We start from the raw sequence: 288,358 nt of genomic DNA, 5'->3' as shown, positions 1-288,358 counted from the left end.
GAAAACAGGAAAAAAATTTTTGGTATACGGGTCTAGGTAAAGAGTTCTTAGACTTGACACCAAAAGCATGATCCATGAAAGGAAAACTTGATAAGTTGAACTTCATCAACATTTTTAAACTTAAGCTCTAGAAAAGACCCTGTTAAGAGAATGAAAAGACAAGCTACAGGCTGCGAGAAAATATTTGCAAACCACATATCTGACAAGGGACAAGTATATAATGAATTTTCAAATCTCAAAAGTAAAAAAATCAACAGTCCAATCTCAGAAAATGGGCAAAAGGCATACAGACATTTCACTAAAGAAGATACACAGACTGCAGATGAGCACATGAAAAGATGTTCAATATCAATAGCCACTAGGGAAATGAAATTAAAACCATGATGAGTTATCACTACATATCTATCAGAATAGCTAAAATTAAAAAAAAAACAAACAGTGACAACATCAAATGCAGGTGAGGATGTAGAGAAGGTCATTCATACATTGCTGGTGTGAATGTAAAATGGTACAGCCACTCTGGAAAACAGTGTGGCAGTTTTGCAAAAAAAACTGAATTTTCAAATTATCCAGCTAGGCACTCCTATCCCAGAGAAATGAAGATATGCTCACACAAGAAAACATACACATGAATGTTTATTAAAGCTTTCTTTGCAAAAACTGGAAACAACCCAGATGTTCTTCAGTGGGGGAATGGTTAAACTGTGGTATATCCATACTACAGACTACTACTCAGAAATAAAAAGAAATAAACTATTGATAAATACAAAATACTAAATGAATCACGAGAGAATTGTGCTGAGTGGAAAAAAATTATCAAAGGTTGCATACTGGATGGTTCCATTTATCGGCCAGGAGTTAAGGAAAGAGTTGCCTTAGAAGGGAATTGGGTGTGGCTAAAAAAGAGCAACATGGGGGATTCCTTGTGAGGGTGGGAATGTTCTGCATCTTGACTGGGTCAGTGCCCATATCCTGGTTATGATATCGACCTATAGTTTGGGGTAAAGGGTATATGAGATCTCTCTATACTATTTCTTACAACTGCATGGGAATCTACAATTATCTCAAAATAAAAAGCTTCATCACACACATTCTCACACACACACACACACACACACACACACACAAAATATGCCTAGTTTGCCAAGAAGCCATACCTCTATTCTTGATAACTCAGGAGCTCATTAAACTTGTGCCTCTAAGCAGGGACTCAGGACTTCACGCCCAGGCTGTGTTGTCCAAACTCACCATCTCTCTGAAAAACATTGCTTTGATATAATGTCACTGGAAATAGAGTGAGCCTTGATTTTCTGTAGAGCTCATTAAGTAGTATTTGTCAGCTGATCTGCCTATTTGGGTGGTTGTTTTGACTTGATGTCCTGCTGTACTATGAGCTCCTGAACCAAATCTATATCTCAGCAGTTTGTTCCTGCATCAGTTGCCATCCTAGCCCCAAACAGTGGCTGTCAACCATGGCTGAACGTTAGAATTGTCTGTGGAGTGAGTAATTCAGTCAGCTGGGGCTGAGACGCAAGCATTATTTAGAAGCTCACCAGGAGATCCACATGCTGCCAGAGTTGAGAGCCATTGGTCCAAAACAAATAGACAAAAACCCACCACCATATTAAAAAGAAAATGGCCAATGATCATAGAAGTAAAAAATAACAGCCAATATTGGCAAAGATGAGGAGAAACCTCCGTTCTCATTCATTGCTAAAGAGAGAATAAAATAATTTCCAGACCTTTCCGAAGGGCAATTTGACATCTCTATGGAAATATTCCAGCGAATATAGCGGAGACACCGGCATCCTGGAGGGAGCCAGAGAGAGAGCTCGGAGATGTTCCTCAGTCTCCGGGGAGGAGCTCAGCCAGCCCCCACAGGTGTGCTCCGTTAGCAGCCTGACCCTCAGGCAGCAGCTTGTGAAGCATGAAGAGGCCTCTTTGAGGGAAAGGCAAACATAGGCTTTTCCAGCGGCTCCATCTGTGCTGAGCTGCGGGGAGTTGCGGGGGAGGAGATAGTCACAGCAACTCCTTTTTAAAAACTGTTTCTTGGTCCCTTTAATCTTGCCTCAGGTGGTTTCTTGGCTGCTCCTCCCTTGATTAGCAACCCTTTGAATCTGCCCTTCGGAACTCAGGGAAGCTCATGGAGGCTTGAGTCTTGCCTACAAGAAACGGGACAAAAAAAGGCTTCCCTGCCCAGGAGCCCCACAGGGTCCTGCTCGGTTTCAAAACTACTGGAAAAAGAGTTGTACATGAGCAAGATTTTCTAAGATTAGATTAAATTGAGTTGGGTAAATGGATTTTGTTGGGAGAGGTCTGGGGCAAGACTGGATTTGGTCTCTCCCTCCGAAGTTTTCCTGAAACGCTGCTTTTAACAGATAGTATGAGTTTCTTTGCCTTTAAGTGTATTTGCTTTTGAAATCTCTTTTAACTTTGGTTAAGGAATAAGTATTGTCTCACAGTGACCTATGATCTTATTTGACCAAGTGTTTAAAAACTTTTTGACAAACTTCCCAAATATCAAACGTTAAATTTCTTTTGACTTCCAGCTAAGTTTGGGATGCTTTAGAGGGCCCCTGAGGTATCTCAAAGAAAAATATTTAACTAGGATTATTTCGTATGTTAAATTAAATGTAATCACATACATACTGTTTCTTAGTTTGCTACAGTCTTGTCTCTGAGATGCCAAGTCCCATTGGCTTTCTGAGCTGGGGGACCTGTCTCACAGGTGGCAGTCTTAAAAGTTGGGTATTCAATGTTGGGTCCAAGCCCTTCACTCCTCAGGGAGAAGCTGGGAGTTGTAAGCTCCCACCCAAGTGTAGGTCACTGTGTCAGGGGTGAGGTTTATAGTAAGAGTGTATCTCAGCCTTTCCTACCCTTTTTGATGTGGGTATTTTCTCATTCACAGTGTGTAGGAGTTGCTCAGCTACTGTCTGGATTTCTTTTAGAAGGAATTGCTCCACGTGTAGCTGTAGATTTCATGTCCATGGGAGGAGGTGAATTCAGGAGCCTCCTATGATGCCATCTTGCATTGGAACTGTCCCCTTTTCATTTCTTAAAATCAACAGTGTGGCTTTCTGCCCTTAAAGATAGGTGGTACTTGACCAGCTCTGCTGGCATTAGGGCTCCCAGGATCTTTCTTTATTAATTCATACAAATGCGTGTGAATCTATAATTATCTCAATAAAAATTTCAATTAAAAAATGCATGACTAGTCACACAGTTCATGAGAGTTGATCATCCTAACAGAATCATATATACCAATTGTATGATGAAATTTATGCTACAGCTCTTACATAGTTCACTTCACTTATTTTTGCAGTATATTTATATTTAGGTGACTCATTTCTGTGACACTTTATTTCTTCAGCTGTTAATTTTTGGTGTTTCTTCCCCCACTATGACTAACTTTTCTGTTGTTTATTGCTAATGGTACTTTTATCTCTGTTTTTTATTGTTTCATCATAAAAGAACTTTAAAATCTGCAGTAAAATAGCTTTCCAAACAAAGAAAAAAACTGAATATAGCATACTAGAAATAAACGTGAAAATTCCTGCCCAGGGTACTTGGTCATTCATTTTTAACAGCGCCAAGCACTATTCTAGGTACTGAAAATACAATAGTAAATTGAAGTCCCTGCCTTCATGAAGGTCACAATCACCCAGGTTAGAAAGAAAAACAAATAAGTATGTAATATAATATCATACTAAATACCATAAAGAAAAACGCATCAGGGTAATTGTTGATAGAGAATGATAGGGGCTCTAATGTAGATAGAGTGGTGGCCCTACACAGCTCGTCTGAAGAGATACCACTTGAGCAGAGATCTGAATTACATAGTAGAGAATATATGGTATGTAGCTCATAGTCATCAAGAGAAAAATCAATACTGGCTCTTCTCAGACAGATGCTTCTTAATTCTTGATTCCCAGAGGAATTAATAGAGAAATGGGTCCTCAACCGAACTTCTTTATCTTTCAATCCAAAGGCTAAGACATTTGGTTACATGAAAAAGGGTCAAATACTTAACGCCCCATTCTTTTTTCTTAGACAAGATACATTTATTGTCTCAGAAACATATAGCCAACTAAACAATCAATGTGGACAATAATTCTTTAGTAGTTTGATGCATGAAAATTGTTATTGGTCTGCTACCACTAGTTCTATCATGATTCTTTTTTTTGTTTTTAACATCTTTATTGGATTAACACCCCATTCTTTCATTCTCCTTTCCTTTGATATTTTTTAAAAGCTTGTCTAACTCTAAAAGGAAAAAAAAAAAAAAGCACCATTTTAATGAACATTGCAATTAAGAGATGCATCCCCAGGAAACTAACACCCTTTGAGCTCCTGTGATGTTGGCCTTTTCCTGATTTGAGGTCAATCAAGTTATGGTGTCTGTGTCTCCCAGGGAAATTCCTGCATGTAAAATCGTTTGACTCACTCTGGCTTCCCTAAATCCTCCTAAGGAGCTCAATCTGAAGATCAGAGCAGGCTACTCCTTTTCAATTAACTCTCTTTCAGACTCAGTCATTGTCCTTGTCTTCATTTATGTCAAATGATGCTCCCTGTGGAGACAGGCAGCCGGTTATTCTGAGCTAACTCAGATAACCCTTATTAAAATAACTGCCTCCCTTGAGCAAATCCATCCATCAGCTTCACCTTGATAGGCCCCTGTCAGACTAGGGCCTGGTGTCACCTCTGGGTCCCAAATGGTAGGCCTTCTCCCCACCCACCCCACAACACTGCACCATCAGCATTGGGACACTGTTTGCAAGGTGCAAACTGCATATGGAGATTTTGAGCCATTCACTTCTTTGAAAGTTTAATTCAATTCAGGAAATGTTAGCCAAACAAATATTATAGGTTTTGGGGAAACAGGTGTGGAATCCTAGGATGGCTTTGCCTAAAAGTTTTCCTTGGAGACAACAGGGCATGTTCTGGGGTTGTTCCTGGTATTTAGGTCAATAAATGCCAGATCAATGTTTTTGTGAGACAATACCTTAGTGAGTGACATGGAGGGGGATACGAGCTTTGAGATCTGATCAGCTCTAGGGTCAGTGTGAACACCTCTGTTGGAAGGCAGGAGTTAACACTTTCTGTTCAATACAGAAAACTGCCTGAAATGAAAGAAGAGGAGTCATGGGAAAAGGAGGTCCTGGCAGTTCCAAAAACCTTCCTCAGCCTCCCTATCACCCCCCTGCCTTGTCAGGTTACTCTCTAAGCTCCTCCTAGAATATGTATAAGCCACTATCTTTTGACTTTAGAAGTGATCTATCTTGGCCTCTAAATTCAAACTCATATTAGGATCGAAAGTGAATGGGGCCAACATTTGCAGCAACATGGATGCAACTAGAGATGATCACACTAAGTGAAGTAAGTCACAAAGAGAAAGACAAATACCGTATGATATCACTTATATGTGGGATCTAAAATATGGCACAAATGAACCTATCTACAAAACAGAAACAGACTCATAGACAGAGATCAGACTTGTGATTGCCAAGGGGCAACGGGGTGGGGACGGAGATGGATGGACTTGGAGTTTGGGGTTGGTAAATGTGAACTATTACATTTAGAATGGATAAACAACAAGGTCCTAATATATAGCACAGGGAACTATATTCAATATCCTGTGATAAGCCATGGAAAATAATATAAAATAAATAGAAAGGGCTTCCCTGGTGGAGCAGTGGCTGGGAATCCGCCTGCCAATGCAGGGGACACTGGTTCAAGCACTGGTTTGGGAAGACCCCACATGCCATGGAGCAACTAAGCCCATGCGCCACAACTATTGAGCCTGCGCTCTGGAGCCTGCAAGCCATAACTACTGAGCCCATGCGCCTAGAGCCAGAGCTCTGCAAAAAGAGAAGCCACCACAGTGAGAAGCCCGTGCACTGCAATGAAGAGTAGGCCCTGCTCGCTGCAACTAGAGAAAGCCTGTGCACAGCAACAAAGACCCAACACAGCCAAAATTAAATAAATAAATAAATAAATAAATAAATAAAAATTTATATAAATAAATAATTTTTGCAAAAAATTGAAATAAAGTGAATGGGGCCAAACAAACAGTCCCCTGATATGATTTGCATGAGGATTATTCCTGAGAGCAGTATTGGTCTTTACAAAATGGCAAGATGGTGGGCCTGTCACGGGCAGTGAGGAGCTAGTGAAGCATGAAATATGATTGTTTCCTATTTTCCCTTTGTTACTCAGAGAAATGAATGGAGACTATTTACTTCTCATATAGCATACCTCATTAGCATAATGCGTCCTAAGGTAGACTGGTGGACCCCATGGTACAGAGTCATGCACCTTTGGAAGAGGATGACCAATCTTTGAAAAGTCATTGGAGGCCGGGATTGCATACTGCCTCCTCCCTTAACTGGATAATGAATTAAAATCAAGGACCATGAGTAAGAGACAAATAATAGGGAATGTCAAAAGAGGAAAAAGAGCTGTGAGTATTGCTACCAGAACTATAATCACCAGCCAGAATGTAGGGGGAATTGAAGACTTAGGAAGAGCTGCAGATTCCCTGACACAAGAAGTGAAACATCTACAGGTCTAGATATAATAAGCAGGCCATGCTGACTGGCACAACCTTGCTCCCCTGGGGAAGGTAACACTGGGGAATCCTACTTTGGGAACCTGGAAAGACTATGAAATTTGGTTACCAAGTCAATAGAAATTCCAACATTTGCTCATTTACTAAATAAGGTTCCTTCTGATCAATTGTGACAAAAGACTTTATAGATAGAGAATCCAGGCTGTGGTAGGGGTAGTGTCTGTTCTCATGATTTTGTCTAATCTATCATCTATACCCTAGCCTGAGTAATTGTTCTGTAGCCTAAAAGTATTTTTGTCATTCATGTTCTGGTAATCATTCAACATTTTCCCATTACAATAAATATCAAGTTCAAAATCTTTAACGTAGCTTATGAAGCCTAAACAATTTCTTAGCTTCTCTCATCAATGTCAATATATAGTCATCCTGTACATAAATGGCACATTTTTCCATGAACAAGCCAGGCTTTCTCACCTCAGATTATTCTCTCTGCCTGGTTCCCCCACTGCATCACTAAGCTAACTCCACTCCATCCTTCAGGTTGCAATTTAGACTTTACTTTTTCTAGAACGTTTTCCTTAAACTGCATTACAGAAGGATTAAGTAAATTAACAATTTCCCTAAATCCCTCAAATTGCATTATGAACCTCTCCTATGTGCTCCCACGGAATCTCATATTCATTCCATAATGGTGCTTATCACACTGTATTATTAGAGTTAATTTATCTATAATCCCTCCCCAGTCTGTAAATTTCTTGAGGGAAGATACTACATCTTGTTTATCTTTACATTCCCAGCAGAATAAGATATCTTAAATGAATAAGTAAATGAATGAAAATAGCTTTGTCATTAAGAGGCAGGAGACCTGCATTCAAGTCAACATCTCACTATTTAACCTTGTTTTCAAACAAACCATAAACTCCCTGTAGGAAAGAATATAGAAGTAGAAATGTCATCCTCTGTCTGCACAAAACCAGCTGGCTGGACTGGGCAATGCCTTTATAGTCCTGTCAACACTACAGTCAATAGCTCCATAGGCAAAAGATTGCAAGATACATTGGGTTGCTCTAAAAGACATACCAGACAAGCATTCCAGGGCACGCTGAAGAAGAGGAAAGATGAACAGTCTCCATAAATGAACAGATTCAAAAAATCTCTGTTCTAATTGTTATGGGAAGGAGGGAATTAACTGAAAGGACCAGTATAGTAACATGAATACTTGGCCAGATTATGCCCCAGCTCAGTTCTCTAAGACTCAAGTGTTATTTTAAAAACTAGCCTTAATTAGGTAGGACTATGATCTTTGCTGATTAGAATTTATTTATTAATTTTTAGCATAGCTTCCAGTTCTCATTCTGGCTGTTAATTGGGCCCCTTTTCTTGAGTGAAAAATGCTCACCTGGGCAGAATTTGAGCATTTCCCAGCACTTCCCTCCATTTCACCTCTGTCAGGTTTAGGCAAGGGCAGGATCCTCTCTGTTCTAGCAGAGCTTTGCCCCTGTTTTAGCTGACATGCAAATATCGAGTGTGATCCATCATGTTTTATTTAATAGAGTCGCTGAGAGAAAGGAAAAAGGAAATTGTTGTGAATTAAATGTCCTTGTCTCTTCAGGCAAGAAGATAAAAGTTCTGATTGATTGCCGAGATGGCTGGAAATGGAGGTATTAACGCAAAACAATGATTTTGTTATGTTCCTATTCTCTGGAGTGTTGCAAATGGCAGAGAAAATTTTATTTCAGAAACAGATTAAGAAAGATTTTCTCCCTTGCCAGAACAAGCAATTTTGGTGAAATCAAGAAGCAGAAGGTGAAGAAGGGAGAGGGCCTGGAGATCTACATACCAGTCCTGGCCCTGCTATGTTGCTTTGGTGGCCTTGGACAAGCCATTTACTGTCCTGACCTCAACTTCCTTAATATTTGAAGGTCTGGTTAGATATGAGACCTGAAGTCTCTTCACTGCCTGTAATACCATACAATTCTTTCTCCTTCTAAATTAACCCAAGCCATAGGCCTTAAGTAGACACCATCCTCTGGAGGATGCTAGCCTATTCCACCCTCTAGAATCTTGCATGAAATTATCAGCAGAGATTCCACCAAGTTCTGCCACTTCTCTTCAACAGTATATGAAGAAATTATTCTACTAAGAATTTTATAGTAATGAAAGAAAGTATAAGGTGTTAAGTGTTAAGTGGTGTGTTAACCCCACACAATGGATTGAACTTGACAATTTACCAAAGTTAACTTCAGCACAGTTAATTACATGTAATATGCACTACGGTTATGGTGTTAGCATCTACTTCCTCCTCACTCAAAAAATGGGGAAAATTCTTAGTTAGTATAGATAATGAAAATAGCTCTATCATGATCTGGTTCCGATCCTCCTGATTTTTCCCCTTCCTGAACCTGTAGCTCTCTCTGAGTCCATGAATCCCTGAGTTCATATTGTTCCATTTCCCATGCTTGTAGACAGAGATGTTGGCTCTTTGATATGCCCAGGCTTCTAAAGTCCTTACAGAGACTGGCCAGTGCTTGGCTACAACTGGGCAAGGTTCTGAGTTTCAGCTGGATGTCTTTATCTACTACATTTCTTTCTCTTCCTCAAAAACTACTATTCAGACTTGGACATTGTTGAAAACTAAAGAATGTTTGATATTCTCCAGAGTGGATTTCATTTGCAGAACACCTAAGATGGTTACCTCAGAAATGGGTTCTGTTATCTCATCCTGTGGCTCCTGTTCTGGTGTGTGTGTGTGTGTGTGTGTGTGTGTGTGTGTTGAGAGAGAGCGAGAGATGCAAGCACAGAGAAAGCTATTAAGAAACAACTACCAGATTCTACAGCTCAAAACAGAGTTTGTATTGTCTCAGGCCAGGCCCAATATTACCCACTGGATTAGAACTCAAATTCAATATGAGACCAGATTTTAAAATGGAATTTAGGTAAGGTCTTCAAACAAAAACCAGACCACTTTCAGAACTCACTCCAACAAAGACATGCATTCTTGAAGTGATCGTGAAATATTCTTTTACTTTATATGCATTTCGGCTTCTTTTTTTGTTAAATATCTGATTCTTAAAGTGCTAGCAGTTTGCATCCTGCAAAACTTGAAAGATAATTCTGTTTGAATCACAAGACATGTTGACTTGACTACTGCTTTTATTCAAAACAGTTACATCATAATTTATATGCTTAATATCCATATCTTAACACCAGGTCCCCTGAGTACAATGGTTTTCTCTACTGATTTGATGGTTTTATTTTATTCAAAAGTTGCTTTCAGATGCAGTTAATCAAGTATAGAAAGATGAAATCTGGTGTTATGGGTAAAATTGATGAAGTCAAATCTTTTCCCTTGGTGAAATGACTCTCAGATAATAAATAATTATCATGAACTAACTGCTGAACAATCATCGACAGGAAGACACTGGAACTCACCAAAAAAGATACCCCACATCCAAAGACAAAGGAGAAGCCACAATGAGATGGTAGGAGGGGCACAATCACAATAAAATCAAATCCCATAACAGCTGGGTGGGTCACTCTCAAACTGGAGAACACTTATACCGCAGAAGTCCACCCACTGGAGTGAAGGTTCTGAGCCCCACATCAGGCTTCCCAATCTGGGGGGTCTGGAAACAGGAGAAGGAATATCTAGAGAATCAGACTTTGAAGCCTAGTGGGATTTGATTGCAGGACTCCGACAGGACTGGGGGAAAGAGAGACTCCACTCTTGGAGGGCACACACAAAGTAGTGTGCACGTTGGGACCCAGGGGAAGGAGCAGTGATCCCATCGGAGACTGAACCAGACCTACCTTCTAGCATTGGAGGGTCTCCTGCAGAGGTCGGGGGGGAGGCTGTGGCTCACTGTGGGGACAAGGACACTGGCAGCAGAAGTTCTGGGAAGTACTCATTGGTGTGAGCCCTCCCAGAGTCCACCATTAGCCCCACCAAAGAGCCTGGAAGACTCCAGTGCTGGGTCACCTCAGGCGAAACAACCAACAGGGAGGGAACTCAGCCCCACCCATCAGCAGGCAAGCGGATTAAAGTTTTACTGAGCTCTGCCCACCAGAGCAACACCCAGCTCTACCCACCACCAGTCCCTCCCATCAGGAAGCTTGCACAAGCCTCTTAGATAGCCTCACCCACCAGAGGACAGACAGCAGAAGCAAGAAGAACTACAATCCTGCAGCCTGTGGAATGAAAACCATATTCACAGAAAGACAGACAAAATGAAAAGGCTGAGGACTATGTACCAGCTGAAGAAACAAGATAAAACCCCAGAAAAACAACTAAATGAAGTGGAGATAGGCAACTTTCCAGAAAAAGAATTCAGAATAATGATAGTGAAGATGATCCAGAACCTTGGAAAAAGAATGGAGGCAAAGACCGAGAAGATGCAAGAAATGTTTAACAAAGACCTAGAAGAATTAAAGAACAAAAACGGAGATGAATAATAAATCACTGAAATGAAGAAAACATTAGAAGGAATCAATAGCAGAATAACTGAGGCAGAAGAACGGACAAGTAACCTGGAAGACAGAATGGTGGAATTCACTGCCATGGAACAGAATAAAGAAAAAAGAATGAAAAGAAATGAAGATAGCCTAAGAGAGCTCTGGGACAACATTAAATGCAACAACATTTGCATTATAGGGGTCCCACAAAGAGAAGAGAGAGACAAAGGATACAAGAAAGTATTTGCCAGAAGGAGAAGAGAGAGAGAAAGGATACAAGAAAATATTTGAAGAGATTATAGTTGAAAACTTCCTTAACATGGGAAAGGAAATAGCCACCCAAGTCCAGGAAGTGCAGAGAGTCCTAGGCAGGATAAATCCAAGGAGAAACACACCAAGACACATAGTAATCAAATTGACAAAAATTAAAGACAAAGAAAAATTATTGAAAACAACAAGGGAAAAACGACAAATAACATACAAGGGAATTCCCATAAGGTTAACAGTTCATTTCTCAGCAGAAACTCTACAAGTCAGAAGGGAGTGGCACAATATATTTAAAGTGATGAAAGGGAGGAAATTACAACCAAGATTACTCTACCCAGCAAGGATCTCATTCAGATTCGACAGAGAAATCAAAAGCTTTACAGACAATGAAAAGCTAAGAGAATTCAGCACCACCAAACCAGCTCTACAACAAATGCTAAAGGAATTTCTCTAAGTGGGAAACACAAGAGAAGAAAAGGACCTACAATAACAAATCCATAACAATTAAGAAAATGGTAATAGGAACATACATATCGATAATTACCTTAAACATGAATGGATTAACTGCTCCAACCAAAAGACACAGGTTTGCTGAATGGACACAAAAACAAGACCCATATATATGCTGTCCACAAGAGACCCACTTCAGACCTAGGGACACATACAGACTGAATGTGAGGGGATGGAAAAAGATATTCCATGCAAATGGAAATCAAAAGAAAGCTGGAGTAGCAATACTCATATCAGATAAAATAGACTTTAAAATAAAGAATGTTACAAGGGACAAGGAAGGACACTACATAATGATCAAGGGATCGATCTAAGAAGGTACAAAAATTGTAAATATATATGCACCCAACATAGGAGCACCTCAATACATAAGGCAAGTGCTAACAGCTATAAAAGAGGAAATCGACAGTGACACAATAATAGGGGGTACCTTAACACCTCACTTACACCAGTGAACAGATCATCCAGACAGAAAATTAATAAGGAAACACAAGCTTTAAAAAACACAACAGATCAGATAGATTTAATTGATATTTATAGGACATTCCATCCAAAAACAGCAGATTACACTTTCTTCTCAAGTGTACATGGAACATTCTCCAGGATAGATCACATCTTGGGTCACAAATCAAGCCTCAGTAAATTTAAGAAAATTGAAATCATATCAAGCATCTTTTCCAACCACAATGCTATGAGATTAGAGTCAATTACAGGGAAAAAAACACAAACACATGGAGGCTAAATAATACGTCACTAAATAACCAAGAGATCACTGAAGAAATCAAGGAGGAAATCAAAAAATACCTAGAGACAAATTACAAAGAAAACACGACGATCCAAAACCTATGGGATGCAGCAAAAGCAGTTCTAAGAGGGAAGTTTATAGAAATACAATCCTACCTCAAGAAACAAGAAAAATCTCAAGTAAACAATCTAACTTTACACTTAAAGGAACTAGAGAAAGAAGAACAAACAAAACCTAGAGTTAGTAGAAGGAAAGAAATCATAAAGAAGAGAGCAGAAATAAATGAAATAGAGACCAAGAAAACAATAGCAAAGATCAATAAAACTAAAAGCTGGTTCTTTGAGAAGATCAACAAAATTGATAAGCCATCAGCCAGACTCATCAAGAAAAAGAGGGAGAGGACTCAAATCAATAAAATCAGAAATGAAAAAGGAGAAGTTACAAAGGAAACCACAGAAATACAAAGCATCCTAAGAGACTACTACAAGCAAATCTATGCCAATAAAATGGACAACCTGGAAGAAATGGACAAATTCTTAGAAAGGTATAACCTTCCAAGACTGAACCAGGAAGAAACAGAAAATATGAACAGACCAATCAGAAGTAATGAAATTGAAACTGTGATTAAAAATTTTCCAACAAACAGAAGTCCAGGACCAGATGGCTTCACAGGTGAATTCTATCAAACATTTAGAGAAGAGCTAACACCTATCCTTCTCAAACTCTTCCAAAAAATTGCAGAGGTAGGAACACTCCCAAACTCATTCTATGAGGCCACCATCACCCTGATACCAAAACCAGACAAAGACACGACAAAAAAAGAAAATTACAGACTAATATCACTGATGAATATAGATGCAAAAATCCTCAACAAAATACTAGCAAACAGAATCCAACAACACATTAAAAGGATCATACACCACGATCAAGTGGGATTTATCCCAGGGATGCAAGGATTCTTCAATATACGCAAATCAATCAATGTGATATACCATATTAACAAATTGAAGAATAAAAACCATATGACCATCTCAATAGATGCAGAAAAAGCTTTTGACAAAATTCAACACCCATTTATGATAAAAACTCTCCAGAAAGTGGGCATAGAGGGAACCTACCTCAACATAATAAAGGCCATATATGACAAACCCACAGCCAACATCGTCCTCAATGGTGAAAAACTGAAAGCATTTCCTCTAAGATCAGGAACGAGACAAGGATGTCCACTCTCGCCACTGTAATTCAACATAGTTTTGGAAGTCCTAGCCATGGCAATCAGAGAAGAAAAAGAAATAAAAGAAATACAAATTGGAAAAGAAGAAGTAAAGCTGTCACTGTTTGCAGATGACATGATACTATACATAGAGAATCCTAAAGATTCCACCAGAAAACTACTAGAGCTAATCAATGAATTTGGTAAAGTTGCAGGATACAAAATTAATGCACAGAAATCTCTTGCATTCCTATACACTAACAACGAAAGATCAGAAAGAGAAATTAAGGAAACAATCCCATTCACCATTGCAACAAAAAGAATAAAATATCTAGGAATAAACCTACCTAAGGAGGTAAAAGACCTGTATGCAGAAAACTATAAGACACTGATGAAAGAAATCAAAGATGACACAAACAGATGGAGAGATATACCATGTTCTTGGATTGGAAGAATCAATATTGTGAACATGACTATACTACCCAAAGCAATCTACAGATTCAATGCAATCCATATCAAATTATTGTGGCATTTTTCACAGAACTAGAACAAAAAATCTTAAAATCTGTATGGAGACACAAAAGACCCTGCATAGCCAAAGCAGTCTTGAGAGGAAAAAAAAAGAGCAGGAGGAGTCAGATGCCCTGATTTCAGACTATACTATAAAGCTACAGTAATCAACACAATATGGTACTGGCACAAAAACAGAAATATAGATCAATGGAACAAGATAGAAAGCCCAGAGATAAACCCACATACCTATGGTCAACTTATCTATGACAAAGGAGGCAAGGATATACAATGGAGAAAAGACAGTCTCTTCAATAAGTGGTTCTGGGAAAACTGGACAGGTACATGTAAATAATGAAATTAGAACACTCCTTAACACCATACACAAAAATAAACTCAAAATGGATTAAGGACCTAACTGTAAGACCGGACACTATAAAACTCTTAGAGGAAAACATAGGAAGAACACTCTTTGACATAAATCACAGAAAGATCTTTTTTGATCCACCTCTAGTGAAACTTAAAAGCTTTTGCACAGCAAAGGAAACTACAAAGAAGACAAAAAGACAACCCTCAGAATGGGAGAAAATATTTGCAAACAAATCAACGAAGGATTAATCTCCAAAATATATAAACAGCTCATGCAGCTCAGTATTAAAAAAACAAACAACCCAATCAAAAAATGGGCAGAAGACCTAAATAGACATTTCTCCAAAGAAAACATACAGATGGCCAAGAAGCACATGAAAAACTGCTCAACATCACTAATTATTAGAGAAATGCAAATCAAAACTACAATGAGGTATCACCTCACACTAGTTAGAATGGGCATCATCAGAAAATTTACCAACAACAAATGCTGGAGAGGGTGTGGAGAAAAGGAAACCCTCTTGCACTGTTGGTGGGAATGTAAATTGATACAGCCACTATGGAGAACAGTATGGAGGTTCCTTAAAAAACTAAAAATAGAACTACCATGTGACCCAGCAATCCCACTACTGGGCATATACCCTGAGAAAACAATAATTCAAAAAAGGCACATGCACCCCAACGTTCATTGCAGCACTATTTACAGTAGCCAGGACATGGAAGCAACCTTAATGCCCATTGACAGGCAAATGGATAAAGATGTGGTACATATATACAATGGAATATTAATCAGCCATAAAAAGGAACTAAATTGGGTCATTTGTAGAGACATAGATGGATCTAGAGACTGTCATACAGAGTGAAGTAAGTCAGAAAAAGAAAAACAAATATTGTACATTAATGCATATATTTGGAATCTAGAAAAATGGTACAGATGAAAAATAAATAAATAAAAATTTTTTAAAATAATAAATAAATAAATAATGATCATTCTCCCAGGCCACCAGGGCAAAGTCATACACACGGTGCAAGCAATTCCTTAGCAGAGTAAATTAACAAATTTAACTCAAATGAACTTAACTTGTTAGAGTACAGAGTTAATGAGCCTGAAACATGTGAGATTAATTTAAGAGAGTGAGCTTGGGCAGGCTCCGAAGCAACACACAGCATCCCAAACACTAGGAAATCTAGGCCATTTATCACAGAAGGAGCAGGAGCAAAGAGCCAGCAGTCGGTATCCACGTCTCACCCTTGGAGGAAAGGCATGGACAGGTGGAGCTTCAAAAGCTATCACAGCTGGACGCTGTATGGAAACACATGAAGCATTTTCAGATGTATTGAGTTTGAAGACACACACAGATTTATATTTGTAAATTTATATTTATACATTATATTCTTTAGACTTTATATTTAGCCTTTAATACCCTTATTTTTGTATAATTCAGTCTGAAAGTACATTGTTTTATCCTATTTTTTAAATGTTTAAAAGGGAAAATAAAGATAAAAATATAATTATGAAAAAAAATGTTATCTTACTTAAATCTCTTAGACTAAACTTTTTAAATCTTTGGCCTTTCTCTCAAGTCAAATTAACTGAAAGAGACTAACTTTCATGATTCCTAAAGCCAAATACTATTGCTTAGACTTGGGTAAATAACATAACCTTTCTGTGACTTTCTATGCTTCAGTTTCTTCTGATGAAAAATGGGAATAAAAATGGTACCTACCTCACAGAGCCAGTGTGCTATATGCCTGGTACTTACTGCATTTATGTTTATTATTTCAAAAGATGTATTATTCTCAAAATGGAATGAAGTTAGATTTCCTCCTTTCCCCATACCAAAAAATAATAATAATTGGATTAAAGATTTAAAAGTCAACAATGAGGAAAAAATCCCTAGCAAAGGATACAAAGTTTCAGTTATACAAGATGAATAAGTCCTAGAGATGTACCGCATGGCAGAGCGCCTAGAGTAAATAATACTGTACTATATACTTAAAAATTTGCTAATAGAATAGATCTTATGTTGTAATCTTATCACAAAAAAAGTAATAAAAAATAAAGAGGGCAAGAGAAAACTCTTGGAGGGATTGGATATGTTTAAGACAGAGATTATGGTGATAGTTTCACATGTAAATACTTATCTCCAAACTCATTACATTTTATACAATAAATATGTGCAGCTTTTTGTATGTCAATTATAACTCAATAAAGTGGTTCTGAAAAGAAAGGAAAAAATATACAAAAATATATTTTACAATTTTGAGGTGAAGAAGTTTGTGGAAGCCAGACAACAAAGCTAAGAATCATAGCAGAAATAACAGATTCAAATTTATAAAGATTTAAATCTTCTACATGGAAAAATACTTTCCATAAACAAACTAAAAAAGAAAAACAAAAATTATTTTTAAAAATACTTGAAACCTATGTGACAAAGAGGTAATGTACTTAATACATTAAAAAAAAAAACTTACAGAAACTAACAAAGAAAAGATGACTTCCCAATGGGAAAAAAAAAAGAGTACATGAACAAGCTACTCACAAAAGAAGTAATGTGTGTTTCTTCTTTAAGTGCTCACCTCACTAACAACCAAAGTCATGAAAATTAAAACAACATAGAGATTGATAATACCCAGGATCATGTCAGTGGTGAAATGGGAATCTGGTAAAGATCTAGGGGTTGGGAAACTGAATTTAAGAATCAGGAAATGAGATGGAAAATGTGGAGAACAGGATCAATGGGAGGAAAGAAAAGGAATCAGGGTGCAATTTAACTGGAGGCAGCCTAGGCCATTGGATCTTGGCAGTGAAATAGACTTGGGTCTGAAGCTTTTCTCTGTTGATCGCACGTTACATGGTGTTGGCGATTTACTGGCACTCATGACTCATCTATAACTTAAAGTACAGTTATGATGGAGTAAAACAATACGTCGGGCCCGGTCAACTCTGTACCACCTGCATCCAGCCTCCAGGTTTAATAAAACCGTGTTTGTTGATTAATGCAACTCTCCCCCCTGCCCTTAGTTGTGCAGAGACCAACCAGTCCTGGAAGGGCAGAGCAGGCCTCCTTCATCCTTATGCCCCATCGATAAAACTGTCAGCAAAGCTGAAAACAGCAGATTCCTCCGAGGTTAAAACCAAAATGGCCAGGGGGAGATTTTCAGATCTCAGCATGAACTGCCTGTTCCAGCAAACAGGAAACACCTCCTTCTTGACCAGTGAGTGAAGCTCACACAATCAGTTTTGCCAATCACTTTTTTCCTAGGGAGTGCAAGATGGATTATACTTACATTGGTCTTTGGTAATTGTATGCAATTTTCTTTTTGGTGGGAGCCTAGTGTTTGATTTTTAAATTCAGTCACTTTTTATGTACATTTATTAAGTGTAAAGGAATGGTCCCTCCTGTTGCTATAGCATTCAGAAACCCTCCTATTATTCCAGAGATGGAAAGTAAGTAAACAATAAATACGTTCATAAAGACATAAATAAAATGTTTCATGGGAATAAGAGGTTAAAAAATAGCATGAAAGAAAGAAAGAGGGAGAGAAAGAGAAAAGAAGAGGGGAGAGAGAGAGAAATAGATAGCATCTGGCCCTTACACCTGAGACAGGGGGTTTACCCATCAAAGACTGCCACCTAGTGGCATTGGATTTGCACCGGTCCCTTCAGCCTCCCTGGAAGGCAGCCAGAGCAATCAGAGGCAGCTGACCTGCAAGCCTTCAAAGCTAAATAAAAAGCAGATGAATAAATGTTGGTTCATCAGTAGATTCTAAATCTTGACAACACAGAGCCTTATTTAATTTGATCCCTGTGCATCAGAGACTTTAACTGGCCATTAGTCAGGCATGCTGCCACTCTCCTCAGTTGCAGAAGGCTAGCGCTGTTTATGGGGCATCAACCAGCCATATTTCATGTAAGTGGGTGAAAGGAAACAAAATCTCTGGTGATAAAATAAAGAATAAATATAAACACGATTGCTTTATCCTGCATAAACCTTCACAGACCTCTTTTTAAGCCATTTAGATGTCTCTTTTTTAAAAATATTTATACATTTGAAATTTTTGAATAAACAAAATGACCATGGACATTTTTTTAAATGACCAAAAGTCGCTTAAATTAGACTAGACTTTTAAGAGGCTCATTCTATCCAGTAAGAAAATAATATTGATGGAAAAAACATGTTCATACTTAATGTTTTCTCTCTGTTCTATCAAACATAGCAGTAAAATCACACGTATAAAGAATTTAACCTTAACTTTGTGCCTCCTCACTCCTTTGCTGACTTAAACAAGGATTACTGTACTATATGGCAAAAATCTACTTAAATGCCAAAAGCAACTCTATTTCTAAGCCTTTGTGTTGCCTTTTTATGTGGTAGAGCAAAAGGAAATAAGACTTGTCTTTTATTTTTCACTCCTGCCCAGGAAAAAAAATCTCAGAAGCTCTCATATTCTCTTTAATCACATTTTCTACCTCTAGGCTCCAAATTCAATTCTCATTTACAGATTTCTAAGGTTTGCATAATTTTAAAGCACAGCACTATATATTTCAGTCCTATGAGTTGAATACTCAGAATTCAGCTGTTTCAGTACACAGATTTAATGACCATTCCTATTCTTGCAAAGAGAACAGGTAAACAGATCCAAAAGGATACTTTCTCTGCCAGGCTAATCTTAAGTAAAAAGTTAATTGAATACAATTAGAACATATGACCTACTAAAATAAAAACTGAAAGTTAACAGTACAATTTTCATTTGAGTACCCAATCTAAAAAGCTTGACAAAGAAAAAAAATAGCTCCAGTGTGCATGCATTTATCATTCATTTAGATGAGTCACTTACATTTAAAAGAAAAAAATTCATTGAGCAGACAAAGAAATAGCCTGAGGAGCAGAAGAGGAACCAAGAGAGTAAAATTTCACAGTACCCAAGGGTGTAAGAGTTTCAAAAAAGAAGTAAATGCAACTGAAAGGTCCAGCAAAATAGTCTTGAAAAAATGTCCATTAGATATGGCAATTAAGGAGTCTTTGGACCTTAGGGAGAGAGTCTCAACAGAGTGGTGGCGGCAGAGGCCAGGATGCAGTGAATGGAAGAGGAAGCTGGAATAGAAGTAGTGATAGCAATATTACTCTTTCAAAAAACATGAATAATATAGGAAGCAAAAAACATGAAGGGAAATCCAGGGTCCAATGGAGAAATATTTTTAGGGTAAGAGAACCATGAACATATCTGTTCACTGCAAGAATAGCCCAGTGGAAAGGCGGCAATGAGGATACGAGAAACAGAGGGAATGACAAAGGAAGTTCATCTTGGAATCAGGGGAAGGGGTGTCAAGGGCAAAGGGAGGTGGGGAGTGACCTGCAACGAGAGGAGGAATCTCTCATTTTTTCTGGACTGGAGAAAAAGATGGAGGGATAGCTGTGGATATAGATATGCGTTTAGGTGCAGGGGACAGCAGCACATTTGATAGCTTCAGTGACATACAAGGTGAGGCAGCTGTCGGAACCAAGGAGATGCGTGAGTTGGCCAGAGAGCCTAAGGAAAGTAGTGATGATTTGGAACAGGAAAAGCTACTGAAGGATAGTCCTCTGCATGTTAGAGGAAGAAAGGCAAATTGTCCCATGGGTCCCAAACTGGGTATTTGCTCGGCAGATGTAGAAAAAGGAATACGAGCGTTTTATTTTCTGTATCCAAAATGATTCCCAGTAATTGTTCACACAACAAGGTGATGATCACTAATACTTTATGGTTGATCTTTCACTTCAAGTCCAAGTACACACACCACCTGCTTAGCCCCTGATGCTAAACTTTATTTTATCTCCAATATTGTTCTGTTCTCAAAAAAAAAAAAAAATCCATGGTAATTTTTTCTTCTTTTTTTCCCAAGAAAGTTTCAAACTTTCTTCTTTCTTCACTGTATGCTGCATCCAACTTTAAAGAATACTAAGTGTAGGACTTCCCTGGTGGCGCAGTGGTTAAGAATCCGCCTGCCAATGCAGGGGACATGGGTTCGAGCCCTGGTCCAGGAAGATCCCACATGCCACGGAGCAAATAAGCCCGTGTGCCACAACTACTGAGCCTGCGCTCTAGAGACCGTGAGCCACAACTACTGAGCCCACGAGCCACAACTACTGAAGCCCGCGCACCTAGAGCCCGTACTCCACAACAAGAGAAGCCACCGCAATGAGGAGCCTGCGCACTGCAACGAAGACCCAACATAGCCAAAAAAAATAAAATAAATAAATTATAAAAACAAAAAAAAACATTGTTTAAAAAAAAAAAGAGGGCTTCCCTGGTGGCACAGTGGTTGAGAATCTGCCTGCCAATGCAGGGGACACGGGTTCGAGCCCTGGTCTGGGAAGATCCCACATGCCGTGGAGCAACTGGGCCTGTGAACCACAACTACTGAGCCTGTGTGTCTGGAGCCTGTGCTCCGCAACAAGAGAGGCCGCGATAGTGAGAGGCCCGCGCACTGCAATGAAGAGTGGCCCCCGCTTGCCGCAACTAGAGAAAGCTCTCGCACAGAAACGAAGACCCAACAGAGCCAAAAATAAATAAATAAATAAATAAATAAATAAATAAATAAATAAATAAATAAATAAATAAATCTATTTTTTAAAAAAAGAGAGTTTCTTAAAAAAAAACAACAAAAAAACCCAAAAACCACAACTCCAAAATTTCAAACCATAAAAGAGAGAATAGGCAAATGTGACTGCATCAAAATTAACAACTATTGTACTGCAAAACATAACACTAAGAGAAAAAAAATACAAACCACATATGGAAAGAAAACTTCAAAATCACATATGTGACAAAGGATGAACTTTTCAACAAATGGTACAGGAACAATTGGCTATCCCTATGCAAAAAACAAATTGAACTTGGAGCTATATTTCATAGCATATAAAAAAATTAACTTGAAATGGATCATAGATCTAAAAGTAAATCCTAAAAACTATAAAACTTCTAGAAAAAGGTATGGGAAAAAAATCACTAATACCTTGGTTTTAGCAAAGATTTCTTAGATACAACACCAAAATCATTATACATAAAAGAACGAATTGATAAATTGGACTTCATATCTAAAATCTCTGCTCTTCATTTGCATTTCCCTGATAGTTAGCAATGTTGAGCATCTTTGTATGTGCCTGTTGGCCCTCTGTATGCCTTCTTTGGAAAATGTCTATTCAGGTCTTCTGCCCATATTTTAATTGGGTTGTGGGGTTTTTGGTATTGAGCTATATGAGCTGTTTATATATTTTGGATTTTAACCCCCTATCTGTCATTGCACATATTTTCTCCCATTCAGTAGGCTGTCTTTTCATTTTGTCGACGGTTTCCTTTGCTGTGCAAAGCTTTTAACTTTAATTAGGTCCCATTAGTTTATTTTTGCTTTTGTTTCCCTTTGCCTGAGAAGACAGATCCAAAAAAGATTGCTATGATTTATGTCAAAGAGGGTTCTGCCTATATTTTCTTCTAAAAGTTTTTTGGTTTCTGCTCTTACATTTAGGTCTTTAATCCATTTTGAGTTTACTTTTGTATACGGTGTGAGAAAATGTTCTAATTTCACCTCACACCTCATTCCTGAGCATATATCCAAAGAAAATAAAAATACTAATTTGAAAAGATACATGCAGGGACTTCCCTGGTGGCACAGTAGTTAAGAATCTGCCTGCCAATGCAGAGGACACAGGTTCGATTCCTGGTCCAGGAAGATCCCACATGCCGCGAAGCAACTAAGCCCGTGCGCCACAACTACTGAGCCTGTGCTCTAGAGCCTGCAAGCCACAACTACTGAGCCTGTGTGCCACAACTACTGAAGCCCTCATGCCTAGAGCCCATGCTCTGCAACAAAGAGAAGCCATGGCAATGAGAAGCCTGTGCACCACAACAAAGAGTAGCCGCCACTTGCCACACTAGAGAAAGCCTGCACGCGGCAATGAAGATCCAACGCAGCCAAAAATAAATAAATAAAATAAATAAATTTATTTAGAAAAGAAAAGATACATGCACCCCAATGTTCACAGAGGCATTATTTACAATAGTCAAGATATGGAAGCAACCTAAGTATCCACCAGCAGATGAATGGATAAAGAATATGTGGTATATATAAAATGGAATATTACTCAGCCATAAAAAGGAATGAAATTTTGCCATTTGCAACAACATGGATGGACCTGGAAGGTATTATGCTTAGTGAATAAATCAGACAAAGAAAGACAAATACCATATATTATCACATATATATCTTAAAAATAACATGAATGAATAAAACAAAACAAAACAGACTTACAGATAGAGAACCAACTAGTGGTTATCAGTGGGGAGAGGGAAGGGGGAGGAGTAAAACAGAGGTGGGGGATTAAGAGGTACAAACTACCATGTATAAATAAATAAGCTACAAAGATATATTGTATAGCACAGGGAATATAGCCAATATTTTGTAATAACTTTAAATGGAGCATAATCTATAAAAATATTGAATCACTATGTTGTATACCTGATTTACAATATTGTAAATCAACTATACTTTAATTTAAAAAATAAAAATAAAATAAATCCAACCTCCAAAAATAACATAAAATAAAATGAAGTAAAATTTCTACTCCTCAGAAGACACTGTAAAGGGATTTAAAAAACAAGTCATTAGCTGGAAGGAAATTTTTGCAAATTATATTCCTGATAAGAACTTACATCTAGAAAATACAAAGAACTCTCAAAACCAAGCAAGAAAACAAACAGTCCAATTTTTTAAATGGGGAAAAGCTTTGAACACACACTTCACCAAAGAAAATATATAAATGACAAGCACATGAAAAGGTGCTCAACGTCATTACTCATTAAGGAAATGCATATTAAAACCACAATGAGATACCACTACACACCTATTAGAATAGCTAAAACTAAAAAGACTGACCATACCAAGCTTTGGAGAGAATGAGGAGGAACTGCAACCCCCATGCCCTGTTGGTGGGAATGTAAAATGGTAACTCTACTATGGAAAACAGTTTGGCAGTTTCTAAAAAAGCTAAATATACACGTACCATATTACCAAGTCATTCCATCCCTAGGTATTTATTCAAGAGAAATAGAAGCATATGTGCACACACACCAACTTGTACAAGAATGTTTATAGCAGCTTTATTTGTGATAACCAAAACCTAGAAGCAACCCAAATGTCCATCAGCAGGTGAATAAGTAAATAAATCATGGTATATCCATACAAGGGAATACTACTCAGCAATAAAAAAAGAATAAACCTTTGCTACATGCAACAACGTTGATGAATTTCAAAATAAATATGCTGAGTGAAAGAAGCGAACCAACATAAAGTACATATTGTATGATTCCACTTATAGAAAATTCTAGAAAATGCAAACTAATTTATAGTGACAGAAAGGGAATCAATGGTTGGAAAGGCTGGAAACAGTATGGAGGATCAGAAGAGACAGATTACAAAGAAGTAAAAAGACATTTTTAGGGATGGTGGATATGCTCATTTTCTTGCTTGTGGTGACGGTTTCACAGGTATATACATATGTCAAATTTTCAAATAGTATACTTTAAATATGTACAGTTATGTATATCGAGCTCAATAAATCTACTGTAAAAATTCCACTGCCACCTACCTTTTCTCCATAAAAAAAAAAAGTACAAGCAAATAATACAATGAACACCTGTATATGAATCACCCGGCTAAAAATAATTTATTAAAAATATATGCGAAGCCCCCTAAATACACCTTCTACACTGGTTAGAGGACCTCATCACCTTCTTATTGAGGAGGACCTACAGCATCTCAAAATCCCACATTTTCCTTTTATGCATAAATATGTATGATAGGGCTTCCCTGGTGGCACAGTGGTTGAGAATCTGCCTGCCAATGCAGGGGACACGGGTTCGAGCCCTGGTCTGGGAAGATCCCACATGCCGCAGAGCAGCTGGGCCCGTGAGCCACAACTGCTGAGCTTGCGCATCTGGAGCCTGTGCTCCGCAACAAGAGAGGCCGCGATACTGAGAGGCCTACGCACCGCGATGAAGAGTGGCCCCCACTTACCGTAACTGGAGAAAGCCCTCGCACAGAAACGAAGACCCAACACAGCCATAGATAAATAAATGGATAAATAAAAATTTAAAAAAAAAAAAAATCTGTTTAAAAAAAAAAATATGTATGATAAATTATATGTAGTTCTCATTGCAGAATAAGGGTTAATCATTCCCCACAAATTTTTTTTGCCACTTTTATGTGACAACAAGTTCAAGAGACCTCTGTGGGTAGTGGGAAATAGAGTCCCTTTAACCACACAGGCCTCCGCGTTTGGATTGGCTACTGCTCTGCACCACCTCAGCACTGCTCTGCTCCGCCAGCAGCTGAGTGGGGCAGAGGTGACCGAGCAAACTCAGCACAGGCGCGGCCTCTTACTACTTCCCAGCTGACTGACAGCGGGGCGACAGACTGTCCACTTCTACTTTATTACTCGAGGCTCTTCCTCTGTTCATGCATTATATACTCCCTGTTGGAAATGGCAATGTCTCTCCTAGAAAAGGAAAAAAGTTCAGCCTGTCAGCAGCACAGAGGGAAGTAAATGCATTTACAAGTTCCAATGTTATCTTAGCAACTGCTTTTCTACACATTTTGCAACAATACAAGAAGAAAAGCCTTTTCCACAATGATATGACCCCAAAACATCAAAGAATTCATGTCAGGCTGAAATGGGAAGAATATAGCCTGTCCCAAGATTAATCTCTGGAAATAAAATAAACAAGCAGATTTCTCAGCAATTATGCCTCTTACAGAAAAGCTCAGAATGTGAAACTCTCCGGGGCCTCAGAGCCCACCATGTTCAAGACTCTTGCTTTGCAAACAAGAAACCGAGGCATGATTGCTTTATTGTGTTATATTTCAAAAACCTCTAAATCTCTAAAAGGCCGCCAGAGTATGCCCATATTTCTTGTCTTTTAGTACTTTGCTAATGGCTTTTCAAAACTTTCTAACTTCAGAACAATAAACTTCAAGATAGGGACAGTGGGATGGTTCTCAGTCAGAGGGGCTAAAGTGAGCAATCTGTAGAAGCTAATTACATTTTATCCTACTAAAGGACGAACATGCAACTGCTCCTGATCTAAGTTTTCTCAGTTTTCCTGGGCAAGAAAAAGAGATCAGCCACCCATCCTTCTGCCATTTCACCACCAGCACCACACACGGGCCCCATAACCTAGTGACAGGTTATTGATGGCTCGTCGTACAGCCTGCAACTGCCTTGCTTCTGCAGACCAGAGAAGCTGGCAATCATGTAGATTATGAGAGTCTAATGGGATCAGTTGTAAGTGGGATAAATAATCCCTATATCAACACTGCCATAAGAGTGATCTTTTGACAGTAAATATGTAATCATGACTCTCCTTAAAAATTCTTAATGGTTCCCCAGCACCTTGGGATAAAGCACAATTTTCTCCATTTCTCTACACAAAGCCCTTCATAGCCCTTTCCCTATCTTTCTAGCCTTACTTTCAACCACTACCATCACCATCATCACTCTCCATCCTACCCCCGCACCCTGAACTCCAGTCAAATGTTGAAATTCTCCGGTCAGGCCTTGCTCATGCTTTCATGGCTTAGCTCATGTGGGTTCCTCTTCCTTGAATGTGCTTCTCCTCTTCCACCATCTCAGGTCGGCCTTGATGAGGCCCGCGGTCCAACAGCCTGAGTGAGCTTGGGAGCAGATCTTTCCCCAGCCAAACACTCAGGATGACTGCGGCCCTGGCTGACATGTTGATTGCAGCCTCGTGGAAAACTCTGAGCAAGAACCATGTAGATACATCATGCTCGGGCTCCTGACCCACAGAAACTATGATAGATTTTGTTTGAAGCCACAAATTTAGGGGGTAGATAATTAACACAACTCTAACGCTCAGCTCCCAGTGCCTCCCAACGTAGGAAGAAATAACTCCTCTCTCCTTTCTAACTGTGCCTTCTCTTCTGCCTCTGGCACAGAATTGTCATATATGTGCTTGTCTCTCCCATTCTAGTGGAAGCTCTTTGAGATTGAGAACATGTCTTTCCATCTTTTTGTCTTTTTTTTTTTTTAATGAATTTTATGGCATATGAATCACATCTCAATTTTTATTTTTTATTTTATTTATTTATTTATTATTTATGGCTGTGTTGGGTCTTCGTTTCTGTGCAAGGGCTTTCTCTCGTTGCGGCAAGTGGGGGCCACTCTTCATCACAGTGCGCGGGCCTCTCACTATCGCGGCCTCTCCTGTTGTGGAGCACAGGCTCCAGACGCGCAGGCTCAGCAATTGTGGCTCACGGGCCCAGCCGCTCCGCGGCATATGGGATCCTCCCAGATCAGGGCCCGAACCCGCGCCCCTGCATTGGCAGGCAGATTCTCAACCACTGCGCCACCAGGGAAGCCCTTTCCATCTTTTTAATCCCGAGATCCTAGCACATGGAAGGACTCAACAAATGTTTGTGAATTGATGAATTGAGTGAATCCAATTACAACCTAGTTTCAGAATTGAGATTTAAAGCAAAACTTACAAGTCAAGTTTTCTTTCAAGTATAGGGGAATACACTAGGAATTATCAGGGTAGTCTGAAAACCTATTAAAGGTCTCTTTTTTATTCAAAGACCACCCTTGCAGACCACATCATTATCCAGTGTGAGGGATGTTTGAGATGACTATTGCTGGGTGAGGCAGAGACTCAGTTAAAATGGAAATCACTCAGGCTAAAGATCCTCAGAGATAAAAATTGTTCACATGAAACAAGAAAGAAGCACCTGCTAATCTACTTGGTCTCTTCATAACTGCTTGAAGGAGGTCCCTTCTAGGAGGAAGAAGTTGGAAGGATAGCAGGTTTGATGAGCCCTTCCCCAAGAACAAGGGCATAGGGCTAGGAGTCTAACAGGGATTCTAGTTAGCTTTTCAGAAGCAAATTACAAAATATTTATCAGTGATTGTGTTTATTGTATGAGCCATCTCCTATTTGAGTTTCACATTTTGAATAATATTAAAATGCATACAATCAAAAGCCCCTGGATTTGTCTTCTAGGAAACAGATTGTGTAGAGATTATGGACCACTCTATTGCTTGTGGATCTCCTTTAGCTGTAGAAAGGCTGAAAAGATTAGAAAAGCTGGAAAAGCAGGCTAATTTTCTGAGGCCAGCTGCAAGGGAGGGAAGTAAAAACAATCAACTGCATTCAGCTAGCTTCCTTATCTCCTAGTTGTTACCACACAAGTCCTACAGAATTAACAGCATTTTTCCTTGGTACGGTTTCAGAATCCAACCTCGGGGGGATTAAATAATTTGTCTTAGGTTACACAGCTAGTAAACAACAGGATGGTGACTTAAGCCAATACATACTCAAAGCCTTCAATCCCATATTCCTTCCCCTTAGATTGTGCAGAAGGTGTGAGCCTGGACTTTAGTTCACTTTTCCTTTATTTTAACAAACATTTATGAGCATCGTCCATGTGCCAGGCTCTTTGTCCCGGGAGGCACAGTGAGATGCGGCTCTGGGCTGCTACAGTGGGAGATTTCGCACCCAGAGTGAATTTCCTGCCAGTAGCAGCCCTTATATTTGAGGAATCTTTTTTTCAGCTGATAGTTTTTCTGATATTACCTAAAAATTTTTTCAGCCATATCCCTGTTACAGGAGAACAAATATTCTAGCACAAACAAGATTGATTTTGTCAAGTGTAGGAAGGGCAAGCTAATGGAATACTTGAGTTAATGACGCTTCCAACAATAAGGTCTATTCAGTAACTTGCTTCATGGAACAAACTTCGCCCAGAACAATATGCTCATTTGTCTCACACTTCCCAACATGGAGCACAATACTTCGTAGGTTGGGGTTTTAAAATCTGAATAATATTAGTGTGAATGTTTGAAAATTCAATTAAATATCTATGGGCAGGACTTCCCTGGTGGCGCAGTGGTTAAGAATCAGCCTGCCAATGCAGGGGACATGGGTTCGATCCCTGGTCTAGGAAGATCCCACATGTTGCGGAACCACTAAGCCCATGCGCCACAACTACTGAGCCTGCGCTCTAGAGCCCATGTGTCACAAATACTGAGCCTGCATGCCGCAACTACTGAGCCTGAGTGCTGCAACTACTGAAGCCTGCATGCCTAGAGCCCATGCTCTGCAACAAGAGAAGCCACTGCAATGAGAAGCCCAAGCACCACAACAAGGAGTGGCCCCCGCTCACTGCAACTAGAGGAAGCCTGCATGCAGCAACGAAGACCCAACGCAGCCAAAAAAAAAAAAAAAAAAAAAAAAATCTACGGGATCCCAAATAAATACATGTCGAGTAGCCAAATGTCAATCCTTCTCTATCCCCATTACATGAATGCAACACTAAGCATTCAGTAAACGGTGGCTGCAGTTGGCGCCTTTCACATATTATCCCAACTAATCACTTCACCAGCCCTGTGAAATAGATGTTAATATATCTAAAATGTAATTATCTAACATATATCAGCAGTTATTATGTGCCAGGCACTGTGCTAAGCATTTAACATGTTTTCTCATTTATTCATTCATTCAATAGCTATTTATCGAGAGTGTACTATAACCCAGAAACGGGGTTAACCCCTAAGGATACAACAACAAGTAAACCAAAGAGACAGGGCACTATCCTCATGGAGCTTGCTTTCCAGGTGGCTGGAGACAGCAATAAATAAAAAAACAAATAATAATGAGATGATTACAGATGATGATAGTACTAGGAAGGAAAATAATTACATGAAGGGATAAAAATGCCCAGAGAGGGGAAGTCTACTTTAGAGAGCATGATCAGGGAAGACTCTCTGGGGTGGTGATGTCCAAGCTAAAGCCAGAAGAACACGAAGGAGATGGCAATGTAAAGACTTGAAGGAAGAGGTCCCAGGCAGGGAGAATAAGTGCAAAGGCCCTGAGGTGGGAAATAGCCTGCTTGTTAGATGAGCAGAAAAGATGCCACAGGTAGGGTGGTCCAAGGTGAGTCTAGAAAGGTAGATGGGAGTCAGATGATGCAGGGCTTTGTGGTCCATGGTGAGGAATTTTGATCCTGTTTTAAAGCCACATGAAAGCACTGAATGTTTTAAGCAGAGGTATGGCATGATCTGATTTGTACTTTTTAAAGATGATACTGGTTGCTGTGTGGGGAATGAACCTCAGATAAATAAGCAAGAGTGGAAGTGGGGAAACTAGTGAGGAGGTCATTACTGCCATCCAGATCAGAGATGGTGGAGGCATGGCCCAGGGAGGTGGCAGGGGGTATGGAGAAAAGTGGGTAGATCTGAGATATGCTGTAGCCATGGAACTAAAAGAGCTCACGGAAGAATTTAACATGAGAAGCAACCTTACAGGGTTGGCAAACTTACTGCCCATTCATTACACCTTTATACAATTTCTTTTAAAAAGCCTGAAACTTAAGATGTCAAATTATTATCAGTTGTATCTCAATAAAATGAGGGGAGCAGGGGAATTACAGGCAAAAGTTAGAAAGTGGAAGCGCTGAGAATCACACCAGGTGTGCTTGACTCGAAGCCCTTAGCCACTGTGTTCCACTGCTTCACATGCTTCCCTGCTCCTTATTCAGAATTTCTCCAGGTAAATCAGGTTTTTCTCATCTTCTACACCTAGTCCTTGATCTTTCTATTTTCAGCCAGGACTGTCATGTGCAGCTATGTACGCTGTGCACTGCACAACTGGGGGAGGGAGGAAACATAGACTAATGTGGAGGTTTTAAAGACAGGTTTACAAATTCATCACACTCCTCCCCTAAAAGTACTTAATTCCCCTGCTCTTGAGTGTGTATGGGACTTAGTGATGCACTTTTGATAACAGAACACACAGAAATGATAGGATGTCACTTCCGAGAGTGGGTTATAAAAAGACTGCAGCGTCTATCTGAAGGGTTCTCTCTCTCCTCTCCTCTCCTCTCCTCTGTTCTCCTCCCTCCTCTCTTCTCTCCTCTCTCTCTAACATTACTGACTCTGAGGAAGCCAGCTGCCACACCAAATGGCACAGAACCAAGGCCTTCTAGCAACCATGTGAGTGAGCTTGGAAGCAGACTTTCTGAAGCCTGCCAACAGGCACCATAAATGAGCTTAGAAGCAGATCCTCCCCGTCAAGGCTTAGGATGACTCCAGCCCCAACCAACAGCTTGAAAGCAACCACATGAGAGACTCAGATGTCTGACCCACAGAAACTGTGATATAACACATATTTGTTGCTTTAAGCTGCTGAGTTTGGGGTGATTTGTTACACAGTGATGGATAGCTAATACAACTGCATTGTGAATGGTTCCTGGGGTTATGCAGCATGGCAGCACTGTTCCCACCCTTCATTGCTTCTCTATTACCAGTTTTGGACTTTATTTTTCCTCCAGCCATGGGCGCCCCCTCCCCACTAGCTGGGTCACCCCCCCACCCCCTCCCACTGGCTGCAGAAACCCTGTTTTGGACTTTTTATTCTAGTTAAAAAATAATTTAATCACTTTCCCAGATAGAATCCTCAGCCTCTGCCTACAGAATTCACATCCTTCATCCACAGGTGAGAAAGTGTTCCACCTCCATCCACCTCACACTCAAGGGATTGGTCCTGGTTAGACCAGCACCTTTGCCTAGATTAAATAATACTTTAGTATTTCTGTATACTCCCAGGATAAGATCCTGATTGTCAAACAATGTTCAGAGGAATAACAGTATCAGAATCCCTGGGGAGATTTACACACATAGAGACACCTGGGCCCCAACACTAGAGAGGCTAATTCAGTAGGTTCTGAGTTGGGTTCAGGAAGTTGTATTTTTAAAGAACTCCCAGGTAATTTTGAGGCATGGCCAGGTTTTGTAAAGCCTGTCTTAGTGTTTGTCCCTGACTTGCTGTGGAAACAAGGCCCATAATTGGGACTAGAAACTAGGTTTCCTGTGTCTTCTTCAGGAAATCTCTCTCACACATGCAACATAAAGTTTACATTTTTCCTCTATGTGTTTTCTTGGAGGCCATAACTGAATGATATTTGCTGAATGTCTGCAAAGATGCAACAACAAGTATATATTGAATTTACATATAAGACATTTTGTAATTGTAAGAAACTGGGTTTCAACATGATGGAAGTTAGTACTGTGAACATATAAATTTATTTTCTGTGATCTCACTTCTGCAGTAACAAATTTAATTGGCATCTTCTCTGACTCTGTGGAGAATGTGAAGAGCATCTCAATAAATTAATAAATGACAGTTTTGGATTTATCAGCGATCAAGCCTGCAAAATTAATAGCTAAAGAAAATATAGCAAAGCAAAAATAGAGCCATTTATTCTGTTAGAGTTAAATTCAGGGAAACAAGGCAGTCAGCAAAATACCAGAGTCAAAGATGCTACTGGAGAGGGTTTCTAGTAAGAATAAAGGAAACTACAGTTTTCTAATTAACAGTGAAACAAATACTAAAAATGACCTTAAAGGAAAGCTTAAAAGGTATTTTAATGAGTTTTTGATGAGTCCTTTCTCATAACTGAAGAGAAATGTCTTCTTATGATCATCATATTGGAATCATATTTCAGGGAAATAAAATCCCTTGCTGGAAGTTAAGCAAAAGGCCCAGTAGGAATACTAATCAAGCTTATATCTTATTCTAATAACTCTAAGAAGAGGCAGATTCCCGAAGTCTAATTTTTATGGCATTGTCTCCTTTTAACCTTCTTTCTGAGAAATTGTCACTGATTTTAAATACACACACACCACACAGACACGCACAACCCACTTCATCGCTCCACGTTTACCTAATTGTCTACCTCACTGTCCCTCCCTCCCTCTCCAATGGTTCTTCAGATTTTTTCCTAATCCCAGTTACATTAAAATATATACCATCTCTCATATTTTGTAAAGCTTTCACTTTCACTAGATTTCTAGTTAGCATAGTATTTGCTACCAATTTTCTATGAAAATATCTTTGTAGATGGACAAAAACAGCCTACATTCTCACTTGCAACCCTATGCCCACAACAAACTGGCCCAACTCCCATAGTCACTTCTGAGCTTGAGACTAGAATCATCTGGTCACCTCTGCAGTGGCGCCTCCTTTGTGTGGCAGGGAAGGATCCTTTACCTTATTTCTCTTCCATCTGCTTTATATGTTCCAGAAAGTATTCAAATCCTCCGTTCCACTCTTTCCTCCCTTTCAGTACTGACATGGAATTCTTCCTATCATCTAACTTATCCTGTCATTTTAGGGAGAAAGGTAAAAACAACTTGTGGGCTCAGAATTGATGTGTTTATTAAATAAAGGGACCTTTGACCCATTTCTCTAAAACTGTAATATTGGTTTTGGGTTCCTCCAGGACCAGTTAGTGGTCGGTTTGGAAAATCTTAATGGAGCCCTGGTGGGGGGAGGCAAAGATACTGTAGGTCTCAGTTTGGTGAGGGCAAAACTAGCTTTTGACCATCTGTAATAAGTGTTCTGTCTTCTGGGAAAACTTTAACAGCAAAAATCCAAGTAGGAGTTTTTATTTTAGAGCTAGATAAATCAGTTATGTAAATTATTTCAGAACAAAATAAGTGATTTGTCATCAAGAAACTGGAAGTATTTCTAGACATTTCATCCATAGCATAACCCATGAACCCTAGGCAAAACCCTGTCTAGCTCAACAGCTTTGCCAAGAGGAGAGTAAAAGAGTATAGGAAAATCTCTCATGTAGAACTCCCTGAAGAATTCCACCATCAGTCTGGGGACTCATTCTAGACTCTAGATTGATGCAGAGATTAAGTGTGAAGACAGAGACCATGCCAGGGCCATGCAACTCAGAGTGTGGTCCTTGGACCAGTAGCATCCTAGAAGCTTGTTAGAAATGAAGAATCACATACCCCACCCTAGAATTAGTGAATCATAGTCTGTCTTTTTAACAAGATCCTCAGGTAATTTATATACCCCCTTAAAGTTTGAGAGGTTTTGCCCTGGAGGAATCTTCTCTAAGTGGGCTCTGTAGAAAAGTGGGACAGCTGGATCATTAACTTCTCCAGCTTTTCCTCCTCCTAGTTCCCTCTCCTCCTCACTTCCCTGGGCCTTATGGGTTACCCTTCAAGGTAGGAGCCTAGGGAGATTCCAAAGATCAAATTAAGTGTTGCAACACCCAAATACCAGCAACAACCACACAAACTTGGCAGGGGGAGGTGTCCTGAATTCTATTAAGATAACACTAGAGAAAAGGCACAGACTTCTAAGAGTCTCATATTCATCAACACTTTCTGAGTTGCAATAGCAGAAAATCAAACTCAAATAAGAGTAAGCAAAAAAGGGAATTTATCAGTTCATGTAAGTGAAAAGTCCAGTGTAGAGCAATTCCAGGCACAGCTGAGTCTATGTATTTGAACAATGTTATAGAAAGCTGCCCACGCCTTTTCAGCAACTGTTTTCCTGTATGTTGGCTTCTTTCTCTGGAAGGCCTATGCCTTAGCACAGTTCCCAGTTCCAGGTCTACCTCTTCTCAGTTCCAAGTCCACAAAAAAAAAAGAGAAGGCTTCTCTCCCAGCAGTTTCCTAAAATTCTAGAACCGAGTTTTATTGCCTCTGTTCCAATTTGAGTCACGTGCTCATTCCTAAACCAATCACAGTGGCCAGGTGGATGTGACCCTCTGAGTCACAAGCCCACTCTTGGAGCCAAGGATGAGGTCAACCTCATCTGAACTATATGAACTGAGAGTGTGGGAGATGTGGTACCCCCAAGGAAATTGGGGAGCATATGGAAGAGGAAGGAGAGATGGATGCTGAGTTTAAAAAAAGCAACAGCTATTCACTAAGGCACTTTCCAGGTGAAATCCATAGCTGCTCTCTCCCCACAGAGAGATGCCCTCTCCAAAACAACCACCTGGACTTTCATTAAAGCAACTGCAGTAGAGCTGCAGGGCAAGTAATTGGACTCTCAGTGTATTTACCTGTCATTTTGGAGGTGTCCATTTTTCCATTATAATATCTACAATATAATAAGTTCAAGTTATATTTAAAGCTACGTTGATTGGCAGCACTGCTTACTTACTTTTTCCACGTGACAAGGTTTGACCCAACAACCTGCCTTAAGAAAGGTGAAAATCATTAGCCAGTGAAATTATAGAAGAAAAGTCATTGAGAAGGTGACAGAGCTCTGGGCAAGGCTGTGACATATGCCAATTTTGTCCTAATTAGTGTCCAGTACCACCTCCTATGAACTAACATGGAAGGTTTTAGCCCTGGTCAAAGTTCTCAACAATCTCTAATGCCTCTGGGAAGTGTGAATTTGCCTCAAGGAAACACTGATTTCTCTTCGTGCCTGAAAAATCTGGAGACAGAGCTGTGGGCCCCCTTTGGAGATGTTCAATTTTGTTCTCCGCTACTCAACTCTCAAGTGAACTATTCTGTACAACTCTACTTTAATTATGTATTAATTTGAATATTATTACATGCAGAACACAACTGCTGCTCATTAAAAATTAATCTGGAACCTAGGGGTTTTATTTAGTATTCATTATAAGGAAACGTTCACATTTTTAAAAAAGGCCTCCAGACAAATGTGTTGCTCTACATAACCAAGCAGTGATTTGCCAGAAATAGGACTACCTTAATAAGAATTCTGCCCACCTTTTCCCTTCCTTCCTCTCTTTGGCAGCTTCATCATAACCATCAATAATGAACGGGCAGAAGGAGGAGCTGACAAGGACTAAGTACAGCACTTGAGGGCCCTGCTGTTCTAGGTCGTTGCTGGAGTTGTACAGCAAAATCCTCCTCTCATTTTGCTATTAAACGGAATTATGTTACGTCTTCACCTTCAACAGCCCTGCTCTGGAGATTCTGCAGCAGGAACGCCTTGGTTTAGATGTTGACAAGAAGCCCCCGTGTTTTACTTCACGTCCATTATGGTACTTTTCCATGCAGATAGGTGCAGAGCAAAAAAAATACTGCCTAAATTGTGTGTGGGAAGAATCACGTGGGACTGAAAAGATAAATAAATAAATGAACACAAACTGTTTTCTTCTAAATCTGAAAATAACAGTTAACATTTACGGAGACCTTACTATGTGCCAGGTACAGAGCACGTATCTTATTTAACCCCAAGGCGAGTACTGCAGGTACTTCTCACAGTGAATTTTGCAATGTTCTCATAATACCTTAGAAGGATTTCATATACATGTTCACAATTAATGATCAACACTCTAAGAAAGAAGAAATAAAACCTTAACGCTGAATTCACAATGCCAAATAATTTGCAGAAAAAACTCATTCTTGCAGTACAAGTGTAGTCTCTTCTGACAGTATCAAATCAACATTTCAAAAATAAGTTAAGTAATACTTATGCTACTGGCTTGTGCAGTATTTTCTTAATACAGAAATTGATGCTTCACTTTAGGATATTTCATGAAAATGTTGGCTTCCAACTAGAACTGACTGTTTTGTGCTGCTCCTCAGTGAGCTACACCTTAACAGGTTTCCACCCTACGTTTTCTTTGATTTTCTCATTGGCTCTAGTTAATAAACAAATAGAAGAAGTAAAAATGAGCCTGGCCAATGTATTAGTTAGGCTACGGATGCAAGTACAGACACCAATGTCAGCCAACATAAGTAAAAAATAAAATAGATGGTGGAGAGGAAGGGGTATGAAATGGGGGTATTACAAGAAACCAAAGGCAAGAAGCATCCAGGCTTGAGGAAGTGATGGAAACAGGAATGAGAAGTGGGTCAGGAGCCCCTTCTTTGTCTTCCACCAGTGACAATTTCTATTCTCTTTTCAGACTAGCTTTCTCTGCTTCACACCCACATGACAAAACAGTCACCCACAGCTCCCAAGTCTAAATGTTACTTGCTGGCCAAGTAGGAAACTATGCTTTCTCCCTCTTTCTCAGGCCCAATTTCAAATTCTTGAGATAAATAATCTGAAAGGTCCACTTGGAGCCAGATGTCCACCTCTGGACTACTCAACTGTGACTGGAAGACAGAGTCAAATAGGATAAAATGGCTATAAAACCGATCAATGCAGGTTGGAAGGCAGATACCAAGGAAGAGGAGTGACTGTGAAATGGGCAGGTACCCTAAAGGATGTTTTGCTAGTCTGGGTTCTGCAGAGAAAACAAATCAATAGGCTATTGGTTCTAGATACCAGAGAGAAAGTGAGAGAGAGGTTTATGATAGGAATTGGCTCACACAATTATGGAGGCTGACAAGTCCCAAGTTCTGCAGTCAGCAAGCTGGAGACCCAAAAGAACCAATGGTGTAGTTCCAGTCCAAGTTTGAAGGCCTGAGAACCAGGAGAGCTGATGATATAAATTCCACTTAAGGGCAGGAGAAGACCAGTGTCCCAGCTGAATAATCAGGAAGTAAATTTCCTTCTTATTCAGCTCTTTTGTTCTATGCAGGTCTTCGATTGGATGAGGTCCACCAACATTAGGGAAGCCAATCTGCTTTACTCAGTCTACCAGTTCAGATGTTAGTCTCTCCAGAAACATCCTCATAAACACACTCAGAACAGTGTTTGGCCAAATGTCTGGGCACCCCATGGCCCAGTCAAGTTGACACATAAAAATAATCACCACAGGTGTCTCCACCACAAATAACACAGTGTCTTCTAGAATCTGACCATACAGACATAATTAGAATATTCATCTAATGATACTTTAATTTCTTAGGACAATATAGATAAATTATATTGACAATAAAATTTTGTCAATAAAAATTAACTGTGCTCTACTTGGAAGGAAAGTAGAATGCCAAACAGGTGCCTTGACCCCAAAAAGTATTTCTACAATCCAACTGATAACAGATTCCTCTCAAAAAGGACATTGACACAAGTAACCCCATCTCATTTTTCTTACCAAAAGTGATGAAGTAATGACAAAGGAATTCTTCTGATTCAGATACTTTCAGATTTCTTTTAAGATTTTAAACTTTTTATGTCATGATATTCTTCTTTCTTAAAGATAAGTGCATTCCCTGATTCCAAATCCAAACTGGCAGAAATTAACTTAAGACTTACCACAGGTGGGAATTCCCTGGTGGTCCAGTGGTTAGGACTCTGTGCTTCCACTGCAGGGGACATAGGTTTTATCCCTGGTGGGGGAACTAAGATCCCAAGTGCTGCACAGTGCGGCCAAAAATAAAGAAAAAGAAAAGAAAGACTTACCACAGTTGTGAATGTGATGACTTTTTGCAGTATTAAGCTTAAGCAGAAGTTAATAAAAAACACAATGTTTTAATTCACTAATGTAAAGATAACTTCTTGCCTGTGGTTTGTATATTAAGCAAGTTTGAAAGGTTAAACACTCATGTTCTAAATTACAGAATAAAGGTTACTCCCATCCATCTCCTTGTTGCAGAAATAAAAAGTGTATTAAGAAGAAGAAATATAAACAATTTTGGAATACTTATGCTTTTAAATAATTTATAATCATTTATTCACTGAATACTTGAATACCTACTGTGTGGCAGAGCTAGCTCTAAATGTAAGAGATTTACTTCAAATGCAAAATATATGTTTTTTATTCTTGAGTTATTTGGCTCTATTAAATATTACTGCTGTTACTGTCTTGTCTTTCAAACAAACCAATATTATGGTTACCAAGGGGGAAAGGGGGGAGGGATAAATTGGGAGATTAGGATTGATATATACACAAATGTGTATCACATTTTCTTTATCCATTCATCTGTCAGTGTACACTTTGGTTGTTCACATGTCTTGGCTATTGTAAATAATGCTGCAATGAACATGGGAGTGCAGATATCTCTTTGAGATAGTGATTTCATTGATATATACACACTACCATATATAAAATAGATAACTAATAAGAGCCTACTGTATAGCACAGGGAACTCTACTCAATATTCTATAATGACCTACATGGGAACAGAATCTAAAAAAGAGTGGATGTATGTATATGTATAACTGATTCACTTTGCTGTACAGCAGAAACTAACACAACATTGTAAATCAAATATACTCCAATAAAAATTAATTTTAAAAAATAAAGGAAGAAAAAACCCAATAATATTATTTTAAGTATATACCAATCTTTTAAATATTGAGCACTTACATACTCAGAATTCTGAGAAAATCACGTTATATTTTTCCATTTTTCACATTCAGAAAAAAAAAGGAAAGAGAGAGAGAGAGGAGAATATGATAAAGCAAATGGGGTAAAATCGAAACAACTGGCACAATCGAAGTAGAGAATCTAGAGGAATTCTTTATAATATCCTTGCAACTTTTCCAGGTATATTTAAAATTATATCAAAATGAAAAGTTACCAAAAATGAAAAAAATTAAAAATAGGACCACCATATATATGATCCAGCAATGCCACTTCTGCACTCCAATGTTCATTGCAGCATTATTTACAGTAGCCAAGACGTGAACAAAGTGTCCACTGACAGATGAATGGATAAAGAAAATGTGATACACACACACACACACACACACACACTGGAATATTATGCAGCCGTTACAAAGAAGGAAATTCTGCTATTTGCAACAACATGGATGGACCTTGAGGTCATTATACTAAGTGAAATAAGTCAGACAGATAAAGAAAAACACTATACGATCTCAGCTACATGTTGAATCTAAAAAAAAAATGAATCATAGCAACAGAGAAGAGATTGGTGGTTACCATGGTTGCCAAAGGCCAGGGGTTGGAGAGGGGGTAGATATGAATGAAGGTAGTCAAAAGGTACAAACCTCCAGTTATAAAAGAGTCCTGGAGATGTAATGTACAGCATGGTGACTACTGTTAACAACACTGCACATTTGAAAGCTGTTAAGAGAGTAAACCTTAAAAGTTCTCATCACAGGAAGAAATGTGAGGTGATGGACGTTAACTAACCCTTCCTCATTTATAATATACACATATATCAAACCATCATGTTGTATATCTTAAACTAATACAATGTTATATGTCAGTTATATCTCAATAATACTGGGAGAAAAAGTTGATAAGTTGGTAAGTTGAGAAACTGGCCACAAAGTCAGTTTCTGTAAATATAAGGTAGGCTGTCAGCAGGATGATGCTCAATGGTTTAGTGCAATCATGGCAGTCACTTGTAGGTAAAATCGAACTTTTACTTTTCCCCCCAGTGAGAAATGTATGGTAGGAATTTGTCTACTTGTCTGCAGCCACGGGCCTCTGAGAAGCTCCAATTCATTTACAACTTCAGAAAGTTATAAATGAGCTCTCAAGCAGTGGCTAGCCAGTTCTGTTTGACGTAATCTTTTCTTTGGGAGTGTCACATCATCAGATGGCTCTCCCAGGAGGGCAGCAATAAATCTATCACTGAGGAAGACATGAAGTAGGATCAGAAACACATTCAAACTAAAAATTATTCAAATAAAACTAGGTTGATGAACAACAAAAAAGGAAGGGTAACAATTTTTTCACTTTATCATACAGAGGGTGAGAGGATTAATTAGCTTGTTTTTATACAGCACTTTAAAGATAAATTGTGCTGTTAACTTGTCAAAACTCATTCTTATTGTGCTTATTTGCTGTGTCCGTGTCCTACATACATATTTAATGGTTACCCTGGGAAAGTAACTCTTGTTTAATCTATCACCCTTTTCTTATTAGTAGATGGCATAAAACAGCCAAATTTTTCCCCTGAATATATTATTTTTAAAAATGCCTCCAAGATAGTTTCCTATGAACCAGGAAATAATCCACAAATGAATCATTAATTTTTGATGTCTCTAAGCAATGGGAACCACATAATATGGTAGGACCTATATGTTGGCACTCTTTCAAGGTAAAACAGGGGTTAATTTTCCTTTGCACCATTGTGATCATACTCAAACTGGTCATTGCCAAGGTAAGCTTTTTAATAAAGAAGAAACAATGCAGGTTTGATTCATTCAGCTATTTCTAAGCATTACTGACCAAAAAACATGCCTTATTTCTGGAAACATGGATTTCACAAATTAAGGGAAAACACCCTTTTTTTTAACATCTTTATTAGAGTATAATTGCTTTACAATGGTGTGTTAGTTTCTGCTTTGTAACAAAGTGAATCAGTTACACATATACATATGTCCCCATGTCTCTTCCCTCTTACATCTCCCTCCCTCCTACCCTCCCTATCCCACCCTTCTAGGTGGTCACAAAGCACCGAGCTGATCTAAGGGAAAACACTTCTGATGTCACCCAAAGTGGTAATTTTCCACTAGCATGTTTCCTGTCCTACTAATCCATCTATTTGGTGAGAAGGAAGAGGAAGGAGTACCAGTACCTCTTTTCACTGGATTTTTAACTCTTAAGTGAGATCACGCAGACCCATGCTCTAACCAGAGTGCTCAGCTGTGCTGCATGGAGGACCCTGGCTTGCTTCTTGATCTGAATGTCCCTGGACCTCTTCAGGTAGCCTTAGCAGAGAAGCACCTTGGCCTGCCACGAAGGAGGAGCAGAGCCCTGTGCACACACAGCAACTGGCACTGGAAGGCAGAAGGGCAGAAAGCTAGCAGAGAAAATGGAAATCAAAAGAAAGCTGGAGTAGCTATACTCATATCAGATAAAATAGACTTTAAAATAAAGAATGTTACAAAAGACAAGGAAGGACACTACACAATGATCAAGGAATCAATCCAAGAAGAAGATATAACAATTATAAATATATATGCACCCAACATAGGAGCACCACAATACATAAGTCAACTGCTAACAGCTATAAAAGAGAAAATCGACAGTAACACAATAATAGTGGAAGACTTTAACACCTCACTTACACCAATGGACAGATCATCCAAAATGAAAATAAATAAGGAAACAGAAGCTTTAAATGACACAATAGACCAGATAGATTTAATTGATATTTATAGGACATTCCATCCAAAAACAGCAGATTACACTTTCTTCTCAAGTGTACATGGAACATTCTCCAGGATAGGTCACATCTTGGGTCACAAATCAAGCCACAGTAAATTTAAGAAAATTGAAATCATATCAAGCATCTTTTCTAACCACAACGCTATGAGGTTAGAAATGAATTACAGGGAAAAAAACGTAAAAAACAAAAACACATGGACGCTAAACAATACGTTACTACATAACCAAGAGATCACTGAAGAAATCAAAGAGGAAATCAAAAAATACCTAGAGACAAATGACAGTGAAAACACGACGATCCAAAACCTATGGGATGCAGCAAAAGCAGTTCTAAGAGGGAAGTTTATAGCTATACAAGCCTACCTCAAGAAACAAGAAAAATCTCAAATAAACAATCTAACTTTACACCTAAAGGAACTAGAGAAAGAAGAACAAACAAAGCCCAAAGTTAGCAGAAGGAAAGAAATCATAAAGATCAGAGCAGACATAAATGAAATAGAAACAAAGAAAACAATAGCAAAGATCAATAAAACTAAAAGCCGGTTCTTTGAGAAGATAAACAAAATTGATAAACCATTAGCCAGACTCATCAAGAAAAAGAGGGAGAGGACTCAAATCAATAAAATTAGAAATGAACAAAGAGAAGTTACAAGAGACACCACAGAAATACAAAGCATCCTAAGAGACTACTACAAGCAACTCTATGCCAATAAAATGGACAACCTGGAAGAAATGGACAAATTCTTAGGAAGGTATAACCTTCCAAGCCTGAACCAGGAAGAAATAGAAAATATGAACAGACCAATCACAAGTAATGAAATTGAAACTGTGATTAAAAATCTTCCAACAAACAAAAGTCCAGGACCAGATGGCTTCACAGATGAATTCTATCAAACATTTAAAGAAGAGCTAACACCCATCCTTCTCAAACTCTTCCAGAAAATTGCAGAGGAAGGAACACTCCCAAACTCATTCTATGAGGCCACCATCACCCTGATACCAAAACCAGACAAAGATACTACAAAAAAAGAAAATTACAGACCAATATCGCTGATGAATATAGATGCAAAAATCCTCAACAAAATACTAGCAAACACAATCCAACAACACATTAAAAGGATCATATACCATGATCAAGTGGGATTTATCCCAGGGATGCAAGGATTCTTCAATACATGTAAATCAATCAATGTGATAAACCATATTAACAAACTGAAGAATAAAAACCATATGATCATCTCAATAGATGCAGAAAAAGCTTTTGACAAAATTCAACCCATTTATGATAAAAACTCTCCAGAAAGTGGGCATAGAGGGAACCTACCTCAACATAATAAAGGCCATATATGACAAACCCACAGTCAACATCATTCTCAATGGTGAAAAACTGAAAGCATTTCCTCTAAGATCAGGAAAAAGACAAGGATGTCCACTCTTGCCACTGTAATTCAACATAGTTTTGGAAGTCCTAGCCATGGCAATCAGAGAAGGAAAAGAAACAAAAGGAATACAAATTGGAAAAGAAGAAGTAAAACTGTCACTGTTTGCAGATGACACGATACTATACATAGAGAATCCTAAAGATGTCACCAGAAAACTATTAGACCTAATCAATGAATTTGGTAAAGTAGCAGGATACAAGATTAATGCACAGAAATCTCTTGCATTCCTATACACCAATGATGAAAAATCTGAAAGAGAAACTAAGGAAACACTCCCATTTACCATTGCAACAAAAAGAATAAAATACCTAGGAATAAACCTACCTAGGGAGACAAAAGACCTGTATGCAGAAAACTATAAGACACTAATGAAAGAAATTAAAGATGATACCAACAGATGGAGAGATATACCATGTTCTTGGATTGGAAGAATCAATATTGTGAAAATGACTATACTACCCAAAGCAATCTGCAGATTCAATGCAATCCCTATCAAATTACCAATGGCATTTTTTACAGAACTAGAACAAAAAATTTTAAAATTTGTATGGAGACACAAAAGACCCCGAATAGCCAAAGCAGTCTTGAGGGAAAAAAACGGAGCTGGAGGAATCAGACTCCCTGACTTCAGACTATACTACAAAGCTACAGTAATCAAGACAATATGGTACTGGCACAAAAACAGAAACACAGATCAATGGAACAAGATAGAAAGCCCAGAGATAAATCCATGCACCTATGGTCAGCTAATCTATGACAAAGGAGGCAAGGATATACAGTGGAGAAAAGACAGCCTCTTCAATAAGTGGTGCTGGGAAAACTGGACAGCTACATGTAAAAGAATGAAATTAGAATACTCCCTAACACCACACACAAAAATAAACTCAAAATGGATTAGAGACTTAAATGTAAGACCGGACACTATAAAACTCTTAGAGGAAAACATAGGAAGAACACTCTTTGACATAAATCACAGCAAGATCTTTTTTGATCCATCTCCTAGAATCATGGAAATAAAAACAAAAATAAACACACAGGACCTAATGAAACTTCAAAGCTTTTGCACAGCAAAGGAAACCATAAAGAAGACGAAAAGGCAACCTTCAGAATGGGAGAAAATATTTGCAAATGAATCAACGGACAAAGGATTAATCTCCAAAATATATAAACAGCTCATGCAGCTCAATATTAAAAAAACAAACAACCCAATCCAAAAATGGGCGGAAGACCTAAATAGACATTTCTCCAAAGAAGACATACAGATGACCAAGAAGCACATGAAAAGATGCTCAACATCACTAATTATTAGAGAAATGCAAATCAAAACTATAATGAGGTATCACCTCACACCAGTTAGAATGGGCATCATCAGGAAATCTACAAACAACAAATGCTGGAGAGGGTGTGGAGAAAAGGGAACCCTCTTGCACTGTTGGTGGGAATGTAAATTGATACAGCCACTATGGAGAACAGTATGGAGGTTCCTTAAAAAACTAAAAATAGAACTACCATGTGACCCAGCAATCCCACTACTGGGCATATACCCTGAGAAAACAATAATTCAAAAAAGACACATGCACCCCAATGTTCATTGCAGCACTGTTTACAGTAGCCAGGTCATGGAATTAACCTAAATGTCCATTGACAGATGAATGGATAAAGAAGAAGTGGTACATATATACAATGGAATATTACTCAACCATAAAAAGGAACGAAATTGAGTCATTTGTTGCGACATGGATGGATCTAGAGACTGTCATACAGAGTGAAGTAAGTCAGAAAGAGAAAAACAAATATCGTATATTAACGCATGTATGTGGAACCTAGAAGAATGGTACAGATGAGCTGGTTTACAGGGCAGAAGTTGAGACACAGATGTACAGAACAGACATATGGACACCAAGGGGGGAAAACTGCGGTGGGGTGGGGATGGTGGTGTGCTGAATTGGGCGATTGGGATTGACATGTATACAGTGATGTGTATAAAATTGATGACTAATAAGAACCTGCAGTATAAAAAAACAAGCAAACAAACAAACAAAACAACTAATACTAAACTTTCTTTGGGTTATTTGTATGGAAATATGTTAATATAAATGTTTCAGACATTACATGAAATTTCTAAAAATCTTATATGTTCTGGGATAATGTTATAGGTCATAATTCTAGTTATTACTTTAAAATGTATATCTCAGAAATAACTAAATTTCCTTGTCAATTGCATTATTATGAACTTTCATCAAACCTTTAACTGTGGTCATTTTTAAGTCTTTTGTCATTTATAGACAGTTCTGGGCATACTCTGATGCTTTTGCAAATAAGTTCTTATAAAAGAGTTTCGTCTTCAAGGAATTCATGGAAAAGACTCTGACAAGTACAGGTTTCTGGTAACTGACTATACTGCTGAACTGAATGAATAAGCATTTTCAGAACTCTGACGGAAAACTGATGAACTCATAAAAGTGCTAACAAAAGATCAAGATGAAAAAAAAATTAATTACATGGGACTGAGTGAACTGATGAGGATGATTATAATTTTTGTGACTTTCTGTTTGAATAAAAAACAAAACAAACAAACAAAACAGATAACCAACAAGGACCTACTCTATAGCACAGGGAATGCTGCTCAATATTCTTTAATAACCTAAATGGGAAAAAGAATTTGAAAAAGAATAAATACATGTCTTTGTATAACTGAATCACTTTGCTGTACATCTGAAACTAACACAACATTGTTAATCAACTATGTTCCAATACAAAATAAAATTAAAAAAAAAAAGAAAGCTAGCAGAGGATCCCCGGCAAGTTAGGCTGGCAGAAAAACAGCAGGAAGTGAGCAAAGGGAGGATTATTATGAGAAATACCGTGTACACAGTTACCCTTCTTAGGCCACAGGACTACAGTGTGTCTTACCGGTGAACACGTGAACAGAGAAGTGGCAAAGTCTTAATATGTTTTTCAAGTGTTGCCAGGAAAACTCTGTGTCTCTAATACATGAAATCTAAGTCCAAATAGTTCAGCACCACTGACCCAAGGAACATAGTTAACTCAAAAACACTAGATAATTTCCTTCCCTGCTGAAGCCTTAATGATCTGGCAAGCTCTGCCTTCATGGGTGGAAAGGCCCCCACTGGGAGGCCAGGCTCCAAACATGGAACTGAAGAGAGCTACGCTTTGCACTTATTATGGTTGACTCTGTTGACTCAACCAAACTAGAAAATCTGACCCAACTTTTCCCTGGAAAATTTCCCACAGCCACAGGTGGCAGAATTGAGGTTATTATCACTGCTTTTCCTACCCAGGGACTTGCCCTGGGTGACCTCTGCCTTGAGCTCATCCTTGGAGAAACAGGCCTCTTTGGGTAGGTTGAAGAGCCAATTATGGGGACTTCCCTGGTGGACCAGTGGTAAAGACTCACAATCCCAATGCAGGGGGCCCGGGTTCAATCCCTGGTCAGGGAACTAGATGCCACATGTGGCAACTAAAAGATCCCACATGTCGCAACTAAAAAAAAAAAGCTAATTCTGTGCCCCTGAAAGAGTCAAGTGCCCTCAAAGCATTGTAGTGTTTATAGGGTAAGCCCATAGCTCGCAGACCAAGATGAATTAGTACCTTGGCTTAGGAGCTGTGAGACCTCCAACAAGTTAATCAACATTTCTGAAGCTCTGCTTACTCCCTTGCAAAATGAAGAAATAGTATTCTAATGATTAAATGCCAGCAATTACCATGTTTTTCATCCTAAAATGCAATCAATCATATCTTAATGTAGAAACAGTGAATTTAATGTAAATGAAAAAAATGCTAACTTTTAACAGTACACATTTATTCATACAATTATACATCTCTCTATCCTTCAGTATCATAAGCAAAATTTAAGTGATGTCTTCTTTCATTGATAATCTAAAGATGTTTCTAACTCATTTGTAGCCATTTTCAGTTATGTGGGGGTTTTTTGTTTGTTTGTCCTTTTTTTTTTTTTTGGCTGTGCCTCATGGCCTGTGGGATCAGTTCCCCTGGCAGTGGAAGCATGAACTCCTAACCACTGGACCCCTAGGGAATTCCCTCTTTTTTTTGTTTTAAACCTGTCCTCATGGACTTCCCTGGTGGCGCAGTGGTTAAGAATCCACCTGCCAATTCAGGCAATGTAGGTTCGAGCCCTGATCCGGGAAGATCCCACATGCTGTGGAGCAACTAAGCCCCTGTGCCACAACTACTGAGCCTGCACTCTAGAGCCCACGTGCCTAGAGCCCTTGCTCCACAACAAGAGAAGCCACCACAATGAGAAGCCTGCGCACCACAATAAAGAGTAGCCCCCGCTCGCCACAACTAGAGAAAGCCCACGTGAAGCAACGAAGACCCAACACAGCCATAAATAAATAAATAAATAAATAAATAAATTTATTTTTTAAAAAACCTGTCCTCATGAGCTTAACTTTATTGTCCATTTCAGGTCTGACAATGAAATTCCTAAGCATTCAGGGCTGCTCCAACAGGTTATGCACCAACACACCAAAAATGTCATTCACATAGTCCATGAGGGCATGTCTAAAAATACCACATTTCCTTAAATGAATCACATATTGCTGCAAACAGACCTACTTTTCATGAAAACTACTGGTATAGATAGATGTTCAGCCCCTGTGGGATCAATGTCTATATGATGCATAACTTGATTAAACCAACCTTTCTTCATGTTGAAGATTTTGATTTATTCAAGATTATAGGGCTGGCTGATATTTTAATGAAACAATTGCTTGTAATCATAAATATAATTACCTTACACTGCTGAAAGAGACAACAAGGAAGACGCATGGACTTTACTATGTTTTTAGAGACATGTTTGTTCTGTTTGATGTTCTACTGTTTAGTGGCCAACAAATAGCTCAAAGCAGTTTTAAAATCCCATCTTGGTTTTCTAAATTATACATACCATTATGCAAAGTTCAATGGTCCCGGAAGAAATATTTTCTACAAAGTAATATTAGATTACTATTCTTAAAAGCTATTTTTTAATATAACACATTTAACTAATCAGGAAAAATTATATACTAATTGCAAACAATTTTGGAGGGAATAGTGAACATACTAAATTAAAAAAAAAGCATTAAAATCACACATACTATTTCCACGCAGAGGTAAACTCTCTAAACACTTCACTGTATTTGTTCTCAACTTTCTTCAAATAATACATGTGTGTATATGTGATTTTTTTTACAAATTCAAAATTATCCAATTATATACATAGTTTTCATTTTAATAATACCATTAATATTCTATTAAATATCTTCAAAAATATCACTTTTAATAATTGCATGTTATCCTATAGCAGATGTTTTGGTTGCTTTTAAATTTTAACTATTATAAATAATGTGATGAATGTCTTGTGTCAAAGATCCACAAATCTTTGATCAAATATCTGATGATTTTCATGGGATAAATCCCTACAATTTTTGAGTAACCTGTTAAGGACTTTGTCACACACTGTCAGTTTCCCTCTATAAAGTTCATGCCTATATACACTCCCACCAGAAGAATATAAGAGCATTCATTTTCTCACATTCTTGCCAACATTGGATTTATAAAAATATTTCTATCAATAAATTCCATATCTTGAAGAGATATCTGTACTCCCATGTTTATTGCAGCATTATTCACAACAGCCAAGATATGGAAATAACCTAATTGTCCTTCAGTGGATGAATGAATAAAGAAAATGTGATAAATATATATCACATATAGACACACAGAGAAACACAGATATATTATTCAACAATTAAATATATATATATATACATCCATCCAAAAGCAGCAGAATACACATTCTTTTCAAGTGCACCTGCAATATTCTTCAGGATAGACCACATGCTAGGACACAAAAAAAAGCCCCAGTAACTTTAAGTAAACTGAAATCATATCAAGCATCTTTTTTGACCACAACACTATGAGACTAGAAATCAACTACAAGAAAAAAACTGCAAAAAAACCACAAACATATGGAGGCTAAACAATATGCTATTAAACAACCAATGGATCACTAAAGAAATCAAAAAAAACCCTAGAGACAAATGAAAACAAAAACACTATGATCCAGAATCTACGGTACTCAGCAAAAGCATTTTTAAGAGGGAAGTTTATAGCAATACAAGCTTACCTCAGGAAACAAGAAAAATCTCAACTAAACAACCTAATTTCACACCTAAAGGAACTAGAAAAAGAACAACAACAAAAAAAAAACAACACCAAAGTTAGTAGAAGAAATCATAAAGATCAGAGCAGAAATAAATGAAATCGAGACTAAAAAAAAAATAAAAAATAGAAAAGATCAATGAAACTAAGAGTTGGTTCTTTGAAAAGATAAACAAAATTGATCAGCCCTTAGCCAGACTCATCAAGAAAAAAAGAGAGGGCCCAAATCAATAAAATCAGAAATGTATAAGGAGAAGTTGCAACCAACACCACAGAAATACAAAGGATCTTAAGAGACTACTATGAACAACTATATGTCAATAAAATGGACAATCTAGAAGAAATGGTCAATTTCTATAAATGTACGATCTCCCAAGACTAAACCAGGAAGAAATAGAAAATATTAACAGACCAATTACCAGTAATGAAATTGAATCAGCAACCAAAAATCTCCCAACAAACAAAAGTCCAGGACCAGATGGCTTCACAGGTGAATTTTACCAAACATTCTTTAGAGGAGAGTTAACACCTATCCTCTGAAACTACTCCAAAACTTGCAGAGGAAGAAATGCTTCAAACCCATTCTAAAAGGCCATTATCACCCTGATACCAAAACCAGACAAAGATTCACACACAAAAAAGAAAATTACAAATCAATATCACTGATGAACATAAATGCAAAAATCCAAAACAAAATATTAGCAAACCAAACCCAACAATACATTAAAAGGATCATACACCATGATCAAGTGGGATTTATCCCAGGGATGTAAGAATGGTTCAATAACCACAAATCAATCAATATGATACACCACATTAACAAATTGAAGAATAAAAACCATATAATCATCTCAATGGATGCAGAAAAGGCTTTTGACAAAATTCAACATCCATTTATGATAAAAAAAAAAACTCTCAGCAAAGTAGGTACAGAAAGAACACACCTCAACATGATAAAGGCCATATATGATAAGCCCACAGCTAACATCATAATCATTGGTGAAAAGCTGAAAGCATTCCCTCTAAGATGAGGCATAAGACAAGGATGCTCACCTCACCACTTTTATTCAACATAGTATTGGAAATCCTAGCCCCAGCAATCAGACAAGAAAAAGAAATAAAAGAAGTCCAGATTGGAAAGGAAGAAGTAAAACTATCACTATTTGCAGATGACATGATACTATACATAGAAAATCCTAGAGACTCCACCAAAAAACTACTAGAGCTCACCAATGAATTCAGTAAAGTTGCAGGATACAAAATTAATATATAGAAATCTGTTGCATTTCTATACACTAAAAACAAAATATCAGAAAGAGAAATTAAGGAAACAATCCCATTTAACACCATGTCAAACAAAAAAAAATACCTGGGAATAAATCTAAGAAGGTAAAAGACCTGTACTCGGAAAACTGGAAGACACTGATGAAAGAGATTAAAGATGACACAAACAGATGGAAAGATATACTGTGTTCATGGAGTGGAAGAATTAATGTTGTTAAAATGACCATACCACCCAAGGCAATCTACAGATCCAATGTAACCCCTATCAAAATACCCATGACATTTTTCACAGAACTAGAACAAATAATTTTTAAATTTGTATGGAAACACAATGGACCCTGAATAGTCAAAACAATCTTGAGAAAGAAGAAAGGAGGTGGAAGAATCATGCTCCCTGACTATGCTACAAAGCTACACTAATCAAAACAGTATGGTACTGGCACAGAACCAGACACATACATCAATGGAACAGAATAGAGAGCTCAGAAATAAACCCACTCACTCATCATCAATTAATCTAAGACAAAGGAGTGCAAGAATATACAATGGAGAAGACAAAGTCTCTTCAATCAGTGGTGCTGGGAAAACTGGACAGCTACATGTAAAAGAATGAAATTAGAAGAATTTCTCACACAATATACAAAAATAAACTCAAAATGGATTAAGGAACAGAAACCATAAAACTCCTATATGAAAACATAGGCAGCATACTCTTTGACATAAATCACAGCAATATTTTTTTGGGTCTGTCTCCTAAGGTAAAAGAAACAAAAGCAAAAATAGACAAATGGGACTTTCTGCACAGCAAAGGAAACCATCAACAAAACAAAAAGATAACCTACTGAATGGGAGAAAATATTTGCAAATGATATGATTTATAAGGGGTTAATAGCCAATATATATAAACAGCTCATTACAACTCAATATCAACAACCTGATTAAAAACTAGGTAGAAGACCTGAATAGACATTTTCCAAAGAAGACATACAGATGGCCAATGGGCACAGGAAAAGATGCTCAACATTGCTAGTCATCATAGAAATGCAAATCAAAACCACAATGAGCTATCACCTCAAACCTGTTAGAATGGCTATCAACAAAAAGACCACAAACAGGGACTTCCCTGGTAGCACAGTGGTTAAGAATACACCTGCTAATGCAGGGGACATGGGTTTGGTCCCTTGTCAGGGAAGATCCCACGTGCTGCAGAGCAACAAAGCCTGTGTGTTACAACTACTGAGCCTGTGCTCTAGAGCCCGCGAGCCAGAACTACTGAGCCCATGCACTGCAACTACTGAACCCTGTACACTCGAGGGCCCACATGCTGCAACTACTAAGCCTGTGTACTGCAACTACTGAAGCCCTCGTGCCTAGAGCCCATGCTCCGCAACAAGAGAAGCCACTGCAATGAGAAGTCCACGCACTGCAACAAAAAAGTAGCTCCCACTCTCCGCAACTAGAGAAAGCTCGCACGTAGCAACGAAGACCCAATGCAGCCAAAAATGTATATACATATAAATAAATAAAAAGAAACTTAAAAAAAAAAAAGACCACAAACAACAAATGTTGGTGAGGATGTGGAGAAAACAGAACCCTGGTACACTTTTGGTAGGAAAAAAATTGGTGCAGCCACTTTGGAAAACAGTATGGAGGGTCCTCAGAAAACTAAAACTAGAACTACCGTATAATCGAGCAATTCCACTCCTGGGCAAATATTGGAAGAAAACAAAAGCACTAATTTGAAAAGATACATGCACCCCAATGTTCATAGCAGCATTATTTACCATAGCCAAGACATGGAAGCAACCTAAGTGTCCATCGACAGATGAATGGATAAAGAATATGTGGTACATATATACAATGGAATATTACTCAGCCATAAAAAGGAACGAAATAATGCCACTTGCAGCAACATGGATGGACCTGGAGGATATTATGCTTAGTGAAATAAGTGAGACAGAGAAAGACAAATACTAAATATTATCACTTATATGTAGAATCTAAAAAAATAAAACAAACTAGTGATATACCAAAAAATTATATAAATATATATACATATATATACACATATACATACACACACAATGGAATATTATTCAACCACAGAAAAAAAGGAAATTCTGCCACTTGCAACAACATGGATGAAACTGAAGGGCATTCTGCTAAGTAATGTAAGCCAGAGAGAAAGACAAATAATGTACGGTATCACTTCTGTGTGGAACCTAAAAGAAAATAAAAGTCAATTTCATAGAAACGGGGAATAGAATGGTGATTGCCAGTGGCTGAGGGGAGAGAGAAATGGGGAGATATAGGTCAAGAAGTACAAACTTTGGTGACTGCAGTTAATAATACAATATCATATACTTGAAAGTTGCTTGAGTAGATCTTCAGTGTTCTCACAACACACACACAAAAAGTTAACTATGTGAGGTGATGGATGTATTAATTATCTTGATCTTGATAATCATTCCACAAAGTATTGCACATATGTGTGTGTAAAATCATTACATTGTACACTTTAAATATATTTTGTCAATTATTCCTCAATAAAGTTAGAAAAAAATACTTCTATTATTCAGCTGATATTTATTATATACCTCCTTTGGGCCAGATCCTGGCTATGGCTTCAAGAAATGAGGACTAGTGGAAGAAACAAAATCACAAATGAGTGAAAGAACTAATAAACAAAATAGCTAATAAATATAATGTATTATGTTAAAATAAGTAAGTAAAATGAGCTCTGGCTAAGAAAAGGTGAGGGAACTGCCTGAGGAGGAAAAAACCCCAAGCTACAGCAAATAGTTGCATAGCTCATGTGGGAAGACCTTCTTCCTTAAAAATACCTTCTAGATATTATATGTATCATCTCTAGTACATGATATTTTAAATGTCATCATACAGATAGACTAGGAATACTGCTGCTGAAAGCTGGCCAACCATTGAGTAGAAGCCAAACAGAACTTTAATCAACACTTTGTGCCAGTCAAGGAAAAGAACCTTGGGACTCCCCTTTGGTTCAGTGGTCAAGAATCTGCCTTCCAACACAGGGGACGCAGGTTCGATCCCTGGTCGGGGAACTACATTCCCACATGCCACGGGGCAGCTAAGCCCGTGTGCCTCAACTAGAGAGCCCGCGTGCTGCAAAGTACAGAGCCCATGTGCTCTGGAGCCCACACACCACAACTACAGAGCCCATGTGCCCTGGAGCCTGTGTGCCACAACTAGAGAGAGAAAAAACCCACACACCACAACTAGAGAGAAGTCTAAGCACCACAACTAGAGAAGCCCAAGCACCATGACAAAGAGACAGCAAGCCACAACTAAGACCCAAGGCAGCCAAAAAATATAAATAAATGAATAAATAAATAATTAAAAAAAAAAAAAAAAGGAAAAGAATCTTAACAACCCTGGGCTGGATCCAAAACTTGTGATTAGTGCGTGGATTCAAATATGACCCAGTGAAGGACTTTCTGCTTTTCAGAAGCAACCTTTAAACAGAGTTAGGAGGACTTGCTGAACATTTTTTGGTAAATGGTACTACCATTTTTGTAGGCCTTCTAAAACCAGGAAAAAACAAACTTAACTTGGAAATAAAGTAGGCATATTAATATCCAAAATTTCAATGCACCTCAGGAATTTAACTACAATATTTTAGTGTAAATTGAGGAAAGGCGTGAAGCTATAATCAGCAAGCCTCTCAGTATAGAGCAGTAAATGTAGCCAAAAACGTTCAAAGAAAACAAAGTGAAACTAAATTGAATAAAAAGGAATTTAAAACACTGCCAAAATGCAAAATTAAGCTTTCTTGTTCTCGCATTTTGCAGTTAATTTACCCCATTATAATACTTTGACCTGCTTTTACCATCAATTTTACTGTCAGGATTTTAGCTGTTCTGTTAATATGCCCTCAGTTGTAGATATATGAACCTCAGGGTATAAATGACCTTCTGAGCAAAGAAAAAGAACCCATTGAACCCAAAGCAATGCATGCCTGGCACCCTGTGCAATTCCTCCCAGCATCTGGAAGTACTTGTGTGTGAATAATCCTTCCCTGGGCCATTGACCAAGCAACAAATCACAAAATGTAGATGTTAAGGGATATTTAATGAGGCTCTACGATGATATGTTTTTGCTTTAAGTTTCAACACTGTGACTTTGGCAAATCACTTAACTTTTTTTTAAGCCTATAAAATGTGTATTAACAAAATAATACTTAACCTTAAGAGTTGTGAAAATTAAATGAAATAATGCATGTTAAAAAATCTTAACATATAGTACAATATTTTTTGTGATAGTACAAAATAATCATTGTTATTGCTGTTATGGTTATTTACATATTATGCTTACAAAACAATTTCTAGTCTTCTTATATGTCACAGCAACTTTGTGTTGAAATATCCAGGGAAATACAATCATTCAGACTTTGCTTTGCCCAAATCCGAACCTCAAAAAATATAACTCTCTCCTCACATGCAGTTAGTTTCCAAAAGTATATGATATTCGAAGCCTACCTAATATTTCTTATTCCTGTTCTTAAGAGTATTAACCTCATTAACGTTCACAAAATGCAAGTGAAAACATAGATTTATAGCCTGTAGAAATATATTTTTTATATAGTGTAAATGTATTACATGTATATATTAAAATGTGTTCTTCAGGAATAATATTTTGCTCTGATGAATTAAGGAGAAAAAAAAAAAAAAACAGAAGGAAAAAAGATGTGTCAAAACCACAGACACCAGACCATCTCTGAGGGTCAATTTAACTATCTGCTCAGACCCATATTGACACTGCCTTCCCTCCAGGACAGTAGGACAGCTTGTTCTGGAAGGATGAGGACATTTGGCTACAGATTCTGTCTCGGGTGATGGCTATAGTGGTAGCGGGTAGACTATATTGATAGCAGGGCAAGCAATAGAGAACTCTGTTTCACTCATAAAGATCATGACACCCTGCCTGGTTCTTCCCTGCAGCTTTCTATATAATGTGGAATGCGGCAGAATGTCTGTGATTCCAGACCACTAAAATGAGTGAGGGAATGAGGGATCCTGCAGATAGCCTCAAATTGTTGAATCAAAGTTTACAGAAGGCCTTATAAGAACCTTATGTCAAAGAAGGCGTAAGCATCTCAGCTACAATAAGAAGAGGTAATATTCCAAAGCAAACCAAATAATGAAATTTGTCTCAGTAGTGTTTTTGAGGAACGATCAAAACACAATATGTGTTTGGGAAATAATTAAAATTCCTGAACCAAGGTTCTATGTACTTCATTCTTCACTGTGTTTTTCCATCTAGATTCTCAACCCAGAGAGATGGGGAAGACCAAAAAGACAGAGAAAGTGCAACTGTTTAATTGCAGGATCCTGTGCTCACTGGAAGTTTGAAAGCCTGAGTCATTATTGGAAGTATAATCTGCATCTTCTTTACAGCAGCAGTTCCACCTTGGCCAGCTTTCTTTCTAAGTCTTTCTCAGCAAATGAATTTAACCCAAAGAAATGCATTTGCTTACTATTCTCTTGGAGAAATGGATTGTTGGTGTGCTTTGGCATTCTGGAATAGTAACTCTCATTATTTTCTCTGTTGTTATCCACCAACTTTGACATCTTCCTGTCAGTAGCATTATACAAGTAATTCATCAAAGCTTCAGTTCCAACATAAACTCCTCAAACACACCTCGCTTGTGAAGTATCCTCACTGGCTTTCTTCTGTTATATCCCTTCGAGTTAACTTCCAGCTAACAGACCAAGATTTTTTTTTTCTTTTCTGAAACCATTAATCTTCACTGAAAAGCTGTTCAAATGTCTTCCAACAGCTTCAGCAGCAGAGCCTCCTGCTGGCACTAGTAACTCTCATAAATATTATTGGGATTGTGCATGTACATCAGGGAGAGATTTTTAACCCCAGAGAACATGAAAGGAACACCAACAGTCTCATTCTTATTGAATTTGAGTTGTGCAACTGAGCACAGGAGAGAATGTGGGCAGGAAATTAGTTAGCAATTGAAAGGGCAAACGGGTGTTCCACATAGACTCTTCTTCTAGGGAACAGTGACAACATCACACTTTATTGTGTATCATTCTTCCTTATCATTATATCTTATCTCCTCCAGTAAATGATAAACTCCCTGCAAGAAGCATCTTTGTATTATTCATGAAGTATTTGGCAGATAGGCATTCAGAAGATGTTTGTTGAATAAACGAATGGATGAGTGGATAAATGGGTGGGTAGATGGGTGAATAGCTTGTGAAATAAAGCTTATATTATTCACATGTCAAAAAAAGCAAGAACATACCCCCCAATATCAAGATGAGCAGAATATTCCAAGTCTTTTTTGAAAGAACTATCATATTATTTGTGTGTATGTTTATGCTTCAAAGCCACCCACATGATTTTTGCAGCTGACTGTTTCAAAAACTAAAAACACCACTGCATTTTGAAAAAATCTTGATGTTAGTTGTCTGGCCATGTGTTGTAGCCTTAGGAGCATTTTCTAAAGACATATTGCCTGTAGAAATTAGTGAGGGAAGATTATGACAGAAAAAAATAAACATTCTTAACAAATTAGGTCAAAAAGAACCTATAATATACTCCTTTAAAAATTATACTTGAATTAATGTTCAGAACATTTGTTTAAGCGCTAGGGGAGGGATAAAGCTCTTGTGATGAAGAGATTATTAATTTAGAGCTATGGAACTAGGTTTACCACATTTAAGTGTTCTAGTGAGAATAAAATTCTAACAAAGAGAGTGCCAGAATGTTTCCTCTGTTTTATTATTTCAGTTTTACTCCCAACAAGCTGCCCAACTTGCTGGTCTGTGATGTTTCTCTACAAACTTACATAGTGATAAGCAACTCTGAGCACAGCTTAAAACCCTATACAAAATCTAGCTTCTGCCCCAGATATTGGAACTATGTGGCAGAGAATTTAAAATAATTTTGATTAATATGTTAAAAGTTCTAATTTAAAAGGTAGAAGACATCTAAGATCAGAGGGGTAATTTCATCAGAGAGAAGCTAGAAATAAATAAGACAGTAACAGAGATAAAGAATGCCTTCAACTGCTCATCTATAGACTTGACACTTGAAAGAACAAATAAACTTGAAGAAAAGTCAATAGCAATTACTCAAACTGAAATCCAACAAGAAAAAAGGAATGAAAAAAATTTTTAATAGAACATCCAAGAGCTGTTGAACAAAATGCCAGAGGACAAGAAAGAAAAAAGGGCCAGAAGAACATACCTGAAGAAATAAAGGATGAGAGTTTTCCAAATTAATGATAGTTATGAAGCAGTAAATCCAAGAAGTCCAGAGAACAGCAAGCATGACACATTTAAAAAATATATAGACCTATCATATTCAAAGTGTTAAGAAGAAAGACAATGAGAAATTCTTCAAAAGAAGCATTATATACAGAGGAATGAAGACAAGAATTGCAACAAACTTCTATCAGAAACATCCAAGCTAGAAGACAACACCATTTAAATGTTGAAAGAAAAACTGTCAACCCAGAATTCTTTTTTTTAATATTGAATTCATTTATTGATTCATCAAATATTCTTCATGGTAATAAGCCTCCCCCTTTTGATATGGATTCACTTTATTTTTTTTTAATTGAATGAAAGAGTCTTTAAATTCTATAGTGCTTTACAATTTTCAAAAGTTTCACACACATGATTTCATATAATCCCATAATAACCATTTTTTTATCTCCTCCCCCTATATTGCCCCTCCCCCTTCCCTCTCCTCACTGGTAACCACTAGTTTGTTCTCTCTGTCTGTTGAGTCTGCTTCTTTTTGTTATATTCACTAGTTTGTTGTATTTTTTAGATTCCACATATAAGTGATATACAGTATATGTCTGTCTGACTTATTTCACTTAGCATAATGCCCTCCAAGTCCATCCATGTTACTGCAAATGGCAAAACTTCATTCTTTTTTATGGCTGAGTAGAACTCCATTGAGAATATACATCCCACATTTTCGTTATCCATTCATCTATTGATGAACACTTAGGTTGTTTCCATATATTGACAATTGTAAATAGCTCTGCTATGAACATTGGAGTGAACATATCATTTCAAATTAGTGTTTCTGTTTTTTCAGATATATACCCAGGAGTCAACTGCTCTCAACCCAGAATTCTTTATCCAGCAAAAATATCTTTCAAAAATGAAGGAAAGACAGGGACTTCCCTGGTGGCACAGTGGTTAAGAATCTGCCTGCCAATGCAGGGGACACAGGTTCGAGCCCTGGTCCTGGAAGATCCCACACACTGCAGAGTAACTAAGCCTGTGTGCCACAACTACTGAGCCTGCACTCTGGAGCCCGCAAGCCACAACTACTGAAGCCCACGCACTCTAGGGCCAACGTGCCGCAACTACTGAGCCCGTGTGCTGCAACTACTGAAGCCCACACACCTTGAGCCCATGCTCCGCAACAAGAGAAGCAATGAGAAGCCTGTGCACCGCAGCAAAGAGTAGCCCCCACTCACCACAACTAGAGAAAGCCCACATGCCGCAACAAAGACCCAATACAGCCAAAAATAAAATTAAATTAAAAAAAAAAACGAAGGGGGCTTCCCTGGTGCCACAGTGGTTGAGAATCTGCCTGCCAATGCAGGGGACACGGGTTCGAGCCCTGGTCTGGGAAGATCCCACATGCCGCAGAGCAACTAGGCCCGTGAGCCACAACTACTGAGCCTGCGCGTCTGGAGCCTGTGCTCCGCAACAAGAGAGGCCGCGATAGTGAGAGGCCCATGCACCACGATGAAGAGTGGCCCCCGCTTGCCGCAATTAGAGAAAGCCTTTGCACAGAAACGAAGACCCAACACAGCCAAAAATAAAAAAAAATAAAAATAAATAAAAACGAAGGGAAAACAAATACCTTCAGACAAAAACTAAGGAAATTTATTGCCAATATACCTACTCTACAAAAAATGTTAAATTTCTTCAGGCAGAAATAATATATCAGACTGAAAATTGGATCTACCAGAGAGAAACAAGAATAAATTAAATGGAATAAATGAAGATAAAATTAAATTAACATTTTCTTATTTTCAATTATTCTAAAACAAAAGTAATAGTAATGCATTCTATGTTTATAGCCTATGAAAAAGTAAAAAGTATGACAGTAGCACAAAGGATGGGAAGGAGGAATTAAGAATATTCAGTTGAAGGTCCATACAGTACATATGAAGTAGTATAATATCATTTGAAGATTTACTACTTAAATATGTATATGATAAGCCCTAGTTTAACAACTAAAACAAATTTTTAAAGAAGTATAAATAATAAGTTAATAGAGGAGATAAAATAGAAACACTGAAAATGCTCTAGGCAGAAAAGGGGGAGGGGAGCAAAGAACAGAAAGAAGAAATGGAAAATAGCTAGGAAAAAAAGTAAGTTTTAATCCAATCTTACAAATAATCACATTAAATGTGAATTTAATTTTCAAAACAAATTTCAAATTGGATTTTAAAAAGCAAGGTTCAAATATGTGCTATCAACAACAAATTTACTTCAAGTTCAAAGACATATATAGATAATAAGGAAAAGGATGAAGAAAGATATACCATGCAAACATTACACAAATGAAAGCTGGAGTAAGTATATTAATATTAGATGAAGTAAGCTTCAGAAAGAAAAGTAATACTGGGGATAAAAAGGGACACTACATAATGATAAGAAAGTCAATCCTCCAATAAAGTATGCATCTAACAACAGAGCTTCAAATATATGAGCCAAAAACTGATGGAACTGAAAGAAATTAACAAATCCACAATTACAGTTGAAAACTTCAATACTCCCCTCAGTAACTGATAAAACAAGTAAACATAAAATCATTAAGTATTATAGAACTAAACAACACTATCAACCAACTAAACCTGAATAACATATAGAACACTTCACCTAACAGCAAAATTTATTTTCAAGTGCACATGGAACAATAACCAAGATAGATTATACTCTGAGCCATGAAATGAACTTCAACACATTTAGAATAAAAATCATATTATAATATAAATTTGATATAAATAAAATTTAATATAAAGTCTTATTATTACCAAATGAGAGTGGAAATTTAGGCTCCCTACTCAGTCTTTGCTGACTGGGGTAGCAGAGCACCTGTGTTTTTCCATGATGTTTGGTTGGAATAGGCGGTTATTGTCAAAGTTTTCTGTCTTGCTAAATTACTTTTTTCCCACCTAGAGAGAACAGGCTTTTCTGTGGGCTTTTAATCTGTGGTCATTGATCTTTCCTGGGTGCAGCCTTCTCCAACACCCAAACTGGAATGTATGGGAGGCAAAAAGGAATCTCAGGGAACTCATCACTGTCTCGTTCCTTGAATCCAAGATCCCTAAACAGTGTGCCTTTTCCACTCCACCTTTCAGAGTCTTTTTCTTATTTTTTAAGATAATATTATAAAATATTATGTTATATCACATTATATCATATCATATTATATATTATGTTATGTTATATGAATGGAGATTAAAGAGACCAAAATGGAGGTAAATTTTCTATACTTCACTAACTACAAAAATGTTGACACCAGTAGACTGTGATAATTTATGTATGCATAACTGCAATCACTAAAAGAATCTATACAAAAAGATGCACTCAAAAACACTATACCTGAATCAAAATGGAATCAAAGTCAGAAATTCTAAAATTTGTTCAAGTAACTCACAAAAAAGCAGGGAAAAGAAAATAGAGAAATGAAAAACAGAAAACAAATTATTAAATGACAATTTTAAGCACAAACATATCAAAAATTACATTAAATGTAAATAGTCTAAATACATAATTAAAAGACAAAGATTTACAGAATAGATAAAAACAAAAATGACCAAACTCCTGTGCTGTCTTAAAAAAACTCACTTTAATTATAACTCATTGAACATAAAATGATGGAAAAAGATATATCAAGCATTAATCAAAAGAAAGCAATAGTGCTTATATTAATATCAGAAAAAAGTGGGCTTTCAAACAAAGAAAATTACCAGGGACAAAGAGGAACATTATATAATGGTAAAAGGGTCAATCAAGCAAAGAGATACAGCAATTCTAAACATGTATGCACCAAAAAACAGAGCTGCAAAATAAGTGAAACAAGAACTGATAGAACTAAAACGAGAAACAGACAAATCCACAATTACAAGTGGAGACTTTTAGTACTCTTCTCTCAACAATTGATAGAACTACTAAACACAATCAATAAGGACATTGAGGGACGTAACAGCACCATCAACTAACAGGATCTAATTGACATTTATAAAACACTCCACACATCTACAGCAGAATACATGTTTTTTCAAGTAAACAAAGATACAGACAGGACTTCACTGGTGGTCCAGTGGTTAAGACTTCTCACTCCCAATGCAGGGGACCCAGGTTCAATCTCTGGTCGGGGAACTAGATCCCGCATGCCACAACGAAGAGCCCGCATGCCTCAACAAAGATACTGTGTGCCACAACTAAGACCCAGTGCAGCCAAATAAATAAATAAATATTAAAAAATAATAAAATAAAATAAAGTGTTAAAAAAAAACAAAGATACAGACATGCACTGAAGCATTTACTACATCCACTACACTTCCTTTAATTGATATTCTTTCAAACAGAAAAATTAATAAATACTTGTTAATTATAACCAGTAAAATAATACAATACAGTGATAAAGATAAATTTAATCATGTCAGACCCACTCTACAATTCCTACCCACATAGTTACTGTGGGTATGAGAGATTTGCAATCCACAGATTTACTGGCTGCCTCTGATATTTACAAATTCTCTATCCCCGTTATTCATCTGTATAATGGGGATAAGAATTACCGCTACCTTACAGACAGTCTTTTTATCTCTCTCAGGGCCTGCACAGTCTGTCAATCTGCTTCTCTCTAAGTTTGTTCTTTTTTTCTCTCTGCAGATAGAAAAAAATGAAATGGGGAGAAACTTTTCCACACATGTAGCAAAGTTTTAATGTTCTTATTACATAAATTTCAATTAAAAGTGAATATGGCAAAGAAAAACTTGACAAAGAACATTAACATGCAATTCAGAATAAAAGGACATTTGACGGGCCAAAAAAGGAGTGAAAACCTCGATTTTATTCAAATAACTAAAATAAAAACACAAATGGACAAAAAGTATTCACCTAGTGACCAAAGAAATGAAAATTAAAACTATGATATATCATTTTTACTTATAAACTGGCAAAAATAAAATGAAGCCAGTATTACTGAGAATGCAGCATAATTTACCTTTGCTTATACTACTGATAGTGCAAATTGATACAAACTTACTACAAGGAACTTGGCAACATCTATTTCATAATTTTTAAGTAGTAATTTCCTTTCTTAATACTTATGTATTATTTGCACTTGTTTAATGAGTTATTATGCTGCAGAAAACATCAGAGATTCACACAAAGACTTATATAGAAGATATTTCTCATGTTTTAGCTATAGTCTAGTGAAAAACTAGAAACCTAAATTTACAAGGAGAGTGATGTTGAAATGAATTGTGAGATAACACCATGTGAGATGACACCAGCAGTTAAAATCATGTTTCCTAAAATTATTTAATGATGAGTAAATGAATACAATATAATGTTAAGAAAAAAGCAGGATACACATCATATATATAGTATACATGTTAAAAAATTCATACATAAGAAAAGGGTGAAAAAAATCAAAATTGTAAAGCATGAGTTATTTCTGGGAGGTGAAATTATGTGTAATTTGTCTTTCCTTCTTTATGTTTTTATCTCTTACAATTTTCTTGCTTTAAAAATACTAATCTGTTCCTCTCAGTATTTTCCACTAGTCTAGGCTCCTTGTAGAAGGTCTACATTGTCTTCACAGGGGTGCTCTGCCTAGAAACCAGCACAGTACTGATACAAAATAGGAATTTCCAAATGTCAAATCAACAAAGCAATGCTTTTGTAAGCAAAAAAATTGCAGTTGATTTTATTCTTAAATTAGCTGTAATTTATTCAAGAAATAATTATTTTTATGTAACTGGCATTGAACTTAATCCAGCATTTCTCAGTTATTTCTGGAATTTCATGTAAGTCAAAAATCATAAAGAAGAAGACACTATTAACATTACCTTATAATAAATTAAAGGAGGTTATGTCTTTAAAATATTCTTGTTTTATATATTATCTCTTATTCCAAAAAAGACTTTAGGTGGCCTAAATAAGAACATATAATAATAGTAGTTTATATTTATCAGGTGCTTACTAAATGTCAAGTTTTCTTCTAAGTGCTTTAACTCTAGTAAGTTATTTAATCTTCATAACAACCCTATTATTATCCAAATTTCATAAATGAAGAAACTGGGGTACCATGTTTAGGAAAATATACAAGATCACACCCCTGAGAATTAGGTGAGGTAGGATTAAACTCAGACCCTCTGGCTCCAAAGCCTACACCCTTGGGGCTACAGAACTGCTTCTGTAAAGTAGAGATTTGAAACAGAATCAGCTACATGCTGATTTTCAAGTCCTGGTGTGGTCTTCATGTTTAATATCCAGCCATTAAATAGCATGGCTGAAGCATGAAGCACACTGCCCAGATGCTGTGGTGGACAGTGCTCCTATTTTTAGCCCAACTTTCTTTCAGTCCTTGACCTCTCTCCTTGTGGTAGCCTTTCCTTCCCAAAACAACACCTATATCTTCACGTCTGTCTGCCCTCTACTTCATCAGCACTTACAAACATGAAAGAACCTTTTCAACTTGTTCATTCTCAAGTATACAGTGACTGATGGGACATTGTTACTCCTTCCAAGGAATTTGGATTTTTAACAAGAAACAGATTCTTAAGAAGAAGACCAAATCTCTAATGGTGAGGGTTCCAAGGATTGGCAAGGCTGTGAACAAAATAGTTGGATATAGAGAGTTGCTGGTGCCGCTAAATTTATATCCACAAAAGAGGCAATCTGGGCCTCTGAAAACAGTATGAGCTTTGGAGTCTACCATTTTCTAGCTGTGTGAACATAGGAAATGTAGTTAATTGGGCCTCTTTTTTAATTTTTAAAGGAGAACATGGTACCTACTCTCCAGGGATGTAAAAAGATTTAGTGATAATGTTTATAAATTCGCACCAACAGTCTCCGGTGTAGGGCTAATGCTCTATAAATTATTGGTATTGGTATTTAGCATTCATTTTGGTATAAGTATAAACATTAGGGACATTAACATTAACATTAATTGACATTAACAAAAAAGTACTGAATCTAGCATCAGAAAACCCGGCTTTTGAGCATTAGCTCAACCTTGCCTCTGTTGAGAGAGGCAATCCCATGGGCTGTGAATACCCTTGCACATTCTTTCTGGGTGTGCCAAGAATGTAAGGCCCTGGAGACTCTTTATCTGGGCTATTTCTCCGAATTGTTTTTGCAGCAAGCAACTTTGAAGGATAAGGTAATGTCTCCACCCAAACAAAGAGCAGGTTTGCTTAGCACTCACTATAAAAACAGTAAATTCCTCTCCTATGACACAATCCCCTGCATGTGCATCCATCTAGGTCCGTCTTTGTCAGCCCGTGGGATCTGGAGGACATGGAGAAATGGAGCTGCCATCATTCTCATGCTGTTTGCTGTGCTGCCTTTGTCTCTGACCTAGGAGTTTTATGTCTGCTACCAGCACCCAGAGAACATAACAGCTAGCTCATCAGCTTACATGTAGGGTAAAATCTCAGAGCCTTCACAGGTCATGATAGATCCCTAATTTACCATAGGTGCACAGTAACACCTGCCCTCTCTCCCTCATAGAACTATTGGAAGAGGTAAATAAAATACATATTCATGCAGATTGTCAATTTTTACATAAGATGAGAGACTTAACACAAATAACTGCAGACCATAAGGTGAGCCTTGTGTCATAGCATTGAGAGACTCTCAAATAAAGTAACACTTTACTGTTAGTTACAGGTCAGCTAGTATCTATATTTTTTAGATTTTACCTTAAAAGCACTCTATGTGGTTTTGGAATCGAGCGATACCAGATTCAGAGAATAATAGCATGTGAGTGATACAATCCTATACGTGCATGCCAGTGAACCTTCTGGTAACTCAAACTGCAACAAAGACAAAAGTTTCCAAAACATCTACTTTCCTCTGCTGAGAATTACATCATCCTTTTTTACTGTAGTCTTGATGTAATAGCTTACATATTCATTTATCACTTACTTAAATGAACTTTATCCTGTGGGGATTCTACACTGCTTTCCAAAAGTACTTGGTCTTTTTCTTCTGGACTAAAGATGGTGAAGATTCACATGGAAAGCTAGATTTACCCTGCTCCCTCTACCTTATGTGCATCAAGGCCAAAGAAAAAACATCTGCTCTGAGATTTACTGCCAACTACAAAGAACTAATAGAAAACCAGGGCCTTCAAGTGGTGTGAATGCTAGTTACAGTTTGAATCTAGCAAGTGGTTACTGAATATGCAATGCCTATTCATATGCTGAAATCTTCAAATGGCCAGATGGGCCCTGCTCACATTCAGGGAACCATTGAGAGTCATCCAAAATCACCATAACTAGTATCCTTGACATTTACCAAACCACAAACCAAACCTTGCCCACATGAAAAGTGATTAAGTGAAGAGTCACTAACACAGCTTTAATATTTCATTAGAAGCCTCTAATTAAAGGGCAGCCTTTTGTTTCAACACTAAACCAAAGTGATAAGAAATCCATATGCATGTGAGCATGATGCATGTTTTATTCATAACAAATGGGCCCACGTTGAGATCCAAATGTCTGGTGAAATAATTGGAGGCCAAAAGGAAGTAACTTGCCTGAATCAGTTTACAAGTGAGTTTTTTGTTCTTGTTGTTTTGTTTTGACTGATGAAAGAAGGAAGTTTTGTGTGGCACCTGAAAAAAAAAATCTGAGCAATGGACAAGAGAATATAGTGCACACACCTCCCATGTGCCTCTGGACTCATAACCACAAAGGAAGAGGCTGCCTGTGAGGCTCTGGGGGCTATCAGGGCATAGACTGCAGCACTGATTCCAAGCGACAGAATGAAACCTCAGAACACACAGCCTCCCTGGCGATCAGAAATTGTGTTTGATAGCTTTTGCTGCTCTTTACGCTAACACTTTAACCATGTGTCTACTCTATTTGCTCTGGTTCAGTGATCCTAGACGATAGACTTTAACGGGAAAAACAGGTAAACAGCTCAGTATTACCAACTGAACACTACAATAATTTCTTCAGGGTTTGAGAGGATTCTTTGCAGCCTGCATTTTCGCATAATAGCAGCCAATCAAGAGAGTAGAGAAAATGAAGGAAGAAAGGAGAGAGACACACAGAGAGAGACAGAGAGAGAGAGAGCAGTAGCTAAGAAATTAAATTCTTAGAAGTATTGTTTTTCCAGTTAGTCTTCAGAAAAAGAGCCTGATTTTTCATTTATTCTGTTTACTTTAATTTTTACAATATTGATAATATCCTACATAATTTTCTTTTTATATAACTAACCTCTTTGTAGCTATAACAGCGCACTTGCTGCTTCTAGTGTGGATCACTCCTCCTCAGATAAATGCAGTCACTTTCTTCTCTTGGTCTCTTCAGGTCTCTGGGACTGACCTGGGACCTCTCTGCTGCCCAGGAGACATTCAGATACTCAGGAGGTAAACTGCTCCAAAGTGAGGAAGGCAAGGTCATGCCACTCAGCCTCCTAGGTCCTGGGAGAATGTGGACACTCTAAGGCAACCTGCTGTCTGATCAGGGGGCTCAATCCTCCTAAAGCAGGAGCCAGGAACTCCTGGAGACTATTCCTCCATTCCATAGGAGGTACGTTTGCAATAAAGAGATAAAAGACTTTTAACAACAAACTGCAGAGAAGAAGGAGACAATTGGCTACTGTTAAGACAGGTACTGCTTTGTTCTCAATTGGAGCTATACATGCTTGTATAATGCATGTACAGTGCACTTATGTCCATTTATAAGACTTGTAGTATGGCGGCCTTAGCGAGTGATCAGAAGTTTATAGTCATGGACTTGATGCTTTGTTTGTTTGTTTCTGTGAGGTTTTTGTTTTTAGTTTGAAAAAGTTTTTTTAATTTAATTTTTATTTTATATTGGAGTACAGTTGATTTACAATGTTGTGTTAGTTTCGGGTATTCAGCAAAGTGATTCAGTTACACATGTACATATATCCATTCTTTTTCAGGTTCTTTTCCCATATAGGTTATTACAGAATATTGAGTAGAGTTCCCTGTGCTGTACAGTAGTGGACTTGATGCATTGATTATATTTTGACCTTTATATCGTTCATATATCACACACCAGTATAACCCCCAACTATACTGGAAACCACCACGCCCAGGCCACATCAACCTGAACATCCAGTTAAGACTGTGAGATCTGGTAAGAAATTCTCAGGCTCAGCCTCCACCAGCAGAACTACTTCCTGCCCTATGTCACTTGTCCTTTCTTAGAGAGTTTGTAATTGTCCCCCCGTGTTCCTGAATTGTGCACCTCCTGAGCACCTCCCTGAATCCTCCACTCAGGGAGTGTGATGCTTGATGCCAGATGTGGAATGTCTTTTCCACCAAAGTTGAGTAAAAGTGACCAGTGTTCTCCCTACCTCGTTCCTGCCATGATTCCTTGTGTTCTGCTTGATCTACTTTAATACCATCCTCCAATAAATCTTCTAAATAGGATAAGTTTGTATCATTTTTAATTAAGTGTTCCTCCTGCCTCCCATATTTTAGTATTCTAGTTCCCTCGAGTGGGAGGGATCAAAAAGCGTGCCCAGCGAGGGACTTCCCTGGTGGTCCAGTGGTAAAGACTTCGCCTTCCAATGCAGGGGGTGTGGGTTCAGTCCCTGGTTGGGGAGCTAAGATCCCACATGCCTCATGCCAAAAAACCAAAACAAAAAACAGAAGCAATATTGTAACAAATTCAATAAGACGTTAAAAATGGTCCACATCAAAAAAAAAAAAAATCTTAAAAAAAAAAAAAGTGTGCCCAGCGAAACTGGAGAAGCTGGGTTCCGGGGCCCTGTCCCTTTCCAAGATGCGCCATCCCAGGGTGCTCATCTACATGGGGTATTTATCTTCCCTCAAAGGTAGCCGTCAGATTCATCTCTGTGGCATTGTCAGATTCCCTCAGATACTATACAAGTCCTCTTACCTGATACAACTGGGACCAGAAGTTCATGTGTTAATAAAAAAAAAAAAAAAGGGCTTCCCTGGTGGCGCAGTGGTTGAGAATCTGCCTGCCAATGCAGGGGACACGGGTTCGAGCCCTGGTCTGGGAAGATCCCGCATGCCGCGGAGCGACTAGGCCCGTGAGCCACAATTACTGAGCCTGCGCGTCTGGAGCCTGTGCTCCGCAACAGGAGAGGCCGCGATAGTGAGAGGCCCGTGCACCGCGATGAAGAGTGGTCCCCGCTCGCCGCAACTAGAGAAAGCCCTCGCACAGAAACGAAGACCCAACACAGCCAAAATTAAATAAATAAATAAATAAAATTAAAAAAAAAAAAAAAAAAGAATATGGAGAAATCTTAAGAATTAGTAATATGTATACTACGCTAAGCAAAACAATGGCCTCCAAAAGATATCCACATCCTAATTCCCAGAACTCATGAATATGCTATGTTATATTGGTAAAGAGAAATTAAGATTGCAGATGAAATTAAGGTTGTCAGTCAGACGATCTTAACATAGGAAGATTATCCCTGATTACCCTGGAGGGCCCAGTGCAATCACAAGGGTCCTCACAATTGGAAGAGAGAGGCAAAAGAGGAACAACCAGAAAGACGACAGCATGAGAAGGATTCAGCCTCTTGTGGCTGTCTTTGAAGATGGTGGAATGCAGCCACAAGCCAAGGAGTGTAGGAGTCCTCTAAAAGATGGAAAAGGCAAGGAAATGGAGTCTCTCCAAGAGCCTCCAAAAGGAAAGTGCCCCTGCTGACACTTTGATTTTAGCCCAGTAAAACCCTTGGACTTGTGAACTACAGACCTTGTAAGATAATAAATTTGTGCTGTTTTAAGCCACTGTGTTTTGGTAATTTGTCACAGCAGCAATAGGAAATGAATACACGTATACTAAACATTTCAGGTTAAAACATGTAACTGCTTATTCACCTGCCAACGTTTTTATGTATATCACAGTTTGGAGTTACACAAATCCTTTTTCATTAAATCACACCCATATATTTGGCTATGATTTCCAATTCAGTTTCTTAAAGTGAAACAAATATCTGCTAAAAGACTGTATTTAAACATAAAAATAACTTTTAAATCAATAAGAAGAAGTAAAACAAACCAACAAAAAATAGACAAAGCAGTTAAGACATTTTAAAAGAGAAGTTAAAGGAATGGCCAGTGAGCATGAAAAGATGTTCAATATCATTAGTCACCAGGAAAACATAAATTAAAATCACAATGAGATATGACTATGTACCCATCAGAATGGCTAAAATTTAAAATACTGCCAAGTGTTAGCAAGGATTAGACTTTTAATTATGCAGCATTTGAAATAATACATTTTTGCTGTCTTTTTTTGGAAGTTTCATCAATAGTTCAACTGACTCTACAGTTTATTCAAGAAGCAAACTGATAGATTTTCAAAGAGTTTTTACATATTTCTAAGATTAAAATTATTCTTAAGATGTACATTCAAAGAAAAAAAAAACTTTTTTTTCTTTCCCAAAACAGTAGTTCAGAAGACAAAGAAGCAACACAGACAAAGTTTCAAGGAAAAAATATTGTGATCCAGATTTACTGTGCATGTGAAAGGAAAAAAAAAAAAAAATGCTGGTAAGCCATGTAACAAGAAGGAGGAGAGAAATAGAGAAAAGAGAGAAGGAAGAAGTAAGGGAGGAAGGGAAGGAGGAAGATATATTATTTGAATATGTTCAATAAAACAGTACATACATCAAAAACTATCCTTGAAAAAAGGCAATAGGACATAAAAAATTAAGTAGCAATAATGTCAGTCTAAAATACTATATTATGTTTTAATATCTTAGGATGTAACTAATGCTATGAGAGGAAGAAAGTAAAAGCATACTAAGTTTCTCAGCTTTTACCCTCTGCTATAAATGTAATATTTTAGATTTCCAAAAAAATAAGGACTTTCAACAATTAAATGTTATATATTCATTAAAAATAATGGTATTTCTGCAGCCATAAAAGGAATGAAATCTGCAGCCATAAAAGGAATGTTGTTACAACATGGATTATGCTAAGTGAAAGAAGTCAGACAAAGACAAATACCATATGATTTCACTTAGATGTGGAATCTAGAAAACAAAACAAATGAACAAACATAACAAAACAGAAACATACTCATAGATACAGAGAACAAACAGGCGGTTACCAGAGGGGAGGGGGGTTGGGGGATGAGTGAAATATGGGAGGGAGATTAAGAGGTACAAACTTCCACTTAAAAAATAAATGAGTCACAGGGATGAAATGTACAGGGTGGGGAACATTGTCAATGATATTGTAATCTTTTTTTTTTTTTTTTGGCCATACCGTGCAGCTTGCAGGATCATATTTCCCCAACCAGGGATTGAACCCGGGCCCTCGGTAGTGAAAGCGTGAAGTCCTAACCACTGGATTGCCAGGGAATTCCTGATATTGTAATATCCTTGTATGGTGACATATGTTAACTAGACATATCACAGTGATCATTTTGTAGTATATAGAAATATCGAATCATTATGTTGTGCAACTGGAACTAACATAGTGATGTAGGTCAATTATATTTCAATTAAAAATATATGTATACCCTGGGAGGAAATACTTCAAAATGCTAATGATGGTTACCTCTGGTGAGTGGGGATTATGGGTGACTTAATTTTTACTTTATGCTTTTATGTATTTCTAGTTGTCTGCCATGAACATGTATTGCTTATGAAATTAGAAAGAAAATAATAAATGTCACTAAAAATTTTTAATACCTATTTCTGATAAAAGATAGCACAATAAATCCATTTCGCCTCAGGTCACATTGACCAGATTTGGTTTCCATGCCCATCCTTAGACCTAACATTTGCAAACACCAATCATGAGGCATCCTGTGTTGGAAGTGAGGCTGACCTTCCTGGAGAACAAGAGGGTGTTACTAGCTAAACATCATAGTTCTGTTTCCAGGAAAGAAGGGATGGAAGGATTGGCTGTTGAGAAATCAGTGAATAGAATCAATGTCCTCCAGCCAAAGATCACCAGGAACACACCTATAGTTGAACTAGTTGGGTTTAGTGCTCATTGCGGTGAGGGAGGACACACACCATGGGGAACTGTGGGGCAGCTCAGCAAGAAACTGTGTGAAAGGATTAATTCTAGAAGCTGGGCATGGGTTAGGTGATCTGGGGGAGGGTTGAAGAAAGCAGGACTTTGCTATAGATCGGATGCCATCAGGAAAGAAGGGCAATTCTAGCCTAGATTCTTAATAAATCTTATCTACAAGGTATGTAGTGAGGCCAGAGCTGTGATAGTCACTCATATTAGCCAAGAGAGGGGGACGTTTGGTATCCGTGGTTTGTTTTTGTCTGCACCTAGACAAAATTATCAAGTTTTCTCATTTGTTTTTTCTCTCACTTCAGCACAGTCACAGAACGCCCTTGTCTGATGTCGCTGTTCTGTGAGATTGTTTATGTCCACTTGGCCTAGTTGTAAGTGTCCTGCCAGTTCCCGAAGGTCAGGAGCTGCCTTTCTCCTTTTCGGGAGTTCTATCCAGATGGTGGGGATGAGGTGAGACCTAATCCTAATGCTGTTATTTGTACCTAATATTCTTGATGCTTCGTATACCTAGTAAGAGCTACATATTCGACAAGATTTCACTAACCACTATTTTTAAAGAAAAATGTGTCTGTATCGAAACTAATGAAACAGTTCATTTTCTCTGTGCAGGAAATGATGACCCCCTCCCTACTCCTCAATTCCCCTAGGAAATCTCAACAGTGGTTCTGTTTGCAATAAATATGTAGGGCTTTGTTTGTTTACTTGGTCTTCCCTAATACTCACAAATATTGATTTATATCAGTGGATTTATTTAAATGGCAAACAAAAAAGAACTTCCCCAGATGAGCATTTCTAAGCCAAGTTTCTGGCCGGAGGGAATACGTTTCCCTTTCAGTTATATATAATTCACTCCAAACAAGGTACTATCAGGGGAAGTCTAAGAAACAGCATATGTGACTCAGCCTATTGTGGCTTTATGTCACATTTCACCTTCAACCAGGGCTGGGTCACACAGCACAGAAACCAACAGAAACAAAAGGTTCCATTCCCACTGCAAACAGTAGCTTCCAGGTCTCAGCAGACAACGGAAAGGAAAGAATACTTTTCGGAAACAGAAAATGAGGCTTTCTCTATGCCTAATTTACCTTCAGAGTGCTGCCATTCTGAGCTTTCTCACCACTTTAACCCTCTCAGCTCAAGGAAACCAAAATAAGAAAAGTAAACTGGCAGTCATTAAGTCTGTTAGACAAATAAATCCCCAAAAATTACCTGTTTGGTAACTATCTTCTACAATCTCCTGAGTTGGACACAGAAGACAGCCAGGGACACGAGTCAGGCTAGCGTGCCTCTGAGGAACTGGAGAGCCCAGGAATTGGGACAGAGCTGGGTCTCAGCTGTGCCAGCTCACCTGAGACACAGTGACAGCCAGTAGATAAAGCTTGCCTATCTGAAGACATGTCTTATAGTATGATCGCTCGATGGGGTGGAGAATTCACTCTCTGCAGTTTCCCATCCTTTCCCACCCCCTGCTTCCTGTACTGTCATGCACTTCTTTAATCCATGGCCAGTTGGTCAGAGTAATCCTTCCTTCTGATTTCTAGGTCATTATTCCATGACAGAGCCTTTCAGGAAAAACTTCACAAGAGGTCAGCCCCTGCCTTGTTCCTCTGATATTGCCTTCCTATCCCCTCCCAGCAGGAATACCCGATGACCCATGTACAACCCAGGTCCAATGTGGCAGGGACAGCAAGTAAGCAGCAGCTTCAGATTTCAAGGTGGTGGTACCTGGACCTGATCCTGTCACCCATGGACTTGGGATCTGCCCTCGGCCATCTGGTAGACCCCTAGTCATAGCTCTTCTTTCTGTCCACCCCCCTGGCCCCACCCCCTGCCCTGCAGTGTTGATCCAGACTCTGTGACATGACTTCCTTGATTTCCCTGCCTTATACTCCCACTGCTCCCTAGGATCACCTGATCCCAAGGCCCAAGGAAGCCTGATTAGGGCACAAAGATCATAGCAGCCTCTTCTGGGAGACTGGGTACTATTCCATCTCCCTGCTTCCGGCTAGGGAAGTAGTTTAAATTGAATCGTTTTTACCCTTGCAAAAGTAAGCTTTTTGCATTTATTCTGACCTGAACCAGAGGTCTCTAACCCTCTGTTCTTCAGAATATTCTGCATTGATTGGGACACAATAAAAATCAGATTCACAGCCTTTCTCTACAAACCTCAAATCAATGATATAATGTAATCTCATCACCATGGAAGAAGGGTACAGAGTACATGTAATAAAGGGGAAACTGGTTTGCTGTGAATGATGAGTCTGAGCCTGGTTTCTACTTAATGTTGGGGGTATAGATGGCCTTCAAACAGGGAGCGCATATATTTGAAATCAAATGCCTGCCTGGGAAATATCCACATGTCAATTGTGTAATGAATCAGCTCCACATAGTGGTCACATTATAAATAGATGTTCAAGTTCAAAAAATGGGGCCCCTTCTAACACGGAGGCTCTCACATCCTCTCCTGAGTTGGTAAATCACGGTCCCGAGGAACCTGTACTCCCCTCCCTTTCCCTCTCTCCAGGATTGTTTTGAGGGTTACACTTTGCCCTTCGGCAGTGATGAATGGAGTATTGTGCTAATGCTGGTCACCTCCATTATTGATGTCCCCATCCTCTGTCCCAGCCTATAATTGTAGCATCCTGGAAGTAGAAGCAAAAACTGCATTACAGAGGAAACTTTCCTATTCCTGATTATAATACCTGACAAAAGGCAGGCTTTTCTATTAATCTTGGGTACCTTCCACCAGAGGGGCATTCATTCACTCGCCATACATGTGCAGGGCCCACATCTGCCAGCATCCCACAGAAACGGAATAGGTGGCTCTTGGGATCTATAACTTCAGCCTGAAGAAGCTGAGGTCATAATCACATCACTCCACTGATATGATGATAATCGTATCAATCCTTAATCGGCCTATTACAGGCATAAATTCAGAGTTTTACTGGAGAGAGCCTGTGTCCCAGAATTCCTGACTGCCAGGACCCAGGTGAGCTCTGCTGAATATCAAGTATCCCAAAATATTCTCGCTCTCTCATTGCAGCCTATTACAATCCAATTCATGCTTATTCAGAAATGCCCTGGATTTGTCAGTTATCTCTTTCCTCCTTTTCAGTTCTTAAAGTGATACTCAAAAGAGGGCATTCAGTTACACAAATTATATCTAAAGGATATTGGCCAAAGATTTATTGTTCAAAATGTATAATTATAGGGATTTCTGTCATAATTAACAAAGAGGCTGAATAAGTGACAAGCCCATCAGAGCACCAAAAAAGCATCAATTTGGGTTACAAGACAGTCCATTACTGTAGTTGATCATGGTTTCTATTAAGTCTTAGAGCTACAAAGGTTGTAACTTTGCCATCTGCTACTTCATCAAATCATTTATAGGAAAGCTTCTGGCCTGGAGAAAAACTGTAATGCAGCTGCAGGCTGCTTGCTTCTCTTCTTTTTAAATTAAGACTTTTCAAGAAAGTCTAGGATCCAATCCAAACTGCAGGGAAAAAGGTAAATGAATTTATGTAGTGTAGTACCCACAAACCCTGGCATTCATAATTGTAAAAGTTCAGCCCCGATTTATTTCAAATTTGCTGTATACTGGGCACTGTCCTAGCCACTGGGTATATCTAGATAAAGGAAATAGAGTGAGACCTGGCCCATTAGCCGATTGGGAAGTCTTTGCATTTGCCACATGTCTGAGACTTAGCTGTCCCTCCAGACAGACACAGCAAACCTCCCTCCAGCTTGCCAACACTGGAAGCCACTACCCAACCTCTTACAGCTACAGAGACATTACGAGAGGAGGGTAAAGGCAGGGCCATCGCCCCTCCATCTGCCCTGGCTCTCCTGGACCCCCGTTTTCTGAGTCCACAGCAGAACTGTGGACTCTCTAGTCCAAGACTGACTCTTAGAGCACAGTCAGATAGAAGAGAGTCAAGGGTCTGCTCCTAGACTATATATAGACTAGTATATAGACTAGTGTCCCTAAACAGGCAACTCAAAGGTTTCTTTAAGTGACTTAAGTTTTACTAAGTAAAGAGTCTTTGTAGCCCTAAGATTGAAGAGAAAACATAATCAACTACAGCTTCAATTGATCTATTTTAAAAAGAGAGTCAGCGTCATAGAGCAAACAGGGAATTACTTATCTGTAGTTGCAATTTTCTGACAACAGGCCCCCTTTTCTCAAGAGCTAAGGGTGGATCTGTGCCTTTGTTATCTGGGGCAAAATTGGCTATACCATCTCATGGTGGGGTTCAGGGAGAGGCAGGCAAAAAAGATCCCAGTTGGTGGAAATGGCCAAGGAACTTTGAACAGTGGCTTTCTATTCTATCCTGTGATCTCCTTCTTTATAAAAGCGATAGTGTGTGTGTGTGTGTGTGTGTGTGTGTGTGTGTCTGTCTGTCTGTGTCTCTGTGTGTGTAGAGACAGACAGACAGGCAGAGGATCAAAGTTAAAGCAAGCTTTTAGAGAGTTCCTACTCTCACAAGCATCTCAGAGTCTAGTGAGAGAAATGGACAAGTAAACTGCAATAACTGCAAAGCAGTGCTACACTTCACAATGGAAGTGTCATGTTGGCACCGAGGAGGGAGTGGTAGATGCTGTCAGGTGAAGGCAGAGAAGGCTTCATGGAAGAGGTGATGACAAATTGACTCTTGAAGGAGGGTAGGAATTTCCAGATACCTTAGGAGGTCAAGGCCAATCCTGCTTTGCTTAGGTGGGTGGTTCTCAAACTTCAGCATGGGTAGAGTCACCTGGAGAGTTTATTAAAGCACAGACTGCCAAGCCTAACCCCAGAGTTTCTGACTGAATAGGTCTGAAGCGGGCCCATGAATCTGTATCTCTAACAAGTTCACAACTGATGCTGATGCTGAGAACTGGAGGCAAAAGTGCAGGGTAAGGAGCAGATATGCTGGGAAACAGGCAGACACTGGATCATAAGGGACCCTGGGTTCCATGAAGAGACCATTTACAATCTGGACAGTAAGGACCCATTGACAGGTTTTAAGCCACAGAGTGCCATAATAGTATTTGTGTTTTCAGAGGGCAACTCTGGTGGAAGTATAGAGGGAAAGGGTAGTTATAACACGGTTCCAGTCAGCCTCTCAGGAAATGATGAAGTTAGAACAAAAGCCCAGGGGAGTGATAGGAATGTCGAGGATGGATCTGAGGTTACTTATGTGAAAATGAGAACAAAAGCCTGGTCTCCTGAGCTATCCTCTCAAAAGGGGAAAATAAATCAACTGTCTCCTTTGTCTCTAGAAACTGTTATTTGTTCTCATCCCTTATTTAAATATGCATTATGTATCTTCTGGGAAAGGACACATAGATTTTAGTATCATTTCCTTAATGGCCATAGTTTGTTAATTCTCTTTTCCAAGAAAACGGGAAATATCTTATTTAGTGAAGTCAGAGGCAAAGCCCTGGGTTAAGGGTACCTGGTGGGGTTTGGAGGACGTCTGCGTGTTCATAGTTTGGGCAGAAGCCAGCCCAAGAAGGCCAGAGTAGTACAGAGTAGTGATGTAGAGAACACAAGAGGAGTTGCAGAAATAACAAAAGCTGGGGCACCTGAGGATTTCTAGCAAGTCTCAGAAATATTTGGTAGGTGACTGAATTTCCTGTAGAATACGCTACATGAGAGAAATATAAAATTATATTATTTTGCAATATTAAAAGATAACATTTACTGATGCTGACTGTCTTAGCCAGGGTTTCCCCAGAAGCAGAGCCTGAGACACAGGTTCACCTGCTGGTGGTGTATTTGGGAACGGGACCAGAGGAAGCAGGCGTATGGAGGAGGGGAGGGGCTTGGGAGCAGGGAAAGCCAATCCCAGGCTGTGGGACAGAACTGACCACTGCCCCGGGGGCCACTGCTCACTAGATCCCACAGCACCTCCTGCGAAGCTTTATGAAACATTTCTCAGAACCATCCAACAGGGAAGAGAGGGGCCAGGGCTCTCCCAGTGGTCAAGGGTTGGCCTGCAGGACATTCAGTCTCACACTTCTGCGCTGCATACACAAGAGTGCCCACTTCAGGTGTCAGAGAAGCCCTAGGCAGGAAGTGAGGAGCTATCAGTTTGCACCTGCACCAGGTGAGTGGGGCCTGGGTAGAAATGGTTACCGAGTGTCAGTATCAGAGGCAAGACCACGAGCATGTTTGGTCTGGGAAGTGTCCAGTACACTTGAGATGGGCCAGATCCTGGGCTAAGGGTTTTACAAGCATTCTTTTATTTAAGCCACACAACAACCCTATAAGGCAGGCATTGCTATGCCCACATCACAGGACAAGGAATGAGGGTTAGAGGCCCAAGATGAGATAGCTGAGAAGTGGCAGGGTGAGAACTCAAATCTACTTCTTGCTGACTTGAGTCCATGCTTAACCACAATATTAGGCTGTACTCAACACATTAAACTAGAAAGTTTAACTAGGAAGTTAGCTCAGGAAGCCATATCAAAGACTAAAATACTTATCAATTTTATTTCTATTCTAGAAATCTAACTTAAGGAAATAATCAGAAATGTACACAAAGAATGATGCTTATCCTAGTCTTATTTATAATGGAATAGATATAAAGATAGATAGATAGATAGATAGATATGTATACATATAAAGTATCATGCAATTATTTAAAATGATGACTATGAAAAATATAATAATACAGAGAAATACTTATGACATAAGGTTAAGAAAAAATCTAGCCTACAGAACATACAGTATGAGCTTAACAACATATAAAATACAAATACATAGGTAAAAAAGACTAAAAGGGAAAGTCAAAAATATTAAAGTGGTTGGCAAGGTAATATTAATTTAAAACTTTTTTCTTTATACCTCTCAATATTTAAAAAATTTTCCACAGAAACACATATTACTTTTATAATCAGTGACATTTTTATTTTATTTTAATAGGCAGCGGGTGAAGTGACTGTTACCCACCAGGGGCTCCCTACTGGTACCCTAGGTCACCTTCCAGCACCAGCTGGGTCAGGTGGTCTGTCCTTCCCTGCACCCCTCACAGCAGGTGTTGTCAGAGCTGTCACTGAGGAAGGGTCCTTTGTGGCTGAAAGAAGTCTTTGTGTCCTTCACAGAAAGTCTCCTTCAAACATTCTGCTTGGAACCTAGAGCTGTATCTCCACTCCTGGGCTCCACAGACACTTACGCACCCCAAGCTGGGCATCACCACAGCCTGGCCACTGCTCTCTGTGTCTGCAGCAGGGCTAATGATCCCGCAGTGCTTGTGTTTGAGAAGATCTTAACTGGGAGCAGACCTGCTGCAAGTCTGGCCTGTCAAGATGAGCTCTCTGTCCTGGGCAGGGCTAGAACTGTTTCACCTGTGTTCCCTGAAGTCCCAGGACTCTTCCTGGCGCCTGGAGAAGATTAGAATGTGGGAGGGAAAAGGGCATGGGATCTACACTTTCTCAACCTTTACTAATGCCTCTAGAGGTACAGTTGGCCCTCCATATCCGCAGGTTCTGCATCTGAGGATTCAACCAACCACGGGTCAAAAATATTTAAGGGGAAAAAACTCCAGAAAGCTCCAAAAACCAAAACTTGAATTTGTCACACACCAGCAATTATTTGCATAGCATGTACATTGTATCAATATTAGGTGTTATAAATAATCTAGAAATGATTTAAAGAATACAGAAGGATTACATAGGTTATATGCAAACTATTTACACATCATTTTACATAAGGGACTTGAGCATCCTTGGATTTTGGTATCTGAGGTGGGGCCTGGAACCAACCCGCTGCAGTTACCGAGGGATGACTATAGTTCTCCTTTCATACCCTTGTCAGCCCAATTTCCTTTATTCCCAATGGAGAGATTCTTCATCAATAGGATTTCCCACTTCTCAGTCTGCCGATTAAGTCTCTCCATTTTTGGGGGACAGAGGTGCCCTCTGCTACTTCTCTCATAATTGCTGTGTGGCCATTTCCATCATCATTCTATCTGTGGAGTCTATTCTCTTTATGTTCCTCTTAGAAATAATTCCTGGAGACCCAAAACCAGAAGACTATCATACTAAGAATGGCCGTGGCCCAGGGCCTCACAGTAATGTTTCAAAAGGCCACATGGAAAAAAAAAAAAAAAAAAAAAAAGGCCACATGGTTCCCTTTTGTCCTTTAATAAGCACTCTGAGCAATTTCAAGGAAACAGAGTTGCTTGGCCGGGTGCACAATGGAGGAGATGAACCTGAAAATTCTGCCTATAACCTGAAGCACATTTGCACTTCTATCTCACTCTACATTATCAGACACCAAAAGATACTTTGACAAGGGAGTAAAACCCTTGGAGTTTCCTTTTTGGAAAGGAAAGACGGTGAAACCATCTTTGGAAACCTTGAAACCAATAGTTCACTATTTTAGTGGCTGTATAGCACATTTTAAACAGCATTCCCATCTGGAGAATTTCAGCCACTATGAGGTCCACCTTCCCAAAGGAACTGTGAGATCAAACTGCACAGCATCCTTTGCACTGACGTGATGGCAAATGTTTCTCAATTTCACCGCTTTGTATCACTTGCCAATTTCCATGGTAAAAATCCTCCTACTATGGCCTACTTCAAGTTGCCAATAGTTTAAAAACTGGCCTGTAAAATCCCTGAAACTTAACCGTCACCTCTCAAAGCTAGCTTAAGCCAGCTTCAACCTCCCACTGGACAGGCATGTGACTCAGATTCCATAATCAGATACACCTGCATGAAACGTAAGTTTTGAAGACAGAAGAGAGAAATATTAGGAAGCAGGATCCATAAGGAATCTATCCTTTTGCAGTGTGGCAGAGGAAGCGTCCTGTTTTGGAGTGTAGAAGACACAGTGGTTCTAGTGTCCCGTCCTAGCACCTGCAGTGTGGGTGGCTATGTCTGTCCCCACAGCAATGGCAGAAGGGTCATCTCTGGAGCAGACCTGAGGTGTGTTGGAGCACCGTTCCTGACTTCATGGCCTCCAAGCCCACCTGGAGTTTCTGCGAACTTCCTTATATTCTTTAATAAATCCCTTTTGTGTTTTGACTGAATAGAGTGCATTCTCTTATTGGCAAATAAGAGCACTCGTCAATTCTGTTTGAGGCAGAGATAGATAAATTGTAAGCAGAGTTAAATATTGCTTCTATTACATCTGTCTTTGGAGTTTAGGATTTTCCCCATGGGGGTGAAAATGCAGGTTTCGTTCAATCCCACTGCTCCCCATCCATAGGAGTCGTGGACAGAAACAACCCCAAACTCCGATTACTCTGCAGCTCAAGATGTAGGAAGGGTGCAGCTTTACTGTGCGATGAAGCATCTAATGAGAGGCCCAAAAAGACTCAGGGAGTGTGAAGAGTAATTCCCTCCACCTCAGCAGTGCCAGGTCTCACTTTCACCAAAGAAACTGTGAAGAATTCCTCCAAAGAGCAACATAGGAACCATGCAGATTATCCATTAAGTACATTTTGATAACCTCTCGCAAATAATTAATTCCTCAAACTTTACCTTAGTTATTGTTCTAGCACTTTCTGGACCACCTGCCTCTAAGATACCTGAAACACTTGTTAAAAATTATTTATGCCTTGACAGATCTCCTAAATTAGAATCTCTGGGGATAAAGACCAGGAATTTACATTTTTAACTTGTGCTTAAAATTTTTGAGTACCTAACTTTTTTTTGATTAACGTCATAGAAAAGGGCCTCTCCCTGAAAACATACAGTAAAAAGTTTAACAGAAAATTCCAGGTATATAACACAAATTACATGTTTAGACATGCAGGCATACATTGTCATGAAATGTTTAATAAAAAATTTAACCCACAGATTTAGGCCCATAAAATTCTCCAAAATGCCTAGGGGAAGTTGAAGAGAAGGTGAGAGGAAGCCAGACCATTTTGCTGGAAGTCACCACCTTCCCCCGCTTTCTCTCCAAATCCAGAAACTTCCTGTGTCCCCAACAGGAAGTTCTCTAAAGAGTGTTCTGCCCAGGCAGTTTCCAAATGCTGTTGTTTCTTATAATGTCTGGAAGATATGGTGGAGTTTAAAATAGCTAAGCTTCCATGAACATTGGGGTACATGTGTCCTTTTGAATTATGGTTTTCTCAGGGTATATGCCCAGTATTGGGATTGCTGGGTCATATGGTAGTTCTATTTTTAGTTTTTTAAGGACACATGTACCCCAATTGTTCATTGCAGCACTATTTACAATAGCCAGGACATGGAAACAACCTAAATGTCCAACGATAGATGAATGGATAAAAAAGATGTGGTACATATATACAATGGAATATTACTCAGCCATAAAAAGGAACGAAACTGGGTCATTTGCAGAGATGTGGATGGACCTAGAGTCTGTCATACAGAGTGAAGTAAGCCAGAAAGAGAAAAACAAATATCGTACATTAACACATATATGTGGAATCTTAAAAAATGATACAGATGAACCTATTTGTAGGGCAGGAATATAGACGTAGACATAGAGAATGGACATGTGGACACAGCGGGGAAGGGGAGGGTGGGACAAACTGGGAGATTAGGTTTGACATAAATACACTACCATGTATAAAATAGATAGCTAGTGGGAAACTGCTGTATAGCACAGGGAGCTCAGCTCGGTGCTCTGTGACAACCTAGATGGGTGGGATGGGGGGGTGGGAGGTGAGGTCCAAGAGGGAGGGGATATAGCTATATACATAGATGATTCACTTCATTGTACAGCAGAAACTAACACAACATTGTAAAGCAATTATACTCCAACAAAAAAAGTAGTAAAAATAAAAAAATAAAATAGCTAAGCTTGAAAGAGGGCTATTTACAAGATACCATGCTAAGCACTTTGAATGAATTATTTCATTTAACCCTTACAACTCTGTGATGCAGGCATAATCATTATTGTCATTTTATAGAAGAGGAAAGTAGATGTAAGCAAACTGTCCAAGTTCTCAGTGAGTTAGTGGCAGGGGTAGCACATGGGAGCCTGACTCAAGAGTCTATACTCTTCAGGACTGCACCACATTGATAGTACTTGACAACGTTCAGATCAAAGACAGAGGAGGGAAATACGGGGTGCTGCAAGAAAGCTGCCTGCCGTATGCATAAGGACCTATCTTCTCAGAGAATCTTGCAGAGAATCTTGGAGAGTTTTTACAGGGGCTGGGTTTCCTCATTAGCTAGGAAGGTCTAGTCTGTGATGCATGGATGGTAGTAGCAATGGGGACCCCATCCACAGTCTGTGGCCTGAAGATTCACAAACCATATCTGTATAGTAAAGAGGCTACAGTTCTTATCACAGAGGATGGATTCTGTCATTGCCATCTGATCCTTTTGCATCTTCATTAAAAAGCAGCAAAAAGAACACCTTCTGGGGTTTCTGCTGGAAAGAGTGGACCCAGGTTGCCTGCTGAAGCAGCCCCTGACTCAATTTCACCTCCTCCACCGCCTTGCTTTCTCAGGTTTCACAGGAACTGAAGCCCTTCCCTTGAAGCAGTATAGCATGCGCCTGGGCTCAAATCCTAACTCTACCACACAAGGTCCGAAACCTTAGGCAAGCTAGTTGACCTCTCTGAACCTCAGTTTTTCCATCTGTGAAAAGAAGATAAACATTCTTCACTCACAGGAATGATATGAGGATTAAATGAAAACAGTATTTAGCAAAGGTCCAGGCAAAGACTAAACACTCAATATATAGTAACTACTTAAATTGTTATAAAAGCCCACATATCTTCCTAAATCATTTATGCATTCATTCCTTTATGCACAAGTCCCTTCAACAAACATTTCTGGTTCTGTGCTTTTGCTTTGTGTACACACATATCCAACAGGACACTGATAGTTGGAAGATGTAGGTGTGTGTTATCAGGCCTGTGTTCACTTTCTCTGCAAAAGCGGTATCTGGAAGATGCAGCCCAGCTGCTGCAGTTTGCTTTTACAGAGACGTCTACTACAGAGCGAGGCCTAGGGATGCAGGGAATCAAGCTCTCTCTTCCTCCATGCTCTTTATCTTTTCTCTCAAAACAGCAAGAGCATGGTTTCTTTTCACATGGGAATCAATGGGATGCAGAAAGTTTCTCTTCCATTTACAGCTTCCCTCCCATCCCTCTGCCATCTGTGTATTGGTTGCCTGGCTCTCTGTGTCTCTCCATATTGCGCTATCTTGAAACTGTCCGTAACAAAGAGCAGTAAATCAAGTCCACATCCAAAAGCCACACTGAAGAGTAAAACATACTCAGATAAAAGACCATGCCTATTCTGATGAGTGAGGACTGCCAGCCCCATCAACTAAGGTAAGACTGAATGATGCCTTTCTAAAGAAATGTTATATGGATTTCATTTTCTGGCTTGCCCCCAGTGCCCCTCAGATTGGTGTTTTTCATGTATTTTTGATGTTTATTCATAGGAATAAATGGATTGTTTGATCTTTCTGGATTTCCCAGAAAGTTTGATCTTTCTGGTCAGTTACTAACCAAGAAAATAAAAAAAAATCAAATGCATAATTTCAAGCCCTCAAACCACTGGTTGCAACTGCAAAAAAATGATAAGAAACGAACAGACTCTGTTCTTTAACCAACTGTTATGTTTACCATTTATTATGTCTCATATACCTAGCTACAAGCTCCCTGCCCTCAAATCTCATGGATGAGAGCAGGATTTCTCAAACTCAGCATTATTGACCTTCGGGGAAGGATAGTTCTTTGTCGTGGAGAGCTGTCCTGTGCATTGTAGGATTTGGAAATATCCATGGCCTTTACTCACTGGATGCCAGTAGCATCCCCCTCCCCAGCTGTGCCAACCACAAGTATTTCCAAACATTGCCAAATGTCCCTTGGGGGACAAAATTTCCCCTGGTTGAGAACCACTGGACTAAACAGACATGTAAACAAATGCCAATAATGAAATGAAACACATACCAATAATGAAATGAGATGGTGATGGAAGGCAGAGACCTGTCAAGTGCTACAGAAGGAAAAACTCCACCAGGAAAAATGAGGAAAACAGAGAAGATGTGGAAAACAGAGGATCAAGCTAGCTTTAGAGCTTTTGTTGTTGGAAATAACTCCCTATTTTGAACTCAAATTAGCCTTCTTATACAACTACTATCCTTTGGTCTAGACCCTCTCATTTGATCCTTTGAAATTAATAAATGCAAAACCCAGTTGTCTATGCAAGTATTTCCCAGCTCATATGATATTTTGTAAATTCACTACTCTCCACTCTGTTCTTGAAGGAGAGAAGAATGGGGAAAAGATTATTGGTGGAGCCTCAGCCACTGGGGGAAAACTTGAGGAAGCAAGTCTATCACTAAGCATAAGCATCCAAATTTACATTAAAGATGAAAGTCTGGAAAAGAACTTTACCTGTCTGATATATTTCTGTACTGTGAAATGAAACAAAAGTGAGCTGTAGCAATGGAGTTTTTGGAAATGTCATAAATTTAAGCTACCACATGCAATACTTATCCAGAAACTCTATGCACATGACCACAATGTTGGCTAGTGGTGATCCCTTTGCTCTCCTTCCACATTTTAACTGTTTGCTCCTCTCCAGGTTAAGAAAAGTTCCAGTTGAAATAGCAGATGCTCAGACACTCACTGCTGTAGGCCACTCATGCCAGGCACTCACCCAGGATCACTGTTGCATGTGTGCAGAGTTGCGTGGGTACACAGGAGCCCATTTAATCTCATTGACCTTTAATGCTGATAAATGTACAAAGTAAAAATGAAGGGACTGGAAAGAAGCACTTCCAGAATGGTGGAGTAAGAATTGAAACCGAGGACTTCCCTGGTCCAGTGTTTAAGACTCCAGGCTTCCACTGCAGGGGGCATGGGTTCAATCCCTAGTCAGGGAAGTTCCACATGCTGTGCAGTGCAGCCAAAAAAAAAAAAAAATGAATTGAAACCGAGCAGGACCTTGCAGGGCCTTCCTGGATACAAGCCTCTCCATGTCCCCTGCTTCTTGTTTGTAAAAAAAACTTTAGTCTCCTAGGCCCTCCTCGAGTTCCAAAAAGCAGACTAAAATAGTTAATGATTAGAGAGGTGAGAAAATGCAGAAACAAAGGAAAAGCAGTCAAGCAAGAAAAGTATTAATATTTTGAACAATAGTTCAGCAATAAAAGAGTCACAGGACTCCTAGTTCCTCCTCAAGGGATATAGACAACAATCTGATGCATACTTTTGAGTCATTTTGTAGAAACTAAAACCCAGTGGAGGATGTTTACTACTTGCTGGTCACAAACACATAGACCTCAGACTGGTGGGAGCCAGAGATTGATGACTAAAATTCCCAAAACGTCACCCTGTTACCTCACCACCAACCAATCAGAAGTGTTCATGAGCTGATCATGCACCCAAGGACCGACCCCTACTGTTGCCTTTAGAGCCCTTGCCTAAAATACATGAAGGAGTTTGAGTCTTTTGAACATTAGCTGTCCATTCTCCTTGCTTGGTGCCCTGCAAATAAATGCTGTATTTTCCTTCACCACACCCCCGTGTCAGTAGATTGGCTTTGCTGTGCACGTTGGGTGAGCAAACCTGAGTTTGGTTCAGTAAAGAACCTCTGAAACTCCATTCCTCCCTAAAAGCAACCAGAATACTGGCCAAAAAAAAAAGTCAAAATTAACTTTTTCAGAACCCTATAAATTAACTGAAGGCATGCAATGATCCAAGGAGTATTTATTCAAGAAAAGTGGCTGAACCTCAGTAAAAAGGGCAAATTTTATGATGTTTGGACTTGTCCCATTACCATCCAGTTTTGAGTCAGAAAGTTTGCACCATTATTTGTTGAACAAATAGATGCAGTCTGCTCTGGTTGATTAAGCATCAACTGGTTTATAATATGGCTGAGAATATACATTAATGGCAAATCAACAATTTCACCATCCATAAACCCAGCTTTGGCAGCTAAGTTTTTTACCAGTAAGTGAACTGACACAGTAATTTTTCTCATGGCCTTCTGGAGTTCATGTAGATCCTAACAGATGACTTTAATGAGGAGAGAATCTGAGAGCTTAAGGTACACGGCACATACTGAGTTCTTTGTGAGTTGTTAATATGCTACCATTATCACTACCTTCACCATAAAACATGTCCATGAGCTTTTAACTGAGCCTCTGCCACTGAGCTTAGAATTATAAAATAGGAGTTGTAGAGGAAGCAACAAATAACCCTTAATTATAACTTCCACTCCTGCTGGGATGTAACTCCTCCATCAGAATGAAAAAAGAATAGTTAAATTGCCTAGAACTGTTAGTGAGTGTTTCAGGACTTTTCACACTTTTTTTTTTCCAATTCATTTTTGCCAAGAGTCTATGTCCTTTTCACATCACCTCTGACTACATTGGTTGCCATGGTTTCCTAGCTTTCACTGCTCCTAGAAATAAACAACCCATTAGATTTATGTCATTGTTAATTTGTCTCTTTGTATAAAACACATAGGTGATTTGTAGCTTGGAAATCAGCACTAGTTACCGCAAGTCTCCCTTAGCAAAAAGTTGGCACCAAAATGTTTTAACAGTATATCTAATAGCATGACTTCTATTTAGGAGACCTGTCTTCATGAAAAGGTAAGTATTATTTTTAATTAGTATGTCATATTTGTGTGCTTCTAGAGTTGCTAGAGACAGTTTATTTCATTTATCTTTTGTATATTTTCAGTATTATCTTGTGTCCAAGCCACTTTTTCTATAGAAAATGTGCAAATAAAAATTAGCCTAAATTGTTTCCAAAAAATCGCAAATTCCAAAGTGATAGACTCCAAATGAATGATATTTTTTAAAAACATATTTACTTGAAAATAACATTACAGCATCATGTGGGTGTTCTTTTTGGAGATTCTAAACTGCTCTTACTCACAAAACTTCTGACCCCTAATATGTAGGGGTTTTTCCCCACACCAACCAATTTTCTAACTCTCCAGAACCAACTGGGTGTCTACAATTCAGTTCTGACAACTATCCAGAGTCAGCACAGACCCCCCAGGTTAAGAGCTCATTCCCACAAGACTGAGATGCCAGTCACAAGTCCTGGGCCTCCCATACTTTTGACTGACCACCTATAAATCCAGGTTCCCATGACCCCCTCCTCAGGTTTGATGATTTGCTAGAATGACCCACAAAACTCAGGAAAAGTTTACTTACTATCACTGATTTAGTCTAAAAAAATACAACTGGGAAACAGCCAAATGAAGGAGATGCATGGGGCAAGGTATAGGGTGGGGAGCACAGAGCTTCCATGCCCTCTCCAGGTGTGCCACCCTCCAATCTCTGACCCAGAAGCTCTCCAATCTCTGTCTTTTAGGAGTTTTTATAGAGGGTTCATTAAGTAAGCATGATTAAATATTAGCCATTGATGATCAACTCAACCTCCAGCCCTTCTCAGAGGTCAAGGGATGAGGTTGAAAGTTCCAACCCTCTAATCATGAGCTAGTCTTTCTGGCAACCAGCCCCCATCCTGAAGCTACCTAGGTGCCCCCAGCCACTAGTAATTTCATTAGGGTACAAAAAGACATCTTATCACCTCAGAGATTACAAGGGTCTTAGAAGCTCTTGTGTCAGGAACTATGGACTAAGGCCAAACATTATAACAAAAGGTGCTCCTATCATCTCTGTCATTCAGGAAATAAGAGTTTTAGGAGCTCTGTGTCAGGAACTGAGGACCTGAGAGACAATATCACAGAAGCACATCAATTCTTTCAAGCCACCAAGAGAACCAGTCTACAATCTGGTGGGTGTGACTCTCCCAAATGACCTTAGCCCCATCCAGTCCAAGACCCAAAAAGAACTCAGGCTGAAAGAATATAAATAGCTTCATACCCAGTAGAAAGAAAGGAAGTTGAGGAAAAGTTTATAATCTTCTAAGGGACCAGGTCCTATTTCCTATGGAAATTATCTTAGAAGCTCCTGAATCATATTCCCTTTCGATGTCATGGAGAACTGCTGCCTAAAATCTTGATGCTGGGACTTCCCATTCATCCACTCCACCCCACCCTCACCATCTCTAGCTCAGTTGAAACTTGGCATATAACACTTGCCAGTAACTTAGGGCAAAGGTCCTATCTTATTCACTCTTGTATTGTCAGCACATACTACAGAGCTCAGGGCATAGGAAGCTCTCAATTGTGTTGAAATATGTGGAACTAAAATATTTGTTGAATGAGCAATGTATGCACAGGCCTGCAATCATAACAAGTTGAATGTAGCTAGTGAGATACTTGAGGGAATAGGCCAACGTGCCCATCCTAGGCTAAGCCCAGTCAGCCTCACAGAAAAAAGGATAGCAAATCAGAGGAGAGTGGCCAAGAACCAGAACCTTCAGGAAGGTCAGATACACCTAGGCCACAGGCCAATCCAGATAACGCCAAAGGATTAATTGCCTTGCCTACTGGCTTTGAGACGTAGATTGGATTTCCAATGTGCCCTGAATCAGTTTATTCTTTTTTTTTTTTCATTTTATGATACACTTTATCAGTTTATTCTTTGATTCAACATTCAACAAGCTCACTTACAAAACCTTTATCTGAGTGATACAAGGAAAATGAAGGCCTTCCAGAGCCTGCAGAGATCCTTTGGTGGTGCACATAAGTAGCCATGACACCAACTCAAACAGGTATGGTCATAAGAAGGAGATAAATAAAGCTCCACCTGATAAGAGATCTGTTAATAATCATCTGATTGTTACCCAAGAAGTTCCTTCTCACTTAAGACTTTTCTTTCTAAATAGATATACACCCAGCAGAAAGGGATTATGAAGTGGTGCTCAGACTCGCCCCTCTGCTTACAACACTGGTCTCTCCCCACCCCTTCTCTTTCTTAAGTCCTTTCATCTTCAGGTCTCAACCTAGAAGTCTGTTCCTCTAGAACAACTTCTTTGCTCCTTCTAAGGTCGCTGCTACGTGCTTCACGACACATAGGACTTACATTATCAGAGCACTTACTACACTGTCTCCTAATTATTTGCTTAATTTTCTGTCCCTTTAATTAGATTAAATTCCATGAAGAAAGAACTACACTTGGCCAGGTCACCCTGTATCTCTGCTCAGGGTCTGGTGCACAGTAGGCCTGCAGCAAATATTTTATATGGATTTATCAATCAATCAACACAGAGCACATTTCAAGAGCCTCAACAAAAATCAAAGTGGGATAATGTTGAGTAGTCAAACTGCTCATCAGTCTAACTGGACATGAAAAATAATTAATGCAAATTTTCCCCACCAAATATGTAATTCAAGGCTAAAGGCTCCGGGACTTCCCTGGTGGTCCAGTGGGTAACACTCCACACTCCCAATGCAGGGGGTCCGGATTTGATCCCTGGTCAGGGAACTAGATCCCGCATGCATGCCGCAACTAAGAGTTCGTGTGCCACAACTAAGAAGTCCGCATGCTGCAACTAAGAACTGGTGCAGCCTAAATAAATAAATAAATAAATACTTAAAAAAAAAAAAAAGGCTAAAGGCCCCGCCCTCATTATGGAAAGGAGTTCACTTGTACTAGCAATGAGTCATGGAGGAAATGGAAGCAGAGAGAGCATGTGAAACCCAAAATTATCCAACATTTGTTTATTCCTACCATTAGTTCCCTCACCACCACAATACCTTTTAATAGAACCGCTAATAAAGGGGAAAAACCATGCCCTAAATTTCCGCTTCTCCCGCTTCTGTCTTCTGGGAGCCTTGAGAGCTGGCAATAGCCAGAAGAAGAATGAGCAATAAAGGGAGTGAATAATCCCTGCACTTCAACTTTCAGTTGTCATGCACTGTCAGTTTCTGACAAACGATCAGAATCATGCCCAAGGTTTGAACAACCTGGGGTGCCAGTGTTCATGGTTCTGTATCCCCAGTCCTGGACCCCCTGCTCAGGAAGCTTCCCCATAAAGCCTCTCCACCTAAGAACTAGGCTACCAGGTGAGGCTGGGTCCAACACCCATCAGCATCACTGAGTGTCATACACACCTGGACACCACTGAACGTGACCCTGAGCAGCCACATTACCAATGGGATGCAAAAAACAAGCCATGATGCACTTTCCAATGGAAATGCTCCCGTTTGATCTGTATCTGTACAGATTGCTTTTTCTACAAGGCTGTTACTGCATGTGCTGCCTCTATTACATATGCAGCCTCTGGAACCATGGACAAGGTTGATCCCTGTCCAAAATCAAAACGTGCCAAAGCAGATCTAACTATGAAGCAGTGCTTAAGTTGAGGTGGAGAGTAATTCACAGGCACAGACATCTAACTTAACGCTTTCTTTGCTGTGGCAATTGGACTGTGGCAACCTAATTGGATGCCACGTCACCACCCTCCTCCCTGCTCCTCAAAGCCATTATCACCACCTAGAATCACCCAGATTCTACTATATCACACGATGCTATTCATTGGATTCTAGCAGAGAGGCAATGGAAACACCACAGGACATCTTCCATTTCCAAACAGAGCCCAGGGAAAGCATCGCTCCACTGAAGAACGCTTGCTTTCAGGCCCTCCCAGCTATCCCCAAGTGGTTCATATGCACACCCAGTTGGAGAGTGGCACTTTCCATCTAGAGCAGCTGCTCCACTGAGCCACACTCAGAAGGTTGCCTCAGCTAAAAGCCTATTTTTTTTAATGGCAATGCTCACAGATTAATAAAGCATGTGCAAAGAGACAGCCCTCCAAATAATTAGCCTTCTGATTGCAGATCTTGGGAAGTCATGCCTGATCCAAGCTTGCCTGCAAATCTGGCTCTTTATCCAGTACAGTTGTGAGCAAATAAGGTCTTCTGTTATAAATTTCAAGTGTTTTTCTTAAAGCACAGTTAAGAAACACAGTACAAAGTAGCTTCTCCCAGCTCTTACCAGAATGCAAACACACTTCTCCCTCTGACCCGGAAGGCACCAGGGGGGTAACCATAAAGCTCCCAATTAAAATGAATCCAGATTGGGGAGGGATGAGAACAAGAGCTGATGTTAGAGCTTCTTGGGTCCATATTTGAGGAGGTGTGAGAAAAAGGACTGATAACGGACCTTGTTGGGATTGATTCTTACAGCTGTTTAAAGAATAATGTGTTTCTTATTACAAAGTAATTAATGTTCACTGTAGAAATACCAACAAGCATGAGAAGAAAGATAAATTAGCAATAATCCACTTTCCAAAAGTAAGCACTGCTAAGATTTGAGTACAATTGCTCCCTTCCATGCTTGTGTGCGTATGTTTGTTGTGAGTACTATTTTGTAACTATTATTTTTACTTATAAAACTGCTATATAAATATTCTGTACAGTTTTTAAAGACCACATGTATGGGTACTAAAAATAGCTAACATTTATTGAGCCAGGAACCTTGCTGTATTATCTCTTGTTAAAAGGTAAACTGAGGCATAGTAAACATTTTAAGAGTTGAGCAAAAATCTATTCAAATCCAGCAATGCCAAACCTGAAAGAGGTTAGGAGCGCTCCACTGACAGGAGCTCGGGGAAAGACTTACATAGAGAAAGTGCAGAAGCAAATTAAGAAAATTGTTGATTGGCTATAGCTTAAAGCCTAGTTGGCTGTTTGTGATTGGTTGCCCTTAGCGTTTTGATTTTGTAACTTTGAGGCATTTACAGGCTTAGATTTTGGTTTGCTGACATAGGTGCAGGACGGTCTAACGGCCTCCTTGGTTAATTAATTTAGCATTCTCTTACTCTTCACAAGGACTCTCTGAGTTAGACACTCTCACATTTTACCCTTTTATAAATGAGAAAACAGAGATGTAGACATAAGCTGTGATGTCTCTTGTCTGCTCCTCCGCCTCCCCTTACACCGTCCTCATACCAAGAGCAAGAAGGCAGCTTCAGGCACCTCCTCATCTCTCTACACACCAGCTGGCCCAGCCCTGAGAGAACAGGTCACCAGGCAGGTCTTCCAGGACCACCTCTGCCAGGGCAGAGCAGGTGTGCCTGCCACACACACCTCGGGTTCCCAACGACCACACCAATGCTTTCCTGCCCTGTTTCTCCCCATGTTGGACCAGGACTCAGTTTTAATACTAATATGAAGACACAGAGCACCATTTTCTGTGCAGCATTCCCTCTGTACCATTTTGAAATCATAGTTCACAGCTTCTACTTCAGGCTTGCCAGGACCAGAAATCACATGCACTGTATTTTCTCTTGTTTGTACCACCTCTTATTAAACAAGGGGTTGAATCTTGTTCTCTCCTGCTTCTCATCTCTTGTTTTGAATTATTTTTCTTCCATTTCTCTTCTCTTTCACACTATTTCCATTACTGCTTATGTCTTTGCAAGACAAGATTTGTTCTCCTTTCTTCTCTTGTTCCCTTTGTTCACTGCACCTCTCCCTAACCTCACCCCGGTCTCCTCCACCAACTTATGAGCTCTCAGCTTCATTTTCTGGTAGAGAAGGTCCCCTTCCTATTGCCCTTGGTCTAGCATGCTCATTCAAGGCTGCTCCTGGCATATAAAGGAGCCAGTGGCACCAAAGTTGACAAATCCCGTTCCATATAATAAAGAGATGGTAGGAAGTTATCCCATCCAGAAGAACCCACTAGCTGCTGTCACATACAAGCACACATTCCTGACTTGCCATTCGTCTGCACTCTTCCTCGGTGATCTCCAGCTCCCACTAGTTCCTCATACAACCAAAACCAACGTGATGTTGTACATGCTAAAGGGTCTTTCCTAGAGCCTCTCAGTCGGCATTTGGCTTTGCAATGGTTATAGCTCACAAATGCAAATACAGGTAATGAGTGCAGAAAGATTACAATGCACCCTCCAGCTAACATCTGGAGGCAGCTCTGCTTAGCTTTCTGACAAAGGCTGAGGTGTTCCGGAGACATTTCACTGCAATCCAACCTGCTACCTAGAAACCAGGTTGCCTAATTTCACTTGTCACCAATAACTCAGGTTTAGGAGTCAGAACATGGCTGGCAGTTTAGGGTGAGGTGGGAGAAGTGGGGTGTCTGAAATGCAATTCATTTTGCTTCCGGGCTGGCTCTCCAGCAAGACTGTAGGAAGCACTTGTTTTTCAGCTTAATTATATTCCTTTACCACCCCAGTGTCTCCAGCGCCTCCTGTCTCTTCTCTGTGCCCTGGTGCCCCCCAGTTTTCACATGCACTCACACACGCTCTCACACATACACACACACACAAAAATATACACCCAAGATTCCAAGGCTTTCAAAATGTACTCACTGATAGGAACCAAGCGTTGTTTATAACGGGTCTTTTTGTGCGTGTTTTTAATTTTTACCGTAATAGAAAATAGAGAAGAAAATTAAAGATATCACTATCAGGAGGACAAATCCCTACTTATAAGCTGAGACCTGACCACCAAACATCTCCCCAGAGGACTGGACAGCCTCTCTGGGACTAGTCCCCACAGGCTTGCTGCTGTAGCGTCCCAAGTTGTTGGCAGCATCATCTGAAAATAATAAACGATCCAAGACTGCATGCTGTGGATCTTCCTTCTAGAAGTATATTCAATCCTGACCTGTCCTCTAACGGCAACACTGGGGACCTATTTCACAAACATCAGTGTTGCACTGAAGAGTAAAGAGGATCCTATTTGGCTACTGTAATATCAAAATCATGTGGCTGCTTTCCCTCAACACAGCCTCTCACTTGAGGCTAAATAACAGTGGTGCATTTCTGCTTTGCACTGAGCTGGGAAAGAGTTTGCGTGATTTTCTCAAGGATGATGGAAACATGCAAAAATATGTCAGGATACAAATATCTTACTTAAGACTGAGTACACAGGGCTTCCCTGGTGGCGCAGTGGTTAAGAATCCGCCAGCCAATGCAGAGGACACGGGTTCGAGCCCTGGTCCAGGAAGATCCTACATGCCGCAGAGCAACTAAGCCCGTGTGCCACAACTACTGAGATTGTGCTCTAGAGCCCATGAGCCACAACTACTGAGCCCGCGAGCCACAACTACTGAAGCCCACATGCCTAGAGCCCATGCTCTGCAACAAGAGAAGCCACCACAATGAGAAGCCCGTGCACTGCAACAAAGAGTAGCCCTCACTCACTGCAACTAGAGAAAGCCCGCACGCAGCAACGAAGACCCAACGCAGCCAAAAATAAATAAATTTTTTAAAAAAAGACTGAGTGCACAGGATTCAGACAAAGTCTGTGGAGAGATTCAAAGAATCATTGATTTGGGACGATCTCAAGCAGGTAAGAGTGAGAGGCAAGGTTTTAACTAGCTGTTGCCAGCTATAACAATAAGTGAACTGTAAATTTTTCTGACTGGAGGTTTCCTAAAACAGCGGAGATAGAAATATTCCTGAAATCCTAATGCAGGGAAAGTCACTCAAATAAATACTTCTTAAGGTAATCGATGCATTAAAAGGAAGCATTTGTGGACTAAAAGCCACATAACACACAGAGGTTGCATCCTGACAGGAGAGTTGTTAAAAGAATCCATTTGTGGATTCCAATACTCAGGGTCAGTAATTGCTCAGAAAAAGGTTAATGGAAACAAAACAGAATTCAGGGCACATTCTCCCAAACAGTATGCAGAAATATAAGCAAAAATATACCCTTAGCATATCCTCCAGCTATAGAATGCAAAATCATTGCAACATTCTGTTTAGTAGAATTTGCAATCAATACAATGGAGAACTGAGGGAGACTAGATGTAGGGGGACATTTGCGTGATTGGGCAGAGGGACTAAATGACCTCTGGTCACTTCCAACCTAAGGCTGCAATGATTCCACGTTTGAAGACAGAGGGTTTGGATGTGAATAAACCAAGTGGTGACTGGATGGAGCTGAAGGACTTTTCTCAGATTAGCTTCTAGCCCCAGAAGCTGCTCTGAAAATTTTATAAATATGTCACAGACTCTCACAAATTACAGTAAATTGACCAAGAATGAAGCCATAAAACCTAAAGGCTGTGGTCTAATCTTCCTTCCTAGAAAAAAAGGGAAACCTGATCTGGGCAGCAGTATTTTAGAAAGGTTGGGACAGTGGGAGTCTGGCGTGGGTTTCAGGATCTAGAGCAGCAATGTCCTTGGAACATCACGAACAGAGCAAGAGAAGGATCGAGTTAGAGAAGGTGTCAAGAGAGAGTCTAGAAACATGAATAGGACCCAGGAGCCTCGTACAAGAGGTTTGGAACTGGGATGAATGGGCGAATATGAGGCTGGAGGGAATCCTTCCGGACAGGGATGCCAAAGTTATCCCAGTTCAAACGACTTGTGAAAACTACACCACTGCGTTTAACAGGCCACACAGATAACCACACGAGTCAGCCACAGCAAGTACTGTGTGCCCTTTGGCTGAGGGTTGTGCATGGTCCAGGCTGGTAGTGGATAGCTTTTAGCGAGGCCTCACTCCCTCCAGACTCAGAGCTAAGTGTTCTGCGTGCAACATGTTATTTAGTCTTCATAGCAACCCTCCAGCCTTATCAAACCCCTCAGTTAGAGAATAACATTTATGAAGGATTCGTGGATTTGAAATTGTATCCTTCAGTTAAACTAAATCAGAAAGCTACACAACAAGGAATGCTTGGGGGTACGTGGTGCTTACCCTCCCTCCTCCACCTCCAACTCCTTTAACTGAACAGCACTGTGGTGCTACCCGCCAGCTGACACATGTGAAGAGTATCACTGTGCATAAGGTAAGAATAGTATCTATTACATTATGTAGTATCCTCTTCATGAATCCCCAAGTGACATAATTCCTGATCTTAATACATTATACCTAAGAATTATTATAGCTCTCCTAGCACTTGGCATGTTTTTATGTTATAGACACTAGATTATGCAACTGATCCTGTTTTCCTACTAGCATTAGCTGCTAGGAAGCTCCAGGTCAGATTTGTGAATCAAGTCAAGACATGCTATTACCCTAACTACATTCCATTCTTTCTTGCTCCAGTTTAACATTTAGTTATGTTTTTTCTTTTTTAAAATTTATTTATTTATTTTATTTTTGGCTGTGTTGGGTCTTCGTTGCTGCGCGTGGGCTTTCTCTAGTTGCAGCGAGCAGGGGCTACTCTTCGTTGCGGTGTGCAGGCTTCTCACTGCAGTGGCTTGTCTTGTTGCGGAGCACGGGCTCTAGGCGCGCGGGCTTCAGTAGTTGAGCATGAGGGCTCGGTAGTTGTGGCTCGCGGGCTCTAACGCACAGGCTCAGTAGTTGTGGCGTACGGGCTTAGTTGATCCGTGGCATGTGGGATCTTCCCGGACCAGGGCTCGAACCTGTGTCTCCTGCATTGGCAGGCGGATTCTTATCCACTGCACCACCAAGGAAGTCCTAGTTATGTTTTATCTTATTTATTTATTTATTTATTTATTTATTTATTTATTTATTTACTTTTGGCTGTGTTGGGTCTTCGTTTCTGTGCGAGGGCTTTCTCTAGTTGCGGCAAGTGGGGGCCACTCTTCATCGCGGTGCGCGGGCCTCTCACTATCGCGGCCTTTCTTGTTGCGGAGCACAGGCTCCAGACGCGCAGGCTCAGCAGTTGTGGCTCACGGGCCTAGTTGCTCTGCAGCATGTGGGATCTTCCCAGACCAGGGCTCGAACCCGTGTCCCATGCATTGGCAGGCAGATTCTCAACCACTGTGCCACCAGGGAAGCCCAATGTTTTATCTTTTTTATCCTATAAAATTGTGTACATTGCTAAAAATCCTTTATGTACGAGAGCATTTTGTACAAAATAAACATAGACATACACATATTCATATGTACAGATCTAAAAGTGCTATGGCCAAATTGTAAAAACAGTGCAGGTACTAAGGGTTTCATGTAGATATAATTGAAATTAGTGAAATTCCTGTCCCCTGTTAAAATTATTTATTATTAATATTATTGAAATTCCTGTCCCCTGTTAAAATTATTTATTAATATTACTGAAATTCCTGTCCCCTGTTAAAATTATTTATTATTAATATTTATAAGTAACCCACTTTTCCTGTTTCACATTTTTATTGAGGAAATCTATTTTCCACTTGCCAGAAACCTGGATTTCTTTAGTCTTCATGGAGAAACCAAGCATTCTGTTTTGTATGGAACAACTTCTCCATCTATTGGTACAATTTAATATTGCAAATAATACCTTGAAATCAGATGCTCCCTTGTTATGTTATGGAAAGTTTTCCCCCACTAAGAATCTCAAGAAGTTTCCACTGTCAGTAATTAAATACATCTCCCCTGCTTTAAGCTTTTTGCTTTTAGGAGCTAATAAACCTATAGAAATTAAATTCATGGCACTATCGCTGGGCTGAGAGGCTTCCTGGATCACAATCCCCACCTCATAAAGGAAGTCAAGCCAAATTTTCCAAAATAAGATGAAGAAGTATTATGCATAGACTTAGTCTAAACCAACATAGGATGTGACAATTATTTTTATATTTTTATTTATTTTTTTAAAATAAATTTATTTATTTCATTTATTTATTATTTTTGGCTGCGTTGGGTCTTCATTGCTGCGTGCAGGATTTCCCTAGTTGTGGCGAGCAGGGACTACTCTTCGTTGTGGTGCACAGGCTTCTCACTGCAGTGGCTTCTCTTGTTGTGGAGCACGGGCTCTAGGTGCACGGGCTTCAGTAGTTGTGGCTCGCGGGCTTCAGTAGTTGTGGCTTGTGGGTTTAGTTGCTCTGTGCCATGTGGGATCTTCCCAGACCAGGGCTCAAACCCATGTTCCCTGCATTGGCAGTTGGATTCTTAACCACTGAGCCACCAGGGAAGTCCAACAATTATTTTAAAATCACGTTTAGGGCTTCCCTGGTGGCGCAGTGGTTGAGAATCTGCCTGCCAATGCAGGGGACACGGGTTCGAGCCCTGGTCTGGGAAGATCCCACATGCCGCGGAGCAACTAGGCCCGTGAGCCACAATTACTGAGCCTGCGCGTCTGGAGCCTGTGCTCCGCAACAAGAGAGGCGGCGCTAATGAGAGGCCCGCGCACCGCGATGAGGAGTGGCCCCCGCTTGCCGCAACTAGAGAAAGCCCTCGCACAGAAACGAAGACCCAACACAGCCAAAAATAAATAAATAAATAAATAAATAAATAAACCCAAAGTTTAAAAAAAAAAAAAAATCACGTTTAAAGGCTGAGTGAAATCTGGACATGACAACATTTCAATCCTCATTTGTTACACCTTATAAGTGACAAAACACATGGGCATCCAAAAGGGCCAATCAATTTTGTAAGCATGTATCATAAACTAATACTAAAAATTGAGACAGAACCAGTCTTACCATTCCTCACCCACCAACAGATTTCTACCTTTGAATAAGTCATTCCCTTCATCTGACAAAGCAATACCACTTTCTCGTAAACAAAAGTTTCCCTTAAAATTTTTTAAAGTATAAGATGTTTTCAAAATCCCTGTGATGTTGCAACATCTATATGACTATATATCTGCAGTGAATTTATTTATATGTACAGCTATTATATTATTATTCTACAGATCTGAGTTTAAAATCCAACTCTTCCACTTATACAAAGTGTGCAGCCTTGAGTAAGTTATTTTACCTCTGGAACCTTCTTTCCTCATGTATACATGAAACTAATACTAATTACCTTGTAGGACTGTTTTGAAAGATATCTTTTTAAATACCTAGCACTTAGTAAATACTCAATAAATGGTAGATTTTAGTAATAGTTGCAGTTGTTGTAGGAAGAAGAAAAGGCTTTGTTAGATTTTTCCCACAAGTCCCTTGACCTCTCAATCCTTCACAAATTGAATCTCTGACCTGAAGAAACAACTTAAGAGGACCTAAAATCAGGGAGGTTCATAAACAGCAAGAAGTAAGAGCCTTAATGAAAACTATGAAGTTTCAGACAGGAAGAAGCAAATGGGAACAGAAGAAAAAATAAGAATTAGAAGAGAAATCAATGAAATTGAAAATAGAAAATCAATAGAGAAAATCAACAAAAAGCAAAGTTAGCTCTTTGAAAAAAAATCAGTAATATTGATAAGCCTCTAGCCAGGGTAACTAAGCAAAAAAGAGAGAAGACACAAATTACTAATATTAGAAGTGGAAGAGGGAACATCACTATAGATCTCACGGACATCAAAATGATAATAAAGGAATACTATGAACCTCTATGCCCACAAATATGATAACCTAGATGACATCAACCAATTCCTTGAATGACACAATATGCCAAAACTCACACAAAAAGAAGTGGAAAATCTGAATAGGCCTATAGCTATTAAGGAAAGTAAATCAGTAATTAATAACCTTCCAAAACAGAAAGCATAAAGCTCAGATGGGTTCACTGGTGAATTTTACTAAACATTTAAGGAAGAAATATTACCAATTGTTCACAGTCTCTTTCAGAAGATAAAAGCAGAGGAAATACATCCTAACTCATTCTATGAAGCCAGCATTACCCTAATACCAAAACTAGACAAAGACATTCGAGAAAACCACAGATGAATATCTCTGATGAACACAGATGAAAAAATCCTTGAGAAAATATTAGCAAATCAAGCCTGACAATGTATTAAAAAAAAATGTGGTAGGGACTCCCCTGGTGGTCCAGTGGGCAAGACTCCACGCTCCCAATGCAGGGGGCCCAGGTTTGATCCCTGATCGGGGAACTAGATCACGCATGCTGCAACTAAGAGTCCACATGCCTCAACTAAGAAGCCAGCAAGCCACAACTAAGACCCGGCATAGCCTAAATTAATTAATTAATTAATTAATTTAAAAAATCTTTACTCACACTGCAACTAGAGAGCCCATGCACCGCAACTACTGAGCCTGTACGCCACAACTACAGAGAAGCCTGCGTGCTGCAACGGAAGATCCCACATGCTGCGATGAAGATCCTGCATGCTGCAACTAAGACCCGATGCAGCCAAATAAATAAATAAATATTTTTAAAATAAATAAATTTTTATAAATAAAAAATTAAAAAAAAATTTTTTTAATGTGGTACACCGCAACCAAAAGGGATTTATCCCAGGTATGCACAACTGGTTCAACATTTGAAAATCATTTAATATGATCCATCACATCAACAGGCTAAAGAAGAAAAATCACATGATCATATCAATAGATGGAGACAAAGCATTTCACAAAATCCGACACCGATTTATGATTTAAAAAAAAAAAACCTCTCAGCAAATGAGGAATAGAGGGGAACTTCCTCAATTTGATAAAGAACATCTACAGAAAAACCTATTGCTAACATCAAACTTAATAACAAAAACCTTGAAGCCTTCCCCTTAAGATTAGGAACAGGTAAGAATGTCCCCTCTCACCACTGCTTTTAACATATTATTGGAATTTTTTTTTCATTGAAGTATAGCTGATTTACAATGTTGTGTTAGTTTCAGGTGTACCACAAACTGATTCAGATATATATTTTATATATATATATATATATATATATATATATATATATATATATATATATATATGTTCTTTTTCAAATTCTTTTCCCATATATAGGTTATTACAAAATACTGATTATAGTTCCCTGTGCTATACAGTAGGTCCTTGTTGTTTGTCTATTTTATATATAGTAGTGTGTATATGTTACTCCCAAATTCCTAACTGGAAGCTTTAAATAATTCAATAAGACAAGAGAAGTAAATAAAAGGTATACAGATCGGGAAGGAGGAAGTAAAACTTTGTTTACAGATGACAGGATGGTCTATGCCGAAAATTCAAAAGAATCAACAAAAAAACTCCTGAAACTAATAAGCTATTATAGCAAGGTTGCAGGATACAAAAATAAAATATGAAAGTCAATCACTTTCCTACATACCAGCAATGAACAAGTGGAATGTGAAATTAAAAACACATTACCATTTATACTAACACCCCCCCACAAAAATGAAATGTCTAGGTATAAATCTAACAAAATATGTACAATGATGAGAGAAATCAAAGAAGAACTGAATAAAATGGAGAGATATAAATGGAGAGATTCAATATTGTCAAGGTGTCAATTCTTCTCAACTTGATCTATAGAATCAACACAATCCCAATCAAAATCTCAGCAAGTTATTTTATGGATATCAACAAGCTGATTTTAAAGTTTATATAGAAAGGTAAAAGACTCAAAATAGCCAACTTGATATTAAAGGACAGACTACCTGAATGCCTGACTTCAAGACTTACTATGAAGCTACAGTAATCAAGACCGTGATATTAGTGAAAGAATAGTCAAATAGATCAATGGAACAGAATAGAGAGCCCAGAAACAGACCCATATAAATATAGTCAACTGATCTCTGACAAAGGAGCAAAGGCAATACAATGGAGCAAAGAGAGTCTTTTCAACAAATGGTGCTGAAACAGCTAGACATCCACATGCAAAAAAAAAAAAAAAAAAAAATCGAAACACAGACTTTACACCCTTCAGAAAAATTAACTCAAAATGGATCACAGACCTAAATGCAAAATCAAAACTAGAAAACTAGAAGATAATGTAGGAGAATATCTAGATGACCTTAGGTATAGCAGTGACTTTAAAAAAATTTTTTTTAATTTATATTTATTTATTTATATTTTTTATTTTTGGCTGCGTTAGGTCTTCATTGCTGCATGCAGGCTTTCTCTAGTTGTGGTGAGTGGGGGCTACTTTTCATTGTGGTGCACAGGCTTCTCATTGCAGTGGTTTCTCTTGTTGGGAGCGCAGGCTCTAGGCATGCAGGCTTCAGTAGTTGTGGCATGGGAGATCAGTAGTTGTGGCTCGCAGGCTCTAGAGTGCGGGCTCAGTAGTTGCGGCGCACAGGCTTAGTTGTTCCGCGGCATGTGGGATCTTCCCAGACCAGGGCTTGAACCCGTGTCCCCTGCATTGGCAGGTGGATTCTTAACCACTGCATCACCAGGGATGCCCTCCTCTAGAACTTTTATAGTTTTAGATGTTAGATTTAAGAATATGCTCTATTTTGAGTAATTCTTGAATATAATATGAGGTATGGGTTGAAACTGATTTTCTTACATATGGATATATAATTGTTCCTGCCTTTTATTCCATTGACTTACATTTGCACCTTTCTTGATAATCAATTTTCTTTGAAAAAGATACATATATATATGCCTGTCTATTTCCAGACTCTCTATTCTCCTGCATTGATCTATGTGTCTATTCTTTTGCCAGTACTATACTATCTTAATTAAAATAGTTTTACAATAAATCTTGAAATCAGGTACAGTGAATGCTTCAGCTTGATTCTTCTTTTTCAAAATTGTTATGGATATTCTACTTCATTTGCCTTTCCATCATAGGAAATTTTAGAATTAGCTTATCAACTTCTACAAAAACAATCCTGCTGGATTTGATTGGTATTGCATTGAATCTACAGCTCAACTTGGAAAGAACTGATATCCCAACAATATTATGGCTTGAAATCCATGAACACTGTATGGCTCTCTATTTACTTAGCTCTTCTTTGATTTCATTCATCAGTGTTTTGTAGTTCCACATACAGATCCCTCACATATTTTTTGAGATTTATACCTAAGTACTGTATAATTTTCATATTATTATAAATAGTACTGGTCTTTAATTTTAATTTCCAACTGTTTATTGCTAATTTACAAAAACACAATTGAACTTTATATATTGACCTTGTACTCTAAAATCCTGCTAAACTTAATATTAGTTTTAGTAATCTTTTTGTAAATTATTTGGGATTTTCCTCATAGTCATTCATGTCAGCTACGAATAGAATACAGCTCTTTCTTTCCAGATTGTATACCTTTTATCCTTTTTCCTGGCTTATTTCACTGGCTTGTATCTGGAACAAAATCGAATAGAAGTGATAACAGTAGACATCCTTGCCTTGTTTCTGATCTTACAGAGAAAGCAGTCAGTCCTTTGCCATTAAGTATGACATTAGCTGTAAGTTTATCATAGATGCCCTTTATCAGGTTGAGGAAGTTCCCGTCTATTCCTAGTTTGCTGAAGTTTTTATTATGAATGGATGCTGAATTTTGTCAGATGATTTTTCTCCATCTATTGAGGTAGTTATAGTTTTTCTTAGTCTGTTGATACAGTGAATTACAGTGGTTAATTTTTGAATATTGAACCACTCCTGCTTTCCTGAGATAAATCTCTTTTTCATGATATACTATCCTATTTATTTAGTTGATAAACTTGATTGGTTAATATTTTGTTGAGGATTTGTCTGTTCTGGACATTTCATACAAATGGAATCATACAATATGTGGTCTTTTATGACTGACTTCTTTCATTTAGCATGATGTTTTCAACATTCATCCATGGTGTAGCATGTATCAATACTTCATTCCTTTTTATTGCCAAATAATATTCCATTATATGGATATACCACTTTTGTTTATACATTCTTTAGTTGACGGATGTTTGGGTTGTTTCTACTTTTGGCCATCATAAATAATGCTTCCATAAACATTCATGTATAAATTTTTATATGGACATATGTTTTCATATCTCTTGGGTTTATACCTAGAAGCAGAATTGCTGGGACATATGGTAAATATGTCTAAACTTTGAAAAATTTCCAAACTGTTTTCAAAGTGGCTGCACTGTTTTATATTCTCACCAGTAATGTATGAAGGTTCCAGGTTCTCCACATCCTCATCAATATTTGTTATTGTAATTTTTTAATTGTGTTTGGTTTTTAAATGCTTCTGCTTTAAATGCCATATATTTCTACCATATAGCCCATGTATTTCCAAGAGAATCTTTTATATTGTTTGTTTAATTATAACAAGGTCAATAAAGCCATAATCAGTGAGTGAAACAGTATAAAATCCAAATATAAATGTCTATAACCTGTGTTAAATAAATAAAATATTCTACTCCAAAATAGTTTTTTAAAATAGTCTCAAAGTTAAAGATCAGTGTGTCACTGGAGAACATCTTGTTGATAAACTAGCCAGATCCAAATTCATGATGACAAAATATATTTATACATATATATATATATAAAATTTGACTAGAACTTTATTCTCCAACCTAATTAATATTTATACTTCTTTTTCCCAAAGGGCTAAACCATTTTTTCCAGATGTACTGAGGTATAATTAACAAATAAAAATTGTATATATTTAAGGTATACAATGTGATAATTTGATATATGTATATACTGAGAAACTATTACCACAATCAAGCTAATGAGTACATCCAACACCTCACAATGTTGCCCTTTTTGTGTGTGTGGTGAAACACTTAAGATCTACTCGGTTAATCAATAAAACTATATGACATTAATGAAAGAAATTGAAGAAGACACAAATAAATGGAAAGATATCCCATGTTTATGAACTGGAAGAATTAACATTGTTAAAATGTCCATACTACTAAAAGCAATCTAGGGATTCAATGCAATCCCTACCAAAATTCCAATGGCATTTTTCACAGAAATGGAAAAAGTAATCCTAAAATTCATATGGAACCACAAAAGACTCCAAATAGCCAAAGCAATCTTGAAAATAACAATGATGAAGGTATCACACGTCCTGGTTTCAAACTATATTACAAAGCTATAGTAACCAAAACAGTGTGGTTCTGGCTAATATTACACTTTAAAAACATCAAGTTTTCAGCTTCTGCCCTCGTCTCCTTAATAGCATAAAATGACTATCTCAGTGCTTTACACCTTCAAACCATCCTTGTCAACAATTATTTTTCTTCTCAAGATTCCTGCTACTGAAATGTGTGTCCTCTGGTTTCAACTATAATTTTGATCAAAGCTAAATCAGGAATATTTTGATCTTATAATTTTATTTATAAATTAATATTCAGGAAATAGAAATTTTTAATAAGTACAAATTATCAATTTCTCCCATCAAATTAAAAAAAAATTAATATCCAGCATTATGAAGGATCCCAAAAGACAGTAATTCTGCCTCAGAAGGTGGAAATTTAAACTAATACGAGTTTTCTGGAGGATAATTTATAAACATAATTTAAAAGTTTTAAGAATGTACAAACTCTTTGACCCAGCAGTTCTTCTAGGAATTTTTTTTCCTATTTTTTGGCCATGCTGTGCGGCATGCAGGATCTTAGTTCCCCAACCAGGAATCGAACCTGTGCCCCCTGAAGTAGAAAGCATGGTGTCTTAACCAGTGGACTGCCAGGGAAGACCCTCTTCTTCTAGGAATTTGTGCAAAGGAAATAATTAGAAATGTGGTCAGAATTTTATGCATAAAAATGTTCATCTTTATAATGGAAAAATAAGGACATTTTTACATAGATAAAAATGTAGAATGGTCAATGGTTAAATATTGGGTTGGCCAAAAAGTTCGTTCGGGGTTTTCTGTAACATCTTAATGGAAAAACACGAACTAACTTTTTGGCCAACCCAATGAAATACAGTCTATTTGTGTGATGCAATATTATGCAGCAATACAAAAATCATGGTTTCAATTAACTTTCAATGGCCTGAGAAAAGTTTTTGATGTTATGTTTTGACAAAAATGCAACATACAAAACTACCTGTTGTGTGTTCCCCACTACTGAGATAAGACAGAGACCAATAGAACTAAACATACTGCCAGTGATAAGTCATTCATGGGTGGTAGGATTATGGGCAGTTTTTAATGGAGTGTGTGTGTGTGTGTGTGTGCATGTGCAGGTGGGTATATTTTCAAAGTTTTCTGCAGTGTATGTGTTTTACTTTTACAATGATAATGAAAGTGATGTACAGAACTGTTCTTAATTTCACCTCTATTTAAAACCAGTTTTTTATTTCACTGCACAGCCATAAATATCTCCTTCATGAATACCTCATTTTGCTTTCTCCAAAAGTTGCAAAAACAGCTTAGATAATGAGCAGTTTATTTGCAGTAATAACGTATTGGCTCCACTTAGGGAACAAGCTCACAGAACTTTTCCCTATGGCAAAACAAAAATGTCACACACAGAGGCATTACAATGTTTATGCTAACTCTGGCATTTTACATGCTTGAGCTCATTATTATTCTCATTAATTTTGTGATTATTAATAGCACTGCTATTTATATGATGACTTAACCTTTACAGATTTCAATCAAAGATTTCAAAACTTAATGGAGAATGTGTCTAGAATGTAAGAGGATGTATCTCTGAGTGATTTTCCCCAGCAGGAGGCATATTTTGATCCTCAGTATACTTAAAAGACTGTGATGCCTAGCTAGGGAGAAGTCAAGAAACAATTATTTTATCAGTAAAGGTATAAAAATTGTAGATGAGAAATTGGCCTTCATAAAAATATGTATGAATGTCAAAATATACATGAAATGAAAACAAACTACAGGGGTAGTTTCTAAATGGTCCCTTTTATGTAGGTAATCTTAAAATAAGCAAGGAGTAAAAACGTTTTTTAACAAAAAGCCTTCATTTATAGCAAAAGCTGTTCTAGGCTTAAATCTGAGCAGGATAAACTAAAATCTCCAAGGGATAAAATACAGAAGAGGGCTTCCCTGGTGGCACAGTGGTTGAGAATCTGCCTGCCAATGCAGGGGACACGGGTTCGAGCCCTGGTCTGGGAGGATCCCACATGCCACGGAGCAACTGGGCCCGTGAGCCGCAACTGCTGAGCCTGTGCGTCTGGAGCCTGTGCTCCGCAAAAAGAGAGGCTGCGATAGTGAGAGGCCCACGCACCGCGATGAAGAGTGGCCCCCGCTCGCCGCAACTAGAGAAAGCCCTCGCACAGAAACGAACACCCAACACAGCCAAAAATAAAAATTAATTAATTTAAAAAAAATACAGAAGATTCCACTGTTTGCTTTTGCCAACAGATGGTTTAGGCCATCTTGCACAATCATTTATCCTTGGTCACAGAGTTGTCCATTAGTCTGTGTCAGCTGTGTTTCTGTAAGTTGTGTAGTGTTTTACAAGCATTGTTAAATCCATTATACATGATAAACATAAAAGCAGTAAGAACTATTATATCTTCCATCTTTTTCTCTACTTTAAAACAGTTTATATGGCAGATAATTACCTGTTGTTTAAAAGAACCATCTGACGGCAAAAATCTGCAAGTCTGACGAAATATTCTGTTGCTAAGGCTGTGGTGAAAAGGCACTGGTTAATTGAAATGCTTAACAGTTCTACCACACTTGTGGAGATTATGAAATTGCTGCCTCTCAGCTCCAAATCTAACCTTTCGTACTCTGCTTTTTGATCCTGGGGCCAGGACTCTCCAACCACCTTTCTGCTTGGTCAGGTGGCTCTGAGTTAGGATGTGTCAGTGGGAGCCTGAGAGGCTACAGGAGGACAAAGGGACTTGCTTCTTCCTGTCTGCTTCCTGGGGGTTTCCTGTTTGTTTGCCATTCCCAGGAGCCGGCCCTGCAGTGCCTTCACTCTGCAGCAGCAGGTACCTTTGCAGAGCAGCAGCCAAATTCAGTTTTCAGTTTTCCCCATACTTGCAAACCCCTGTCTCCCACAGAGACATCAGAATAAGCTGGCCCTCTCCTCCTGCAAGGTCTGGGTCCCAGGCCCATAAGGCTCCCCGTATCAGACTCAGAACCTCCCACCAGTCCAGCAGTACCATCTCCTTGGAGTTCTGAGTTGCAGCTCCATAGGACCTCTCCTCTAAGTTTCCTCAGCTGAGGGTTGGGAGCAGCTGCCTACAGTTGCTGCCTTTTGATACCTTAAAGTTCTCTTTTTACCTTCAGCTATTAATAACATTATACCTAGTGAACAAGCCTTTATATTAAATTCTTTAGGTTCACATAACTGGTGTGGTCTCTGTTTCCAAATGTGACCTTATCTTAGTCAGTTTGGGCTGCTATTACAAGTTACCATAGACTGGGTGGCTAAAACAGCAAATGTTTATTTCTCGTGGTTCTGAAAGCTAAAGTCCAAGATGAAGGTGCTGGCCTGGTTGGGTCCTGGTGAGAGTCCTCTTCTGGGTTGCAGAAGAAGTTACAACTGCTAACATTGTATGTTCACATGGCAGAAAGAGATCTAGCTACCTCTCTAGACTCTTTTTCTAAGGGCACTAACCCCATTCATGAGGGCTCCACCCTCATGATCTAATCATTTCCCAAAGGGCCCACTTTCAAATACCATCATATTAGGGGAGTCAGGATTTCAACATATAAATTTTGGAAGGACACAAACATTCAGTCCATTGTAGAACCTAACTAATACAGAAAAGAATTCGGCAATATCTAGCAAAAATGACATGGATTTACCCTTTGACCCATCAATACCACTGCTAGTACTCTATGCAGAAAGATATATGGTCTTTCTTTGAAATGCTATTCATAATAGCAAAGATTGGAGACAAAAATGTCTACCAATGGTACATGCACATAATAGGATATTATAAAGTCATAAAAAGGAATGGGAAAAGGAACTATATACAGCCATGGAGTGATCTCCATGATACGTGGTTAGGCAAAAAAAAAAAAAAAAGGCAAGAGGGAGAAAATGTGTGTAGGATGCTGCTGTTTGTCTAAGAAAGGAAAGAATAAGAACACAGTCACATATTTATTTTTATTAAATTAAGTTGAAGGATAAACCAAAAAAACAAAAAACAAGATACCCATTGGAGGTAGGAAAGAATAGGGTGAAGAAGATTGGGACTGAAGCTAGACTTCTCTACATTTACCTTGTTTTACAGATTTGACTTTAAGAGGTTCTGGTGAACAATTCCACCATGTAGGTGTGTATGTGGAGTGGGGGTCCCCACACCAACAAGCAATTCTTCAACACCAGCTAGGTGTCCTACAAATCAACTGAACACTGACAGTACCTGGAGATGGCATCAGATCCCACAGGTTAAGGGCTCCATGCTATAAGACTGTCCCCCTGACACCCCCAACTTTAGACACCAATCACAAGCCCAGGTTATCACCTGTGCTTCTGACCAACCAACAGTAGATTGGAGGCTCCAATGACCTTCAAATTTAATTAACTTGCTAGAATGACTCACAGAACTCAGAGGAACATTTTACTTACGAGACCCATCAGTTTATTATAAAAGGATAAAACTCAGGAACAGCCAGATGGAATAGACCCACAGGGCAAAGTATGGGGAAAGGGCATGGACCTTCTATGCCCTCTCCAGGCACACCAGTCTTCCCAAATCTCCACAAGTTCACCAGTCTGGAACCCTCCAAACCCTGTCCTTTTGGGGTTTATGGAGGCTTCATTACATATACTGGGTTGATTAAATCATTGGCTATGACTGATTCAAACTCCAGCCCCTCTCCCCTCCCTAGAGGGCAGGGGGTTGGACTAAAAGTTCCAGCCCTAATCACAGGTTAGCTCCTCTGGCAAACAGGTCCCATCCTTAGGTGCTTTCCAAAAGCCACTTCATTAACATAACAAAAGACACCTTTATGCTCTTATCACTCAGGAAATCCCAAGGGTTTTAGGAGCTCTGTGCCAGAATCAGGGACAAAGACCAAACATATATTTCTTACTACAAATCACAATATCACAACTTTGCAACCATAAAAATCATTTAAATAATCATAAATAATATTAAAATTTTTTAAATGATGTATTATATAAACAAATAAAAACTCTATCCACTGAAAAGGCAGTGTTTCTACAAAGACCAATCCAACAGCAATGAGGACCCCTAGCACCCAGGTTATGACTCTAAATACCATTTCCCACTAAGAGGAACCAGGGCTCCTTTGAGAAATGGCAGATTCTAGGTCAGGAGCAGAAAATGTACAAAGCAAGTAAGGAAGCTCTTGTTATACCAGAAAGCAAGAACAGTATCAAGGGACTTCCCTGGTGGCGCAGTGGTTAAGAATCCGCCTGCCAATGCAGGGGACAAGGGTTCGATCCCTCGTCAGGGAAGATCCCACACACCGTGGAGCTACTGAGCTCACGCGCCACAACTACTGAAGCCCGAGAACTCTAGGGCCCATGTGCCACAACTACTGAGCCCATGTGCCACAACTACTGAAGCCCGCGCGCCTAGAGCCTGTGCTCCGCAACAAGAGAAGCCAGTGCAATGAGAAGCCTGCGCACCGCAACAAAGAGTAGGCCCCGCTCGCTGCAACTAGAGAAAGCCTGCGCGTAGCAACAAAGACCCAACACATCCAAAAATAAATTTAAAAATTTTTTTAAATAATATGTTTAGGAGGATTAACCAAGATGTCGGAGTAGAAGGACGTGCTCTCACTCCTTCTTGTGAGAGCACCAGAATCACAACTGGCTGCTGGACAATCATTGACAGGAAGACGCTGGACTTCACCAAGGAGGACACCCCACGTCCAAGGACAGAGGAGAAGCCACAATGAGATGGTAGGAGGGGTGCAATCACAATAAAATCAAATCCCATAACTGCTGGGTGGGTGACTCACAGGCTGGAGAACACTTATACCACAGAAGTCCACCCACTGGAGTGAAGGTTCTGAGCCCCACGTCAGGCTTCCCAACCTGGGGGTCCGGCAATGGGAGGAGGAATTCCTAGAGAATCAGACTTTGAAGCCTAGTGGGAATTGATTGCAGGACTTCGACAGGACTGGGGGAAACAGAGACCCCACTCTTGGAGGGCACACACAAAGTAGTGTGCGCATCGGGACCCAGGGGAAGGAGCAGTGACCCTGGGGGAGACTGAACCAGACCTACCTGCTGGTGTTGGGGGGTCTCCTGCAGAGGCAGGGGGTGGCTCTGTTTCACCGTGGGGACAAGGACACTGGCAGCGGAGGTTCTGGGAAGTGCTCCTTGGCGTGAGCCCTCCCAGAGTCTGCCATTAACCCCACCAAAGAGCCCAGGTAGGCTCCAGTGTTGGGTTGTCTCAGGCAAAACAACCAACAGGGAGGGAACCCAGTCCCACCCATCAACAGTCAAGTGGATTAAAGTTTTACTCAGCTCTGACCGCCACAGCAACAGTCAGCTCTACCCACCACCAGAGCCTCCCATCAAGCCTCTTAGATAGCCTCAACCACCAGAGGGCAGACAGCAGAAGCAAGAAAAACTACAATCCTGTAGCCTGTGGACCAAAAACCACAGTTACAGAAAGATAGACAAGATGAAAAGGCAGAGGGCTATGTACCAGATGAAGGAACAAGAAAAACCCCAGAAAAACAACTAAATGAAGTGGAGATAGGCAACCTTCCAGAAAAAGAATTCAGAATAATGATAGTGAAGATGATCCAGGATCTCGGAATAAGAATGGAGGCAAAGATTGAGAAGATGCAAGAAATGATTAACAAAGACCTAGAAAAATTAAAGAACAAACAAACAGAGATGACCAATACAATAACTGAAATGAAAACTACACTAGAAGGAATCAATAGCAGAATAACTGAGGCAGAAGAACGGATAAGTGACCTGGAAGACAGAATGGTGGAATTCACTGCTGCAGAACAGACTAAAGACAAAAGAATGAAAAGAAATGAAGACACCCTAAGAGACCTCTGGGACAACATTAAACGCAACAACATTCGCATTATAGGGGTCCCAGAAGGAGAAGAGAGAGAGAAAGGACCAGAGAAAATATTTGAAGAGATTATAGTCGAAAACTTCCCTAACATGGGAAAGGAAATAGCCACCCAAGTCCAGGAAGCGCAGAGAGTCCCATACAGGATAAACCCAAGGAGAAACACGCCGAGACACATAGTAATCAAACTGGCAAAAATTAAAGACAAAGAAGAATTATTGAAAGCAGCAAGGGAAAAACGACAAATAACATACAAGGGAACTCCCATAAGGTTAACAGCTGATTTCTCAGCAGAAACTCTGCAAGCCAGAAGGGAGTGGCATGATATACTTAAAGTGATGAAAGGGAAGAACCTACAACCAAGATTACTCTACCCAGCAAGGATCTCATTTAGATCTGATGGAGGAATCAAAAGCTTTACAGACAAGCAAAAGCTAAGAGAATTCAGCACCACCAAACCAGCTCTACAACAAATGCTAAAGGAACTTCTCTAAGTGGGAAACACAAGAGAAGAAAAGGACCTACAAAAACAAACCAAAACAATTAAGAAAATGGTCATAGGAACATACACATCGATAATTACCTTAAACGTGAATGGATTAAATGCCCCAACCAAAAGACATAGACTGGCTGAATGGATACAAAAACAAGACCCATATATATGCTGTCTACAAGAGACCCACTTTAGACCTAGGGACACATACAGACTGGAAGTGAGGGGATGGAAAAAGATATTCCATGCAAATGGAAATCAAAAGAAAGCTGGAGTAGCTATACTCATATCAGATAAAATTGACTTTAAAATAAAGAATGTTACAAGAGACAAGGAAGGACACTACATAATGATCCAGGGATCAATCCAAGAAGAAGATATAACAATTATAAATATATATGCACCCAACATAGGAGCACCTCAATACATAAGGCAACTGCTAACAGCTATAAAAGAGGAAATTGACAGTAACACAATAATAGTGGGGGACTTTAACACCTCACTTACACCAATGGACAGATCATCCAAAATGAAAATAAATAAGGAAACAGAAGCTTTAAATGACACAATAGACCAGATAGATTTAATTGATATACATAGGACATTCCATCCAAAATCATCAGATTACACGTTCTTCTCAAGTGCGCATGTAACATTCTCCAGGATAGATCACATCTTGGGTCACAAATCAAGCCTCAGTAAATTTAAGAAAATTGAAATCATATCAAGCATCTTTTCTGACCACAACGCAATGAGATTAGAAATCAATTACAGGGAAAAAAATGTAAAAAAGACAAACACATGGAGGCTAAACAATACGTTAGTAAATAACCAAGAGATCACTGAAGAAATCAAAGAGGAAATTAAAAAACACCTAGAGACAAATGACAATGAAAACACGATGACCCAAAACCTGTGGGATTCAGCAAAAGCAGTTCTAAAAGGGAAGTTTATAGCTATACAAGCCTACCTAAAGAAACAAGAAAAATCTCAAGTAAACAATCTAACCTTACACCTAAAGAAACTAGAGAAAGAAGAACAAACAAAACCCAAAGTTAGCAGAAGGAAAGAAATCATAAAGATCAGAGCAGAAATAAATGAAATAGAAACAAAGAAAACAATAGCAAAGATCAATAAACCTAAAAGCCGGTTCTTTGAGAAGATAAACAAAATTGATAAGTCATTAGCCAGTCTCATCAGGAAAAAGAGGGAGAGGACTCAAATCAATAAAATCAGAAATGAAAAAGGAGAAGTTACAACAGACACCGCAGAAATACAAAACATCCTAAGAGACTACTACAAGCAACTTTATGCCAATAAAATGGACAACCTGGAAGAAATGGACAAATTCTTAGAAATGTATAACCTTCCAAGACTGAACCAGGAAGAAACAGAAAATATGAACAGACCAATCACAAGTAATGAAATTGAAACTGTGATTAAAAATCTTCCAACAAACAAAAGTCCAGGACCAGATGGCTTCACAGGTGAATTCTATCAAACATTTAGAGAAGAGCTAACACCTATCCTTCTCAAACTCTTCCAAAAAATTGCAGAGGAAGGAACACTCCCAAACTCATTCTACAAGGCCACCATCACCCTGATACCAAAACCAGACAAAGACACGACAAAAAAAGAAAATTACAGACCAATATCACTGATGAATATAGATGCAAAAATCCTCAACAAAATACTAGCAAACAGAATCCAACAACACATTAAAAGGATCATACACCACGATCAAGTGGGATTTATCCCAGGGATGCAAGGATTCTTCAATATACGCAAATCAATCAATGTGATACACCATATTAACAAATTGAAGAATAAAAACCATATGATCATCTCAATAGATGCAGAAAAAGCTTTTGACAAAATTCAACACCCATTTCTGATAAAAACTCTCCAGAAAGTGGGCATAGAGGGAACCTACCTCAACATAATAAAGGCCATATATGACAAACCCACAGCAAACATCATTCTGAATGGTGAAAAACTGAAAGCATTTCCTCTAAGATCAGGAACGAGACAAGGATGTCCACTCTCACCACTATTATTCAACATAGTTCTGGAAGTCCTAGCCACGGCAATCAGAGAAGAAAAAGAAATAAAAGGAATACAAATTGGAAAAGAAGAAGTAAAACTGTCACTGTTTGCGGATGACATGATACTATACATAGAGAATCCTAAAACTGCCACCATAAAACTGCTAGAGCTAATCAATGAATATGGTAAAGTTGCAGGTTACAAAATTAATGCACAGAAATCTCTTGCATTCCTATACACTAATGATGAAAAATCTGAAACAGAAATTATGGAAACACTCCCATTTACCATTGCAACAAAAAGAATAAAATACCTGGGAATAAACCTACCTAGGGAGACAAAAGACCTGTATGCAGAAAACTATAAGACACTAATGAAAGAAATTAAAGATGATACCAACAGATGGAGAGATATACCATGTTCTTGGATTGGAAGAATCAACATTGTGAAAATGAGTATACTACCCAAAGCAATCTACAGATTCAATGCAATCCCTATCAAATTACCAATGGCATTTTTTACGGAGCTAGAACAAATCATCTTAAAATTTGTATGGAGACACAAAAGACCCCGAATAGCCAAAGCAGTCTTGAGGGAAAAAAACGGAGCTGGAGGAATCAGACTCCCTGACTTCAGACTATACTACAAAGCTACAGTAATCAAGACAATATGGTACTGGCACAAAAACACAAACATAGATCAATGGAACAAGATAGAAAGCCCAGAGATTAACCCACGCACCTATGGTCAACTAATCTATGACAAAGGAGGCAAAGATATACAATGGAGAAAAGACAGTCTCTTCAATAAGTGGTGCTGGGAAAACTGGACAGCTACATGTAAAAGAATGAAATTAGAAGACTCCCTAACACCATACACAAAAATAAACTCAAAATGGATTAGAGACCTAAATATAAGACTGGACACTATAAAACTCTTAGAGGAAAACATAGGAAGAACACTCTTTGACATAAATCACAGCAAGATCTTTTTTGATCCACCTCCTAGAGTAATGGAAATAAAAACAAAAATAAACAAATGGGACCTAATGAAACTTCAAAGCTTTTGCACAGCAAAGGAAACCATAAACAAGACGAAAAGACAACCCTCAGAATGGGAGAAAATATTTGCAAACGAATCAACGGACAAAGGATTAATCTCCAAAATATTTAAACAGCTCATTCAGCTCAATATTAAAAAAACAAACACCCCAATCCAAAAATGGGCAGAAGACCTAAATAGACATTTCTCCAAAGAAGACATACAGACGGCCACGAAGCACATGAAAAGATGCTCAACATCACTAATTATTAGAGAAATGCAAATCAAAACTACAATGAGGTATCACCTCACTCCTGTTAGAATGGTCATCATCAGAAAATCTACAAACAACAAATGCTGGAGAGGGTGTGGAGAAAAGGGAACCCTCTTGCACTCTTGGTGGGAATGTAAATTGATACAGCCACTATGGAGAACAATATGGAGGTTCCTTAAAAAACTAAAAATAGAATTACCGTATGACCCAGCAATCCCACTACTGGGCATATACCCAGAGAAAACCGTAATTCAAAAAGGCACATGCACCCGAATGTTCATTGCAGCACTATTTACAATAGCCAGGTCATGGAAGCAACCTAAATGCCCATCAACAGACGAATGGATAAAGAAGATTTGGTACATATATACAATGGAATATTACTCAGCCATAAAAAGGAACGAAATTGAGTCATTTGTTGAGAAGTGGATGGATCTAGAGACTGTCATACAGAGTGAAGTAAGTCAGAAAGAGAAAAACAAATATCGTATATTAATGCATGTATGTGGAACCTAGAAAAATGGTACAGATGAGCCGGTTTGCAGGGCAGAAGTTGAGACACAGATGTAGAGAATGGACATATGGACACCAAGGGGGGAAAACTGCGGTGGGGTGGGGATGGTGGTGTGCTGAATTGGGCGATTGGGATTGACATGTATACACTGATGTGTATAAAATTGATGCCTAATAAGAACCTGCAGTATAAAAAAACAAACAAACAAAACAACTAATACTAAACTTTCATTGGGTTATTTGTATGGAAATATGTTAATATAAATGTTTCATACATTACATGAAATTTCTAAAAATCTTATATTTGTATTTGTATGGAAATATGTTAATATAAATGTTTCAGACATTACATGAAATTTCTAAAAATCTTATATGTTCTGGTATAATGTTATAAGTAATAATCCTAGTTATTACTTTAAAATGTATATCTCAGGAATAACTAATTTTCTTGTCAACTGCATTATTATGAACGTTCATCAAATCTTTAACCGTGGTCATTTTTAAGTCTTTTGTCATTTACAGACAGTTCTGGGTGTACTCTGATGCTTTTGCAAATATGTTCCTATAAAAGGGTTTCATCTTCAAGAAATTCATGGAAAAGACTCTGACAAGTACAGGTTTCTGGTAACTGACTGTACTGCTGAACTGAATGAATAAGCATTTTCAGAACTCTAATGAAAAACTGATGAACTCATAAAAGTGTTAACAAAAGATCAAGATGAAAAAAAATTAATTACATGGGACTGAGTGAACTGATGAGGATGAGTATAATTTTTGTGACTTTCTGTCTGAATTAAAAAAAAAAATCCCACAAGGACTCAGAGGCAAAGAATATACAAATCAATTTTCACTGCAAAGTAAAGGAGTTGTTACAGTGGAGGATTACTGGACTGAATGTCAATATTATGACATAGTATGAGTGTGTTTCATGTTTGGTAATTGCAATCATTGTTGCTTTTGTTGTGGTCATCCATGTACAAAGAATAAAAATAAAAAAGACTATGAAGGACCTATCTTCCAACCAAAAAAAAAATAATAATATGTTTTAAAAAAAAAAGAACAGTATCAAGGATGACTGGGTTCTGTCAAAAGGACTCAGGAGTCAACTTGAAGAGATTCTATTAGAATATCTTCATTTGCTACCCCTAATGATTAATGAGTCTAAGCATTGATCATCAATGCCTGCTCACATTCACAAAAATAGAGAGACAGTCAGATACAGTAAGTCCCCTACATACGAACAATTTCTGTTCCGAGAGCAAGTTCGTAAGTCCAATTTGTTCCTAAGTCCAACAAAGTTAGCCTAGGTACCCAACTAACACAATCGGCTATATAGTACTGTACTGTAATAGGTTTATAATACTTTTCACACAAATAATACATAAAAAACAAACACAAAAAATAGAGAAAACATTTTTAATCTTGCAGTACAGTACCTTGAAAAGTATAATGGTACAGTACAACAGCTGGCATATAGGAGCTGGCATCGAGTGAACAGGCAAGAAGAGTTACTGACTGGAGGAGGGACAGGAGGTGGGAGATGGTAAAGCTGAAGGATGGTCAGCAATAGGAGACGGAGGGCAAACTGCAATTTCACTCACGCCTGACTTCGATGGAATGCATCTTTGAAATTTTGCAACTAGAAATTTCACAACTTGAAGGTTCATATGTAGTGGACTTCCTGTATTATATACCTCCTGATAAAAGTACACAGTATCATCTTGAAGTATTCTTGTGCAAAACATGGGAAGCATAATCTAATCAAGCTTCAAGATACATGCATCTATTTGTAGGGGACAGAAGAACATATTAATGACATCATGGAGATGCAATTAGCAAAATCCAGGTGGTAGAACACAATTATTTCTTCAACAAATAAACTACAAGAAAAAAAATAGAGTGTAAATCTGTAAATTAACAGAGAAAAGATAATGGGCCTGATTTAAACAAATTGTTTCAAAAACTTTATAAGACAGGGAAATTTGAACATGGGATATTTTATGATTTTTGGAATTATTTTTAACTTTGTTATGTGATGATACTATAGTTACATTTTTAAAACAAAATATATAATACATGAAATTGCATAAAGACAGGTATTTACCTCAGAACTGTCAGGTTGGGCTTCCCTGGTGGCATAGTGGTTAAGAATCTGCCTGTTAATGCAGGGGACACGGGTTTGAGCCCTGGTCCAGGAAGATCCCACATGTCGTGGTGCAATTAGGCCCATGCGTCACAACTACTGAGCCTGTGCTCTAGAGCCCGTAAGCCACAACTACTGAGCCCACGCGCCACAAGTACTGAAGCCCGTGTGCCTAGAGACCATGTTTAGCAATGAGAGAAGCCACCGCAATGAGAAGCCCACGCACAGCAACAAAGAGTAGCCCCTCTTGCTGCAACTAGAGAAAGCCTGTGCGGAGCAGCAAAGACCCAATGCAGCCAAAAATAAAAAATAAATTTAAAAAATAAAAATTTAAAAATTAAAAAAAAAATCTAAAGCTGTCAGGTGTGAGGAAGAATTGAGTGAGGATATAGAAGAAACAAAATTGTCCAAGAATTTATAATTGTAGAGTCTGAGTCATGGGTATGTTGACTGAAAAAAAACATATGATGTAAAAGTAGTAAGTTTCAGTTTTATTTGGAGACCTAACTGAGGACAGTAGCCCAGAAGACAGCCTCTCAGGTAGCTCTGAGGAGCTGCTCTGAAGAGGTAGGGGAGGAGCTAGTTTATATATGAATTTTTTGGCTGGAAAATACATGTAGTCAAGCATACATCTTGGCAAAAGGTTACTGCTAATTACAGAAAAAGATATCTCAAGCTAATGACTTTAGTGTTTTTCTATGAATGGGAAGATGCAAGAATCTGGGGTCGTTGAAATTCTTCCTTAGATAAGCATCTTAACTATCTAGTGGCCCTATACCCAAAACACAGAATGCCATTTTCCCATTTTTCTCCATCCTGAATTCCCCTCAGGCGTGCTGTTGGTGGGAGACTGCAGTGGGTTTCCATTTGACCGTTTGTATCAGGGTGACACTCTTTGTTCTTTTTGTTTACAGGTACATGGGGGTTCATTATAAAGTTTTTTATGCTTTTTTTATACATTTATATTTTCCATAATAAAAAGTCCATTTAAAAGGCAAAATCATCTCACTTAAGAACATTTTTGAATGTATCTCTTTGATAACTTTTCCTATTACTTGAGTGATTATTGTACTAGTCAAGTTTTTCATTTCTTCTAGAGTCAACTTTTGGTAATACAATAATGTCAACTTCATGTGTATTTATGTAGATTTATTAAAATAACTAAAAAGCTTAAGCGATACATTTACCACTATGTACAGCTTTGGTTACCTCCAAAATATTTCGTGTGTCAGGGAGAAGGAGAATTGTGATGCTTTTCTTATAATTATTATTAGTGGAGCAATATATCCTATGTTCACAAAAGAGCTCTTGAGAAATTCAAAGAATACAGATACTTTAAAACAAAGCAAATTCCAGTCAATGATTTTAAAATAAAATATATTACAAATGAAATTATATGATTTTATAAACATGCTTCAAAATTATCAGGGATGGGAAGCAGATATAGAAGTAAGAAGACTGGCTATGAGCTGAAAATTGTTGAACTGAGTCATGTCCATATGGGTGCTCATAATACTAATATCTCTACTTTTGTAAATGGCTGGGATTTTTCATTATTTTAAATCTTTTAAATAAAGCTGAAAAAGTGACAAAATTAAAAAGTTCTAAATTTCCGGCTTTGCAGCATTTGGCACAGCTGCAAGACAAGTTTAATAAACTGAATTTTTTTCCCTCAATGTAAAAAAAAAATTACACAACTAAATTTGTGCCCGGTGATTTCAAGCAAACACCAGAGCATCCTTCACCCTCCCATAAAACACAGATACCTGTCAGGGTTTGGGATTTTACCCTACTTATAAGCTAATAAGAGCCTATTACTATTTTATGAATATTGGCAGGAGACAGGAGACTCCTAAGTCAAAGAAAAATGTTATTACTCAAGGAACAGCGAGCAGCATGAGCGTCAAGTCCTTGCCTCGGGTCCCATGGGAGAGATGTGGAGGGTCCGGAAGGATGTAATACATACAATGGGTTCGTGCTGCAGAAGAGGAGCACTGAGCTTGGGAATTCACTGCTTTTATGGTGATAACAAAGTCTGCACTTTGAACCCACATGTAACCATGACCCAGACTCAACAATCATAAATTCTTAAGACAATATTGTTTCATCTATACCCTCATTTAATTCTTCCCCCCACCTAGGAATTTTGAAGAAAATGCCTGACTTTATATAATTTCAGTGCTCAAAGCTGCTCTCTGTAATCACCACCCTAAGGAACAGCCTGGGTAAAGAGTAGTCAGGGGAGCGAGGAGAAGATGGCATAAGAGTAAGACGCGGAGATCACCTTCCTCCCCACAGATACATCAGAAATACATCTACACGTGGAACTGCTCCTGTAGAACACCCACTGAATGCTGCCAGAAGTCCTCAGACCTCCCAAAAGGTAAGAAACTCCCCACGTACCTGGGTAGGGCAAAAGAAAAAAGAAACAACAGACAAAAGAATAGGGATGGACCTGCACCAGTGGGAGGTAGCTATGAAGGAGGAAAGGTTTCCACACACTAGGAAGCCCCTTCGTGGGCGGAGACTGTGGGTGGCAGACAGGGGAAGCTTCAGAGCCACGGAGGAGAGCGTAGCCACAGGGGTGCGGAGGGCAAAGCGGAGAGATTCCCGCCCAGAGGATCGGTGCCGACCAGCACTCACCAGCCAGAGAGGCTTGTCTGCTCACGCACCGGGGCGGGTGGGGCCTGGGAGCTGAGGCTCGGGCTTCGGTCGGATTGCAGGGAGAGGACTGGGGTTGGCGGCGTGAACACAGCCTTAAGGGGCTAGTGCGCCACAGCTAGCCGGGAGGGAGTCCGGGAAAAGTCTGGAGCTGCCGAAGAGGCAAGAGACTTTTTCTTGCCTCTTTGTTTCCCGGTGCGCGAGGAGAGGGGATTAAGAGCGCTGCTTAAAGGAGATCCAGAGACGGGCGCGAGCCGCGGCTATCAGCGCGGACCCCAGAGACGGGCATGAGATGCTAAGGCTGCTGCTGCCGCCACCAAGAAGCCTGTGTGCAAGCACAGGTCACTCTCCACACTGCCCCTCCTGGGAACCTGTGCAGCCCGCCACCGCCAGGGTCCCGTGATCCAGGGACAACTTCCCTGGGAGAACGCACGGCGCACCTCAGGCTGGTGCAACATCATTCCAGCCTCTGCCGCCGCAGGCTCGCCCCGCATCCGTACCCCTCCCCCCGGCCTGAGTGAGCCAGAGCCCCCAAATCAGCTGCTCCTTTAACCCCGTCCTGTCTGAGTGAAGAACAGATGCCCTCAGGCGACCTAAATGCAGAGGCGGGGCCAAGTCCAAAGCTGAACCCCGGGAGCTGTGCAAACAAAGAAGAGTAAGGGAAATTCCTCCCAGCAGCCTCAGAAGCAGCAGATTAAAGCTCCACAATCAACTTGATGTACCTGCATCTGTGGAATACCTGAATAGACAACAAATCATCCCAAATTGAGGAGGTGGACTTTGAGAGCAAGATATATTATTTTTTCCCCTTTTCCTCTTTTTGTGAGTGTGTATGTGTATGCTTCTGTGTGAGATTTTGTCTGTATAGCTTTGCTTTCACCATTTGTCCTAGGGTTCTGTCTGTCTGTTTTTTTTGTTTTTCTTTTTACTTAAAAAATTTTTTTTTCTTAATAATTATTTTTTATTTTTTATTTTAATAACTTTATTTTATCTTACTTTATTTTATTTTATTTTATCCTCTTTCTTTCTTTCTATTTTTTTCTCCCTTTTATTCTGAGCCATGTGGATAAAAGGCTCTTGGTGCTCCAGCCAGGCATCAGGGCTGTGCCTCTGAGGTGGGAAAGCCAACTTCAGGACACGGGTCCACAAGAGACCTCCAAGCTCCACATAATATCAAATGGAGAAAATCTCCCAGAGATCTCCATCTCAACACCAAGACCCAGCTTCACGCAACCACCAGCAAGCTACAGTGCTGGACACCCTATGCCAAACAACTAGCAAGACAGGAACACAGCCCCATCCATTAGCAGAGAGGCTGCCTAAAATCATAATAAGGCCACAGACACCCCAAAACACACCACCAGACGTGGACCTGCCCACCAGAAAGACAAGATCCAGCCTCATCCACCAGAACACAGGAACCAGTCCCCTCCACCAGGAAGCCTACAAAACCCACTGAACCAAACTTAGCCACTGGAGACAGACACCAAAAACAATGGGAACTACGAACCTGCAGCCTGTGAAAAGGAGACCCCAAACACAGTAAGATAAGCAAAATGAGAAGACAGAAAAAACACACAGCAGATGAAGGAGCAAGGTAAAAACCCACCAGACCTAACAAATGAAGAGGAAATAGGCAGTCTACCTGAAAAAGAATTCAGAATAATGATAGAAAAGATGATCCAAAATCTTGGAAATAGAATAGACAAAATGCAAGAAACATTTAACAAGGACCTAGAAGAACTAAAGAGGAAACAAGCAATGATGAACAACACAATAAATGAAATTAAAAATACTCTAGAAGGGATCAATAGCAGAATAACTGAGGCAGAAGAACAGATAAGTGACCTGGAAGATAAAATGATGGAAATAACTACTGCAGAGCAGAATAAAGAAAAAAGAATGAAAAGAATTGAGGACAGTCTCAGAGACCTCTGGGACAACATTAAACGCACCAACATTCGAATTATACGGGTCCCAGAAGAAGAAGAGAAAAAGAAAGGGACTGAGAAAATATTTGAAGAGATTATAGTGGAAAACTTCCCTAATATGGGAAAGGAAATAGTTAAGTCCTGGAAGCACAGAGAGTCCCATACAGGATAAATCCAAGGAGAAACACGCCAAGACACATATTAATCAAACTGTCAAAAATTAAATATAAAGAAAACATATTAAAAGCAGCAAGGGAAAAACAACAAATAACACACAAGGGAATCCCCATAAGGTTAACAGCTGATCTTTCAGCAGAAACTCTGCAAGCCAGAAGGGAGTGGCAGGATATACTTAAAGTCATGAAGGAGACAACCTACAACCAAGATTAATCTACCCAGCAAGGATCTCATTCAGATTTGATGGAGAAATTAAAACCTTTACAGACAAGCTAAAGCTGAGAGAGTTCAGCACCACCAAACCAGCTTTACAACAAATGCTAAAGGAACTTCTCTAGGCAAGAAACACAAGAGAAGGAAAACACCTACAATAACAAACCCAAAACATTTAAGAAAATGGGAATAGGAACATACATATCGATAATTACCTTAAATGTAAATGGATTAACTGCTCCCACCAAAAGACACAGACTGGCTGAATGGATACAAAAACAAGACCCATATATATGCTGTCTACAAGAGACCCACTTCAGACCTAGAGACACATACAGACTGAAAGTGAGGGGATGGAAAAAGATATTCCATGCAAATGGAAATCAAAAGAAAGCTGGAGTAGCAATTCTCATATCAGACAAAATAGACTTTAAAATAAAGACTATTACAAGAGACAAAGAAGGACACTATATAATGATCAAGGGATCGATCCAAGAGGAAGGTATAACAATTGTAAATATTTATGCATCCAACATAGGAGCACCTCAATACATAAGGCAAATACTAACAGCCATAAAAGGGGAAATCGACAGCAACACAATCATAGTAGGGGACTTTAACACCCCACTTTCCCCAATGGACAGATCATCCAAAATGAAAATAAATAAGGAAACACAAGCTTTAAATGATACATTAAACAAGATGGACTTAATTGATATTTATAGGATATTCCACCCAAAAACAACAGAATACACATTTTTCTCAAGTGCTCATGGAACATTCTCCAGGATAGATCATATCTTGGGTCACAAATCAAGCCTTGGTAAATTTAAGAAAATTGAAATCGTATCAAGTATCTTTTCTGACCACAACGCTATGAGACTAGATATCAATTACAGGAAAAGATCTGTAAAAAATACAAACACATGGAGGCTACACAATACACTACTTAATAACGAAGTGATCACTGAAGAAATCAAAGGGGAAATCAAAAAATACCTAGAAACAAATGACAATGGAGACACGATGATCCAAAACCTATGGGACGCAGCAAAAGCAGTTTTTTTTTTTTTTTTTTTTAATTACTAATGAGCTTTAATTTTTTTCTTATTTGTCTCTTCAATTATTTTTTTTTTCCACACACACACACTGTATTTTATTTTTACAAGAGATAGATAGACTGACACCAAGCATTGTACATGGATGATCACAACAAAAGCAACAATGATTGCAATTACCAAACATGAAACACACTTATACTATGTCATAATATTGACATTCAGTCCAGCAATCCTCCACTGCAACAGCTCCTTTACTTTGCAGTGAAAATTGATTTGTATATTCTTTTCCTCTGAGTCCTTGTGGGATTTTTTTTTTTTAATTCAGACAGAAAGTCACAAAAATTATACTCATCCTCATCAGTTCACTCAGTCCCATGTAATTAATTTCTTTTTTTTCATCTTGATCTTTTGTTAGCACTTTTATGAGTTCATCAGTTTTTCATTAGAGTTCTGAAAATGCTTATTCATTCAGTTCAGCAGTACAGTCAGTTACCAGAAACCTGTACTTGTCAGAGTCTTTTCCATGAATTTCTTGAAGATGAAACTCTTTTATAGGAACATATTTGCAAAATCATCAGAGTACACCCAGAACTGTCTGTAAATGACAAAAGACTTAAAAATGACCATGGTTAAAGATTTGATGAAAGTTCATAATAATGCAGTTGACAAGAAAATTAGTTATTTCTGAGATATACATTTTAAAGTAATAACTAGGATTATTACTTATAACATTATACCAGAACATATAAGATTTTTAGACGTTTCCTGTAATGTCTGAAACATTTATATTAACATATTTCCATACATATTTCCATACAAATACAAATATAAGATTTTTAGAAATTTCATGTAATGTCTGAAACATTTATATTAACATATTTCCATACATATTTCCATACAAATACAAATATAAGATTTTTAGAAATTTCATGTAATGTCTGAAGCATTTATATTAACATATTTCCATACATATTTCCATACAAATACAAATATAAGATTTTTAGAAATTTCATGTAATGTCTGAAACATTTATATTAACATATTTCCATACATATTTCCATACAAATACAAATATAAGATTTTTAGAAATTTCATGTAATGTCTGAAACATTTATATTAACATATTTCCATACAAATAACCCAATGAAAGTTTAGTATTAGTTGTTTTGTTTGTTTTTTTATACTGCAGGTTCTTATTAGGCATCAGTTTTATACACATCAGTGTATACATGTCAATCCCAATCGCCCAATTCAGCACATCACCATCCCCACCTCATCGCAGTTTTCCCCCCTTGGTGTCCATATGTCCATTCTCTACATCTGTGTCTCAACTTCTGCCCTGCAAACTGGCTCATCTGTACCATTTTTCTACGTTCCACATACATGCATTAACATACGATATTTGTTTTTCTCTTTCTGACTTACTTCACTCTGTATGACAGTCTCTAGATCCATCCACGTCTCAACAAATGACTCAATTTCGTTCCTTTTTATGGCTGAATAATATTCCATCGTATATATGTACCACAACTTCTTTATCCATTCGTCTGTTGATGGGCATTTAGGTTGCTTCCATGACCTGGCTATTGTAAATAGTGCTGCAATGAACATTCGGGTGCATGTGTCTTTTTGAATTACGGTTTTCTCTGGGTATATGCCCAGTAGTGGGATTGCTGGGTCATATGGTAATTCTATTTTTAGTTTTTTAAGGAACCTCCATATTGTTCTCCATAGTGGCTGTATCAATTTACATTCCCACCAACAGTGCAAGAGGGTTCCCTTTTCTCCACACCCTCTCCAGCATTTGTTGTTTGTAGATTTTCTGATGATGCCCATTCTAACAGGAGTGAGGTGATACCTCATTGTAGTTTTGATTTGCATTTCTCTAATAATTAGTGATGTTGAGCATCTTTTCATGTGCTTTGTGGCCATCTGTATGTCTTCTTTGGAGAAATGTCTATTTAGGTCTTCTGCCCATTTTTGGATTGGGGTGTTTGTTTCTTTGATATTGAGCTGAATGAGCTGTTTATATATTTTGGAGATTAATCCTTTGTCCGTTGATTCATTTGCAAATATTTTCTCCCATTCTGAGGGTTGTCTTTTCGTCTTGTTTATGGTTTCCTTTGCTGTGCAAAAGCTTTGAAGTTTCATTAGGTCCCACTTGTTTATTTTTGTTTTTATTTCCATTACTCTAGGAGGTGGATCAAAAAAGATCTTGCTGTGATTTATGTCAAAGAGTGTTCTTCCTATGTTTTCCTCTAAGAGTTTTATAGTGTCCAGTCTTATATTTAGGTCTCTAATCCATTTTGAGTTTATTTTTGTGTATGGTGTTAGGGAGTATTCTAATTTCATTCTTTTACATGTGGCTGTCCAGTTTTCCCAGCACCACTTATTGAAGAGACTGTCTTTTCTCCATTGTATATCTTTGCCTCCTTTGTCATAGATTAGTTGACCATAGGTGCGTGGGTTAATCTCTGGGCTTTCTATCTTGTTCCATTGATCTATGTTTCTGTTTTTGTGCCAGTACCATATTGTCTTGATTACTGTAGCTTTGTAGTATAGTCTGAAGTCAGGGAGTCTGATTCCTCCAGCTCCATTTTTTTGCCTCAAGACTGCTTTGGCTATTCGGGGTCTTTTGTGTCTCCATACAAATTTTAAGATGATTTGTTCTAGCTCCGTAAAAAATGCCATTGGTAATTTGATAGGGATTGCATTGAATCTGTAGATTGCTTTGGGTAGTATACTCATTTTCACAATGTTGATTCTTCCAATCCAAGAACATGGTATATCTCTCCATCTGTTGGTATCATCTTTAATTTCTTTCATCAGTGTCTTATAGTTTTCTGCATACAGGTCTTTTGTCTCCTTAGGTAGGTTTATTCCTAGGTATTTTATTCTTTTTGTTGCAATGGTAAATGGGAGTGTTTCCATAATTTCTCTTTCAGATTTTTCATCATTAGTGTATAGGAATGCAAGAGATTTCTGTGCATTAATTTTGTAACCTGCAACTTTACCATATTCATTAATTAGCTCTAGCAGTTTTCTGGTGGCAGTTTTAGGATTCTCTATGTATAGTATCATGTCATCCGCAAACAGTGACAGTTTTACTTCTTCTTTTCCAATTTGTATTCCTTTTATTTCTTTTTCTTCTCTGATTGCCGTGGCTAGGACTTCCAGAACTATGTTGAATAATAGTGGTGAGAGTGGACATCCTTGTCTCGTTCCTGATCTTAGAGGAAATGCTTTCAGTTTTTCACCATTGAGAATGATGTTTGCTGTGGGTTTGTCATATATGGCCTTTATTATGTTGAGGTAGGTTCCCTCTATGCCCACTTTCTGGAGAGTTTTTATCATAAATGGGTGTTGAATTTTGTCAAAAGCTTTTTCTGCATCTATTGAGATGATCATATGGTTTTTATTCTTCAATTTGTTAATATGGTGTATCACATTGATTGATTTGCGTATATTGAAGAATCCTTGCATCCCTGGGATAAATCCCACTTGATCGTGGTGTATGATCCTTTTAATGTGTTGTTGGATTCTGTTTGCTAGTATTTTGTTGAGGATTTTTGCATCTATATTCATCAGTGATATTGGTCTGTAATTTTCTTTTTTTGTAGTGTCTTTGTCTGGTTTTGGTATCAGGGTGATGGTGGCCTCATAGAATGAGTTTGGGAGAGTTCCTTCCTCTGCAATTTTTTGGAAGAGTTTGAGAAGGATGGGTGCTAGCTCTTCTCTAAATGTTTGATAGAATTCACCTGTGAAGCCATCTGGTCCTGGACTTTTGTTTGTTGGAAGATTTTTAATCACAGTTTCAATTTCATTACTTGTGATTGGTCTGTTCATATTTTCTGTTTCTTCCTGATTCAGTCTTGGAAGGTTATACCTTTCTAAGAATTTGTCCATTTCTTCCAGGTTGTCCATTTTATTGGCATAAAGTTGCTTGTAGTAGTCTCTTAGGATGTTTTGTATTTCTGCGGTGTCTGTTGTAACTTCTCCTTTTTCATTTCTGATTTTATTGATTTGAGTCCTCTCCCTCTTTTTCTTGATGAGTCTGGCTAATGGCTTATCAATTTTGTTTATCTTCTCAAAGAACCAACTTTTAGTTTTATTGATCTTTGCTATTGTTTTCTTTGTTTCTATTTCATTTATTTCTGCTCTGATCTTTATGATTTCTTTCCTTCTGCTAACTTTGGGTTTTGTTTGTTCTTCTTTCTCTAGTTTCTTTAGGTGTAAAGTTAGATTGTTTACTTGAGATTTTTCTTGTTTCTTTAGGTAGGCTTGTATAGCTATAAACTTCCCTCTTAGAACCGCTTTTGCTGCATCCCATAGGTTTTGGGTCGTCGTGTTTTCATTGTCATTTGTCTCTAGGTATTTTTTTATTTCCTGTTTGATTTCTTCAGTGATCTCTTGGTTATTTAGTAACGTATTGTTTAGCCTCCATGTGTTTGTCTTTTTTACGTTTTTTTCCCTGTAATTCATTTCTAATCTCATAGCGTTGTGGTCAGAAAAGATGCTTGATATGATTTCAATTTTCTTAAATTTACTGAGGCTTGATTTGTGACCCAAGATGTGATCTATCCTGGAGAATGTTCCGTGTGCACTTGAGAAGAACGTGTAATCTGCCGTTTTTGGATGGAATGTCCTATATATATCAATTAAATCTATCTGGTCTATTGTGTCATTTAAAGCTTCTGTTTCCTTATTTATTTTCATTTTGGATGATATGTCCATTGGTGTAAGTGAGGTGTTAAAGTCCCCCACTATTATTGTGTTACTGTCGATTTCCTCTTTTATAGCTGTTAGCAGTTGCCTTATGTATTGAGGTGCTCCTATGTTGGGTGCATATATATTTATAATTGTTATATCTTCTTCTTGGATTGATCCCTGGATCATTATGTAGTGTCCTTCCTTGTCTCTTGTAACATTCTTTATTTTAAAGTCTATTTTATCTGATATGAGTATAGCTACTCCAGCTTTCTTTTGATTTCCATTTGCATGGAATATCTTTTTCCATCCCCTCACTTTCAGTCTGTATGTGTCCCTAGGTCTGAAGTGGGTCTCTTGTAGACAGCATATATATGGGTCTTGTTTTTGTATCCATTCAGCCAGTCTATGTCTTTTGGTTGGGGCATTTAATCCATTCACGTTTAAGGTAATTATCGATATGTATGTTCCTATGACCATTTTCTTAATTGTTTTGGGTTTGTTTTTGTAGGTCTTTTCCTTTTCTTGTGTTTCCCACTTAGAGAAGTTCCTTTAGCATTTGTTGTAGAGCTGGTTTGGTGGTGCTGAATTCTCTTAGCTTTTGCTTGTCTGTAAAGCTTTTGATTTCTCCATCAAATCTAAATGAGATCCTTGCTGGGTAGAGTAATCTTGGTTGTAGGTTCTTCCCTTTCATCACTTTAAGTATTTCATGCCACTCCCTTCTGGCTTGCAGAGTTTCTGCTGAGAAATCAGCTGTTAACCTTATGGGGGTTCCCTTGTATGTTATTTGTCGTTTTTCCCTTGCTGCTTTCAATAATTTTTCTTTGTCTTTAATTTTTGCCACTTTGATTACTATGTGTCTCGGCGTGTTTCTCCTTGGGTTTATCCTGTATGGGACTCTCTGCGCTTCCTGGACTTGGGTGGCTATTTCCTTTCCCATGTTAGGGAAGTTTTCGATTATAATCTCTTCAAATATTTTCTCTGGTCCTTTCTCTCTCTCTTCTCCTTCTGGGACCCCTGTAATGCGAATGTTGTTGCGTTTAATGTTGTCCCAGAGGTCTCTTAGGCTGTCTTCATTTCTTTTTATTCTTTTTTCTTTAGTCTGTTCCGCAGCAGTGAATTCCACCATTCTGTCTTCCAGGTCACTTATCCGTTCTTCTGCCTCAGTTATTCTGCTATTGATTCCTTCTAGTGTAGTTTTCATTTCAGTTATTGTATTGGTCATCTCTGTTTGTTTGTTCTTTAATTCTTCTAGGTCTTTGTTAATCATTTCTTGCATCTTCTCAATCTTTGCCTCCATTCTTATTCCGAGGTCCTGGATCATCTTCACTATCATTATTCTGAATTCTTTTTCTGGAAGATTGCCTATCTCCACTTCATTTAGTTGTTTTTCTGGGGTTTTTTCTTGTTCCTTCATCTGGTACATAGCCCTCTGCCTTTTCATCTTCTCTGTCTTTCTGTAACTGTGGTTTTTGGTCCACAGGCTGCAGGATTGTAGTTTTTCTTGCTTCTGTTGTCTGCCCTCTGGTGGTTGAGGCTATCTAAGAGGCTTGATGGGAGGCTCTGGTGGTGGGTAGAGATGACTGTTGCTGTGGCGGTCAGAGCTCAGTAAAACCTTAATCCACTTGACTGTTGATGGGTGGGGCTGGGTTCCCTCCCTGTTGCTGTGGCGATCAGAGCCCAGTAAAACCTTAATCCACTTGACTGTTGATGGGTGGGGCTGGGTTCCCTCCCTGTTGGTTGTTTTGCCTGAGGCAACCCAACACTGGAGCCTACCCGTGCTCTTTGGTGGGGTTAATGGCAGACTCTGGGAGGGCTCACGCCAAGGAGAACTTCCCAGGACCTCTGCTGCCAGTGTCCTTATCCCCACGGTGAAACAGAGCCACCACTCGCCTCTGCAGGAGACCCCCCAACACCAGCAGGTACGTCTGGTTCAGTCTCCCCCAGGGTCACTGCTCCTTCCCCTGGGTCCCGATGCACACATTACTTTGTGTGTGCCCTCCAAGAGTGGGGTCTCTGTTTCCCCCAGTCCTGTCACAGTCCTGCAATCAATTCCCACTAGACTTCAAAGTCTGATTCTCTAGGAATTCCTCCTCCCTTTGCCGGACCCCCAGGTTGGGAAGCCTGACGTGGGGCTCAGAACCTTCACTCCAGTGGGTGGACTTCTGTGGTATAAGTGTTCGCCAGTCTGTGAGTCACCCACCCAGCAGTTATGGGATTTGATTTTACTCTGATTGCGCCCCTCCTACCGTCTCACTGTGGCTTCTCCTCTGTCCTTGGACGTGGGGTGTCCTCCTTGGTGAAGTCCAGGGTCTTCCTGTCAATGATTGTCCAGCAGCCAGTTGTGATTCTGGTGCTCTCGCAAGAGGGAGTGAGAGCACGTCCTTCTACTCCGCCATCTTGGTTAATCCTCCACAAGCAGTTCTAAGAGGGAAGTTTATAGCAATACAATCCTACCTTAAGAAACAGGAAACATCTCAAATAAACAACCTAACCTTGCACCTAAAGCAATTAGAGAAAGAAGAACAAAAAAACCCCAAAGTTAGCAGAAGGAAAGAAATCATAAAGATCAGATCAGAAATAAATGAAAAAGAAATGAAGGAAACGATAGCAAAGATCAATAAAACTAAAAGCTGGTTCTTTGAGAAGATAAACAAAATTGATAAACCATTAGCCAGACTCATCAAGAAAAAAAGGGAGAAGACTCAAATCAATAGAATTAGAAATGAAAAAGGAGAAGTAACAACTGACACTGCAGAAATATAAACGATCATGAGAGATTACTACAAGCAACTCTATGCCAATAAAATGAACAACCTGGAAGAAATGGACAAATTCTTAGAAATGCACAACCTGCTGAGACTGAAGCAGGAAGGAATAGAAAATATGAACAGACCAATCACAAGCACTGAACTTCAAACTGTGATTAAAAACCTTCCAACAAACAAAAGCCCAGGACCAGATGGCTTCACAGGCGAATTCTATCAAACATTTAGAGAAGAGCTAACACCTATCCTTCTCAAACTCTTCCAAAATATTGCAGAGGGAGGAACACTCCCCAACTCATTCTACGAGGCCACCATCACCCTGATACCAAAACCAGGCAAAGATGTCACAAAGAAAGAAAACTACAGGCCAATATCACTGATGAACATAGATGCAAAAATCCTCAACAAAATACTAGCAAACAGAATCCAACAGCACATTAAAAGGATCATACACCATGATTAAGTGGGGTTTATTCCAGGAATGCAAGGATTCTTCAATATACACAAATCAATCAATGTGATACACCATATTAACAAATTGAAGGAGAAAAACCATATGATCATCTCAATAGATGCAGAGAAAGCTTTTGACAAAATTCAACACCCCTTTATGATAAAAGCCCTGCAGAAAGTAGGCATAGAGGGAACTTTCCTCAACAGAATAAAGGCCATATATGACAAACCCACAGCCAACATAGTCCTCAGTGGTGAAAAACTGAAACCACTTCCACTAAGATCAGGAACAAGACAAGGTTGCCCACTCTCACCACTATTATTCAACATAGTTTTGGAAGTGTTAGCCACAGCAATCAGAGAAGACAAAGAAATAAAAGGAATCCAAATCGGAAAAGAAGAAGTAAAGCTGCCACTGTTTGCAGATGACATGATACTATACACAGAGAATCCTAAAGATGCTACCAGAAAACTACTAGAGCTAATCAATGAATTTGGTAAAGTAGCAGGATACAAAATTAATGCACAGAAATCTCTTGCATTCCTATACACTAATGATGAAAAATCTGAAAGTGAAATTAGGAAAACACTCCCATTTACCATTGCAACAAAAAAAATAAAATATCTAGGAATAAACCTACCTACGGAGACAAAAGACCTGTATGCAGAAAATTATAAGACACTGATGAAAGAAATTAAAGATGATACATATAGATGGAGAGATATACCATGTTCTTGGATTGGAAGAATCAACATTGTGAAAATGACTCTACTACCCAAAGCAATCTACAGATTCAATGCAACCCCTATCAAACTACCACTGGCATTTTTCACTGAACTAGAACAAAAAATTTCACAATTTGTATGGAAACACAAAAGACCCCGAATAGCCAAGCAATCTTGAGAACGAACAATGGAGCTGGAGGAATCAGGCTCCCTGACTTCAGACTATACTACAAAGCTACAATCAAGACAGTATTTGTACTGGCACAAAAACAGAAATATAGATCAATGGAACAGGATAGAAAGCCCAGAGATAAACCCACGCACATATGGTCACCTTATCTTTGATAAAGGAGGCAAGCATATACAGTGGAGAAAAGACAGCCTCTTCAATAAGTGGTGCTGGGAAAAATGGACAGATACATGTAAAAGTATGAAATTAGAACACTCCCTAATACCATACACAAAAATAAACTCAAAATGGATTAAAGACCTAAGTGTAAGGCCAGACACTATCAAACTCTTAGAGGAAAACAGGCAGAACACTCTATGACATAAATCACAGTAAGATCCTTTTTGACCCAGCTCCTAGAGAAATGGAAATAAAAACACAAATAAGCAAATGGGACCTAATGAAACTTCAAAGCTTTTGCACAGCAAAGGAAACCATAAACAAGACCAAAAGACAACCCTCAGAATGGGAGAAAATATTTGCAAATGAAGCAACTGACAAAGGATTAATCTCCAAAATTTACAAGCAGCTCATACAGCTCAATAACAAAAATACAAACAACCCAATCCAAAAATGGGCAGAAGACCTAAATAGACATTTCTCCAAAGAAGATATACAGATTGCCAACAAACACATGAAAGAATGCTCAACAACGTTAATCATTAGAGAAATGCAAATCAAAACTACAATGAGATATCATCTCACACCAGTCAGAATGGCCATCATCAAAAAATCTAGAAACAATAAATGCTGGAGAGGGTGTGGAGAAAAGGGAACCCGCTTGCACTGTTGGTGGGAATGTAAATTGATACAGCCACTATGGAGGACAGTATGGAGGTTCCTTAAAAAACTAAAAATAGAACTACCATACGACCCAGAAATCCCACTACTGGGCATATACCCTGAGAAAACCATAATTCAAAAAGAGTCATGTACCAAAATGTTCATTGCAGCTCTATCTACAATAGCCAGGACATGGAAGCAACCTAAGTGTCCATCATCAGATGAATGGATAAAGAAGATGTGGCACATATATACAATGGAATATCACTCAGCCATAAAAAGAAACGAAATTGAGTTACTTGTAGTGAGGTGGATGGAGTTAGAGTCTGTCATACAGAGTGAAGTAAGTCAGAAAGAGAAAAACAAATACCGTATGCTAACACATATATATGGAATCTAAGGAAAAAAAAAAAAAGTCACGAAGAACCTAGTGGTAAGACGGGAATAAAGACACAGACCTACTAGAGAATGGACTTGAGGATATGGGGAGGGGGAAGGGTAAGCTGTGACAAAGTGAGAGAGTGGCATGGACATATATACACTACCAAACATAAAATAGATAGCTAATGGGAAGCAACCACATACCACAGGGAGATCAGCTCTGTGCTTTGTGACCACCTAGAGGGGTGGGATAGGGAGGGTGGGAGGGAGCGAGACACAAGAGGGAAGAGATATGGGAACATATGTATATGTATAATTGATTCACTTTGTTATAAAGCAGAAACTAACACACCATTGTAAAGCAATTTTACTCCAATAAAGATGTTAAAAAAAAAAATGAAAGAGTCAAATGGCAAGGAAAAAAAAAAAAAAGAGTAGCCAGGACCTTGCGTACTTGGCATACCCAGCAAAAATGTGCAGGGCTGCTCAGGGCCCATGAAAGTTTGCCTTCCCCATCAATCTACCTGTTGTCCCTCCACGTCTTGGCTTCTGGCAAAATTCACAAACGTATGCCACTCTGTTGACCACTCTGATTAATTTAACCAACAGAGGCTAGAACTAAATCTGTTCAAATGGCTTCATACAGCATTTAATTAAGGTTACTATCAATAGGACTCCAAACAAGCAAGACAAAGTTAGCCTGCAGTATTGACCTCAAATATGCCTTTGGGGGTCCTGGAGTCAGACAACTGTCCCGGGGAGACCAGAGGATTTTATTTCAGACAGTCAGGATGTAGTCTAGTGTAAGGCCAGTCCATTATCCATTACAAGCCATGAAACAGAGTTTACACGGACCTGCTGATCTTTGGTGTCATTGCCAATAATTACAGAAGGCAACAGATAATCCAAAAAAAAAAAAAAAACCCAAAACAAAACAAACAAAAAAAACCATCCATCCCCAATGGACAGATATTCTATGGCCCATTTCCAGCCATATGCAAACCCAAACAGGCACAGGTAATTCTGATCAGGTTTTTCATTAAACTTGATTTGGATCAGCCTTAACATTGGTTAAGTCAGATGGGCAGTGTCACTGAGTGGTTGTAGCTGGCATAACCTAAAACCTCTCAAGCATCAGAAAAGCATGTGAATTTATAACAGTCAGAATGAAACAAGGTTGTGCCAGCCCGTGTGTTTGTACCTGCTTAAAGGGGGTCCATGTTGAGAGCTGCTATTGATGGCATCAGACGCAGCAGAAGAATTAAGAATCAGCCATGTCCACAGAATGTCAGCTGCAGCTGCTATTTGACTCAAGTGGCAGTGGTGGATCTAGGGGACATAGAGATTATTAATTGCCCCCACCCTTACACATTTTGGGTCTAAAGTGTTCCCATCAGAGGTGCCAGGGCTGTTTAATCTATGAGTCTATAGTATTCCAATTGGCAGACCAGATAGCAGACCAGGCAGCTAACTCATTGGCAATATCCCAAGAGTCAATTAAAAAATATCTTTCATCAAAAGGAGTATTGGCCAGAGTTATGAGAATGGCCTTGAGTTCTGCCCACTATGTGGACAAGCACACCAGTTTTCAAGATGGCATATACTGAGCAGCACTTGAACAGCTGAAGCAGCCCGTTGGACACTAACAGGCTCCAACTTAGCCAAACCATCAGTGAACAAGGGTTAGGATTTAAGGAGAACCTCTGTGAATCAAGGGCCCCATTGAACCAATGGATTTATTTCAGGTTGTATACGTAATGGAGAAGAAAGTTTCTCCAAAACAAAAGCTGCCACTTTTTCATATAAACTGAGATGCTGTTGGGGCCAGGTCACTGTGTCCTTAAATATACAATCTCCAGTTGACAAGTAAGTAGACTGGACCTTTTCCTTATGAGTTGTCAAGTCTGAATTGACCCACCCAAAAATGGGGACAGCAGGCTGCAGAGTCCTAAGCCCTCTATGCATGGATCAGGCGTTCAGCTTGGCAACACATCAATAGCCACCCCCCTTTTTAAAAGGGGTGTACTTAGTGCCTGCATCAGGCAGGTGGCGATGTTGTACTGGGAAATTGCCTCTCTGAGCTGCCACGATTTAAGTCTTTAAAGCTGTGATTTCCATTTCTTCTCAGATTTTTATATTCTTTTGGGAGACCGCCGGGAAGAGGACAGAGATTACCTCTCTACACGCCACAGTGCCTGAATGAAAGATCCCTTCTGGACTTCATGAGCATTTACAATACAAGCATGTACAACATAAATATCAAGTAGATGTTCAGCAGTGAAAGACTCATTACCAAATCATTTTCCGGAAAAAAATATTAAATAAGTCAGTAGGAGCAGCCTCAGAACAGTAAAATTACTGCTCCTGATTTCCAACACCTCCATCCCCAGGATGGGGAGTTTCTTTACCTGTGTGCACCTAAATCACAGGGCGGCAGCAGGGATCTGCATACTACCATAAAGGAGAAGCAGCCCTGCAAATTTGTGAATAAGAAATTCTAGACCATATGGGAACAGACCAAAGTTCCCTCCTAGAACATTTAAGCTCCTCTTCCTTTCTGCAAAGAATTAATAACTTATAATCTCACGGTATCCAACGATTTCATTTAAATAAAATTATATTTGCTTGCACAGGGTTTCAAGCACAAACTCTGGAATTAGACCAGGCTTTGTTCAAATCCCAGCATCACCATTTACAAGTTATGTGACCTGAAGCAAATTACATAATCATTCTGAATCTCAGTTTCCTCCATCTGTGAAATGGTAACATGCCACCAGATACAAAGTGTTCTTGTAAAGATTCAATGGGACATTTAATCACATTTGGTTTTTATTATTAGCTTTGTTGAGGGGAATGTGCTTAATTGTAAAGCCGATGGCCAGAGGACCCTGGTTCCCCGGGAAGGCAGCTCAGGAATTCAGGCATTTAGGCAGTAAGAAAGCACAAAAATTAAGACTATGAGAGGCATGGAAGGGGATAGCAGTTGGATATCTGTGGGGGGCCAAGATAAGCCTAAGAACTGCCTTTCCTTTTTATGAATGTAGCATTTTTTTAATAGAAGAACAGAAAACATTTATCTCAAATTTCCTCTGGTATGAGGAAGAAATACATTCAGTGATGAACTTAGGCATTCTTGAGTCATATCAAACAGGAATTTCAGAAGGGACCACTTTATACTTCATTCATTGCCATACAGATATCTCCCCTCTACTATGCTAGAGAACACTGAATGTTTCTACTATGCTAGAGAACACTGAACACCAATGGAGAGCACAGAACAGAAGGCAGTAATTAGTCAGCAAACTTGTACCGAGCACCTTCTATGTGCCAGGCTCTGTGTTAGGGGTGATGAGCAAACTGACATTACCCCACCTTCATGGAGGGTACATTTCCGGCTTGCAGCTCCCTGGGGGCAATCTGCGGAACATGCGAGAGCAGAATCATCTGTAGTATTTAGAGTGCTCAGACTCTGAGCACAGATCCTACTCCTGAACTAATTCTAGGAGGTCGGGGCACAGGAGGCTGTATTTTTAATAAATTCTAACACCCAGTTTGGGAACCACCACTGGTGTTACTCAAAGGGGGGTCAGACCCTCACACTCAGTCTGTCTAAGAGTGCAGTATAGGAATGTGTTTTTTCAATGAACCTCAAGGTTTGAGAACTGCCATGCTAGAGTGCCTTTCTCTCTCTCTCTTTTTTTTTTCCTTTTCGGCCACGCATGGCATGTGGGATCTTAGTTCCCCTGACCAGGGATCGAACCCATGCCCCCTGCAGTGGAAGAGCAGAGTCTTAACCACTGGACCACCAGGGAAGTCCCTAGACTGCCTTTCTCTTACACCACTTCCTTTCTATTAGATAGTATGTGTGAAAATGCATTATGAACAGCAAAGCATGATGCCAAGTTAGTGGGGTCCAGTTTATACAAGCAACTGAAGTCAATGTGGAGTATAATGAGGCATTCCTCAGAGCTTAACAGGTCTCTGACCAAAACCTAATGATTCTCTCCCTTTTTTTTTAAATTAATTAATTTTATTTATTTATTATATTTGGCTGCCTTGGGTCTTTGTTGCTGTGCGCGGGCTTTCTCTAGTTGCAGCGAGTAGGGGCTACTCTTCGTTGCAGTGCGCAGGCTTCTCATTGTGGTGGCTTCTTTTGTTGCGGAGCATGGGCTCTAGGCGCGCGGGCTTCAGTAGTTGTGGCACGTGGGCTCAGTAGTTGTGGCTCGCAGGCTCAGTAGTTGTGGCACATGGGCTTAGTTGCTCCACAGCATGTGGGATCTTCCCGGGCCAGGGCTTGAACCCGTGTCTCCTGGATTGGCAGGTGGATTCTTAACCACTGTGCCACCAGAGAAGTCCTCATGATTCTCTTTGTAAGGCTGATAGAACAGTGCTGTTACCTCACTGAAGGCCCTTCTGCCACTGGCCCCTGGAGCAGATCCATGGTACCTGAGCAGTTACCACACCTGGATGGCTTCCTCTCAGAAGGCCCTTAAAGTCTACACATTCCTCTGGGCCACTTGCAGAATCTTTTGTATCATAACAGAAATATTTATTAGGCGAAACTTGTATGAGCATAGTGATATGGTTCTAACCCCCTTAAATGCTTTCTCAATACACCATGAAATCCAAACTCAGGATGTGGGATTCAGGATGAGGAAGAAACTGGATGGGTTGGAGGGGACAGGCAGATGGCTAGAGAAGACACTGAACTGCCACTTTAGATGTGAAGAATGGCAAGTGCCTTGGGGATACCCAGGTGGTGATGCCTCACAAATGGCTGCTGACAAAGAGCATGGAGATCTGAAGAGGGTTAAGGTCAATGACAGAGGCACAGGGGACTTCAGATGGAAGTTTGCATAGAGAGAAAGTAAATGAAGAAGAATTCATCAGTGTATAGAGTCACATGTGAAGTGACAGGAGAAAGAGGGCAGTGAAAGAGCCTAAGGGACCAAATTAAGAAGAAGTGAATCATGAGAGCAGAAGACTCTAAAGCCAAAAGGAGGTTAACATTTCAAGGAAAGACCTGTCACCAGTGTCAGATACCACAGAGCAGTCAGCAAGGGCAAGGACAGAAGAGAGGTCACTGGATTTGCAATCCGCATATCACTGGTGACGTTGCCCAGAGCAAAAGAGCAGAGTGATGTGGGAACTATTTCCTTCATGGTTTTGGCCAGAGTGTTTACTAATAAATCTCAATTCCTTTTATAGTTCTGATTTAATTATTTCCTGTCAAGGATGACCAGTTCTCATATTATATGTATGTTATCACTGAACACTAAGAAACTTTGCTTTTTGAAGGGCTGCCTCAGTAAGAACCAAAATGTAGCTGGATGTCTTTTCTCCCTACCCCTCAGCTTTCCCTACACTCTAACTTCCAAGGAGACCCCAGTATTATTTTTCGGGGTTTGTGGTAAGCCTCTGGTATATGGTGGCCACTCAAGGAAAGTTTGCTCAATGAATGTGAATGCAAGGACTTTAGGAAGTGGGTGGGAAGAAAGTCTTCTCCCATACAGTAAATACGTAATATTTACTGTAGTAATATGAAATATAGTAAATATGTTCTCTGTCAAAATTTAATATAACCCTTTATATTTAAATATTAAATATAACCAGGGAATAGCTGTACCCTGCAGTGCAACATGATGAAGTGTGGGCTTAGGAGTCAGACAGAGCTGAGGACTGAATCCCAGCTATGGATGTCTGTAAGACGGGGTCACATTCCTCACTTCATGGGGCAACTGGAGGAACTGAACTAAATAACATATGTAAAGACCCCATCATCGAACCCTGCAAAGAGTGGGAGTGTGGTAACTAGTAGGGGTCAGTATCAGTATCAGCTATTAGTTAGTCATCTTATAAGCTGTTTATTCAGATAAGATAGAAAACGACAATAACTCTCTATATAAGTTGGGCAGGAAAACCTCACCTTTCATCTAGAAAGATCTAATCACCCACATTTACCTGAGCGGGCGCAACTCCAACCAACCTATGGAAAGTAGGTGCGGTGAAGAAGGCCCTCTCAGTGTCTGCTGAGCCATTTCTCTGACTTCTGACAGGTGAACAGCCTGCATTAGGAAGAGTTGTTACACGTTAAAAATAAGTAAGCTGATTAAACATTGAAACTTTGCACTCCTAGCCACGGAAACGTTGAAGTCCCGCCAGGTCACTCGGCACGCTTTGCAAGGCATTAAGGTGGGGATGGGGTGAGGGCAAAAGGGAGAGAGCGGAGGTGACCACACGTACCGGGGTGCCAGATACGGAAGCCTCCACCTTGACGGCCAAATCATTTTAAAAAGCGGCATTTTCCCCTCGCCCCTTCGGCTCCCCTCCTAGAGAGCTGGACAGTCACACTCCACGCCCCAGAGTGAGCGAGTCCCAGGCCTGGGCCCGCAGGGGAGGAGCCGGGTCCCGGGCGGCTTCCTGCCGCTGGCCCCTAGCAACCCTGCCTCCCACGGGGGGGCGAGGTCTCCTCCGCCCGCAGACCCCGCCCCGCCCCGGCTCCGCCCCTCGGCCGGTGGCCCCGGGGCGACAAGGGGAGGAGCTCGGCGGCTGGAATCGCGCCGCACGGGATCGCACCCCGCAGCCTGGTGCCCGGCAGCCGGTCGGAGCCTGCCGTGAAGTTCGCGGTGAGTGAGTACGTCGTGGCCCGACCGACGTCCGGCCCCGGGCCGGAGCGCCGGCCGCCCTGGCCCCGGCAGGGTGGGCGCGAGTCCGCGGCGCCCCGGGCACCTTCCCCGAGCCCGGACTGCCCGCACTGCAGCGCGCCGGGCGGCCCGGGGCGGGGATCCGGGGAAGGCCGAGGGGGAGAATCGGGGACTAGTTCCTGCGGACTGACCCCTTTGCCCTGTCCCCAGCCTGTGCTGCGCCGAGGACAGGTCTCGGGGACTGGAAATGGCTCTCCTAGGCCTTCTTTGTCTGGGCTGTGCGGGCCGCCCAGAGTCCACGCTGAGACTGTTCCGGCCGACTGAACTGGGGAGTCCTAACCTCAGGGAGGGAGTGCGGGCCTCACCGGGGAGTCCTCGCCGAGCTGGGGGTGGCGGGATAGGGAAATCCTCAGAGGTTCTGACAGATCGGGGAAAACACACCAAGTGGTAAGGGGAAAACGGAGTGTGGGGGAAGAGACCCCCGGTGGAAGGCGTGGGGATAGAGCCCATCCTCATAGATTCAGAGATCCAGGAAGGAGCACGGGCTGCTTTTCCTAATGCAGCCAGCACACCAGAATGGTACATCTTCCTTCCTGCCACATACATAACCCTCCTCACAGCGGTGTGTGTGCGCGCCTGTGTGTGTGTTTGTCTTGCGGGGATGGGGGTAGGGAGTCGGGGACAGCCTCTAGGATAGCAGTTCTCAAACTTTTCTGGGGGGGGGGGTGCTCAAAAACCCCTTTACACTCTTAAAAATTAGTATACTAAGGAGCTTTTATGTGGGTTATATATTTCAATATTTGCCAAATATAACTAAAACTGAGAATTTTTTACTATATTTAGTAATGCATTTAGACATAATAGTGGACCTATTATATGTTGACATAACATATCTTTATGAAAATAACCATACTTTTCAAAACAGAACGTTACTGAGAAGAGTGGCATTGTATTAATTATATTTTTGCAAATGTCTTTAATGTCAGGTTTAATAGACAGCAGCTAGATTTTTTTTTTGTTTTTCATTTGCTTTTTCATCAGCTAGATTCTTATATCTACTTCTGCATTCAGTCTGTTGCAGTATTACATGTCATATAGCCTCTGGAAAACTCCACTGTGTACTCGGGAAAATGTGAGAGTGAAAATGTCAAATAGCATCTTGGCGTTGTTAACGAAAGTGGTTTTGACCTTGTGGATCCCTAGAGTCCCCTGCACCACACTTTGAGAGCCACCGGTGTAGGAAATGCTTCAGAGGCTTAAATCATTGGGCCTGCTTCTTGTCTGTGATCCTTCCTCTGAATGGGAACACACACCACACCATGCATGGATGGTGAACCTCTGGTAGTTGCAACCTAGCTTGACCTCGCTCTGGAAACCAAGAACTAGGTCCCCACATAAGGGATGATGAGCCCTGCTGGCCTCCTGAAAACTGGCAAGGCTCTCAGATGCCTTTGGTTATTTCTGTCCCTGCAGAGGTGACCTGTGCATGAGTCCAGACTGTAGCAGTGACGTGGCACACAGGACCCACACGTTCGGAGATGTGCCCGTGGGGACCCCGTGCCAAGTGTGGAGGGGTTTGTGCGAGAGTTTGCAAGCGTTTGAGAAGTGATTTGCAAAAGAACAGGGAGGCGTGTTGTTGCCTTCCTGTCCTCCATGATCATTTCTGTTTGTGGTTGAGCATCCTTGAGTTTATTGGAATATGACTGGTGAATAAGAGCACCCAGTCTTGGTGCTCTTTTACTTTCCACTTTCAGAGGGGTGTCCCTGTGAGTGGCCCTTCCTCAGCCTCTGCCAGAGCCCAGTGTCCTGCATGCTGCTGTGTGGTAGGTGGGATCACTCACTGGATTACTTCCGTGGCTCCTTGTTCTGTCAGCACAAATTCCAGATAGAAATTACATACATATTTAGCCTTATAAATGTTTGGAAGACAGACATACCAAACTATCAACAGTAGCCAGTTCTGGACAGTGGAGGCAGAAGGAAGGCAGGGAACTTATCTTTGTTACTCTTTGTGGTAACATATGTCGGCCTGCCTTGCAGCATTCATGTATTGCTTTTACAACCTGAAAACAAAACAAAAAACTAAAATCCCAACAACCTATACTTTTTCAAGGAAGATAGGATTATTTCTGTTAGACTGTTACCATCACTCCCTCTCTCCTGATAAAGCAAATTACTGCATCCCATTTCTAAACTAGTATATATGATACTAGTACATATTAACTCAAAATAATATTGAGAGAGAGAGCCCTCTCAGATCAAAGCATTTTACTGAACAATATTTGTTTGACGTAAGCCCCTGTCCAAGGTTAGAAGCACCAGATCAGACTGGTTTTTTTTTTGAATTTTTGAATTTTATTTTATTTTTTTATACAGCAGGTTCTTATTAGTCATCCATTTCATACACATCAGTGTATACATGTCAATCCCAATCGCCCAATTCATCACACCACCACCACCCCGCCACTTTTCCCCCTTGGTGTCCATACGTTTGTTCTCTACATCTGTGTCTCTATTTCTGCCCTGCAAACCGGTTCATCTGTACCATTTTTCTAGGTTCCACATACATGCGTTAATATACGATATTTGTTTTTCTCTTTCTGACTTACTTCACTCTGTATGACAGTCTCTAGGTCCATCCACGCAGATCAGACTGTTTTTTTTAGCATTTTTTTAATAGCTACTTTATTTATTTATTTATTTATTTTTGGCTGTGTTGGGTCTTCGGTTCGTGCGAGGGCTTTCTCTAGTTGCGGCAAGTGGGGGCCACTCTTCATCGCGGCACGGGGACTGCTCTTCATCGCGGTGCGCGGGCCTTTCACTATCGCGGCCCCTCCCGTTGCGGGGCACAGGCTCCAGACGCGCAGGCTCAGTAGCTGTGGCTCACGGACCCAGCTGCTCCGTGGCATGTGGGATCTTCCCAGACCAGGGCTCGAACCCATGTCCCCTGCATTAGCAGGCAGATTCTCAACCACTGCGCCACCAGGGAAGCCCCAGACTGTTTTTTAATGGACTATTGTGCAGCCCTGAAACGGATGTTGTAAAAACGCTGTTTCATGAAATGTCATGAAGTACAGTTTTAAAATTGAAAAACTTGTTACCCAAGACTGTTTCTCTGTGATCCTGCCATGACGAGGAGAGAAAGCATGCGCGTGTATGTACAGATGTGCACACGCATGGACGGAGGCAAAGGGTGTGCCAAACGCTGGGTGGTTTTTCTCTTGGTGGCGGGGTACAGTGGGTTTTTAATTCTCTTCACTTTGCTTATTAATATTTTCTAGCAAGTACTAAACAAGTATTAAAACTGACTTGACCGGACTGCCCTGGTGACGCAGTGGTTAAGAATCCACCTGCCAATGCAGGGGACACGGGTTCGAGCCCTGGTCTGGGAAGATCCCACATGCCGCGGAGCAACTAAGCCTGGAGCAACTAAGCCTGCGCGCCACAACTACTGAGCCTGTGCTCTAGAGCCCGCACGCCACAACTACTGAAGCCCTCGCACCTAGAGCCTGTGCTCCACAACAAGAGAAGCCACCACAATGAGAAGCCCGCGCGCAGCAACGAAGACCCAACGCAGCCAAATATAAATAAATAAAATAAATAAATTAAAAAAAAATTGACTTGACCAAAAATAACCCCTACAGTTATTTGTACATTGAGGGCAACATAGTTGGCTTCGTTTTTCTTAGACTGACTTAACCACCGACTCAGCCAGTAGCAGACCCCTGCTACTCCCTTCCTCCCAGTGGGAAATGGAGAAAGAAGTATGGAACGAGAGGCATGGGGAACCGAAAACAGCCCTTAGTTATGTTGTGCAGTGTCTACTTCCGCCTGTGGAGTCAGCTCCAGCCTCAGCCCTGCCCGCTCCCTCCAACTGACCTAGAGGTTAGAATGTTCTTATCCGATCAGCACCATCACCTGAGAAGCCGTCAGCTGACCATCTCCACAGACTGAATGGCCTTCATTTCTTTTTTAGCCATTTTTAATGGAAAATTGCAGACATCCAAAGAAGTGGAGAGTATAAACCCCCCGCTTCAACAATTATGAACATTAGCATTTGACCAATCTTGTTTCATCTGGACCTTTCCTCAAACTCACTTCTTTTTTTCCCTCTTCCAGGAGTTAGCATCTTCATTTTCAACTGTATAAACTAACAAAGTATCTTTGTTGTGTCTTTTAGTAACAAGCATGTACTAACTGCTGTAACAAAATCTTAAAACTCTTCTGTCCTAATGTCAGTACAACGGAACCCCGGGGCGGACTTTGAACACTTGCTGTGTGGTCCCCCTTCTCTGCTTCTGCATTTGCTCTCCTCTCTGCCTTCTGGGCTAAATCAGTCTTCCCTCTTTCCTTCTCCCAATTCTCCTCTGTTAAGCCTTTCTCAACTCCCTTAGTTATAGCTGTCACTTTCCTCTGACCTCTCTTATGACCCTTAGCATATTATAGTTCTTTGCGAGCTTATCTCAGTCTCCTTAGATCATAATCTTCATGTAAAACAAGATTTTCCTTATCTCCCTTTCTCCTATGCTACTTAAAAATGCTTAATGCAAAGAAGATGCTCAAGAAATAGATGCTAGGACTTCCCTGGTGGCGCAGTGGTTGAGAATCCGCCTGCCAATGCAGGGGACATGGGTTCGAGCCCTGGTCTGGGAAGATCCCACATGCCACGGAGCAACTAGGCCCGTGAGCCACAACTACTGAGCCCGCGCGTCTGGAGCTTGTGCTCCTCAACAAGAGAGGCCGCGACAGTGAGAGGCCCGCGCACCGCGATGAAGAGTGGCCCCCACTTGCCACAACTTGAGAAAGCCCACGCACAGAAACGAAGACCCAACACAGCCAAAAATAAATAAATAAATAAATAAATAATTAAAAAAAAAAAAGTCCCATACTATTAAAAAAAAAAAAAAAAAAAGAGAAGGAGGAGAAAATGTTTAAAAAAAAAAAAAAGAAATAGATGCTAAATTAATTTAAATTGATTAAGTTCATTGGAGAAAAATTTTGATTACAAAAGAAATGCATTATGTTCAAAGGAAAAATTTCAGATATTGCCTAGGACCACGAACATTTTATCTCACCTGCAAGATTTTTAAAGATTTTAAAGTACTGCAACAAAAAGAATCTTCAATTTGAGCCAGTATAAAGAAGACATCTTTTTTTTTTTTTTTTTTTTTGAGGAAAATAGTCTTTATGGTCTGTTGTCATTTTTTTCACATATATCTGGAGCGTTTAGGTCTTCTGTTATTCTAGAATGCTTTTTTTCCCTTGGTAGGGAAGAGTGACTCTGACAACATTTTAGAATATCTATTATGTTTTAAGATGTAGGTTTAAATCTTCAGTAGAAGAAATTGGCTGCATTTAGGGTCCGCACGCCCCATGAAGTAAGTTGCTATCAATCTCATGAATAACGGCAGCTCACAGGTATAGAGTTGCTCCCAGTGTACACCATCTCTTCATCTACTGCCTCCTTTAATTATCACAGTGGCCCTTGTGAGCTGGGCAGGGCAGTGCAGGGCAGCTCTTGTTGCCTTAAATCTGCAAAGAAGTAAACTGAGGCTTAGGCAGATAAAGTGAATCTTGTCTACGGCAGGAAGTGGCAGAGTCTGATTTTAAGCGTAGATTGGAAACCAAAGGGCTTTGGGATTGGATGTTGGGAACGTGCAAAGACGGGAAACTCTCTCTCTCTAAGCACTACATATATTTGGGAGCCAGACCAGGTTCTTGAAGTAAGTATGTATATCCTACTGCGTAGAACTATCAAAGTGATATCACACTCTCTGAACCAATCACTTCCCAGATTCCTCAGGTTCTGCTTTAGTCTTTGTCGTGGAAGTTAATCCACTTTCTGATGAACTGGCAAGGCTGCTGTGCGTGTGTGCTGCTGGGGTTCTCTCTCATTCTCTTTTCGTGACTTAAGGAGAACTCTGGGGAAGCCCATCTTTGAACAGTGTGAATTGCCTGAGCTGTTGCTCAGACTGACGTGTATGGAACGCTTAATTATTCCTTAACCTCGTCATCCTTTCATGGCCATTACTGTAAAATTACAAAGCAAATTATACACATTGTGGCCTAGTTCATGAAGAAGGCGTGTCGGTCGAAGAAAGTGTCCTCCTACAGGATTGCCAGGTTTGAATTTTTGGTTGAGAAGCGGAGAAGTGAACGAATCATTGTGGACAGTCGGTTACATGCAAGAGCTACGCAGACATGCGCAGGACAGTTCTATAATAGTGGTGGGATCAAGACCAGCCTCCAGACTGGTCTTAAGAATTGCTGTGTTTCATAAAAGCCTTATTTGCTTAGATGAGGAATCAGTTACATTTTAAGGGTTGGTGAAGCCTGGTGATGGGTGTTTGACATCAACCCATACTTTAAAAGTTATCTGTCATACAAATTTTGCCAAAATCAAGGATATTTTAGGGGAAATTAGAGGTTGACTATCTAGTCCTCGCATATGTACCTTAGAGTTTGAAGATTGTTTTAAAGTGAGACTTAACTTTTTTAATCCATTTGGTTAATGTGGGTTTTTGGATGAGGAGTGGCTATAAAATGCTATGCCTATTTGGAAGCAGCAGGGTGTGAGGAAGTTGGCCCTGACATCAGGGGCCCGGGGTTTCACTCCCAATCTGGCCACTGACCACAGGGCATTGGCAAGTTACCCTCTCTGATCCTCAGTCTTCTCATCTGTATAATGGGATGGTAGTCCCTATCTCACAGTTGCTGAGGGACCATATTAGACAATGTGGATAAGGTATCTGGCCCTCCACGGGCACTCGGCACATGTCAGCAGGCTGCAGTGCCCATGGAGTGATATAGCGCTCATGGCAGAACGCCTGTCCAAACTTCTGTCAGCCCAGACCTCCTGAGCTCCTGGCGCATATATGCTGCTGCTTGCTGTTCCTCTTCATCCCAGATTCCCCACGTCTAAAACCGACATCCCAGTTCCCATTGTGGTCATTGGCTCTGCCAGTTTGCCCAAACGAGGAACACAGGAGCTATCCCAGATCTCTCTTTCTTCCTCACCCACCCTCAGTCCATTCTCCTTTCTTAACTCTCCCTGGGATCTATTGCCCCTGCCCCCTTCTTCCGACTTGATGACTGTAATAGCACCATACCCTACCTCCCTGACACCAATCTAGCATCCTTCCCCCAAGTCAGCTCTTACCACTACCAGAATGATCTCTGAAAATCAAATCAGGTCTTGAAGATTCCAGCTTAGAATCTTTTAATGTGCCTCCTTGTCTTCAGGATAAATCCGAGCCTTTCTGCGAGGTCCCTCATGATGTGGACCCCGCCCCTCCCTTTCCCTCTCCTCTTAGCCCTGCCTGTCGTGAACCCTGTCCTTCGTCCACATGGAACTGCTTTATGCCTCCCACAGGGTCACACTTCCGCACCTTTACATGTGCTGTTTTCTCTGCCTGGAATATTTTTTCCCTGACTCCCTCCCTCACTGTAGTTCTGGAAGGCTCGTGCATGGCGTGCCTGTCCCTGGAGGTCTTCCGGACCCCCTCCCATGCTGGATTAGGTGCTATCCATAGATGCTTCTTTTTTTTTTTTTTTTTTTTTTGGCTGCACCGTGCAACATGCAGGCTCTTAGTTTCCCAACCAGGGATCAAACCCGTGCCCCCTGCAGTGGAAGCTCGGAGCCCTAACCACTGGACCGCCAAGGAATTCCAGCACCCCTAGGTGCTTCTTTATCGCTCTCCATCCACTGCTGCAGTAGCATGGACTGCTTGATAGTCTAATAAACTCCTGACCAGTCTGTGTGTGTGACTGAAGAGCAAGGGGACTCATCTCTTTATCCCATCAATGTCAAATCAGTGTCTATCAATGTCAAATGTATGAATGAATCTGGGTCAGTCCCTTTTCTTAGACAAGCCAGCGAGGCCCAGGTAGTGGACGTGTCATGGTCGAATGCTGCTCTATTACTTGTCACATCTTTGACCCAATGAAATGGCCATTGCGTGTAGATGCCATGCCACTCTGTGGGCCACTGAGATGGGACTAGAGCATCATTGCTTAAGAGCTGGGCTTAAGGCCAGATGGACGTTCCCTCCATCTGGGTTGAGTTCCCTCTCAGCATGCCTGCAGCCTGTCTGCAGCTTCCCAGCTCCTAACCACATGGCTATACCACTGCGAGGAAAGAACGTGCTGGTCAGAAAACAGGAGCTTCAGGTCCTCCCGGCAGCTGCCTTTCTTCTCGAAAACCAAGAAACGTAGGCTTATACCTCAAGCTTCTGGGAACTTTATTAGTACGAGTCATCATTCTTGGGTCTGAGCAGTGCTGAAGTGGGTTGGGGTAGATGACCTAAGAAACATGGTGAATTGATGGAGAGAAATGCTGCCCTGTGAGACCTCCGGCAGCCTGACACCCAGCCTTTCGTGGTGACACTCTTTCTAATTCCTAAAATTTGAGTTAGAAAAGTTTGTTACCAAGGATCTACGAAATGAGTTTGGAGCTTGAGGAAATCACGCCACTCTTAAAGGATGGCTATCGACCAGGCCTGCTCTGTAATGCTAGTAACAACTACAGTTGCTGCCCCCTCGTGCCCCCTACTCTCAGGACTTAGATGCAGTAGGACTTCGGGTCTCTGCAGGCATCATTTTTGAAGCCCTGCTGGCGATGGTGGGTTGCTGCAGGGTAGGGGACCCACACTCTGAGAAGGGGCTGAGGACTGGCCTTAACGAGGAGAGGATGAGGTCAGGAACTGAGAACTGGCCAGGACACCTGCTCCTGAGGGGGTCCTGCCCTGCTTCTTCCTTTACTTTCTGGACAAATGTTTCATGACCCCACAATGACTTTCCTTTCTCAGTGCATCTCCGGAATAATAAATCTGAAGTTCACCAAGACTTTTTGTGAAACTCTGTTTATATTAGCCCATAGTGATACCAGAAAATAAAGGTAACTATTTCTGTTCTTTGGAGTTTGTGCTACTGCAGTTAATTTAAAATGAGCTTAAAGGATGTGTCAGGCAAGTTTTCTCTTTTGGGAATTTCATATGATGTTGTGCTGTCTTGGCCACTGAGCCTGGAATAGGGGAGCCCCAAAAGGGCAGGAGCTGCTTGATCAGTGCCATGGTCATGGCTCTGGTCCCCCAAATCCTGACCATTACTTTGGCAGTGGTTATGCACATCTGCTGAGTGAGTCATGATCATTTTTATGATACATCCTGAAAATTTCCAGTGTTAACTTAATGAAGTTCAGAGAAACAGAAGGGTTAGATTTCAGGAAGTGGCTACTTTTTAAATGACAACCTAATGTTTTCATATTATGAGTTAATATCTTACCAAACCTAAATTCTGATGTTGGAAATGTACAATTTAAACCAAGTGTAAAGTTAGGAGAGTACTTTGTAGTTTGTCCTTAGTCAGAGTTCCTACAGTGGCTGACTCTGCTACTCCCCACCTCAATCTTTTCCTTTTCTGCCCTCGCTCACCCTGCTCTGGCCTCCTTGCCTTCCCTCAGACCCACCTCAGGACCTTTGCACATGATCTGACCCCTCCTCAAGATTGCACTGAGCTTGCCCCCTCACTTCCTTCAAGCTTGTTCTCAAGTAGCTCCATATCAGTGAGGCCTTCTTTGATCTCCTGATACCCTTCACGGCCGACACTCCTTAGTGCCCTGTCCTGCTTTATCCACAGAACTGGTCGCAGTCTGACGTTCTGCTTCTATGTTTGTTTATTGTTTAGTCTATCTCCCTCCACTGAAATGGAAGCACCGTGAGGGGGTTTTGTCAATTTTGTTCCCGGGTGCATCCCTGGTGCCTAAAACAGTTCCCGGCACATATTATGCAGTTAACATAAATATGTGTTGAACAAATGAATGAATGAAACATAGAATTTTTTCACCCAGAAGGGACTTTTTAGATCATCAAGTAACCTTATGTTACAGACTGGGAAACTGAGGCACAGAAAGGTTATGTGGCTTATTCAGAGTGAAACTGAATCATTTAGGTTATAGCTCTTTTTAGAACTCTAGGAATATATGTGGAGCATTCTGGTCAGTGGTCCAGGATGAGACAAAAGAGTTAGTGAAAACAGACTGATAACTTAAAATTTTAGCAAAAAGTGACAAATTATTGTGTGATGGCAAAGCTTTTTGAAAGCAGAGTCTTGTTGACTTTTGTGGGGTAAAGTGCACTTTGCATTAATTAGTGCCCAAGAAAAATGTGTTGATGGACTTGGTTATACTGTTATAAAGTCATTCTTTCTCTAAGACCTTCCTTCTGCACTGAGACAGGAGGGACAGAGGCAAGGCACAAACTTTAAAAGAATGACATATCCTGAGGATACGACAACAACTGGTTAGAACCAACTAGGTCCTAGATGGCAGAAGATTTAACTTCCCGTAGACCTTGAGCCTCATTGTACACTCATTGTAATATATTAGCATATGCTAAACAACACACCGCCAGGCACCATGACAGTTCTGAGGCCAACCATGAAAGGCCAAAAAGTGGGTGGTGCCCCAATTCCTGGAAATCCCCGCCCCCTCTCCAAGATAGAATATTCCACTCGTTAGCGTATGGAATTGCCCAGCGCGTAGAAACTAACCAGCCCTGCACTTCAGGGGCTGCTCTCACTTTCCAAGAGGACCCCATCCCCTGGGGCTGCTTCTTTCTATGGAGTGTGTACCTCTGTAAATAAACCCACTTTCACTTTACTATGGCTCACTCACTTGGCCAGCCATCCCAAGGACTCTAGGCCTGGGACATGACCGTTCTCTCATGCCCCATTTTTCCTACAACAGTACTACTCTTTTTCCTTTTTTTCTTTTTTTTTTTTCTTTTTCATTCTCTCCCAAAATAGACAATTGCACTTGTGGCTTTAAAATTCTTTTGGTTACAAGTATCACATTTAAGAGATTTTTGTGTGTTTTTGGTGTGTGTGTATTTTTTTTTTCAATACTTTTATGAACAGCTAAGAAGGTCAAAGAAGTGACTTGGTCTCTGGGCTATTCAGAGCTATTCAGAGCTATTCAGCTATTCCATTTTTCCAGATGCATCTGCATCAAATAAAGCAAAGAACTAATATTTCTAGCTCTCCGCTTCGTAAAAGAACCGAGTTAACAAGCCATGGTGGTTTGCTGGCCTGAATGGTTCTGACCTCAATCTTGTTTATAGACATCCTTGAAATCTCACTTTTGACAAGAAGTTGTTTATAAGTAGCATGATGTTTAGATACACAACAGTCAGTTTGGGGGTGGGACCAATTAATTTCTCTTTAAACAGAAAAAAATGAAGCACAGCTAATCTTTTTAGTGAACTGAAGTAAACCCTAAAAGATGCAGTGATACTGCTTTAACTTTGGAGTTGGAAGCCATGAAAATTCAGGGAGGGTATATTTAGGAAAATGTGAGAAGAGAGGAAGAGAGGTGGGTAAACCACATGAATACAGAAGAAACCTCTTTCTGTTGTTAGCATAGATTTAAAAAATCTACTCTTGTGTGTCTTTAGATATCCTAAATAAACAATTCTGAGAGCGTGTCGTCTGTATGTTAGACCACAGAGCAGTGATTCTCAACTAATCACCTGAAGGCTCTTTCAAACTATCCAAACTCTCCAGGAAACTGATTACACACAATCCCCACCCCACCCCCCTAACTTTATTCTCCCCATCCCATTACTGACGGGAATTCTGCTGCCCACGGTTACGCCTCTCCTCTGCTCTTTCCCACTGATGCATGGAAATCCTGTGGTTGGTGGTAGGGCCCATTCATATGCATGCCTCTTTCTCTCTCATAAGACAACCTAAGAGGATTCAACTCCGACAGCATAAGCAGCTAAATCTTAGATTTATATACTCCAAAGGCTGGAAAAAGACCCGAAAACGTGACTCTTATTTTATCTGATCGTTGGCATTTAGCTACAATCAGTCGACTCTTCCAAGCATCTCTACAAATCTGGCTGTACCAAACAGGCATCATGACTGTCAGCCGGGGTATAATCCCAGGCGATCCTCTAGCAAGAGCAGTGGTTTAGCATTGTACTATCCATATGCTGTACTCGGGCTCCCTCACAAAACCCATTTGCAAGACTGCTGCCTGGGCTTGGAAATGGTCTGGGTTACAGGTAGCAAAGCTCACTGACCCCAGTGGGGATTTTGCCTGTGAGGTAAGCTAATTGGTCACTTACTTTGCTATAACCAACTAGGTTCACAGTGCACCTGAGCATGGGGTCAAACTGTGCGTTAGATTTTAGGGCTCCCTTCAGGTAAAGGGGAATCTTACAGACTGCAAGTCTCAAGATCAGGTAGAGGCCACAGGCAGTCCTTGCCTCTCAAGGACTACAGAGCTGAGTCTCATCCGCAGGAATAGTTCAGTGAAAGATGAGAACATTTGGTCACCAGAGGCCATCTTAGTTACCCTCGGTTTGCCCTTTCTGGCAGACAGGGAGTTTACCAAAGAAGAAATTCAGATTCTAACAGAGGGATGGAAAGGTATTCACCTTCACTAGCAATTAGAGAAATGCCCAAGGTTAGCTTTTTAATCTCTCCATTTGGCAAAAGGTAAAAACCAATTATATTGCCTGGTTTAGGCACCTTCATTTACTCACTGCTTCAGAGAAGGGTCATAAAATTGGTACAGCCTTTCCCTGGCAACCTGGTGATGTGCAACCCAATGGAGATATCAAATCCTTTCACCCAGCTGTCCTACTTCTAGGAACTGAAAGGTACGAGTTTATTTTAGGGAAATGGATTAAGGACCTATTTGAAGAAATGTATACGAAAGTTGCAAGCGTTATTTGAATGTTAATACTTGGAAACAACCTACCTATTTTAATAATAAGAGATTTAAATAAACTATATATCTGAATGATAGATTTTTATGGGGTAGTTAAATGTGATATAAAATATCACATGATGGCTCTATAAAGATGTTTGTGGTCTACTGCTGAGTGGAAAAAAAAGCAACTTACAAAACAATGTGAGGTCTAATCATTTTTTTTAAAATCCAAGTACATTTAAAAGTCATGTTAAATGAAACTCCAAACCATGGTATTACAGATGACTTTCATTTTCTTCTTTTTGTTCACTTGCATTTTCTTTTTCTTTTCTTTTTTTGTGTGAGTTGTGTGTGTTTTTTTTAAATTAGGTTCTACTTCTATACATAAGTGCGATCTGATCATACAGTATTTGTCTTTCTCTGACTCATTTCACTTAGCATAATGTCTTCAAAGTCCATGTTGTCACAAATGGTAGGATTACCTCATTTTTTTTTTTAAGTTTTTTTCTTTTAATTAATTAATTGTTTTATTTTTGGCTGCATTGGGTCTTCGTTTCTGTGCGAGAGCTTTTTCTACTTGCGGCGTGCGGGGGCCACTCTTCATCGCGGTGCGCGGGCCTCTCAGTGTCGCGGCCTCTCTTGTTGCGGAGCACAACCTCCAGACGCGCAGGCTCAGTAGTTGTGGCTCACGGGCCTAGTTGCTCCGCGGCATGTGGGATCTTCCCAGACCAGGGCTCGAACCTGTGTGCCCTGCACTGGCAGGCAGATTCTCAACCACTGCGCCACCAGGGAAGCCCCTTACCTCATTTTTTATAGCTGATTAATAGTGTTTCCACAATGAGCATCTATTTTTAAAATTTTCTTTTAGGGACCTCCCTGATGGTCCAGTGGCTAAGACTCCGTGCTCCCAATGCAGGGGGCCCGGGTTTGATCCCTAGTCAGGGAACTAGATCCCACATGCATGCTGCAACTAAGAGTTTGCATGACACAACTAAAGATCACACATGCCACAACAGAGATCCCAGGTGCCCCAACTAAGACCCAGTGCAGCCTAAATAAATAAATAAATACATAAAAATTTTGTTTTTAAAATTTTCTTTTAATGTATTTTTCTGATCTTTTTTCTAAGTATTTTTTTAAATTGAAGTGTAGATGATTTATAACATTATAACATTATATAAGTTTCAGGTGTACAGTATAGTGATTCACAATTTCTAAAGATTATACTCCATTTATAGTTATTATAAAATATTGGCTATATTCCCTGCACTGTACAATATATCCTTGTAGCTTGTTTATTTTATACATAGTAGTTTATACCTCGAAGTTCCCTACCCCTGTCTTGCCCTCCTCCCTTCCCTCTCCCCACTGGTAACCACTAGTTTGTACTCTATATCTGTGAGTCTTTTTTTATACTCACTAATTTGTTTTATTTTTTAGATTCCACATAGGTTATAACAGGTCTCATATTTTAATTGAGTTGTTCGTTTTTTTGGTATTGAATTGTATGAACTGTTTATATATTTTGGACATTAACTAACCCCTTATTGGTCATATCATTTGCAAATATTTTCTTCCATTCTATAGGTTGTCATTTTGTTTTGTTCATGTTTTCCTTTGCTGTGCAAAAGCTTTTAAGATTAATTAGGTCCCATTTGTTTATTTTTGCTTTTGTTCCCTTTGCTTTAGGAGACAGGTCCAAAAAAATATTGCTATGACTTATGTCAAAGAGTGTTCCATCTACGTTTTCTTCTAGGAGTTTTTTAGTTTCTGGTCTTACATTTAGGTCTTTAATCCATTTTGAGTTTATTTTTGTATATGGTGTTAGAAAATGTTCTAATGTCATTCTTTTACATGTAGCTGTCCAGTTTTCCCAGCGCCACTTTTTGAAGAGACTGTCTTTTCTCCATTGCATATTCTTGCCTCCTTTGTTGTAGATTAATTGAACATAAGTATGTGAGTTTATTTCTGGGCTCTATAGTCTGTCCCATTGATCTATGTGTCTGTTCTGTGCTGTTTCTGTTTTGTTATATTCATTCATTTGTTTTATTCTTTAGATTCCACAGGTAAGTGATAACCTTTCTCTGTCTGATTTATTTCACTAAGCATAATACCCCCCAAGTCCAGTTGTTACAAACGGCAAAATTTCATTCTTTCTTATGGCTGAGTACTATTTCATTGTATATATATACACGACATCTTCTTTATCCATTCATCTGCTGATGGACACTTAGGTTGCTTCCATATCTTGGCTACCGTAAAGAATGCTGCTTTGAACATTGGGATGCATGTATCTCTTCAGATAAGTGTTTTCGTTTTCTTCGGATATATACACAGCAGTGGAATTGCTGGATCATGTGGTAGTTCTGTTTATAGTTTTCTGAGAACCTCCGTACTGTTTTCCACAGTCGTTGCATCAATTGACATTCCCACCAATAGCGTATGAGGGTTCCCTTTTCTCCACATCCTCGCCAACATTTGTTTTTTGTGGTCTTTTTCATGGTAGCCATTCTGACAGGTGTGAGACTGTGGTTTTGATTTGCAAAACTACTGACAATGTGGTTTGCATTTCTCTGACGATTAGCGATGTTGAACATCTTTTCATGTGCCTGTTGGCAATCTATATATCTTAACTTTACTCTGTATCTTTCTTTTTTGTATTCATTTGCATATGAATGGTGTGTGGGTCTGATATTTATATCAACAGAATTGATTTGTCATTCCTCTGCCTCTCTTGGAATAAACTAGTCATCAAGAGCAGACAGTTAAAAACTTAACCACAAGTTGTTTTCCCAAAGTTTAGCTGTCAGTCAGTTCTCTGGAATTTTGAACCACGGAAGGTTCAGTGAATGATTATAGAACTAACTCACAAAAGTGCCAGAAGACTGTGATATGCCTAAGTAGTACTTTTTTCAACTCTACTTACGAAGGATTTTAAGGTGTTTTTGTTTGTTTGTTTTCCCTGCCAGAAATTTGCTTTTTTACGGGAGGGAAAATCAGCTATATTTTCTCCTGGTTCTACCACTTATAATCCTGTGACCCCAGACCGTCAACTTCTTTTTAGGGCCTCTATTTCCTCATCAGGGGAATGTTGGTCCCCTGATGTAGTCCTAGGTAAGGTTCTTTAAGGTAGGCTCACCATTCTCCGATTTATCTCATTACCTCCTTAACATCTAACATCAAAGTGTCCCTAGCCTGTGGTGATGGATCAATGCCAAGCCACACATGTACAAGTGAAGGTGCCTCTCCAAGTCACATGCCAGTGTCCTAAATTGAGGCCAAAGGTCAGTTGGCAGCAACACTGTCTGTGGCTGGAGAGGATCCCCAGCACTGAACTCCCTCAACTTTTTTTACTGGGAGTGTAGTTCATGTGTTAAGTGTCTCAGATCTGCCTGCCTGTGCCTACTATTTAGTATTTTTAGTAATTTACTTTAAAAATCTGGTGTCCAGCACTCCCTTCCCCACCCCTACTCTTTGATGCACAAAATGTATCTGTAAGGATCATGCCAAGTCACCCAGCTGGTATTTCAGGATGGGTTAGCTTTGAGAGACACCTTTTCTCTACCAAATAATTATCTTTTCTTTCCGAATGTGAACAGATGTAGTGAAGGGTTTCAGAGACGGTGCAAGTGTCTCTTTTTGGATTCCTTTTCTTTGAGAACTGTCCATGGGTCCCACTTGATTCAGAGGCCAGGCAGATATGAGCAGTCCTAGCCTTCTCAACACAAGTGTTCAGGAAGGGCAAGTTCTGAATGAGCTGTAAACTCGCTGCTTAAAAGATATCGTTTCCCATTCTAGTTCCAATTGTGCATTCTCTTTTTAAGATTGTCACAAACACATTGTTTTGAGATTCTCACCCCAGTAGTGTATAGTAGTTTTGATGTAGATGTGGGAAAAGTGACAGTTTGATCTAGTTTTTGTTTATTTTGCAAAATGGTGTTATAGTAGAGCTTTAGGGAGTTAAAGGTTTTGACATAAAGTGGTTGAAGTGATAGAACTGGTAACCTAGGTTCAAATAGAATGGAATAGAAGACAGGGGCATGAGACTGAGAGGAATGGGAGATAAAGAAAGACGGAAGTATTTTGATTTTCTTTGAGTTTGAGAAATAGGTATCGTAAGAGTAAGGGAGAGCTGGAAGGATTAAAATTATTGGTAAATTGCTTAGGATTAAAAAAAAAAAAAAAAAAAAAAAAAAAAAAAGACATCATTTCCCCTTCTTTCCTTTTCTTTTTTCTCTTTCTCTTTCTTATTTCCTTTGCCTCCATGCAGTACCACCTTATTCTGTGGAACACGAGAGGCAGCAACCCGAACATATTTCCATGCCTACTAATTCTTCCCTCTTCCAAAAGAGAAAAAACCTAGGATGACACTCCACCCTCTCCCCCCAGATCCTCTCTGTTTGCTCATTCCTCTCTTTTATTAGTATTGAACGGGGACTAGACAAAACAGAAAAAAAGGCAGGAACAATGCAGATAAGAAAGGAATTGAAACAGTGGGGTCTGTGCTTTCTGTGGTTGTGGAAGTAGACAGGATTCCCTGACCAGTTGGTGGCGTTTCTAGCAAAATCACAGATCTTGGGATAATTTGGGGTAATACTCAAGGTTTGGGGATGGGCTAGGATTCTGGCCAGGGTAAGGCAGACCTAGGTGCATTCACAATGCCTAGATTCTACTTTGGATCTGGATTGTTTCCAAACCAGAGCTCTTTCCCCTCACACCCTCCTTGGCATGTGGTTGTTTTGGCTCCCTCTTGGGATTACTAAAGCACTGGGAACTCCTATAAGGTCATTTGAAACAAGAGTGATAGAATGAGTGAAACTGTGGAGTGGCTCTGATTTCCAGAACCCTCCAGGCTTATAAGGGGGTGGTGGTGGAGGGGGAAGGTCCATTTCCCAACTTCCAAGCAAAACCAGTTTGGGGTTGCAAAAACACAGCTGCTGTTGCTTTCCACTGACCTGTGGCTCAGAGTGGCAAGGGACATGTGACAATCAATGCCTGGCTCAGGCCATTGTGCTGGGTGACCCCTAGAAAGAAGGAAAGGCAACTCTAGTATTCAAAACTGCCTCTTGTAGGAGGATTTCTCAGGCCCATGCGTCTCCTGGCTTTTTTCAGCTCTGGGGGTTGGTTGGTGACCTCCAGCCAGCACCATCTTCAAACCAGGAGTTGCCACACCTGGAGAGGCAGCCCCAAGGGGCTGGTGGAAAAAGCCAGAGTTCAAAACCTAGCTCTGCCTCTTTCTGGATGTATGCCCCGAGGCGAGTTTTTCCATCTCTCTGAGCTGCACTTTTCTCAGCTGTAAAATGGGAGTAATGATAGGCTGGAATTTACAGAGATGTTGCCAGAGTTATAGAAGATGGTATGAAGCACTTGGCACGTGCTGACACTTAGTAATTAGTCATTGGCTCTTCTCTCTCCTAACTTCTGCAAGTAAAATTTCCTTCATTTATATAGTGAAACTACACAATTATCTAGTCTCTAAGGAAAAAAGGAGGCAGATGGAGAGTGCGTTATACGACACATTTTCTACAAGAGCCATACTGGTCACTATATCCATCCTGAAATACCAGCTGGCTTTGTAGGGTGGTAGGAACAGCAGGAATCGTGTAAGGCTTCCAAAGTTCTGCCAGGGCATTTATAAGCTACGGGGAAGCAAACTGACACGTTGTGTCCTGTGTCCTCACTGCACCATGGCAAATATGGGTACAATTTGGCAACTGGTTTTAACCACAGAATTTTGGCAGACTGAGCCCCTTTAGGGATGATTCAGTGACTTCAGGCTTTTGAAAGATATGAACAGCCCACCATGCCCAGTTCAGCGAGGGGTTCCCACCACTTCCAGAGTTTCCTGCCTGAGTTTTCTCTCTGTGGTTACCTCCCATTCCTCCGAAACATCTGCCAGGCTAAGTTAGAACGCAGGTCAGGTAGTGCCCTCAGGCGTGTTTGGTTTGGCCATTGTGCTGCAGGCCCACTCAGCAGTTGAGAAAAATCTAGTTACCAACATTTATAAATCAAGAATGTTCGTGTAGAAATCCAGATTGCCAGCCTCGCTTGAAAACTTGGCTGTGTCCACACTGGGCTGGCATATTCCTGCATGCAGCCTGCGGCCGGAGCCAAGCGGCTGCCACTCCCTTAGCCGGGCAAACGTTGCCCTGGCTGCCAGGCCCCTGCGCTGCCCGCATCACTTGTTCAGGCCCCCTTCCTGAACCGTGTGGTGTTTCGGTTGCGATTCACTCCCCCTCTCAAACATATACTTTCCACGGTACCTCCCTGCTTTCTGAATCCAGTGTACCTTCCTCACCTGGCCCTCCACGGTGCCCAGCAATGATTCTCAAACTGGACACGTGCTAGAGATACCTGGGAGACTGTCGAATTCCTGCTGCCTCCCCCAGCCCCTTCTGATTCAGTAGCTCAGCGGTGGGACTCGGGAGCCTATTTTTAACAAGAAAGAGCCCCAGGTAATTCTACTGCAGATGATCTAGGGCACGCCCCAGCGTCCCGTGCTAGGCTTTCTTTAATTTCAGTTCCGGAATTCCTAGAGAAGTCAGTTGGCCTTCCCTCTCCCCCACCAAATGACAGCTCCTGCAAAAACCACGTGGGACTAGGGGAAAGAGGCGATTCCTAGTAAAAAGGCGCTCGGCAGACCACCACACCCTTCCTTCTCATTCTCTCATGCCTGTTGCCGGTCGGTGCCCGGCTCATCCCATTGTCTCTGCACTCGCAACTCCAGGAAGGCAGGGGTTGCTTCTCACTCAGCTGCCTCTCCCCCGAACTGCCTGGCACTGGACTTTAGACATGGTGGGTGTGCTCATCGTCTATCTCTTTTAAGTTTTTAACTAGTTTTCAAACAGTTATATTTGTACAGTTAAAAATGCAAATAATACCAAAGGATATACAATGAAGCTGAGTCTTTCTCCCAATCCTGACTTCTAGGCCTCTGTCCCTCTTAAAGGAACCAGTCTCTTTTGTGTCTGAACGAAGACATGGGCCTGTCTATGGAGACAAGGCCCACTTGTCACTTGTTATCCCCACAAACAGTTGTTTTCTGTACAAACGGTCCTTGACTTACAATGGTTTGACTTACAATTTTTTGACCACTTTGGTGCAAAAGCGATAGGCATTCAGTAGAAACACACTTTGAATTTTGAATTTTGATCTTTCCCCGGGGCTGGTGGTATGTGGTACAATACTCTCTTGTGATGAGTCCCAGTCAGCCACACGATCAGGAGGATGAACAACCGATACCCTTACAACCATTCTGTACCCAGACAACCACCCTGCTTTTTATTTTCAGTACAGTAGTCAATAAATTACATGAGATATTCAGCACTTCGTTATACAAGAGGCTCTTTGTTAGATGATTTTGCCCAACTGTAAGCTAACGTAAGTGTTCTGAGAATATTTGAGGTAGGCTAGGCTAAGCTGTGATGTTCAGTAGCTTAGTATATTAAATACATTTCAACTTACGATATTTTCAGTTTACAACGGGTTTATCAGGGTGTTACCCAATCATAAGTTGAATAAGATATTGTACTTGTTTTTATTTCATAGTAATATGTTGATCATTCCATATCGGTCATCCCAAAAATAGGTTTTATGAATATTTATTCATAAAAACCTTGGATTAGATAGGGGAATGTTACTATTATTATCTTAAAATTAAGACTGTTGGAGAATGGATCGATTAAAGGATTTTTGCCCAAGGGGTAGGACTAGAAAGCAAGTCTTCCAACTCCCACCCTGGAGTGTTTTGCTCTAAGTTATACAGTTAAGTTATTTGAAATCGCTGTTTATCTGTGTGGTGGAGGCCAGGAACAGTGTCCTTTCTTGTTCACCACTTATAATTTATAAAAAGATAAGGAGAAATTCTGCCCAGAGCTGGGGTAGAGGGTCCTCTCCAAACATATCTGGGGAGTTTGGGCCTTTATGCCACCACAGTGTATCTTAAAGATTACCTGATGTGAACTCACTCTTGCTACCAACTCAAAAGTGAGTGGGGAAGACTTCCAACTAACAGGTTTATTTAAAACGCTGCAGAGACAGTTACAACAGAAGACAGCTGCTTTCAAGTCCGCTCTTCCAGAGTTCAAGTTTTATACAGTTGCACTATGTTACCTGCTCCGGACCTCTTAACCTCCTATCAAGCAAAACATGAGTCCAGCTCAGAGGTCTGTTCATATATTCGAGATTTACCATGCAACACATCCTTCATTTCCCTTTTTCCTCATGACTTATCAGTGCAAGAAATTTGGAAAGTTGTATACAGATAAGGCAAAAGAAGTTTGGAATTGTATGTACTCTTGAGAGGTGAATCCTAGCTTTCACAAATAGCTTCACAGAGCCCACTTTCTTTGCTAAGGATATCATTTTTTTATTCATTTTTGTCCCACCTTTCCCCTACTCTGAGAAGATAATAAGTGATTTCTTGAAGTGAATGTGTATCAAAATTGTTAAAGAGGGCAAACACTCATTGAATAAAAAAGGTCCAGCCTTGAGAGTAGAAATTAAATGTTCTCTGTCCTTTTCAGGGACACGTGGCCATCAGGAATCATGAGCAACCCATTTGCACACCTCGCTGAGCCTTTGGATCCTGCACAACCAGGAAAGAAATTCTTCAATTTGAATAAATTGGAGGATTCAAGATATGGTAGGTACATGGCTCTGTGATGTAAGTGCTCTGATAGTAATTGGAATATCATTTGCATAATAAGTTAGCTACTTAATAAATTAGCCTTTAGGAGAGTTGGAAGAGGGAGTAGCAGAGATGGCTGAATGGTCTTGGGTTAACCACACAAATACACACCTTTCTTACATTGCTCGTTTTCAAGTAGATAATAATGATTATATATATGTAACATGTACATAACATTTAGTATAGAGAGTGTTTGTACATATATATTGTTTAATCTGAATAACAACCCTATCATGTTATGTTTAAAAACATAAGAAGTCCTGAGGAAGCTGAGGCCCAGAGAGAGTAAATGATACGATTAAATAACAACTATGTAGGTAGCAGAAGAGGATGAAAACACAAGCCTTTTTTATTCCAACTCCTGTGCTTCTCTACCTTTGTAGTCTTGCCTTTTCTGGATAATACTGGTAAATAATTCTCATGTATCCGGATGGACCATTTCTTTTATAAACAAAATAACTTTTCTTATGAATTACCATTGTTTTATTCTAGAAAACACAGTTACCAATGACCATACTATGTGGTGTTTAGGGGTTTATTTCCTTTGAAAGATGTATCTGACTATTCTTTAGTCTTATTATAATAATTGTAAAGGGGTTATTTTCTCATTTCTTAAACACTAGGTTTCATAAGAAATACTACTGTGTGTATGTGTGTGTTACTTGCTAACAGTAATACAGTAAATTATCTAGACTGATGTCTTTCGTGATGACTTAAGGGAAATTCTGTTACTGGATTCCAAGGCTAGGCAACCATTTATTATGAAAGGTTTAACTGTAATATTTTCTTTTTGCCTAGGCTGTTGGTATTTTCTAGTACTGAATGTCTCCTAAATCCATTCAATAGTCTTGTATTTTAAACTGTTGAGATCAGTTTAAATTTACTCTCTTCCCCTGCTGCAAGAACAGTGTGATGCCTTGTATCAAGTCTGTATGGAGTTCGGCTTTAGAGAGCTCTTATAATAAGATGTCTCATGGGTTTTGTTTTGTTATACTTTCTCTTTTACTCCTAGGACGACTACCATTTTCTATCAGAGTTCTCCTGGAGGCAGCCATTCGGAACTGTGATCAATTTTTGGTGAAGAAAAATGATGTTGAAAATATCCTAAATTGGAATGTCATGCAGCATAAGAACATAGAAGTGCCATTTAAGCCTGCCCGCGTCATCCTGCAGGACTTCACGTGAGCCTCATGTCACTCCACTCTTTCTCTGCATCCCTTGTCAGCCTTTAAAGAAAGCTTCTTAAAAGCAAAAATAAAAAACACAGTGACTGTATAATTTTTCACTCAACATTCAGAGACGGTTGGAAGCAAAAGGGGGCAGTCATCCCAGACGGGAAGAGATAATCTCAGGCAAATCAGGATGCATACTCACTCCACCTTTTCCAGTGGCAAAGGTCTTTGTCCTTGGTCTTCAATATCCTAGTCCTAAGTGTACTAGCAAAAGCTGAAAGAAACAGCATGGAGTGGAGCTATCTCGGAATCTTTTCGCCCCTGTGTCCTATCACCCAAGGAGCCAGGTTTCAAACAGCTGTCCTTGGAATGTTGATATGTTTCGCCTGAGGGGAGATACGTAGTTCACAAGGCCTGTTGTGTTGCTGTTAAGCCTCTGCTCACATCCTGCTATTCCCAGGAATTGCTCCCCATCACAGCTTCATTTTGAGACATTACCGTTTCATTTTGAAATGATGTTATTTTATTCCTTCTGGAGAGCAAATTTCATTTTTTTTAGAGGCAGATCACCCAAATTTTATTCTCTAATAAAAAGGAAGCATTCACTTAGTATAAATTTGATTCACAGCCTACTTTTCTGAATTATATCCATTCCTTTAAATTTGGTCTGAAGTTGAAGGGCGTGATCCGTATATCTTGTCCAGGTCTTTGTCAGCCCACCATATGAATAGGGAACAGTGATGGCAGAAAAAGTTCCAGAGTTTTTAATTGCCAGCTTTCCCACAGTTTCTCTGTTTAGACCATATTGGCTGTGAACTTCAATGCAGGGATAAAATTGCATATAGAGGTACCACTCAGTCGTGGCACTTATTACTGATGTGATTTCTGCTGAAGGGAATGTGTCTAGACACTTTCACTTTTCTAACACATCCATTGTTAGCACCACTGATGAGACAGCCCCATTGCCAATATTATCAGCAGAGGCAAAAGCTGAAAAATCCCATGGCACTTGTTTAACAGATTTGTTTTCTGCTTAATCTCCCTTTTCTTAGGGGTGTGCCAGCTGTGGTTGACTTTGCTGCCATGCGTGATGCTGTGAAAAAGTTAGGAGGAAATCCAGAGAAAATAAACCCTATCTGTCCCGCTGACCTTGTCATTGATCATTCCATCCAGGTTGATTTCAACAGAAGGTGAGAGACTAGGATGAATACTTGGGTTTTCTGCTTTGTGCAAAATCTCAGAGTGTGAGTCTTTTTTGTGTGTAAAAGGAACCCTCCTGCACTGTTGGTGGGAATGTAAATTGATACAACCACTATGGAAAACAGTATAGAGTTTCCTTAGAAAACTAAAAATAGAACTATCATATGACCGAGCAATCCCACTACTGGGCATATACCCTGAGAAAACCATAATTCAAAAAGAGTCATGTACCAAAATGTTCACTGCAGCTCTATTTACAATAGCCAGGACATGGAACCAACCTAAATGTCCATCGACAGATGAATGGATAAAGAAGATGTGGCACATATATACAATGGAATATTACTCAGCCATAAAAAGAAACGAAATTGAGTTATTTGTAGTGAGGTGGATGGACCTAGAGTCTGTCATACAGAGTGAAGTAAGTCAGAAAGAGAAAAACAAATACCATATGCTAACGCATATATATGGAATCTAAAAAGAAAAAAAAATGGTACTGATGAACCTAGTTGCAGGGCAGGAATAAAGATGTGGACATAGAGAATGAACTTGAGGACACGGGGTGGGAGGGTGAAGCTGGGGCGAAGTGAGAGTAGCATGGACATATATACACTACCGAATGTAAAATAGTTGGCTGGTGGGAAGCAGCAGCATAGCACAGGGAGATCCGCTCGGTGCTTTGCGATGACCTTAGAGGGGTGGGATAGGGAGGATGGGAGGGGGGCTCAAGAGGGAGGGGATATGGGGACATGTGTATGCATATGGCTGATTTGCTTTGTTGTACAACAGAAACTAACACAGTATTGTGAAGCAATTATACTCCAATAAAGATCTAGTAAAAAATTAAAAAAATTTTTAAAAAGAAGAAAAATCTTTAAAAAGTATATTCAGGAAAACTCAAACTTAATAAATATTTTCCCCTGAAGTTTTTTTTTTTTCAGGGTTGGGGCAGGGGAGATTAAATCTTTTTTTTTTTTTTTTTTCTATTTACTTCTTGGGTGGGAACAGCCTGTGTTTAAGCTTGAAGTCTGGGTGAAAAACACATACAAATTCTGCCATGAGAGCTTGTCAATACAAGTATGTGTCTGACTTTAAAAGAGTTTGGCTTTTTTTTTTTTTTCAACCACTGGAGTCTTATTCCTTTTTGATTCCAAGTAACTATTTCATATCTGGCCATCTCTGCCTCTCCACGTGGGTGTCCATAAAGTCTATCCCTTTCTTTTCCTTTTTTCCTTCTATTGTTCAGGATATCCACTTCTCTCTTCCTGCTAAAATCCTATCAACAACCTACCAATCCTACCAATAAAATCTCAGTAGCAGAAGACAATAAGAATTTATTTCTTACACATCTACAAGTTGGGTGGCAGCTCAGCTGATCTCAGTTGAGTGCAGTTCGGCAGCTGTGCCTCACCCAGCCTTGGCACATAGGTAGGGCAGCTGGGACAGCTCCATTCTATGTGTGCTTCTTTGGGGACCCAGGCTAAAGGAGAAAGCAGCTATGTGGTGATCACAGAGGCTCAAGAAGGCAAGTGGGAACCTGCGGCATCTCTTGAGGCCTAGATGAGGACTGACATAGGATCACTTCTATTTACAATCACATGAATCAAAGCAAGTTGCACAGTTGAGCCCAAAGTCAGGGGTGAAGGAGTACACTCCAGTAACTGCAAGATTATACAACGAGGATCTGGATACAAGGAGGGCAGCCAGGTACTACTAGAAGGCTGATATCTTAACCTAGAAGTATAACTAAATAAAATTATTTCCAACTTTAGATAGAACATTAGTTAGAAAGAAATAACTGTTCTGCATACAATGCTGGGAAAATTAATTATTTGGTAGAGAGAACAGTTCATATGATTTAAAGCATTAATATTTTAAAAATTAAATCATCAAAGATTTTGAAGAAAATTTAATTATATAGTGTCAAATGTCTTGATGAGAAAGACCTTTCTAAATTTAGAAGCAATGAATGAAACAAAGAAAAAAAAAACCTATAGATTTAATGACTTCAAAGTTACCAGGAGATAACTTGAAAAATATTTTCAATAAAGAGTTAATATCCCTAATATATAAAGAATATGTATAATCTATTAAAAAATAGTAAAACCCAGCAAATAAATGGGCAAAGTAGACATTTCACAATAAAAGGAAATACAAATGGTAAACAGTATATAAAGCCTTTTCAACTTTACAAGTAATAAAAAGGTAAATTAAATCCTTGAGATACCATTTTCTCTTATCAACATAGTTTAGAAAATAAATGTTATTAATTATAAATGTGTCAGGAGGGAGACACTTTCATACACTGCCGATAGCACTACAAATCAGAAATGATGAATGCAATGTGCCAAATCCTTTGTCCTGGAATTTCCACTTCTAAACATACACTTTATAGATATCTGAAATTCAGCAAAAGCTTAATGACTAAATAGTGCTTATTAAAGTATTATTTACAATAGTGAAAACTTAAAAGCTGGGGCTTCCCTGGTGGCGCAGTGGTTGAGAATCTGCCTGCTAATGCAGGAGACACGGGTTCGAGCCCTGGTCTGGGAAGATCCCACATGCCACGGAGCAGCTGGGCCCGTGAGCCACAGCTGCTGAGCCTGCGCGTCTGGAGCCTGTGCCCCGCAACGGGAGGGGCCGCGATAGTGAAAGGCCCGCGCACCGCGATGAAGAGCGGTCCCCGCACCGCGATGAAGAGTGGCCCCCACTTGCCGCAACTAGAGAAAGCCCTCGCACGAACCGAAGACCCAGCACAGCCAAAAATAAAAATAAATAAATAAATAAATAAAATTAAGAAAAAAAAAAAAAAAAAAAAAAAAAACTTAAAAGCATTCTAGGTGTCCAACAAAGGAGAGTGATTTATTAAATTATGGTACATCCTTAAAGTGAATTATTATTAAGTAACCTTTACGGTTATATTTTAATCCTTAATAACATTTGGAACATGCTCATGTCTTGGCTCAGTGAGCTAGATAAAAATTGTATGTATAGAGTGATCTCAGCTCGATGAAACTCTAGGCAAAGATTAAAAAATTGGAAAGAGAAGTGCCAAGCTGCTAAACGATTGTAACTGTTCTTTATTTTTACAATAAAAAGCTATTGTTTTTATAATAGAAAGTCATTTAAGAATATGAAACCAACCACTCAAAGGAAAAAAAAAGCAAAAACGTTTATTTGCTTCCTTGGGGATTTAAGTGGGTTCCATACAGCCTCAAGAGAAATGTAGAAACTGGTCATTCTCAAATTAGTATTGCCAATATCCAAACCAGAGAAATTCAGGAATAGAGAGAAAACTGCTTTGTCCCCTGAATTGATGGTTCTTGGAACAAACAGACTGGATACTTGCTAGCTCTTCCCTTTTCTTTGGACTCTAAACCCATCCTTGGGCAACATGTCTTTTTTTTTTTTTTTCCTTAAATCACATGAGCTCAATTTAATGTTTTGATTTCAAAGGGAAGAGTGAAAAATACACAAACTATTATCCTATTGGAGAGTAAGTATGTTTCCTAAAGTCCCACTTCAGAAATTATTAAAAGTAGCCTCACAAAATCATGGGCAACTTTTTCTTGAAGTCTCATTGGTGTTGATAGATTTATCTTCACTTCCCTGGCCTGGAAGGTGAAAGTACTGGTGGAGACAGAATTGTAATTGTTTTAATGTCTAAAGTTATTTGACTCAAAACTCAAAAGAGCTCCTGACAATTAAGCAGGTAAAGAATCTGAGTCAGCACCAACTTCATTGTGACTTGGTTTCCTCCTTAAACCTTGACATCCATCAACTCTGGTTTCAATTTTTTATGGACCTTTTTCATTTATATTGTAATACTGAAAACATTGTGATGAAAATAGCAAAGTCTAGGGGTGAACTTTGATCCAAAATGATATCCAAATCTAGCAAACACTTTTTTTTTAAATTAAAGAGAAACACTTCTATGAGAAGCATTTTCTTTTTTTTATAAATTTATTTATTTATTTATTTTTGGCTGTATTGGGTCTTCGTTGCTGTGCACAGCTTTCTCTACTTGCGGTGAGCGGGGGCTACTCCTCGTTGCGGTGTGCGGGCTTCTCATTGCGGTGGCTTCTCGTTGCGGAGCACAGGCTCTAGGCGCGCAGACTTCAGTAGTTGTGGCACATGGGCTCAGTAGTTGTGGCTCGCGGGCTCTAGAGTGCAAGCTCAGTAGTTGTGGTGCATGGGCTTAGTTGCTCCGTGGCATGTGGGTTCTTCCCAGACCAGGGCTCGAACCCGTATCCCCTGCATGGGCAGGTGAATTCTTAACCACTGCACCACCAGAGAAGCCCGAGAAGTATTTTCATTGCTAGTGTTTTGTTTTTATTTCTTGAGTTTGGTTTTGCAATTTGACCTCCCAGTCTCTTTCCTCGTTTTTGTAAGGAATTAAGTGTGATGTCTCAGCTTTTGTGGAACTGTGTGCTGTGGGCTTATTTCCAGCTATTTCCAGAATAAAGTAAGGAGTGGTGGGATGGTGAATTTTCTCAGTTAAGTATTTCTAAGCTCTTTCCCTGCTGTGAATAATAGTAATTGGCTTCACACCATCTTTAGGAATCGAGGATCTAACTAATGCATTATTGTAATGTTTTACAAAGTTATCTCAGAAATAACCTTTTTTAAAATCCCAAGAAGAATATCATAGCACTTTCTGACCAGATTTCATGAGTGTCAAAACTATCTTCTCTATAAATACTGTCTGTGAATTTCTGGAGTACCATTAAATGTAATACTCAGAAACTTTGAACTACATCCAAATCTGATTTCAACTTATGTAAATAAGGAGAAATTTCCTCTTTAGTGTGTGAGGCCATTCACATTCAGAGATCTTATTGAAAGCTCACCAGATTGGGTAAATCTAGGAAAGTTCTGAGTGGTGGAAAAATCTGAATTCTAGGTCTGTTTATTCATTCGAATAACTAGAACTAAGTTAAAGAGCCAAGGTTAGCATGAAAGATTTTTTGTTTTAGTGAGTAAATAGGGTTGTTTATTTTATTTTTAATTTTTTTTAAATTTTAACTTTTTTTAACCTAGAATTTAACATATCTTAAAGCAGCCTAAGCATTTCTGGCTTCTGCTTGTCCTGTGACTATGTCATGTATATCGAACTGACGGTCCCAGCATTCCCTGGGGTAAATGGTCCTCTTCCAACCTTGCTTCTGTTGTGAGAAACTCTGAAATCCTTCTGGAGACAAGAGGACAAGGCATAATGACTGGGAGTCCACATGTGCTCAGAGCTCAGCAGAAGAGATGGGGCAGGGCCATACATGATTAAGAATAATGTTCCAAGATGCCTTCCCTTTTTTTTGTAAAATTAAATCCATTTAACAGACCTATTGTGTGCCAGTATTTATTCAAGAAGCAGGTTAGTCTAGAATAGTAGAGAGATTAGAGAATGCACAGCTTGAATGCAGTTAGTAAGTGTAGGAACCAAAGCACTAACTTGGAGAGTCAGGGGGGCTCTTCCAGGAGTGTCACTTAATCTGGGTCTCCAGGCATGTTTAACCAAAGAGCGAAGAGCTGGAAAGGCATTCTACACAGAGAGAACAGAGCATGCAAAGGCATGAGGAAAGTGAGGTTTGAGAGAGTATGAGGGCCACAGTGCAGCTGAAACTGAAAGTTTGGACTGGAGGATGGGAGAGGGCTCTTAAAGGAAGTCTGAGGTCAGACTGAAGGACCTTGTTTTTTAAGGCAAGGGATTTGTACTTTATTTAGAAAATGGGATCCATTGACAGATTCAAGATGGGTTGTGATGATCTGTAGTTTGGAAAACTGATTCTGGTGACAGTACAAAAGATAGGTTGACTAGACTGACAGAGAAACTAGAGAGGAAGCTGTCTCTGAATTAATACTCTGATATCTGTAGGTACTAAGTGGGAGAAGAGGAGGTCATTAGATGAGAGATGGACAGGCAGAGATGAGGAAGAAATGTAGGAAAGAAGGTCACACATTAGGGTTTGACCTGCTGTGTTTGTGGTGCCCGAGGTGTTCCTGATACAGGTGCCCAGGATACATTGGGACTGTGGATCTGGACCTGAAGAGACAGGTGGGGACCGGAGGGATGGAGCCCTTAGTGTACTAGTGCGAAGGTGGAGATGCGTACCTTCAAGAATAGCTGCATCGGATCCAGAGGGTCCACAGGGGCTGCTGATCAGGGGTCAGGGCGGGGATCAGAACAACTGCCTTGTTCCACTACACTAGGATCTCTCCTTCTCCATTTCTTCTACTTTTCTCTAACACGTACACACATTCACAGACATTCATTCTTCATGTCAGAGATCAGCAAACTTTTACTGTAAAGGGCCAATAGTAAATACTTTAGGTTTTGCTGGCCACATACTGTCTCCGTTTATTTTTTTTCCAGCCTTTAAAAATATAAAAATTATTTGTTGCTTGACAGCCAAACATATACAGGTATTGGGCCAGATGTGACTCATGAACCGTAGTTTGTGGACCAACCCCTGCTCTAAGATACTCTCAGCAATTGATTCCATCAAAGCAACTGACACTTATCTGGAAGAATATTCACATCAAGAGAAAAAGAAAAAAAATCCGCATGGTAACTGAATGTGTATTTGTAGAGTAAATAATAAGTGCCTCCAGTCTTTTTCTTCTCAAGGAGTGCCTGCCTACCCGTGTTCATCTGGCAGACTCCCCCTCGCCCTCCAGACTACATCGATGTCACTGCCTTCTGGAAGGCATCCCTGGCTCCCTGGTCTGAGTTGATGGCCCTTTCTGGGCGCTCCCCTGGCACCCTGTACTTCCCGTATCATGACACTGATAATCACACTCTCATGGTTGCCTGGTTGCTTCTCCGTGTCTCTCGCTAGGCTCTGAGCTCCAGCTGGGCAGCACACGTGCCCCTTCTGCACCTTTGCACGCCCAGCACGTGGCACCAGGTAGGCTCTGTAGATCATTGATAAGTGACAGAAGAAAGTGGGGGGCTTCCCTGGTGGCGCAGTGGTTGAGAGTCTGCCTGCCAATGCAGGGGACACGGGTTCGAGCCCTGGTCTGGGAAGATCCCACATGCCGCGGAGCAACTAGGCCCGTGAGCCACACCTACTGAGCCTGCGCATCTGGAGCTTGTGCTCCTCAACAAGAGAGGCCGCGACAGTGAGAGGCCCGCGCACCGCGATGAAGAGTGGCCCCTGCTCGCTGCAACTGGAGAAAGCCCTCGCACAGAAACGAAGACCCAACACAGCCATAAATAAATAAATAAATAAATAAATAAATAAATAAATAAGAAAGAAAGAAAGAAAGAAAGAAAGAAAGAAAGAAAGAAAGAAAGAAAGAAAGAAAGAAAGAAAGAGGGTATAGTGGTTCAGGTAGAGGCTCCGGGACCGGTCAGACCTGGGTTCAGGTGACCACTCTGTAATTTACAAGCATCTGACCTTGGAGAAGTTAACTAATCTTTCTGTGCCTCAGCTTCCTCTTCCATACATTGGGGTAATGGTAGTACCTACGTGAGGGGTTGTTATGATGACTGAATGAGTTCATGTGTGTAAAGCACCTGGAGCCTATGACGCATCGTGCAGTCTTGCACTTTGGCTCCTGCTGTTATTATTATTATGGTAGTTGTTGCTATCACCACTACCACCATTGCTGCTACAGCTTCTGCAACTACTACTACAGGGAGGCGGCGGAGGGATTCAGAGCATCATTCCTGAGTCAGACTGCCTGGGCTTCAATACCAGTTCCATCATTTACTAGCTGTGAGGTCCTGAACAACTTTCTTACCCTCTCTGTGTCTGTTTCCTCTTTTGAAAAATGTGGCTATTTGTTGCCCCTAGCTCAAAGGGCTATTTTGAAGACTAAATTAGAAAATAAATGTAAAGCACTTTAGTGCCTAGTTCCTAGTAACGTCAATAAGTGTTGACTATCAATTAGTGAAGTCTGACTTGGGTCTTAGCTATTAATTTCACTATCCTTTCCTATGTTCACTCAACCCATGACAGTTTGTAAGCGCTTCCTGCGTGCTAACCATGCCGAGTTGTCACTATGACGTACTCTACCTTGACTCAAAACAATGTAGTTTGGTAATAAAAATTCTGGAAAAGCTTCCTGATGCCCTGAATTGTCCATGTCAGTCCTGATGAACTGAATGACTTTGAGCAAACCTCGGTATATAATCTGGGCTTTACAGATGTTCTTGAGTGGCATCATCCTCCTCATAAACCTCCTTTTGAAAGATAGGAGATTGTGATTCTATAAATTCCTGTGCCTCCTGGCATCACTGGTTCCCTACCTCCCAACATAAAACAGATGAAAATGCCAGCCCAGATATGGCTCAGCTCAGAGAGGCGTTGTAACAAGGTCATAGGTAAGAAAGGAGTACAGAAAGAAAGCTTCTTTAAATATCTAAGCTGCTGTTGTCATCATAAATGTCTTGAGTCTGTTCCTAAGAGTCAGACTTTATGATTAGAATAGTTTTAACTTAAATTCACTTAATGTTTTCTACCCACCATGTTTAAAGGCATTATAAAAATCACCTGAACCAAAAAATAATTATTCTTTTTACTTTCTTTAATTGCCTCTTTCCCCTGTGAATGAATGCGTAATACCACCCAGCAAGCCTGCAGATGAAACTGCCATTTTCTTTCTTATCACCTATAAATTTGACCAGTAACATTTTACGCCTTAAAATTTATACATTTAGTTTTTCTCTTTGACAGGGCAGACAGTTTACAGAAGAATCAAGACTTGGAATTTGAAAGAAATAGAGAACGATTTGAATTTTTAAAGGTATGGGCAGAGTTTGGCTCCATTGGTTGATTCTTTATGTGTGTGGGGTATGAGGAAGAGGTGCCAAGGAGGTGAGCTGCATAAAGGTGTGTCTGGCATTCATAGTGTTCTCCCCATTTTTCAATCCTAGTGGGGCTCTCAGGCCTTTCGCAACATGCGGATTATTCCTCCTGGCTCAGGAATCATCCACCAGGTGAATCTGGAGTATTTGGCAAGAGTGGTGTTTGATCAGGATGGATATTATTACCCAGACAGTCTTGTGGGCACGGATTCGCACACTACCATGATTGATGGTTTGGGCGTTCTCGGTTGGGGTGAGTGTTCTTCCGGGTTCCTATTCCACTTATGCTGTTCTATGTAAATACCTTGATTTACTTTGATGCCCTTACATCCCAGCAGCATGAATTTGAGTGACCACAAATATCAAAGAGGTTTTTTTGTCTGTTTTCCGGTAATTTCCAGTACCCGGAAAAGCGTCTCATGCCTTTTAGGCACTCAGTATAATGTTTGGAAGAATGAATTAGAATAAGCGAAAATCAGCTGGGATGTTTGTTAAAAACAGCGACTCCTGAAGCCCACTCTCCTTTTTAGGGTGGAATCAAGGGGATTTTGACACAGGTGTTTGGGGGACCACACTTTGAGAAACACTTGTTAAAAATTCTACAGAGGGAAATAGAGAAAAGATAACTGTTCTTTATGGAAATATAACTCTATACTAGTAAAACACTATAAGTGGGTTGGCTACTTGTTAATGACACTGAACTATGCCTGAGGGATATCGTGAGGACTAAGGAAAGCATTATTCTGTCATGCCTTTCCACACAGGTGTGGGTGGTATCGAAGCAGAGGCTGTCATGCTGGGCCAGCCAATCAGCATGGTGCTTCCCCAGGTGATTGGCTACAGGCTGATGGGAAATCCCCACCCCCTGGTAACATCCACTGACATCGTGCTCACCATCACCAAGGTAACAATGTGCTGCCTCTTCTGTGGTCTGAGTCGCAGTGACAAATAGGAAGAGAGTCCATGATGGAGTCTCTCTTGGTTTCCATGTGCTCTAGAAATGCTAGGAAACAGTACGTTTATGACTTTAAAAGAGATGACATAAGGAGAGAACTCTGCGGTTAGGTTTCAGATCATTATGTTCATTTTACTCTTCTGTTGCTGCATGGATCTTTTTCTTTAAAAATTTTTTTTGAAACTGTGAAATAGTTTAAATACACATAAGTTAAAATGACATTTATATGCCCACCGTGTAGACTTAACAGATGGTAACATTTTGCTGTATTTGCTTCAGAGCTCTCTCTGTATGTATATTTTTTAAGAAGTGAAATGTAATATTTATGGCTAAAGCCACCCTCTTCATTTCTAGAGATAATCACTATCTTGAGGTTATAAGAAATCATTTCCATGCGTATGTTTATACTTCTACATTTTTTCCACATGGTTCTTCTTTATATGAAAATAACAAACTCTGTGAATAATTTTTGACTATTTAAAATTCCATTCTCTGTATTATAAGTTACATTATTGTAACAGATGTTTCTCCAAGCTGGAAAATATTAGTTTTTTTTTTTTTTTCATTTGCCCTTGTCGGAAATAATCTTTTTTGGTGATTTGCTTGCTTTGCAAAAAGAAGGCAGTTTCATTTTGAAAGACTATTAGAAAAGTAATTTTTTTTCTTTATTATCACACAGTTTTTTTCTGGTTGTATAGTTTGGAGGCTGGGGGTATGTGGGATGGATACTATACTTTTGATTTAATAGTCATGGACATCGGAATTGGATTTATTTGAACACTATAGCTCATCAGAGATGTCCGCATCATTCAAGTGTGGAATAATATAGGCTCTGCCCACAAAATTTGGCAGAATTCCACGTAACGAAAAGAGCCTGTCCGTGTGGGTGTCCACACTTCATACAGCTGATTTCATGCAGGGCCAAGCCAGTCACTGAGGCTCCAGCCCTGGCTGATGGCTTGTATGGAAAAGGTGTGAGAGTCAGACTGCCTGGATCTTTTGGTTACATTTGACTTATACCTGTGTTCAGGACCTTTGTTCATTATACCCTTGAAAACAAGGCATTTGCTTATTCAACAAGTGCAGATCATAATTTATTCAAGTTGAAAGAATTTATTTAATTTTTAGAAAGAAGTTTTCTCATTTGGCAAAACTTTTCTTATTATCTGTGTTTTTATATTACTTTTTCTTTCTTTTTGAAGAAATGTTTCGACATAATTTTAGATTTACAGGGGAGTTGATATAAAGGTAATACAGAGTTCCTGTTACCTTTCTCCCAGCTTCCCCAGATGTTAACATCTTACATAACCATGGTATATTTATGAGAAACAGAAGTAGTTAACATCGGTATGACATTTTTAACTAAACTAGAAACTTCACCAGTTTTTTCAGTAATCCCTTTTCTGTTCGAGGATCTACTCCAAGATACCATGTTGTATTTAGTTGGCTTTACTTTTTAAGTTTTATTTTTAAAAGTAATCAAACATATGTTGGGCTAATTCATTTTTTTGTGTTTACTCACAAGGCTACTTTATGAGAATTGCAAGGGGATAGTTCTGCATCTTAAATACAGGTTATCAAGTCTCAAACTCTGCTATTGTTCTGTTGCTCAGCACCTCCGCCAGGTTGGGGTAGTGGGCAAATTTGTCGAGTTCTTCGGGCCAGGGGTAGCCCAGTTGTCCATTGCCGACCGAGCTACAATTGCCAACATGTGTCCAGAGTATGGCGCCACTGCTGCCTTTTTCCCGGTTGATGAAGTCAGTATCAAGTACCTGGTGCAGACAGGTAAGTGCAGAACCCTGAAAACAGAAGGCTGTTGCTAAAGTTCATAGAACGCTGAGAATTGGAGCACTACCTTCTGCCTCTGTCCCTCGATTAAACAGCTGAGGCACTCAACCTAAAGAAGAGAAGAGAAGGGATGGTGGGGAGGGGAAAGCTGCAAAATACATCCAGAGATGAGATTAGTTTCTATGGCTCTAGAGGTGGCCACTGAACCTCTTACTGATCTGGTACTGAATTTGTAACATCTACTGAATTGAAACCAATGGTTTCAGAGAAGTTGAACACTCTCTTAAACTGAAACCTAAAAGAAATTTCTCCAGCATGTCTTCGTGGAGAGGATGACAGGGGATGTAATGAACACTGGGGCCCAACAACAGGTCATGATAAATATGTTAACGAAGATCAGACAGTCGTCTGTTATAAGGTCCATGCTGAAAGCTGATGACCTTTACAATTCAGTTAAAATGAAGAGGCAAAAAAAAAAAAAAAAAAAAAAATGCTGATCTGTTGTGGATCCAAGAATCAAGCTCTCAAACAGTCTTAGAGAACTGGGAGAACTGCGTGTCCCAGTTTGTCCAACTGGGCAAACCGTGCGTATTATCTCCTGCAACCAGGGTCTTGATCAGAATGAAACAGCAGAGCTTTTAGGGTCATATTCCTGGTGATATAGCATCACGAGTTAGGACTTTGAACTCTGGAGTTAAACTCAGCTTCGGATCCTGGTTCTGCCATTTACGGCCTGTGTTCCATGGCAAAGTTATTTAATCTTCTTGAGCCACTATTTCCCCATCCATAAATGAGGATAATAACAGTACTTGTCTCATAAGGTCATGATAAAGGATTAGAGAGTGAAATAATGCATTTAAAATGTTTAGCACACGGTGCTGGGCACACAGCTGGTGATCTGTGGTGGGAGACTGCGGGGATTACTACTTTAACAAGAATAATGTGGAATGCTGAGGGTCTGTGGCCAGCTGAAGGCAGATGCGTCGGAGGTATGCTTTGACAATTCGCTGAGGCTTAGGATCCTCTTAATTAAGACCCATAACCAAAGAGAGAGGAGTGCTTATAAGTAAGAATCTTCTACAGAAAATTGTCACTTCGGTAGAACAGCAGATCAGTGAATGGCCCCTAGTAAACGGCAGCATCGGCTAGAGAGTCCGACTGTTCGCCTGAAAGCTGCAATATCAGCAGAGCTCTTGGTGTGTGTTTAAGTGAAATGCCCATTACTTGTATAGTTTCTGGTAGAGGCATTAGTTTAATCAGGAAATATTAACATCTGTTACTTGTTACTTCTTAAAATGCCCATTAGGTCGTGATGAAGAAAAAGTAAAGCATATTAAAAAGTATCTTCAGGCTGTAGGAATGTTTCGGAATTTCAGTGACCCCTTTCAAGACCCAGACTTTGCCCAGGTATGAGAGTGCCTTTCACTGAACATGTGTTTCCTCTTTCTCAAGCCTGTGGTTTTAGTTGTGAATGTTTTTTCTTGGGGAGTGTATTTGTAGGAAATTAGTCATTGCCAAGTTATCGCAGAAGAACAGGGTGTTAAAAGGCTGAAAAATCAAAAAGATAAGGAATTGTAGACATAAAATAACATAACTTGTCCCATTCTTCCCGGCCATTAGGTTGAGTGTGCTCCCCCCCCACTTTTTTTTTAATAAATTTATTTTATTTATTTATTTTTTGGCTGCGTTGGGTCTTCGTTGTTGCGCGCGGGCTTTCTCTAGTTGCGGCAAGTGGGGGCTTCCTCTTCGTTGCGGTGCGCGAGCTTCTCATTGCGGTGGCTTCTCTTGTTGCGGAGCACGGGCTCTAGGCGTGAGGGCTTCAGTAGTTGCAGCACGCGGGTCCTAGAGCGTGCGGGCTTCAGAAGTTGCGGCGCGTGGGCTCATTAGTTGCGGCTCGCGGGTTCTACAGCGCAGGCTCAGTAGTTGTGGCTCACAGGCTTATTTGCTCTGCGGCATGTGGGATCTTCCCAGACCAGGGCTTGAACCCATGTCCCCTGTGTTGGCAGGTGGATTCTTAACCACTGTGCCACCAAGGAAGCCCTGCTCCCCTTTTTTGATTTACTCCTCTTATGTGGAAGATCTTTGGAAAAGGAGTTTAGAAGGACTGGAGCTATTTAAAGGCTGATAAGCACATCATTATTATAGATGGGGAAAGAAATGGAGGTGCAAGTGAATCAATTTGTTCTGATTTACCCATCGACGTACTTATCTTCATTCATTTTCTAGGGTGCAAGCTGAATCCACATTTTTCTCAGCAGCCAAGATCGGAGCATAAACCAGATGTGGGATCCTTGTTTTGTTTCATTTTACATTGAGGGAAGGAAATATTCAATTAGACTAGGGCCCGTTTCTTGGCATTGATGAGTTAATGGCTGCATTCCCCCAGTCATCTTAGAAAAATTACAATGGTTTATCTATCATTTCAGTAGAAAATCCATGTCAGACTAACTTAAGCAATAAAAAGGATGATGAGCTGCTTTGCAAAGATGGCCAAGTGAAAGACCCTGGCGGCAGCCACAATGCCCACCCTGGTCTTTCTGAGAGGTGGCGAGGCTTCTGCCTGTCCCACGCTATCGAAGTGCTCATCTGGAACTCTGGAAATTCATCCTTTCAGTGTAAAATGGACATTGACTTCCTTGGTTTTGAATGTGGTAGTTTAGTTTATTTTTATTGTTGTGGTGTTTTAAATTCTCTGGCATGGCTGTGTTTTTTTCTTTGTGAGTATAATGTCAAGTCCACGGTTCCTTTTCTTTTGGGTGCACAGGTTGTGGAGTTAGACTTGAAAACAGTAGTGCCTTGCTGCAGTGGACCCAAAAGGCCTCAGGACAAAGTTGCCGTATCTGACATGAAAAAGGACTTTGAGAGCTGCCTTGGAGCCAAGGTAGGGACCTGGGAGAGGTGGGTGGAAATCCTCCCCAACCCTGCCCCATGCCCGGCTTCTTTGTGCACAGGCTTCTCCCGCCTCGATGATGAGTCTTCCTGAAGCCTGGTGCTGCGGGCGTTTCCTCTCCATCCTATAGTCCTCGATGCCTCCCCTCTGCATTAGCTAAGAGCCAGGCAGCTTCCTTAGAGCACTTGATTGCCTGTAAACACAACTCAACCCTCCTTTTCAAAAGCATACCTCCTTTTCACATGACTCACCACAGTATTCACTCGACTTGCCCAAACTTTTCTGGCCACTGTACTTTTGTTCATGCCATCCCCTGCCTGCATGTCCCTTCCCCGTCTGCATGCCCTAATCTCTCAGCTCTTCCACAACGTGGCCTCAGATCTCATAGCACAAAGTCATCTCTCCCTCATTTGAACCTTCATGGCATCAGTCGGAAACCCTGTGATGGTGTTTCATAGCCTTTAATTTCATTGTTGGTACTGTATACTATTTGCATGTCTGATTTCCTTTACTAGACTGTAGATTTGAGGATAGGATTTATGCACAGTCCCCTTTGTATCCCACGAAGTGCCCAGCATAGTATCTTGTACACAGTAGATTTTCAGTGAACATGTTTCAAATGAATAAGATTTGTGATGGATTTTATCCACGGGATGCCAGCATTTTACCAAATGTTCAGCTGCACTGTGTTAGCCTTATTGCTTATGATTGGTTGAATGTGGCCAAAATGGCACCTTTTTCTAAATTTCCGTAAAGGTTAGTATCAGCGCCCTCAGTGCAGCCATTACATCTGTACTAATTAGCTCTAATTAGACTAAGCTAAATTTGTAGTTTTAGCATTTCGGTATTTGAGGTGGGGAATAATTGTTAATAATTTCAAAGCAAAATCAGATTCAGAAATCATGACTCCCTTTTATAAAGATTTAAAAAGAGTAAAGGGAACTTTAATTTTCCTGTAGCACTTCAGAGTTTACCAGCTAAGATGTTTATGTTTTGTTAAGAATTGGCCTTTAAAACTATAGTTACCAAAGCATTTCTTTTTCTTCCAAAGTGAGAACTTTTGACCATATATATTTTTTTCTTTTTTCTTCCTATAGCAAGGATTTAAAGGATTCCAGGTTGCTCTGGACCATCATAATGACCATAAGACATTTATCTATAATAATAGCGAGTTCACCCTTGCTCACGGTTCTGTGGTAATCGCTGCCATTACCAGCTGCACTAACACCAGTAATCCATCTGTGATGTTAGGAGCAGGTAAGTGCCTTTGATGGTCATGTGGACGTGTGGGTGAAAATTTCCCAAGACATGACCCAGGGGCTTAACTGAGTTCTACATATAGTTCCCTGAGCCTTATCCTTTCCAGATGCAGAGATTAATTGGCCCAGAAATGTTTACACAATAAATAATGCTGAATGCAAAGCATTTAAAGTAGTATAGTCTTTAGAATCAACACAGAAAATAAGGAGAAGAGAGGAAAGAAAGATGAATTTCTGGTAAAGCCTAGAATCTTATGTCAGACTTTAGAGGAAAAAAACTGTTTTCATCTCACAGACTGTTTTCTCCATAAAACCCCCGATAGGCCTTTTTGTACAGTAGAATTTAGTCTGTCTTAGATGCATTGTCAAGTGCATCTGAATTAGGGCACAGGGCACTGGTTGATAAAACGTATCTACCTATTATGCAATTCTGTTTATTTAATATTTACATGCAGAGTTTCATTACTCTAATGTCCCTTTAGTTTCCAAATTTTAAAATATCCCTAAGAGTTCCTCTTGTGTCCACAAACAGTTCTTTCTTTATGAATTGGACAAGTGCGTAAGGAAAACCTTCTGTGTCCAGGAATTCATCTATTGCCACCTAAGCTTTGGACAAACCAATTTCCTTAAGATAAGACACCAGCTTGTCTGTAGCTTTTTGTCTCTTTATACCCCTCACTCCTTATTTCTTTCCTACTTCCCTGATATGTCCTAAGTCAGAGCAACCAGTGTCCCTGTAATAAATAGTCTCTGTATTTGCCCAGAGTCAAGTGGCCCAAGAGCCCTTGAGTTTCCACTTCAAGAAATATCTGAGGACTAGATTTTTATCTTCTAGGCAGACTGTATTCCTCACCAACAAGTACACAATTCACATACTTTAAGAAGGGGCCCTTCCTATTATTTTTCATCTAAATAAAATATAACTAGAAAGATTGCTTTCCCTCCAAAAATTAAAAACTCATTCTATAATATAATCATGAATGGTTCAGGTTTATCTCTTAAAAAAAAAAAAAAAAGGCACAGCTCTTTTTATCTTTTTCTTCATGTCCATGGCTAATTTTGAGTTTACTGAATACACGTAAATGACCTTGGGCCAGCGAGCTTTTGACTTCTGTCAGGCAACAAAGATGGCAGAAAGCACCAACATGAATGGGGCTCTGTCGAGCAGTGCAGGAAGTGCAGACTGAAGCCAGTCTCTTTCCTGAAATGTCCGTGGCACCTAGAGTGGGCAGCCCCACACACCGTGTCTGTGTTTACCATTTCACAGGCTTGTTAGCAAAGAAGGCTGTGGATGCTGGCCTGAACGTGAAGCCTTACATCAAAACTAGCCTATCTCCTGGAAGTGGTGTGGTCACCTACTACCTGCGAGAAAGCGGAGTCATGCCTTACCTGTCTCAGCTTGGGTGAGGGAGAAATCTCTTACACCATTGCTTTTGTTTTATTGTATTCCACAGGTATTTTGCTAAGTCACCTTGTAACGGATGTAAGCTTATCTGATGGTGTCTAATTGCGTAGTCTTCTGTCAGATGGTAAACAGACAAACCCTCACATTCCGACAGAGCAGGGCCCTCCTGTACAGTTGTACTGGTTGTTCATCAGACAAGGGTGTCTGTGAAGAGAGCAGGGGCTGATATCAAGCCCGTGCTCTGCTGTAGCGCTGCACTCCTGGGGCAGGGGGCGTCTTTTCTCAGTTGCATGAAGGTGTGCTACGGGCTAGTGTTGGCTCTGCAACTGAATCTGCCCTTTGGTATGAAAATAATGATTTCCCATGCCTAAAAATGTTCTGATTCCTTGAAGTCAATTAGTTATTTGTTGCCAAATACAGTTTCTCCAATTAATCCACTATTCCTAATTTGGATGACAAAGATTTTTGTCATGTGCCTCATAAAAGTCAGAAGTCCTTGGGATTATATAATAAGAGTAGTGAGTAAAGACATCAAATGGCATATCTGATTTCAACTTTTAAAAATTCCAGATCATTCAGATAGACTCCTTATAATTTTCTTATAAATTTAGAAAGTAAGTTACTTATAAAAGTAAATTATATGGAACAGAATAGAGAGACCAAAAATAACCCATACAGCTAGGGTCATTAATCTTCAACAAAGAAGGTGAGAATATGCAACGCAGAAAAGACAGTCTCTTCAGCAAGTGATGTTGGGAAAGCTAGACAGCCTCATGTAAATCAATAAAATTAGAATACTGTCTCACACCATATACAAAAATAAACTCAAAATGGTTTAAAGATCCAAATGTAAGACATGACACCATAAAACTCCTAGAAGAGAACATAGGCAAAACATTCTCTGACCTAAATTGTAGCAATATCCCAAGGCAAAAGAAATAAAAGCAAAAATAAACAAATAGGACCTAATAGAACTTAAAAGTTTTTGCACAGCAAAGGAAACCATAAACAAAACGAAAAGACAAGTTACAGAATGGGAGAAAATATTTGCAAATGATGCAACCGACAAGGGATTAATTTCCAAAATATACAAACAGCTCATACATCTCAATATCAAAAACAAACAAACAAACCAACAACCCAATCAAAAGATGGGCAGAAGACCTGAATAGACATTTTTCCAAAGAAGACTTACAGATGGCCAACAGGCACAGGAAAAGATGCTCAACATCACTAACTTTTAGAGGAATGCAAATCAAAACCCAATGAGGTACCACCTCACACCAGTCAGAACGCCTATTATCAAAAAGTCTACAAATAATATATGCTGAAGAGGGTGTGGAGAAAAGGGAACCCTCCTACACTGTTGGTGGGAATGTAAATTGGTGTAACCACTATGGAAAACAGTACAGAGGTTCCTTAAAAAACTAAAAATAGAGCTACCATATGATCCAGCAGTCAGTGGAATATATCCGGAAAAGACAGAAACTCTAATTTGAAAAGATACATGCACCCCCGTGTTCATACCAGCACTATTTATAATAGCTGAGACATTGAAGCAGCCTAAGTGTCCATCAACAGATGAACGGATAAAGAAGATATATATATACAATAGAATACTAGTCAGCCATAAAAAAGAATGAAATATTGCCATTTGCAGCAACATGGATAGACCTAGAGAATATCGTACTAAGTGAAGTGAGTCAGACAGAGAAAGACAAATATATATTACCACTTGTATGTGGACTCTAAAAAAAATAATACAAATGAATCTATTTACAAAACAGAAACAGACTCACAGACATAGAAAACAGACTTATGGTTACCAAAGGGGAAAGCAGGGATTGGGGGGAGAGGTGGGATTAAGAGTATGGGGTTAACAGATACACACTACTATATATAAAATAGCTATGGGACTTCCCTGGTGGTCCAGTGGTTAAGACTTCGGGCTTCCACTGCAGGGGGTGCGGGTTTGATCCCTGGTTGGGGAACTAAGATCCCGTATGCTGCGTGGCGTGGCCAAAAAACAAAGTATATATAGATAAACAACAAGGATTTCCTGTATAACATAGGGAACACTATTCAATATCTTGTAATAACCTATAGTGCAAAGTAATCTGAAAAAATATGTGTGTGTGTGTGTTTGTATATGACAATCACCTTGTTGTACACCTTAACATAATATTATAAATCAGCTATACTTCAGTTGTTTAAAAAAGTAAATTATAAAAAGGACTCTTAATTGAATGATTTAGAATGGATGAATAGTAGATCAAAATGTTCCCAAGAATGAAAGCTGTATAGAAACAGCCCTGTACTAAACTTACTTAGGTCAGTGGTCTCCAGGAAATGTAACCAGCAGGTGAGCCCACTGAGAGCCGTTCTCCATCCTGTGCTTCTCTCTCGCACCTAGGTTTGATGTGGTGGGCTACGGCTGCATGACCTGCATTGGCAACAGTGGGCCCTTACCTGACGCTGTGGTAGAAGCCATCACACAGGTGATTACAGAGGAACTTGTGGGTCTTCAGAGCTGTTGTCATGTTTCATATGATGTGTGATCAAAAGGCTGCTAATTTTAAGAAGGTTCAGGGAAGCATGGGATGTGGTTAAGAGTACGGTCTTTGGAGTTGAGCAAAACTTCTTAACTGTATACGTTTGAGCAAGTTAATTAACCTCTGTGTGCCTCAGTTTTCACAACTCTAACTGGAGACAGTAATAGCACCTGTTTCATAGAGCTGTGAGCATTAAGGTGATAGTGGACACGAAGGACTTAGTGCGGCGCCTGGCACACACGTGCTCCATAAACGTGGTTTTGACTGCAGAAGGCGCCAGAATCCTTTGTTCCTGTTGTCTGAAAACTGGTTCCAAGTCAGACAAATGAATGTAAACTAAATTGCATTGGCTTGACTTTTGTCCCATAAATTCTATAGCATTGAGAAATACTATTTGGTTTGCTTTGCATTAATTATAGAATACCCGTCAGTCAATGTGGCTTCCTTCAGCTTTCAACTTGCAGTCTTCCCCGCCTGTTCTCAGGCCCCAGCAGCAAAATAACCAGGATGCCGCCTCCTGACCAACCTGCGATTTTCTCATGAGCAGAAACCACGGAATGTGTTTCTCAGCTGCTTTTGACCCAGAGTGTGTCCCACAGGGTCACCCTGTGTGCTCTTCTTCCCAGGGAGAGGACCAGTGAAGGGGAAGCTTAGAGGGAAAACTTTGACAACTGGAACCTAGGCATTCTCTTCTCTTTGTGACCTGCTTTTCCCCTTGCCTCACACAGGGGGACCTTGTTGCTGTTGGAGTACTGTCTGGGAACAGGAATTTTGAAGGGCGAGTCCACCCCAATACCCGGGCCAACTATTTAGCCTCTCCGCCTTTAGTAATAGCGTATGCAATTGCCGGGACCATCAGGATCGACTTTGAGAAAGAGCCACTGGGTAAGATCTTATTTGGGGGGGTTACAGTTTTTCCAATGTATTTGAAAACATTACTGGGAGAAAGTTATTGCTTTCCTTAATAAATAATGAAGGCTAGACCCTCCAGAGATCAGAGGAGGGGTCTTTTCTTTATGCCCCAGTACACAGCTAAGACATAACTGAAATAGTTAAACAAGAATTTACTAAAGGGGGAGGGACAACAAAAGGGAAAGAAATACCCAAAAGTAATGGAGATCTTGCCATTCTGGCTTCTTCTCCAGTCCCTTCCTTTCCAGCTCCCGCTTTAATCTAATGATAGGCACTGTTTTAATATCTCCTCTGTAGGAACACATCCAAATAGTGCAGCTTCTTGAAATTCTGGGGACAGGATGCTTTGTTTCCTTTCCTCCGGTCTCTTTGCTGTACCCTCCTCAACCCATGCTAATAAGCAGATTAGATAATATGAAAATGGTGCCCTGGAATTTACTTTTAGGAAATCATAGCTTTAGACATACAGTTGGTCCTCATTATATAGGGATTCCATATTTGCAAATTTGACTACTCATTAAAATGGATTTTAACCCCCAAATCAATGCTCATCACTCTCCCATGGTCACTCACAGATGTGCACGGGGCGGGGGCGGGGAGGGGTGCAGGTGTGAAAACCTTGAGTCCCTCACCGTGCCTGCTCTCAGCTGAGGTCGAACAAGGCAACACTGCCTTTTTATTGCAGGTCTTATACTGCAAACAAGTGTCCTGTTCGTGCTCTGTTTCGCACCATGTTTTTCACATTTTTGTGTTTTTGTTGGTGATTTCACTGTTTAAAATGACCCCCAAGAGTAGTGCTAAAGTGCTGTGTAGCGTTCCTAAGCCCAAGAAGGCTGTGACGGGCCTCGTGTTAGACAGGCTCGCGAGTTCAGTGTGAATGCATCAACAGTATGTATGAAGTAAGGTGTCATGAAACAGAAACACACATAAAATAGGGTTATGTCTTGATCAGTGGACGACAGTGTTGTGGATGGAGGCTCTTGGGAGCCTAACCCGTGTGTCCCCTAGGGGCAGTGACTGAGTATTCTTGTAAGTGTGCACGTAGGCTTTACAGAACGTAACTACCCTGAACGAGACTTGACTGACTGTATGTGGCGATGAAAACGGGGTATGAGATGAAGTTTTTCTCACTAATAAACATTTTTTTCCCCAGGGGTAAATGCAAAGGGACAACAGGTATTTCTGAGAGATATCTGGCCAACCAGAGACGAGATCCAGGCAGTGGAGCGTCAGTATGTCATCCCTGGGATGTTTAAGGAGGTCTATCAGAAAATAGAGGTGAGGTCCCAGCCCACCTGTGAGGGAAAGCTGCTCTTGTGCATCATCTCTGCCAACCTTGAGGCCAGTGGCGGTGTCAACTATACAAAGTAACGTTTCTTCAGATGATTGGGGAAGTGGTTATCCATCATTTTTCTCCTAAGACTCACGTTTTTCCAGACCCCACACTCCCCAGATGTTCCCAGAGTTGGACAAGTGAGCGGCAGCCTCAGGAGGAAAGGCCTCAGCTGTGTGTGGTTCCTGGCCAGCTCTCCACAGCTGCCCCCTTCCTCAGGCAGCCTGGGGCATTCATCAGCTATGGTTGAGGACCCCCTGATGTCACTGTAGTGTGTCACTGAGGCATCAAATGGTTGAATGCACCTCTCAGATGTATTTGCATGCTTAAAAAACATAATAAAAATAAAAGCCACTCAGTAGGAAACACCACCCTAACAAACTACCGAAATAAAAAAAAAACTTGCTGTGCATTTTACAAATACAGGGAAAATGTATGGGGCTTAGCGTCATTTTCTGAGCCCCTTGAATGTTACGCCTTTCCCTAGTCTCTGATAGGCTGACCCAAGGTCTTCAGCCTGGGGCTGGTGGTTTGAAACAAGAGGGCAGACTGGGGAGCAGAGTCACACGGGGGTCATATTCATGCACTGTGAATCCCACAAGCTGCTCATTGGGAAATGGTACAAGGGAGTCTGGTAGATATTGGGTTAAATGTATTTCTCCAAAGGCTGAGTCAATGGACATGGAGAGCTAATTCAAGCCCATTTGAATGCATAGCAGCTGTCTTTTACTAGCTAATGTCCTTATGACCTGGAGGTCTACTTCCCAGAATCTTCAGAGCATACATAATTTCCCCTGGGGTACAATCTGGATTATTATTTCATAAATTATATTTATAAGTATATGTATTAGTTATCTATTGCTCTGCAACAAATTATCCCCAAACTTAGTGAGTTAAAACAGCAAGCATTTTTTTTTAGCTTACAGTTTCCATGGGTCAGAAATGGAGGTGCGGCTTAACAGGGTGTGTGTGCCTTCACAAGGTCCCAGTCAAGGTGTCATCTGGGGCTGCAGTCTCACCTGAAGACTCAGCTGGGGGAGGATCCATTTCTAAGACCACTCATGTGGTTGTTGGCAGGATAAAGGACCTCACATGCTGTGGGTGAAGGTCTCAGCTCCTCACTGACTGTCAGCTAGAGGCTGCCCTCAGTGCCTTACTAGTGGGTCTCTTCACAGAATGGTAGCTGGCCTCCATCAGAGCAAGTAAGCAAGCAAGCAAGAGAGGGTAAGAGGGTGAAAGTGACAGAAGGCAGAGTCTCTTGATAACCTAATCCTGGAGGTGAGTCACTAGGCTCAGCCCATACTCAGCAGGAGGGGATCACTTAGGGGTGTGAATCCTAGAAGGCAGGTCTGTGGGGGCCATTCCAGAGGCTGCCTATCACAGAGCACATGTGTTTTTAAATTACTTAGCATGGTGTTGTCTTAGTATAGAGGAACTCTGTTGTGTGACCATTTAGAATAAGAATGGATTTTCCTGTGCTCTTGGCTTGAATATATATTTGTGTTTGCGTGTTCAGTTTTCCTTAGGACAGACTGTGATTACATCTGCCTTTCCTTGTTTTCTTTTTTTCCCAAGACTGTGAATGAGAGCTGGAATGCCTTAGCAGCCCCGTCAGATGAGCTATATTACTGGAATCCCAAATCTACATACATCAAGTCACCACCATTCTTTGAAGACCTGGTAGGACTTTTTATTTTTTAACAAAATGAGTTCTTCAAAAAGTTTCTTGCCTTGTAAAATCTACTTGACTACCCAATACCCCTGCTTTGACTACCCCTTTCATTAAAACCTTTACAAACCCGAGCAGATAATACTGGGGAGAGTTTGGGGAAGCTGAGTTACTTGGCTGGAGTGGGCCTACAGCTTCTCTGTCCAGGGCTTCTGTGTGGCTCTGTAGAGACCCCCTGGTGATCAAGTACCGCCTGGACAAAGACTCAGTAAAGTCTGAGGGACTGTCCAGGAGAACGTCCCCTGGGACCTGCCGTATTCAAACCTTATACCCATAAAAACAAGCGAAATCTTCTCTGAAACTGATGATCAAGGAGTCTGCACTGCCCTGGGTGGGACGGGGAGGACTCCTGCTGTCCTCAGCATCTGAGGCCTTCTCTGGATGTGGAGAAAGAGAATGTCATTTGCAGCACCATCCCTGTTGCTTTTGAGGGGATAGTGCCAATACTTCACCTCCCTTCAAGAGTGAGATAGGAATATTTTGCATAAATTCACCTCACTTTTCTAAACACCCCTGATAAAAACCAATAAAACTAGAATTTTCTATGCGCTGATATAGGGCTGTCATCTGGTTCAGGTCCATGGACCGCTACTGTTGGGGTTCCCCCTGGTGACATGTTGGAGAAAACCTGGGCAAACACTGACTTACTGTGTTCTTTGGTAGACTTTGGATCCTCAGCCCCCTAAATCTATAGTGGATGCCTACGTGCTGTTAAATTTGGGAGATTCAGTAACAACGGACCACATCTCTCCGGCCGGAAATATTGCAAGAAATAGCCCTGCTGCTCGCTACTTAACTAACAGAGGGTAAGTAATGAATAAGGGGAGGGAGACCTGAAGGCAGAAATGGAGAGAGTGAGGCCAGTAGTGCTCTTTTCATGAGGTCTCCTTGGAGTCAGACTTTGGTTTTTCACTGAACCCTGGGGCTTGAAAACCAATTGCTCTTTCTGTTTGCTGCTTCGAAGCTTCCCTGGGAGAATCCATCAGCACGTGAACCCCAGCAGGGATGAGGGCCTTCTTTTTGAGCAGGTCTACTCATTAGACTCAGCTGTCATCCCTACCCCCCCCCCCCCCCCCCCCAGCGTGGCTGATTGTTAAAGTACAAGGCTCTGCTCTCCACCTGTGGCAGAGCCTGGTTACCCTTGAAGCACTGGACAGGGATAGAACTGGAAATGCATTGATATTACCTGCTTGAGAGACATATTCTTTACAGAGATCCACTTCAAGGATTTGCAGTTTACGCATCCATTCAGCAATCCTTCAGTCACATACCGATTTTAACAGGCATTACACCAGTATTATCCACTGTTATTTAATATACCACTATCAATCAATGTCGGTCCCAAATGGGACTTTCCATGAACGTCGTCTGGGGAGATCAAAGTTCCTGGTTCCCGTCCCCACCTCCTGAATCAGCTTCTTCAGGGATGGGGCCCAGAGCCAATTTGAGGAACAAAATTCAACACCTTTTTTTTCCCCAGTGGGAGAGGACAACTGCCTTGCCCCTCATCTCACTTGCCTGGTGGCTAACCCATTTTGTTCATGAATTTCCCTTTCTAACCTGCTCACTCATCTCTGCCTTCTCCTAGTGCACCCTATGGGACAGTCTATTCATTCAGACCAAGAATATTTCATATTCCCCAGAAATGTGAGTGTTGTAAATTTAAGAAGATAGCCCACATCTAGAGGAGGTAATGCATGGTGGTCTGTGTCTAGATTTTTCTTTAACGCAGGGCAACTACTTTTTAAAATGTATGGGAACTGCCTATACACAGATACATATTGTGAGATTTTAAAGGGATATGATTCTGCTTTGAGTGGGAGACACAAGTCCATCAGCAAGTAGAAAAGGGCAGGTGATATTCAAGATAGGTCAGTGAGTCCCTGCCTTTCCACTCACCCACACTGCTCGGGACACACTGCCCACCACCTTGTTCACTGAATGTTCCAAGCAAGGCCAAGTACCCTTCTGCCTGAGAGCCTTTGGTTGAGCTGGCTGTTTTTTCCTCTTGGATGCCCTTCCCCAAGATACCCTCTTAGCTAACTCTCTCGCCAAGTTCAAGTCTTCCTCCATGAGTTCACTCCCACCATACTCCTGTTCTCCTTGCCCTGGTCTACCTTTTCTTTTTTCTAAAGTATTAACCACAATCTAGTAACACTTGCATAGGATGCTCTTTAAAAAAATTTCTTTGTCTCCAGCTTCTAGAATGTAAGCCCTGCAAAGGCAGAGATCTTAATTGGTTTTGTTCATTGTTCACCCAGAACAGCTCCTGGCACATAGTTGGTGCTCAATAAAAAGTTGTTGAGTGAAAGAATGGGAGAAAAGGCTTCTAAGAACAAACAGAGAAACTAGAGAAACACAAGATTGAGGCTGGAGGAAGAAACTAGAAAATGAGCAGTGACCAACACCTTTTTAGATTGGTGATTATTGATACTCTAGAGAATTGAATGAAAGGAGATATACCTTCCCATAAAAATGCACATCCACACTTTGGACATAATTTCAAGGGTTCATAGACACACTCACATACTCCTGAAGCCCATTCATAGACTCTCAATCTTCAAATTAGATCTAACTAATAAATCATTAACACACACGCTTCCTAGCATTATAAGAAACAGCCCAGTGAACTGGTCACCATGTTCATTTTAAGATGTTGTTACTCACTTTGCAAAGTGTCCTTTCATTGGGACCCACAGACAAGATTCTTCTTTGATTTTAGGACCACCGATAGCTATTCCTGTCTGCCTCTTTGGCACTGCCCTGATTTTGATCTTATGAAAATTCTAAGTCATGTCTCCAGTTATGTGTCTTTTCATTGCATTGAGCTCCTGGTAACTCAGGGACAAATTTGAACCTACTTCTGTTTAGTTTATAGAATGTATTTTATGTGTCCCCATTCTTGGCTCCACCTGACTGGCCTACCCTGAGTATTCCCTTTGCTTCCTTTGTTTTTTTACCCATTTTTAGTATTTTACCTTTTGTGAAGCTTTATAGGCTACCCTACTGAATCAATAAAATAAATACTCTTATTAAAGTCCCTCCCGATTGCTCTACTCAGATTTATAAGACTGTAGGTTGCTGCTGGGAGCATACTGATTCACCATCCCACCTGCCACCTCTCACTCTGCCCTCAGTTGAAGCTATGGGAACAGCTTTTCTGCCTTGGAGAACAATACTTAGCAGACTTAGGGCGTCCCTGGTGGCACAGTGGTTAAGAATCCGCCTGCCAATGCAGGGGACATGGGTTCGAGCCCTGGTCCGGGAAGATCCCACATGCCACGGAGCAACTAAACCCATGCACCACAACTACTGAGCCTGCGCTCTAGAGCCCGCGAGCCACAACTACTGAAGCCCGCGTGCCTAGAGCCCGTGCTCCGCAACAAGAGAACCCACCGCAGTGAGAAGCCTGTGCACCGCAACGAAGAGTAGCCCCCGCTCGCCGCACCTAAAGAAAGCCCACGCGCAGCAATGAAGACCTAATGCAGCCAAAAAAAAAAAAAAAAAAATACTTAGCAGACTTAGAGAAACACCTAGGTTTGTGGGTTTTCTCTTTTCTTGGGGTAAGCCAAGTGTAATCGTCTCTCAGTTCACTAAACCAGCTCCTCTCCTGCTTTCGTTATCAGCTTGACTCCACGAGAATTCAACTCCTACGGCTCCCGCCGAGGTAATGACGCCATCATGGCACGGGGGACATTTGCCAATATCCGCTTATTAAACAAATTCTTGAACAAGCAGGCACCACAGACTATCTATCTGCCTACTGGCGAAATTGTGAGTATTGTGTCTTCTACTTCATTAAGAAGCCAGAGTTTCTCAGGCTCTGGGTGGTTGGATGTTTGCACCATCACTTTCCTTTTGGTCTTATTTTTATTTCACGGCTCATCCTACCTCTTGCTTTGTACAGTCCCTCTTGCCAGGTGTCCATGTATATAGAGTTCATCCCTGATGGAGAGGCCCTTTAAACTGGGAAACCTTTTCCTGCTTAGAGATTCTGCTTCATGCTTTAACCAAGTCTAGTTTCCTAGGAGTTGAGCTTAAAAACCTCTGAGTGAAATTTCGTCAGTTCAGAGTACTCGAAGGGGAAATGCCAGGTTAAGGTGGAGGATATTTATTAAAGAAGTGCTATTGTATTGGGTTGGCCAAAAAGTTCACTTGGGTTTTCAGTAGCCTCGTATGGAAAAAAACCCGAATGAACTTTTTGGCCAATCCAATATAACTTTAATAGCATTTAATTAATTTACCATATCACTAGGAAAAGAAGGAATGTAGAGGATTCTGCAGGCCTGCTTGGGTCCTAACGGGAACCATTTGGAGTTGGTGTATTACAGCTGGAATTGTCTGGTCACAGATGGCAGGCATACGAGAGGTGGGGAAGCCTGCACTTTAAGTCAGACAAGCCTGGGTTCAAGTCCCAGCTCCACCTCATATCAGCTGTGGAGCCCTCAGCAAGTTATCTCCCTCTCTGAGCCTCATTTTTCTTACTTGAGAAGTAGAAATAATGTCTACTTTTTAAGGCTCTGAGGCTTAACCTTGAATGGAATGACACGTGAAACACCTAGCCCAACATCTGGCACAGCAGCAGGTCCTCAGGGTCACTTCCCTTCCCAGTGAATGCTGTGAAACCGCATGAAAACTGGTTGAGCTACTTACGAAATAACCCTCACAAATTATTTTAAAATGATAATGGCTCATACGTCTGTGGAACTTACTCCATCCCAGGTGCTGTTCTAAGCTCTTTGCATATACTGACTTGTTCAATCCTCGTAACAACCCTTTGAGGAAGGTACAATAATTCTCCTTGTTTTAAGTTGGCAAGTGGAGCCTAGAGAGCTCATGTAACTCCCTAAGGTCACAAGTCTGAGGAGCTGAGATGAAAACCCACGGAGTCAGGCTCTGTCCGAAGTCAACGCTCTTTACCGCCAAACACACTGCCTCACTTGTAACTGGTTCTACGTTTGTAAAGCAAATTCATCATAGATACTCTGATCACCAGGATCCAGCACAGAGTCAGTGCCCAGGAGATATCTGTTCAGTGAATAGCAGGAATGATAAACTATTAAGTGAAAAAGATACAAATAAATGGTAAAATCCCCAAGAGATGAAGGGGGAGGACTTGCAGTTACAGACTTTGGAGGCCTCCAGGGTACTGACTGTCACAGTGAATCTCCCTCATTTACAGCCCTGCCGTAGCACAGAACTCCTAGTCAGCGTAAATAAGGAGACAGAATGAGAGATGAAGAGACATTTGAGTCAGGCCTTGAACTTGGAAGACAGACCTAGACAAAGAACAGAGGAATATAAAGGACAACAGATAATGCAAAGAGTAGAAGAAAACTAAGGAAAACAACTGTCTCCTCAGAGTGATAAGAGATGATTTTCTGTTGCTGTAAAGTAATCAGAAGACAAGAAAGAGCTCCTTAAAAAAAAAAAAAAAAAAGCCCCTAAAATTTCACAGGAAAAGTTGATTAGTTGAGAGTATCTTTCAGAATATAGAAAGACAAAGGGGAAATTAGAAAATGTAAGAAAATTAAAGACTGAACTGAGGAGGGCCAACATCTGACTGAATAGAGATGCTAAAAAGAACAGACAAGATCTGAGAGGAAATTATTAGAGAATTAACACAAGAAAATTCCTCAACTGCAAAATCTGAGATTCCAGATTGAAAGGTCCACTTAGTGCCCAGCCACATGATTAAAGAAGACCCACTCCAAGTGACATCATTGTGAAATTAAGACAGCAAAGTTGGGAATTCCCTGGCGGTCCTGTGGTTAGGACTCCGCGATTTCACTGCTTGAGGGCCTGGGCTCGATCCCTGGTTGGGGAACTAAGATCCCACAAGCCACGCGGCACGAACAGCAGAGGTAAGGAGATCTAGAAACTTCAGAGAGGGAAAAACAGCTTATGTGCATTGTCCTGGGGATCAGACGCGCTCAAAGCAACCCAGGAAACAGACTGAGGAAAGTTATTGGGACCCTAAAATCTGTGTCCCTCATACTTCCAGCCAAGTGAGATTAAAGTAATAACACAGTCAGATATTCAAAAGCTTTAAAAATACCCTCAGTCCCAGTCTCAAGAAGCTATTTAGTAAATGTATTACACCAAAACGAGGGAATAAACCAAAAAAAGAGGAAGATGTAGGATCCAGGAAAAAGAAATACAGGGAATCGACAGGATGTTGGGGAAAGAAAGAATGCACCATGTCCTCAGAGAACCATCAGTCCACACAGGAACGCTGGGCTCCAGGAGTGACACCCCATGAAAAAGGTTTTTAAATTAGATTGCCTGATAGATTTGAATGTCTTTAGAGAAGACTTGTATTGATACTTTAGGCACTGCATTTGGGGATTAATTAACGGGTAGGGATACAGAAATAGGTGAGCACACACGCAAAAATTTTATTCCAGTGGAAAAAAAATTTTTTAATTGCCAAGAGAAGGAAATCAGAGTATATTATGTGGCTCAGCTATAAATGGCATTTACATAATCAAAACGTATGACAATGATATTAGAAGGTCGCGGAGAGTAGGGGGTGGGGGAGGGGAAGGAGCGCGGTGGTTAAAAGAACTAAATCATCAAAGTAGGAAATTAATAATAAAAAAGGAGAAATGAAGAACTGGCCGATTAAATATAATACTTAGGGATACAGAGGCACAATAACAGAAGAAACCACTAAATTTTATGTTTTCTTCAGAAGAGCAGGAGAGTACAGGAGCTGATGCTTTATAAGCTGCTTGCTACTTTCAGTTTGGCTCATGTATGAGAAAAGCCAGGAGCTGGGAACTCTAGACCTGCTCAGTCCCACTCATCTTGGGTTCCAAGACCTGCTTTGCCATGGGATTGTCAGCTTTGCGGTAGTTTTGAAAGCACTTTAAAAAACACACACTCCCACAGTCTTAATATACAAAGCTACTAATAGATATCTCTGAAAATATCAGGTAGGTTGTTTCTTTCTGGTCTTTGAAGGGATCCAGGCTATTTGGTTAGGGCAGGCTTTCACTGGTTTTTTTTGTTTTTGTTTTTTTGTTTAACAGTTTCTATATTCATGAGCTCTATCCAGCTGAAGACATACAGAATCCTACCCAGATTTAGGCAATGCTGTGTGACATCAACCACAATCTCCATCCTTTCACCGCAATAGTAATTTGTGAAAGCCTACTTGAGAATTTGAATAGACACCTTTCTAGAGCTCCTTTCAAATCAAATACTCCTTCTTTCGGACAGATCTTATTTTCTGACTTAAGTAACCAGGAGAAAACAATGTTTTATTACTCACCAGCAATGATATCATCTCTTTGTGAAGTCTCAGCTCAGCAGAATATTCAGAGTTCCTGTGAGAAACAAATGAATCTATTTGTGTAAGGTGTTTCTCATATATACTAAAAGATCTGTTAATCCTTTCCTGTCCTTTATTGATTGGTGCTTCTATCAGTGTTTCTACTGTCTCTACCTTGACCTCCATGTAGAAGGGTGACAAATAAGAGTTTGCATTTTATGTAATTTCCGAACACATGACCTTCTTTCTGTTTGGCTACCCTTGACAACTAGCCATCACTGAGTTTCTGGTACTCAGTCAAAACCCAGGTTTAGGTGGGATTCTCTGCTTTAGCTTTAAAATATTTTAATCAATGGAAGAGTTAAAAAAAAAAAAAAACTGATCTAATTTCCTTTTTTTCCCCTGATGCCCTAGGATTTGAATGTTTTTCTAAAACTAGCACAATTAGGCATTTCACTTAAGAGTATAAAATTCAATTTGATAGAGGTACGTAGATGGAGTTAACTGGAAATTTGTAGACCAGGCAACTGACCGGTTGAGTGTTCCATTGACTTTACGTTGGCTTGGCCGACTACAGACACTTCTGCCCCTGCGTGTCCCACCAGGACTCACTGCCCTGTGTCCACACTCTGTGCCTTTACTGTGTCGGTAAAACCTTCCTCTTCTCTTCCTCAGCTTGATGTGTTCGATGCCTCTGAGCGGTACCAGCAGGCGGGCCTTCCCCTGATAGTTCTGGCCGGCAAAGAGTACGGCTCAGGCAGCTCCCGAGACTGGGCGGCCAAGGGCCCTTTCCTGCTGGTGAGTAGGATGCAGAGACGTCCCAGCAGGCAGCTGCCCCTCTGAACCGGAAGGGAAGCTGGGAGGGAGGCCAGAAATAAAATGCTTTGCTTTACTTTCCAAGATGTTGTAGAAGAGCAAAGCAAGCTCGGGAAAGCATGGAATGTTTATTCATCGCCTGCTTCTTGGTAGATCGGGATTTACTTCACTGAGTGAAGGGTAATCTAGAGTTCACCGGGTTCCCTTAGATCAAACATTGCTATCCTGGGAGCTGTGGGTCTTTGGGGGTGTCTACAGAACAGTTGGGGGGAGGGTCCTGAAGTCTATCCATCCAGAAGTGTGTAGTATGTGTCTTTTTTTTTTTTTTTTAATGGGGAAAGTTTCATGGTTTTCATAACGTTCTCAGAGGTTAACACCTGAAGTTTATTCAAGGCTCTGTCCCAGGTGAATGTGAGGAATAAGCTACTGCTACTGTATCGTCAGGTTCACAGAAGGGAAAAAGTAAGGAGCCTGAGCTTTGGATAAGCTCGGGGAATGCACTTTTTACAGTTGCTTATCACTGCCTGTGAAAAGTCTGCATACAGGCTCAATAGAAAAGGAAGCCCTCTCGGTATGTAGACAGTCAGCTCTTTAGAACCTTCAGCCATTTCAGGGCTTGACCTGCGTCAGGTGTCCCTGTGGGAGGGGCCACGCAGGAGCTTTTGCCTCTCGAGCATTTGCTTGCCCTGAAAGCAGGGCACACTCCTGGTGACTTTAATCCTCAGGATAGGGTAGAATAGCTTAGCTGATATCAATTTAAATAACGATGGCCCGAGCAAATCAACACACTTGGCAGACGCTAAGTAAGTTGATATCCACAAGTACAGTAAAAAAAAAAAAAAAAAAAAAAGGCTGTCTGGCAGGCAGCCCTTCAGACGCCCAGGCTTCTGAAAAATGTCTTTGAACATCACACCTATTTTTTTTTTTTAGGCAATCAGTTTGCAGTGGGTTGGGGGGAGATGTTCTTATTAGTTGGTAATTTGTCAAAGGCCTGCCTTTTCTAGAAACTGCTGGAAAGAACCTAAGAAATTACAGAAGAAAGGATTTTAGGAAGGGAGCTGGGTGCTGCAGGGGGCAGTCAGGTGGGGACAGTGAGATCTGGGGAATAAGAAGAGACCTGGCACCGAGGGGCTCTCTAGAGGCTCGTTGGGCTGCACCAGCCACGAGACCAAAGAAAGAGCCCGGATACAGCGACAGAGACATCAGTGGTTTAATAGAGCGGGGGGGGGGGGGGGGGGGGGGCTCTTACACACCTGAAGCAAGGTCCTGGGGCGACACCCCACCGTGTGCAGCAAACAGCAAGCAGGACACAGCAACACTCTCCCCCCCCCCCCCCCAGGCGGGGAGGAGGCTACCATTTATAGGGCGGATTGATGTCAGGTTGGCTCATCAGTTACCAGGGAAACCAGCAGCCGGCCCGACCCTCACAGCCCCTCAGGTTAACCACCACCACTAGGGCAGATGTTTCCCTTTAATAAACTAGCAGGTGGGGCCGTTCTGGCCTAAGGGGCAGGGGGCAAGCACATTCATGTGAGTAGGGCGGAGGTGAAGCAGGGACTGGTCGAGCAGGGGAAAGAGCAAGAGAACAGCCATCTTGAGGGGTCTGACCATACGCGTCTAGACTTCTCTACAGAACTGCTCCGAGTTCCGTCTGCCCAGACAGCCGTACACACTTCATTTTGTAGCTGCCCAGCCTCGGCCACTAGGCAACCCCGGGTTGTCCTCATGCAGAGAGGGACAGGCAGCTGTGATCTGCAGTGCTGCACGGCCCTTTACACAGAGATTGAGACGTGAATGACCTGTGTTTACAAAGATTGCCACTTCCCCCAAAATAAGTATACAGTACATATATACATAAATCCATACAAAATATCTACTGTCCTAAAGAATCTGCCCTTCCTCTATAAATGTGCTTTTAAATTTGGAAACAGCTTGGGATTTAAAAAAAAACACCTGTGCCTGGATCTCATTCCCAGAGATTCTGGTTTAATTGGTAAGGGGTAAGGCCAGGACATCGGGATTTTAAAAGTCTCCCCAGTGATTCTAATATTCAGCAGAGTTTGAGAACTGCTGCTCTATAGCCATGGTCCTCCTAACTTAAAAGAATCACTATCTTCTCCCACCCATGCTCCCTGTTAGAGATTCTGATACAGTAGACCTGGGGTAGTACCCATGAATCTACATTTTTTTAAATTAATTTTTATTGGAATATAGTAGATTTACAATGTTGTGTCAGTTTCGGCTGTACAGCAAAATTAATCAGTTATACATATACATACGTATAACTCTTTTTAAGATCTGTTCCCATGTAGGTCATTACAGAGTATTGAGTCGAGTTCCCTGTGCTATACAGTGGGTTCTTATTAGTTATCTATTTTATATATAGTAGTGTGTATATGTCAATCCCAATCTCCCAGTTTATCCCCCCCCCTTCCCCCTTGGTAACCATAAGTTTGTTTTCTACATCTGTGACTCAAGAATCTACATTTTTAACAAGCTTCCTGAGTAACCCTGATTCAGGGGATCTTAAAAGTGTACCCTAGATATTGAGACCTTTTAGGGGTATCTTACTATTATATTACAGTTAACTAATATTTGAGGATGGGGTATTTTAGTTAATCAAGTATCCTGGTTTATTGATCATTGCTGTACATTGCCAGTTATAGATTACCAGTAAAATGTAGTTTATAGGAAGCTTTATATCAAGATTATATTCAACGTAATTTGATCCCTGAAACAGGAAGTATAAAAGCAGCACACAGTAGGTAATCATTTACTTTCTCTGTAGTATGTTCTGAAAGTTGCGTTTTTATTAAATCTTCGGTGTCTGCTGATGCACCTACAATAATAGCAAAATTCAAGGGGAAAAATGAATTTTCTTTATGTTTCTTTGTGCTGAGGTTTCCAGATACAGTGCAAGTTTGCTGAGAAATGTATCACAAAGTGGCTAAGTGTGTGGTTAGACTGCATGGGTTCAGATAAACCACTGACTACTAGGGTACAGGGGCACAATAATAGCGTCTACATCGAGGGTTGTGGGAGGGTGGGAGGAGAGTTCATTTCAGTGCCTACATGCTGCCTACACAGTGCAGGCAATCAGTTAAGCCTGGCTACTGTGTTATTTATAACTAGGGGGCAACATTTTACTTAAACGATTAATTGGTACTTACGAAGAATTTAGGTGTGAGAAGAGTTTTGACTTAAGAAGCCTTTGTAAAGTGTCTGTGTAACTAAAGAAAAACTGTCCAAACTACTCTGTTGGCTCATCAGGGAATCAGAGCTGTCCTGGCTGAGAGTTACGAGCGAATTCACCGAAGTAACTTGGTCGGGATGGGGGTGATCCCCCTCGAGTATCTCCCCGGGGAGAATGCAGACACCCTAGGACTCACAGGGCGGGAACGATACACTATCAGCATTCCAGAAACCCTCAAACCACGAATGAAAGTCCAGGTCAAGGTAAGTCGGCGCCTTTCCATGCCAGGCCCAGCTCAAAGGCCCTGTGTTCATCATCAGTCTTGTTAGAAGGAAATCAGTGGGATTTGGAAGGAAAAAAAAAATCCCTCAGTAGACGTGCTTTAGACTTAGGAGTTCTACTAGCACCTTTCTGACCTGCCAGCACAGTGATGCCACACTATGTCGGTTTGTTATTTATTCTGTTTACTCATAGAGTTATCAGTTCCATCCTTCCTCCCAAACCCGCCAGCCCCACTGTCTCCTGTTCCTCCCACTCTCAGCCCAGAGAGCAGTGATGAAAGCTCAGGGATAGGGCATTGTCACATTACCTTAAAAACACCTTTTTATTATAAACCTGTGAACAGACACACTCACCCCATCCCTGAGCCTCACCCCAGGCGGCCGACTTTGATTAGCCCAAAGGTGAAAACGACAGTGCCCTGGATGAGGTAAGGGTGAAAAACCAGCACCAAGGTCCCAGGGTGACCTAGCTGCCCAGGCAGACTAAGCTGCCGAGCTGTGTCCCAGGGTGAGCAGCTGGGCCAGTGCCTAAGGGACAACCTCAACGAAACGTCTGCTGACTGCCGACGCTTCCATCCTCGGGCAGTCCCTGGAGGAAGTTTAGAAAATATCCCAAACGTCACTACTAGCTACTGCCCTGAGAGGCTATTTCTAATTCTCAGGTGTCTCTCACTTCCATCACTTATTCTCTGCAGTGCTTGCTTTACCGTGTAGATCAGTACACTGGGGATCTTGTTAAATAAAACGCAACTTACTGCTCAGCAGGTCTGGGCTGGGGCCAGCGTGCGCCTGTTCCCGGCACTGCCGGGGTGTGGACCACACTTGGAGGGGCAGCCTGAGGGCGGGCCGGGCAGGATGCCTCTGGAAAGGGCTGGCTCGCCTCCTCCCTCAGCGATTCTTCTCTGCTTCTTCGTCCTCCCAGCTGCATACCGGCAAGACCTTCCAGGCTGTCATGAGGTTTGATACCGACGTGGAGCTCACTTATTTCCACAACGGGGGCATCCTCAACTACATGATTCGCAAGATGGCCAAGTAGGCCCTGGTTTCCTCGGAGATGGGCATCCTGGCCGCAGTGGGGAGCAAGCGCAGTGCCTGCAGCCCGCGGGCCCTGGCGTGGTAGTCTCTCCACCCCAGCCTTTCCCCGCCCCGCCCCGCCCCTCCCCTCCCCTCCACGCAGGGGCGCTTCCTGCCCAGGGCGCCCTAAGGTTCCGGTGCCGATCCTCTGCACACAAAATCAGCAGTTTCTACATGCTCTATTTTTGTTAATCTTTTTATCTTTTTCTAGAATTTGGAAGCTTAGAATGGTGGAATTGTCAGTTGTGCCAGGAAGAGAGAGAGCTGAGCCCTTTACAGTTACTGATCACAGAATATGTTGATTTTTCACTCTTAGCCTCTACTGTTCAGCTGAACACAAATGTCTCCTGCCCGATTTTGGGTTCCTCTGTTACCCTCTGCTCGATGAAACCTTTCCCTTGAAAGTCCTTTGCCTCTGCATACCGTCCCAATGTTAACTGACAAGGCAGAGAAGAACTTTTTCACACTTCAAATCCTAGCCGTGACTGTGATCCCCTCGCCCCGCCCTTTCCTCCAGCGTGAATGATCCAGACACCTCGTGGATGGCTCAGAGGTTGAAATTTTTTGATTATGTACCTTCTGATAGATCAACACTGAAGAAATATGGAGGTTTCTTTTACTATATTCAAACATTTTCCCCAGAAAAATTTTCACGTATCAAGAGAACTTTGGATGTGGTTTTGGAGAGAGATGCAGAACATTTCTAATTTGAATACGATTAAATCTATTTTCAAGGAAAACTTTTTGACTTTGATACTGAATTCTGCTGTGTGTGTGGTCCTCGTTTTGGGATATGTAGAGCAGAGCAAACCTCAGACTGCAGGATCCTGAAGCCTGGATGACCTTCGAGTTCTCCTCTTTTTGTAACCACGTCAGTAATATGCAGGTTAAATGGCCGTGTTGAACCTCATCTGGGAGCAAACAAGAAGGTAGCAATAGCCTGGTAGCAGTAGCAATAATGTAGTCTGGTGAACGGATCATAATTTTTTAATTTTCATCTAGGTTATCTGCTCATTTTCATCACTGAAGTCATTTCAGGGCATGTCTTAGGCTACTCCAGCTGCCATAATGAAATATCAGAGACTGAGTGGCTCAAACATCAAAAATTTATTTTCTCACCATTCTGGAGTCTGGAAGTCCAAGATCGAGGTTCCAGCAAATTCATTTTCTGGTGAGAGCTCTCTCTCTTCCTGGCTTACAGCCAGCTACCTTCTCACTGTGTCCTCACATGGCCTTCCCTTAGTGCGTGCGCACGGAGAGAAAGCACGAATGAATGAGCTCTCTGGTGTCTTCTTCCTACAAGGGCCCTACTCTCGTGACCTTTGTTAACCTTAATTACTTCCCTAGAGATTCCATCTCCACAGAGTCACAGTGTCGGGGAGGACTTCGACCTATGAATTTTGTGGGGACAACAAACATTCAGTCCATAACAGGGCACCTTACAGCTTACAAATTAATCTTCTTGTAATGGATTTTAAGTCTCAACTTTAGCACTCAGGGTTTGTGGGCTGGGCAGTAGAACACCTAGGATCAAATCCTGTCTCCACCTCTTCCCAGAGGACGGACAAGGCAGGTTATTGAGCATGCTTGCCTCTGACGTCCTGGGATCTAGCTTCTGTTCGTGAATAAAAATTACAAACAGAACCCTGTTGCACAAGAAAAGCCTGTGACCCTCAAGTTAAGATCAGTCCTAGGATAAAAACACTAAGAAGGGCTGAGAAAACAGCCGTCCACCCCTTAGCCCTCCGTTGCGGAGCATGGGAGCAGCCTGGACCCCCACAATCAGTGCTTATGAGGAAACAGATTCCTGCAGCTATGACTTCTGGAATGGGGTCCCTTCACTTCTGGACTCCCCTCAGCTACCTCCAAACACACTGTCTTGTTCATTAATAAAATGTCTCAGCCAGTGTCCCATCCTTGCTCTCCACAAGGCTGAACAAATAAACCCCTTTTACCTGGTTTCTCAAGAAGGCACCAGGCTGCTTACCCCCCAGATTAGAAGTGTGCTGCTCTTGCTAGACCCAGCCCCTCCTTCCTCTCCATGGGGTTCCCATCTCCTTTGTTCTTAGTTTTCTAAATCCATTCCTGCCTGATCCCTCCTAGGGAAACAAGCGCTCCTTGGTGTGCACAGTGAGTTCACTGACCAACTTTTTTTTTTTTTTAATTAATTAATTAATTTTAATTTATGGCTGTGTTGTGTCTTCGTTTCTGTGCGAGGGCTTTCTCTAGTTGCGGCGAGGGGGGGGGCCACTCTTCATCGCAGTGCGCGGGCCTCTCACTGTCGTGGCCTCTCTTGTTGTGGAGCACAGGCTCCAGACGCGCAGGCTCAGTAGTTGTGGCTCAAGGGCCCAGTTGCTCCGTGGCATGTGGGATCTTCCCAGACCAGGCTTCGAACCCGTGTCCCCTGCATTGACAGGTGGATTCTTAACCACTGCGCCACCAGGGAAGCCCAATGACCAACTTTTTTAATGCAGCAAATAAGCACATGTGTCTTTGGCTATGGGACAGCCTTCGTGTTAAGTGGAGAATAATCTAGGGGAAGGATATATTAGTCATGACTCTTAGTTGTAGTATTAGAAGCACAATTCACACTGCCTAAAGCAAAAAAAAAAAAAAAAAAAAAAAATTGGCTCACAGAACTTGAAGAACACGGGTGGCCATGGCGGCAGGCTTGATTGGATCTATGACTCAAACTCAGGTTCCTTCCCTATCATTTCCCCTCTCGCCCTTCATTTGTGACGGCCTCTCTCTGGGGCGGTCCGTGTGCCGGGGGATGTGGCCACCGGCAGCTCTGGGGGTCACAGATAATAATTTGTGGTTGTAGAGATTTGTCTCCCAGTATTCCCTAGGCTAAACATACTGGAAGTTTGCTCGTCACCTAAATGAAGAACCTTATTTTTGGCACAGTTGGCCTTTCAGGGTTGAGTTAGGACAGTGTGGCGTACCCTGCAGGGTTATGAGGAGCAATGGAGATTCTGAAAAATTGGAACCAAGGTTCCACTGGCTGCCTTCTTTGGAAGTTGTTAAATGTCATGACCACAAACAGAATTTAACATCCAAGTAGTTTTTGTTCACCCAGACAGCCTAATCATTGTGCACAAAGATTATATAATTACAGCTGATATTTTTAACAGGTTTAATAATTTGCATCCTCAAAACTGAGATCTACTTTTTAACTACAGATTTGTTGAGTGGAATTTATAGTTTTATTACATAATATAATAAAACAGAGTTACTGGTATGATCCTGAAATTAATACTCCCATTTGGTTCTGGTTGTCTAGTCAGCATCAGGGCTGAGTATCTGCTACTGTGCTTCTACAGGATGTTAACAACGTCCCATGAATAAAAGGGGTCCAGGGTTGGGGTATCTGGGAACCACTGGGTTAAACAGGCCTTATTACCGCAGAATTGACACAAGGACACACAATAGCAGTGTGTACCGGAAACCGCTCATTTGAGGGGAGAGGGGGCAGCAGACAATATAGAATCCTATCCGCCCACAGAACTGCTTTCTTCAGAGCATCTCACAGCACCTGGGTTTCACAGGACACACTTGAGGGAACACTGACCTGATGGCTTGTCTTTAAATTCAAATAATAATGTCAGTTTTAAGGGTGGGAATCAGTTTACTGGCCTTGTGACACAATCAGGCACTTGACTGAAGGTGACTTTTCATTTCAGGTGAAAATATCACAAGGTGAGCACTGGTGGGGACCACAGAGTTAACAAGATGGAGTGGCTGTTATCAGATTATATCAGAACCACCTGAGGAACTTCAAAACGTACATGTGGCTAGACACACCCTGGCAGGATGTTCTGAGGGGGCTGGGCATGTGCCCATGAAAAAGACTCCCCAGTTGGTTCTGAAATGCAGCCTTTGACCTAGAAATCCAACGACCAGCATTTGGACATCAGTTAAGAGTGCGCAATTCTTAAAACCCTACCTACTGGTTTCTTTCATTCAATAAATATTAACCAAATGCCTACTCTGTTCCATGCTCTATCTATGCCTGCGATGGCTTGACTCCAGGCTAAAGTCAAACAAGGATGTTATTTTTCTTGTTTCAGCTTTAGACTGCATTCTTCTGTTGGCTGTACTATTCACCTTCATCCAAATTGAATTATTTAGATACTTGCAAGAACTTTTCTCAAACAGATTTCCAGTGGATGTTGTATACATCCTATTGGAGTCCTTAAATAGCAGCATCCAAAAAGGGCAATCACATATAAAAAGAGATACTTGTTAGATTGGGATTTATAAGAAATATATATTTGGTCTTTGTCCCTAGTTTCTGGCACAGAGCTCCTAAAACCCTTGGAATTTCGTGATAAGAGCAACAAAGGTGTCTCTTGTTATGTTAATGAGTGACTTTTGGATCGCCCCTAAGGATGGGGGCTGGTTACCGGAAAACCAACCACGTGATTAGAGGGTTAGACCTTTCAGTCCCATCCCCTGACCTCAGGGGAGGGGAGAGGGGCTGGAGGTTGAATAAATTACCAATGGCCAATGATTTAATCAATCATGCTTACGTAATGAAACCTCCATGAAACCCAAAGGACAAGGTTCAAAGAGCTTCCAGGTTTGTGAACAAAACTGGAGAGAGATTCAGAGAAGACACAGAAACTCTGAGCCCCTTCGCCAAACCTTATCCTATGCATCTCTTTCCTTTGGCTGCTCCTGAGTTACTTCCTTTTATAATAAACCGATGATCTAGTAAGTAAAAGGTTTCTCTGAGTTCTGTGAGCCTCTCTAGCAAATTAAGCCCACAGAGGAGGTTGCTGTAACCTCTCATCTGTATTCAATTGGTCAGAGGCACAGGTAATAACAATTTGGCTTCTGAAGTAGGGAAGAGGCGGGGCAGTTTTGTAGGACTGAGCCCTTAACTTGTAGGGATCTGACGCCATCTCCAGGCAGATAGTGGCAGAACTGAGTTGAATGGTAGGACACCCCGTTGGTGAATTGCTTGGTGGTGCGGGAACAAAGCCCATATTAAAAGTGGTGACCAGAACGTTAATACTCTAATAAAATATAAATGGAAAATGAATAAAAATCAGCAAGCAAGTTGGCTTAAATAACCCATTTTATTGTGTCTTACTAAGAATACTATTAATAACCATTATCAAACAACTACTATGTATATCAAGTACTTATATGTTATTTCAGTTAAAAACTCTCCACTAACCCTTACAGGTATGTATTATCCTTGTTTCACAGATGAAGAAAATTAAGCCTAGGAGAAGTTATGTAACTGGCAAGTTCTCTGACTCAAGAGAGTCAGAGAAGGTTTGCATCAGCAAACCTTGTTAAATGACACAGGAATGCCATTTGGATATGTATTCTAAGTTTTTAAACAGAAAGGACGGCCAAATTAAACTGCCCCTTCAGTATCATCCAAGGGACCTACCTGAGAACAGAGTCCGAATGTTGACCATCAACTGTTACTGGAAAATGGCTTGAAATGACCATTCGAAGGGAACAACGGCACAGGTTAAGAAAACAAATTAATTGGTCAAGATGTACAATAAACTAAAAGAATAGAAATGAACTTCTCAATGAGTACTGTATTATTTAAATTCCCGCATTACTAAAAATTGTCCACTGTAGAATTTTAAGATCAGATTCCACACATAGAGAACACAAGTGTATGTGACTATTATGCCTATGTATGTGTATATATATTGAACCTTTGGAATTACCAACGTGTAAAGGATCAGCAAAAAGGAGCCAGTAGAAAAGACTGGGATAGAGTTAGAAGTGCTAGTGGCCAAGAGGGAGTTCCAAGAAAGGAGTATTCAACAGGGCCAAAAGCAGCAAAGAGGTCAAACAGAGGGAAGGACTAAGACGTGCCCAGTGGATTGGGCCACCAGAGTCGCTGGTGACCTTGACAAAAACAATTTCAGTAGATTATTAAGGGCAAAAGCCAGTTTACAGTAGGTTAAGGAAAGAAAGGGAAGCATGGAAAACCTTTCAACATTCCATTCACTCATTCATTTATCTCAATGTGTACTGAGTGGCTAGCGGTGCACACTGGCAGTGGGTTCTGAAGGGAAGAATGGCAATAAGTTAAGCCTTTTTCATTTTTCCCAAGCTCTACTGACCTACAAAGTGATTCACTGAGTGCTGTGATTCATTCACTTGTGTTTTATGTAAGTGATACAGTACAAACTGCTGAAAACAACAGAAGTTAAGTGATATATACTCAGTACAGTACCAGCCTTAGGGAAAATATCTTGACAGTGGTACAAGTGATCTGTGATTCACCCACTGGTCTAATTTCTTCTTCACTCAAGGTCACCCATTCCCTGCAGACTGAGGTCCTGAGCTCAAGTGGACATTTCTGCAGCATCAAATGGGATGGTCTCAAAATGAAAGTCCTTCCACTTTGCATACAGTGTCTGAGCTCCAGTTGCAACATCTTCCACCACAAAACTTTGAATCTTTATAACTGGAATCTCAAATACCTTATACTTCCCATGGATTCCCCAGTCATAGCTGCAGTCCTCCCTGGCACAGAAGATCTTTGCTCTCTTCTCAAAACTCCCAAAGCTCTTTGGTCTGGGGTGTAACTTACTCACAAAGTGCTCCCTGAAAGCAACTCCAACCACAATGAAATGGCATTCCTACAGATGAAGGGATCGAATAGCATACAAAACAGAACGTTAGAACCAGAACATAATTGTAATTTAAAAAAAAGAAAACACCACAATAATCAGAGATGACGAGAAGGCGGAATCCCAATTCTTTTACAGACGGAGTAAGAAGGAAATGTGGATTTGCCTCAAGGCCAGAGTAGAATCCACGCAGCCTGACCCCCAGTGACACAGGTGGAGGTGAGGGTGGAGGTGGGGGTGCAAGTGAAGGGGACAGGGGACACCTCATGAAGGGGAGGACTAAGAATTTTCCAGGCAACCTGGCTCCCAAAAATAGATACTCCTTATTAATTCAGAGACAAAGGGGTATTTATTGAAGATCTGTGAAGCCTGAGTTCACCAGTGGCCCTGACAGGAAGAATCCAAAGGATACTGAGAACAACAACAAAGGGTCAATGTGTATCTGAAGAGGCTCAGGGACTAATGTGTCCACTGGCCCCGCCCCCAGTCAACATTAGAATAAACCTGAACAAACGCCACAGTGCACAGAACAAACGCAGATCCTACATACCAGTCCCTCAGGAAAACATAGTCTAAAAGGGCCATTTCAACAGAAGATAACCCAAATTGGAGCTGAAAGGACCTTCCTTTTACTGCTAAAGAAAAAGACTCAGAAAGGTATGGGAACTTGCCAGTATTACCCCTAATACACTTCTTGCTCCAATGTTGGACTGATTAGAGACTCAGCTTTCTGAAGACTAAACAGAACCCTAAAGTAATAACTCATCATCTGACCTGGCCCAGGCCCTCCACCCTCCCCATTCGGCAGCAATAGTTACATCCAATTTTTGTCTTTGGAGATTTTTCTAACCCTTTATCTAAGAGTTTTAAGAAAGAAAAATAGAAAGCTAACCTGCAGATGTCATGTTTTTAAAATAAGGAGATTTTGCTTCCATTGTAAAAGTGATCCATATCCCCAAAAGAAAGTTTAGGAAACATAAAATAGTAGAAAGAGAAAAAATCATGGTGTCTCACTGCAAAATATTAATACATTTTAGTATACTTCCTCTAGCCTATTTTTGTACAAAGATAAGTGTTTTTTTGGTGGTGGTGATGGTGGTATTGCTGCTATTATTTTGCACTGCTATGATCATAGCATATTTACTACTTTGTATCCTCGTTAATTTTCCCACTTTACCATTAGTTTATAAGAAGTTTTTCATTATACTATATAAGCTTCCTAATCATTTTGTTTAATAAACTTTATTTTGGAGTAATTTCAGATTTACCCTGAACTACAGGTTTTACCACTTTTTCTAATAATATCCTTCATCTGTTCTAGGATCTAATCCAGGATACCATGGTGCATTTAGCGTAACCATTATTTGTAATGGCTACCTAATATATAATTAAGTAGCTGTGCAGCAATCTTTAAGCTATTTCTTTATTGTTGAACATCAAGGGTTTCTTTTAAACTTTTTAGCCCTTTAAAAATACATGGACCATGGCCATGATAACAACAGAATAATAGTATTCTTACTATAAATATCTCACTGATAGATAATAAGCTTTAATGAGTGCTAAAAAATGACCCAGTGCTATTTGTTAAAAAGGCTGCCTACCTCCATCACTCTTATATCAACTGTATAACATGCAAAGGTTTTGCACTTTCTGCAGAGCAGTTTTTTATTTTCCTTATCAAGCCCAGGTTTTGCTTTTCCTTGATTATCCCTGATGAATTTTTCATGAATCTGTATCTGGCAAACCTAGATGCAAAAACCAAAACAAACAAAAGAACCTCCTCAAATATGTAATTTGAGTATAACTAGGATATATATACACACACATATATATGTACATAATCATTCATTCCTATACAACTTCCATGAACATACAGTACCTGGCTTTGTTCATAAAAATCTCATAGGTAATTTTATTGATTCTCCTAATAGGAGAATTCTTCGTTAGTTAATGTTTAATTGTGGCCTCCAATTAGTCTTTTAATAACTTCATCAAAGATGCCCATAAAAGCACTAAAGATGTCCATAAAATAGTCATGTGAACCATGCTTTCTACTTTAGTAGTTGGTAAAACTTTAAAAATCCTTCACAGGGACTTCCCTGGTGGCACAGTGGACAAGAATCCGCCTGCAATGCAGGGGACATGGGTTCGATTCCTGGTCCGGGAAGATCCCACATGCAGCAGAGCAACTAAGACCGTGCACCACAACTACTGAACCCGTGTGCCACAACTACTGAAGCCCGTGTGCCACAACTACTGAAGCCCGCACGCCTAGAGCCCACGCTCCACAAGAGAAGCCACTGCAATGAGAAGCCCGCGCACCACAACAAAGAGTAGCCCCCGCTCGCCACAACTAGAGAAAGCCCATGCATAGCAGCGAAGACCCAACACAGCCAAAAATAAAATTAAATTAAATCTTTTAAAAAATAAAAAAATAAAAATCCTTCACAAACAGACATATGATATGCATTAACTGTTTCAGGAATAATTACACCCACTCACAAGGCATAAACCCACTGAATGGAACAGTAGGCAGAAGAGTCCCTCACCGCTTAAAATCTTTTTTCTCTCTTCCTTTCCAACCACAGAGAGTATTGTTGAATTACAGTAAAATTAAATGTCTGTATAGGATGACCACATTCTATCTCAAAATTTAGGCCTTGGCTAAGTACAACTAAGAACCCTCGACATTATATATAAAATACACATAAGATTCTGTAGGGTGAAGAGAGGAAGGCAGACCAGCTAGGAACCTTGGGACCCTAGAAACAACATGGTAGTGAGTTTCCTGGGTTTCTTTTTGCCTCATATATCCCAGACATGGACCTGAAGAAGCTGGCAACCAGAAATGACTATGGGGACAGACAAAGAAGTCTCAACAAAACCCTATCTCTCTAGCCAAAAGACCAGGACAGGGGCGCTCACCAGGACAGGGGCAGCCAGTAAGACAGAAAACTTTCAGACAACAGCTGTTCTACCAAACCCCACAGGAAAAAACAGCAACAACAATAACAACAACAAAAAACCCTGAACCCTGAGGCTAAGTGTGGAACCTAGATTTCCACTCTGCAGGGCTGTTACAAAGCACCTCAACACTCCCACCTGGTGGTGTCAGAGAAAGCCAGGATTTTCAGTCCTGCCAAATGGTAGCACCCCTCACCTGTGGTGTCCATGGAGACCACGTGGGGGGCCAGAACTCCCATCCCCACACAGCAGTAACAAGGAGCCTCCCCTTGCTGGCATCAACAGAGGCTGAGTAGGAAACCAAGACTTCTACCTTTACCTGACAGTGATGAAACAACGTCCCCCATCTCCCCTGCCAGAATGATATCAGAAAGAAGCCAGCTGACACAGAAGGTTAAATAAGATCCCAAGTCTCATCATATAGTATGAAAATCTCTGGGTTTTGATTAAAAATCACTCTTCATACCAAAAACCAGAAAGATCTCAAACTGAATGAAAAAAAAAGACAACCAATTGATGCCAACATGGAGATGACAGAGATGTGAGAATTATTTGACAAAGATTTTAAAGTAGCAATAATAAAAATGCTTCAATGAGTCATCATAAACACTCTTAAAACATGAACAAATATAGAGGCCCAACAAAGAAACGGAAGACATAAATAAGAACAAAATGGAAATTTTAGAACTAAAAGATATAATAACCAAAATAAAAAGCTTAGTGGATGGGCTCAACAGCAGAATGGAGAGGAAAAAGGAAAGAATCAGTGAACTAGAAGACAGAACAATAGAAATGACCCAATGTAAACAACAGAAAGAAAATAGACCGAAATAAATAAATAAATAAACAGAGCCTCAGGGACCTTTAGGACTATTTAAAAATATCTAACATTTATGACACTGGGGTCCTGGAAGGAGAGGGGAAAGAGCAGAGCTTAAAAAGTGCTGGAAGAAAAAAAAAAAAAAAGTGCTGGAAGAAATAATGACGGAACATTTCCCAAATCTAACATAATGTAACATAAACCTACAGATACAAGATGCTGGACAAATCCAAATAGGATAAACCCAAAGAAACCAAGACACATTATAATTAAACTTCAGAGAACTAAAGACATAGGAAAGAATCTTGAAAGCAGCCAGAAAAAAACTGACACCTTACCTATAGGGGAAAAACAATCTGGATGACACCAGATTTCTCAGCAGACACTATGGGAGAGCAGAAGAAAGTGACACAGTATTTTTCAAATGCTGAAAGAAAAACCTGTCAACGCAGACGCCTATATCCAGCAATATATCCTTCAAAAATAAAGAGGAAATCAAGACATTCTCAGATGAAGGGAAACTAAAAGAATTTGTTCACCAGTAGACCTTCCCTAAGAGAAGAGCAAAAGGAAGGTCTCTAAACAGAAGGATATGAAAAAAGAAGAAAACTTGAAACATCATAAAGGAAGAAAGAACATGGTGATTTCCACAGTATCAGCTGTAGAAGGATCCGCTCTGTCCCAGTGGTTTGTGGTGCTGCCTCTTTTATCAAGTGTTCCAGGTGGAACCAGATAGCCTAGGTGCAAATCCTGTTCCTACCACTAAGCAGCTGTGTGATTTAGGGCAAGTGCCTCAGTTTCCTCAATTATTATACAAAATGGGAACAATAATAGCATTTACTGTGTGGGCTGTTGGGAGGTAAGACAAGTTAATAATTGCTCAGGGCTGCCTGGCATAGCTTTAATGCTCCTTGTTGTTAACCTCGGTCTTTTAGGCTAGTCTTTTGCTAAGAACCATGAAAATGTTAATGATGGTGATTTGTACTTTAGTATTGGGTAGGGCAATATCCATTCATGAGTTATTTTTTCAGAAATGTCATAGCTATTTTCATTTATTTATTCTATATAAACTCAGGAACCATTTTATCAAGTTAAAATATCATTTAAGGCTTCCCTGGTGGCGCAGTGGTTGAGAATCCGCCTGCCAATGCAGGGGACACGGGTGCGAGCCTTGGTCCGGGAAGACCCCACATGCCACGGAGCAACTAAACCCATGAACCACAACTACTGAGCCTGCACTCTAGAGCCCGCGAGCCACAACTACTGAGCCCACGTGCCACAACTATTGAAGTCCGCGTGCCTAGAGCCTGTGCTCTGCAACAAGAGAAGCCACCGCAGTGAGAAGCCCCCGCACCGCAAGGAAGAGTAGCCCCCACTCGCTGCAACTAGAGAAAGCCTGCGCACAGCAACGAAGACCCAATGCAGCCAAAAATAAATAAATAAATAAATTAATTAATTAAAAAAAATATATATATCATTTATACTTTGATTATGGGTTATGATAAACCTATAAGAGAATTTGCGGCAAATGCACATCTTTAAAATATTCAGTCGTTCCATTCAAGAGCATGGCATTTCTTTTCTTTTGTCTTAATCTACCTTCTATCTCTCTCTAAGTAAAATTTTTTTAGTTGTCCTTATTTACACTTCGAACATTTCTGGTTAGGCCAATAGATGTAGTAGTTAAACAGATGGGCCCTGCCAGCTCCACCCCTAACTAGCTGTGTGGTCTACTGACACTGAAAACTTCCATGCCTCAGTTTCCCTCCTGGAGCATGACATAATAAAGAGGCTCTACCACATGGAGCTCTGTGAGGCTCGTTGATATAAATAAACAAGCATTTGCACAGCTTGGTGGAGAGCCCATGTTCTGCATGTATGAGTCACAGTTATTGCTGTCACTGTGAATGGAAATGTCCCACCCCTGTGTATCTTGTATTGGTTACTGATCATCCATAGAGAATTCATTGATCTCTAAAGCACTTCAAATTCAAATAAAATTTGATTTATATTTAAAAATTTAGGCCTGGAATACAGGTTAGGAAAACAAAGTATGATTTTCTCTCCCCCAACTCCCCACCCCATCCCACTTGAAATTATCTTCACTGTTTTTGTAAGAATAAAGGATGCTTAATGCTTCCTATTTTCAATTCAAGTTTTCACTGCCGTAAAACTGTTGCATTATGTATATTTAATCCCGTTATTTCCTTTGGGTAAATTTCTGGAAGTGAAATTCCTGGGTTACATGATATACACTTCCCTGTGAGAAATTTTAATTTCTTTTTCTCAGACATGGTTCTGATCACTACTTAATGCAGGCTCGGGGTAGGGGGGGATTTGATAGGAAAGAGGGTGAAAATATAAACTTGCCCTTTGGGCATCCAATTAAAAAAATTCACTTATATCTAATGATATTCAATTATATACTAAAATTCAATTAAATATTAATAACCTCAAATATTTTAAATGTCACTAAAGGCAATAAATATAAATCCTATTAAATTAAAACTAACTATTACTGCTATACTGAAAACTAAGTAAAACTCAGTAACTGGATAAAGAGGTTCAACCAAAGCCACAAATTAAGTCTAGGGCACACTGCTTCCCCATCGCCCACCTGGGGTTGAGAAGCAACCTAACTCCCTGCACTGAGGTGGAAAAAGCGAAACTATGAAACCCCAATTGTGTGCAGTCACGGGTACACGTCACGTTGGAAGTTCTTCCATCAAATTGAACTTTCAACCCATATCTTATTCTCTACTCATAAGAAAGGAAAGTAGGCTTCCTCATTTTGATTTCAAATGACCCTCCACAACTAGAACTGTGAAAAATATCCTTTATACCTTATTCCTCCAGAATGAAATACTACCAGACCCTGAAGCTTCCATCATAGTATTAAGTTCTTGGATGCTTCTGGGCTCTCTACATGTTCAGATGGCTGGAGAGTAACCAGAGATTCCCCAAGGGCCACAGTGCTCTGGTGAAGGTCAGCCACACGTAGACAAGGGACAATGCAGCTGTGGGTGCGGAGAAGAAAGTGTACAGTCTCCCTCCCCCCTACCCAGGGATTACCCTAAAGACCTCTGAACTGGTTCCCTCTCTTCTGCAGAGTTTCTTTGATATGAAGGGCCCAGGTGCTCAGATCCAATACCCAACCCTTAACAAAACACCACAGAAAGGGGGCTTACCCCAAGAACCATAATTCCTTTTAGTTTAAAGAGCATAAGGTTTTCCCTACCTTATTATACTTCTCCTAAGCCTTTGAAAGCAAGGTCTTCCTCTTTCAACAGAGCAGTGGAGGCTGGTCACCAGGATAGGACAGGGACGACACCAAGACTCCGAGCTCCCAGCTGCCATGGCATTGCCAGCTGCCAATGACTCGTGGCCGCACTTGTGCTGGGCCCTTGCTGATTCTTTACCACCTCTGACCGTTTTTGATCTGTGGGTGTTAGGGGAATCCCAAATGCTATTAAATAGCCTAATTCAACAGATATTTAAACCATCTTCTCCTCACCCCACTCTATGGCCTGGTGTGCTGCCTACAAAAGAATGTCTATGTGTTTGTTCCAGCCTCCGTCTTCCTCAAGACTTTTACTCTATTGCTTCTGCCACATGTGAGTGTAAGCACCTTGTTACTCAGTGGGGGAGATAAAGAATTATGCCAAAGCTAACATGGTTTTAAAGCCTTTATTAGCAGTGTCCCTGTATTCTACAAAACGGAGAAGTGGCTCAGTGAAAAAACCCTATCCTAAGTAAAATTAAGGAGGGAAATTAAGAGGAACTAAAGAATTGCCCTTCAATTCTGTTCAGTGAAAGTGTGGAAGAGGTATTTTTAAATATCTTGTTCTCCAAACTTTAGGAAGAAATGTTCTTTAAAATGAGTCAACGCTGACATAACACTGTAATTTTTTCCCTAAAATAAGTATTAGTTTGCTTTAGATCATTCATTGCTTCTCAATACTTTTTTGAGCATACAAATTATGACTTTTCAAAATTTTGAACCCTATGGAATTGGTCTACTAAATTGTAAGACTCATCTTCATGAAGTTTTAAAGTAGGCCTCATGCCTCTGTCCAGTAACAGCTCCCATTTTTGAGCACTTATTTTATACCACGCACCGTAGGAAGCAATGCATACGTCTCACTTTATCCCCCAAACTGCCCTGTGAGTTAAATACTGTTATTTTCCCAACTTTACAAACAAGGAGAATGATGATTTCAAAGAGGAACTACCTGAAGTCACACATTTTGTAAGTGGCAGAACTGGGATTGGAACCACTGATTCTAATGTTAAAGCTCCTGCCCCAGACCTGCAGAGTTCAATGCTTCCAGAGAGTCTGAGATAAAATCTCTGCAAATGGTCTGAAGAAAGTATGCGTGTATGTGTGTGTGTGTGTATGTGTGTGTTTCCCCAATCTGCCCCCCATTTTTCTGTGTTATAAAGGAAATTACAACCAAACTAAGGTCACTACCGAGATGCTGGACTGAATCAGTGCGCCACTGCAGAGTTCATACTATTATCCATACCTACATACTTCCAACACTGGGCACACCTCCCAGGCACAGTGCACTGGAAGCTTTTCCCTGAGGACTCTGGATGTTACAGAGAGAGAGATTTGAGGAAAAGACTAAGAAGAGCTATGTCTTGCAGTGTTAGGGTGTAGTGCTCATAATGAACTGTCAACTTAAGGGCAAGTCTAGCTCAGTTTGCCTTTTAGATCTAAAAACACAGTTTCAGGTATTAGCACTAATAAAATATATTTTAACTCACTGAGACTCAAAGCAGAATGAATCTGATGCTCACTACAGGGTGAAATTTTAAGCATAAACTTATGGTTCCAAAATAACACTCTGGGGACTTCCCTGGTGGTGCAGTGGTTAAGAATCTGCCTGCCAATGCAGGGGACGTAGGTTCGAGCCCTGGTCCGGGAAGACCCCACATGCCGTGGAGCAACTAAGCCCGTGCACCACAACTACTGAGCCTGTGCTCTAGAGCCCACGTGCCACAACTACTGAGCCCACATGCCACAACTACTGAAACCTGTGCGCCACAACTACTGAAGCCTGTGTGCTGCAGTTACTGAAGCCCATGTGCCTAGAGCCCGTGCTCCACAACAAGAGAAGCCACCGCAATGAGAAGCCCGCATACCACAACAAAGAGTAGTCCCTGCTCGCTGCAACTAGGGAAAGCCCGCATGCAGCAATGAAGACCCAACGCAGCCAAAATAAATAAATGAATAAATAAATAGAAATGTTAAAAAATATTTTAAAAAGTAAAATAAAATAACACTCAGGGAATTCCCTGGCAGTCCAGTGGTTAGGACTCCACTGCCAAGGGCGCGGTTCAATCCCTGGTCAGGGAGCTAAGATCCCACAAGCCGCACAGTGCGGGGAATGGAACAGTAAAGTAAAATAACACTCAGAGCAATATGATAACAGGTACCAGCCATGCTCACAAACAGGGACTGCTTGTGACTTACAGTCAGATGCTGAAAGAGTAACACAGATACAAAGACTTACCTTTTCTTTAAATACTGCTTCATCTCACGTCTGCAGGCTTAAAATGGAGTCATTCATCATTACTAGTCAGAAGGAAGCACTTGCTCCCTCTTGCTCTTCCTCTGCCTATTAGAAAATAAATATTTTATTTGGTGTCTGTGACTTAAAACTCTGATAAATCTGAGAATATGAGAGAAATAGGGGTATTCCTAAAATTCAACTTTGGTTCACTGAATCCCACTTTCTAGAAAAGCTGAGCTGGTAGGGTGTGAAGTCAAACTCAGGTGTGCACCTGCACATTAAACATTCGGATAAACAAGGAGCCCACCTTAGGCAGGCTTCCTCGGTGTCTCCATGGTACAGTGTGACTGGACAGGCACATTATTAGAAATACTGCTTAAAGACAATCTGGCATGAACCCTCAGGATGACACGGTGAGGGCCCCAAAGATGAATAATAAACAGATGGGGAAATGGGGAAATAAGATATGTTCACAACCACCGGAATATAGGTGGAAAACGATAACTGCTATAAGAAAGATGGATAGGGAGGGCTTCCCTGGTGGCACAGTGGTTAAGAATCTGCCTGCTAATGCAAGGGACATGGGTTCAAGCCCTGGCCCAGGAAGATCTCACATGCCACGGAGCAACTAAGCCTATGTGCCACAACTACTGAGCCTGAGAGCCTGCAAGCCACAACTACTGAGCCCATGTGCCACAACTACTGAAGCCTGCATGCCTAGAGCCTGTGCTGTGCAACAAGAGAAGCCACAACAATGAGAAGCCCGCGCACCACAAGGAAGAGTAGCCCCCACTCACCGCAACTAGAGAAAGCCTGCACACAGCAACAAAGACCCAACACAGCCAATAAATAAATAAATAAATAAATAAATAAATAAATAAATTTATAAAAAAAAGAAAGATGGATAGGGACTTCCCTGGTGGTCCAGTGGGTAAGACTCCATGCTCCCAATGCAGGCAGCCAGGGTTCGATCCCTGGTCAGGGAATTAGATCCCGCATGCCACAATTAAGACCTGGCACAGCTAAATAAATAAATAAATTTTTTTTTTTTAAATAAAGAAAGATGGATAAAAGGGTCACAGGCATTCAAATTAGAGATTATTGCCAGCTGGGAGAATTAGGGACAGGTGATGTGGAGGCAGGAGAAGAGGAAAAACAAAGGTCAGCAGGAGCAGTACACGCACAATTCCTTCAAAAAGGAAGAAATGATAAAGTCAGGTAGGCTGAAGTGGCTAATGAATAAAATGGAAGAATGGGGAATAAGGTTGGAAAGATAACTGGGTGCTGGATTTTGAAAATGCTTTAACATCAATAAAATTGGGGAACTACCAGAGTTTCTAAACAGGCAAGGGACATGCTCAGAGCTGTTTTTCTGGAAAAAAGACGTGGCAGCCGTTGTTATGGAAATTAGAAAAAGTAAGAGAGACCAGTTAGGAGACTGTCTAGTTCAAGTGGGACACAACTCCTTGGAGTGTCTCTTCTGGAATACAGGGAGCCCACCAGCACCTAAGCACAACCAGGAAAGGTTCACACATGACTGCCAAAGCCTCAATCAAAGTTGGAATTATCCTTCCATAAATACGTCAGCCAATGTCGGTCAAGTAATCAGTATTCATTGTGAACAAGAACCAAAATAGAGTATATGTTAGTGGACAAAATTGTAGCCACCCAGTCCTGACCAAGTAAGCCACCTTTAGGGCCAATGATACCAGGGTCCACTGTGCCATTGGTCACAGTGAAGGAGAAAGACTGGAATGACAGACACATTCACAAATCAGATAAAATGGCAGGCTTTTAGTAATGGCATGAAAGCTTTTCTTACCTCTGGTTTGGATCATTTTGATGACATTGCCCACATACTCATATAGGAGGACCAGATTGCACTGAGCAATGTCAATACCTTCATCAGCAACCGAGGTGGCAATCAGAATCTTGTTATCTCCGTCGGTTCTGAATGCATCCAATACACACTTCTGTACTGGGAGGGTCATTCCTGTGTCAGAGTCAGAAGGCAGGTATAGCTCACCAAGAGGGAACGTTACCCTTGAAAAAACAGCTATTAATTATGGAATGCTTACGACATGCCAGGTACTGTGATAAGTGCTTTACATTCATGATCTTACAACAACCCTTAGCGATAGGGCCTATCCTTGTCCTTGTTTTTGAGAGGATATTTACGGTGGGGTCCAACAACTTGGACTCTGCCACAAGTCTGCCTGACCTAAACTCCCAGCTGTGGCACCTACTAGCTATGTGGCTTTGGTCATGGTGTATCAAAACAAATATTGATGTTTTTGCAAAAATATCAACAGCTAATTTTAACACATTTGCACACGCACAGCAGTTTTCAGCTAACAACACCGTTTCACATCTACTTACTCGCTGGAAGTTCACAAGGCCCTTTTAGGTTGATGTGGCAAACGTTACGATTCCCCTTTGTTATAGGTGAAGATCTTGACGTTTTGGAGGTATGGCAAACTGACAGCTAGCTAGCAGCAGAATCGGGCTTTGAATTTAAGTCTAGGATCCAGCAGTATGCAGTTCCCAGCCACTGATACACTGCGAAGGAAAGAATTTCAGTGGTCTCCACCTCAGAGTTAATAGAATTTATATATATATATTTTATTTTTGGCTGCGTTGGGTCTTCGTTGCTGCGCGTGGGCTTTCTCTAGTTGTGGCGAGCGGGGGCTACTCTTCGTTGTGGTGTACATCTTCTCATTGCGGTGGCTTCTCTTGTTGCAAAGCATGGGCTCCAGGCACACAGGCTTCAGTAGTTGTGGCGCACGGGCTTAGTTGCTCCGTGGCATGTGGGATCTTCCCGGACCAGGGCTCAAACCCGTGTCCCCTGCACTGGCAGGCGTATTCTTAACCACTGCTCCACCAGGGAATTCCTGAATTTATAAAAGTTCCATTTTTTTCCCTAGTATATTGGCAGCCAAAATCTTGAGATATATTTTGTGGAGGCCAAAACAATTTCTTTCCACCATCATTTGTACTGAACAATGAACATGCCCAAGACAGACACCATACTTCACTAATTTCTGAACTTATCCATTTGTTCATCAAATATTCATTCAGCAGTTATGGTCTGTCAGATAAGGCTGGAATGGTGAAAAAGTTCATTTTTATCTACAAGGAGCTCCTAGGTTGTGGAAGAAGGATATAAATAGGAAACTACAATTCAACGTGATGAGCAATGAAATGGTGGTGGAACAGGGTGCTGCGGGGTCTGGAGGAGGGATACCCCGCCCTGGTGGTCTAGTATTAGGAGGAGGGGAAGGCTGCTTGGCAGATACACAGTACTGGAACAGAGTAAGTTCTAAACGAGTGCGGGTGGATGGATGGACGGACGGACGGACGGATGAATGGAGGGACGGACGAACAAACAATATGAAAATAGTTTCTGGGTGCTTATGTGCGGAGGAATAACAAAGTTTGAAAATCAAATTAGACTCATGCTGGAGTCATATGGCAGAGAACTCTGAATTCCAACCACAGTAATGTGCTGTTGGACTTCATTTGGTAAGCCAGCTTTTCAAAATCTGACTTTACTTTTTAGATTCACGAAGTTTAAATTTTGCATAAGGGGAAAGTGCAAGGGTGACGACCGAGGACTGGCAGCAAGGGGACTGCTTATTATAAATAACACTAAATAAGAGATACGGTAAGGGCCTGCCATTGCCGCTCACTGAGGCATGGGGAGCACAGCTGTGAGAATGTCAGGATGAGGACCGGCCACCTAGAATCCTCCTGGGTGACAACAGAGGCAGCCTTTCATCCTTTAACCCCCCCCCCCTACCTAGATTTCAGGATTATCTCTAGGACTTTTTTAAAAATTACAAAATATATAATATTTTATAAAGTATCTATAGTTTAAAGAGTAACAATAAAATAGAAAGAGAACATTTCTGTTTCCAGTTAATCTTAATCTATTGGCTGAGAATTTGAGCAAGAGAGTAACATACTCAAACAATATTAAAAAAAACACTTTGGTTTTGTCTATAGGACCTATGGAAGGAGGCAAAGTCTACAAATTTCTGGCATTTGAGCACTGTGATGGCTTTTTGATGTGTCCACTTAGTTAGGCTGAAGTGCAGTCCCCAGATATTCACCTAGGTGCTTCTGTGAAGGGAATTTGCAGATGTAATTAAAGTTCTTAAATCAGTTGACATTGTTACTCAAAAGGGACTTCATCCTAGGTGGGCCTGACCTAATCAAGTCAGCCCTTTAAAAGAGAGCTTAGGTGATCCCTGAACTCAGAGACTCCAAACAGCTCATGCCTGTGGGGGTCCACCTGGTCCTGCACCTGCCCTATAGACTTCAGACTTGCTTTGCCAGTCCAAGTGTCTATGTCAATTCCTTGTAATAAATTCCCGTGTGTGTGTCTGTGTCCAACTTATATATGTTGCAATATATATATATGTACGTATATATGTATGTATATATAATCTCCTACTGGTTTTGCTTCTCTGGTTGAACCCTGACTGATACAAGCAATAAGAAAGAATTCAAATATATTATATATGTTCTCATATATATATAGTATACTAAATCTAATCCACTATATATAAATACCTATTTTCTGATTTGTTCTGCCACGTCCAGTCAATATGCCAGGTTTTAGAAAGCTGAGCTTAGGATTTTCTTCAATCCATTTCTTTAAAGCCTGAAAATACAAAGCAATTATCAGTTGGATACTATTTGTGTACCATCTGTATTAATTCAATATTGAATATACGCAAGAAGAAGGAAAAAAACTTAAAGTAAACCGTAATGGAAAAGAATATAAAAAAGAATGCATGTATATGTATAACTGAATCACTCTGTTGTACAGCAGAAATAAATACAACATTGTAAATTAACTATACTTCAATTTAAAAAAAGTATACAGACAAGTATACTTAAGTAGTTTTCAGACTAATAAACCTGAGGCAAAAAAGCTTCTTGTAATTAAATTCTATGCAATAATTAACTATAATGGTATAGATCTTTGTAATCTGATATGGTTTAATCTCTTAGATTTTTTTTAAGTGAAAAAGGCAAGGTTCAGAATAGTGGGTATGTAGAACTAATAAGTGAATTTAGCAAGATCTCAGGACACAAGATCCATATATAGACATCAGTTGTATTTCTATATACCAGCAACAAACAATTAAAAGTACCATTTATAATAGCATTAATACTTAGGTATAAGTCTAACAAAATATGTGCAGAATCTGTATGCTGAAAACGACAAAACACTGATAAAAGAAACCAAAGAATATGTGGCAGGTGGCCTCTAAGGTAGCCCTGAGTGATTTCCACCTGCTGGTATTCAGATCCTGTTTAATCCCCTCCCCTCAAGTGTGAACTGAACTCACTGACTTGCTTCTTTTTTTAATTTTTATTTTATATTGGAGTATCGTTGATTAACAATGTTGTGTCACTTTCAGGTATACAGCAAAAAGTGATTCAGTTATACATATACACGTATCTATTCTTTTTCAAATTCTTTTCCCATTTAGGTTATTACAGAATATTGAGCAGAGTTCCCTGTGCTATACAGGGTCCTTGTTGGTTATCTATTTTAAATATAGCAGGGTTTCCCTGGTGGCGCAGTGGTTGAGAGTCTGCCTGCCAATGCAGGGGACACGGGTTCGAGCCCTGGTCTGGGAAGATCCCACATGCCGCGGAGCGACTAGGCCCGTGAGCCACAATTGCTGAGCCTGTGCGTCTGGAGCCTGTGCTCCGCAACAAGAGAGGCCGCGATAGTGAGAGGCCCGCGCACCGCGATGAAGAGTGGCCCCCACTTGCCGCAACTGGGGAAAGCCCTCGCACAGAAACGAAGACCCAACACAGCCGTAAATAAATAAATAAATAAATAAATAAATAAATAAATAAATAAATAAATATAGCAGTGTGTCTTATCGACTTGCTTCTAATGAATAAAATATGGCAGACCTGAGGGGAATCACTTCCAAGTTGAAGCTATAAAATGACTGTGACCTCCATATTAGATGCTCTCCCTCAACCTCTCTTGGATCACTCACTCTAGAGGAAGCCAGAGGCCATGTTGCGAGGCCGGCCTGTGGAGGGGCGCCCGTGAGTGAGCTAAGCACATCTTTTGCCAAAAGCCACACAGCAGGGCTGGAAGTTGGTCCTCTGAGTCAAGCCCTGAGATAACTGCAGCCATGGCCAGCACCCTGACTGCAGCCTCATGAGACACCCTGAGACAGAAACACCCAGTTAAGTTGTTTCCAGATTCCTGACCCATACATATTAAAAGATGACAGATGTCTGTTGTTTCCAGCTACTAAGTTTTGGGGTAATCTGTTATCAGCACTAGATAACTAATACAGAAGCCCTCTATAAATGAAGAGATATACTATGGTCAGGGACTGGAAGACTCAATATTGTTACAATGTCATTTCTCCCCAATTTTATCTATAGATTCAATGCAATCCCAAATGAAATTCCAGCAGACTTTCTTGTAGATGTGGATGAGCTGATTCTAAAATAAAAATGGAAAGGTAAAGAAAGATAGATAAAACAATTTTGAAAAGAATTAAAAAGTTGGAAGACTCATAGTACCTGATTTCAAGACTTACTATAAAGTTACAGTAATCAAGACAGTGTAGGATGGGTGAAAGGACAGATGTATAAATGAATGGAACAGAATAGAGAATCTAGAAATAGACCCACATAAATACAGTCAACTGATTTTTTTTTTAAGTTACAAAGGGAATTCAATGGAGAAAGGATAGTCTTTTCACCATATATGCTGAAACAATTTGATGCCCACATGCTAAAAGAAAAAAAAAAATCTCAACCCACATCTCAAAATGGACTGTAGACTTAAATATAAAATGTAAATCTATAAAACTTCTAGAAAATAACATAGAAAAAATCTTTGTGCTCTTGGGTAAGCAAAGGTTTCTTAGACACAACAGCAAAAGCACAATCCACAAAAAGAAAAAAAATGATAAACTGGACTCTGTCAAAAGTTAAAACTTTCAATCTGTAAGAGATACTGTTAAGAGAATGAAAAGATCAGAAGAAAATATTTGCAAATCACATTTTGACAGAGGACATTTTTGTCAGAAAAAAGAACTCTTAAAAACTCAACAATAATATGATAATTAACCCAATCAAACCCCATTTTTAAATGGGCAAAAGATGTGAACAGATACTTCACCAAAGGAGATATATGAATGGCTAATAAGTGTATGAAGAAATGCTCAACCGTATTAGTCATTAGTGAAATGCAAATTAAAACCCTAGTGAGGTACCAGTAGGTACCCATACAATAGCTAAATTTTTTAAAATTGATGAAAATAATTAAAAAGTATGAAGTGCTTTCTCTACGGGTATTAAAACTTACTATAAATCAGAGTGATTGAGACAGTGAGGTATTAGTGTAAGGATAAACAAACAGAAAATCAGAATAGAATAAAGAGCCCAGAAACAGACCCACACATATATGGATGCTTGATTGCAAAGCAATGAGGAAAGGACAATCTTTTCAATAAAATGGTACTGGGCCAATTTGTTATCCACAAGGAGGAAGAAGGTTACATCCACGAGTGCTTTGTTTTTCCCAAAGAGGATGATTCTGGTCTCTGGGCTTAAGTGGTACTCTTCTTGCAAGATGAAGCAGAGATCTTTGAGTTTAGGGTTCTCATTGCTGGGATCCATGGAAATACTTTCTAGTTCCTGCAGCTTTTCTGCAAAAGGGGAACATTTTACAAAAGGTTTATAAATTATAGCAATGTAGAACACACTGTGACCTTTAGCTATAGTTCAAACAGTTTATCTCCCAATCTCTGACCAGAATTTTATGAGAAATAACCATCAATTTAATGCATACATTAAATATACTGATAAATGCATACATTTTTTCCCCCAGAAAGCTGGTTGTTCAGTGTTTAGCAGAACACATATGTATAGTTAATACTTCGGTAGGCAAAAAAAAGCTAACAGTGGGCTTCCCTGGTGGCGCAGTGGTTGGGAGTCTGCCTGCCAATGCAGGGGACACGGGTTCGAGCCCTGGTCTGGGAGGATCCCGCATCCCGTGGAGCGGCTGGGCCCATGAGCCACAATTACTGAGCGTGCGTGTCTGGAGCCTGTGCTCTGCAACAGGAGAGGCCGCGATGGTGAGAGGCCCACGCACCGCGATGAAGAGTGGCCCCCGCTCGCCGCAGCTGGAGAGAGCCCTCGCACAGAGACGAAAGACCCAACACAGCCAAAAATTTAAAAAAAATTAAAAAAAAAAAAGCTAACAGTAATTACCTTTGGGAAAAGCATTTGAGAGAGGAAGAAGAGAGACTTTTCATTTAATATTTTCCTATATTTTTCTTAATATGAAGGCAGTGGGATTATGAGCCATGTTGGTTTTCTTCCTTATAAAGACGTATATATAATTACAGTCTTAATATCATTAAAACACTTCTTAAAAAATTTTTAAACCTTTATAAAATTACTAAAAGTTAAACCAAAAAATGCTACTATCAATTGACTATTTCGATGGGATGTATCCTTTGCAAATCCTACTATTTTTTCCTTCTTCAAAACAAGAAATAGTATAAGCAGCAGATTCTTTTCATAGGCGCCAGATTTCCCTGAAGCATCATAGTTCTGACATGTATAATACCTTCTTAAGCGCGGGACAGGTCCCTGAGCGTAACCACGTGTCGCTAAGGGTGACACAATATGTGTAGGCTGTCCCTGGAGTCCCCAGGCTCCACTGGCTTCCTCTCCTGGAAACGCCACCCACCTTCAAATCTCTGAGTGAGAGCTTGCTCAATCTCATCAAATCCTGCTGCTCGGACATTTCTGAAGAAGTCTTTTAAGTAATCCAGAGCATTTTTCATTCGAGCACGCTCATTGATAATGAGGGCATCATTGTATCTGTTGAAAGTGAAAACAGTTTCAGTATGTTTCTAATGTCTAATGCATTCGCTGTACTCAAGTTCAATTTGCTGTAATTAACACAGAATTAATTTTAATAATAAACTTGTCTCAAATCTATTCCAACTTAGTTTTTTTAAGATGAATGGTCTCTAACAGTACTATAATAAAACCTAGAACCACACTATAAAAAAAAGCCCCTCAATTAGCTAGACTCATTAATTAATTAGGATCACTTTGGATTCTAGAATTCTACCTTAGAAGAGAAAGAAAATTCCAAGAAAAATGCAAGTCAAAGATTAAATCACACAAAAATGTAATTCAGACATTCAACTTAACCTTTTTATACACCCAAAGCCATCAATGAATTGTAATTTCACCTGTTCAGAATGATGGTGCTGAGCACTTACACCAGATAGTCAATTAAATTCATTAAAATTCTACAAATTCAAACTGACTGGGTGCATTTTAAAATATTTTCAATGGCACGACAAGCAGAGGTGATAGTGGTTGTTGTTGCTTACCTTCTTGATTAGCCAGCCATCAACCAGAGACTCTGGATTTCTCAGCATGTGGCTTGACCAAAAGCAGGAAAACATGCTTCAGGATATGGCAACACAACCCACCTACTGAACTTTAAAGATGGCTGTCACTGGTCACGTATCTACAATAATGTGCATCACCACCCAGTGTTTTCCAATTATGCCAATTATGGGAATGCTGAGGTATGGCATACAACCTCGGCCTTTGTTTCTGTCCCGTTGCCTCTAGTGTTAGGTTTCAGAGAGCAAAGACGCTGAATGGGATAACTTGTGGAGTTTGCTTCATAAGAACCACCTGGCAAGTTCCTAAGTGATGCTCTCTCAGCTGCCACAGTGCAGCTCCCAGTAGGTGACACGACTGACATATGCTTTTCCAAAGAAGCCACATACCCACAATCGCGACGTGTAGAAAAACTGTGCTTTACAAATCCTTCTCTCTTCATCTTTGGCATCTGAAACACCATGCGCACTTTCTGAGCTGCGATAATCCACTGTTCATATCTCTGTGTTCCAAAATTCCTATTTTGAATTTGAGATAAGTTTTCTGAAAAAAAAAAAAAGTTTTTCATTGTGCCATCTGGCCAGTCATCTAAGGTTCTAAGCATGCCTCGCCTTCTAATTTTCTTCCTTACTCTCTGTACACAGATATTCCTCTTGAAACAGTTTTCAGTAGTGTGTCTGTGTACATATACGATTGTTTACTGAATACCTACTATGTACCAAGAATCAACATGTCTTACATTTAAAATTTCACTTCATTTCACAACCCCATGAGGTAGATATTACATTTTACAGATTAGGAAATGGAAGCTCAGAGAAGCAAAATCATCACGCCAAGTCACACAGCTAGCATACAGGGGGAAACCTGGCAAGAGAAGCAGAACCAGATTGCACGAGCAGGGCGCAAACGGGCAGGTTAGAGCTCGGCCTGGAAGAACAAGGATGCCAGCAGGACACTGACGAGATAAAACTGGTAATTTCAGGCAGACGAGCCAGGTAATGGGGGTTCAGTGGGAAACAGAGTAGAGGTGGACAAACGAGGTGTTAGAATAAGTCTGAAATCAAGCTGTGAAAGAAAAGGAAAGAGAAAAGCAAATTAAGCGTGAGAGAAGGCGAGACACCAGGAGTTACGTTGCAGACAGACATCAAGAATTCAACGTCTCCAAAATTCTAAACTCACCTGTGTCTGCCAAAGCTGCTCCTAGTGCTAGAACCAGTACCACCTGCTGGCGCACACACAGGTGCCACACCACCTCGGCCCCCTGCTCTCTCATTCCCACCCAAACCCAGCTAGCCCTTAAAGCTGAACACTTCTTGTCTGCACAAGCCTCTTCCCTTCACCACCCCATCTCCACTGCCTCTGTTTGGCTCTCTTCATTCACTGGTATCCTCATCTCAGGACTAATCAGTTTAAAATCACCCGTTGCTTCCCATTGCTTTTAGGCTAAAATTCAAACTCAGCTTGGCCTACTGGGCCCTTCACTGGTCCCTGCCTCTCCCATTAGCCTCACTCCTTTCTACTACTCACTTGTTAGAATTATCACGAAATCTTGCAGGTCCTAAAATTCACTGCACTCTCTCCTTCCTCCTGCCATTCCTCCTCTGATGCCATTTCTCTTCTTTTTGTTATAAATTTAATTTTTTTAGTTATTTTTGGCTGCGTTGGGTCTTCGTTGCTGTGTGCGGGCTTTCTCTAGTTGTGGTGGGGGGGGCTACTCTTCATTGCGGGTGCATGGGCTTCTCATTGTGGTAGCTTCTCTTGTTGCGGAGCAAGCGCTCTAGGTACACGGGCTTCAGTAGTTGTGGCTCGTGGGCTCAGTAGTTGTGGTGCACGGGCTTAGCTGCTCTGCAGCATGTGGGATCTTCCCCGACCAGGGCTCAAACCCGTGTCCCCTGCATTGGCAGGTGGATTCTTAACCACTGCGCCACCAGGGAAGTCACTCTGATGCCTTTTCGACCTCACCTGATTACCTCTCCGTCTTAACTTGGCTGACTTCAAGATCTGTCTCAGGCATCACCTCCCCCGGGAAGTCTACCCTGCAGCCCAGTCCATGCCTAAGCTCCCATATGCTCCCATGACGCCCAGTGTGTAACTCTGCCCTATACGGCATGGCAACTATTCGCATCTGATTCACATTGTTTGACTGTGAGTTCCTTGAGGGCAAGACTGTCTTTAATCTTGGTGTTTCCATTACCTAGCATAGTACCTGGCACAACACCTGGTGAATTAATTAATTAGTTCATTTTAAAAAGGAGAACAGAACTTGGTGACTTCATGAGAGCCTCAAAAGAAGAAAGAATCAAAGATCACCCCTAGGTTTGAATCTGAGCCTTCATGGGAATGGTGGTTTCATCTCTTTCACTGTCTGGGTCTAATTCAACTTCTTACTCAGGCTTTCCTGTTACTCAACACATAGGCCCTGCTCTGACAAGGCTGATATCCATCTTGTTCCTGCAAATGCCACATTTTAAACCCTGTCTGTTCTTTGATCTTCTCCCTTCCCACCCAACCCCCAGGAGTGTTCACAATGTTCCTAACATTCATTTTTGCATTGTATCCACAGAAACTTATTATTAATCATCTACCACATGCCGTGTTCTGGTGATAGCTGAAAAGAACAGGCTCTGTGTTCCAGAGAGGTCTGTCTTCTTAGGGGAGAGAAAGATACACAGCCAAATGACCACACACAGTGCTGTGACACAGTATGTGCAAGGTGTCATGGAGAATGGGAAAGACTCTCTCATTCTTCCCGGGGAGGCAGTGTCGTGGGATAAACAGGGGAAGAGGCAAGAAGGAGTGAGCACAGTCATGTGCAAATGCTCAGATGGACAAAGCTTAGAGACAGAACACACCACATGACCCATTTGAGGAGCCCAAGGAATGCGACTTGGTTGGGCTTATGGGACGTGAGAGGAGATGAAACTCAGGGGGCAGGGGGGACCGGACTATAATTTGTATGTGATATTAAAAGGTGTAGATGGGGTACCTTCTCTACACTCCTTACAAGCAGCTCCCTGACTATTTCAGGTATGTATGTTCTGCCTTTTACTCATTCAGTCACATGCTATTCAGAGAGCAAGGGGATGAAGTCATATGCATCTTCTGTACCCGTCTCCCTTGCTGGGTTAATATAGCATTCGTATTCAAGAAACATTTGTTAGTTGATCTTACTAATAAAATCATATTCTGGTCTTTTGAGGGAAAATATGATGAGTCCAGATAATTTCACTTCAACCAAAATTACCAGATACAGATTCAAATGATGAACGGGAACTCAGTGTCCGCCTCAGGCACGGAAAGCAGGGAAGGAGTGAGCCATCTACATGATTTTCTAAGCATCCCTCTCTCACTGCCAGTACGTTTATAAGAGTTTTGCAGAAATGAAGAGTAAGAATGTTTGCTTTCTACAGGCCACTCCTGAACTTCGCTGGGGAAAGAAGCTGGAAATGTGATTACTTCCCAAGTATGGGGTTAAATATTTTCCACTAAACAGAGGAAGGGTAAAAATTCAGGGTTCATCTAAATGGCCCTGAACTAAGAATAGCAGAGAGTAACAAAGTCCCAAAGGGCTTGTTACTGGATCCCACTTACACTTCTGGGGCTTATAAACAATCTCCTCCAGTTCCTCCAAGTTGTCTTTGACTGTTGCTACCACTGATGTGTCAAGAGAAGCACACAATTTGCAGAAATATTCTGTGGCTTCAGCTGTATTTTTGGCATCCCCAGTGCCAACCGAGGCAGTCAGCCCCATGACCTGCGAGGTGCACTCCAAACCATTAGATGTCTGGGAAATAGCATGATGTTTCCACAACCCTTCATGTAACTCTTTCCTGCTAAAGTAGGTTTTGTTCTGTTTTTTAAACTAACTTCAGATAAAGAGCAAGAACATTATTTTTTTTTTTCTGACATTCTCCATGACATCAAAAATGGAAAGGTCCCCATTAGGCAAAGCACTGAATAAATGCAGGAGTCACTACTCAGCAGCTAAATACAAATCAGCACAGAAGCCAAGAGAGGGAACCCTTTCAAGGCAGGACTTTTCTTTACCCTTGTTTCCCCCATGATGTGTAGAACAACATACTGAAAAGGAAAAGGACTAAACTCAGACACGCGTGCATTCCAATCTCAGCCATGTCACACTGTCTGTGTGTCCTTGGACAAGTATCTTCAGCTGTCTGTAAAGTTGGGAAACAACAGCCATTTAAAATGGTAGCTGTGGCACTTCCCTGGCGGTCCAGTGGTTACAACTCCACGCTTCCAATGCAGGGGGCATGGGTTCGATCCCTGGTTGGGGAACTAAGATCCCACATGCTGTGTGGTACGGCTAAAAAATAAAGAACTTTAGAAAAAAAAAGGTAGCTGTGTGACATAGAGAATCGACTTGTGGTTGCCAAGGGGGAGGGGGGGTGGGGAAGGGATGGATTGGGAGTTTGGGATTAGCAGATGCAAACTATTATATATAGAATGGATAAACAACAAGGTCCTACTATATAGCACAGGGAACTATATTCAATATCCTGTGATAAACCATAATGGAAAAGAATATTAAAAAGGATGTAAATCTATGTATAACTGAATCACTTTGCTGTACAGCAGAAATTAACACAACATTGTAAATCAACTATACTTCAATTTTAAAAAAATTGTAGCTGTGTGAATTCAGTAAGATAACATTTGCAAAGAATTTAGTTTAATGGTCTCCTAATAAGTATTTATTCCTTCCTCTCATAGCCACTCAAATATTGAATGACTGAATCATTCAATCAAGCAAGGAATCTAGTTAACTACCAATTTTATTCTAGAAGAAAAATCTGTAAGAAATGTGATTTCTACTGAATTTTGTCTATGGGCATCATGCTGAATTTCTTTTAACCTGTGCTTCCTAAACAGGTAATTATTAAGGTTAGAGAACATAACTCAAATGTAAGATCAGTAAACCATAGTCATGGTTTCCAACCTCATTTGGCCCCAATATGACCAGGCGATTCTTCTGTGTTCCTCTCAGTTCTGTCTCCCATTTCAAATCCTCTCCGTACACCCTGAGCTCCCTCCTCCATTCCCATCTTGATTATCCTCAGTGAACAATCTCTCTCTCCTACCTTCAAGAGAAAAGAGAGGTTATACGCCAGGGATTCCCTACCCTTCCTGCCTCCATCTATTCTCTGTCTTGACTCTTCTCAGCCACTCCTCTCTGATGACATCAAAAATGGTGTTTCATCCGCTCTCCCGTGCTAATGCATCTACTTGCCTACCTATCCCATACCCTCTGGTCTCTCCTGGAATCTTGTTCTGTCAGTCATTCCCTCTCTCCCATCCTGCCTCACCAGCTGCTATTCACTACTTCACACTCTGCACTCAGGCAATATCAAGAACCTCAATATTCTTGGGAATTCCCTGGCAGTCCAGTGGTTAGGACTCAGCACTTTCACTGCCGTGGCCCAGGTTCAATCCCCAGTCAGGGAACTAAGATCCTGCAAGCCGTGCAGTGCGGCCAAAGGAAAAAAAAAGAACTTCAAGCTTCTTGAGCACCCCAGGCTCTTTCATAACTCTCTGCCTCTGGACACACAGTAGCCTTTACTGAAAACCATCTAGCTATCTACCTTGTAAACTCTTGTTAGTTTTTGCCTATCCTAACTTCTGTTAGGTCTTGCCTTACTTTCATAGCACATTTAGGATCTCTGTCATTTCTGTTCTGTACCACTCCATCATGTGTCATCACCATAAATTATAACATAATTCTCATATATTTTGCTCCCCACAAAACTTAAGCCGTTTGTGGGCAAGGACTATGTCTTTTTATATTTATACCCTAGCGCCCAGCACAGTGCATGACACATGGAGGCACCTAATACATATTTGTTAAGTGAATAAATGAATAAATGAATCAAAATTAACGAATGAGTTGTACAATGTGCACTCAGGATCTCAGAAGGACATCCTCAATATGGCCACAAGGGTAAATAAACAGGATTTAGGAAGGTTAGAACTCTTCTGAGAAATCCATCTGACTTTAGAGATACCTGGGGCAATGAGTCTGAAGATCCTCCAAGTTTCTGATCTAGATAATTAAACATGATCATATTGTAAGGATGATGTTTACTAGTGTTGTGGCATTCATCAAATATCATCAAAGTAAAGACAGAGAGTGATGGAATCGTCCCATTTTTAAGGCTGTTCACAAGAATCTGTGGAGTTAAAATGATGATGTCATTGTTCTCAACAGTCTGTTCCACTGAGATACTGTCAGATGTTACTCCAGAAATGCCTCCAACTTTGTACCTGGAAAACGACAGAAATTTCCTATTACCAACCATGATGTGAATGAGGAACCACAAAGATATGAAGTACCAGGTCAGAACATCGAGGAATTAAATTCTCCCTAAGTCCAAAAGGAACAGATCTGGAGAAAAGTTAAGTGCCAGCACAAAGCCTGACACATAGTAAGTGATCAATAAATGTAAGCTAGGAAGAATTGCTAGTAGAATATATTCCATGTGGCACCTGCGGATACAGAGGGCTGACTGTAATTCTTGTAAGCCACTGAGAAAGAAAACAGTAAGGAAATAAGTAATATTAAATAAATTATAAAATCATTAAAAAGTTAAATGTGCCATTTAAATATAAAATTTATCTTAAGTCATTTACTCACTCTACAAGAGCTAATCAAAGGAATTTAGGATTTCAGGTCTATCTAACAGAAAAGACTTGAATCCATGAAGGAACTACATCTAGATTATATAAAAGCTTAATCTACTATAAATTTTTTGAATCATGGTTTTCCAAAAGCAACACAAAGCAGAAAACACATTGGTTACATGAAGCTAGAGAAAAAGAAGTTGGACCAACTTATACCTACCCAAGTCTTTCAAAATACTTTGAGAACACAGATTTCTGCTGCTCATACACTGGGAGTTGAATAGCAAAAAAGACAACTTTCCCCTTTTGTCCTTGTGGAAATTTTTTAAGATGATGTTCACATATAAGAAGTGAAACAAAGGTTTTTCCACAACCTTTTAACATATAAAGAGAAAGACAACATGTAACTAATAGTATACTAAAATACTTCTGTAGAAAGGTCATTATTTTAGGCTCCCCTAAACCCACTGAGCTGACTAGTAAATTGGTGATGTGGGCAGGTTAACAACTGCAGAATTTACACTATGACTGAAAAACCAAGCTACGTCCTAGTTAACATGCATTCAGACAGTCAGGGCCTGCAGGAAGCTAAACAAGGGCATTTTTTTGGGGCTTCCCTGGTGGCACAATAGTTGAGAATCTGCCTGCCAATGAGGGGGACATGGGTTCGAGTCCTGGTCCAGGAAGATACCACATGTTGCGGAGCAACTAAGCCCGTGCGTCACAACTACTGAGCCTGCGCTCTAGAGCCCACGTGCCACAACTACTGAAGCCGGCATGCCTAGAGCCCGTGCTCTGCAACAAGAGAAGCCACAACAATGAGAAGCCCGCGCACCGCGATGAAGAGTAGCCCCCGCTCGTCTCAACTAGAGAAAGCCTGCGCGCAGCAACGAAGACCCAATGCAGCCAAAAATAAATAAATAAATAAATTTTAATAAATAAATAAATAAATAAAAGAGGGCATTTTTCTTTCCTCCCTCATGTTCCTTAAAATACCTTGAGACTAGATTAATAGAATGGTTGTCTCAAAAGACAAATGGAACAATCAAAAAACTGAAACTTGCCCATTGTGTCCCAGTGTTCAATAAAGGGGAAAAAAGGAAGCAAATAGAGAAACAAACTATATCAGTAATGGCAATTGGCTTACCAGTAGGAGCACATATTATTGTGTTTTTTCCTTTCTGAGCAGGTAAAGCAAGCTCTAGTTGGTAATTTCTTGGCTTCAATGGGCTGCAAGTATGAGGCACTTCTGTAAAACAAAAGAAACTAAGTTACCAAACAGTGACTGCTCCGAGGAATCAAGGCAACATGTATTGTCCAACAGACAAGAATTCTGTCTCTAGAAAGAAAGGCCTCATTCAAGAAAGTTTAGAATCCTTGTCTCTAATTAACCATTCCAGCTTCTGCACTGATTTGAAGTACAGAATTCTCCCCCAATGACAAAGTACCAATGGCAAAAAGGAAAAAAAAAAAAAAAAACCCCACAAAGATTTCTTTCTGAAACAATCATGGAAGCCTAATAAGGAGAAACTAAAGCAAGAATGGCCTAATTCAGGGCAAGACAGATGGCCATCAGTTAAAGGAAATGCTATATGAGACAAAACAACCGCAAACCCCTCCAAGATCTTTGAAAAACACCTAACTGTGAATACTGAACTCCCAAAGTGATCTCTTATTGACGAACAACCATGCTTTGTAATTCTGCAGGCTCTCACATGGTATTCTCTCTTCATAAAATCAGAAGTTTTAAAAAATAATCAGAGGCTTTTCTCACTAACAGATAAGCATACAGAATATTAAGAGCTTTCTAGAAAAGACCTTGGAAATCATCTATTGAGTCCAACCTACCCATTTTAAAGAAAATGGGAATTTCTAAAAGGTTAAGTGAGTTCACTAAGGACCTTTACATGTCAGAAAAAATGAAAGCAATTTACATTCATTGACTTTATTCTGGAATAACAAAAAATGTGTATCATTCGGTTGCAGAAGTAATCTATAAATTTTCACCTTATGTTGTTATCCCCAAATCACATCTTTCTTCTAACACTATTCATTATAGATCCTAATTGTTTCCCTGATGCCCTTTTATAAATAACTCTTTACTATGGCTTATTATGCAACTTTCTGGTCTCCTCATGAAAATATGCTTCAAGAAACATAAAGTGGGCCTTATAGGGCCATAGCTAACTTATGTGAGAATTAGAGAAAGGAGCCCCTTTTGGAGGACACAGCCCCTCAGTGTATTGTTTGCCAAACAACACAGGCTGGATCTCAGCCCCACTCAACCTCTCAGCTCCACACATCTGTGCAGGGCACACACTTCATCAACATATACTGCAGCCCTGAGATCTTGAGAGGAAACTGAGCAAGTGACTCACAAAGAGTAGAAGTATTTCTTTAGAAAGCAGGGCTGATTTCGGATTTCATAGACATTGAGTTTCTGGGAGGACTCTATTTGCATTTTCAATGTATACATGCAAATACTTAGTGATAAAAGAAGACAAAAAAAGAAGAAAAAAAAAGGAAGAAGCTAGCAATAGCTATGGAAGGGACAGAATGACATTTCTAGTTACAGAGAAAGTATCCATTTTAATATAAATTCTCTTTTCTTTCTTACTTTTCCTTAAATACCTTTTCATTAGGCTATGACTTTTGGCACTGCAAAACATGACCCCACACAAAATACCTAAAGAGCATCATTATGGAAGAGAACAAACAATGCTGAGTACCTGAAGAAGGGCATGAATTCTGACTAAGATTCTGGTTTTCTGGTTCTTCCCTGCAGAAAATCTGTACATCCAAAGTTTTCATTTCATCATCCTCAAGATCTTTCATTTTGACATCTTTTGCACCTTTATGAGACCAAAACACATCTTAGAATCTTTACATTATTTGATTACGATCTTGATGGTGAAAGCCCTACAAAGAGATCATAATACAAAAATTTTAAACTTCCATTAAGATTTCTCACAACTACTCCCTCCACCTTTTAAAACAACCAAAGGAATCTTTTTGATTTCAAATTGAAATCTCAATTTGGAGTTTGAACTCCAGTGTCATTTAGAATTTTATTATTCAAAGTGTGAAACATGGACCAGCAACTTCTTCAGGCGCTTGTTAGAAATGCAGAATCTTGAGCCCCGAATGAATCAGAATCTGCACTTTAGCAAGCTCCCCCATGATTTACAATCAAACCAAAGAGAAGCACGATTTAGCAGACACTCATGTCTTCCATTCCTGACCCGACCCAAGAAATCAGATGTGTATTTAGACAGATAATTTCTGGAACAATTTGTGATCTTAAAGAAGCCCACAAAAGGCTAAAACCAGACACTCAGATGGTTTACCAAACTCAGCCTTTAAAATAATGCTCTGAGAAGATGTTATTAGATTGAGGAAGCCAAATGATGGCTCAGATACTTAATCACAACAGATTCTTTTTTCCAATCCTGTTCCAGTTCAGTTCCAGATGGCTTCCAGGCAAGAGAATCAGGCAACGTCCATCATGATTCTACTCTGAAAAGGGGGTGAGTCCTGGAGTTTGAACCTTTAACTCTAGAATTTTCAAGCTATTTCTCTGATAATCTAAACCCAGACGGTGAGCTCAGACTCTGCCATCCCCAAATGCTTTGGGCAGGATGGGCTAATTCTGGATGAGAGTGGTTTGTCCTGGTCCATTTTTAGGGGTTATATACAACCTAACTAATTCTGTAGATTAAAAAACCACCTGCCTTCCAGAACTCATGCTGGTCTCTCACTAGAGATGTAACCATGAGTATTTGCAGGGGAAAATGCCTGTGACAGTGAGAGAAAAACAGGCAGGACTGAAGGAAGCCCTAAGTAGAACTATGAGGAAGGGCATGTTTTCAGACCCTCCCACCCTTCCAAATATCCTACCTTTCTCTACCATCCACAGTTCACTGAACTTGCTCTCTTCTTTCTCCAATGCAAGTTTCAAAGTTTTGGGCCAGTTCTCCTTGTCTGATCTGAGAAGGCATTCAACCATTTTCTCTGCACTTGCCATCAGCCCCTTGATGGAACAAATCTAAGCAAGACAAATGCAGTTGATTGATCAAGTTCAAAAGTTTTCATTTTATGAGTTTTTACTGAAGAAATATCAATTCAAGTACTATCTGATTTAAAATCATTGTGTACTTTGGTTCACTAGGTCTCCTTCATGACCATTCTTGCCCCATCCAACTCAATCTTTTAAGATACCCTTTCCTTCATCTTTGTCCTCTACATGTGATATCAACATGTCAAGCCATGTATTCTTACTTCCTCTGAGATGTTATATGTATCATCATCAGCTATATTAGGAAGACAATGAACCTATTTGACACCCATTCAAAATATGGGTATATTGGCATAGGTATATTTGGAAGGATATGACAAAATATTAACAAATGCTTTTTTCTGGGTAGTGGGACTTACATGACTTTTATTATTAATCACAATAATTAAAATTTATTGAGCACTTATTATTATGTGCCAGGGATATGTAAGCACTTTACATATATTATCTCATTCAATTCCTATAAAAATACCATATTAATAAGGTACTATTATTATTTCTATTTTATACAGGAAGAAACAGAGGCTTAGAGAAACTAAATAACTTGCCTAAGATCACACCACTAATAAGTGGTTGAGCTTGGATTAACAAAATTTATTTGTGTCCAGAGCCTGAACACTTAACCACTGGAGTCCATAGCCTTTTTTCTTTTTTTCCTTTTTCTTTTTTTAATTAATTAATTAATTAATTAATTTATTGGCTGTGTTGGGTCTTCGTTGCAGCACGTGGGCTTTTCTCTACTTGTGGCGAGCGGGGGCTACTCTTCGTTGCAGTGCGCGGGCTTCTCATTGCAGTGGCTTCTCTTGTTGTGGAGCACGGGCTCTAGGCGCGCAGGCTTCAGTAGTTGTGGCACACGGGCTCAGTAGTTGTGGTTCGCGGGCTCTAGAGTGCAGGCTCAGTAGTTGTGGCACAGGGGCTTAGTTGCTCCATGGCATGTGGGATCTTCCCGGACCAGGGCTCAAACCCGTGTCCCCTGCATTGGCAGGCGGATTCTTAACCACTGCGCCACCAGGGAAGCCCCCTTTTTTCTTTTTATTTGCTAAACTGTTTGGTTGTATTTAAGTTTTCATAAAATATTATTCCCAAAAGTAATAAAATAATTTTATCTGAAAATAGGGCAAACCTGAAAAAAACTTGTGACACAAAAATTACTCAGATCACAATTAAAAGTACTCTTCTAGGTAATTATGCCTTAGATTTGAGGACTTTTGTAGATTTCAATGATCCTGCTCAGGTCTAAAATAGCATAGAAAATAGAAGACATTCCCCATGTTCAAAATTTTCCCCCAAGTTCAATATTTAATATTAATTAAAATACCTGAATAATTTCTTCACATTCCTGATTAATTAAACGTTCAGATATTTCAGGAAGGATACCTTTTGGATTGATCGTGGATTTAAATTCTGGTTGTAAATGCTTTAAAAGTAATCTATACTCCTCCAACCTTTCAATTTTTTGGAAATCCCAACTTTCAATGGCATCATCAAGTCCAGAATAACCTGAAAAGTAGGAAGAAAATGGGGCTTTTAGAACACCAACTAAAAAATACTTTGAGATTAATATCATAGAAATCATGTTTGAATATTCAGTGAGAGAACTGAAAACATCTGTAAATCACCTCCATTATTTATGATCTTTCAAAAAGAAAATTCAGTATCCATTTTAGGCACCCCACATTTCAGGTCCTCTAACAACGTTTACCATCTCTTAGGAGAAAGTACTAAGTATAAATTTGAAGTCTTACATTTGGTCTTAGTATGAAATCTTCTTTCCAAGGTACCCCATGGACTTCACCTCAGCCTCTGATTTGCCTTTCAAATGAGTCCAACCGTCATGCTATTAAGTATCTCCTCAGTGCAAAGTAGTAAAAAGGGCAAAAAGAAATAGAAATTTTAATTCCTGCCCCTCAGGGGCTTACCTCCTACATTATTCCAAGAAAAGAATAGTAAGTATAACGGGAAATTTGAGGGGAAAAAATTATTTTCAACTGTAATAATCCAAGAATGCTTGGCCCTAAGATTCTCTTAGCAGAATAACCAGGCTTGTCTGACTATAAGGCCCACACTCTTTTCATTAGGCTATAAAGACTATAACCAAAAAATGAGCACAGATGAACCTACTACCAGACTTAAGAACTAGAATATTCCAGTACCTTTGTGGGTGTATGCCTCCTCTCTCCCACCCTTCTATCTTCCTGCAAAGATACCACCATCCTGTATTTGATTTATCACTCTTGATTTTTTTTTGAATAGTTGCATGGCTTATGTTCAGTTCCCTATACAATACACATTTAGTTTAAGCTTGTTTGAAACTTTATAATTATATCCTACTAAATGCAATTTTCTCTGACTTTTTAAGAAGTTTAATATTACATTTCTAAGTTTCACCTGTGTTGTCGCCTGTAGCTATGTTCGTACATTTTCATTGCGGTATAAAAGACTCTTATGAATATCATAAAATTTATTTATCCATTCTCCTCTTGAAGGATACTGGGGTTGCTTCCAGTTTTGTTTGTTTGCTTGCTTGTTTTTGGCATCACAAATTGATTATACTATGAACATTCTTATATGTGTATTCTGGAATATATGTGTTAAGAGTTTTTCTAGGGCATACATCAATACTTAAGAGTGAAACTGCTGGACAGAAGGATACAGGAGAGTTGAACCATACAAGATGATGACAATTGTTTTTCAAAACAGTTGTAGCATTTACACTCCCTATTGTGATCCTTAAGATTTCCCATTATTAAAAATCCTTCAAAACTTCACACTGTTGGACTTGTTAAATTTTGCTATCTAGCACTTATAAAATGCTATCTCATTGTGTTCCTAATTTACAATTTCCTAATTGCTAACTGGACTGAGAATCTTTTCATATGTCTATTAACCTTCCATGCTCCCCATTCTTTGAAGTGTCAGTTCACATCTTTTGCCTTGTAAATGTTTTCTTTCTTTTTCTAATTGATTTTGAAGCCTTTTAAATATATTATGGATACTAATTCTTTGGTGATTATATATTTTGAAAATTCCCTCTCCCAGTTTGTCACTTGTTTTTTCACTTTCTGTATAGTGTTTTTTGATAAACAGATGTTCTTAATTTTAATGTCATCAAATTTATCAATCTTTTACAGTTAATGCTTTAATGTCTTATCTCATAAATCCTGCCATATCCCAAGGTCATAAAAATGCTCTTCTGTATTCTTTTCTAAAATTGTAAAAATTTTGTAAAGCCCCTATCACCATGTCTAGCACTCAGTAAATAGTAACTATTATTTATAAAGCAGAAGGATTATATCCACTTTTCCATTCTTTTGTTCTTACAGTTAACAATAAATGTTGGCTATTATAATCAGAGGTTAATAGGTACCACTGAGAGTCAGTGTGGTATAGTAAAATAAGCACAGAATCTGAATTCAAATCCCAGCTCTGCCCTTACAGGTTATAATCACAAACAATTCACAATCTGTGAGCCTCAATTCCCTATCTGTAAGATGGGAATGAAAACAGTACCTACATCCCAGAGTTCTGAGAATCAAATGAGATAATCCATTTAAAGGACTTGGTATGCAGCCCTTATTATACAATGCCCAAATCTGTCTATCCACTCATTCCTCCTGACTGCAGTAATCAAAATGATTGAGTGCCTAGGAATGATATTGGTATGGCCTATGAAAAATTCCGTTAGAAGTCTAAGTTAGTCATTTCTACCCAATTCACACAAATATTTTGCTGTTTATAATTCTCTGAATGGAAACTTGGATCCTTTTACTATATGGTCCCATTGAACCATAATTTCTGTGTTTGCAAATCTCACCATATGCCTGTTTATTTAAAAAGAAAAAAAATAAAAATAAAATTGTTAAAATTTTGCCATTAAGAAGAATTAAGTCTTTAATTCCTTTGATTTATTGTGTGTGTGCGAGTGGGTGTGTGTGCATGGAACGAGGTAAGGAATACAAATTTACTTGTACCCACATGGATATGAAAGTTAGGGTTTGCCTGGTTTTTAACATTATCTTGTTTAAAATGGCCCATTGTAATTTATCAAAAAGCCCCTCCTTTCCGAGTGATCCTCCTTTCCCAGTGATCTTCAATACATTGGGTTTCTATAAATCTATGAGTCTGATTGAAGGCTCTCTATTCTACTTCATTGGTCAGTTGTTCAATGCCAGGACCAGCATTACACTGTCTCAATGCCTATGGCTTTTAATAAATCTTGATATCTAGAAAGGGAAACCCCAACCTACTTAATTCTTCTTCTTTAGGGGTGTATTGACTATTTTTGTGTCATAATTCTTCCACACACATTTTAGAATTAGCCTGTCAAGTTGATGAAAAAGCATGCGGGATTTTTATTTAGAATTGTATTGAATATATAGATCAATGTAGGGTATACTACATTGATACTTTTATGGTATCAAGTCTTCCTCTCCACGTGCATAGGTATATATCTCCACTTAGCTAGGACTTATTTTTTTGGGGGGCCATGCCACATGGCTTGCAGGATCTCAGTTCCCCAGCCAGGGATTGAATCCAGGCCATGGCAGTGAAAGAACAGAATCCTAACCACTAGACCACCAGGAAACTCCCTAGGACTTCTTTAATATTTTTCAATAAACTTTTATCATTTTCTCCATTCAAACTCTACACATCTTTTGCTAGGTTTATTCCTAAATATAACTTTTGTTACTGTTATAAATGGTATTTCATTTTGGATTACATTTTCAATTTTTTCCAGTGGGTGGAAATACAACTAATTTTTTTTTTTTTATAAATTTATTTATTTATTTTTGGCTGCACTGGGTCTTCATTGCTGCTCACGGGCTTTCTCTAGTTGCAGCAAGCGGGGGCTACTCTTCGTTGTGGTGCGCGGGCTTCTCATTGCGGTGGCTTCTCTTGTTGCGGAGCACGGGCTCTAGGCACGTGGGCCTCCATAGTTGTGGCACGTGGGCTCAGTAGTTGTGGCTCGCAGGCTCCAGAGCGCAGGCTCAGCAGCTGTGGCGCATGGGCCCAGCTGCTCCGCGGCACGTGGGATCTTCCCGGACCAGGGCTCGAACCCACGTCCCCTGCATTGGCAGGTGGGCTCTCAATCACTGCGCCACCAGGGAAGCCCACTAATTTTTGTATACTGATCTAACATCCAATAAACTTGCTAAACTGTCCCGTTAGTTATAATAATCTCTCTGTAGATTCCTTTGGATATTTCAGGTAGACAATTATAGCATCTGCCTGAAAATAGTCTTTACATTGCCTTAGATTAACAGACATGAACTAAATGTGGATACTTATAAATTAATAGTATTTCACTTTTACATCATTTTGAAACAGTTGAGTAATATACTCTGATTTGTGAGTAAAAAGAATGAACTAACCTGCTTGGTCAAGGGCATCCAAAAAGCTGCAGAACCAGCTTTCCTCCTGGAGCTCCAACAGGAACTGGAGAAAAAGTGAGGCAGCCTCCATTGGGCCCTTGTTGTTTTTCTCAGCCTGAATATGCTGCACCTCATCTACAAACAGAAGCAAGCATGACATCAAACTGCAGAAACTAATCATTGGAAGTAAAACCATTAATCATTGGAAGGGTTGGTTGTTAGACCTTCTCCAATGGGGCTGGGGAGTATAACAAATCACAGCAACGAAAGGAAGTGCAGGAAGGCAGCAAGTTCTCTGCCCAGGCCAATCACGCCCATTCTTGACCAACCCCCACCTCCCATCCTCTCTGGAAACTTCTCAATAGTTTGGTGTGGAAGTCTGGGAACACGCTGAAGGGCAGTCCTTAAGAAAAGGAGTTTCTTAAAGATGTTTGCAAGAGTCCCCATAGCAACGGAGAAGTCAGAGTAGCACCGGGTTAGGTGGAAGAACAAAGCCTTCTTCTAACATTTTGATGGCTTCTTGTTCAAAAGTCTAAATTAATTACAGGACTAAAAGAGTGTGAGGATAGGACCACTCATGTCATCAGTAACAATTACAGTGAACACAGCAAGCAGAGTTAGGATAATCAGAGATACTTTCATGGTCCTTTTTCCAGGCTTTTGCTAAGACGTGTAAAAAAATTAATAAACAGAAATCTCAATTAAAGAGTCAGGAAACCAGAAGGGGGCGCTCTCATGCCCTGTGAACATAGCAGAGCCCAAGAGGAAGAAGACAGACTCTTCTTTCCTGTCAACGACTCAGCCAATGAAAAGCCATGGACTCTTTGTTTACTACAGCCCTCCCAGCCTCCTTTCCTCTCTATAAAAGTGTTCTCCTTCCTTTGCCCTGCAGGGACTTGCACATGGCTGCCATGGTTGCAGACCCCAGATTGCAATTCTCTGCTGACCCTGAAAAACCCATCTTTGCTGGAGAAATATCTGGCAGTCTATTCATTTCAGGTCAACAGACAGTAGGAAATATAGCAGAAAAGCGAAAGCAAAAGAAGCTAAAGAGAAACGCAGTGAGGTCAGGTAACAGAAAACTATCCACCAACCAGCTGGTGGTCATATTGATTTTGTACACTAACTCCACGTCTGCGCTGGTGACCAAACCTTTGCCTTCGCGTGACCTGATATTTGATAATTTTCCATTTTTTCCCCATTGTCAGTGGAATGTAAATTCCAATGGAGTAAGCCAGTTGTCTAGCTGGTTAACCTATGTATTTTCAGAGTTTAGAAGAAGACCTAGTACTTAATATACACTTAACAAAGGTGTGCTGAATGAATGAAAGAAGGAAAGAATGCATTCCTTCTTTGCAACACTAAAACAAACCCTTTTAAAGTGTAAAATTCTTCAATAGTTTTTAGAGTTTTAAATCTAATTTTACTGCCTTTTCATTACTATCTAATTTTAGTGCCTTTTCATCACTGTAAAAATAGATCTTGTACCCATTAGCAGTCATCCCCATTTCCCCTCCCCCTAGCCCCAGGTAACCACTAATATTCTTGGGTCTCTATGGATTTGCCGGTTTGGGACATTTCATATGAATGGAATCATATAATATGTGGTCCTTGTGGTCCTTCACTTAGCATAATGTTTTCAATGTTCATCTATTGTGTATCATTTATCATTCAATTCTTTTCCTTGCTAAATAATATGTCATTGTACGGATACGCCACATTTTGTCTATCCATTCATCAGTTAATGGGCATTTAGGTTGTTTCTACATGTTGTCTTTTATGAATAGTAATGTTATGAACATTCATGTACAAGTTTTTGTGTGGACATATATATTCATTTCTCTTGAGTATACACCTAGGCATGAGATTGCTGGGTCCTATGGTAACTCCATGTTTAACACTGTAAGGAATTGCCAACCTGTTATCCAAAGGAGCTGCACCATTTTACAGTCCTACCAGCAATGTATGAGGATTCCAATTTCTATACATGCTTGCCAACACTTTTTACTATCTTTTTAATTTTAGCCATCTATATTAGTTTCCTGTGTCTGCAGTAACAAATTACCACAAACTGGGTGGCTTAAAACAATAGAAACTTATTCTCTCACAGTTCTGGAGGCCAGAGTCTGAAACCAAGGTGCTGGCAGGGCCACACTCTCCCTGAAGGCGGTAAGGCACAAGGCATTCCTGGCCTCTTCCCGCTTCTGGTGGCTGTTGGCATTCCTTGGCTTGCGGCCACATCACTCCACTCTTTGCCTCTTTCTTCACGTTACCTTCTCCTCTGTTTGTCTGGCAGCTGCATCACCACAATCTCTGCCTCTGCCTTCACATGCCATTCTCTTTGTTCCTCTATGTCTTCACATGGCTGTCTTCTTAGGAGGACACCAATCACATTTGATCAGGAGCCCAACCTACTCCAGGATGACCTCATCTTAACTAATTACCTCTGTAAAGATCCTATTTCCAAATAAGGTCACATTCTGAAGCCTGGGGTCAGGACCTCAATGTATGTTTTTTGGGGGATAATTCAATGCATAACAGTAACCTATCTTGTCACCTATCCCAGCATCCTTGGGCACACAACCCTTTGCAATAGTTAATCCTTTTCCTAAACCTAGTCCTTACAGCTGGGTTCTTGCTCCCAGGCTTCTCTGCTGTTTGTTCTTCCGCTAGACGTGCTACCTACGAGCCATTACGGATAGTCCACATGGAGGTCCAGATTCGTCTAGTCACAGCTGAGACCTTCCCAGGTAAACTGCCTCGCCATATCCTGGGCAGTTTAGTTTTACTCTGTACATGGTTGGGCCCACCGTGATGCTGCCTGGCCCCAATATCTGCGGCTACTAGGTAGTGTTACTTTCCTCTAAAGCACTGGGAGTTTAATGCTTGGAAACTCGCATTTTGGACAGGCCGTATCTCTCACTCCTTTTGCCATCCTGGCCACTCTTGTGATGCTATCCTCAGCTCCCCAAGGCAGAATTTCTTGGTCTTTCCCTGTGCTTTCTCAGTTAATTTACATGCCTCTGACTGGAGTGCTGACACTGCATAGTATATAGTAATCATTTGGGGGCCTGTCTTCTCCCTTAGACCGTGACCATGAGCATGTTGTACTCATTTTATCTGCATCTTTGTCTTCTAATCATCAACAAAGTGCCCGGCTCATGCATGTGTCCAGAATATGTTACTGAAGGAATGGACAAATGCTTAGAATATTGCCCACCAGCACCCTTCCAGGATAAGGGTTAGTCTTGACTCCAAAGGGATATTGCAAAAAATCTGTAGCCCACACCCAGGTCTACCTTGAAACATCCTGGATAACTTGTGAATAAGCAAAGCCTTGAGGTACCCCAGTAACCAAGCAAGCTCTCCAGAAGAAACACGGCTGCAGTGCTCCTTTCGCAAGAGGCAAATCATGCACAATATCCAACATGTGGAGAGAAGGATTATAGTAAGAGATAGTGGATGTTGTTAGTGTAATTTAAACATATTGGGGTATTTGTGTGTGTGTGTATGGGGAATGTATGGGCATAAGGAGAGTATGGATAAGCTCCCACTGCTTTCTAATGAGGGCAAAAAAAATGAGTCTAAAAGCTTCTATCCAGCCATAATGCTCTTTTGTGTCTGTGCTCCTTCACTGAATCCTGATGATAAAATATATTTGTCACAGTTAAGGTTAACCAATAGAATCCAGAGCTTCCAAAGCAGCCAAGAAAAAAAAAAAAATAGGGGATAGAGAACTTTATCAATCTAACAGAAAACAGAAAAAGATGGGGAGAAAGCAAAGAGTTTATGTGATAAAATATAAAGAAATGAACAGGAAAGATGTAAACCAACTAAATGAAAACAGCTGCCTCAAGGGAAGGGCTCGAAATAAAAACTCTATGGTATCGTTAACAGTCAAAAATAAGAAAATATTATACAGTGTTCTTCAGCCTGCTTTTCTAACTTACCTTTTGGTATTTTTATTGTGATTGTATTGTAACTATAAATTAAAACTAATATATATTAAAAAGCTATCCCACTTATGTGCTCCCTTAGCACACTACGGTTTTCCATCGAAGCACTCACCACACTTTATTACCATTGTTCTGTTACTTGCCTTCACATGTGCACTCTAATCCCTCAGGGCAGGAACCATTTCTATGGAGCTCACCAGTGGACCCTCAGTTCCCAACAGAATGCTTCCTATTAGATAATATGTGTAGTAATATGTGTTAATTGTCTCCAATGCTAGCCTAATGCCTAACACACCTTAACTGGGGTTAAGTTGCTGGTAATTGAATCAATACATGAGTGCATGAAAGAATGGGATTCCTAGCATTGTTAGGGTTTCACTCATCCCAAGGATTTCTAGAAGAGACAGATGTCTTGCATGGCTTACATTCTTCAAGGGCCCAAGCTACTCTTTTGTTACTTTTCTCTGAGCACAACTAGAAAGTAGGGGTCTATTTGTGTTGGTGGCATTCTTTCACTCCTCACTCCACAACCTGTGCTTTGGTTTTGCACAGCAATTAGCACTCAAGTTACCTGTCTGCTTTAATGCAATTTCCAAAAACCGCCTCACATCAGGAAAGCTACGTAGGCACTTGGAGCAGATTCCTTCTCTCATCTCAACCCTTCCAGGCACCACCCCTCCCTTCTCTTCTCCCCAAGCGTCTGCTCACCTCTGCCACAAAGCACTTCAATACAAATTTGTAAAATGGCCATTATCCATCATCAAGGGACTTATAAACCACATGGAAACACCTGAATTGAAGCCTAAAGCCATTCACTCCAGGGAGTCTTGCTCCTCTCATAATTCAAAAAGATTCATGCACCCCAGTGTTCACAGCAGCACTATTTACAATAGTCAAGACATGGAAGAAACCTAAATGTCCACTGACAGAGGAATGGATAAAGAAGATGTAGTACATGTATACAATGGAATATTACTCAGCCATAAAAAAGAATGAAATAATGCCATTTGCAGCAACATGGATGGACCTAGAGATTATCATACTAAGTGAAGTAAATCAGACAGAGACAAATACCATATGATACCACTTATATGTGGAATCTAAAAAAGTGATACAAATGAACTTATTGACAAAACAGAAACAGACTCACAGACTTTGAAAAGAAACTTATGGTTACCAAAGGGGAACCCTAGGGGAGAGGGATAAATTAGGAGTCTGGGATTAATGTATACACACTACTACACGTGAAATAGATAATCAACAAGCACCTACTGTATAGCACGGGGAACTCTACTCAATATTCTGTAATAACCTATATGGGAAAAGAATCTGAAAAAGAATGGAATATGTATATGTATAACTGAATCACTTTGCTGTACACCTGAAACTAATACAACACTGTAAATCAACTATACCCCAATATAAAATAAAAATTAAATTTAAAAAAAGTTTCCAGTTATTTGGTAGTGCAAATAAGATCCAGATCCGGCAGAGTAAGCCTCAACTTCCTTTGAGTTCTGACAGCACTTTGCAATCATTTGTGTACTTCTGTCCTCAACCGTCTCCCATCTCCAAACCCTTGGACTTTAAAGTATTTTAAGGAAGGGCTTGTATCTTATTCTGAATCTCTGATGTCAGCCCAAAGACAAACACAGTAGACGTTAAGTATTAGTAGAAATAAATGAAATGGACAGCGACTTGTTTCCCCAGCTTTAAATCTAAATAGACGTGCACCCCTAAGCAAGTCATTTCACCTCGCTGGGACTCAGTTTCCCTATCTGGGTCTCCAAGTGCTCCTCAAACTCTGACAATCTCTAGTCTAAAACGCTGTGCAGATCTTGCCACAAACCCGGTGTTCCCAGCAAGCTACCTGTATTGATTGAAAGACCGGGGAAAAGCAAGGCGGAAATAAGTCCTGAACTGTTTTCTTGCCCCAAGGGGCAAGCGCCGCTGGGAACCACTCACCGTCCCTAAACCAGGGCGTCACGTAGCTCAGGATGTAGGTAGAGTCCACGAAGTTCCTGACATGGTCCCGGAAGGCATGCAGACTCTGCAGCTGCTCGGCGGTCATGCCGGCGGCTCCGCTCCCCGCGAGGTCCTCGCCTCGCCTGCGCTCCGCTCCCTGCGCTCAGCTCCCAAGAAAGCCCCGCGAGCCGGGAGGGATTGTCCAAGAAAAGCACCCAGCACCGAGAGGCGCAGCTGCATGGAAACCAGGACTGCCAACGAAAAATCGAAACTGCAATCAGGTGGGGGAGGCGGGGGCCGCCCAGTCTCCGCTCGCGCAGGTCTCCTGCGCGGTTTCGTTTCCTCTCTGGCTGCCAGGCCCACCCACCCGCGGGCGCACGCTGATCCAGAGGGACCCAAGAGGACCCCTGCGAATTGCTTTCTGATGTTCATTTTATTCATCTTACTTTCTATTTTGCGTTTACAGCGGTAAAATTTAGTTAAAATAAAATGCACAGATTTTAATTTACAATTCTGAGTTTTAGAAAATGTATGCGGGTGTAACCACCTTCCCCAGGTTGTGTGGGTCCTGTGGCCAAGTGTCTTAACTTTACAGGGAACTGTCACCTGTCTTCCAAAATGGCCGTCCCATGGTCCCTTCCCTCCTGGAGTGTGAGACAGCTTCAGGTGATGCACATCCTGGAAATACACGCGTCGGTCAGTTTTTTTGTTCGCTTGCTTGGTTTGGTTTTTTGCCAGGTGTGAAATGGTGCATTATTGTCAAATATATGTACTCCAGATATCTTCTCCCAGTCTGTGACTTATCATTTCATTTTCTTCAAGGTGTCTTTTCAATACAAATCTATTTTGGTGCAATCTAATTTATAGGGTTTTTAAATTTTTTGTTTACTGCCTTTTGTGTCCTCTTTAGTAAATCTTTGCCTACTCCAAGGTCATAAATATATTCTGTGTTTTCTTTAAGAGTCTTTGTGCTTTTAGCTTTTACGTTTAGGTTATGACCATCTCAAATTAATTTTGTTGTGGTGTGAGGCAGCGGTCAAGGTTTCATTTTATTCCTGTACTTCCAGTTGTTCCACAGTTTCATTTGTTGAAAACTCTTCCTTCTCCCATTGAATGGCCTCTGGCACCTTTGTCAAAAAAAACAGTTGACTGTATGTGTGCAGGTCTATTTCTAACTCTATTCTGATCCACTTATCTAGTTGCTGATACTGCTTTTTTCTTCTTTGTAAAGATTATATTGACTATTCTGGGATTTTGACTATATTGGGACTTTGATCGGAATTACATTGAACCTACAGATGAATTTGAGAAGTGACATTTTTAACAACGTCAAGCCTTCGAACCCATGAACGTACATTTTCATTTATTTAGGTCTTTAATTTCCCTCAGCAATATTTTATAGTTTTAAGAGTACAGATCTTCTACATATCTGTTAAATTTATTCTTAACTATTTTATGTTCTTTGATGCTACTGTAAATTGAATTGTTTTTAAAGTTTCATTTTCAAATTGTTTGTTGCTAGTATATAGAATTCACTAATTCACTTATTAGTTCTAGTGATTATTCTATAGATTTCTTAAAAATCTCTAGGTAAACAATCATGTCATTTTTGAATACATGGTTTTTACTTCTTTTCCAATGCTTATGCCTTTTATTTTGCTTCCTTTCCTTAGGGCACCTCCTATGGCTTCCAACAGAAAGTTGAATAAAACTGGTGAGAATTGACACCCTTATTACTTGTCTCAGCAGGGAAACAATGTTTCACTTTAATTACAAAGTTTGTAACAGAGAAGAACAAACCTGACTCAATATTGAATCTATTCCTTTAGCTCTAACCTTTGTGCTCTGTTGCCTGTGCTTAGTCATGCTGGCTCTGCACGAAGGGCTCCTCAAACTCAAAAGCATATTGCCTCCAGCCTGAAATATACAGGATAGCCCATTCTCAAGGCTCTGACCTTTAAAGGTGTAACACTTTTCCATTCATATAGAGATTAAAAGTTGCAGAACAGAGAATAACATTCGTCTTGTTGGAGGTTTATAGGAACATGTGACCAGACCTACCTTGACAGCTGCAAGAAGAAAGGATTCCTGCACCAAGAAGTCTGCAGCAACCAGCCACACCCCCTCCCATTTTAGTATAAAAGAAGCCTGAATTCTGACTCAGGCAAGACGGTTCTTTGGTACACTAGTCCGCCATCTTCACAGTCCACTGGCTTTCCAAATAAAGTCGCTATTCCTTGCCCCAACACCTCATCTCTTGATTTATTGGCCTGTCGTTCGGTAAGCAGTACAAGCTTGGACTTGGCAAACAAGTTGGCTGTTGTTTTTTCGTAGATGCCCTTTATCAGATTAATGTTTTCTTGTATTCCTAGTTTGCTCAGAGTTTTTATCATGAATCTGTGTTGAATTTCTCAAATGTTTTTTTCTGTATCTATTGAGGTGATCATATATCCTGTTAACATACTAAACATTGATATTTATTTATTTATTTATTTTGGCTGTGTTGGGTCTTTGTTGCTATGTGCCGGCTTTCTTTCTAGTTGTGGCGAGCGGGGGCTACTCTTTGTGGTGGTGCGTGGGCTTCTCATTGCGGTGGCCTCTCTTGTTGTGGAGCACGGGCTCTAGGCACGCGGGCTTCAGGAGTTGTGGCACGCGGGCTCAGTAGTTGTGGCTCGCAGGCTCTAGAGCACAGGCTCAGTAGTTGTGACGCACGGGCTTAGTTGCTCCACGGCATGTGGTTTCTTCCCGTAGCAGGGCTCGAACCCGTGTCCCCTGCATTGGCAGGTGGATTCTTAACCACTGCGCCACCAGGGAAGCCCCACTGATTGATTTTTGAATATTAAACCAACCTAGAACTCTTGGGATAAATCCCATCTGGTCATGATGTAGCACCCTTTTTAAAATTATTCTTTTCTCCTACTTCCTTTGGGTTTAATTTGTTCTTCTTTTACTAACTTGTTAAGGTAGAAGTTTAGATCACTAATTTTATACATCTTTCTTTCCTAATATAAGCATTTAAGGTTATAAATTTCCCTTTTCTCATCTAAGTTCTAACATCCCATCAGTTTTGATACATTGTATTTTCAATGTCATTCCATTTGAAATAGTTTCTAATATCCCTGTGATTTCTTCTTTAACCTATGAGTTAATTAGAAGTGTGCTGTTTATTTTTCAAATATTGGGAATTTCCTAAACAGCTTGATGTTATTGACTTCTGATTTTAAACTGTTGTGATCCAAAAGCATACGTTGTAAGATTTCAGTCTTTTGAAACTGAAACTTGCCTTATGGCCCAGCATGTAATGACTAGCTTGATATATCAAGTATCTTCTAGATACACTTAAGAAGAACGTGTATTCTGCAGTTCTTGAGTATAATGTTTGATAAATTTCAATTATGTCAGGTTGGTTTATTAGTGTGGTTCTAGTCTTCTATACCCTTACTAATTTTGTCTACTTGTTATATCAAGTAGTGAGAGGGGGTGTTGAAATCTCCAACTATGATTATTGATTTGTCCATGTGTCCCTTTTATTCTATCAGTTTTTCCTTCATAAATTTTGTAGCTCTGTTATTAGATGCATACATATTTAGGATTGTTGTTTTCCTGATAAATTATGTCTTTATCATTATGAAATGTCTTTTTGATACTTGTTATATCAAAGTCTACGTCATGTGTTATTACAAAACCCGTAACAGCTTTCTTATGCTTACTGTTTGCATGGTATATCTTTTTCCATCCTATTGCTTTCAACCTCTCTGTTAATATTTAAAGTGCACCTCTAGTATATAGCTTATAATTAGGTGTTCCTTTTTTATCCAGTCTGACAATCTCTGCCTTTTAATTGGAGCATTAAATCTATTTCCATTTAATTATTATATGGGTTTAAAACTGCAATTTTGCTGTTTGTTGCATCTGATTTTGTTCCTCTGCTCTATTCCTTTGGGTTAATAAAATATATATTTTACTTTTATCTTTCTTAGCTATAAATTCTTTGTTTTCTTTTAGCTTTCTCTTCCTCCCCCCACCCATATATGTGTACACATAGTGGTTGCTCTGTTGTTCACAACATGCATCTTTAATTTATATCAGTCTACTTTTTTTTTTAATTTTTTTAAATAAATTTATTTATTTATTTTATTTTTGCGTTGGGTCTTCATTGCTGTGCACGGGCTTTCTCTAGTTGCGGCGAGCGGGGGCTACTCTTGGTTGCAGTGCGCGGGCTTCTCATTGCGGTGGCTTCTCTTGTTGCGGAGCACGGGCTCTAAGCATGCGGGTTTCAGTAGTTGTGGCTCGCGGGCTCTAGAGTGCAGGCTCAGTAGTTGTGGCGCACGGGCTTAGTTGCTCCATGGCATGTGGGATCTTCCCGGACCAGGGCTCGAACCCGTGTCCCCTGCATTGGCAGGCGGAGTCTTAACCACTGCGCCACCAGGGAAGCCCCTATATCAGTCTACTTATAATCAATATGATAAGATCAAGTAAATATAAAGTAAAAGTATAAGATCCTTGCAACCATGTAATTCCATCCACCCCAGCCCATCATTTGTGCTATTGTCCTAACTTTTACACTTCTATATATTATAAACCACATAATACAATGTTTTAAGCTTTATTGTAAAAAGTCAGTTGTCTTTTAAATAAAATAAGAAAATGAGAGTCTTTTCTATTTTCCTGTGCTTTTTACCATTTCTGATGCTATTCATTCCCATTTGTAGATACTGGTTTCTTTCCATCTGATGTCACTTCTCTTCTGGCTCCTCCAATACGTTGTTTAGGCTTCCAGTGAATTTTTCATTTTAAGTATTATTTTGAAAAGTTCTAAGAGTTCTACTGGTTTTTTCTACTTTCAGTTTCTCAGCTGAGAAACTCTGTGTTCATTATAGCTATCTTCTCTTTAAGTTCACGTATATATTTCTAATAGTGTCTTTAAAGTCTCTGTCTGCTAATTCCATCATGTGGATTATCTCACAGCATGTTTTTTTTTAAATTTTTTTTAAAATTAATTAATTTATTAATTTATTTTTGGCTGTGTTGGGTCTTCATTTCTGTGTGAGGGCTTTCTCTAGTTGTGGCGAGCGGGGGCCACTCTTCATCGCGGTGCGCGGGCCTCTGTCGCGGCCTCTCTTGTTGCGGAGCACAGGCTCCAGACGCGCAGGCTCAGTAGTTGTGGCTCATGGGCCTAGTTGCTCCGTGGCATGTGGGATCTTCCCAGACCAGGGCTCGAACCCGTGTCCCCTGCATTGGCAGGCAGATTCTCAACCACTGCACCACCAGGGAAGCCCCTCACAGCATGTTTCTGTAACTGTTTTTTCTCTTGCCTATGGATTCCTTCACATGTCTAATAATTTTTTATTTTACACTGGACATTACAGATATGCTGTAGACTCTCTGGATTCTATTATTTTCTCTGGAGAGTGTTGCTTTTTGTTCTAGCATGCTAACTTACCAGCTATTCATTTTGAAATTACAGAGGCCTTGTTTCACACATTGGGGTGGGTTTCACACATCTGTTAAAGTTTTGCCTTTAATGAAAGGTGACTCCCTTATTCAGGGGTATAGTCTTTTCTGCTAAGGCAGGGCCCTGAGGGGTTTCAAGTGAAAAGCCCTACATGTTTCCACTGCCTTTCCAAGTTGGTGGGACTCAGACTCCAAATTCTGCCTTCCCTTCCCAGCTGAGATATCTGTTGAGCTTTTCCAGCCTTCCAGCTATTGCTTACCTGGGCCCCTTGGATTCTCCCCTGCATGTATACATCTCAAGGACAGCTAAGGATTTGAGTGAAGGTTATATATGAATTCTAGGGGTCCCCCTTTGTGTTTCCTTTCTTTCAGAATTTCCCCCCTCAGTATCGTCACTTTGGCAGCCCCAGGGTTCATCTTCTAATTCAATGCCTGTGATTTTCTGCTTGTCTGCAAACCTCCATGTGGACTGGGGGGGAACCCCTAGAAGAAAAGCCAAATAAATGCAGTTCTCATGCAGTACAGTTCCTGTCTTTCAGTAGTCTAATTCCCTCTAGTTTCTGCCTTTTGATTTTTTTTTCAGTGCCTTCAAGTACTTGTTCTTTATATTTCGTCCATTTTTATCACTGTTACACAAGCTATTCTGCCACTAGTTGGGTTTAGATTTTTAACTGAGAAAAAGAAATCAGATCCAAAATTCCTTAAAAAAAAAAAAGAAAAAGACATGCTTCCTTTTATGCTACCAGTAGGAAACAACAGAGCTTTGAATAACAGTGGATTTATTAAACATCAACAATTATAGTGTAGAATCTCAAAGAACTGAAGTCCCAGAGATAGAGTCATGTGATAGATTTGTACGTAAAATCTGACCAAGGTTGGGGAAGAAGGGAAGTGTCACAGAATGGTGAGAAGAAAGGATTCAGCAGACTCTCTACCTCACCTGGGCATTACTTCATCCAATGCATTTACAGAGTATCTACTGTATGTCAGGTATTGTGAAAAGAACTGGGTATCTGGAGATATGTGAAAAACAGTCTCCCTCAGAAGCTTAGAGTCTGATTGGAGGAGGGAGCAGACAATAAAGATGTAAAAGTGTAAACAATTAAGAAATTGCCTAATGTGAAGTAATACAAAGAAAGCAAGTAGAGTCATGAGATGGAAAATAATGGACATTGGAAAAAACTATTTTAATACAATGGTAAGAGAATATTTTTCTGAGTAGGTCACATTTCAGCTGAATCTTTAAGAATGAGAAGGAATCAACTATTCAAAAAAAGCCAGGACGGGGGATTCCATGCAGGGGGACAGAAACAGAAATAGGTCAAAAAGAAAAAGTGAAAGACACTTGTAGCTGGAACTTCAAGAACAAGGGGTTAAGTGGTAGGCAGTGCTGCTGAAGAGGTAAATGGGACCTTGTAATACAAGGAATGAAGTGCACTGGGAACACCTTGCAGGGTTTTAAGCAAAAAATAACATAGTCTCATCACATTTTTTGAAAGAACTCTCTGGCTCCTACACAGAACGAGTAGTTCGGTTGGGAGGTGACACAAGTAGGAGATGATGAGGGCTTAGATAAGGACAGTGGCAGTGGGAGTAGAAGAAGAGATATATTTTAGTGATAGGATTGCGTGAACGGCAGCAGAAAAGAAGAGGAAACAGAATCAAGGCTACAGTCCAGGTATCTGGTTTGAATCACTGTGAAAATGGTAGCACCATGACTAAAGTGGAGAAGTTAAGTTTAGAGCTTATGACATTCTAGTGTGGGAGTCGGATAAGAAAGTATTGGTAGATGTCAGGTAGTAGTAAGGGCAATGAGGAGAAATAAAGCAGGATAAGGGAATAAAGAGTAACGGGGGCTGCTTATACTACATGAGTTGATCAGGGAAGACACAAACGAAGTGAGGGCATGCCAACTGGGTGAAGAGCACTCCACTCAAAAACAAGAGAAGGTGCCAAGGCGGAAAGGCAGTAGTGAACTGGGTCCACAAAAGGAAAGGAGGTATGCAGCGTTGTGGGGTGGAATGGGTTGGGGAGAGGGAAGACAGAGGTGGCCAAGGCCGTTCACGTAAAGCCTGACAGACTTATCAAGATAAGGACAACGGTTTTGATCCTAAATATGCTGGGGTACCACTGCAGGATTCTGAGAGGGAGAACAGAAAACAAACTGCAAGGGGGAAGGGGGAAGCAGTGACCTGGTAAGAAGCTACAGCACTAGCCCCAGTGCGAGACATGGCATATTGGACTAGGATCAAAGCAGTGGAAGTGGTGAAGTTGCTGGATATATAACCTTAAAATCCCACACAGGGGCTTCCCTGGTGGCGCAGTGGTTGAGAATCTGCCTGCTAATGCAGGGGACACGGGTTCGAGCCCTGGTCTGGGAAGATCCCACATGCCACGGAGCAGCTGGGCCCGTGAGCCACAATTACTGAGCCTGCGCGTCTGGAGCCTGTGCTCCGCAACAAGAGAGCCCGCGATAATGAGAGGCCCGCGCACCGCGATGAAGAGTGGCCCCCACTTGCCGCAACTGGAGAAAGCCCTCGCACAGAAACGAAGACCAACACAGACATAAATAATAAATAAATTAAAAAAAAAAATCCCACACAATTTGCTGTTGAACTGGATGAAGGATATGCGAGAGAGGAGTCAAGGAGAGCTCCCATTTGTTTAACCTGAGGCGCTGCGCGAATGGTGGCGCCAACTATTAACAGGGACGCTGGAAGAGAGGCAAGCTTGGAGGAGGAAATCAAGAACATGCTCGCTTGCTTGCTGATGAGAACTATCCACAGGCGGTGCTTCTCAAACATGAACGCGCACACGAATGACCCACAGGTCTTGTTAAAGTGCAGGTTCTGATCCAGCAGACCTGAGACTCTGCATTCCTACCAAGCTCTCAGGGGATGCTGACGTTGCTGGTCCACAGACCTCACTCTGAGTAGCAAAGTCACTGAGAAACAAGAGATAAAGGAGGAAGCAGGATAACTGAGACATCAAAATTGTGATTAAAGTGAAGGTAAGTGAAATCCAGAGCACACAGGGAGGATTAGCCTCCATCAGTGGTTCTCAAGCTGCTTTGCAGGGCAGCAGCATCAGAACCACCCGGAAACTTGTTAGAAAAACACATTCTTGGCATCCCATACCTTCTGAATCAGAAACTGTGGGGGGTGGCGCCCAGCAATCCATGTTTTAACAAACTCTCCAGATGCTCCTGATGCGTGTGAAAGTTTGAGAACAGAGGCCTAGAGAAAGAGGGCTTCATCCACTGAGTGGAGAGATGAACGTCATGGTAGGTCAAGAGCGAAAATTACAATTCACTTTTCCCAATATTTACACCTTTTACAGTGTAACTCTGCAGTTCCTCTCATCAGCAGTGGAGTCTCTTTTCCCTCCCCTTGCATCTGCCTGGAATTATGACTTTGCCGTAGGCAACACAATGAGGGAATGACAGTGTGTTGATACTGAGCCCAGGTTTCAAAAGACTTCGCACACTTCTGCTCTCTCGGACCCCTGTGAACATGATAGAAACAAGCTCAGGCTAATGTGCTAGAAGACAAATGACCACGTGGAAAGAGCCCCGTAATCCCAGCTGAGCCATCCTAGATCAGCAGACCCACCAGTTTACTGAACACATGAGAAAGCTAGTCAAGACCAAGTAAGCAGGCAGTGTCCCTAATAATGTGCTAGAGGTATTGTTTTTGATAAACAGGCTGAGTTTGTGTTTGCCTGACCTTGACACTGATCAGAACTGCCCAGCCAATATGGAAAGTGTGTGGTAGAGAGAAATGGGAGATTTGAAGAGGAAAAGGTGTGAAATATCCATTAACATCAATGGGGAAGAATAAACAACTTCTGCAGTAATGTATATCATATGAAGCTGAGGCTGGTGATTGTGTTTGCACGGTGACACCAATCTACACAGTTACTGATTTCCTTCAGGAACGCTTCGCAGGATGCATGTAGGGACAAGTTAAGAGCTGGGTTCATCCAGATTGAGGTCTTGCTAGGTAATGGGTTAGCAAACTATTGCTTGCAGGACAAATCTAGTATGTGGCTTGTTTTTTACAGGCTGCAAGCTAAAAAATGCTTTAACATTTTTGAAGTGTTATAGAAAAAAACAAAGACTATATACAACAGAGATTGCATATGGCCCATAAAAGTTGAAAATACTTACTATTTGGCCCTTTACAGGAAAAGGTTGCCAACCCCTAAACTAGGTGAATGAGGACAGAAAGGCAAGAGAGTTGGAGGGTATTGCAAGGAAGTAATTTAAACCTAATCCAGAAAATCATAGCTGGGCATGAAGGGAAGTGTTAACAAAAGAGGGTGATTGAGTAAGGTCAAAAGACTGTCATTCCTAGTCCTGTACTCTGTCTAGATCACATTAGATATCCTCGGAGGCAGCCTCACCTGCTCTACCCAGAGCAACGTTTCCTGATACAATGATCACATGAACCTAACAGTGAGGTACTCTCAAGAACTTGAGTAAGTTCTTGGAAAATCTGCTTATGCCCTACTGTGTGCAGGACACTGCATTTAGCACAGGAGATACAAGACAAAATTGGTGGCAAAAAAGAAAAAGTATATGGCACTAGAAGAAACACTTCTCAGTCTCTTTCGAAAGCATCTCTTCATCAGCCTCCTTAAGGTTGTGTTCCCTAGAATTCTCACCTATGTCTGCTTCTCTTCTTGCTCTACCTCCCCTCTCTGGGAGAGATCTCATCCATTCCCACAGCTTCATTACTACTTTATTCCCAGTGACTTTTAAATCATCTCTCTAGCCCCAATTTTTCCTCCAAGATGCACACTCCTATTTCCAGCTACCCACTGGAAATCTTCATCTGCATGGTATGCTCTATTCCATGCTATACAAAGAATTTTCTGAGGTGATGGAAATGCTTTCTACCTGTACTAGCCAATATGGTAGCCACAAGCCTCATGTGGCTATTAAATGTATAATAAAATTCAAAATTCCGAAGTTCCTCAGTTTCACTAGCCATATTTCAAGTGGTCAATACCCACATGTGGCCAGTGGCTACTATATTGGACAGCACAGCTTTAGGCAACTCAAACAGTCTCAAACTGAACTCTTTTTCCTCCCCCAACTATCCCTATTTCTGTATTTCCTACCTTGAATATTGTCACCATGTATCTCTCACAGCCCATCCTCATCAAAATGGTGCCCAAATCTCATCTCATCTACCCCAGGAATCTACTGAATCTAGCGTCTCTTCTGGATCCCTACTATCACTGTTCCACAGGCCCTTTTGATTTCTGGTTTGAACTACTGCAAAGGGCTTCTCAAACAGTTTTTTACTGAGACTTTCCCAACTCCAAACCTTCTACATTATCTCTACTTGTTTCTTAAGAGCAAGACTAATTGTTCCCTCCCCACCTTCTTTAAAATTCTTGTTGGTGCCCTCCTACTCATCCTTGTAACCCTAGCATTTAGCATAATCTTGGACCACAGGTACACAGCATCTGATGAATAAATGAATTTTACAGAGAGAAAAGCAAAGAGATAGCCTCTTGCCTAGGAGAGAACTGTTCACCTATATGAAGTGCACATGATCTTTCAGAGAAACAGAAGCCAGCCTACGCCAGGCAAATACTAGATGCTTTAATTTTGCCCCGTGTCTATAGAAAGCACACCACCTAATGTTCTGGCAAACATCACAGTTGCGGCTCCTACTGGGATGAATTTAGACTCAGACCTTGGCCTAAGGTGAATTCTATTTCCCTTACCTCTTGCTTTTCTCATGCACAGATCCAATGGTATTTACCATTCCCCAATATCCTTGCAAAGTAAAGTAGGAAAGAATTTACTTGCTTTTCTCAGGCACAGATCCAATGGTATTTACCATCCCCCAATATCCTTGCAAGTAAAGTAGGAAGGAATTTACTAATTTCCATGACATTGTAACAAGCAACTGTACTTTTTTAAGTGGCCATAAAACACTTACTGTTTTCCAATACCTAAGAGATTCAGGTATTGACTGAAAACTCAAAATGAGGAATTAATCAATTATTTACCAAGCTTTGGTTATCTTCTGTGCATGAGTCAGCTGCTGCAGCAGAACATGAGTGTAAAGGACAAGATATAATACCCATGACACACTACCATTTTCTTGTCCATCCTGTATCTCCCACCATCACCCAGAGTGTTCTTCCATGTAGAGAATACTTGACAACCTCATAGATCATTATCCTCAATTCCAGTCACCTTCACCTCCACCCATTTTCGTTACTTCCAGTCATGGCTAGAATCAGGTGCTCTCTAAAATATTTTTTCAGTCTTCTTACTCCTATCCCCACTATGCCTACTTGAACCTCACTGGAAAATAAATCCCCTGGTATCTCACTGTTCTCTAAGTATAATGGTCACCTCATAGCTTCACATCCTTCCCTACACAGCCCAGACACCAGAATGCACCAATTCAACTACACTCACCAGTATCTCCCTCAACTCCCTTGCCCCTTTTTTTACTACTTACATTCAGCAATACGTCAACCATAGATAAATCCATCCATTTGTTCATTCACTGTAGAAATACTGAATGCATACTAGATGTCCAACATTAGTTTCTGCTTCTATTTCCATATTGTTGAATGCTACCAGGGCAAAATCACAAATTCCAGGGTCCCATAAATTTAAACATCCCATTATCTCAGGTGAGACCTCAACACTCATCAGCAATTAACTAAGCCTCTCTCCACGACCCTCAAGGAACATTTTTCCACTCCTCTCCTCAAGCCCAATCCTACTCAGGATGCATCTTTCTCAGAAGATGGCATTGCTTCCTACTGCATGGAGAAGACAGGCTTCAGAGAATGAACAACCTCATCTTAATCATCTACCCACCAGTGTCTCTCTGCATTTTTACTTCCTTCTGCCACTTCTTTGGAGTAAGACTCGCCTCTGCTTCTATAGCCACTACTAATTCACCTACCCGTGTTCTGGATCCCCTTTGCTACAGCACTTACCGCTCTCCTGTATTTTTAACTTCTCCTATTCTAGGGCCTCCTTCCCCAAAATCTTCTCTCCCTCCCATTTGACGTTTTAAAAATAAAGCAAACTCTCCTTTCTTTGGTTTTGTACCCTCACAAGCTTGCTTCTGAGCATGGAATCAAGAGTAGATTGTCTAGTGACTTCTGTTCTTTCTCATGGAGAAAGTGGCTTTAACAGTCACACGTTTGCCTTTGTGATTTTTTTCTCCTTTTTGCAGGGTATACAAGGCTGATAACTCACTGACACATTCTCACATGCAGGCAACCCTGCAGGCCTAGAGAAGCACTTTTGTTTTGAAACTATTTCAAACTTACATGAAAATTACAAGGAGTACAAAGGATTTCTGTATGTTTTACCCTCGTTCACCAATTTTTAAATTGTACCACAACTTATCATTACTCCTCTCCAACTATACACGCATCTTCTGAACCATTTGAGAGTAGGTTACATATTGATTATGATTTACATGCCCATGTGGGTTTTCCTAAAGGCACCCATCACCAGATGTGTCTATACAATTTCTGGTCTCTACATTATCATAGTAATTAAAAATGTCACCATTTCGATAGTACACAGGTCTAATGAGCTTAATGTTAGAAATGGATCCATGCTCAGGAATTCCCTGGTGGTCCAATGATTAGGGCTCCACTATTCCACCATCGTGGTCCGGGTTTGATTCCTGTTGGGAAACTAAGATCCCACATGCCATGCAGTGTGGCCAAAAATAAATACATGAATAAATTTAAAAAAAACAGAAATGGATCCATGCTCTGAATCCTGATGAAATCTGGTTTGTGTGGAGGAACCCTTTTCCATTTCTCATCCCCTGCCCCCATTTGTGGGGACAATGGGTGCTGGTGGTTTCCAGTACCCCAAAGCACCTTCTGAAAAAATTTTCCAAGTCCAGAGACGCATTACCGGCTGGCTCAGGTGTCCCCAACCTACAGCAGAGGGGACTGCAATTATTCCCCGTGATGTAAAAATAATTCCCAGTAAGTATAGGCCATCAGCTAACCTTGCATAAATTGTGCTCCTCTGTACACACCACCCATTGTTAGTACAGACTAGATGGGTTAGGGAAGCCCTTGGGTTGCCTCCCCCAACAGCTAAGGCCAAATTTGACTATTTAGACAAGGAAGTAATAACAAGTTTTCCTGTTGTGAATCCGAGGATGAGATTGAGCAAGTGCTTGCCCAATGAATGAGCAAGTGCAAATGCCTAGTTGCATTTCCTTTACAGAAATAAGTCGCAAAAACACTGAAAACCTGAGGTAAAATAAAATGTCTCATGGACAACAAATTTGGATGAATAGGCTAAATGAATGCAGCGTTAGGTTGAGTTTATAGAAAGTATAGCTCTGCGAAAGCAGAATGCAGGTCTTAGCCAATTTTTAAAATCTCTAGCACCTATACATCCACCCAATAAGCGCTTTAAGCATATCCTATGTGAAAGAAAACAGAGAAGGGATATAGCAGAACACACACAGTTGCCAAAGAACTTTCAGACTGGTGAGAGAGAAGACATTAGTAATCAACTGCAACTCGTGATGCATACCCTAAAGGAGTCCAGGGTTGTTTAGAGGAAGTAATTGAGAGGAAATAATGGAGTGGAGGGGCACACTTTAACATTAACCTAGTTTAGCCAGAGAATTCAGTTCCCAGCAGAAGAAAAACGCTATGCATGAAGGCTCTGAATTAGTAGGGAGCAGCACCTCCACAGAGGTGCTGGATTTCAGTTCAACCACTACTTCCACCTGAGATTAGGCCCCCACTGTATGCTCTTACAGGAAATTATACTTTGTCTCCAGAGAGCTTATAGTTTGTGATGTTTATATATATATATATATATATCCCATGAGGAAAGGGAATATACCTGCTTTGTTCTATCACTGAATCCCTAAAAACCTGCCACACACAGCAGACATTCCAATTTCTGTTGAACAATCAATAAACATGGGAGCAAGGCAAAGTGACAGCTAAATTTAGATCTCATCCAAGTTCTGCTGTTCACTGGCAATCCTACGTCAGGCTATAGATGTACAGCAGTTTTTATCATCTCTAAACCAGAATAAAACATAAACAAACACAGCCACTTTGTGTAAAAGAACTACCAATATAAAAGAAGTCAGGCAAGGGTTTTTTTGTTTTTAGTAAGCTACATACTACATAACTGCATTTTGCTGAAGACAGCAAATTAAGATACTCTTCATAATCATATTAAAGAACCAAAATAATCATTAAAACTGTGAGGTTAAATGTAGTTCACATTAAAACTGTGAAATTCAGTATTTATAAAACAAGGATATCCTTAACTATTTACAAGAGTTTAGCTCCACTAAAATAATTTGATTTAAAAAACAATCAATACTGCATAGGAAAATTTTTGGATTGTTTTAAAGTGTTACTGTTTTATTTTTTCTTTTGTTGAATACACATTTGCTTTACTGGCAGTCCAGATAAACAAGTATATAAAGGAAATATTTAAAGTTTTCTTTTGGCAGAAGTCAAGATAAACTGTGCAGATAAAATGCCTCAATTTAACCTGAAGAAATGGTTTTGAATCATACAAATTTTTAAGAAGAAAAATAAAGACTGTCCAAAGGGATTCTCCTAGCTTATAACACATTTCCAGAATAACTCTCAAAAAAAAATTCAAAAATACTCATTGACTACTTTAAAAATATGTCAATACCATATGGCTTTATGAAATAACTTCTAAAATTTATATTTTTTATTTAAAAAGGATCCCAAGTTTTAAATAAACTGCTAGCAATATCATTTTCTTCACTTAAAAGTGCATATCTCTGAGGGTGGGACATACATATTTTTTGAACAAATAATGATTTTTACAAATTTTTAACACACACAAAAAAAAAATCACAAAATACTTTTAAGGGGAAAGTTTTCACCAAGTGTCATCTTTAAACAGACTGCAGTAGATGACATTGTTCTTTTTTCTTTTTTCCTTTTTATACCATCAGAATTCTCAATGCGACGCTTTGGCAGTTTTAAGACATATCATGGTCTCTACCAAGAGACACTGACATTAATGATATCCGTGGAGATGGCAATCGCCTTGATGACTCAATCTGATAAGAGACATTACTGGGCTGGCTCTCCGAATCAGAGGCAAAGATGTTCTCTTCTCTTACATCAAGAGTCTGTTCAATTGAAGCTGCCTGGGGTGAAATATTATCTACAGTTTTGTTGGCATTATTCAAGTTGTTATTAAGTGTGGTAATATCACACTCCTTGCCCAGGACACCAAATTCATCTTCTATTGTAACTACATCTTTAGTTTCAAATGGTTCCAAGGAAGGAACCAAAAATTCGTTTTGTAGAGGGTCTTGAGGACCACTAAGGTCACGTTCTGTATCCTCCTTTACTTCAGAATCCTTATCACTGTCACTGTCAATGGTAATCACAACTGGGGAACGTGAAGCATTATCGCCATGGTGTTTCTTATGCTTCCTCTTATGTTTTTTCTTTTTCTTTTTATGGTGTCTAGTTGTATCGGTAGCTTTCCCTTCATAAACTATCTCTACACTTAAGCTCCGGGTCCTTTTTCTTCTCTTGTGCTTTGTCTCTCTGTCTGATGATCGGCTATCTGAAAAGCTGTCACTCTCATTTTTGTAGCTTCCATCCAATTTTGATGAAGATTTTGAGTAATGACCTTCCTTTACTTTAGAAGCAAATTCCCGAGATGGTTGGGCCACATCGTTAGAACCCTCCAAATGCCGTGTTTTGTATTTTCGTTTCCCGCCAGGCTTTTCATTTCTCACCCGGTCAGGCCCTGTAGATGCAGTCTTTGATCTAGTACTAGATAGGCTCCTTGATCTATGCCTTTCATAGTAGTAATATTTCCTTTCACCGTGATTATTTTTCTTCCTAGCATTTGTTCTTTCAGAAAAAGACTGAATTCTAAATTCTGGACTTGAAGATTGTCTGGAATAGTGAGCTCTGGACAGAGTCCTCCTCCTGTAAGATGATTCGTAGCCATCCCTGTCCTTGTTTCTACTATAGTAAGTATATTCCCACTTATATCTGCTTCCATAATTATTTCTTAAATAGTAACGATCTCGATTTCTGCTCCGTGATCTTCTTTTACCACGATCACTGCTACGAGATCTTGATCTGCTTGTGCTTTCACTACTTAGAGACAGAGTTTGGCTTCTTCTTGACCAACTGCTATCTCTAGTTCTTGATCTCTTTTTGTCTCTTCTGCCTCTAGGTCTGCTACTCTCCCTGCTTCTGGATCGTTTGCTTTTCATTCTTTTCTTCCCATGATGCTTCCTACGATTCTTCTGATCATGCCCACTCCTACCCTGGGAACATGAATCTGAACTTCTGGATCTTCCCCTCCTTCTGTGTCTGCGGGTATATGGGGAATATACCCTGTCTCCTCTGATGGATGAGCTCAGGTCTCTGGGAGAGGACAATGATACAGACCGTTTCTCTTCCTTCTTTGATTTGATTCTTGTACCAGAATCACAATGACCTTTATTTATTTGTTCATCCTTTCCAAGGATAGAGTGTGGAGATGAACATCTACTAACATCACTATCACCAGAACTGTAAGACTGCTCTTGTTCTTGTGCCTTCACGGTCTCCATTTTCTCGTAGGAACCTAACTCCTCAGAATCAGAGGACAGTTCAACAAGTTCTGGGGTCCTCTCAGCTAGTGGTTTAACAAACCCAACAATGACACAATTATCTGAAGAAGAATCACTGTCGTTATTTATGTTGTCATTGGTTTGTACTACTTGCATCTGAGATGTGGCTCTTCCTGTTACAAGTTCTTCATCTGAACTGTCGGAAGTATTTAAAAGGGAAGACATGGCAGCATGTACCTGCTCTGAGCTTGAATAAGATGGCCCTGGAGTTTCATCATCCCATGGTGCCTGACTAACAGTAGCTACATTAACATCCAGCTCTTGGGTCTCTGCTTCATCGGGAGATATTGTTATGACCGAAGAATCAGAATGGCTACCTTCTTCATATGAAGGAGCAGGACAATCATAATTTGCATGCTGGTCAAAGGCTGCCATGTTAAATGGAGATCGGGCAAAACTGATAAATTCGTGTATAAAATGTTCAGTCCGATTAAGTAAAAATGGCCTTAAATCAGACACAAATGCCTGACTCTCCAAGTCATAGCGAGTAACATTACTCATGATGATATGCTGGACAATATTCACTAATGATCCATGAGCTCCAAAGAGAACTGTGAGTTCACGTTTTAACCAGGGGACTAATCTGTGAAGGCAAGCCGGATTTCTACGGAAAAATTCAGCTGAAATATCCCTATAGCGGCCACCATCTTCAATATTTCTAACTCGAGCACCAGCACGATAGAGAGTTCGCCTAAAATTAATAATATCCTGTTCTTGAATTTTCCGCAAAGATCTTTCATCTGCAGTAGCTGGCCTCCTTATTGCAATCTGTCTCATAAATGGAGGAATTTCACCATCTCTAGCTCTTGCTGAAATGCCTAACCCTTCAAATATTACTCCACTATCTGGTGGAGTTGTTGTTCTTCTATTCATGGTACTGTTAGGTGAATAAATAGAAGCACTTCGTTCCCTTGTCATAGTTGTACGATAGCGGAATCGTCGAACATCAGGGGTAACAAAAGAACCATTGTACGAAGGCCTTAGTACATACTCCTTGAAGTCGTCTTCTGCCCTCACAGAATGGAAAATAGAATCAAAGGGCTGTTTACATAGTGGACATTCAGCTTTGTTTTTTGACCACTCCTGTACACAGCGAAAACAGAACTTATGTAAACAGCGATCTAAGTAAGACACATTATCAAACCTATCCAAGCATATAGGACACTTAGAATCAGGAGATGCATCAGCTGGTACTGTCTGTTGCAATTTGCTAGTGCCAGCTTTAGGTGAAAAGTTGTCCATTTTAAATTCCTTAGCGGCTGATGCCATTATCTGTAAAAGGGAAAAAAATACATCAGTAACCTGATAAAAAAGAAATGACTAAATCTGAAAAAAATGCAAATGACTGTGAAACATACTTTGGTAAAAATAGTTAAGTAGTTTATTGTCTTTGTAACATAAAGGGGCAGTGTAGCATAGTAATACAGTACTTAAAGCACAAGCTCTAAAGTCAGATTTCCTGGGTTTGAATCCTCCTGCACATTACCAGTGTGACTATGGATTAGTTACTAGTTACCATCCTTATGCTTCAATTTCATGTGTAGCTCACTGATACTAGAACCTGCCTCACAGGATTTGTGAAGATGTTTTAAAAAAAAAAAAAAAAAGCCCTTAGAAAAAGTGCCTGGTCCATAGTAAGCTCTCAAATATTATATAATATTCTATTATTCTTTTTTAAAAAATAATTTGAGGAAGATTTGATATATACAAAAAAGTGCAAAAGAAAATATACCAAGTACCCATGTATCCTCCACTCAGAGTTAGCAGCTAACATTTTCTCATGGTTTTTCCCGATTTTTTAAAATGTCCGTTTATGTGCTTCCCCGCCGCCCCCGCCATCCTTCTCTAGAAAACAAAAACCAAAAATATCGTAATTCTCAGGTTATGAGAATAACTCCACTCAGGTGGAGTTATTTCTACACACGGTTTTATATCTTGCATACATATGCCCCAAACACTACGGACTACTCAATTGTTTTGTTTGTAGTAAGTATTATGCATGTATCTTTAAAAACAGCTTTAGGGAGAAAATTTGCATACCAGAAAGTTCACCTATTTGAACCAATTCTGTGGTTTTTAGTGGAAGATTCTTTCACACACAAAAAAGGATCTGTTAGTGAAGATTAAATGAAATAACAAAATATAAAAGCACTCATGGGCAGTGTCTGGCTTATAGCAACTGCTGAGTAAATGTTAGTTGCTGTTATTATTACTACACTACTGTTATACTACACTATTCTTACTACACTATTACATTCAGTTCATCACTGACTCCTTTCAGCATCCCTAAGAAGCTTTTCTTCGCCTTTTTATTTAATCCAGTCAGTCACTAAGTACCTTGAAATCATGTTTTCAGCCTCCTTCCTTATCTTTTCTCACAAGGATCACTAGAATCTTAAAGATTAGTTCTGTTTGCTTTAAATCTGTCAGTTTATATAGACCCATAACTTACAAAATGAATTTTCCAGAGCTGAAATCTAGTTGCATTACATTTTGGCCTTGTTATCTTATAAAATCCCTCTTTAGCTGCTTTCTATACTAATCATTTTATAGACGTTAAATATTAGTTTCTTCCTTTATGTTTTCCTGGGCCTATTATTGATCTTTCTCCACCATCACAGAAAGTCCCATCATGAGTCAACTGCTATCTAGTCAAATAATAGAACTGCAATTTTCTAAACAAGAAACTCACTGGCCATACCTAGGTCTAACAAAAACAAAGCCCATGATAAAAACCTATCAATATTATTGTAAAATATAAGTACTTCACCATAGACTTCAAATTAAACTGCTCATCTGGGGCGTCTTAGCTTTCTCAGAGCTATAACTTAATAGGAAACCAATTAACGCTGAACAAGTTTCTTCAGGGGGTTCCAAATACTTCCAGTCCTCTGTTTCTAGAGTGGAAATGTAAAAATTACCATTGTTCTTAAATAGAAGAGAATTATAAATATATTAATACTAATTGCATTTTTGCTAATATATTTAAAGTCTGAAACCTTAATATTACATAAATTTCTCAGCATTTCCCCCTACTGCTAATATTTTTAAATTCTCCTACTCAGGAAAAAAAAAATCTTAAAAATAAAAACTATTAGGATAAGAGACTGTGCATGTGCATTAGGGGAAGGAGTGAAGAGTGAACAGGGCACTGGAGAGATTATCAGATCTGGATTGAAGACCAGGTTTCACCTAAAACTAACTCCGTCAACTGGAGAAATTCACATTAACTCTGGACTTTAGTTTGCTACTCTATATAAGAAGGGGATAATTAGAATTTTAAAAAGACTGGTGAAATTCAAGTTAATACATTTTATCTTAATTTGTTTCTTTGGAATACAGAATTTTAGTGTTTACTAAACATTTCCAGTTCACATAAAAATTACAACCCAGAATGCATTCATTAAAAAAAATTATTTGGTAATAACTTGAAGTTCAAATAAAACAAAATCTCAACTAATTATAATTTTTTTAATGGAATTTTAGTCCTCCCTTCCCTAGTTGTATAAGTCTGTTAACCAATTTGACAGCACCAGTCTAAAGAATGACGAGTAACATCATCCATAGTAGGTAAAAAAGAACAAATTATTAGTCCTGTCTTGTATTTCTATACAGGAATATCTTTCGGTACAAAGAATGGCATTCATCGGAAACACCAAATAATGGCAATGAATATAAATCATCATATAAAGAATTTACTCTTTCAAAATCATCACTAAATACTAAAATTAAAATATGTGCTAATTCAAATGAAATAGAACTACCACATGACCCAGCAATTCCACACCTATCCATGCAAGAGAAACAAAAACATGCCCACACAAAAACTTGTAAGTGAATAGTCATAGCAGTGTTTGTCCTAAGAGCTTAAAAGTGGAGATAACCCAAATGCCCATCAACTGATGAATATAGAATCTCCACACAATGGAATATTTGATAATAAAAAGGAATAAAGTACTGACACATGCTACAACATGGCTGAGTTTTTTCATTATGCTAAATGAAAAAATATCAATCACAGAAGATCACATGTTGTATGCTATTTTATAGGAAATTTACAGAATAGGCAAATGGATAGAAAGCAGACTGGTGGTTGTGGGGTGGGGGGGTTATGAGGTTTCTTTCTAGGATGATGAAAATGTTCAATTAGAGTTGCACAAATATACTCCATAAATACACTAAACCCCACTGTATTTTATATTTTAAAGAAATGAACTTTATGGATGAAATATAAATTGTATCTCAACAAAACTGTTTCAAAAATACAAATTAAGGCATAGAACAGGGATGGCTAGGAGACAGATTTAAGATTTGTAGGTCTGCGGGCGAGTTCCGGGTCAGGTAGCAAAGGTGGACCTGATGATAGATTTAGTGCTTCAGGTTCTAGAAGAAGCCTGTGATAAAAGTTTCTCTATCCGAGCACTCTAGGAATTAGGACTTCAAATTAATTTCCCCATAGGGGATAAGTTAATCAGTTCTTCTGAACCCTTTTCCTTAACTGCCTCCCAAATTCTAAATAAAGTTTACCATCTTTAGAATAAATTGATTAAGCAAAACCTTCCCTTCCCCAAATCTTCAAATGTGCTGGCTTTAACAGGGATAAAAACCCTCCATATCACATGTTGGGGGAAATTTCAGATAATCAACGAGCATACATATCTAGGGAAAATGGATGGGGGTGGGGGTGGACAGGTGGAGGGTGATAGAGTCGGGAGGCTAGAATCTAAATTAGACCACAAACCAGACATTTAAAAAACTGCACAGGGATATAAACTAGGAATGCTCTGCAGAATTAAATATTTAATAAAACCAGACTTCCTATAAAAGTATCTTCTACGGCATTCCTTATTATCACTGTATATACAATTTAATCACTAGCTGATTACATTGACGGAGTGATGTTAATTCTAACGTACAGCCAGGGCTGAGAATCAAAACCACTTACTAGTGGCGTGATCTTGAGGAAGTTATTTTATTTCACAAAATCTTACATTTTCTCAATTCTAAAACAGGCTGAGTAACAGTACCCACCTGAAAAGGTGGCTGTGTGAAGGGATATATTCCACATAAACCTGTAGCATAGTGCTTGGTGGGCAGTAAGAACTTAATACTGTTTTCCTATGTTATGTGAAAATAAAGTTAATTTTGATCATTTCCATCATCCATAACTGATTATAAAATGCCCAGAAAGATGACAGTCTATAACTAAATGATTTTCATATTAATATCAACATTGTACTTAATATATCTAAGCAATGTGGCTAAAAAGGGTTCACAAGTGGATGAACTAGAAATATATCAAGTATTAAAAACAATCTGGGCCCAATCTCTTGTGACCTTAAAGAAATCATGTACGTCTCTGAACTGCAATCTAATCACCAATTCCAAGAAATCAAACAGAAGTTACAGGATCTACTAACGAGACGCTAGAAAACTTAAATACTGACCAGACCCTACGAAATTTAATTCCAGTTTCAGCAATAAAAAGAATTGCTTGGGAACCATTCCCCTCTAAAGCCACTCATTCCAGATAAGCATGACTGCTTTGGCTGACTCTGTAGCTTTCAAAGTCACTGACTAAAAACAAACTAAAAAGCCCAACCCTCACAGCTATTAACTTAAATCTTCGGTAACTCTTTCTGAATTTATCTTAAACAATCTTGAAAATTACCTACCAAAAATTCTATTCACTTTTCCTCTCAAATCACTATTTGCCTCATCTCAGTACTGCCCCCTTCCAGTCTACCAATCAGCAGCCCGTGAGGAAAGCTGCGCTGACTTGATGGATGAAGAAGTCACAGGCTCACGGGGTGTAAACAGTGTACAAACTCCAACAGTCACGGCGACAGTCACTTCCTTTGGCTGAGAACTGCCAACTGCCAGGATCTAAGATAAACACCGCGTGCATTACATAATCACAACGAACTAAAATACCGTTACTCCCGTTTTACAGACATACTCATAGAGAGATTAGGGGCCCGCCCAAGGTCACATCTCTGACAGCGGCGATGCCACGACTCAGGCTCGAACGTTTTGTGTTTTGTGTCGGCTTGTCCCCCCGGAGACCAAGCTCCTTCCAGTACACGGCTGGGCTCGCGCCCTCGGGAGCGCTTCTCGGAAAGCAGCCCTCCCCCGCCCACCGGCACGGATCCACAGGTGCGCGGCGGGAGCCGCCGGGACGCCGGCCCGCCGGCCCGCCACGGCGCCTCAGGCCCGCACCGCAGCTCCCTCGACCCTGGGCCTAGCTGCAGGCGGGAGCTTCAGATCGCCCAGCCCTTCCGACCCCGGCGCCCCATTGTTCCCGATCTCACTCACCTCGGAGGATACAGGCGCAGGCCCGGCTGGGGAGCTCGTGGCAAGCTCCCGACGGCCCAGAAAGCTGGGTCGGTGACGGCAGGACCCGCGAAGGCGAACCCGGCGACTTCTCCGCCGGCCCTCAGGAGCGGGAGTAGGCAGGGGCGCTTCACCCTCCTCGCGAGACAGCGGAGACCCCGGCGGCTGCTGCGACCCCTGCGACGTAAAGCGCTCATCACCAATGGCTGCTTGGGGGCGGTGGCAGAAAGCGGTGGCAGAAAGCGAAACCCACTCCGCGACCCCCAGCAAGTCAAAACACAGCACCCGCCTGCGTAACGCATGCGCGGTAGAGGACGCCGGCACTGAAGGCGGGGCTTAGCGCGCTCGGCCCGAACCCGGCCCTTCCCCCAACCCCCTCCTGGAATGAGAGCTCCTGGAATGAGAACGACCTGACCCTCCGAGGCAGAAATCGCTATTGTACCGTCACTCTGGTTGCTACTAATCTCTGGGGATTACAGGGGCACTAGTTTAAAGTTCGCTTCTAATTTACCCGGAAGACACGATAACTAGCTTAGTCTCATTTAAACCTCACCAAACTCTGTGAAAAGTTACTAAAACTGTATCTGGTGTATAGATAAAGGAACTGAGTTACCCGGAGGCTAAGGGACTACCTCCGGCTGCAGAGTTAGGAAACAACACCGGGATTCTAATGGAATACCCAAATCAGAGGCCTAGAGTTTTCGGAGAGAGATCAACTCCAGTATAGGGATAAACAGGGATTTAACCTAAGAGAATAGGGCCTTGAAATCTTCCCAAAACAGATAACGTTTTTACCCTTCCCCACTCTCCAAAATCTGCATTAAAACTCTGTTTAGGCGACAGCTGAGATTACAGAGATGTCTGGAGCCTAAAGCTGCCCTCTGTCCCATTCTTCGCCTTAAATGTGAGTGTACCGAACATTCTAGGGCTGAACTTGGCTCCGCGTGCCAAACTCTGTCCTTCGGTTTAATATTTGATCGTGCTACCGTCCTAAGCATAGAAACGTTCAATAAACACTTGCTGATTGGCAGCTACATTCTGCCGGGTAATTCATGCCACGTTATTTCTTCTTAAAAGTATCACTGACATCAACAAGCCATTGCGTTCTCAAAGACTTGTTTCTTGAAGAAAAGCTCAATTAACAGGGATTCCCACAACGATTCGTCAGTTATATAAAAGCGGGTGGTATTCTTGTTTACATCAAAGATGAATACACGAACTACCTACATTGTGGGAACAGATCCGGAAGGAAACATTAATTCTTTGAGCGCGAGACGTCGGCGTAGTATTTAAATCGTGGATTATTTTTCCAAATAAACTTTTAAATGCACACGACGGTACCTTATCTCGTATTAATACTGCTCTGGAACTGAAGGAAGACCGGCTGACGAGTCAAGCCTATCCCTCTTAAGTGGCAAAAAACACTTCCAACATACTTTCTCGTTTCTCTCACCTCCTTCCCGAAAGGCGGGCTTGGCCCCGGGTCACGTGACACCGCCCACAGCTCCGGGCGGAAGAGGCCGGCCCAGCCGAGGGGAAACGCGCCGGAAGGCGAGTGGGCGGGCGCTCGCGCCCGGCTGAAAGATGGCCGCCGCCGCCCGGCAGCCACCGCCCCGGAGGTTACTCTAGGGCCTGCGGCTTCCGCCCGTGCCCGCGGACCACCGCCGTCTCCTTACCATGAAGCCAGTGAGTCGCCGCACCCTGGACCGGATTTATTCAGCGGTAGGTCCCGGGCCTGGAGGGGCTCCACGGGGTCGACTCCTGAGGCACACGGGTGAAAGCCCGCTATTTCTTCAGCGCCCAGAAACTCCAAAATCCATTGCTGAATTAAGCCTTTCACTCCCTCACCTCGACTCCGCCTCTTCCGGGAGGACACGCTCTTCCGCTTCTTACGTAAGAGCGGCTTGGTGTACTCGCTTCCGGAACCACATTTATACGAGTTTGTCACTAAAATTCCCACCAACCTGATGGGGGGGGGGGGAGGAGGAAGTGCCACTCACATGTTTTTATTTTTACTCCTCCTCTTGCATTTCTTAGTTGCTCCTCGCGGTCGTATTGCTCTCCTGGGGATACGTCATCTATGCATCAACTGTAGCTGCACGACGACAGCTAAGGAAGAAATACCCAAAATCTTCGGGATGAATGAAAATTTGTAATTCCTCTGGATTTGATTCCATGCATATACAATTCTTTACCTCATGCTCATCTGACACGTGTCTCGATTTAATGTAAAATCTTTAAAATGCTTTGAAATTCATTTTTGTATACCGTCCTTTATAATAACCACTAATATGCTACTTTTTTATATGCTTAGAGATTTGTCTTTTACGTTCTCACATAACAAAGCAACCTACATCTAGGCCTTTTAATCTAGAGTTTCTAAAATACTTTTGAAATGCTTCAGAAAGCCGCCTTTAAAAGTGTGTGAAACTTCTGTTCTTTTGTTTACTGCAACATTTCATTACATTGTATACCTTCACATCACAGTAGATTAAGTACTGTTTAAGAAAAAACTATCATGTGACTCAATAATTTTCTACATGCTGTTTTCCAAATTAAAAATGGCCAGAAAAAGTAGGTGATTGCCCATACCATTTTTTTAGCATGTCCAGTTTTTACTTATTGTTAGGTAAGTCAAAGAGTCTCAAATTGTACAGAGAGAATCGTACAGTTTGGGAAGAAACAGACAACACATATCTGAGTAAACTTTATTAAAGTTACTTTTCCAGAAAATATATTCAGTAAGTGTGGTAAGGTAGCAACAAACTTGGGCTCAAACACCTTCGAAATTTTAAAAGTAATCTTCAGTGATGTTGATCAGGAAATTCTTTCATTGGTGGGATTACTTCTCCAGTTTCCAGAATTGTATCACCCTAGAAAAAAAAAGATGCATTAGTGAAAAATCTTGTCTGCAGAGGTGATAGTTCCATTTCGTCAGACCTCATCTGGAAAATCTAGTTCACTTCTGGCATTCACACTTTAAAAGGGACACAGGCAAAACAGAAGCTGTCTAAAGATGAGCAACCAGTATTCAAAATCTTAAGGTGTAAGGGAAAGAATAGGGGAAGTTTCACTCAAAAATGACTAGAAAGGACATGAAAGTTGTCTTTACAAAGTGATAAAAGGATAATCTTTATTTGCTTGGCCCCAAGAAACAGAAGCCCTAGAAAGCTGCAGGTAAACATCTTCACTTCAATATAAGGCGGTAATGTACTCCCGGCAACTGAATGTGTTGGGCAGTCACCAGTTTACCGTTTGGCTCAGAATGGATATTAGAGACAGAATGCAAACTTTCCTTGGGCAGCTGGTTCGGGTGTCTTTCCAAACCTAGATACAGTGTGTATGGCAGAATGGGCATGGACTTTAAAGCCAGAACCAAGTAGTGTGAATCCTGGAACCCTCCACTGACAAGCTGTATAATTTTAGGCAAAGTACTTAGCTTTAATTTCAGCTCTCTGTTTAAGACAGCAGGTTCCATCAGCCTGATAGTCCATGAATTGACTTAGTAGAGTAGAATTATCCCCATCACCACCTACCATTCCCTGACCTGGTACGGCTCAGGACTGTATAAACTTGTATTATGTTTAAGCCATTATTTATATACCTGGGGGAAAACTTGTTACCACGGCTAGCATTACCCTAACACAGAAATTAATAACTTGAAGTGGTACTAATGCTGCTGTAATAAAAATTGAACCACATGGCACTGGCTTAGCAGTGGGGCTACAAGGACACTGGCATTGGAGGCTATAAGATGGAAATAAAAGGCACTAATCACTTAGAAGCAGACTGTCTAATGAACTTGAGGTTCTAGGAGAAGTACCTGAAAAAACGTTACAGTATGTGTTTAACTACTAGTGGCTGCCTTAGTAATGTATTTTAAGAAACATAAGCTCAGGTAAGACGTGGCTGATTTGAAAGGAGAAATAAAAATAAGAATCTAAAAATTCAGGACCTTGCAATATTAGAAAATCAGATCGATTGTTTCTGAATCTCTAAACAGTAACAACACTGAAAAGATTCTGAGAAACAGAAGCCCAATAAAACTCAGTAAACAGAGGGACCCAGCACCGTGGCAAAGATCAGACTGAAACAAAGGTAGCCCTTGAACTAGAGTGTGTTTCTGGTGGCCTCCACATAGCTGCCTCTCAACTGAGTTGAGAGAGGCAGGAGAATAAGGACAAAGAAATGAGACAACTTGATAACTATGTATAGAAACCACAGATACTAGCATGTGGGACTGACTAGAAGCAAAAAGATTAGACTCCTACCAAGTATTTTTCTTTCCATGCCTGCCAAATGTGAGAACTAGATGGTCAAAGAAACCAAACATACAGACAATAAAAGCCTATGACTATTTCTGATTAAAACAACCTCTGGCCCCTCAACCTTCTGTGAGCAGGAGGTAGACTTTAAAGGCTGTACAACCCTAAGGAGGGCATACTTCCCAGTACTCATTTTAGATGTGGTCTAGGTTGATAATGGAAAGAAAGAATCCCCCTAGACTGAGCCAGGGGCCATGAAGAACAATGAACAAAGGTGTTCCTTCCAGAAGCAAAATCAGTCCTGTTCAAGTAACTTCCCACACACAGGGGTTAGGAGTCTTTACAGTGTTTGACCACTGGGGTTTCAGAGCCAAGTGACTGCTATGCTGTCCAAATTCCATCATTGAATAATGGGCGTGGTTGGGAGGCAAGGGATGCAGTTCACTTGCCATTGATCCTCAAATCTCCAAGAGAAGAATCTCCAAGAATAACCCTGACGGATATTACTATACATCATCTGAAGATCTTAGGTTGCAGTGATGTAATGGGACCTTGGGGTTTCTCCCTAGGAAAGGGACTTGTGTTATGTGTGTGGGAAGAAGGAAGCAAAGAGCTATTTGTTGACTAGAAGGATACACTGTGGCAGAGACTCCAGGTATGGGAGGCTGAGAAACATAAAAAAGCACAAAGACATGTGGGATCATGAGAATGAGTTCTGGCCGACAGGACATGAAGAGAAGTGATGTAAGCTACTTCCAAGCTTAGACCTTGAAATCATCCCCTGAGACATCCAGCCCTCTCTTTCCCTATGATCTTGGAGCCTCATAGTCCCAATGGCCTCACTATAATTGTCTGAACTATGTTAGTCTGTGATGTCAATAGAAAATAAACTTTTGTTGTTTGTTACTGTCTATCCTATTCTAAGGTATGTACAGATGAGCATTCTTCAGGTCTTCAAAGGGGCAGCTTCTCAAAGGCGTCAATGGTACAGAAACAGGAAAGAACCACAGTGGCAAAAAATACGGAAGTAGGAGAGATGCTATGGAATCACTATATGGTCTTCTAAAGAGAGTCCTCCTTCTTTTCCTTTGAACAGTAACGGCAAAATAAATGATAAACAAATGTATAAATGGAAGAATAAATAAATTACCTAACTTGTTGAAACCAACAAGATAATTGAGCCTACCTAGGCCCTGACACACATCAATTATACACAATGAAATACAGAAGAAATCCCCTACTATTTCCTAAAGCAGAATTCCAACTGGAAGAGTTAGCCAATTTTGGTAGTTCTCCCTAAAATTCCCTTCAGTTGTAGTCGTCAATGGATTATTGTGACCATGTCATTTGATAGAAGCAAGAATCTACATCGAGTTTTGTTTTCTAAAATTAGAGATTGATTGTAGTTCATTATCTGTGACTAGGAAATGGAACAAGAACATAACATGTATTTGACTCTGCTAAACAATGCTAGTAAAATACCAACGGACTAATAAGTAATCTTTTAATGATGAAGACTTATTTTAAATTAGGATAATAGCCTACATATTCATAACATAAAATTTAAAGCACACATTAACAGATTATAAATTCACAGATGGAGAGGTTATGGTCAAACTGCCATAGGAAATGATAGTTTGGAAATAATAACAGAGGAATTTAGTTGCTGTTACAATGCTCAGGTGTCTGCTCAGGCTAGCGCCCTAAGTCCTTAACCCTACGTGAAACGGCACCAGTGAAAACCTGTTGGTACCTTCAATTCACTTTAGGACTACAAAGGTCACACAAGCTTTACAGCCAGGGTGAAAAGAAATGTGCCCACATCCCAAGTTCAACTGTAATTGCTACCTCACATTATTTCCTCCTATTTTTTTTTAGGAATATACAAAACAGGCACTTAAACTTTCAGTGAGAAGGAAAATTTTAGTCTAATGATCACTTGGGAAAGGAAAGAGAAATATAATAAACAAAAGAAAAACCAGAGATGTTTTAAGACTTACTGGGAATATTCTGGGCTTCCTTTCAACAATGGCATATGGTTTTGTCTGCAATAAAAGTAATGCTCTGTTAATTATAGTTTTAGAGTTTCTTCTAAAATAAAATAGATCATAACCCATTTTTTTTTTCAGTAGAAACGCTGGCACCAATTTTTTCCCCTTTTTTTTTCTCATATCCCAAATTTTTAACTTAAGCCCCAAACTTTCACTAAGCTCCAGACGCATACATCTGATTATTTACTCAAGATCTCTACTTGATCAAACAGGCATTGCAAACTTAATCAGGTCCAACACTTAACGTCCCTCAGTGCCAAACTGTTCCCTATCTCTGTAAATGGCACTTTCACTCTCCTCGTTACAAAGGCCCAAAACCCTGACTCCTCAGCAGGAGGAGATTTTATCCTGAATCTAGTTGCTTCTCACCACCTCTAGTACTACTACCCTTGTCCAAGCCTTTATCATTTCTTCACCTACTAGTCGGCCAGCTTCCGCTCATGCCCTCCCTACAGTCTGTTCTCCACACTGCAGGCAGAGTAGAGTGATTCTTTTAAGATGCATCACTCCTGTTACTCCTCTGCTCAAAGTTTCATAATTCTTACAAAAAAAAAAAAAAAACAAAGTCCTTGCTGTGATCTCTAAGAACACAATCTGGCCCTTGGCTACCTCTCTGATCCTCTCTCTCTCTCTCTCTCTCTCTATCTCTCTGAACTGTAGCTGCAGTGGCTCCTTTGTATTAATACAATCAGTTAGGCCTGCTTGTGCCTCAGAGCCCTTATGCTTAATGATTCCTCTATCTGAAATGCTCTTCTCCTAAATACCTGCTTGGTCCAGATCCTCATTTCATTTGTGTTTTTCAAATAGCACTTCCTCAAAGAAGCTTAATAAAAATAGCAGCCCCTGTCATTCTCTAGTCTTTTACCCTTAGTTTTTCTTCTATAGACTTATCACCTGCTATAACATTATATACCTCTTTGCTTATCTACTTATTACCAGTCTCGCTAAACATTTCATGAAGACAGGAACTCAATCTGCCTTGTTCAGTGCTATATCCCTGTGTTAAGAACAGTGCCTTGCACATAGGAGGTGCTAAATAAATGTACTTATTAAGCATGCACATCTGTACAAGATACCACACCAAAAAATTTAAAAGATTATTGGCATGATGTAAGACTCAGGCAAATTGGAGCCAAAAGCAGGAGAGAAACTCAGAATACAATGTGAGAACATTCAAATGTCTCTAAAAACTGGCCAGAGGCAAGAAGATACTGAAATGTCTTCAGAGAGAATGTTAAATTCAATTAAGTATAAAGGTATTAGCTGAAGTAAACTGGGTGCAACATAGAGGATGCAGGCCTACCCAAACCAAGACAAAGAATAAGGTAAAAGAGAGGCTTTGGGACATCTACTGACATAAAACCTTTAATTACGTCCATCTGTGGCTCAGGAAAAATCACCTGGAAGTATGAATCCCTCAGATAAGCAGCCATATTAATGTCTTGAATTGTCAACCCAGTAACTGCAGCTTGTTAAATTTTCTTCTCTTAGGAGATAAGTGTTTTTTCAATCCTAGAAATATTTAGTTAAATACAGATATGACAAGGTAAATTAACCCAGGGTATAAAGAGATGAATGTCAAATTTAATAAGTTCTGAAAACACTGGGACAATCCATATATTCTGATATAGAGTATTTGTAATGTTTAAGATAATCAGGCTATTAGAGATTCTAAAAGATTAGTTTTAGGATTCTAGTTAAAATGCATAATTGATTTAGATGTATGATTTTTAAGTTTAAAAAGATTTTCCTTTTTAGGGTCATTAATATGTCCTATAAATACTTAAAAATAAAACTTGACTTAATTTATTTCTTCCTGAAAAAGTATCTTCTGGCTTCACTTTACTTTTTCATTCCTGTTATCTCTGCCCTAACCAGATTCTCATCAACTAAGATCTACTAAACTGCAACAGCCTCCAGCTGATTTGCCTGATGTCAATACTTTCCTCCCTCCAGTTCACCCTACATATCAATGTTTTTTATGTTTAAATATATCACTTTATCAACTCACTCTCCTATTTAAAAATGGAAAGTTTCCCACTGCCTACCATGTAAAGTTCAACCTCCTCTGCCTAGCTTTCAGGACCTTCCATTTATTGGTCCCACCCTACTAAGCCAAGAGACTTGCAGTTCTAGGCAATCCTATCTTCGGTAAACAAGACCATGCTAACTACTAACTCCTTGTTTTTCTAAGTGGAACAGATTTTCTCCTCCATACTTTTACCCAAATCATACCTATCTTCCAACTTTATTATAAACTCCTTGAGGTCAGGAATTTCGTCTTATATATTCTTTCCACAGCAATAAAGGAAGACATACTAGGCATTCCATAGTTGATGATCAACATACGTAATCTTAGTGAAGAAAGCAAAGGTGTTGTCAGCAATCAGAAATTTAAAGAACCCACACAGTCAACAGAGAACAAGTGACATACGAGTGAATTTTCTGAGAACCCCAGTTATTTGTTTCACTCTCCTTTCATCAGGCTACAGGAAAGCAAACCTCAACTGGATTAGCTACAATATGTTAGGCAGTCCCAAACTTTTTTTTACTGAATCGCTTCATAGTGAATTGCTGACTGGTTTTTTACTTTAGTATGTACTTCCTACAAATAAGGACAATATTCTTAAAATAATCACAATACAGCCATCAGGATCAGGAAATTAACACTGATTTATTAATACCTTCTGTCTAGTCTGAAGAACCCATTCAAATTTTATCACTTGTCTCCATAACTGTTTGGAGTTATCAAAAACTCCCCTCTTATATAACCAGTTCTCCATCCATCGTGTAGGCTGTTTAAAGTTCTGACTGCCAATGCCATCTCTTTGTTTTTTGTTTTTTTTAAAAATTCATCATTGGTCAATTTTTTAAAAAATTTTATTGCATTTTTATTTATTTATTTATTTTTTATATTTATTTTTGGCTGTGTTGGGTCTTCGTTTCTGTGCGAGGGCTTTCTCTAGTTGTGGCAAGTGGGGGCCACTCTTCATCGCGGTGCGCGGGCCTCTTACTATCGCGGCCTCTCTTGTCGCGGAGCACAGGCTCCAGACGCACAGGCTCAGTAGTTGTGGCACACGGGCCTAGTTGCTCTGCGGCATGTGGGATCTTCCCAGAGCAGGGCTCGAACCCGTGTCCCCTGCATTGGCAGGCAGATTCTCAACCACTGCGCCACCAGGGAAGCCCCCTCTTTGTTTTTTTTGACGAAGCAGATTGTGCCCATGAATCAAGTTCACATTTAGTTGACAAGTCCCTTTAGTCTTCTTCAATCTGGAACAAATCTTCCATGGTTCTTTAACTTTCATGATCTTGACATTTTTGAAGGTAACAAGCCAATTATTATGCAGAAAAGTCCATCAATTAGATTCAGCTTATACATTTTTGGCAGGAACATCACAAAACATATTGTTTTCTTCTTATTGCATCCTATCAAGCAGTACACAATTTCAGTCTGTCCCATTATTGGTAATGTAATTTAGATTTCTTGATTAAGATGATGTCTGCCAGGTTTCCTCCACTACAAAGTTACTCTTTTTCCCTTTGTAACAAATAAGTATGTTGAAGGTAGTAATTTGGGGATTAATTCTAGCAACTTTTGATGTTCCCTGGTTGAATAAAATATTTCTATGATGATTCTCAAATGGTGACTTTTCTTGTCCATTTCTTATTTACTCTACTGTACAAAAAAAAAGCTTTCGCTTCTATCTATTTATTAATTAATTAATTTATATGAGTATGGACTCATGGATTTGCATTTTATTTATACAGCTGGCTATCATTTATTACTATCATTTATTCTGCTGCTCAAATTTGTTCCAGTGGGAGTCTTTTCAAGCTGACTCTGTCCTTTTGATTCATCTCCATCATTCTTTGAACACACTACTTTACTTTCTGGCACAAGCTCATCTTGTACTTTCCCTGCCCCAGCCCTGCAATCAGCCATTTCTCCAAGGAGCTCTGGATCCTTTCAGTGGAAAACTATATTTAGAAAATAAGCCCAGCTGCTAGATGTGCTAGTTATTGATAGCATGGGGTAGCAATGCTCACAGGCCCTATCAATGGACAGGGCTAGGTAATATCTGCATTTACAGCTATATTTATGACTATATTTATCAATACATACTAAAAATCATGAGTCACACCAATACTTCCAATTCCATTCCAGTACCACAAGGTTTTCTCCCTGTATTCCATATGCATAACTCTCTTTTCTGACAATAAGAATTCAGGGTTCCAGTATCATCAACATATGTTCTCATTTGATCAACCATCCTGTATATAACCAATCTCCTGTCTTCTCCACCATCACACTCCAGTATAAATAACCTCCTCACCTCATTCAGATTCTGACACTTTACTTTGGGTTGCCAACTCCATCATTGCCCCAAACCACACTCCTTCCTGATGTCTTCCTCCCCTTGCTCAGGTTCCAATATCCTCCACCAGGTTGCTGACACTGCTGCTCTCCAAACAGGTATACTCACCAATTCCCTGTCCCCTTACCCCCTCAGCAACCCACTCAGGATCTAACCCTCCTCACTGGGCACAAGAATGCCCTCCTCACTCTTTGGGTTACAAAACTCCATGCTGGGCAACTACCATCACTCTCCCTTCCATGCCACTCCCCAAAATGCGCTCCTTCCTCACCCTGCCTGGGATTTAACACCCTACACCAGGGTATCCCTAGCCTTTAAAATATGGCAACAGACTCAGTTCAATGCAAGATCTTTCAGTGAAAAAAATTCAAGCTTTTGGACATGCTGAATTCTAAAGAAAGTAAGTTGTGAAAAACCAGACAGAGCAAAGGAAAAGGAAATGATGACAAAGATAACCTTTATCTATTGTGAATTTTATCTTATACCAGATCTGTGCTCAAAAAAAAGGAGCAGAAATTATTTTCTCCCTTCCAACTCAGGACCCCGAGTTTGCACCAGCATTATTAGGTCAACTACATTTCTGATCATTTAAACATTGTTTCATGAGGAAATGCAATTCAAGTTGTAAACAACTAATATAAAGATCAACTTTTTGAAAAACCATACATTACCTAAGTTTCATTAAACCTTTTACCTAAAAGGATTCAAAGTAATTCAAAATCAGTTATAAGTGGCAGATTATTTCCACTAAGTAGAGCTGGGTAAGGCATAGCCACATAGGAAATAATTTTGTACAATATTAAAAATAAATTCTGAAAAATACATACTTAAAACACACTTACATTCACATGATATTTGAGATAATAATGAATAATCCAGACAGGGATCAGTATATGAGTAAAAGCAAAGATACTGTGTCGGTACGTCTTATAGATCTGGGGGGGAAAAACATAAACGAAATAGATATCTTATTTTTTATACATTTGTGGCAGAAAAAAAAGCATCAGTGATATAACAATATCACGATTATTGTAAAATCTCTAAATGCTATATATTTCCATATAGTCTGTAGCTAACCTCACACACCGAACATTCTTACTAAACATAGTGCCTGCTAGGTGACACCTACAGAGTTCAAAGCAAAGGAGGCTTAAGACAAGCAGCGTTCTGCAAAACTATAGTACTGTGTTTATAAATATGTTTTTAAAAAGACTTCTAAAAATATCCTTATTATAAGTTTGTTTAAGATAAAACATGGCATAAATAATGAAAGAATAATTCTAATCAATTTAACCAGAGTAATCAGAACTACAGAATTTTCAGGTAAAGTCATTTCCCTAATTTATCAATTTCAGATACCCATAATCAACACCACTTGTATCATTCTAGGTGTAGGGCAGACAACCTTGAGTGCACTAATGCTGGAAAAAGAATGTTTTACATACTGGGATAAGGGTGTTCCGAGCTCACTTTGAGGTGCCTTCAGACACAGTATTTTTAAAAAGAAAGGCAAAAGACAGCTAAAAATGGAACTTTTCCATGGCAACCAATTTGACTGAAACAAACCTATCCTGTCAGGGAAAAGACAATCTAGATTCTAAGTGTTGTAATAGATATGATTATGAAAGAAAAAGTTAATTCAAAGTAAGGTAAGACAGATTTCAACAAATGATTATTTACTTCCTTACATCACTGGCTGACGGGTGGGATGTCAACTTTCAACCAGTGGCTGCCAAATCAGTTAAGTAATGCCAGAGATACAAAGGGTGAGAAGAGAGGAGAGTTGAATTAGAGTTTAATTTTACCATCATAAATAAGTATCTAATACCACTTTCTTAAAAAAATTTGCACCAGACTTTGTAGCACAATAAGATACACATGGATTTCAAAGTGAACTTCTTCAATTCCTAGCCCTGGGACCACAGGTAAATCACTGAATTTTTGCAAGTCTCGGTTTCCACATATTTAAAATGAGGATTAGGAATGGTTTCTACCTTACAGAAGTAAAAAATTAAATAAAGTTAACACATGTAAAACCCTCAGCAAAGTGCCAGGCACAAAGTAAGCACCGAAGTGTTACTTATATTATTACCATTATTATTAGCCAAACTCGCAAGGAATTCTAAGATACAGCATTCATCATTCATAATTGATGTGATTTAATTAACGACCTCAAGAAAATGTCAGGAGACCCTGAAAATAAAGATAGCACTTGAGTGAGTGATTTTCTGCAAAGTCCAGGAATGGCATTCTTAAATGAAAGCGTGTGTTCAACGTACGTAGTACCAGTTAAGAAAGGGGGCTCTTGAATATGACTCACTCAGCATACCAATAGGACCCCTTCTTTTATGATCATTACATAGAGCTGTATTACCAGCTAGAGGCTCATTGTGCCTTCTGGTAGTCGAGTGCAGTGTTAGTTGGTCTCTATAATCTCAACCTCAAAAATCAGACAAGTGTCTTCAAATACTAAAATCATTGAATTTTAACTCTAGTGAATCCTTGGCCATCACTCTGAGGGAAGGTCTCCACAGTCAAAAGAGAACCAAGCCTGCAGTGTCCTGTAAAACCCAGGCGAAGATTCGCCTCCTTCTCATCACACTTGACAGCCAAAGGGCAAGACCATCCCAAAGCCATACAAGCTCCGGACTCCTTACTCCTGACTCCCAGCCCATGATTCCTGGGACCAGAGAGCGTCCCAGCTAAACCTAAGTCTCGGTAGAACCTGATTCTCCCTTGGGGAACTACCGGAACTTTCGGGGGTAGAGCGACTCAGTCCCTAATGTGGCTACAGTGAGCAGGCGTCCCAGCAGCCAGGCCGGGGACCGCGACGGGGCGGGAGTCAGGGTGGGTGTGTGGGAGGGCCGTCACTCACCACGTTCTTCCAGGAGGCCCCGTCCTGCAAAAACTTATTCCAGAATTGCTCCATAGGCCACACCCTCCGCGGGGGCAGCACCGGTTCCCGGGGGCTCAGCTCCTGATCCTTCAGCCATCGCCTTCGCAGCTCTCGCAGCTGCTGCAGCCGCAGTTTCTCGTCGGACGTATACCCTGACATGTCGCCGCTGATACCAAGGCAGCAGGATACGGCGCGCCCCCGAACCAGGGTCTTGTCACTTACGCGCGCTCCCGCTCTGCAAAGCGACCTTGCTAGGACGCCGCGGAGCGGCGCACCGTTATGACGTCACTCTGGTCCTGCCTCCGAGCGGCTCCAATCTGCGCGTAGTGGCTGGGCATGCGCAAAGCCCCACACACCTTCCGGGTTTACTGGCCCAGATTACCAGTGGCGGCAGTACCGCCTTAGTTACCGGATGAGGAGGGAAGTGATGAATGAGAGAAAGTATGAGAGGTCAGAGGACTAGAGGTTCTGATAAGGAAGAACTGGTGTGCTGGGAGTTGGAAGGGTGAGAATATGTGATTCAATGAATGTGACGTCCAAATGCAAAATTCTTCATTTGCCTCTCCCACCTTGCAAATCCTTTTCCCGTGACCTACAGAGTCTGTGGAGACCCGTTACATCTAAGTTTAAACCCCAGACTTGTCAGTGACTGGTTAGGCGACCTTGAGCAGCTGTCTCAGTCTGTTCCTTCATCTGTACTGCAGAAGTAAAAATAGTCTCAATATCTAGCAGAATTATACACATTCACACTTTGAGCCAGCAATCCCACTTCTAGAACTCTATCCTAAAGATATCGTGGTAAAAGTGTGTGAAAGACTATTCACTGCAGCACCATATGTAATAAAATACTGTAAATTGCCCCCAAAGTTCCTCAGTAAATGGCTACTTGAATAAATTATGGTAAAATAATGCAATGAAGTGCTCTATATACAACTGCAGTGAGCTCCTGAATACATATATTGTTAATTGAAAAAAGCTGTGGAAAGAAGTGTATATAGTATACTACCTTTCATCCAAAAAGGGGAGGGTGGTAGTAATACTAAATAAGTATATATATACATATACTATAGTATATCTAGTAATACTATATATATATATTTGCTTAAAGTTTAAAAATAACGGAAAGGAAAATTACTGATTTTTTTTTTAATGTTACTTGTAGGGAGAGGAAGGCAGTAGGCTACAACAGACAGAGATAGAACCTAAACTTCTCTGAATTTATAAAAAGCAGCCTTTAAAAATCAAAAGAAAAAATACATGGGTCTAACTGATCTGCTTGTTGGCATAATTTCAAAAACATACACCATTTCAGGTAACTTTAAACCATCAAATTACTGTACATCCATGGAGAGATATACCTCAAAGAAAAACTAAAAAAAAAAGAAAAGAAAGAAGTCAAACTGTTTTAAGTGATCATATTGTTGGTAGTGATGGTAGTGGTGGTATTGTTAATCTGACACTGAAAATAAACATATATGCCGGGATTTTTGTTATGGGAGAAAGGAGATACAAATGTAAATTGTATGAGTTTAAGTAAAAACTCTGTAGTCCTAAATTTGGACAGGAATAAACAGTATTAACTCATGATGTATTTTATCTTTAAATAAATATATAATTTTATCTTAACAATGCCTATGAAATGGCCTAAAAACTATGGCCAACCCAGTAACCATGAACATCTTTAGCTCCTAGATTGTGATCTCTAAATACCATTTTCCATTAAAAGGAACCAAGACTCCTTGGAGCAGCAGTTCTCAAAACATTTTGCTCCCCAAATCTCTTTAAATTCTTAGAATTGTTGAGGGCCCCAAAGAGTTTTTATTTATGTGGGTTATATCTATTGATGTTGACTGAATTAGAAATTAAAGCATTTAAAAATAACAAAGTATCTATTAACAAAAATTACTTAGTGAGAAGAGTACCATTGTTTTACATTTTTGTAAATCTAATGTCTGGCTTAATAAATGACAGCAGAATTCTCAGAACTGCTTCTGCATTCAATCATAATATCGCACATCATGTAACCTTTGGGAAACTGTATATATTTGTGAGAGAATGAAAGTTAAAAAGGGCAAATAGCCCTTAGTATTAATATGAAAATAAGTTTGACCTCACAAACCCCATGAAAGGATCACGGACTCCCAGGGGCTCCCAGATCACACTCTGAGAACCATCACCTTGGAGAAATAGCTAATTTCAGGTTTGAGTTAAGAAATATAAAATAAGCCTGGAACATCTTGTCTTAGCAGAAAGCAGGGACGTTTTTAAAGACTAGTAGGGTCATGTCAAAAAGATTCAGGAGAGAACTTCAATAGACTTACTTTGGTCAATAAGTATAGTGACTTCAGTGGAATGAAAAATATCAAATACATTCACATACATGAGTTCATGATTTTTTAAAAACTTACTGGTCACTTCTTGATAGTGTTAGGGAACCAACTCATTATTTTGAAAACTGATAAGTACAGGAAAAATCAAGCATTTTTCTGTCCTCTTTATATCTTAAAGTAACATCTTGAAGTAACAAAATAGTTGATGAGGGGAAATTTATTCAAAGGAACATAAAAACCTAATAAAAGAAGAATGGATGCAGTTAGAATATCACTGTTTTGCAACCGTTGGTTCATTAATGAATCAATGCCCCTGATTGTCAAGAAGTTGACATTCCAAAAAGAGAGCAACTGCGCCTCCTGGTGGAAGACTGCCTCACTGCCTGTGAAGTAGCCTTGCCAAACAAAAAATTGAACTTGAATCTGATCAAGTTTCTCAATCTAACCACTCATTTAAAGGAAATA

General features: G+C 40.3%; 5 protein-coding genes across 8 annotated transcripts; 2 read left to right on the top strand and 3 right to left on the bottom strand.

Annotated features, from left to right (window-relative positions):
* The first annotated feature begins 140,956 nt into the window (after positions 1 to 140,956).
* On the top strand, positions 140,957 to 201,903 carry ACO1 (aconitase 1). The gene is made up of 21 exons (XM_057547907.1): positions 140,957 to 141,094; positions 162,356 to 162,474; positions 163,532 to 163,700; positions 164,744 to 164,881; positions 173,570 to 173,639; positions 173,770 to 173,953; positions 174,465 to 174,604; positions 176,269 to 176,440; positions 177,750 to 177,850; positions 179,208 to 179,324; positions 180,431 to 180,590; positions 181,860 to 181,995; positions 184,411 to 184,495; positions 185,278 to 185,434; positions 186,615 to 186,739; positions 188,370 to 188,474; positions 189,187 to 189,329; positions 192,150 to 192,297; positions 196,475 to 196,597; positions 199,886 to 200,071; positions 201,012 to 201,903. The coding sequence occupies exons 2-21, from the start codon at positions 162,378 to 162,380 to the stop codon at positions 201,123 to 201,125; spliced, it is 2,670 nt and encodes an 889-aa protein (XP_057403890.1). The 5' UTR covers positions 140,957 to 141,094; positions 162,356 to 162,377; the 3' UTR covers positions 201,126 to 201,903.
* A 5,471-nt stretch (positions 201,904 to 207,374) lies between these two features.
* On the bottom strand, positions 207,375 to 248,822 carry RIGI (RNA sensor RIG-I). Its single transcript, XM_057547909.1, is given in 20 exon segments — positions 207,375 to 207,786; positions 209,379 to 209,522; positions 217,081 to 217,138; positions 217,140 to 217,185; positions 218,903 to 219,073; positions 221,656 to 221,746; positions 224,635 to 224,783; positions 225,833 to 225,975; positions 226,906 to 226,954; positions 226,957 to 227,131; positions 227,818 to 227,843; positions 230,101 to 230,263; positions 232,530 to 232,788; positions 233,366 to 233,519; positions 234,293 to 234,394; positions 235,875 to 235,997; positions 237,043 to 237,190; positions 238,539 to 238,720; positions 242,593 to 242,727; positions 248,514 to 248,822. Coding segments are annotated over 20 exon segments (2,763 nt in total). The 5' UTR covers positions 248,620 to 248,822; the 3' UTR covers positions 207,375 to 207,447.
* A 14,527-nt stretch (positions 248,823 to 263,349) lies between these two features.
* Positions 263,350 to 273,837, bottom strand: TOPORS (TOP1 binding arginine/serine rich protein, E3 ubiquitin ligase). 3 transcript variants are annotated; one of them, XM_057548345.1, is made up of 4 exons: positions 273,317 to 273,451; positions 271,958 to 272,152; positions 271,318 to 271,528; positions 263,350 to 266,914 (listed from the first exon to the last, which is right to left on the bottom strand). In XM_057548345.1, the coding sequence occupies exon 4, from the start codon at positions 266,909 to 266,911 to the stop codon at positions 263,978 to 263,980; it is 2,934 nt and encodes a 977-aa protein (XP_057404328.1). In that variant the 5' UTR covers positions 266,912 to 266,914; positions 271,318 to 271,528; positions 271,958 to 272,152; positions 273,317 to 273,451; the 3' UTR covers positions 263,350 to 263,977. The 3 variants fall into 3 exon arrangements, with proteins under 3 accessions (XP_057404328.1, XP_007176910.2, XP_057404327.1); XM_007176848.3 differs by lacking the exons at positions 271,318 to 271,528; positions 273,317 to 273,451 and adding an exon at positions 273,652 to 273,837; XM_057548344.1 differs by lacking the exon at positions 271,318 to 271,528.
* Positions 273,522 to 274,232, top strand: SMIM27 (small integral membrane protein 27). The gene is made up of 2 exons (XM_028165107.2): positions 273,522 to 273,697; positions 274,013 to 274,232. The coding sequence occupies exons 1-2, from the start codon at positions 273,653 to 273,655 to the stop codon at positions 274,115 to 274,117; spliced, it is 150 nt and encodes a 49-aa protein (XP_028020908.1). The 5' UTR covers positions 273,522 to 273,652; the 3' UTR covers positions 274,118 to 274,232.
* A 437-nt stretch (positions 274,233 to 274,669) lies between these two features.
* Positions 274,670 to 285,856, bottom strand: NDUFB6 (NADH:ubiquinone oxidoreductase subunit B6). Of its 2 annotated transcripts, XM_007176849.3 has the most exons (4): positions 285,543 to 285,852; positions 283,510 to 283,602; positions 278,241 to 278,285; positions 274,670 to 274,848 (listed from the first exon to the last, which is right to left on the bottom strand). In XM_007176849.3, the coding sequence occupies exons 1-4, from the start codon at positions 285,720 to 285,722 to the stop codon at positions 274,780 to 274,782; spliced, it is 387 nt and encodes a 128-aa protein (XP_007176911.1). In that variant the 5' UTR covers positions 285,723 to 285,852; the 3' UTR covers positions 274,670 to 274,779. The 2 variants fall into 2 exon arrangements, with proteins under 2 accessions (XP_007176911.1, XP_007176912.1); XM_007176850.3 differs by lacking the exon at positions 283,510 to 283,602 and having other exon boundaries at positions 285,543 to 285,856.
* Between the last annotated feature and the right edge of the window lie 2,502 nt (positions 285,857 to 288,358).

Source organism: Balaenoptera acutorostrata, chromosome 6 (assembly GCF_949987535.1).
Source record: "Balaenoptera acutorostrata chromosome 6, mBalAcu1.1, whole genome shotgun sequence".
Taxonomy (NCBI): domain Eukaryota; kingdom Metazoa; phylum Chordata; class Mammalia; order Artiodactyla; family Balaenopteridae; genus Balaenoptera; species Balaenoptera acutorostrata.
Note: the sequence above shows the minus strand (reverse complement) of the source record. Positions and strands in the feature narration are given on the sequence as shown.

Bases quoted from the DNA above. Each gene is read 5' to 3' on its own strand.
- ACO1 (XM_057547907.1), top strand. From the start codon at position 162,378: ATGAGCAACCCATTTGCACACCTCGCTGAGCCTTTGGATCCTGCACAA. The intron at 185,435-186,614 runs GTAAGATCTTAT...TTTTTTCCCCAG, and splicing joins CTTTGAGAAAGAGCCACTGG to GGGTAAATGCAAAGGGACAA. The intron at 188,475-189,186 runs GTAGGACTTTTT...GTTCTTTGGTAG, and splicing joins CACCATTCTTTGAAGACCTG to ACTTTGGATCCTCAGCCCCC.
- SMIM27 (XM_028165107.2), top strand. From the start codon at position 273,653: ATGAAGCCAGTGAGTCGCCGCACCCTGGACCGGATTTATTCAGCG. The intron at 273,698-274,012 runs GTAGGTCCCGGG...TGCATTTCTTAG, and splicing joins TGGACCGGATTTATTCAGCG to TTGCTCCTCGCGGTCGTATT.
- TOPORS (XM_007176848.3), bottom strand. The intron at 266,915-271,957 runs GTGAGTGAGATC...TCCCTTTTACAG, and splicing joins CTGCGCCTGTATCCTCCGAG to ATAATGGCATCAGCCGCTAA.
- NDUFB6 (XM_007176849.3), bottom strand. From the start codon at position 285,722: ATGTCAGGGTATACGTCCGACGAGAAACTGCGGCTGCAGCAGCTGCGA. The intron at 278,286-283,509 runs GTAAGTGTGTTT...CTTTTATTGCAG, and splicing joins ATCTCAAATATCATGTGAAT to ACAAAACCATATGCCATTGT. The intron at 274,849-278,240 runs GTAAGTCTTAAA...TTTTTTTTCTAG, and splicing joins GGAAGCCCAGAATATTCCCA to GGTGATACAATTCTGGAAAC.